Source organism: Rhinoraja longicauda, chromosome 7, assembly GCF_053455715.1.
Source record: "Rhinoraja longicauda isolate Sanriku21f chromosome 7, sRhiLon1.1, whole genome shotgun sequence".
Classification (NCBI taxonomy): Eukaryota; Metazoa; Chordata; class Chondrichthyes; order Rajiformes; family Arhynchobatidae; genus Rhinoraja; species Rhinoraja longicauda.
This window is the reverse complement of record NC_135959.1, coordinates 10,478,401-10,709,264: the sequence shown is the minus strand read 5'-3', so window position 1 is coordinate 10,709,264 and position 230,864 is coordinate 10,478,401. Positions and strand designations below refer to the sequence as shown.

At 41.4% G+C, this 230,864-nt stretch overlaps 6 protein-coding genes across 10 annotated transcripts; 2 read left to right on the top strand and 4 right to left on the bottom strand.

The window, feature by feature from the left end:
• Positions 1–3,838: 3,838 nt before the first annotated feature.
• On the bottom strand, positions 3,839–6,332 carry LOC144595458 (macrophage-expressed gene 1 protein-like). The gene has a single exon (XM_078402968.1). The coding sequence runs from the start codon at positions 6,237–6,239 to the stop codon at positions 4,068–4,070; it is 2,172 nt and encodes a 723-aa protein (XP_078259094.1). The 5' UTR covers positions 6,240–6,332; the 3' UTR covers positions 3,839–4,067.
• An 8,016-nt stretch (positions 6,333–14,348) lies between these two features.
• Positions 14,349–16,842, bottom strand: LOC144595079 (macrophage-expressed gene 1 protein-like). Its single transcript, XM_078402092.1, has one exon. It carries the CDS (start codon positions 16,747–16,749, stop codon positions 14,578–14,580), a length of 2,172 nt encoding a protein of 723 aa, XP_078258218.1. The 5' UTR covers positions 16,750–16,842; the 3' UTR covers positions 14,349–14,577.
• nipa1 (NIPA magnesium transporter 1) lies at positions 16,283–40,114 on the top strand. Of its 2 annotated transcripts, XM_078402093.1 has the most exons (6): positions 16,283–16,389; positions 24,953–25,155; positions 28,282–28,329; positions 30,015–30,105; positions 30,856–31,016; positions 34,560–40,114. In XM_078402093.1, exons 2-6 carry the CDS (start codon positions 25,041–25,043, stop codon positions 35,066–35,068), a joined length of 924 nt encoding a protein of 307 aa, XP_078258219.1. In that variant the 5' UTR covers positions 16,283–16,389; positions 24,953–25,040; the 3' UTR covers positions 35,069–40,114. The 2 variants fall into 2 exon arrangements, with proteins under 2 accessions (XP_078258219.1, XP_078258220.1); XM_078402094.1 differs by lacking the exon at positions 28,282–28,329.
• Positions 40,115–54,748: 14,634 nt separating this feature from the next.
• nipa2 (NIPA magnesium transporter 2) lies at positions 54,749–83,859 on the top strand. 3 transcript variants are annotated; one of them, XM_078402089.1, is made up of 8 exons: positions 54,749–54,885; positions 63,334–63,413; positions 68,282–68,343; positions 72,567–72,804; positions 74,178–74,234; positions 75,580–75,670; positions 79,293–79,453; positions 82,934–83,859. In XM_078402089.1, exons 4-8 carry the CDS (start codon positions 72,654–72,656, stop codon positions 83,575–83,577), a joined length of 1,104 nt encoding a protein of 367 aa, XP_078258215.1. In that variant the 5' UTR covers positions 54,749–54,885; positions 63,334–63,413; positions 68,282–68,343; positions 72,567–72,653; the 3' UTR covers positions 83,578–83,859. The 3 variants fall into 3 exon arrangements, with proteins under 3 accessions (XP_078258215.1, XP_078258217.1, XP_078258216.1); XM_078402091.1 differs by lacking the exon at positions 68,282–68,343; XM_078402090.1 differs by lacking the exon at positions 63,334–63,413 and having other exon boundaries at positions 54,755–54,885.
• Positions 83,860–87,827: 3,968 nt separating this feature from the next.
• cyfip1 (cytoplasmic FMR1 interacting protein 1) lies at positions 87,828–180,372 on the bottom strand. 2 transcript variants are annotated; one of them, XM_078402086.1, is made up of 32 exons: positions 180,086–180,372; positions 172,020–172,126; positions 154,728–154,851; positions 152,131–152,220; positions 150,639–150,716; positions 150,106–150,207; positions 148,874–149,055; positions 147,328–147,424; positions 145,950–146,078; positions 143,652–143,756; positions 141,095–141,186; positions 136,538–136,655; positions 135,948–136,070; positions 132,847–132,972; positions 130,323–130,489; positions 127,841–127,988; positions 123,741–123,894; positions 121,697–121,853; positions 120,412–120,508; positions 120,193–120,269; positions 119,997–120,105; positions 118,850–118,969; positions 117,892–118,091; positions 113,456–113,543; positions 101,861–102,004; positions 100,451–100,541; positions 96,105–96,235; positions 94,794–94,866; positions 93,906–94,000; positions 92,732–92,970; positions 90,244–90,391; positions 87,828–88,558 (listed from the first exon to the last, which is right to left on the bottom strand). In XM_078402086.1, the coding sequence occupies exons 2-32, from the start codon at positions 172,028–172,030 to the stop codon at positions 88,394–88,396; spliced, it is 3,780 nt and encodes a 1,259-aa protein (XP_078258212.1). In that variant the 5' UTR covers positions 172,031–172,126; positions 180,086–180,372; the 3' UTR covers positions 87,828–88,393. The 2 variants fall into 2 exon arrangements, with proteins under 2 accessions (XP_078258212.1, XP_078258213.1); XM_078402087.1 differs by lacking the exon at positions 180,086–180,372 and adding an exon at positions 179,837–179,972.
• Positions 180,373–185,271: 4,899 nt separating this feature from the next.
• On the bottom strand, positions 185,272–229,185 carry tubgcp5 (tubulin gamma complex component 5). The gene is made up of 23 exons (XM_078402085.1): positions 228,949–229,185; positions 226,243–226,296; positions 226,054–226,162; positions 224,497–224,593; positions 216,845–216,924; positions 216,127–216,262; positions 215,386–215,503; positions 215,151–215,240; positions 209,641–209,734; positions 207,760–208,006; positions 205,639–205,841; positions 202,012–202,127; positions 200,568–200,842; positions 198,579–198,783; positions 197,315–197,503; positions 196,214–196,396; positions 195,728–195,812; positions 195,512–195,632; positions 193,827–193,993; positions 192,540–192,665; positions 192,195–192,283; positions 191,851–191,951; positions 185,272–189,238 (listed from the first exon to the last, which is right to left on the bottom strand). The coding sequence occupies exons 1-23, from the start codon at positions 229,065–229,067 to the stop codon at positions 189,192–189,194; spliced, it is 3,051 nt and encodes a 1,016-aa protein (XP_078258211.1). The 5' UTR covers positions 229,068–229,185; the 3' UTR covers positions 185,272–189,191.
• Between the last annotated feature and the right edge of the window lie 1,679 nt (positions 229,186–230,864).

Sequence of the window (230,864 nt, the reverse complement as noted above, 5' to 3'; positions counted from 1 at the left end):
AAGCCACCCCAAGGAAAGAGATTACTCTTTTTATTCCAATAGACATGATACATATTCTAGAATAGATCTATTTTTGATTTCAGCTCAATTAAGCGGTAGAATAATACAAATAGATTACAAGGCTAGATTGTTATCGGATCACTCACCATTATTAATGAAAATTACGATGCCAGATAAAGAACAGTCAGTGTATAGATGGAGACTCAACTCTTTACTATTGAAAAGACAAGACTTCTGTGATTTTATTCGAGGACAAATTGAATTATATTTGGAGACAAATTTAAATTCAGTGGATGATAAATTTATTGTATGGGATGCAATGAAGGCTTATTTGAGAGGCCAAATTATAAGCTACTCATCTAAGATAAAGAAAGACTATAGGAAGGAATCTGAAAGATTAGAAAAAGAAATCACCGTATTAGAAAAAGACTTACAGAAAACTTCTTCAGATACAAAAAAAACACAACTTGCAAATAAAAAATTTCAATACAATACTTTACATACTCACAGAACAGAAAAACTAATATTACGAACTAACCAAAGATATTATGAATTAGGAGAAAGAGCGCACAAGGTATTGGCATGGCAACTGAAAGAAGAACAAATATCAAGAACAATAAATTCAATTAGAACAGATCAGAACATTATTACTTATAAACCTAGAGAAATCAATGAGGTATTTAAGCAATTCTACACTAATCTGTACCATTCTGAATCTGAAAAGGATGAAATTAAGATAAATAATTTTTTATCCAAGATACAATTACCAACAATCTCTAATGAGGAGCAGATGGGACTAAATGCCTCCTTTACTTTGAGAGAGGTGGAGGAAGTATTATATTCTTTACCAAGTAATAAATCTCCAGGGGAAGATGGTTTTCCGCCTGAGTTCTATAAAAAATTTAAAGATTTGTTGTTACCACTATTTATGGAAGTGATACATCAAGCGGAAAAAACTTCTACATTACCAGACTCCTTCTCATTGGCAATTATAACTGTAATTAAAAAAAAGGGAAAGACCCTTTAAATGCATCTTCTTATAGACCAATATCATTGTTGAATGCAGATTATAAAATAGTTGCTAAACTTTTAGCAAGGAGATTGGCAGAATATTTACCGAAGCTGGTTAAAGAGGACCAAACTGGATTTGTCAAAAAAAGGAAAATATCTGATAATGTAGCAAGATTTATAAGTATTTTACATTTAGCACAGAAAAGAAAGGAATTGAGCGTAGCAGTTGCTTTAGATGCTGAAAAGGCGTTTGACAGGTTAGAATGGGATTTTTTATTTAAATTATTAGAGAAGTACCGATTAGGAAATGGTTTTATTAACTGGGTAAAAGCTCTTTATAAACAACCTAAAGCCAAAGTGGTGACAAATGGCCAATCTTCTCAATCATTTAATTTGGAAAGATCTCGTAGACAGGGATGTCCCTTGTCACCGGCTTTATTTGTATTGGCCATTGAACCTCTGGCAGAGCTAATAAGAGCAGATTTAGATATTAAAGGATTTAAAGTTAATCAGGAAGATCACAAAATTACTTTATTTGCTGATGATGTCTTAAATTGTCTTACTAGACCATTGGAATCCTTAAGAAAATTATATTTCAGACTGGAATATGGGAAAGTATCAGGATATAAAATTAATAAAGATAAAACTGAAATAATGCCTCTTGTTGAAGGCAATTATGATCAATGTAAAAGAGAAAGTCAGTTTAAATGGCAAAAAGAAGGCATTAAGTTTTTAGGAGTTAATGTAGATAATAAGTTAAATAATTTGTATAAATTAAATTATAAACCACTAATAAAAAGAATAGATGAGGACCTGAAGAAATGGACGAATCTTCCAATTACATTGATAGGGAGAGTGAATTGTATTAAGATGAATATTTTTCCGAGGATACAGTATTTATTTTCAACACTGCCTATACCTTTGCCAAATAATTTTTTTCAAGAATTGAACAAAACTGTGAGGAATTTTCTTTGGAAAGGTAAAATGCCAAGAGTGTCTCTGGAAAAATTAACATGGAAATTTGAATTAGGTGGATTGCAATTACCAAATTTTTAAAATTACTATCTGGCAGCACAAATGAGTTTTATTTCATCCTTTTATCAAGAGGGTGGAAAAACAGCATGGGTTAAAATTGAAATGGATAAAATAAAAGAATCTTGTCCAGAAGAATTTATATATAAATGGGAAGCGAAGCTATTAGTTAAGGATAAAGAGTCACCTTTGCTAAAACATTTAATTAATACATTGTTGAAAACAGTTAAAGTTAAGGATAAAAGATTTTTCTTAACAGCTAAAACTCCATTAGTAAAAAATGGATTATTGCCGTTTGCTTGGAATAATCAAATACTACAACTCTGGGAACAGAAGGGTATTAAAAATATGGGAGACTGCTATGAAGGGAATATCTTTTTGACATTTTCGCAATTGAGAAATAAATATCAAATTCCAGGGAATAGTATTTTTTTCTATTATCAATTACAATCTTTTTTAAGGGAAAAGTTAGGTAATTCAATGTCTCTATTTCAGATTAAAGGAATCGAATCCTTGATTCAGGGCAAGGGAATGAAAAAATTTATATCATCAATGTATAAACTACTACAGATATCTAGTCCAAAGATAGGAATTCATAAAGCAAGACAAAGATGGGAAACAGATCTTAATATTATTATTGATGAACCAAGTTGGGAAAGACTGTGTTTAGATAGTATGAAAAATACTATTAATGTGAGATACAGCTTAGTACAGTATAATTTTTTGCAGCAACTATATTTAACCCCGGAAAAATTAAATAAATTTAAACCAAACTCATCTGAAAGGTGTTTTAGATGCAACCAAGACGTGGGCACTTTTATACACTCTACATGGGCATGTCAAAAGGTAATTCCTTTTTGGCAAGACCTAAAAAAGTTTTTAGATCAATTGATGAATAAGATCATACCAATGGATTCAAGGTTGTTTTTGCTAGGAGATACAAAAGGAATAATACCAAAGCTAAGTTTGGATAAACATCAGGAAAGATTTCTCAAAATATCATTAGCAGTAGCAAAAAAATGTGTTGCGGTCACATGGAAAGAACAAAATGAAATAAGATTTGAAAGATGGCATGCAGAAATGCGGAGTTGTATCCCATTAGAAAAAGTAACGTATAATCTGAGAAATGGATATGACTTCTTTTTGAAGGTGTGGAACCCATTCATGGCAAAGCTAGGATTAAGAATAGGAAGTAGTTAAATTCAGGATTGCTTTGATACCTAACAAGAAGTTAAAAAGAAATTACTCGGAAGTGACTCCCTCGGGACTCCAGGTTTTTCTTTTTCTTTCTTTCTTCTGCTTTTTCTTTTTCCTTCTTTTGAACTGGGGGGTGGGGTGGTGGGGGGGAGGGGAGAAAATACAGAACAATACGTGTATAATCGAAGTTATAGGTCAGTGACTATTGTTTACTAAGGAATGTAAAATGTATAACGTATGGGTTCTGTTAAAACTTAAATAAAATATTTTAAAAAATTTTTTTTTTTTAAAAAGCAGCTTCTGTGAGTAAAATGTGTTTTGCTTATTTTCTGAACTGATCTGTTCTGCTTCTTACTGACATTTTAAGGGTAAAACTTCCTCCTTTCACCTCCAAGACCACACTAAGACCTGGAACACCCGCTCTAAACTTCTGACCCTTGGAAAGATTTAAATTTGTTAATATTTTTTACTGCCTTATCCATCACATCTTTGACGTGTGATGGACACTGTATTTACATGGTAAGTTGTCGTAAAATGCTAACAAATAAAGTGAATGAATCGGACTTAATTTTATTTAGCAAAAACACACAACTGGATTTTAATATTTTATTGTTTTTATATCTCAATGTTACAGTTGTATTAGACATGGCTACATTTATTCTTAGTTTGTAGCACCAGTTTTAGTACAGTTCTTATTGGTCTTATTGTTCAACTGCGGGTAATGTTTCATTTCACTACACATTTATGTGTATGTGACAAATAAACGACTATTGACTATTAGGCTCTGCAGTCCTTGTTCCAGTTGTGGATCAAGGAGGTAGTGGGATTCAGGCATCTGTTTGGGGATTAGGAGAGCAAAGTGTATTGTCCTCAGAGCTGATTGTGGATATCACCTGATGTTCCACAGCCAGACCTTTGTATCCGCGCTGCCTCCGTCGCTTCTTGACGAAGAAGACAAGGCAGATAATGCCAATCAGGGCCAGGACGACGGCAATGGAGATGCCAACTGCCGCCCCAACTACTCTGGAGGGATTCTCCCCGCCAAATATGCGGCGGGCGTCCGAGATGGGGACCACCTTCCACTGGTTGGTGACCGTGTCCTTCACCCAAGGCTCCTGGTACTCGGACATGACCGCCACCGTGTTTGTGGAGCCCATGGTGAGCAGAGGGAGCTGAGCGAACGGCGGCAGGTTGATGGGGACAAGATTAAGGTCATTGAAGGAGCCGGACTTCACGCAGTAGAGGACCTGGCAGCTATCGCTGATGGCAGCCAGGTGCTGGCTGTAGCCGGCGGGACACCGCTTGGAGTAGGCACTGGGCTCCTGCTGCCCGTCGGCGCTTGGGCCTGGGGCCAGGGCTGCCGACGCGTTGCCCGCCTCGCAGCTGCTGAAGAAGCCGCCGAAGGGCACCGAGTAGCGGAAGCCCATCTCGTAGTCTTGGCTCACGCAAACCCGCAGGTGCTGGAGGAGGCGCAGCGGGTAGAAGGCCGCGGGGCAGGAGCGGCCTTGGGTCAGCGGGTTGCTGGACATTCGGTCGTACAGGCCACCGAAGAGGTAGCCCGAGTTCTGGGGCAAGACAACGCCGGGCGTCGCCGCGCACCAGTAGGCCTCAAAACCGGCCTGGCTCACGTAGTGGACGTCGCCGCATACGTTGTCGCAACAGCTCAGCACCAGCCAACACGAGTGGCAATGGCTTTCACATTCGTAATGGCTCCTACCCTCCTCCTGGAAGCCCGAGTGCAGGCGGACGGCCGTGTATCCAGTGGGACAGCTGTGGGCCCCGGTCAGGGGGTTGCTCTGGGCCAGCTTGGCACACATGGACTGGGCGTCGGGCCCCGACACCGGAGTGCACTCCTGGTAAACGCCACCGAAGGTGAAATTCGTGCCGTCCTCCTTGCAGGAGCCGTCGTCGAGGTTGGCCTGGAAGTTGAAGTTGTGCGAGTTGACGTCGACGCAGCCCGGGCGAGTGTTGACGCGGTAGTAGAGAGCGATGGCGCTCTCGACGGCCCGGGAGAGCTTGGTAACCGTGGGCCCGGGCAGCTCGGGCACGTTGAGTGGGTGGATGAAGAAGTTGAGGGGCCGCCCGCTCCTGTCGATGGCCACCAGCTGGTTGGAGATCTCCTGTTGCCATTTCTTCAGGGTGATTCCGGGGTAAAAAGGCACGCCGCCGTGACTCTCGATCCTCGAGTGCGACCTGTTGCCCACGTAATGGCGGGTGAACTGGTCGGTACTCTGCTCCTGGCTGCCCAGGCCCACGTTCACCGTGTGGAAGAAGGTGACTCCTGCCGACGCTTTGATGCTGGATTTTTGACTCCAACTTTCGGACACAAAGTTGGATCTGATCTGGTCCTCCTGCACCAGGCTTGTCCCGGCATCGATACCCGTCAACACGTGGGTCCCGTAGTTGAGAACCAGCAACTGGGCGTAATATTTGGCAGCTTTAGTCTGGTTGTTCTCAATGTGATTGGCAATCTCGATCAGCTGCTGCTTGAAGCCTTGGTCCAGCTGGAAATCGGGTACGGATTTGACCTTGTATATTAAGTTCCTCACCTGGATTCTAGTGGTCACGCTGCTGTCCTGCACCTGTCGAGCCTTGACCCTCTGAACACTGGCAGAGAACTTCGCATTCAGGATAGGGAGGTAGGACACCTCAGCGTTGACTGAGGCACTGGTGGAGCTTTTGTAGTCCGTCCATTTTGTGATCATTTCCGACACGATGTCCATGCTGGTCTGCTTCTGGGGCACCACGTAGACTTGGTCTGGGATGAAGTATTGTCCATCCTCGGTGATTTTACACGTAGAGTAGCTGATGTTCATCACTCGACCTCGGTCGAGGTTCCTCAAGTTGTCCCAGCCTCCTCCCGGCACAACCTCGAGAGCAGTCAATGTTTGAGCTTTTCTGCACTCAGTCAAGCCATCCCCCCTTGGCTCTCGAAGCCCGTTGTCTATCGCCCTTACCGAGAGAACGTAGAGAAGGACAGGGACCAAACTCGGAGACATTTTCAAAGGTCCAGTGCGCTCACCTCCTCACCCGACGAGATCCACCGGCTAGTAAGCTCCTGCTGTTAAACTTGTTTCTGTTCATTGTTGGATGTTTCACTTTCAACCCGGTGACTGTGTTTCACAAAATAGAAAGTGAAACTGCAAAATGCATATTCCAAACTTCTGTCTTTGAGTCACTCCTTGTTTACCACTGCTTCTTACAGTATCAGTGATTTTACTTCAATTTCAAACATTACTCATTGTGCAGAGAGAATAGGTAGTAGTAGGGGGTCGGAAAATCAACTGCTCAAACCATTCTTACAGTATCAGTGATTTTACTTCAATTTCAAACATTACTCATTGTGCGGAGAGAATAGGTAGTAGTAGGGGTCGAAAAATCAACTGCTCAAACCAGCTGCACATGAGATGCCTTCTGTTTCCTTTACAATATATAAGAAACAGAAATGAATTTAATCTCATGGGCCAGTTATGTTGGAAAGTGGAACATCATTTCAGCCTCTTCCAATATTGTTAGATATGAAGAGAGTTATTCTATCTTTGAAAAATAAGTTTAGGTTTATTATTATCACCTGTAGTGAGGTACAGTGAAAAGCTTTCTTTTTGCACGCAATCCAAATGGATCAGATAATCCCATACAAGTCAAACTCAAGTACAATAGATGTAGCAAAGGGGAAGAGACAGAGTGCAGAATATAGTTCTCAGCACTGTAGCGCATCAGTTCCATAGACACTGTCCATTGTGCTCAGTGGGACAGAGGTGATCTAGCATATGGAAGGACCATTCGGAAGCCTGATAGCAAAGGGGAAGAAGCTGCTCCACAGTCTGGCAATTTGTGCTTTCAAACTTCTGTACCTTCCACCGGATGGGTGTGGAGAGAAGAAGGAATGACCAGGGTGGCACAAGAACTTGATTATGTTGGCTTCTTTTCTTGGGCAGCATGAAGTGCAGATGGAGTCAATAGACAATAGGTGCAGGAGGAGGCCATTCGGCCCTTCGAGCCAGCACCATCATTCAATGTGATCATGGCTGATCATTCTCAATCAGTACCCCGTTCCTGCCTTCTCGCTATACCCCCTGACTCCGCTATCCTTAAGAATCAATGGTGGGAAGTTTGATCTGGGTGAAATCTACAACTCTCTGTAATTTCTTGCCGTCTCGGATTTAGCGCAACGTGTTGGCATTCTCTACTATGATAAATAGTAATATTTATGGAATATCAAGTCAAGAATGTTTATTTGTCATGTGCACCAGTATGACCTGGAACAATGAAATCCTTACTTACTGAAGTTTTACATCCATATTAATGCAATTTGGAGTAGAAATCAATGCCCTGTTTGCCTTCTCGATGAAAATAAAAGAAGCCATTGGAAGAAAAGTAAGGACGTTCTTCTGAACTAATATTTATAATTCAAAAGGGATGTTAGTAAATATTGGGAGCCATTGGGTCATGAAGGTATACAGCATAGAAACAGCACCCCTTTGTCCATGCCGACCAAGTTGTCAATCTGGGCTTTTGCCTGCACTTTGACTCTCTGATCATGAAAGACAATCTAGAAATGGGAGTTTGTCAGTCTTTTAAATAGGTATCCATTTATCTAATCAAGGGACTATCTTACGTGGGGCATTTTGGTCGTCATGGGCAGGTTGGACTCAAGAGTCAAGTCAAGAGTATTTTATTGTCAAATGTCCAAGAGAGAATGATGAAATTCTTACTTGCTGCAACACAACAGAATATGTAAACATAGTACATTGTTAATAATAATAATAATAATAATAGTCTATTGTAGTTCAGAGCTGATTTGAGGTTGTAGTATTTAATAGCCTGATGGCTGTAGAAAAGAAGCTGTTTCTGAACCTGGACGTTAGTTTTCAGGCTCCTGCACCTTCTTGATGGCAGGAATGAAATGAGTGTAAAATATTGCTATGGAACACAAGTTCCAAGAAATATAGGGGCTGGATAAGTTCGAAACATCAACTACGGAAGTCGGTAGATGGGTAGCCATGCTAGTATGGCTAGCACTAACTGCACTAACATTAGATGTAGTTTTTTCCTTCTTTGTGCACAATACTAATTTTCTAATCTATTCTCTTTTTTTTTCTATTACAAACTATCATTATTATTTTCAGTTTGAACGGAGTTACAAATTGGAGCAAAGGAGATATATACGTGAGAGGCATTTAAGAATCTTAAAATTCGTCTATTCAGAGTTCGGGTGCGGGGTCGGGTCTGTCGAACTGAACCATTGGCTCTATTACAGACCCCCATAGACAAAAAATGCAAGATTTAAAAATGAATATGGGGAATGAAGGAATAACGTTTTGCAGTTGGAACGTTAAAGGTATTAATGAGCCAATTAAGAGAGGTAAAGTATTAGCACATTTAAAAGCAATTAAAGCGGACGTGATTTTCATCCAAGAAACACATTTAAAAAAAGATGCCGAGCATAGGCTGAAAGCTAAATGGATAGATAAAACATATCATTCTTCTTTTACACATAAATCAAGAGGCGTAGCAATATTATTTCGGAAAGGTATTTTATTCAAACATACATCAACTATAACCGATAAGGATGGCAGATACATTATTGTAATAGGAGAATTAAATGCACAAAAAATGATTTTTGTTAATGTATATGGACCAAACTTTGATAGTCCACTGTTCTTTAAGAAAATATTTAACTGCATTCCGGAAATAGCACAACATAATTTAGTAATTGGAGGAGATTTAAATTGTACTTTAGATTCCTATTTAGACAGATCAACAAGACAAAGGAAAACCAAATCACATTCCAGTGACTTATTAAATTGAAAGCAATTGAAAGCAAAAAGACGGCGGAGAAGTTGGATGCCTTGGAAAACTATAGCAGGAGAAATAATGTTAAAATTGTCGGTTTGCCAGAGGGAGTGGAGGGGGAAGACCCAATTAACTTTTTTCAAGATTGGATAGTGACCACTCTGGGAATAGATAAACAAGGTCTGATGGAAATAGAAAGAGCACATAGGGCTCTAAGACCGAAACCCTCGGTTAATCAAAAGCCAAGATCTGTGTTGATTAAATTTTTAAGATACCAAGATCGAGAATTGGTTTTCAAAACAGTCGGGAATAATATAAGAGAGGGAAAACCAATAGAACATGAAGGTACTAAAATAATCTTTTACCCAGACATCAGTAATGCCTTGTTGAGCAGAAAAAAAGAATTTAATAAGGCAAAAAATATTCTATGGAAGAAAGGCTATAGGTTCATTTTACTGCATCCGGCTACTTTGAAGATTATGATCAACACTGGAGAAAATAAATTTTTTAAAGACTTTGTCAAAGCAGAAGAGTATGCGGAAGAATTGCCATCGAGAAATGCTTAAGAAGATTCATGAATGATTGATTATTAATAATATCTGTATACTATAGAGGGGATTAACTGTATTAAGGATTGTTAATTTTTAGAAGTACTTGATATATCGGGGGGGTTGGAGAATGTGGATGCTCCACCATAATCATGGGCACAAGTGTGGTGCGGACCACACCTCGTATAATAGAGGGGGGTAATGTTGCTAATCTATTTATTAACAACATTAGAGGGAGGGTCTATTTCTCTATCTTTCTTATTTCTTTTCTGTTTTTATACCTGGACTATGGAGGGGAGCACACTGAAATACGGCACAATGTAAATACCGGAAGAGGTATCAAGGTAAGGAAACAAAAAAAAAAGGAATGAATGGATAACACATTAAATTTTTTAAGCTATAATGTGAATGGGTTAAATGGACCGATAAAAAGGAAGAGAATTTTAACACAGATGAAAAAATTGGAAGTAGATATAGCTTTCTTGCAAGAAACACATCTAACGGAAAAAGAGCATCAAAAGTTAAAGAGAGATTGGGTAGGAAGTATGGTCGCATCTTCTTTTAACTCAAAAGCAAGAGGGGTTGCTATCCTATTTAAGAAAACGCTACCAATTAAGATACAAAATATTGTAAGTGACCCAGTAGGTAGATTTATAATTGTACATTGTCAAATTTTCTCAGAATTGTGGACTTTAATGAATATATATGCACCAAATACAGATGATAAGAAGTTTGTGCAGGATACTTTTCTAAATCTAGCGGAAGCACATGAAAATATATTGATAGGGGGAGATTTCAATTTTTGTTTAAATCCAGTAATGGATAGATCATCAAGGACAACGACAAGGACAAGAGCAGCGAAGACAACCTTGAATTTAATGGAAAGTTTAAATTTAATAGATGTTTGGAGGAAAAGCCACCCCAAGGAAAGAGATTACTCTTTTTATTCCAATAGACATGATACATATTCTAGAATAGATCTATTTTTGATTTCAGCTCAATTAAGCGGTAGAATAATACAAATAGATTACAAGGCTAGATTGTTATCGGATCACTCACCATTATTAATGAAAATTACGATGCCAGATAAAGAACAGTCAGTGTATAGATGGAGACTCAACTCTTTACTATTGAAAAGACAAGACTTCTGTGATTTTATTCGAGGACAAATTGAATTATATTTGGAGACAAATTTAAATTCAGTGGATGATAAATTTATTGTATGGGATGCAATGAAGGCTTATTTGAGAGGCCAAATTATAAGCTACTCATCTAAGATAAAGAAAGACTATAGGAAGGAATCTGAAAGATTAGAAAAAGAAATCACCGTATTAGAAAAAGACTTACAGAAAACTTCTTCAGATACAAAAAAAACACAACTTGCAAATAAAAAATTTCAATACAATACTTTACATACTCACAGAACAGAAAAACTAATATTACGAACTAACCAAAGATATTATGAATTAGGAGAAAGAGCGCACAAGGTATTGGCATGGCAACTGAAAGAAGAACAAATATCAAGAACAATAAATTCAATTAGAACAGATCAGAACATTATTACTTATAAACCTAGAGAAATCAATGAGGTATTTAAGCAATTCTACACTAATCTGTACCATTCTGAATCTGAAAAGGATGAAATTAAGATAAATAATTTTTTATCCAAGATACAATTACCAACAATCTCTAATGAGGAGCAGATGGGACTAAATGCCTCCTTTACTTTGAGAGAGGTGGAGGAAGTATTATATTCTTTACCAAGTAATAAATCTCCAGGGGAAGATGGTTTTCCGCCTGAGTTCTATAAAAAATTTAAAGATTTGTTGTTACCACTATTTATGGAAGTGATACATCAAGCGGAAAAAACTTCTACATTACCAGACTCCTTCTCATTGGCAATTATAACTGTAATTAAAAAAAAGGGAAAGACCCTTTAAATGCATCTTCTTATAGACCAATATCATTGTTGAATGCAGATTATAAAATAGTTGCTAAACTTTTAGCAAGGAGATTGGCAGAATATTTACCGAAGCTGGTTAAAGAGGACCAAACTGGATTTGTCAAAAAAAGGAAAATATCTGATAATGTAGCAAGATTTATAAGTATTTTACATTTAGCACAGAAAAGAAAGGAATTGAGCGTAGCAGTTGCTTTAGATGCTGAAAAGGCGTTTGACAGGTTAGAATGGGATTTTTTATTTAAATTATTAGAGAAGTACCGATTAGGAAATGGTTTTATTAACTGGGTAAAAGCTCTTTATAAACAACCTAAAGCCAAAGTGGTGACAAATGGCCAATCTTCTCAATCATTTAATTTGGAAAGATCTCGTAGACAGGGATGTCCCTTGTCACCGGCTTTATTTGTATTGGCCATTGAACCTCTGGCAGAGCTAATAAGAGCAGATTTAGATATTAAAGGATTTAAAGTTAATCAGGAAGATCACAAAATTACTTTATTTGCTGATGATGTCTTAAATTGTCTTACTAGACCATTGGAATCCTTAAGAAAATTATATTTCAGACTGGAATATGGGAAAGTATCAGGATATAAAATTAATAAAGATAAAACTGAAATAATGCCTCTTGTTGAAGGCAATTATGATCAATGTAAAAGAGAAAGTCAGTTTAAATGGCAAAAAGAAGGCATTAAGTTTTTAGGAGTTAATGTAGATAATAAGTTAAATAATTTGTATAAATTAAATTATAAACCACTAATAAAAAGAATAGATGAGGACCTGAAGAAATGGACGAATCTTCCAATTACATTGATAGGGAGAGTGAATTGTATTAAGATGAATATTTTTCCGAGGATACAGTATTTATTTTCAACACTGCCTATACCTTTGCCAAATAATTTTTTTCAAGAATTGAACAAAACTGTGAGGAATTTTCTTTGGAAAGGTAAAATGCCAAGAGTGTCTCTGGAAAAATTAACATGGAAATTTGAATTAGGTGGATTGCAATTACCAAATTTTTTAAATTACTATCTGGCAGCACAAATGAGTTTTATTTCATCCTTTTATCAAGAGGGTGGAAAAACAGCATGGGTTAAAATTGAAATGGATAAAATAAAAGAATCTTGTCCAGAAGAATTTATATATAAATGGGAAGCGAAGCTATTAGTTAAGGATAAAGAGTCACCTTTGCTAAAACATTTAATTAATACATTGTTGAAAACAGTTAAAGTTAAGGATAAAAGATTTTTCTTAACAGCTAAAACTCCATTAGTAAAAAATGGATTATTGCCGTTTGCTTGGAATAATCAAATACTACAACTCTGGGAACAGAAGGGTATTAAAAATATGGGAGACTGCTATGAAGGGAATATCTTTTTGACATTTTCGCAATTGAGAAATAAATATCAAATTCCAGGGAATAGTATTTTTTTCTATTATCAATTACAATCTTTTTTAAGGGAAAAGTTAGGTAATTCAATGTCTCTATTTCAGATTAAAGGAATCGAATCCTTGATTCAGGGCAAGGGAATGAAAAAATTTATATCATCAATGTATAAACTACTACAGATATCTAGTCCAAAGATAGGAATTCATAAAGCAAGACAAAGATGGGAAACAGATCTTAATATTATTATTGATGAACCAAGTTGGGAAAGACTGTGTTTAGATAGTATGAAAAATACTATTAATGTGAGATACAGCTTAGTACAGTATAATTTTTTGCAGCAACTATATTTAACCCCGGAAAAATTAAATAAATTTAAACCAAACTCATCTGAAAGGTGTTTTAGATGCAACCAAGACGTGGGCACTTTTATACACTCTACATGGGCATGTCAAAAGGTAATTCCTTTTTGGCAAGACCTAAAAAAGTTTTTAGATCAATTGATGAATAAGATCATACCAATGGATTCAAGGTTGTTTTTGCTAGGAGATACAAAAGGAATAATACCAAAGCTAAGTTTGGATAAACATCAGGAAAGATTTCTCAAAATATCATTAGCAGTAGCAAAAAAATGTGTTGCGGTCACATGGAAAGAACAAAATGAAATAAGATTTGAAAGATGGCATGCAGAAATGCGGAGTTGTATCCCATTAGAAAAAGTAACGTATAATCTGAGAAATGGATATGACTTCTTTTTGAAGGTGTGGAACCCATTCATGGCAAAGCTAGGATTAAGAATAGGAAGTAGTTAAATTCAGGATTGCTTTGATACCTAACAAGAAGTTAAAAAGAAATTACTCGGAAGTGACTCCCTCGGGACTCCAGGTTTTTCTTTTTCTTTCTTTCTTCTGCTTTTTCTTTTTCCTTCTTTTGAACTGGGGGGTGGGGTGGTGGGGGGGGGGGGTGGGGGGGAGGGGAGAAAATACAGAACAATACGTGTATAATCGAAGTTATAGGTCAGTGACTATTGTTTACTAAGGAATGTAAAATGTATAACGTATGGGTTCTGTTAAAACTTAAATAAAATATTTTAAAAAATTTTTTTTTTTTAAAAAGCAGCTTCTGTGAGTAAAATGTGTTTTGCTTATTTTCTGAACTGATCTGTTCTGCTTCTTACTGACATTTTAAGGGTAAAACTTCCTCCTTTCACCTCCAAGACCACACTAAGACCTGGAACACCCGCTCTAAACTTCTGACCCTTGGAAAGATTTAAATTTGTTAATATTTTTTACTGCCTTATCCATCACATCTTTGACGTGTGATGGACACTGTATTTACATGGTAAGTTGTCGTAAAATGCTAACAAATAAAGTGAATGAATCGGACTTAATTTTATTTAGCAAAAACACACAACTGGATTTTAATATTTTATTGTTTTTATATCTCAATGTTACAGTTGTATTAGACATGGCTACATTTATTCTTAGTTTGTAGCACCAGTTTTAGTACAGTTCTTATTGGTCTTATTGTTCAACTGCGGGTAATGTTTCATTTCACTACACATTTATGTGTATGTGACAAATAAACGACTATTGACTATTAGGCTCTGCAGTCCTTGTTCCAGTTGTGGATCAAGGAGGTAGTGGGATTCAGGCATCTGTTTGGGGATTAGGAGAGCAAAGTGTATTGTCCTCAGAGCTGATTGTGGATATCACCTGATGTTCCACAGCCAGAGCTTTGTATCCGCGCTGCCTCCGTCGCTTCTTGACGAAGAAGACAAGGCAGAGAATGCCAATCAGGGCCAGGACGACGGCAATGGAGATGCCAACTGCCGCCCCAACTACTCTGGAGGGATTCTCCCCGCCAAATATGCGGCGGGCGTCCGAGATGGGGACCACCTTCCACTGGTTGGTGACCGTGTCCTTCACCCAAGGCTCCTGGTACTCGGACATGACCACCACCGTGTTTGTGGAGCCCATGGTGAGCAGAGGGAGCTGAGCGAACGGCGGCAGGTTGATGGGGACAAGATTAAGGTCATTGAAGGAGCCGGACTTCACGCAGTAGAGGACCTGGCAGCTATCGCTGATGGCAGCCAGGTGCTGGCTGTAGCCGGCGGGACACCGCTTGGAGTAGACACTGGGCTCCTGCTGCCCGTCGGCGCTTGGGCCTGGGGCCAGGGCTGCCGACGCGTTGCCCGCCTCGCAGCTGCTGAAGAAGCCGCCGAAGGGCACCGAATAGCGGAAGCCCATCTCGTAGTCTTGGCTCACGCAGACCCGCAGGTGCTGGAGGAGGCGCAGCGGGTAGAAGGCCGCGGGGCAGGAGCGGCCTTGGGTCAGCGGGTTGCTGGACATTCGGTCGTACAGGCCACCGAAGAGGTAGCCCGAGTTCTGGGGCAAGACAACGCCGGGCGTCGCCGCGCACCAGTAGGCCTCAAAACCGGCCTGGCTCACGTAGTGGACGTCGCCGCATACGTTGTCGCAACAGCTCAGCACCAGCCAACACGAGTGGCAATGGCTTTCACATTCGTAATGGCTCCTACCCTCCTCCTGGAAGCCCGAGTGCAGGCGGACGGCCGTGTATCCAGTGGGACAGCTGTGGGCCCCGGTCAGGGGGTTGCTCTGGGCCAGCTTGGCACACATGGACTGGGCGTCGGGCCCCGACACCGGAGTGCACTCCTGGTAAACGCCACCGAAGGTGAAATTCGTGCCGTCCTCCTTGCAGGAGCCGTCGTCGAGGTTGGCCTGGAAGTTGAAGTTGTGCGAGTTGACGTCGACGCAGCCCGGGCGAGTGTTGACGCGGTAGTAGAGAGCGATGGCGCTCTCGACGGCCCGGGAGAGCTTGGTAACCGTGGGCCCGGGCAGCTCGGGCACGTTGAGTAGGTGGATGAAGAAGTTGAGGGGCCGCCCGCTCCTGTCGATGGCCACCAGCTGGTTGGAGATCTCCTGTTGCCATTTCTTCAGGGTGATTCCGGGGTAAAAAGGCACGCCGCCGTGACTCTCGATCCTCGAGTGCGACCTGTTGCCCACGTAATGGCGGGTGAACTGGTCGGTACTCTGCTCCTGGCTGCCCAGGCCCACGTTCACCGTGTGGAAGAAGGTGACTCCTGCCGACGCTTTGATGCTGGATTTTTGACTCCAACTTTCGGACACAAAGTTGGATCTGATCTGGTCCTCCTGCACCAGGCTTGTCCCGGCATCGATACCCGTCAACACGTGGGTCCCGTAGTTGAGAACCAGCAACTGGGCGTAATATTTGGCAGCTTTAGTCTGGTTGTTCTCAATGTGATTGGCAATCTCGATCAGCTGCTGCTTGAAGCCTTGGTCCAGCTGGAAATCGGGTACGGATTTGACCTTGTATATTAAGTTCCTCACCTGGATTCTAGTGGTCACGCTGCTGTCCTGCACCTGTCGAGCCTTGACCCTCTCAACACTGGCAGAGAACTTCGCATTCAGGATAGGGAGGTAGGACACCTCAGCGTTGACTGAGGCACTGGTGGAGCTTTTGTAGTCCGTCCATTTTGTGATCATTTCCGACACGATGTCCATGCTGGTCTGCTTCTGGGGCACCACGTAGACTTGGTCTGGGATGAAGTATTGTCCATCCTCGGTGATTTTACACGTAGAGTAGCTGATGTTCATCACTCGACCTCGGTCGAGGTTCCTCAAGTTGTCCCAGCCTCCTCCCGGCACAACCTCGAGAGCAGTCAATGTTTGAGCTTTTCTGCACTCAGTCAAGCCATCCCCCCTTGGCTCTCGAAGCCCGTTGTCTATCGCCCTTACCGAGAGAACGTAGAGAAGGACAGGGACCAAACTCGGAGACATTTTCAAAGGTCCAGTGCGCTCACCTCCTCACCCGACGAGATCCACCGGCTAGTAAGCTCCTGCTGTTAAACTTGTTTCTGTTCATTGTTGGATGTTTCACTTTCAACCCGGTGACTGTGTTTCACAAAATAGAAAGTGAAACTGCAAAATGCATATTCCAAACTTCTGTCTTTGAGTCACTCCTTGTTTACCACTGCTTCTTACAGTATCAGTGATTTTACTTCAATTTCAAACATTACTCATTGTGCAGAGAGAATAGGTAGTAGTAGGGGGTCGGAAAATCAACTGCTCAAACCATTCTTACAGTATCAGTGATTTTACTTCAATTTCAAACATTACTCATTGTGCGGAGAGAATAGGTAGTAGTAGGGGTCGAAAAATCAACTGCTCAAACCAGCTGCACATGAGATGCCTTCTGTTTCCTTTACAATATATAAGAAACAGAAATGAATTTAATCTCATGGGCCAGTTATGTTGGAAAGTGGAACATCATTTCAGCCTCTTCCAATATTGTTAGATATGAAGAGAGTTATTCTATCTTTGAAAAATAAGTTTAGGTTTATTATTATCACCTGTAGTGAGGTACAGTGAAAAGCTTTCTTTTTGCACGCAATCCAAATGGATCAGATAATCCCATACAAGTCAAACTCAAGTACAATAGATGTAGCAAAGGGGAAGAGACAGAGTGCAGAATATAGTTCTCAGCACTGTAGCGCATCAGTTCCATAGACACTGTCCATTGTGCTCAGTGGGACAGAGGTGATCTAGCATATGGAAGGACCATTCGGAAGCCTGATAGCAAAGGGGAAGAAGCTGCTCCACAGTCTGGCAATTTGTGCTTTCAAACTTCTGTACCTTCCACCGGATGGGTGTGGAGAGAAGAAGGAATGACCAGGGTGGCACAAGAACTTGATTATGTTGGCTTCTTTTCTTGGGCAGCATGAAGTGCAGATGGAGTCAATAGACAATAGGTGCAGGAGGAGGCCATTCGGCCCTTCGAGCCAGCACCATCATTCAATGTGATCATGGCTGATCATTCTCAATCAGTACCCCGTTCCTGCCTTCTCGCTATACCCCCTGACTCCGCTATCCTTAAGAATCAATGGTGGGAAGTTTGATCTGGGTGAAATCTACAACTCTCTGTAATTTCTTGCCGTCTCGGATTTAGCGCAACGTGTTGGCATTCTCTACTATGATAAATAGTAATATTTATGGAATATCAAGTCAAGAATGTTTATTTGTCATGTGCACCAGTATGACCTGGAACAATGAAATCCTTACTTACTGAAGTTTTACATCCATATTAATGCAATTTGGAGTAGAAATCAATGCCCTGTTTGCCTTCTCGATGAAAATAAAAGAAGCCATTGGAAGAAAAGTAAGGACGTTCTTCTGAACTAATATTTATAATTCAAAAGGGATGTTAGTAAATATTGGGAGCCATTGGGTCATGAAGGTATACAGCATAGAAACAGCACCCCTTTGTCCATGCCGACCAAGTTGTCAATCTGGGCTTTTGCCTGCACTTTGACTCTCTGATCATGAAAGACAATCTAGAAATGGGAGTTTGTCAGTCTTTTAAATAGGTATCCATTTATCTAATCAAGGGACTATCTTACGTGGGGCATTTTGGTCGTCATGGGCAGGTTGGACTCAAGAGTCAAGTCAAGAGTATTTTATTGTCAAATGTCCAAGAGAGAATGATGAAATTCTTACTTGCTGCAACACAACAGAATATGTAAACATAGTACATTGTTAATAATAATAATAATAATAATAGTCTATTGTAGTTCAGAGCTGATTTGAGGTTGTAGTATTTAATAGACTGATGCAGCGACTCCGATAAATCCCTTCAATGGTGGGGAGGTCAGAGCCGGTGATGGACTGGGCAGTGGTCACAACTGTTTGCAGTCTTTTCCGCTCCTGAACGTTCAAGTTGCCGAACCAGTCCGTGATACAACCAGTCAATATGCTCTCTACTGTACTCGAGGGTCTGCTTCCGTGCTCCATGACTCTATGACTCTAGGTGTCCAGTTCAGTGTGACATCACAGGGACAATTTAGCTTAACAAAGTGAAGGACACCAGAAACACACCAGGGTAACTAGCACCTGTCCCCCTTGAGCACATTAAACCTTGGCATTGCCAGTTTGGTCAAAGCTCAGCATCCCTTCCTTAAGTGCAGGCTAATAGTCCAGTGATCCTAAATCCAAATCCGATCCCTCGAAAATATTGCCAAAGTTATTCAAAGTATGTTTAACTTTTATTTATACCCAACTCTTAATGTAAATTTGAAAATTTGAATAACATAGGGTTTTTGGTGGGGGGGGGGGGAGATTTAATAGGATCCTGAGAGGCAATCTTTTTACCCAGAGGGTGGTGTGTATATGGAATGAGCTGCCAAAGGAGATAGTTGAGGCTGGTACAACAATAACAGTTAAAGGACACTTGGATGGGTACATGGATCGGAAAGGTTTAGGTGGATATGGATCAAATGCAGGCAAATGGGACTTGCTTAGAAGGGGCTTTCTTGACCGGCATAGACAGGTTGGGCCGAGGGGCCTGTTTCCGTGCTGAATGACTCTATGACCAGGAAACAATTTTTAAGTTGTAGCTTGAAAGGCGTGAAGGAGCAGCATCCTGAAACATCAACAGACTGCTCCAGCGCAGCAGAATGTGCAGGTTCAATGCCCACACACTGTGGCTGTTGGTCTGTTGGGAAGTCTGCATGATCAGCCTGGAGTGACTGATTTTCCTGCCATTCTCATGGCTTCTGTTCAGCAGTTCCTCACAGGTTGTCATGCAGAAAACGTAAGTATCAAGCCAATTCTGAGAGACAGCAAATCTGGATAACATTGCGCTGTGAAGATGTTTCATTCGCATTTTGAAATGAGAGAACTATAAACAGGACCACCTCCACCACAATGCTTTCAATAGAAATTGGCAATTTTAGACAAAATGTGTCAGGAGGAACTGCAGATGCTTGTTTAAACTGAAGACAGTAACAGAAAACTAGAGTAACTCAACGGGTCAGGTAGCATCTCGACTCAAAACATCACCTATTCCTTTTCTCCAGAGATGTGCCTGGCCTGCTGAGTTACTCCAGTTTTTTGTGTTTGTCTTTGGCTATCTTATACTCACTTTAGTTTAGAGATACAGTGTGGAAACGCACCCTTCTACCCACTGAGTCCACGCTGACCATCGATCACCCGTTCACATTCCTTCCATGTTATCTCACTTTCGCAAACCACTGCCTAAATACCAGGGGCAATTTACAGAGGCCAACCAACCTGCAAACCTACACGGCCTTTGGAATGCAAGAGGAAACCGGGGCACTCAGTGGGAACCCACGCGGTCACAGGTAGAATGTGCAAACTCCACACAGACAGCACCAGACATCAGGATCAAACCCGGATCTCTGGCGCCGTGAGGCAGCAGCTCTACCATCTGCGTGACTGTGCAACCCCCAATTTAAAATAGTTTTGTTTGTATGATGTACTTCAACAGTATTCCGCTAATATAGATAGTAAATATGTGATACAGCAGGTGGCATAATCATAAATGAGTTGGAATACTAATTCCGATAAGTTTTGTATAATTTTAAATCTGCATGTTTAGCCTCACCATACAGCCTTTCCATCACAAAGTGCATCCCTGACACATCAAAAGGCCACTTCATACAAGCAAGCATTGAGGCATCTGGAAAGGAACTGAGCATGAATACCCAATATATTTAACAGGAAGGATGCATTGGTCATAGCTTTCACATCCTTAATGTACCACCCATGTTTTTTGATCTTTGACACTGTCATTTACAGTCGGGGATTAATGCAGGCCAGATATTTGCAACATTATTAAATATTGTATGTTTACTGCACAGCAACTGGTCTTTAAGACAATAGACAATAGGTGCAGGAGGAGGCCATTCGGCCCCTCGAGCCAGCACAGCCATTCACTGTGATCATGGCTGATCATGCACAATCAGTACCCCGTTCCTGCCTTCTCCCCATATCCCTTGATTCTGCTATCTTTAACTCTATCTAACTCTCTCTTGAAAGCATCCAGAGAATCAGCCTCCACTGCCTTATGAGGCAGAGAATTCTACAGATTCACAACTCTCTGGGTGCAAAAGTTTTTCCTCATCTCTGTTCTAAATTCTTATTCTTAAACTGTGGCCCCTGGTTCTGGATTCCCCCAACATCGGGAACACGTTTCCTAACTCGAGTGTGTCCAATCCCTTAATAATCTTATATGTTTTAATAAGATCCCCTCTCATCCTTCTAAATTCCAGTATATACAAGCCCAGTCGCTCCATTCTTTCAACATATGACAGTCCTGCCATCCCAGGAATTAACCTAGTGAACTTATGCTGCACCCCCTCAAGAATGTTCTTCCTCAAATTTGGAGACCAAAACTGCACACAGGTGCGGTCTCACCAGGGAAGGGCTCTGTACAACTGCAGAAGGACCTCTTTGCTCCTGTACTCAATTCCTCTTGTGATGAGTTGCCTGAACTGATCCATCTCAGTTTTCATTCACATTATGAGCCTCCAGGTTCCTTGTTCATCCAAGCCCATTAATACATGAAGAAGAAACCTCTTTTCTGAGAAGTTTAAAGACATTTGGTATATCTCCAAATACTCTTACAAACTTTTATAGATGTACATGTTGAAAGTATCCTGACTGGTTGCATCAATGCTTGGTATGGCAATTCCAATACACACAGGACTGTCGAGAGTGGTGGACTCAGTGGGTCCATCATGGGCACAACCCTCCTCACCGTCAAAAGCATCTACATGAGGCACTGCCTCAAGATGGTGCCATCCATAACCAAGGATCCCCACTGGTGCAGTGGTAGAGTTGCTGCCTTACAGTGCCAGAGACCAGGGTTTGATCCTGACTACCGGTGTTGTCTGTGTGGGGTTTGTACATTCTCCCTGAGTCCGTGAGGATTTTCTCCGGGTGCTCTAGTTTCCTCCACATTGCAGAAGTAGGTTTGTCGGTTAACTGGCTTCAGTTGATTGTCCCAAGTGTGTAGGACAGAACTAGTGTATGGGTGGTTGTTGGTCGGTGTGGACTCGGTGGGCCAAAGGGCCTGTTTTCACGCTATATCTCTTGAAGCTAAAAAAAAAAGCATCATCTGGGCTACACCTTCTTCTCACAGGTACTATTGAACTGGATGTACAGAACCGTGAAGTCCTGCACCACCAGGTTCAAGAACAGCTACAGTGCCCTCCATAATGTTTGGAACAAAGACCCATTATTTATTTATTTGCCTCTGTACTCCACTATTTGAGATTTGTAATAGAAAAAATCACGTGGTTAAAGTGCACATTGTCAGATTTTATTAAAGGCTATTCTTATACATTTTGGGTTCGCCCATGTAGAAATTACAGCTGCGTTTATACATAGTCCCCCATTTCAGGGCACCATAATGTTTGGGACACATGGCTTCACAGGCTTTTGTAATTGCTCAGGAGTGTTTAATTGCCTCCTTAATGCAGGTGCAAGAGAGCTCTCAGCACCTAGACATTCCTTCAGTCTTTCCATCACCTTTGGAAACTTTTATTGCTGTTTATCAATATGAGAACCAAAGTTGTTCCAATGAAAGTCAAATAAGCCATTGTGAGACTGAGAAACAAGAGTAAAACTGTTAGAGACATCAGCCAAACCTTAGGCTTACCAAAATCAACTGTTTGGAACATCATTAAAAAGAAAGAGGGCACTGGTGAGCTTACTAATCGCAAAGGGACTGGCAAGCCAAGGAAGACCTCCACAGCTCATGACAGAAGAATTCTGTCTATAATAAAAAATCCCCAAACACCTGTCCAACAGATCAGAAACACTCTTCGGGGGTCAGGTGTGGATTTGTCAATGACCATTGTCTGCAGAAGACTTCATGAACGGAAATACAGAGGCTACACTGCAAGATGCAAACCACTGGTTAGCCACAAAAATAGGATGGCCAGGTTACAGTTTACCAAGAAGTAGTTAAAAGTGCAACCACAGTTCTGGAAAAAGGTCTTGTGGACAGATGAGACGAAGATTAACTTGTATCAGAGTGATGGCAAGAGCAAAGTATGGAGGAGAGAAGGAACTGCCCAAGATCCAAAGCATACCACCTCATCTGTGAAACACAGTGGTGGGGGTGTTGTGGCCTGGGCATGTATGGGTGCTGAAGGTACTGGCTCACTTATCTTCATTGATGATACAACTGCTGATGGTAGTAGCATAATGAATTCTGAAGTGTATAAATACATCCTATCTGCTCGTGCAAACAAATGCCTCTAACCTCATTGGCCAGCGGTTCATTCTCCAGCAAGACAATGATCCCAAACATACTGCTAAAGCAACAAATGAGTTTTTCAAAGCTAAAAAGTGGTCAATTCTTGAGTGGCCAAGTCAATCACCCGATCTGAACCCAATTAAGCATGCCTTTTATTAGCTGAAGAGAAAACTGAAGGGAACTAGCCCCCAAAACAAGCATAAGCTAAAGATGGCTGCAATACAGGCCTGGCAGAGCATCACCAGAGAAGACACCCAGCAACTGGCGATGTTCATGAAACGCAGACTTCAAGCAGTCATTGCATGCAAAGGATATGCAACTAAATATTAAACATGACTACTTTCATTTACATGACATTGCCTCCTGCACCTATTTCCTATGACATTGCTGTGTCCCAAACATTATGATGCCCTGAAATGGGGGGACTATGTATAAACATTGCTGTAATTTTTACATGGTGAAAGGGAAATGCATGAAAATGGCCTTTATTAAAATCTGACAATCTGACAAAATCTGACATCTTTAACCACATGTGATTTTTTTTTTCTATTACAAATCTCAAATTGTGGAGTACAGAGACAAATAAATAAATGATGGGTCTTTGTCCCAAACATGAACAGCTACTTTCCTACAACCATCAGGTTCTTGAATCAATCAACCTCAACAATGGAACACTATGCCCCCTCTTGCATTTTATTGGTGTATTTTTCTAATTATGTTCTTGCACTAACGTTTTTTTTTACAATTTTATGTGTAATTTATGTGCCGCTTATATATAATTTGTTTTTGTGTGTTTGTCTGTCTATATGCCAGAGTGGCAGCAAACAAGACTTTTCATTGTACCTCTACCTCACCGTACACATGCACATGTCAATAAACATGAACTTGAACCTTTCTATTCTTATTTATTCAAATAAACATCTGGTTTCAAGTGTCATGGGTGTTTAGTTGTCATGTGTATCAGCAATGGAACACTGAAATTCTTACTTTCTGGCGTTTTACAGGGCCAGTAACGCAATAATGCACAAAATAAACATACAATGGTCATAGAATAAATGAACAATCAATTGAGAGTTGAGCAAGGGACATGGTACACAACTTGTGAAAAAGTTACCCCTCGGGTTCAATAGACAATAGGCAATAGGTGCAGGAGGAGGCCATTCGGCCCTTCGAGCCAGCACCGCCATTCAATGCGATCATGGCTGATCATTCTCAATCCGTACCCCGTTCCTATCTTCTCCCCATACCCCCTGACTCCGCTATCCTTAAGAGCTCTATCTAGCTCTCTCTTGAATGCATTCAGAGAATTGGCCTCCAATTAAATCTTTTCCCCCTCACCTTAAATCTATGTCCCCTGGTTCTCAATTCCCCTGGAGACTGTGTCTACCCGATATATTCCTCTCATGACTCTGTTCACCTCTATAAGATCATCATCATCAACCCCCCCACCCCCATTTTCCTGTGCTCACGTGACAATAAACCTAAAAGTTTCATAAATGTGGAAACTAATCTTTATTACGTTTTCTTTTGTCCTCTTGGAGCCCCAAAAAAACTACTTGATTCGTTACAACCTGTAAAATAATGTGTAATTTTCTGTTATCAACAGAATGGATTATCCTATTGTAATTTTTTTGGTATCATTTAAAAAATAAATTCAGACATGATTGTATTGGCGTATTTAAACGTGGCATTTTGGTGCCTAGTGTTGCATTGAGAGCACAATAAGGGTGCGCCACTGCAGAGGCGGCGAGGAATTCCGTGGAGAAAGCGCTTGTGCAAGTTTTTTTTCCGACTGCGCATGTGGGAACAAGGAGTTGCATGCGGAAGTAGGGGGCTTTTAATAGTTTTCGGTGGAATTTTTTTTAACGAGTATTATTTTCATCGAGTTGGAAATTAAATGCGTTTCTCTTTATTTGAAAGACCCGAATTGTCCTGCAGCGGAATCTCAGCAGCGTTGCGGTGCAGCGTTGGTGTGGGAGTGGCTGCGAGCTGAGACCACTGACCCAGGATGGAGCCAAGTGCAGCCGCCTCCACAGGGCTAGCTGTCGCCGTGCTCTCCAGCATAGTCAATGGTTCCACTTTCGTTTTGCAGAGGAAAGGCATCCTTCGTGCTGAGAGCAGAGGTGTGTAAACAAATCCCTTCCCCCCCCCCCCCCCCCCAAAAAAAATTCATCAAATTAAAGAAACACTTGCTCTTTAGTGGACAAGTGTGCATTTGCCAAAGACAACATCTGGATTATGAATGAATGAAGGAAGTGCAGATGTTGATTTAAACTGAAAGATAGACACAAAAAGATGGATTAACTCAGTTGGCCAGGCAGCATCTCTGGAGAAAAGGGATGTGTGATGTTTTGGGTCGAGCCTTCTTCCAGACTGAGAGTCAGGGGAGAGGGAAGTGAGAGATATAGACGGTGATGTAGAGAGATATAGAACACATGAATGAAAGATATGCAAAAAAAGTAACGATGGCAAAGGAAACAGGCCATTGATAGCTGTGGCCTAGGTGAGAAGGAGTACAGACAATGAGACTCAACAAGATGACTTTATGGCTAGATTGTGGAGTCTGAAGAAGGGTCTCGACCTGAAACGTCACCCATTCCTTCTCTCCAGAGATGCTACCTGCCCCGATGAATTACTCCAGCTTTGTGTGTCTATCTTCAGTGTAAACCAGCATCTGCACTTCTTTCCTACAAATCTAGATTTTGTACTGTGCCTAAGACAACATCTAAAAGAGATTCAGTGGTCTGGTTAATGTGCCCTTCCTTTTTATGCATTGACAGCAGAATACTTCCCACAGATGATACAAGATCCGCACTGTCATCAACAATGCTGTAATGCCTTATACAATGTAGAACAGTACAGCACAGGAACGGGCCCTTTAGCCCACAAAATATTTGTGCTGAACATGATGCTTAGCTGAACTGATCTCATCTGCCTGCTAGTGAACCATATCCTCCATTCCCTGCATGTGCCTATCCAAGAGCTTCTTAAACACCACTGTCATATCTGCCTCCACCACTACCCCAGGCAAATTCATGGTAGGAGCAGAATTGGGCCATGTGGCCCATCACGTCTACTCCGCCATTCAATCATGGCTGATCTATCTCTCCCTCCTAACCCCATTCTCCTGCCTTCTCCCCATAACCCCTGGCAATGTGTTCCAGGCCCCCACCATCACCCTCAGTGTAAAGAAAAACTTGCCCCGCACATCCTCATTCTATTTTCCTCCTCTCACCATATATCTATGCCCTCCATAATGTTGGACATTTTCACCCTGGGGGAAAAAAATTCTGACTGTCGATCCTATCTATGAGTACAAATCTCCCCTCAACATCTGATGTTCCTGAGAAAACGATCCAAGTCTATCCAATCTGACCCTGTAGCTGAAACCCTTTAATCCAGGCAGCATTCTGGTAATTTAATTTATTTTTTAATTTAGAGGAAAACAGGCCCTTCGGCCCAACTAGTCTGTGCCGACCAGCGATTCCCATGCACTAACACTATCCTACACATTAGGGACAAGTTGCATTTATAGGAAGCCAATTAGCCTGCAAACCTGTACATCTTTGGAATGTGGGTGGAAACCGGAGTACCCGGGGAAAATCCATGCAGGTCACAGGGAGAACGTACAAACTCCGTACAGACAAGCACCCATACTCAGGATCAAACCCAGGTCCCTGGTGCTGTAAGGCAGCAACTCTACCACTGCCCCACCTTGCCACCTTAGGTAAAGCTCATCTCCAAAGGTTCCACATCTTTCTTGTAACATCTATATTTTTTGCTGAATTATATGCCAAGTTTCACTTCTATCATCTCAGTATGCAACTATTTGCCCCATGTCCCTCTAAACCCTTACTGTCCATGTATCTGTCCAAATATCTTTTAAAAGTCAGAATGGTAAAATGTTTCTACAGCTTCCACTCGCAGCTCATTCGAGATACGAACTACTCTCGGAGTGAAAAGGTTGCCCCTTAGGTCCCTTTTAAATCCCTCTCATTTTCAGCCAATGCCCTCTAACTTTTGAATCCTCTACCTGGAGAAAAATACTTTGTTTATTTGATCCATGCCCCTCCCGATCTTGTACACCTTAATAAGGTCACCCTACCATCCTAGCCTCCATAGAAAAGAGTTCCAGTTTATCCAACCTCTCCTTATAAGTCAAGCCTGCAAGCCCAGATAATATCCTGGTGAATCTCTGATGCACCTGCTACAACTTAATAACAGCCTTCCTATAACAAGGTGGCCATAACTGTACATAGTACTCCAAGTTTAGTCTCACCAACAACTTGTACAGCTGCATCATGATGTCCCAACTTTTCACTCGATACCCTTGCCGATGAAGGCAAAGATAGATTGGAAAAATTGAGATACACGGAATTGTAGATGCTGGAATGCAGGGTCCTGACCTGAAACATTGCCTATCCATTTCCTCCACAGATGCTGCCTGACCCACTGAGTTCCTCCAGCACTTTGTGCTTTGTGGTAGATTTGCTTATCGCGGAACTCAACGTTTACCAAAGAAGGAAACAAAGCTGAAATTGGGGAAGTTGAATGAATTGTATGATGCAAAGAAGCATATGATATATAAACCAATAAATTGAGGAAGTTTGCTCTTTTCGATCACCTCAGAATGTCCCACACTGTGTGTGACTTGCTATTGCAAAGCAGACTGTCACATGTCTGTTTATAACTAGCCTGTTAATTAAAATGAAATTTGGTGTACATGAGAAAATATGATGCAAAGTAAATAGTTTAAGTTTAGAGATTCAGCTGGAAACAAGCCCTTCAGCTCACCGAGTCCAACTCGCTGACCAATGATCACCTGTACATAAGTTCTATCCTACACACCAGTGACAATTTTATAGAAGCCAATTAATCTACAAACTTGCACGTCTTTGGAAAGTGGGACAAAACTGGAGCACCCAGAGAAAACCCACCCAATCACAGGAAGAACATACTGACAGCACCCATGGTCAGGATCAAACCCGGCTCTATGGCGGTGTAAGGCAGCAACTCCACTGCCACTGTACCGCCCCGAATGATCAGTCCTTCAAAGAATTTTTTTGTTGCTAACGTTAACCATACTTGGTCAAAGGCACAAGGTGCCTATCCCTTGACAGTCCTGTTCAGTTGTTGGAATAGAGATTCTTGGATCAAGAACCAATTTGTGACATAACTTTCCTTCAAAAATCTTTTCTTTTAAAATGTCAGCTTGCTGAGAAAATATTAACTTTTTCTTCTTTTAATAGGAACTTCCTACTTAACAGAATTGATTTGGTGGATTGGAACTTTAGGAAGTAAGTATTAGTTTTCAAAATGTTCGGCACCACTTCCCGTTTGCAGACCTCTCCTCTGCATTCAACACCCTGCAGCCACCACAATTTTGCTTCGCTGCCCAAGCTGTAGGACACAGAGGAGAAGGGCAACCTTTGTCCCCAAAGCTGTTCAGCTCCTCAACTCCCAACCACCTCTGGCCTGGTGCTCACCCTGCTAATCCCTCCCCCCCAATAGTCTTTGTACTACTCTACATGCCTTTGTAAATTGCCCCACCGGGACAAATAAAGCGTTTTGAACTTTGAACTTGAACTTGAACTAAAAGTTGGTTGCTTCACTCTCCTAACTCTGTATGTGGCACTGCCCATAAAATCCTATGCGATGGTAATGTTTAACTGCAGAATTTATGTTTCCAATGAGATCCACGTGTGTTCCTCCAGTCAGATATTCCTTTCACACAAAGGCTTAACCATCTAGACATCTAAGATTCAAAAATTATTTCTCTAATCCTTACTGCCTCTTCCTCCTTCAAGATGACCCTCAAAATCACCTTTTTCCTTTGGTTTCGATATACAGCATGGAAACAGGACCTTCTTCCCATCGAGTCCTTGCTGACCAGCAATCACCCGTACGCTAATTCTATCCTACACACTAGGTACAAATTCCAAAAGCCAATTAATCTACAAACCTGTACATCTTTGGAATGTGAGAGGAAACCGGAGCACCCGGTTCTTTGGCATGCTTGAGCTGCCAGTTGCTCTACCAGCTGCACTGTCCAAAAGAAAACACTGTAGAAATATAACTTGTCATTACTGAAACCATGTTCATATAGGAATTGGTAGTACCCGTGAAGGAAATGTATTTACGCGACATGGAGAATATGGGAATGGCCTGAATGCTGGGATTTGGGAGGTCTGCAATGGGATAAGCTGGCAAAATTGGGCATGTTTTGAGGAGGGTCGAAAGAGTCAAGAGTGTTTTATTGTCATATGTCCCAGATAGAACACACATCCCCCCCCACAGCGGTTCCCCCAAGCTGGGACCCATTGTCCTTTATTCTCCCACCTTCCCCAATTGTCCATTGTTCTCCCCCCACCTCCCTCACGGCGCCCCCCACCCCCCCCATGCCGGGTCCTCCATTGTTCTTCCCCTCCCCTCACGGTGGTCCCCTCAAGCTATCATCGACCGTGGGGCGACCCGCGAGGCTTCACCTCCGCTGAGGCCCCATCGTCACGAGGCTTCACCGCTGCCGAGGCCTCACTGCTATCGAAGCTCCACTTCACGCCTTGAAAGATACGTAAAAAAATTATTCTGTGGCAGAAAGTAAATAGCCTTGTATTCCCCATACAAATGTTGTAATTAATATTTTACTCTGAAGGATTTGCCACCTGTCTTACAGGTGGATGTAGATTCAAAGACCAACACAACCTGTGTTGTCACATATTGGTGCCTTCAAGTATTCCATTATCCTCATAGAATCCAGCATGGAAACAGGCCCTTTGGCCCATCTCGCCCACGCCATCAAGTTGCCCCATCTGAGCTAGGCCCATTTGCCTAAATTTGGCCCATATTCCTCTGAACCTTTCCTATCTATATTCCTTTCCTTATTTATAGCATTCTTGAACATATCCTTCTGAATGTCTAGTTTTAGTTAAGTGTCTAAACACATTTCTGTTGATAATGGTTAATGATTTTCTCCATGTTACAGTGGGACTGGGTCAAATAGGAAACTTCTTGGCCTACAACATTGCTCCAGCTGCATTGGTAACTCCACTTGGAGCTCTTGGTGTGCCATTTGGGTAATGTTTTTATTTGACCTGTATGTTTTGTAATGATGTGTAGAAGGAACTGCAGATGCTGGTTTACACCAAAGACAGACACAAAATGCTGGCATAACTCAGCGGGACAGGCAGCATCTCTGGAGAAAAGGAATAGGTGACGTTTCAGGTCGAGACCCTTGTTCAGACTCTGAGTCTGCATAGTCTGAAAAAGGGTGTCGATCTGAAACATCACCTAGAGATTTGCTGCCTGACCCGCTGAGTTACTCCAGCATTTTGTGTTTATATTGATGATTGGCAAAGAAGTTTTTTCTTACCAAAGTTTATGGTTGGGCATCTGTGGTATTCCCATTCATTTGTTTAACTATTTCATGAATAGTTATGTGACTACACTGCTGATTTGTCTGTGTCTGCTCTGAATGGTTCTTACTTTAAATGCGTTCTCCTTCCAAAGCCAGTTTATTAGCACCTGGCTAAGGTGAGGCAGATGCTCTCCCCACTTCCAGGAACATAAGCTCCTGGATTGTCAGACTAATCTAACTTAAAATTGTTAACATTCTGAGAAACTGTGATAACATTCTCTTTAACTTGGTCTGAATGCAGTCAACCATTTGCACTAAATAATTTTGGAAATACCTACTTAGAACTCTTAATAATAGAGCAAGAATCTGGTGATTTATTTTGTCAAAGTGAACACTTGTTCATAAATAGGTTTTTAAGATGTGCTTTCGATTGTGCGCTGACTTTTACTTATCTTAATATATTCTTCAGGTCACTCTTGGCTTCTTATATGCTGCAAGAGAAGCTAAACTTGTTGGGAAAACTAGGATGTCTACTGAACTGTGCTGGGTCAGTTGTACTGCTCATTCATGCTCCCAAAACAGACAACATAACATCAAGGGTGCAACTTGAAGAAAAACTTTTAGACCCAGGTAAAATTGTATGTTTATTCTTTTTTGTTAATAACCTTGACAAGCAGATTGCAATACTGCATTGTTTGAAAGTCACTATATAAAGTTGTTGAAAGAAGGAACTGCAGATGCTGGCTTACAGAAAAAAAGATACAAAGTGCTGGAATAACTCGACAGGTCGGGCAGCGTCTCTGAAGAAAATGGATAAGTGATGCTTCAGGTCGGGACCCTTCTTCAGACTGAGGCCCAGCGCAAATTGGAGGAACAACACCTCGTATTTTGCCTGGACAGCTTACACCCAGCGTTACTTCTCTAACTTCAAGTTAACCCTTGCTTTCCCGCTCTCTCCATCCTTCACCCCTTCCCAGTTCTACGACCTGTCTGACGGTCCTCGATTACATTTTATCTCTGCTTTGATGTCACCTTCTCCTAGCTAATAATGATTTATTCTACATTTTCTTTTATCTCCATCCCCCTTGTCCCGTTTTCACACCTTTAACTTCCTTACTCTGTATCTCCCTCTCCCCTGATTCAGTCTGAAGAATGGTCTCGACCCGAAACGTCACCCATTCCTTATATGCAGAGATGCTGCCTGTCCCACTGAGTTACTCCAGCATTTTGTGTCTATCTTCGGTTTAAACCAGCATCTGCAATTCCTTCCTAGATGCATCATCTATCCATGTTCTCCATAGATGCTACCTGACCAGCTGAGTTATCTCAGCACCTTGTGTCTTTTTTATACATAAAGATGTTCTTGTTGTTGCATTATGAATACAAATTAGAAACAATGAATAGGTGAAACTTTCTCGGGAACAGCTTTTACTACTCTGTTACCTGACTTCTGAATGATCCTTCCACAAGCTTCCTTCTGCAGTTGTACAGAGCCCTAGTGAGACCGCACCTGGAGTACTGTGTGCAGTTTTGGTCTCCACATTTGAGGAAGGATATTCTTGCTGTTGAGGGTGTACAGCGTAAGTTTACTAGGTTAGGAGGAGGGGGAGTTCAACGAGATCTGGGTGTCCTAGTGCATCAGTCAATGAAAGGAAGCATGCAGGTTCAGCAGGCAGTGAAGAAAGCCAATGGAATGTTGGCCTTCGTAACAAGAGGAGTTGAGTATAGGAGCAAAGAGGTCCTTCTACAGTTGTACCGGGCCCTGGTGAGACCGCACCTGGAGTACTGTGTGCAGTTTTGGTCTCCAAATTTGAGGAAGGATATTCTTGCTATGGAGGGCGTGCAGCGTAGGTTCACTAGATTAATTCCCGGAATGGCGGGACTGTCGTATGTTGAAAGGCTGGAGCGATTGGGCTTGTATACACTGGAATTTAGAAGGATGAGGGGGGATCTTATTGAAACATATAAGATAATTAGGGGATTGGACACATTAGAGGCAGATAACATGTTCCCAATGTTGGGGGAGTCCAGAACAAGGGGCCACAGTTTGAGAATAAGGGGTAGGCCATTTAGAACGGAGATGAGGAAGAACTTTTTCAGTCAGAGGGTGGTGAAGGTGTGGAATTCTCTGCCTCAGAAGGCAGTGGAGGCCAGTTCGTTGGATGCTTTCAAGAGAGAGCTGGATAGAGCTCTTAAGGATAGCGGAGTGAGGGGGTATGGGGAGAAGGCAGGAACGGGGTACTGATTGATAGTGATCAGCCATGATCGCATTGAATGGCGGTGCTGGCTCGAAGGGCTGAATGGCCTACTCCTGCACCTATTGTCTATTGTCTATTGTCTATTAATTCCCGGAATGGCGGGACTGTCATATGTTGAAAGACTGGAGCGACGAGGCTTGTATACACTGGAATTTAGAAGGATGAGAGGGGATCTTATCGAAACGTATAAGATTATTAAGGGGTTGGACACGTTAGAGGCAGGAAACATGTTCCCAATGTTGGGGGAGTCCAGAACCAGGGGCCACAGTTTAAGAATAAGGGGTAGGCCATTTAGAACGGAGATGAGGAAAAACTTTTTCAGTCAGAGAGTTGTGAATCTGTGGAATTCTCTGCCTCAGAAGGCAATGGAGGCCAATTCTCTGAATGCATTCAAGAGAGAGCTAGATAGAGCTCTTAAGGATAGCAGAGTCAGGGGGTATGGGGAGAAGGCAGGAACGGGGTATTGATTGAGAATGATCAGCCATGATCACATTGAATGGCAGTGCTGGCTCGAAGGGCCGAATGGCCTACTCCTGCACCAATTGTCTGTTGTCTAAGCCAGGGTACTGTCTGATTCACCTCAACCCCATTGAGGACATTGGACTTTGTCTATTGAACAGAGGCACTATAATGCTGAGAAATATTATTTGTTACCCTGTATCTTCCCCTTTGCTTTACAATTATACTTGTTTGACTTGGAGTCTTAGTGTTGCAGCATGGAAACAACAGGCCGTTCAGCCCAACATGTCCATGCCGACCAAGATGCCCTATCTAAACTAGTCCCATTTGCCTGCATTTGATCCGTATTCCTCTAAACCTTTCCCATCCATGGACCTGTCCAAGTGCCTCTTAAATTTTATTTTACCTGCCTGAACTACCTCTGGCAATCCATTCCACATACCCACCACCTTCTGAGTAATTTGAGTGTATTTATGTAGGGTATTATCTGATTTAATTGGATAGCAATCAAAACAAAGTTTTTCATTGTGTACACGTGACAACACTAAACTTAAACCCAACCATAAGTATCAGGTAGTATCGTTCGATGTAATACTTCCAACATGTATCCACTGTTGCATATTAGTCCAGTCTGAATTTTACTTTAATTCTATTCCTTTAACTCAAATAGTTTATCATCAACAATTGTCTGGAACACCACCCTTCTATGTAATAGGGCTTCTTTCATGATTCATTTCACAATTTGGCCCTGTAAAGGTCAAGGAGATTATGATTGAAGCACCTCCTTGTATATTCAGGTCACCTGCTGTTTTGGTTGTAATTCTGCAGTTCATCCTTAATCTAGTTCTGTTGATTCATTCACTTATTATTGGAAAGTGATTTAATACCACGTTTGTTGAGTTTAAAAAAAAAGTATTGTCATGTCAGCCTATTTTCAATCTATTGGGATATTACCAGTGATCATTTTGCACAAAACTACAATTTTCATCTCTTAGATTAGTAGCGGGGGTCTCTAGCATTTGAGTATCTTATTTTGTGACACAGAGGGAGGCCATTTGGCCCATGCAATCCATGCTATCTCCCAACAGACTATTCCCATTCCCGTTCCCCCTAATTCCCTTTTCTTCCCTGTAACCTATTTTCTCAGTAACTCCCCTTTTGATCATTTTTGCTACTGAAGGGACAATTGACATAACCAATTAACCTATCAGCACGCCATTAGGAATGTGGGAGGAAACCAGAACACCTGGAGGTAGTACAGAGAACATGCAAACTCTACGCAGACAGCACCCGTGGTTAGGATCGAACCCAGGTCCCTGGAACTGTGAGGCAACAATGTTAACCACTGCAGCATTAATCCATTTGGTCCTTGTCATTGCTATTTATGGGGGTTTGGACAAGGGAAATAAAATGGTTTAAAAAGTTTGACCATTCTCAAAATGTTTTTCCTTTACAGTGTTTCTCGGCTATATCTGCATTGTTCTAGCACTTCTTGTATTGCTGATCTTCTGGATTGCACCTTCCCATGGCTCGACCAACATTGTTGTCTACATTGGCATTTGTTCACTACTGGGCACCTTCACTGTGCCAAGCAGTAAAGGCATTGGCTTAACCACTCAAGATGCATTCAGCAACAACCCGGCAAGTCAAAGAGCCCTGTGCCTTTTTATCATTCTGCTAACAACACTGCTTTGCAGTATTTTTCTGCAGTTTATCTATATTAATAAGGCACTGCGCTGCTTTGATTCCTCCTTGTTTGGTGCTATATATTACGTGTTTTTTACAGTTTTAGTCATATTGGCATCTGGAATCCTCTTTCAGGAATGGAGTGACGTTAGTTTTGTGGACTTTCTGGGAATGCTGTGTGGATTTATCACAGTTTCAGTGGGGGTCATGCTTTTGCAGGTGTTCAAAGGATTTGCAATCTCTGTCACTGACTTAAAAAGCCACTTCAAAGAAACATAGCCACTAAAGCATTTACTCTCACTGCTTTACAGCTGGAGTTCTGTTTCTGCCCAGATCTGCAGTGAACATCGTCAGATATTTAGAAAATAGCTGATGGGAATTGCAGAATATGTACTTGGGATAATATGTCCTTATGTACTTGGGATATGTCCTTATGTACTTGGGATAATTTATGTGATCCAGTTTAGTTTGCACTTACAGTGTGGAAACAGGCCCTACAGCCTACCATGTCAACGCCGACTAACAATTACCTGTACATTAATTCCATGTTATCCCATTTTCACATCCAACACACTAAGGGCAATTTACAGAATTAACCCAATTAACCTACAAACCTTTGAAATGTGGAGGGAAACCGGAGCACCTGGAAAAACCACACATGGTCACAGGGAGAACGTACAAACTCCGTGCAGACAGCACTAGTAGTCAGGATCGAACCCAGGTCTCTTGCACTATAAGGTAGCATCTCTACCTGTGTACAACTTGCTATTCGAAGGTAGACAAAATACTGGATTAACTCAGCGGGTCAGGCAGCATCTCGGGAGAGAAGGAATGGGTGACGCTTTGGGTCGAGACCCTTCTTCAGACTTAGTTTTCCGGGGAGGGAATAGACAGATAATATTTTGGATCAGAACACCAAAGGTTTGAAGGATATCAATCTGAAGAGCCATCTGTCCCTTTGGTCCATGCCCTCCAGAGATGCTGCCTGACCCTTTGACCCAGAGATGCTGCGCTGACCAGCACTTTGGGTTTTGCCAAGTTTCCAGCATCTGCAGTCCCTTGTGCCTCCTGTGGATCTTTAGTTTTATTAGGAGTGCGGGGGAGGGGGGGAGGGTCATAGTGATATTTATCAATTTTCTCTCCCCCACCTTCCAAACCCTGCACCCCACCCTCCACATCGATTAGTGGATGGCACAGTGGTGCAGCATTAGAGCTGCTGTCTCACAGCGCCAGAGACCCAGGTTCGATTCTGACTACAGGGAGGAGTTAATGCGTTCTCCCTGTGACCACGTGGGTTTTCTCTGGGTGCTCTGGTTTTCTCCCACATTCCAAAGACATGCAGGTTTGTAGGTTAATTGGCTTTGGTAAATTGCCCCTTGTGTGCAGGATGAGAAAGTGGGATAACATAGAACTAGCGTATCGGTGATTGACGGTCGGTGTGGACTTGGTGGACCAAAGGGTCTGTTTCCATGCGATTTCTCTAAGCTAAAACAAAAAACCTCCAACTTTAAGAGCAGCTGTTAACTTTCACTTTAGACCCGCCCTGGTGATATATTCATTTAACAATAAACAATGGAGACCTGCATCCTGTTATGCTGCAGATATACTTTCCCTGGACAATAATTACTTAAAGGTTAAAATGGAATTCCCAAATGTGCTGGTATTTCATGAACTTGGGTCAGCCCTTTTATTTTTATTTTCAGTTTGTTAGGCGTGCTCCTTTGGAATTTGAAGTCTCTTTGTGCAGAGCTTTGTAACAAATTGCCTTCATTCACTACATTTATGATCTTTTACAATACAATACAATATATCTTTATTGTCGTTGTACAGGGGTAAAACAAGATTGGGAATGCACCTCCCATACGATGCAATAAATTAATTAGCTAGTCAGTATTAATTTAAACAACCCAATGAAACAAATTTGAACAGTTTTAAAACAGAATAATGTGCAAGTAGATCTGTGCCGGTTCACTGTGCGATGTGACCATCCGGCTCAGCAGGACCGGTTCATAGCAGCTATGGCCCTGGGAATGAAGCTGTTCCTGAGTCTGGAGGTGCGGGCGTAGAAGGCCTTGTATCGTCTGCCTGATGGTACAAGTTCGAACAGACTGTTGCAGGGGTGTGAAGAGTCTTTGTGGATGCTGGTGGCTTTTCTGAGGCATCGTGTGTTGTAGATGCTCTCCAAGGCTGGTAGCTGTGTTCCGATAGTCCTCTGAGCTCTATGGACTACCCGCTGAAGAGCTTTCCTCTCTGCTTTCGTGCAGCTGAGATACCACACAGTGATACCAAGATATTGTCTGCAACTTCTACAGTGAAGAATTAAGCTCAGGACAGGCATATCGAAACAAAGAACTGCAGAAAAAAAGATAGACACAAAATGCTGGAGTAACTCAGAGAGTCAGGCAGCATCTCTGGATGAAAGGATAAGGTGACGTTTCGGGTCGAGACCCTTCTTCAATGCAGAAAGGAAGGAAGGTGTAACACAATAGTCAATAGTCGTTTATTTGTCACATACACATAAATGTGTAGTGAAATGAAACATTACCCACAGTTGAAACACTAAGACCAATAAGAATAATCAATAAAAATGCAATAACACATACAATCATACACTAACACCAAACAAAAGAAACATCCATCACAGTGAGTCTCCTCCAGTCCCTTCTCACTGTGATGGAAGGCCAGAATGTCTTTTCTCTTCCCTGCCGTCTTCTCCCGAGGTCAGGCTGTTGAAGTTGCCACGTCGGGGCGGTCGGGGCTCCCGACATTGAAGCCCCCGCTGGGCGGTGAAAATCCCGCGGCCTATTCCAGGCGGCGCCGGACGGTGAAAGGTCCGCGGCGGGCCGACCCAAGCCCCGCGATTCGGGGCGGGCGAAGAAGCTGTCGCTGCCGCTACCGGAGCTCCCGATGTCGGCCCCCACTCAGGGGCCTGCGAGCTTCCGACGTCCACGCGGCCCGCGCTGGAGCCTCCGGAGACGAGTCGCAGCCGTTCCCGCAGCATCCGCAGGCAGCCAGCGCCGCAGTTGGTGAGTCCGGGCCGCGGGCTCTGCGAACCAGAGCCCCAGTTGGTCCCAGGTGCATGGCCGGTGGTAGGCCGCAGCGGGAACGGAAATACGACACAGAAACAAAGTTCGCGTCTCCGTTCGGGAGAGAGAATTTTTTACAGTTCCCGTTCCCTCCCACCCCCTCCCCCCACATAACATACAAACACTACACCATATTAAAACTACAATTCATACAAAAACAACAAAAACACAAAAGACAGACGGACTGCAGGCAAGCCGCAGCTGCGACGGCAGTGCTGTTCAAAGATAGACACAAAATACTGCAGTAACTCAGCGGGCCAGGCAGCATCTCTGGAGAGAAGGAATTGGTGACGTTTCAGGTCGAGACCCTTCTTCAGACTCCTCCTTCAGACTCCTTCTTCAGACTCCCTCTGTGGACTCCCTCTGGCTTCACAATCCGCAAATCTTCAAACCTGTTTCATATCTTCCTTTCTTATCTATGGCCTTTGTTCCAATCAACTACCTATCAAACCCACCCTCCGATCTCTCCTCCCCGCCTATGTCGACCGATTACCTCCCACGCTTTGTCCTGCCTCTCCCCCAGTTCCAGCTTTCTTCTCCCCTCCCCCTACAATCAGTCGGAAGAAGGTTCTCGACCCTATAGGTCGCTTAGCCATGTTCTTCAGGAATGCTGCCTGACCCGTTGAGCTACTCCAGCACGTTGTGTCCTTCAAGCCAAACATGAGCAGTTTGTAAACAGTGGTGTGCCACATTTGTTCATTTGTACAAGGGTAAATTTGGAGTTCTACTGTGCAAGGCCTGGAACAATTGTGTACGGTGATGAATGCAGAACAGTATTCAGAATGCAGAACAGAACTGAAGAAGGGTCTCGACCCGAAACGGAGCCTGAAGAAGCGGTCTCTGGATAGAAGGAATGGTTGATGTTTCGAGTCGAGACCGCCGAATGGCCTACTCCTGCACCTATTTTCTATGTTTCTATGACACAGTGGATGTGGAGAGGGTGTTTCCAGCAGTGGGAGTATCTATCACCAAGGGGACAGCCTCAGAATAAAAGGACACGCCTTTAGAATGGAGATGAGGAAGAATTTCTTTAGCCAGAGGGTGGTGAATCTGTGGATTTCATTGCCATAGTTGGCCGACCATTGGATTAAAGCGGAGATTGAAAGGTTCTTGATTAATAAGGACGTCAAAGGTTACGGGGAGAAGGCAGGAGAATGGGGTTAACATAGAAACATAGAAAGTGAAAAAAAAATCAACCACTTGGCTCAGGGCATTTATATTGCACTGAATATAAATTATCCTGATCAGTGTATCCAATTCAGTAATATGTTGAAGGTTTTTGCGCAATAGAATAAGTGATTAAAACACTTAACAACTTCCAACTAAACTAGTCTTCAAATTTAGGTGTATGAATAAAATTAATTCTGTACAATAAAGCTTGATGATGCATAACATTTTGACAATTCCAGACTGGCCCTTATGAAGAATCTGCTGGAGGAACTCAGCAGTTCAGGAAGCATCTGTGGAGGAAAATGGACAGAAAACATTTTGGGCTGGGATCCTTCATTCGATTCCCCATTTCTCTCCACAGAGACTGCCTAACCCTCAAGCAGTTTGGTTATATTTTTGCTCCAGATTCCAACATCTGTGGCATTTGCAACCCTTTGGCTTTCATTTCAAAGATTTCATAGTGTGCTGTCAAATTTCGTTAGCCTTTTCAAGTGCCATAACCCGAATGGTATTATTCAAAAGTTGATTAATAATATGTTCTCAAATAATAGATTCGTTCCCCCTTTTAATGATCCATTCTCAGAAGCTATGTATGCACTGGATGTTGTCACAAGGAACTGTAGATGTTAAAATATTGAGGGAAAGTCCCGACCTGAAATGTCGGCTCCATTTCCTCTCCAGATGTTGACTGACCTACTAAATTCCACCAGCATTTTGTGTTTTGCTTTACACTGGGCGTATTAGGCTTGTATTTAAATCTAAAGATAACATTTAATTACTCAGGATTTGTGATAGGTGATTTTTTAAACTTTTATAGAATTTTCACAATTTATGCAATACTTGAAAGAGAAGAAATGGGCAGCGATAATTTATTAAACTGGTGTACTTCCAGTTTTAACTGCTTGGAACATGTAATTATTTTGTACGGCTACTTCTCTGCAAAGAATTTCTTACTGAAAGTGCAAATAATCCAAAATAATCATGCCTTTTGTGCCTATGAAATGTTTTGTAGCAGAAAATATATATTTTATAATTCCTTTTAACATTTTCCCACAGGATAAGTGTAATGTATAGCATGGAAGTTATAATAAAGATTAATATTCATGTCATGTAGTTTTGACTCCTTTCTTTCCAGAATTGGTTTCAGGGCTGAAACTCATGGTTATTTGTTTTGCTGATACAGCATTGGATGTATTATTTTTTTTAATTAGCATGTGTGTGCTAAGATACAATGAAAAACATTGTTTTGCATGCTTGACAAATACCACATGTGAACGAGTGTAATGAATTCATACATATGTACACAAAAAGCTGGAGTAACTCAGCGGGGCAGGCAGCATCTCTGGATAGAAGGAATGGTCTCGACCCAAAACGTCACCCATTCCTTCTCTCTAGAGATGCTGCCTGTCCCACTGAGTTACTCCAGCCTTTTGTGCCTATGGTTGAAACCAGCATCTGTTGTTCCTTCCTACTTATACATATGTACAATGGGTGGTGCAGAAAGAGGAAACAGATTGCAGAATATAGTGTGACAACTACCGAGAAAGTGCAGATTATTTGTTTATAAATGCAAATACCGCCACAAGGTAGATTGGGAGATCGGGAATACAGTCTTAGATGTTAAAGCATCGAATGCTTTATTGCAATGATTGGCAAAGGGCAGCACAGATATTTTGTGGCCTCCTTATATTTTAACCCTGCATGTTGAACTGTTCATGTCCCCAGACATCTGTTCTTCAATATATCAGAATTAAAGAACGTTCTTTTAGGAAGGAGATGAGGAGAAATTTCTTTAGTCAGAGGGTGGTGATTCTGTGGAATTCTTTGCCACAGAGGGCTGTAGAGGCCGTGTCAGTGGATATTTTTAAGGCAGAAATGGACAGATTTGTGATTAGTGCGGGTGTCAGAGATTATGGGGAGAAGGCAGGAAATTTGTTTTTTAAATTTATTTAGAGATACAGCGCGGAAACAGGCCTTTCGGCCCACCTGGTCCGCGCCGCCCAGCGATCCCCGCACATTAACACTATCCTACACACACTAGGGACAATTTTATTTATTTTTTTACATTTGCCCAGCCAATTAACCTACATACCTGCACGTCTTTGGAGTGTGGGAGGAAAATTAAGATCTCGGAGAAAACCCACGCAGGTCACGGGGAGAACGTACAAACGGTTAGGGGGGAGAGATGGATCAGCCATGATTGAATGGTGGAGTAGACTTGATGGGCTGAATAGCCTAATTCTACTCCTATTCCTTATGATATCCAAATATATTGAAGAACAGATGACTACATTATAGATTTTGCAAAATTATATTTATAGGTATGTAACTATATGGAGAATCTACCTGAAAGATCTAAACTAATTTAGACCTAGTGCAAGCAAGTCAATTTATTTTTATGACCTTATGATATCTAAATATATTGAAGAACAGATGACTACATTATAGATTTTGCAAAATTATATTTATAGGTATGTAACTGTATGGAGAATCTACCTGAAAGATCTAAACTAATTTAGACCTGGTGCAAGCAAGTCAATTTATATATATTGCGATAAACTGATTAAAAAAATTATCAGTTTATCACAGCCCATTGAAATAAATCAGTTTTTCACCCACTTATTAAACTTAAATTTCAAAAATAAAAATAATTATCAATTTAATTGAATTTTTAATCATTTTGATGCCAGTAATTTTGACAAAATTTGCAAGCCAGTTTAGCTGGTTTGACAATTGCCTTAGCTGGCTGTCAAACTATCATGTTCTCTGTTTCACAGAGGGTTTTCTGGCCTCCCAAGCGACAGTGTTTACCAAAGACAAGGGCCTTTTTATAATCGACAGCAAAGGAAACTGAAGGTAAGTTTGGACTTCCAACATGGGTGCATAACTTGAAATATTGGGTCTATAATAAAAAGACAAAGTACTGAAGTAACTCATTGCGTAGTATACTTGGACAATTGCATAGTATACTTGGACAATATAAAAAGGGGGCATTTCAAGTTGGAACCTTTCTTCGGAATATCCATGTTCTTCAGAGATCCTGCCTGACCCACTGAGTTACTCCTGCACTTCTGTCTTTTTCTATAACCCAGCAACTGCAGTTCTTTCTGTCTACAGTGGGAAAAAAAGAATTCATTTTAGAGGATGAATAGAGCAATTACTATTTCCACTGAGGGGTGAGGGACAATCATTTGAAATTGTTACGTAGCTGAGGAGGTTTATTTGCAGAAAAAATGTTGAAGCATCAAATGCTTTACTGCAATGTTTTAATGCGTGCCTTGCCCTCATTGCCCAGCAGAGGTCAGTAAATGGCAAGCCCAAGTGAAAGACCCATCTCAAAAAAAGTATTTTGCTTAGATTAGTTCATGTATAATGGCAATCACATGAGGCAGCTATTCTATTCAAGACCGTTAATCCTTGATTTGGATAATTTGGTTTTAGTTTAGTTGAGAGATGCAGCACAGAAACAGGCCCTTTGGCCCACCGAGTCCGTGCTGACCATTGATCTCATAGAAACATAGAAACATAGAAAATAGGTGCAGGAATAGGCCATTCGGCTCTTTGAGCCAGCACCATCATTCAATATGATCATGGCTGATCACCCAACTCAGTATCCTGTACCTGCCTTCTCTCCATACTCCCTGATCCCTTTAGCCACAAGGGCCACATCTAACTCCCTCTTAAATATAGCTAATGAACTGGCCTCAACTACCTTCTGTGGCAGAGAATTCCACAGATTCACCACTCTCTGTGTGAAAAAAGACTTTCTCATCTCGGTCCTAAAAGACTTCCTTAAACTGTCCACAGTGCACTGATGCAGGATAGAGGGAATAACATTTAATGCAACGTAAAGTCCGATCAAAGATAGTCTGAAGTTCTCCGGATGAGGTAGATGGTAGGTCAGGTCCGCTCTCTAGTGGGTTATAGTTTGGTTCAGTTGCCTGATAACAGCTGGGAAGAAACTGTCCCTGAACCTGGAGGTGTGTCCCTTTTCACACTTCTGTACCTCTTGCCTGATGGAAGAGGGGAGTAGGAGTGACCGGGGTGAGACTCGTCCTTGATTATGATGGTTGCCTTACCGAGGCAGCATGAAGTGTAGATGGAGTCAACGGAAGGGAGGTTGGCTTGCATGATGTCCTGGGCTACATCCACAACTCTCTGCAATTCCTTGCGGGTCTTGGATGGGGCTTAATGTGATGGTACTCCCAATCACAGAAAGTGGTAAACATTGCCCGCTCCATCACAGGTATTGAACTCCCCACCACCGAAGGAATCCACGGGAAGCGGAGCCTCAAGAAGCCAACGTCATCAAAGACCCACACCACGCTGGCCACTCACTCCTCTCACTGCTACCATCGGGAAGAAGGTACAAGAGCCTGAGAACCGTGATCTCCAGGTTCAAGAACAGCTTCCTCCCATTAATAATCGGTCTCTTGAACCACACTGCACAACCCTATCTTCAGCCTGATGAAAGGGTCTTGACCCAAAGCGTCACCCATTCCTTCTCTCCAGAGATGCTGCCTGACCTGCTGAGTTACTCCAGCATTTTGTGCCTCTTCGGTTTAAACCAGTTCCTTCTTACACCTAACTCAGCAACGATCTAGGCACTACGTACTTCAATTTGCTCTATAATGGTCTGGTTACCTCGTATTATTGTACATTTATTTGCTATATTGTCGTGTTAATGTGCCTGTAATACTGTTGCCATTAAGAATTTCATTGTTCCATTCCGAGTGCATTTAATTATTAAACACAGGGAGAACGTACAAACTCCGTACAGACAGCACCCATGGTCAGGATCGAACCCGGGTCTCTGGCGCTGTAAGGCAACAACTCTACCGCTGTATCGCCCTAAATTAATGACATGATGTAAACTGTTAAGTTAATTTGTTGTATTCAGTTTCTCCCCTGTTCGTTGGATAAGATGTATGTGGGCGGTGTAAGGTTTTTACAATGATACTGCAGATAGGAGTCTGTGTTATGAAAGATCACAGTTGGAAGAAAGCCATTTGGATATGAATCAAAAAAGCCAAGAGATTTATTAATATGCTTTTCTAAGCACTTATATCCAAGGGGGAAATATAATTCACAAATTCCTGTTCACAAGCTTTCTCATATTTCTTTACAACGTAGAAGGAAACCATTCGGCCCAGCATCTATATTCACTCTTAGACAAATCCCATCGGACTTTTCCCCCCAAATATTTTGGCTTATTCTTTCTCACAACTAACAACCCCACCCCACCCCCCTCCCTCCAAATTCTTCTACGTCCCTATACAAGGGGTACTTTATTGGAGGCTAATAATGTACCAATATCAGCGTGCCTTTGGAATGTATGGGGAAGCCAACCCATGCAGTCATAAAGAGAACCTGCAAACTCCACATAGACAGCATTGGAACTTGGGATCAAACACAACCTGTATGCGTGGGTGGCACAGTGACACAGCTGGTAGAGCTGCTGCCTCACAGCACCAGAGACCCAAGTTTGATCCTGACCTCGGGTGCTCCTGTGTGGTGTTTGCACATTCTCCCTCATGGATTGTTAAGGTGCCTGTTTATTACATGGCTCATATTTTATTTTTTTTTAGATTTTTTTTTAGATTTAGATTTAGAGATGCAGCGCAAAAACAGGCCCTTCGGCCCACCGGGTCCGCGCCGCCCAGCGATTCCCGCACACTAACACTATCCTACACCCACTAGGGACAATTTTTACATTTGCCCAGCCAATTAACCTACACACCTGTACGTCTTTGGAGTGTGGGAGGAAACCGAAGATCTCGGAGAAAACCCACGCAGGTCACGGGGAGAACGTACAAACTCCGTACAGACGGCGCCCGTAGTCGTCTTTTATGTTAAGGCACTACGGTGGCGCAGCTGGTAGAACTGTGTGCCAGAGCCCCAGGTTCGATCCTGACCTCAGATTCTGTCTGTGTGGAGTTTGCACGTTCTCCCCGTGACTGTGTGGGTTTCCTCTGGGTGCTCCGGTTTCCTCCCAGATCCCAAAGACGGGTGGGTTAATTGGCCTCAGTAAAGTGCCCCTAGTGTGTAGGGAGTAGATGGGAAAGTGGGATAGCATAGAACTAGTGTGAAAAGATGATCAATAGTCGGCATGGACTCGATGGGCCGAAGGGCCTGTTTCCATGGTAGCTCCTAACTGAACAAGTTGATGAGGTTCTCTCTGGACTGGAGAAACCAACCACAGATTAGATGACAACTTTACAGAACACTTCCATTCAATCTGCATGGTTTATGTGGAGAACATCCAGACACTTGTTATTTTAATTCTCCATCCACTCCCACCCTCACTTCTCCATCTTTGACGTCCTGTAATGGTTCAACGACGCCCAGCACAATTTCAACGAAAAGCATTTCATGGGAAAGTTATGCCTTGGGACTTAAGACTGAGTTTATCAATTCTGGTCAAGCATAGTTTAGTTTATTAGTTCATTGTACTATACACTGGGGTGCATTGAGATTACTTGTTTGCACGAGGTTTATAAAGTAAACACTATGCATGGTAATGTTAATTACAGTAATTTAAAAAATGACGAGTGCAAAATAGCAGAATGGTGCAAAGGTTGTTGTACAATCTGAGGTGGTGCAAAAAATCCATAAGACAGGAGTAGAATTAGACTATTCAGCCCATTGAGTCTACTTCGATATTCAATCATGGCTGATCAATTCTTCCTTCTCAACCCCATTTCCTGCCTTCTCTCCGTAACCTTTGATGTCCTGAGTAATCAAGAGCCTATTAATCTCCGTTTAAAAAATACCCAATGACTTGGCCTCCACGCCTTCTGTGACAATGAATTCCACGGATTCACCATTCTCTGGCTCAAGAAACTCCCCCTCATATGTATGTCCTTTTATTCTGAGGCTGTGCTCCTTGGTCCTGGACTCTCCCATTACTTGAAGCATCCTTTCCATGTCCATTCTATCTAGGCCTTTCATTATCCGGCATGTTTCAATGAGATCGCCCTTCATCCTTCTAAAGTCCAGCAAGTACAGGCCCAGAGTCTTTAAACGCTCCTCATGCATTAAACCAATCATCCCTGGGATCATTCTCGTAAACCTCCTCTGGGCCCTCTAAAAAGCCAGCACATCCTTCCTCAGATACAGGGCTCAAAACGGCTCATAATATTCCAAATGTGGCCTCACAAGTGCCCGATAAAGCCTCAGCATTACATCCTTGCTGTTATATTTGAATCCCCTCAAAATGAATGTTAGCATTGCATTTGCCTTCCTTACTGCCAACTCAATCTGCAAATTAACCTTTTGGGAATCCCGAAATACAATGCAGCTGGGAAAACCACAGAGCAATAACAGAATATCAAAATAAGGTTGTACTGAGTAGCTCCAAAAAATCAGTGGAGTTGTCAGCCAACTATACAGACCTCTGAACAGACAGGGTCCCCATCATTGACCTACACTTCACACTGCCTCAGAAATACAGCCAACGTAATCAAAGTGTCCTGACCCGAAACTTCACCTATCCATTTTCTCTAGAGATGCTGCCTGACCTGCTGAGTTACTTCAGCATTTGGTGGCCATCTTTGGTATAAACTAGAATCAGCAGTTCTCTTTTATTACATTTTATAACATAATCACTGTCCCACCTTCCTTCTTCTCCCTGCTCCCATCCAGCAGAAGATACTGAAGTTTGAAAATGTGCACCACCAGACTCAGTAACACCTGCTTCTCCTCTGTAATCAGGCTTCTGAACTAGCTTATGGAACTAGCCCAGCTTATGGTATAAGCTAGCAAAGTGTTCAATTCACCTCTAACCCATTACGGATATTGGACGTTGTCTATGGGACTGATGAGCTACAATGCTGAGAACTGTATTCTGCATTCTGCATCTTCCCTTTTGTTCTATCTATTGTACTTGAGTTTGACTTGATTGTGTGTTTATGTATGGTATATTTGATCCATCTGGATAGCATACAAGACACTTCACACTTTACCTCGGTACGCGTGACAATAATAAACCTAAACCTACCCTGTGAAGAGATTAGGCTGGTGCAGAGGGTGAGAGAGTGAGAGAGATCGATAGAGTGAGACCCTGGAGAAACCGTGTAGAGAGAGCGAGGGGCTGGTGGAGCAGATTGGTGTAGAGTAAGACCCCAGCAGAGTGACTCTGTCATGTAATGTCTCAAGCTTGAAGGAGAACAGAAGCAGAACTTGGGGCCAAGTCCCCTGAGACCTGAATCTGCAGTCCAGTCTACAGTTCAGACCATTATGGGAGTGCCCCTACACGCACTAAGCAATGCTTGAAGCTTAGTGCCTGCCTTAACTCATCAGAGTGTTTATTGACACTTCGGGTCTAAAGAAGAATCCCGATCTGAAACATCGCCGATCCATGTTCTCCAGGGCTGCTGCCTGACTCCAGCATTTTGTGGTGAGCCCGCATCTGCAGTTCCTTATTTCCACAGAGATTTTATTTACTGCATTGAGTGTTTACCTACGGTGTACTGTGTTTACATACCTGTTAGGCTTAGTTTAGTTACGAGATACAGCACAGAAACAGGCCCTTCTGCCCACCGGGTCAGCACCGACCAGCGACCCCCACATGCTGACACGATCCCACACACACACACACGGGATAATTTTACAAGTTAACCAATTAACCTACAAACCTGTACATCTTGGAATGTGGGAGGAAACCGGAGCACCCGGACAAAACCCACCTGGTCACGTGGGAGAACGTACAAACTCCATACAGACAGCACCCGTGGTCAGGATCGAACCTGAATCAGGCAATAACTTTCCCGCTGCGCCACTGTGCTGCCCCGCTCTGCTGCAGCAAGTCAGAATGTCATTGCTCCGTTTTGGGATATATGACAATAAAACATTTTGACTCTTGACAATACCTTCATCTCTGACTACGAACTGCCTGAATTGCACTGAGGACTTTGGGCTTCATTTTGTTTTTGCACTACATTGGTTTTTTTTAATGTATTGAACTTTTGTGTTTATAGGCTGTGTTATCTTATGGAGTACTGTGCTTACAAGCCTGTCAGAACCAGTAAGCAGATTCTTACTGCTGCTGCAAGTAAGAATTTCATTGTTCTGTTTTGGGACTAATGACAATTAAAACACTTTTGACTCTTTTAATACGACTGTGTCGTATTTATAAGCCAATTTTGGTTCCCTCTTCTTTTTTTTAACTAAAATAACTGATTTCCTGTTTTAACTTGTAATGTTCCGAATTGATTCTGTATCATTTTATTACGACTGTTTTTTTCAAAGTAATTCTAACCTTGATAGCTATGAACTGCATGCACCCCTATGCATGATTAGGACTGTGTGTAGGTCTGCACATATCTTTCGTCTAAAATGAGCTGAAATGTTTACGTTGAAATATTGAGACACCTAGAGATGGGTGGGGAACTGTGTTTATCGTGGCTCCAGCGAGTCTATGGTCTTTGCTCATAAAAGAAATATCAGAAAACAGCAAAGGCTGCCGCAATAAACTGTAGGTAGTTCTACAGTATGGCAATAGTTGCAATCTGAAGGAGCTTTGTCTGGTAGAAAATCGCATTATAAAGATAATTGTGTCCATGGGGTAAAAGGGTAAGGGACTAGAGAATTTAAGACTCGCAATAACAGATTCACTTTCCACGCAGGATTTTCAAACATAAAGCTCTCGTCTATCTAATGTTTATTTTTTTTGCTATATAAAAATATTAAAGACTTAATGTTACATTGTTTAATAGAGGGGGAGCAAGGCAGCTAGTCTGTGTCAAAATGTGGTCGTAGAGTTTAATAGAGTATCGATTGCACAATTGATTGCTTGCCAATTTCATTGACCACCCGTGATGAAACACAGGCCGTTTTCTTAAGTGACAATGTTGCCACAAGAGACTGCAGATGCTGGAATCATGAGATAAAATAAAGTACTGGAGGAATTCAGTGGGTCAGACAGCAACTGTGGAGAGAATGAACAGATGTTTTGGGTCAAGATCCTTCATCAGACTGGTCAAGAGACAGAGATAGGGTAGTCAAGTCAAGTCAAGTCAATTTTATTTGTATAGCACATTTAAACACAACCCACATTGACCAAAGTGCTGTACATCAGTGCAGGTACTAGAAAAGAACATACAATAGCACACAAACCTAACAACACATACATAAACAGTTTACAGTTTATAGCGCCCCCTCAGAGGGCCTCAAACGCTAGGGAATAGAAATAGGTTTTGAGCCTGGACTTGAAGGAGTCGATGGAGGGGGTAGTTCTGATGGGGAGAGGGATGCTGTTCCACAGTCTAGGTGCTGTAACCGCAAAAGCGCGGTCACCCCTGAGCTTAAGCCTAGACCGCGGGGTAGTGAGTAGCCCCAAGTTGGCCGACCGGGTAGACAGTCAGAACCTTTTTCCCTGGAATGGAAATATCAAAGACTTAAGGTGAGAGGGGCAAAGTTTAAAGGAGCAAGTTTTTTTACACAGAGGGTAGTGAGTGCTTGATACGCACTGCCGGGGGTGGTGGAGCTGGACATGATAATGGCATTTAAGAGATTTCTGGATAGGCACATGGTTGTGCAGGGAGTGGAGAGATAAGGATTGTGTGCAGGCAGATAAGAATTGGTCACAGCATCATGTTTGGCACAGATATTGTGGGTGTTCCCATGCTGTACTGTTCCGTGAGATGAATGGCGTCTGATTGCTGCTGGGAAACAGGTTTCTCCTCCTCCCATTCTGTTTAAACCCAAAACAGCTTTTTTTTCTCTGCTTTCAATTTCCAAAGTAACTTTTAAGTGGTTCTCTAGCTCCCCAATGAAATTGTGCTAGAAACCATTTGACCAGCTTAACGCTAATGTTTCCTAATTCATCAATCATGCTATATCCAATTTGTACTGTGGATACATGTACAATAGCAGAACTACTGTAGTATAACACCCATAAATGTATCGCTTAGAAATACATCACCCTGGAGATCCAGAACTTGCGGCGACACGGTGGCGCAGCGGTAGAGTTGCTGCCTTACAGCGCCAGGGACCCGGGTTCGATCCTGACTCCGGGTGCTCTCTGTACGGAGTTTGTACGTTCTCCCCGTGGGTTTTCTCCAGGATCTCTGGTTTCCTCTAATACTCCAAAGACATACAGGCTTGTAAGCTAATTGGCTTGGTCTAAATGGCTTGGTAAATTGTCCCTAGTGTGTGTAGGGTTGTGTTAGTGTATGGGGATCGCCGGTCGACGCGGACTCGGTGGGCCGAAGGGTCTGTTTCCGCGCTGTATCTTTAAATTAAACTAAACTGTTTTCACCTTTGACTGGTTGAATGAGTTTTGTTCACCCCCACCAAACCACGCATCTTTGAGATGGGGAGGGAAATGGAGCACCAGGAGGAAACCACGGGTTGCCAATTTCCTCACTCCCAAATACGGGACAAGGTGACATCACCGCCCTGCGGTCCTCGTGACCTCACCCAGCCAGCGGCCAAGTGCTCCTGCTTCACCAATGGCGGCCGTCTGGGCTGGGAGGCAGGTTGCTAAGCAACCTCCGTTAGGCGGCACCTGGGCCTACACTGTCAGGGATTGCAGCAGTGTCGGGGCCTACAGTGTCAGGGCCTACAGCGTCGTCCGGGCCTAATACGGGACAAGGGCGGTCCCGTACGGGACAAAATAATTTAGCTAATGTAGGCTTGGACACTGTAGGCCCCGGCGCTGTACGCCCCGACGCTGTAGGCCCCGACGCTGTAGGCCCCGACGCTGTACGCCCCGACGCTGTAGGCCCCGACGCTGTAGGCCCCGATGCTGTAGGCCCCGATGCTGTAGCCCGGGGGCTGCTGCAATCCCTGACAGTGTAGGCCCAGGTGCCGCCTAACGGAGGTTGCTTAGCAACCTGCCTCCCAGCCCAGGCGACCGCCATTGGTGAAGACGGGACAAGGGCGGTCCCGTACGGGACAAAATAATTTAGCGGAAAATACGGGATGTCCCGGCTAATATTGGACAGTTGGCAACACTATTGCAGGGAGAAAGTGCAAACGTCACCGGAAGTCAGGATTGGTTTCAAGGTGGTGGAGCTGTGTGACATTGGCTCTACTAGCTGTACAACTCTGCCACACTTATTGGCTTATGCAATTCCTACTTTTCAAAAGTTACCACTCTTCAAAAGAGTAACTTTGTAAAACTATTTGGGAATCCCATGTACTCGTGAAAGGATCTGATTTTCTTTTTTTTTTCACACGAGCCGTCGCAGGAGTCATGTCTGGTACTTTTCAATTGACAGTCCTGATTTCATCATTTATCTGTCCTCACCAAGGGAGGAATTTACATGTAATTTATGTTTAATATATGTTTTTCCCCCCAACCCTTCTTCAGGCTGAGAGTCAGGGGAGAGGGAGACAGAGGTGATGAGTGATTAAAGGAAATGCAGATCAAGGAAAATGTAGAATAGCTAATTGTTAGCTAGGGGAAGCTGACAACGAGGCATACAGAGTAAAATTTAATCAGGACAGTCAAATTAGTTGGAGAACTAGGATGGGGGGGGGATAGAGAGAGAGAGACGGAAAGCAATGTTGACTTGAAGTTAGAGAAGTCAGTATTCATTCTGCTGTGATGTAAGGTGCCCAAGCCAAATATGAGCTGCTGTTCCCCCAATTTGCGTTGGGCTTCAATATGGTTCCTTGTATCATAGACATAGAAACATAGAAAATAGGTGCAGGAGGAGGCCATTCGGCACTTCAAGCCAGCACCGCCATTCATTGTGATCATGGCTGATCGTCCACAATCAATAACCCGTGCCTGCCTTCTCCCCATATCCCTTGATTCCACTAGCCCATAGAGCTCTATCTAACCCTCTCTTAAATCCATCCAGGGATTTGGCTTCCACTGCCCTCTGTGGCAGAGAATTCCACAAATTCACAACTCTCTGGGTGAAAAAGTTTCTTCTCACCTCAGTTTTAAATGGCCTCCCCTTTATTCTAAGACTGTGGCCCCTGGTTCTGGACTCGCCCAACATTGGGAACATTTTTCCTGCATCTAGCTTGTCCAGTCCTTTTATAATTTTATATGTTTCTGTAAGATCCCCTCTCATCCTTCTAAACTCCAGTGAATACAAGCCTAGTCTTTTCAATCTTTCCTCATATGACAGTCCCGCCATCCCAGGGATCAATCTTGTGAACCTACGCTGCACTGCCTCAATTACAAGGATGTCCTTCCTCAAATTAGGAGACTAAAACTGTACACAATACTCCAGAAGTGGTCTTACCCTATTCAACTGCAGAAGAACCTCTTTACTCCTATACTGAAATCCTCTTGTTATGAAGGCCAACATGCCATTAGCTTTCTTCACTACCTGCTGTACCTGCACGCCAACTTTCAGTGACTGGTGTACAAGGACACCCAGGTCTCGCTGCACCTCCCCTTACCTAAACTAACACCATTGAGATAATAATCTGCCTCCTTGCTTTTGCATAACCTCACTTTTACCTATATTATACTGCATCTACCACGCATCTGCCCACTCACTCAACCTGTCCAGGTCACCCTGCAACCTCCTAACATCCTCTTCACAGTTTACACTGCCATCCAGCTTTGTGTCATCCGCAAACTTGCTAGTGTTGCTTCTAATTCCCTCTTCCAAATCATTAATATATATGGTAAACAGTTACGGCCCCAACACCGAGCCTTGCGGCACTCCGCTCGCCACTGCCCACCATTCTGAAAAGGACCCTTTACTCCTACTCTTTGCTTCCTGTCGGCCAACCAATTTTCTATCCCTACTCCCAATACCATGTCAACACCCTACCCCCAATACCATGTGCTCTAATTTTAGTCACCAATCTCCCGTGCGGGTCCTTATCAAAGGCTTTCTGAAAGTCTACATCCACTGGCTCCCCTTCATCCATTTTACTTGTCACATCCTCAAAAAATCCCAGAAGATTAGTCAAGCATGATTTCCCTTTCATAAATCCATGCTGACTTGGACTTATCCTTTTACTGCTATCCAAATGCACCGTTATTATCTCTTTAATAATTGACTCCAGCATCTTTCTCACCACCGAAGTCAGGTTAACTGGTCTGTAATCCAAAATACCTGTTCAACTTTTCTGCCATTTCCTTGTTACCCATAATAATTTCACCCGTGTCTGCCTTCAAGGGACCCACATTTGACTTTGGTACTCTTTTTCTCTTAACATATCTAAAGAAGCTTTTACGGTCCTTCTTTATATTCTTGGCCAGCTTCCCCTCGTACTTCATCTTTTCAGCCTGTATTGCCCGTTTTGTTACCTTCCTATGAAAGTTTTCCAATCCTCTGGCTTCCCGATACTCTTTGCTGTGTTATACATCTTTTCTTTTAGTTTTATTCTGTCCCTAACTTCCCTTGTCAGCCACGGTTGCCTCCTACTCCCCTTAGAATCTTTCTTCCTTTTTGGAATGAAATGACCCTGTGTCTTCCGGATTATGCTCAGAAATTCCTGCCATTGCTGTTCCACCGTCATTCCTGCTAGGATCCCTTTCCAGTCTACCTTGGCCAGCTCCTCTCGCATGCCTTCATAGTCCCCTTTGTTCAACTGCAACACTGACACTTCCGATTTAACCTTCTCCTTCTCAAATTGCAGATTAAAACTAATCATATTATGATCACTACCTCCAAGCGGTTGCTTTACCTAGAGTTCCCTTATCAAATCTGGTTCATTGGACAACACTAAATCCAGAATTGCCTTTTCTCTGGTAGGCTCCATTACAAGCTGCTCTAAGAATCCATCTCGGAGGCACTCTATAAACTCTCTTTCTTGGGGTCCAGAACCAACCCGATTTTCCCAGTCTACCTGCATATTGAAATCCCCCATCACCAAAGTGGCATTGCCTTTCTTACATGCCAGTTTTAACTCCTGCTGCAACTTACACCCTACATCCGGGCTACTGTTTGGGGGTCTGTAGGTAACACCAATTAGTGTCTTCTTGCCTTTACAATTCCTCAACTCAATCCACTGTGACTCTACCTCGTCAGTCCTTATGTCGCCCCTCGCAAGGGACTGAATTTCGTCTCTCACCAGCAGAGCTACCCCACCGCCTCTGCCCACCTGCCTGTCCTTTCTATAGGATGTATAACCCTGAATATTAAGTTCCCAGGCTCGATCTTCCTGCAGCCACGCCTCAGTAATCCCCACAATGTCATATCTACCAACCTCTAACTGAGCCTCATTCTCATCTACTTTACTTCTTATACTTCGTGCCGAGGTACACCTGGATGGTCTAGAAACATAGAAAATAGGTGCAGGAGTAGGCCATTCGGCCCTTCATGGCTGATCATCCAACTCAGTATCCTGTACCTGCCTTCTCTCCATACCCCCTGATCCCTTTAGCCACAAGAGCCACATCTAACTCCCTCTTAAATATAGCCAATGAACTGGCCTCAACTACCTTCTGTGGCAGAGAATTCCACAGATTCACCACTCTCTGTGTGAAAAAAAACTTTCTCATCTCGGTCCTAAAAGACTTCCCCCTTATCCTTAAACTGTGACCCCTTGTTCTGGATGGTCTAGGTGACAGCTGCTGGAAATTGCTTCTTGCAGGCTTGGGCAGTGGTGGAGTTTGGCCACCGGGGAGGCGCTGCAGTGGGAGGAGCGACAGGTGGCGCGGTTGGGCCTCCGGGGCGGCAGGGGGCGCTGCTACGGACGAGCGGCAGGTAGTGCGGTTATGCCTCTGGGGCAGTGGTGGGGTCTGGCCGGTCGGGGGCGCTGCGGCGGGAGGAGCGGCAGGTGGCGCGGTTGGGCCTCCGGGGCTGCAGGGGGCGTTGCGGCGGTAGCAGCCTTCGCCTGGCCTGACGAAGGGGGAGTAGTCGGTTGGCCGCTGCGGGAGAGGATGAAGGCGGCGCAAGGCCGTGGCTCCAGCGCCCGGTGAGTGTTATAGCCGGCGGCAAGGCAGGGGTGGGGGGAAGCGGGGAGACGGGTCCAGGCTCTCGACGCCGCGGTCTCACCCCCTCCTCTCGCCGGGTTGTCAGGCGGCTCCCGCCACCCCGTGGCCCCCGAGAGGGCGGCGGCTGAGTGAGGCCGGGAGGGAGGAGGCACGATCCTCTTCCACCCACCCAATCCCGGGAGAGGCTGCCCGTAACCTTGACCACCGGTCGGGCTGACCAGCGCCGAGGCTGCGGGTCCCAGTCGCTCCCACCGAGGAACGGTGTTTTTACTACACCATCCTTGGAGTTCTGCCGCCCCCATCTTCTCCCTCCCCACCCCCCATCTTCTTCCCCCCCCCCCCATCTTCTTCCCCCCCCCCATCTTCTCCCCCCCTTCTCTCCCCCCATCTTCTCCCCCCCCATCTCCCCCTCCCCCATCTCCTCCCTCCCCCCATCTCCTCCCTCCCCCCCCATCTCCCCCCTCCCCCCCCATCTCCCCCCTCCCCCCCCATCTCCCCCCTCCCCCCCCATCTCCCCCCATCTCCCCCCTCCCCCCCATCTCCCCCCTCCCCCCCATCTCCTCCCTCCCCCCCCAATTCCTCCCTCCCCCCCCAATTCCTCCCTCCCCCCCCAATTCCTCCCTCCCCCCCCAATTCCTCCCCCCAATTCCTCCTCCCAATTCCTCCCCCCATCTCCTCCCCCCCATCTCCTCCCCCCCATCTCCTCCCCCCATCTCCTCCCCCCCCATCTCCCCCCTCCCCCCCCATCTCCTCCCTCCCCTCCCATCCACGCCCCCCACCCTCCCATCCACGCCCCCCACCCTCCCATCCACGCCTCCCATCCACACCCCCCACTCCCCCATCCACGCCCCCCACCTCCGGACCGGCAATCTCTCCCCAGTCCGGGTCCCTCTCCCCAGTCCGGGTCCCTCTCCCTCCAGACTCGGCACCCCCACCTCCCATCTCCCTAACCCACCCCAAATATGTATGTATGTTTGCTGCATTTTCGGATAGCTTCAGGTGTCTGGTGCAATCTCTGGTACTCAAATCATTTTACAATTGGTCTCAGCATTTTGGACTTTCTGTGAGATTTTGGTGATTGTGTTCATGCAGATCACTGGGATTAAAAACTAAAAGATGACAAAATATTCATTCAGGTGTATTTTTAATTAAAATACAAGATCCAAAAAGATCACAGAACACATTTTATTTTGTCTGCAATTTGCCTGCCCATTTGATTTATCTTCCCCAATTATTCCTTTATATTCAGACCAACAGTCATTGTGGAATGGCACTGTTGGGTTGATGATACATTATGGATGGGGTTGCATTTGCTGCAAATGTTACACTTTATTTAGCTGACAGGGAAAGCAGCCTTGGTTTTTTTAAGGATAAATTTGTGCTCCACATCAGCTCAGAATCTCTTCTGACCCAAGAAAACAAAATGTGTTTTATAGTTTTGAGCTATGATGACATGTTGAGGTTCTCAATTTCAGCTACCAAGGATTTAAATACAAAACTACTCAATTAATGTCGAGTAATGACTTTTTAAATCAGTCATTTGTAAAACCGGTCCTGCAGGATATATGTTTGAAATAGGGCACAATCTGTGAGCAGAATGAACTTCAGATGACTGTTGACTCTCGTAAACAATACAGGTCTTGCCCTGCCCATGCTCTCTTCCAGTTTTTTTTTTAACCCCTTTTACAATCAGTCTGAAGAAGAGTCCCGATCTGAAACATCACCTATCCGTATCCTAACCCACTGAGCTACTCCAGCACTTCCAGTTTTTTTTTTTAATCCCTTTTACAATCAGTCTGAAGAAGAGTCCCGATCTGAAACATCACCTATCCATATCCTAACCCACTGAGCTACTCCAGCACTCTGTATCTTCTATTGTGAACCAGCATCTGCAGTTCCTTATTTCAACATCAAATTTGATAGTTTCAAGCAATATGGAAAGGTAGAACGGTGGTTCTGCTCCATGTGACGGTATTTAGGTTCTTGCTTAATCACTTTTAACAAGTAACACGTTTTGATAGTGAGCAGACAAAAGAGGTTTGTTGCTGTGCTGCAGAAAAATTCTTGACATTTTTCAATAGCCATAATAGGTTTGTGTTTATTTGATGCAGTAGAGGGTGGAAATATTATTAGCCAACTATTATTCTGTAAACGTATGGTAAAGTTGTTCTAAAACTTGACCTAAATAAATATTCATGTTTTTGTTTGACTCAAAATGCCATAATAAAACTAACAACTATAAGACTTGAAAATAATGAGGTTTTACAATGATGTATTTGAGGAAGTGTGTTGTTTAAATGTCCTCTAAGATTGTTTCTTCAATAACTTCAGACTCCACTTGTTCATCAAGAGGCTAGATCACTAGCTCTTGAATACTAGTGTTTTGACAACTAGTGCTCGAGTTAATTGTTTACAGTGTAAGGCGGACGAGTGCAATGTTTTGAACATAATTGCCTGTGGAATATTATACTACTGCAGATCAATGTCGACATGTATGGAGCATATGATGCCTTGCTATATGTGAGGTTCTGCCATAACACCATTTTACTACAGTTTGTCCACAATACAGCAGTTACCACTTCAAAAATGATTTTGTGGAGCTTTTTGAAGTGGTAGCGTGTTAACGGTTCGATAAATATTTTGCTGTTTATTCTGATCTTCAGTTGCTTAGTTTGGTTAACTTTTAAATTATAGTTTATTTAATACTGAATTTCCCATTAATTTATTATTTATTGTGCTTAATTCAAATATCTATAGCACGCCAAAAAATTGGACAAAGCAATCAATTATCATAAATTGAGTGTATAGCAGGATGAAATGAAGGATTACTTGGTTGATAGTATTGTATTGCTAGGTAATTTATCTAAATTACTTGTTTTTAATTTAGCATGTTCTATTATTTTTATTATTATATATCATATTTAGCATGTTCTATTATTTTATTATTATATATCATATTTGTTGAATTTATTAAACCTTTTATGGTTGTAGGTTGCACTCAAATTTACATAGCCCTCTCTCCAAATGACTATAGTCCCATCGATAGTCTCCATCAATGCATTGAACAGATAAACAGCTGGATGAGACACAATTTTCTCCAGTTAAACAAAGATAAAACCGAGATAATTGTCATCGATGCACATGACAAAAGATCGATAGTCAGTGCCCACCTTGATTCTCTCTCTCTCTTCAGACTAAAAACCAGGTCAGAAATCTTGGTGTAATTCTAGACTCTGATCTAAACTTCAACAGCCACATAAACACAATAACTAAATCAGCCTACTATCACCTGAAAAACATTGCAAGACTTAGAGGTTTCATGTCTAAACAAGACCTTGAAAAGCTCATCCACGCATTTATTTTGAATAGGCTTGATTATTGTAATGGTCTTCTGACAGGCCTATCTAAAGGGGCTGTTCTCAAGTTGCAGCTCATCCAAAATGCCGCTGCTAGAGTCTTAACAAAAGCTAAAAAATTATAACACATTACACCAATTCTCAGATCTCTACACTGGCTACCAGTCAGTCAGAGAATCGAATTCAAAGTACTCCTAATTGTCTACAAATCATTAAATGGTCTTGGACCAAAATACATATCAGACCTTCTCTCACCTGACATTCCAGCTAGACCCCTTAGGTCAGCTGGGACCAGCCTATTAAACACTCCAAGAATAAAAACAAAACACGGTGAAGTAGCTTTTAGTCACTCTGCTACGTGCATCTGGAATAAACTCCCCGAAGAACTCAAACAGGCCCAAACTCTAAATATATTCAAAACTAGGCTTAAAACCTTCATGTTCTGCAGTGTCTATGACTAGCACTTTGATTCTTGCTACTCTATATATCTTACTTTTGGTCTGTTATTACTTTTTATATTTTATTACTTTATATCTAATTTTATTACTCTATCGTTCACTCGTGTGCCAGACGACGTTAGCTCGCTGTTGGCTTCTGTCGTGGTCCAACATGTTGACAGAATTCGTTGCCGGACGCATCACAGAGTGCATCGTGTCGTCTTTTCCGGGGGATCACCACGATCGCTTCTGTCATGATCACCCATTACTCTTTAATCTTACTTATAACTATTAGTTATTTATCTTATTACTCTTATTATTTGTATTTTCCTACCTTTTCTCCTTGTTCTGTATTTTTATGCTCTGTGTAAAGCACATAATTGCCATTGTTGTATGAAATGTGCTATATAAATAAACTTGCCTTGCCTAGTTGATAACTCAGAAAAGTCAATTAAAAATCATGACTACTTAAAGTGATAAAAAGGCATTACAAATATTTTAATACATTTGTTTTCATAATTCCTCTAAGTTCTAGATATGAAGACTGAGCTTAATGTCAAAGCCAAACCAACAGCATTGTAACCCAAAGACTGATAGTATATGGATAGTGCATGTTGACAAAATATTAGAATGCATTCTATTTTGTATAAAACATTTTGTAATTGGTCATAAGGAAATATTGCATTGACAAATAAATGCAGAAATTATATCCTTCTATCATGTAGCAAAAAAACTTTTACCGAATGAAATGCGATCTAAAAGGTAGTGCCTTTTGGACTATATCGGTCCTCCATATTTAAAGCAGATGAAGATACAAGTAATAGAAAATAAAATAAAATGCTGGAAATGCTCAGCTCATCACCCAGCATCTGAGGAAAGAGAAGCATTCAAAGGTCAAAGACCTGTTGTCCTTTTTAATCTGTTTCTTTTAAAAGTGCTCAAACTGAGAACATTCTTTGGGTCAACAAATTATTGCCTCAACAATTAGTAACATTTCAATTCGTTTCTAGGAAGATGTTCTGTAATATTTTGGCAATAATAGCTATTGAATTTTGTTTATTGTCACCAGTACTGAGGTACAGTAAAATGTTTTTTTGTTGTGTGCTATCCAGTCTGCGGAAAGACTATATATGATTACAATCAAGCCGTCCACAGTGTAAAGGTACAGGAAAAAGGGTTTAGTACAAGATAAAGGCGAGAGATATCAATCTAGCCTGTTCTATATTATTGGATGCATCACAAGCTGGAAATGTCACTTTTATGTTCTTTATAATCAACATAAAGGTTAACGTTTTTGCATCTCATGAATCCTAGATGTTCAACAGGCTTGTATTCTGAATCTGTTATTTTCTTGCCGTGTTTGAAAAAGATAAAGCACCTCCATCTAATTCTAATAAAGCAGTGTGGTCATTTAAACTTGTTGAGTACAAAGGTGTTTGCATCAGGCCAAACTCACCAAAAACAAAAGCAACGGGATCCCACTACTGGCCACATCTTCCCATCTCCACCCCATTCTGCTTTCAGCAGAGACCGTACCCTCCCTAACTCCCTGGTCCACTCGTCCCTTCCCACCCAAACCACCCCCTCCCCAGGTCTTTCCCCTGCAACTGCAGGAGATGCAACACCTGTCCCTTTACCTCTCCCCTTGAATCCATCCAAGGACCCAAACAATCTTTCCAGGTGAGGCAGAGTTTCACCTGCACCTCTTCCAACCTCATCTATTGTATCCACTGTTCCAGATGTCAACTTCTCTACATCGGCGAGACCAAACATAGGCTCGGCAATCGTTTCGCTCAACACCTTCGTTCAGTCCGCCTTAACCAACCTGATCTCCCAGTGACTCAGCACTTCAACGCCCCCTCCCACTCCCCGTCTGACCTTTCTGTCATGGGCCTCCTCCATTGCCATAGTGAGGCCCAGCGCAAATTGGAGGAACAGCATCTCATATTTCGCTTGGGCAGTTTACACCCCTTCGGTATGACATTGACCTCTCCAACTTCAGATAGTTCCTCTGTCCCTTTCTTTCCCCATCCCCTTCCCAGTTCTCCCACTGTCTTCCTGTCTCCAAGTACATCCTATCTTTGTCCCGCCCCCTCCCCTGACATCAGTCTGAAGAAGGGTCTCGACCCGAAACTTCACCCATTCCTTCTCTCCTGAGGTGCTGCCTGACCGCTGAGTTACTCCAGCATTTTGTGTCTATCTTCGATTTGGACAATAGGTGCAGGAGGAGGCCATTCGGCCCTTCGAGCCAGCACCGCCATTCAATGTGATCATGGCTGATCATTCACAATCAGTACCCTGTTCCTGCCTTCTCCCCATACCCTCTGACTCCGCTATCTTTAAGAGCTCTATCTAGCTCTCTCTTGAAAGCATCCAGAAAATTGGCCTCCACTGCCTTCTGAAGTAGAGAATTCCACAGATTTACAACTCTGAGTGAAAAAGTTTTTCCTCATCTCCGTTCTAAATGGCCTACCCCATATTCTTAAACTGTGCCCCCTGGTTCTGGACTCCCCCAACATTGGGAACATGTTTCCTGCCTCTAACGTGTCCAATCCCTTAATAATGGTGCATGGTGGCGCAGCGGTAGAGTTGCTGCCTTACAGCGAATGCAGCGCCAGAGACTCAGGTTCGATCCTGACTACGGGCGCCGTCTGTACGGAGTTTGTACATTCTCCCCGTGACCTGCGTGGGTTTTCTCCGAGATCTTCGGTTTCTTCCAACACTCCAAAGACGTACAGGTATGTAGGTTAATTGGCTGGGCAAATGTAAAAATTGGGTGTAGGAAAGTGTCAGTGTGCGGGGATCGCTGGACGGCGCGGATCAGGTGGGCCGAAGGGCCTGTTTCTGCGCTGTATCTCTAAATCTAAATATATCTAAAAAAAATCCAGCGTATACAAGCCTAGTCGCTCCAGTCTTTCAACATACCACAGTCCCGCCATTCCAGGAATTAACCTAATGAACCTACGCTGCACGCCCTCGATACCAAGAATATCCTTCCTCAAATTTGTAGACCAAAACTGCACACGGTACTCCAGGTGCGGCCTCACTAGGGCTCTGTACAACTGCAGAAGGACCTCTTTGCTCCTATACTCAACTCCTCTTGTCATAAAGGCCAACATGCCATTAGCTTTCTTCACTTCCTGCTGTACGTGCATGCTAACTTTAAGTGACTGATGAACAAGGACACCCAGATCTCTTTGTACTTCCCCATTTCCTAACTTGACACCATTCAGATAATAATCTGCCTTCCTGTTCTTACCACCAGTGGATAACCTCACATTTATCCACATTAAACTGCATCTGCCCACTCACCCAACCTGTCCAAGTCACCCTGCATCCTCATAGCATCCTCCTCACAGTTCACACTGCCACCCAGCTTTGTGTCATCCGCAAATTTGCTAATGTTACTTTTAATCCCTGCATCTAAGTCATTAATGTATATTGTAAATAGCTGCGGTCCTAGCACTGAGCCTTGCGGTACCCCATTAGTCACTGCCTGCCATTCTGAAAGGGACCTGTTAATCCCTACTCTTTGTTTCCTGTCTGCCAACCAATTTTCTATCCATGTCAGCACCCCACCCCCAATACCATGTGCTCTAATCTTGCCCACTAATCTCCTATGTGGGACTTTATCAAAGGCTTTCTGAAAGTCCAGGTACACTACATCCACTGGCTCTCCCTTGTTCATTTTCCCAGTTACATCCTCAAAAAATTCCAGAAGATTAGTCAAGCATGATTTCCCCTTCGTAAATCCATGCTGACTCGGAACGATCCTGTTACTGCTATCCAAACGTTCTGCAATTTCTTCTTTTATAATTGACTCTAACATCTGCCCCACCACTGATGTTAGGCTAACTGGTCTATAATTTCCCATTTTCTCTCTCCCTCCTTTCTTAAAAATCCACAGGAACTGATCTTGAATCTATAGAATCGGAAAATGATCACCAATGCGTCCACGATTTCTAGAGCCACTTCCTTAAGTATCCTGGGAAGGACCTTAGGACTTGAGAAAGGGAGAAAGGAGGTTATTTTAAGTAGCAGAGAAAATGGGGGAGTGTAGTGGGCGGTACAAACAGAACATCTTGTGATGGGATGAAATGATGTAAACGTTAAATATACAATTAGGCTCCTTTGTGTAATATGCTATTAATGTGAAGGTCATGAGAGGGTGAATTTAGAAACAATGTTTTGCCTTGTGGGAAAATCAAGAACTAAGGACCACTTCAAAAAGAAGGCGTTGCCAATTTTAGACAGGTGAGCTGAAGGTTTTTGACTGTGGATCTGCAGTCCATTTTCTACACTGCCACCAATACAAGTTAAGTGATTTGACCAGAGTGCTGCACAGCTCTTACTCGTGTCGTTCAATATGTTAATAGCTCTGTTCATTGTTACTTTGCATTGATACGTTGAACCTACTAAGCCATTTTGCTCTTTTTGAATTGAGTACGAAAGACTCATAAACTTGCACTGACTGTATGAGTGAATGATTTCCATGTATTTTCTGTCTAATTTTATGCCTGTGTAAATTACATTTATTGCCAACCATTTCACAATGAGAATTGGAGTACTTCCAACTGATGACAGAGAATGCAGTTGCTGAATGCTGATTTCCTTTTTTTCTCGCATTTGTTGGCAGTTTCTTGGAATCATGAAACTTAAAAGCTGGTTGAAGGTTTACCTTTCTCAGTGTGGACTCTGCAGTTACTGCTGTGGAAAGTGAGTATAGAAATGTTTCAGAAAGATATAACAAACCATTAAGGTAGATTTCATTTTTAGATTTAGAGATACAGCGCGGAAACAGGCCCTTCGGCCCACCGAGTCCGCGCCGCCCAGCGATCCCCGCACATTAACACTATCCAACACACACTAGGGACTATTTTTACATTTACCCAGTCAATTAAGCTACATACCTGTACGTCTTTGGAGTGTGAGTGGGGGCTTCGAGACCATCCTTGTGGGGGATGGAAGTGTAGAGTGACTGGACATCCATGGTAAAGATGAGGGAGTGGGGCCTGGGAACCGGAAGTCTTTGGAGTGTGGGAGGAAACCGAAGATCTCGGAGAAAACCCACGCAGGTCACGGGGAGAACGTACAAACTCCTTACAGACGGCGCCCGTAGTCAGGATCGAACCTGAGTCTCCGGCGCTGCATTCGCTGTAAGGCAGCAACTCTACCGCTGCGCCACCGTGCCGCCCACAATGTGTCCGAGCAGGACACATTGCTTCCAGTAGCTGCAATCAGGATTGCTCTTAGTAAAACAATTGTCCGAAGAATTTTTCAGTCATGAAAACTAATCTCCGCCATCCTAATCAATCATTCTATAGTTAGATATTTGAAGCTCTGAAAACCAGCATGTTAACCAGCTGACATTTCTATATTAACTGCAGTCAAAACCAATAAAAGAACAAGTGTCAATGACTTGTGTGCAGCTTGCATTGTTAAAACTGTTTAAACAAAAGGTGTTTAACGCAAACACCCAATTTACAAAAAAAACATGAAATATTTGGTGAAATGGAAATCTAGCTAAGTGAAAATGGTTATGGGGGAACATCCGTTCAGAGGGAAAGTCAACTGTGATCATTAATTTAGAAAACAAAACAAAAATAGAAGCAGGAGTTTGGCCGTTTGGCATTTCATGCCTACCTGCTATTCATTAAGATCTTTTGTTTTGAGCTGCTTAGTTTAGTTTTGAGATACAGTGCATAAGCAGGCCCGTCAGCCCACCGAGTCCGCATCGACCAGCGACCCGTGCACATTAACACTATCCTACACACACTAGGGACAATTTTTTCATTTATACCAAGCCAATTAACCTACAAACTTGTATGTCTTTGAAGTGTGGGAGGAAACCAAAGTTCTCAGAGGAAACCAAAGTTCTCAGACAAAACCCACGCAGGTCACAGAGAGAACGTACAAACTCCGTACTGACAAGCACCCATAGTCAGGATCGAACGCGGGTCTCTGGCACTGTAAGGCAGCACCTCTACCGCTATGCCACCGTGCTGCCCTTTCTTGTATTATGCTCATCCTTCGATATCCTCAGTACCCAGAGATGTATTGATCTTTTGGTTGAATATATTCAGTGATTGAGCCTCCACAGTCCTTTCGCTTAGGGAATTCTGAAGATTAACTGCACCAGTAATTTTTTTATTGATTATTAGACGAAGGGATTAATGTAGGAAGAGAGATTTGAGTTTAGAAGAATGGTGTATTGTATTGGTATGCTATGGGTATGGCATTGGTGTATAGGGGGATTGCACGGCAGGCGAGGTCACGACCCCTGACCCGTACTGTAGCCACGCAACGACTCTGCTTATTCTTTTTCTTCTATTTTATGTTTGGAACGACTTCTGTTGTGGAACAATTCGTCAGTCCTAATTTGAGAGGGTGGTGCAGTTGAATGCCCGTCTTCACCCATCAGCACGTCTCCAGCTCCTTCCCGGCGCTCCGAGTGTCCCGACACCTCTCCCCTTTCCTGCGCTCCTCCAGGCTCGGTGCCCCTGTTCTGTGCCTCGCTTCCTGTGGCTCTTTGGCCCCTCGCCGCTCCTGCTGGCCCTCCAGCCCTTCTCCCTGCTCGCCAACTCCGTCATCCTGGCTCCGCTTCCACTTGACTGGAGCTCAACACCTCATGGCTGGGGCCGCCGAGCAGAGCCGTGGCCTTGTCCTCCGCCTATTCTTGGTTCTTGGTCCTCCAAAATATTCCAAATGGAATTTAAACTGGAGGTGGCAATATAGACAATAGGTGCAGGGGTAGGCCATTCGGCCCGTCGAGCCAGCACCACCATTCAATGTGATCATGGCTGATAATTCTCAATCAGTACCCCGTTCCTGCCTTCTCCCCATACCCCTTGACTCCACTATGCTTAAGGCCTATTGCCTCGTTGCCCAGCCCAGCTCTCACTGCTGTTCGGCCTCCGCTTCCGATCGAGCTCTCCCCGGTCCTCTTCGTCCTCCTCTTCGGGCTCAACACTCCGCTCCTCCACCGCTTTCGCCTCCTCCTCCTAGGCCGTCGAGCACGGCTGCCTGGGCCCTTTGCCCTCAGGTGTGTCGCCGACCTCCAGTGCTCGCTGCTTCGGCCCCGGCAGACCCCCAAGCCCCTCGGCTCGGGTTCTTCCCACTGCTCCTCTCCCAGCTCGCTCAACCCTGTCCTTTCCTCCTCCTCCTCCTCTTCTTCTTCTTCTCCCCCGCCGGCCGGTCGGCGACCCTCTGCTTCTCGACCTTGCTCTCCTGCCTCCCTTCCCAACTGCGTTTCTCTATCTCCCGCTGGCTGGCCAGACGTCTTCCCAGCTGCTTCTTGCGTCCGTGGGCTTGGCAGCCCTTCTCCTGGTTCCTCTTCCTCCGCCAGATCCTCCAGCTCCTTCCTCATTTTTTTACAGCACAAAAATTGGCCATTTTGGCCTTTTTTTCAAGGTAAGAATGTAACTGTTGCATGTGTTGGTAGTATATGCCGTAAGCTGCCATGTCCTCCAGATGGCTTGAGTGACTCCGTGCGTCAAGCCCTTTGACCTTACGTGCAATCCTCCTATTGTATGTACAAAGATGCAGTGAAAAACACGATCCACGATTTTTTAGAAAATCCGTACATGGTTACAATAAAAAAACAAGACATGAATACAACAGGTAGTGCAAAGAGAAAGGAAACAGTGCAACATATAATGTTGCAGATGCAGAGCAAGTGCAGATAAAAAAATTGCAAAGTCTGCAACAAGGCGGGGGGGGGGGGGGTGTTGGTAAAACATCCGTTGGCTTGTGAGAGGTTCATTCAGGAATGTGACAACAGTGGGGAATCAGCTGTCGTTGGATCTGAAGGTTTGTGTTTTTTTGGCCAAAGGGAGAGGAGAGAAGAGGAATATCCAAATGGTGTGATTACTTTGAAGCATATGAATCGTTTTGTGTGTGTTGGGATGGGGGGGGGAGGGGAGGCGATCGGGCTAGATATGGCAATGTGAAAACAAAGTAAGTTACTCGTACAATTATGCAGAAAGTTGAAATTCTATAGAAATCAGACAAAATTAAATCGGTGCATGAACCTAAAGAGACGTGGTTTCGAGAGGTAATGTTCACAACTATTAGTTTTATGGTAAAAATAATTCAAATGAGGACTTTGCTAAGTATAGGACCATGCACAAAGCTAAATCAGCAGATATCCAAATATGCTAGAATGGATTAAGCAATGCCACATTGAATTTGTCCCTGTTTATTGGAAGGACATAGTGACCAAAACAAGGCAGAAGAATGCAACTTTGTCATCACTCAAATCACTCAATGTTCTCACTTGAAGGTAATGCCCCACATAAAATAGCTGTCCAGCCAGGCTTCATATACTCTCAAACGTCTTATTACAGTGGTTTCTCCTCATGCTGTTCTTCCAGAATGTAAATTAATATTTAGCGGAATTTACATTATCAAAGAAAAAGGCTTCTTTTGAAGCGATAGCACAAGAAAGATTATATTGCATGGCGAGAGGGAAGTAGTGATTTGGGTAATTCTGGATTTCCTTGATTTTTTTAAATGGGTGTAGCAATAGATTTCAGAAAGTGATCCCTATACCATGAATTAAAGAACGAAGAACAGCTGCACACAGTAAAACTACTTAATCCAATTCCTGACAATTTGGAAATCCACAAGGTTTCGCATCCAGCTCACTGAGTATATTTACTATGCTCCCTTCCCATTCACTGGAATTCTGGGAACGTTTATTGTAATGCTGTTTATTATTTATAAAAATGATTTTAAAGCACGCTGTATTAGTGCAGGTCATCCCCAGTAACAGCAGGGATTCATTTTTGTGAACTGGTCATAACCTGAACAATTCTCGAGTGAAGAAAGCGATGGCAAACCCAGCAGAAGATGCCTGCAATAAGCAACAGATCTCCCAAACATTCGTTCACATGTTCAGACTGCACATAAGTTGGGTATTCGTAAGTCGGCGGAGGTGATCCGTAGGAGTAACATCTGTTAGTCTGGAAATTCACTCCCAAAGGCCAGAGAGTGCTGGATTTGGGAATTTTATTGCATATTTAATTAATGTCGGATACCGTGTTCAGGAGACAAATGCTTAAACATTCTGATTATTTCACGTTCACTTTATTTTCCATTGATTTGAGCAATCAAAGAGATCAGATTATTGCTCAGTGAACTATGGATGAGTTCTAATGCAGCGTAAACATCTTTGTTAATAATTCATCATTTTGCCAAATATAGTGCAGGAAAATATTGTTTACTTTACCACTGTCATAAACAAGTTTCCTTTAACATTTAACACTGTCACTGAAGGCAATCTTGAACAATTTCGATAGCTTTAGCAGAATGGGTCAAGTGGGCATATAATTAATCAAAATGAAATGAACAGTCATATTTTCCAGTGCTGTACTATCATGTGAAGTTTGATCTAACATTATTAATACTATCATGGCAACTATGATCTGAAATGTTCAAACAAAGGTTTCATTCTGGTATGTACTTTGATCTCTAAGGGCTGGAGTAAAGAGCAACCCTGTGAGTTGTGCATGTTTGTGCTGTTTATTCATAGTGATGGCCTTCCTGGTCCATTTTCTTTTCTAATTAATGTATTTCTTCAACAGACTCACCATATCGCCCTGATAAATGAAACCCCATTGGATCTATTGAAAAAAAGAACTGCATGGTAATATTTTTTAAAAAAAAACATTTTGTAAGAGATTTTAAGCATTGATTGAATTGGTTTACTATACTGTTTGGGTAATGGCATGTATAATCCCAGATAAATATGGGTGAGAAATACTCAGCTTTAACACCTTTTTGTAGTTTACAGAAATTGTACAGCAGTTTAAATACTCTCTTCTATCTATTCTGAGACAGTACAGTTTTGTGGTACTCATGAAAATAGTTGCTTAATAGAGCTACAAAATGTAGCTAGGTTTTTGGAAAATAATAGGATCCATCAATTTCTCACGTTTAGAATTGCGAATTTTGTTTTAATTCTGTCCTTATCTTCTTTCTAAATTTTGTACCTTAAGTTCTGTGTTACAATCCTTGGGTACCGCAGGCAGTGAAGAAAGCCAATGGAATGTTGGCCTTCATAACAAGAGGAGTTGAGTATAGGAGCAAAGAGGTCCTTCTGCAGTTGTACAGGGCCCTAGTGAGACCGCACCTGGAGTACCGTGTGCAGTTTTGGTCTACAAATTTGAGGAAGGATATTCTTGCTATTGAGGGCGTGCAGCGTAGGTTTACTAGGTTAATTCCCGGAATGGCGGGACTGTCGTATGTTGAAAGACTGGAGCGACTAGGCTTGTATACACTGGAATTTAGAAGGATGAGAGGAGATCTTATCGAAACGTATAAGATTATTAAGGGGTTGGACACGTTAGAGGCAGGAAACATGTTCCCAATGTTGGGGGAGTCCAGAACAAGGGGCCACAGTTTAAGAATAAGGGGTAGGCCATTTAGAACTGAGATGAGGAAAAACTTTTTCAGTCAGAGAGTTGTAAATCTGTGGAATTCTCTGCCTCAGAAGGCAGTGGAGGCCAATTCTCTGAATGCATTCAAGAGAGAGTTAGATAGAGCTCGAAAGGATAGCGGAGTCAGGGGGTATGGGGAGAAGGCAGGAATGGGGTACTAATTGAGAATGATCAGCCATGATCACATTGAATGGCTCGAAGGGCCGAATGGCCTCCTCCTGCACCTATTGTCTATTGTCTATTGGAACTGCTGAGCTCATCCAAGTCTTCCATGCATTAAATTTTCATTACCATTCTCACCATGCCTCCATTTGCTTTGGAGCTTTGCTTTGCTCGATTTACCTCTCTTAAAATTTGCCTTTTTCATCCAAAGCAGAAAAGAATACTACTGGAGGAACTCAGCAGGTCAGGCAATGTCTGTGCAGGTGGAGGGATATATCAACCTTTCGAGTTGAGATCCCGCATCAGGACTGAGTTTAAAGGGGAGTTAATGAAAATGGTGAAGGGGAGGAACTGGCAAATGTTCGGTAGAGCCAGTAGAGGGAGGGGGCACTATTTTCCTTTTAAATGTCTGCAGTGGATCCAATCCATGCTCAAGAGAGTATGTCCTGCTAAATGTCATTTGCCCTCATCCAGACGGAAAAGTGACAACTGAATTTATTCAATGAACGCAAATCCCAGTTTTTCACAGCCCACCTAATTTTAAACAGTTTGTGTATCTTTAGGGCACAATCTGATCCTTTATTTTGAATATTTGTCAAATTTCCCTTGGTTCTATGCTTTTTCCAGAGTAACAAGACAATCCCTGCACAGGACAATATCAGCCAACATTATAATGGTTGTGATATTCATGCGTTTTAAACCAGATTTTAATCCCAATTTCTTTTCTTTAATTTCCCCATTAAGAGAGGGAACTTGTAGTGGGTAAAGCATTCTAGATAATTCCTTCCAAGGCCTTGTATAAGGCCATTATAATGTTTGCTGATATTGTCCTGTGCAGGGATTGTGGATTATCCTTCCAATACATGGCAGTCAGTACTCATTTATTACTCTATCTTTGCAGCCTTGAATTTTTAATAATGTCCTCGACTAAAACACTGGTCTTCTAGTTTACTGACTTTATTTTACGAGGAGCGCAGGTTTAACATTGGCCCTACCCATGTGTTTATATAAATCATATTTTTAATAAAAGCAAAACTCATATTTGAGGGGCATTCAAAGACACAGTTCCAGTATGTGTGTTTAGGAGACTGCACAGGAAAAACAGACATTTATTAATGGTGCGTGACACGTTCTGAGAAAACCATAAGACCTTCAGCAGTTCACGATGAAAAATGTTTAGGAAAATATTAATTCTCCCGTGAAGGGCATCCAATTCAGTCATCCATTATGTCTTGTGCAATACCTTCAGAGATTTCGTCACGGCATCAATAAATGGGTTACTTTGTGGATGAACATAATTAGGGCCTTTTATATTTGGTTTTTCGACAAGCTGCCAGATGAGTGACTAATTCAGAAGCGAGAAACCTTGGGGATTTGAGGGCGTTCTTGAGGTGGAAGAGTAATCGGCTGTATTTTCATATGGTAAGGTTGTTATGAAGTTAGGATTCACTACCCAGTATTGGTTTGTGTATCTGGGCAAAGACTACAATATCAGTAATAACTATTATAGTAATAGCCATTACAGGATAGAAGCTGTCAATAATTTACTTCAATAAAGCTGCTTGCAAATGAATCTTCCTTTGAGATTCGTGGTTTACAGGAATACATCATAAATGAAAGCCCTTTTTTCTTGCTAAACTATAAACCAGAAGAACAGTGTTTTAGTCCAGGACATAAAGTTCTGTTATAACTAAAAATTCAAGGCTGCACATTTTTCGTGGTGTGTTCCCGTTCTGCATTCTTGAAATTGTTGCTGTTGAGTTGAATAGAATTAATGCTTAGTCACATCTTGTGATTCTGTATCTGTTGCACATTCATCCATCCGTTAAATTTGCACTGGGTGTTTACTGTATGTTGTAGACAGCTGGGACTGTAAACATGTCGTACTGAACTTTATCCCCACAAATACTGGTTAGTTTTGTCCCCAGCCTGAAATTAGCGCAGAACATTTTCCACTTCCATCACTGTCCAAACCACACCAAAATAAAACTGTGAATTAAAAACTTCGAAAGCAAGCTCGAGACCAATTTAAAATAAATTGTTAAAGGTGTATTTTCACAACTGAAATTGAATCTTGTAAATCTAATTTTCTATTGCCCCTCTTGATTCCCAAAGAGAAAGGCAGTTCACACAAGTCCATTCCTTGAGTTTATTTATATTTGAAGAATATCTGCTAGTTATAATGTAATTGATTATTCACATTGATGGTAAATTCATCCAGTTGTGAATTGGAGTTGCTGTTGGAAGTTGTAATTTTTGAATAGGGACTATTATTGGAATTTGGGATTGATGATGGTTAAAGTGAAGGGTTGGAGCTGCATAAGTAGGAATGGAGGGTATGGTCAACTAAATAGAACCAATAACTGGGTTAGGGGCTAGATTTGGCAGTGGAGTAGGGAAATATGTATTATTTACAACATATATAATTTACGCCACATTTTTCTCCACTTTTCAGTTTTGAAATGTGTAAAATTCTGTTTAATTAATTTATCATCTATATTCTCCAGAGATGCTGACTGAATGGCTGAGTAACTAGCACAGTGTCATTTAAAAAAAAAAACCCCAGCATTTTGGGCGGCGTAGCGGTAGAGTTGCTGCCTTACAGGGCCAGAGACCCGGGTTCAATCCTGACTGCGGTTGCTGCCTGTATGGAGTTTGTACGTTCTCCCTGTGACAGTGTGGGTTATCTCCGGGTGCTCTGATTTCCTCCTACACTTCAAAGACATACAGGTTTGTAGGGTAATTGGCTTTGGTAAAATTGTAAATTGTCCCTAGTGTGCAGGATTGTGCCAGTGTACAGGGTGATCGCTGGTCGGCGTGGACTCAATGGGCCGAATGGCCTGTTTCTGCGCTGAATCTCTAAAGTATAAAAGTCTAAATCTGCAGTTCCTTGTTTCTCTCTCTTATTTATTATTATTGGCCTCATGGACTTTCATTCCTCTGGAAAAACCAGGCAACAAGTGCAATTACAATTGGTGTTTGTGAACAATTACACTAGAAAACTTAGAAAATACATTTTTATCATTTTAAATACTCATTGTGCCGTGCAATTTATCCATTAAGTATCTCACAAGATTACCTGGAACCCAATAACAAGCATTTCATTGCACAATCCAAGCTCATTCCACAACCTCATGTTTGAGAAAGGCTATGATGTGAAACATACATACCATGGGGAAATGGATCATAGACATTCTGCCTCAATGCATTTCTGAGGAATCAGTACAATAAACTGTTTTCACTTATTATTTATGTTCTTCAATTGCAGTGCAAGGCGTCACCTGTACCAAGTTGCACCGCTCCCAGTGGCAGCTCTTCGACTTGTCATTTAATGTGTTAAACGCCCTGCTTGCCCATGCCAAGAAGAATGGGGCAGGAAAAAGGAAAATATGACTTTTACCTTGGCTTGGTTCTAGCCATTAGCTCCAGCATTTTTATTGGAGGGAGTTTCATCCTGAAAAAGAAAGGCCTCCTCAGACTGGCCAAGAAAGGGTCGATGAGAGCAGGTGAGATTCTGTTTGCAAAATGGCCTCACAGTAATAATGTGAATAAAAAGAAACTTGTTCTGCATCACTGTTCGTATCTCTGCATCATCATCTCATCGGCTGGAGGTTGACAATAAATAAGAAAAACTGTTTTAAATCCACGCATATTTCCATGTGGTATTTCATTTTTTCTAAAGTCATACTCATTTTGAGGTAATTATGGGTGTATTGACAGATGTATAAAAACACTTCTAGCCAGTTTAAATTCTTCTTGCTCCTTAAGATATGTTTGTACTTGTGCCTTTGGATATCTTTCTGAGAGATTAGATGTGCATTTAGTTCATAGAATTATATATAACTTGAAAAAGGTATTCATGCCTTTCATGCTTGGCGTGTCTTTAAAAGACCTATATAATTAGTTCCATTCCCTTTCCCTGTATTCTGCAATATTTTCCCCCTTGAACTATTTAAAATTTTCTTTTGAAAGTTACGATTGAATCCAGACGATAGCAACCAGCTGTACCAATTTACACCTCTGTGCCCTATCCCACATCTTCTGTCTGCTTTAGTATGTTATCTTGTAATCTGTGTTTTCTGGTTTTGATGCATCACTCACTGGAAGCATCTCCTTATTTGTTCTCTCAAAACCCTTTTTGATTATGAAAACTTGATGAAAATCTTTCCCAAGCCACATTACGGCTCTGAGAATAATCGCTGTTAACTAATGTGTCAACATAACCAATGCCCTGTCCACTGATGCTGTGATAGTAGATCCTAATATATCCTCCATGGGCCTTGGAGTGGGTCCCCTGAACTGGTCAAAATACCAGCTTGTACATGACCTGCATCTTATAAAAGATTGTCCAACTTTTTTTGTTTTTGTACTCTGTATTTTGTCATTCTGAGGATACTGTGTACCATAGAACAATCAGCACTGAAGCAGTTCCTTCAGCCCAAAATGTCCACGCCGAACACGATGCCAAATTAAACGATTCTCCTCTGTTTCCACATGATCCGTATCTCTCCATTCCCTGCATAACCGTATCCCTATCCAGAAGCCTCTTAAATGCCACCATTGTATCTGGCTTTACCACCAATTATAGTTTTCTCAATTTTACTACCACCATCAAAGATATGTTTTTCTGCAAACCCGAGCTGTGTATCATTTGCTCATTTGCATCATATTTTTGTTTAATTAGTTACTGGAGTGTTTTGCTGGTGCCTCAATTAGTTAATCTTTAGCCTGAGCTGACAGAAAAACTAGCATAGTATGAACTCCAATATAAATTGAGTTATTTGTTATTAGTTAGGGGTGTGGTATGTGTTTATTGCTAAAGCTTTGATGCACAGCAATAATTGATTACTCTCCTGTGTCTTGATTCCTGTTGATGTAGGTCAAGGAGGACATGCATATCTTAAAGAATGGCTGTGGTGGGCTGGACTATTGGCAAGTGAGTGCAAAAAAGAATAATGTGACTCCTTCAAATTATAATGTACCAATTGCCTATATCTTTCTTTCTTCATGCCATTTCATTCCCTCTGAAGCCAATGATTTCTTCATGAAACAATTTATTAGCACCCTCCAGTGCCTTGCCCAAAGACCTTGTTTTTTTTCTCCCAATGTTGTATTTGCCACAGTGGGCATTAGGATTGACATCAATTGACTGAGATTAAATAAACAAAATATGAACATCAAACCTTGAATAGATTTTTTATCGTTTGTCTTCATCAATTCCATACTTAACTAACTCTTGTCATCTTAAAACTATTACTAAGTGGATTAATGCTTTGTATTGTTAGTTCTGTTACAGTGTTAACCTGTAAGATTGTGCATGGAACATTTTCCATTACAGTTTGAATTCTTTCCAAGTTAGGGTGAAACATGCACTCACGACTGGCTATTGTTTGATTTTGGTTTTTGCAGCTTGTACTTGTGAGCAAGATGGCAATTATTTCTCATGTTCTATCCTATTTGTGTGATAAATTCAAGTTAAATGTAGTGTTTATGTTTGATTGCTATTTTGATTTATTTTTAAAGATCCCATTCTTCCTTTCAAATTGTCTCTAATCTTTTCCAGTCCTGTGATGCTCCAGGATATCTGTGCTATTCTAATTCTGGGCTCCAGAGCATTTTGAAATGTAATTACTCTATCAATGGCAGCTGTGCGTTTAGCAGTCAAAGCCCCTACATTCTGGAAATCATTCCCAAAACTTCTCTTTCTTCCTTTAAGATACTCCTACTCTGCTTAAAGCTTTGGTGATCTGCCCCATTATCTCAGCAAAAGGACACAAAGTGCTCGAGTAACTCAGTGGGTCAGGTAGCTTCCCTGGAGAACATGGATAGGTAATGTTTTGGGTCGAGACCTTTCTGCAGACTGTCCCACCATAGAGCTTGGATTCGAACTTTGTTTGATAACCCTCCTGAGAAGCACCTTGGGATAATTTACTCCATTTCAAGGCATTTTACTGTTGTAAAATTCAAATGGCTTGTCGACCCTAGATAGGATTTTATGATTTCTAAGAGCAGAATTATGCCATTTGGCTGATCGTCTACTCTGCCATTCAATCATGGCTAATCTATCTTTCCCTCTCAACCCCATTCTCCTGCCCTCTCCCCATAACCCCTGACACCCATAGTAATAAAGAAATTATAATATGAATGTCCTGAGCTTTATCACAGCTATGCAGTATGTTTTGTCAAATTATATTGCTTTTTACCAACAATGCTTGCAAGCTTAAAATTATGACTAGTGTAAGACATCAATGTTTAAATGTATTCTTTATGCCTTTTTGCAGTGGGTGCTGGAGAGGCTGCTAACTTTGCTGCATATGCTTTTGCTCCGGCTACGTTAGTAACCCCCTTGGGAGCCCTTAGTGTCCTAGTAAGGTAAGATTGATGTTGCTCATCAGAGAATATGGTACCGACAAATATTCGCATGAGATTCCCCCCTTAATTAAAATAAAGGTATGGAAATGCAAAAACACACAAAAGTTATGCACTCTTCTCTAGTTTTGCAAATTCCTGTACACTGGATTGTGAGTTTCAGAGCATCTGAGTTTTGTACCAGATTCAGTGCTGACCCACATTCCCTCAAGCTGGAGAATGTTGGTGCGAAGCGCCAGAGGTGCTGAGTAGATGACATAGAACATAGGTGCAGGAGGAGACCATTTGGCCCTTCGAGCCAGCACTGCCATTCATTGTGATCATGGCTGATCATCCACAATCAGTAACCTGTACCTGCCTTCTCCCCATATCCCTTGATTCCATTAGCCCCAAGAGCTCTATCTAACTCTTAAATTCACCTAGTGAATTGGTCTCTACTGCCTTCTGTGGCAGAGAATTCCACAAATTCACAACTCTCTGGGTGAAAAAGTTTTTTCTCGTCTCAGTTTTAAATGGCCTCCCCTTTATTCTTAGAGTGTGGCCCCTGGTTCTGGACTCCCCCAACATTGGGAACATTTTTCCTGCATCTAGCTTGTCCAGTCCTTTTATTATTTTATACGTTTCTATAAGATCCCCTCTCATCCGTCTAAATTCCAGTGAATACAAGCCCAATCTTTCCTCATATGGCAGTCCCGCCATCTCGGGGATTAATCTCGTGAACCTACGCTGCACTGCCTCAATAGCAAGGATGTCCTTCCTCAAATTAGGGAATAATTTGACCCATCGGCTCGAAATTCCCACCAACCCGGCCAATTCTATTCACTCCAGGTGCTATCAAGTAACAACTGAAAGCAGTGGATATACAGCAAGGTCTACAGGACCAGACCACATGCCAGCCGCAGTACCTGAACCCCTGTGATTCAAAGCTAGCTACACCATTGACCAGTACAGTTACAGCACTGACAATGTGGGAAACTGCCCAGGTATGTCCATTCACAAAATGCTGGACACATCTAATTTACTTCATTATTACTCTCAAGTCTATTGTCTTGAGCAATGTGACGGAAACTTATCAAGGATCAAGGCGTACCCATAACCTACTCACCGATGCCCTGTTTGGGTTTTGCCAGCATCATACCCTAACTACAAATGTGGACCAAAGAGCTGAATTCTAGATGCAAGGTGATAGTGACTGCCCTAGACATCGAGGCAGATTTAACAGTTTTGCATTTAAGCATCCTGGTAAAATTGAAGTTCATAGTTAATAAAGGGAAAACACTCCAATGGTTGGCTTGCATGAAGAAGGAGATTGTGGTTGTTGGGAGGTCATGACAACGCCATCTATGCCAAAGCAGTCCTCTCGTTTGGCATCTCAACAATCATTCCAAACATTTATTCTCACTGCCGCGGGTGCATGTCTGCACTGTTTAACATTGCACCAACTGAGGCTATGTGTACAACATTGCCCAATCCTGCAACCTCCTGCTACCAACAAAGTCAAGGACAACGGGCAGATAGGAACAACTCTGCCTATTGTGCCCCCTCCAAGTCAGGCATCATTCTGTCGTCAAAATATATCAGTTACCCTTTATTGCCACAAGATCAAAAACTCTCACAGAGGCCCTTCACCAGAAGATATGCAGCAGTTTAAAAAGGTGGCCTAACACTACATTCTGGAGCAATTAGGAATTGACCGAAAAATGCTGCCCTGCCTAGAAAATGGCCAGATCCCAAAATGATTTTTTTTAAGTCATTCTCAACAAATACATAGCAAAAGGCTGATGAGGTCTGGGTGTATTTTAATATATGCTCATGCCTTTTGAAATGTGTGCACAATGAATGTGTATCCTTGGCAAACGGAAAGCCTTTGTGGTCATTGATTAGTTAACATAAACAGTCATTGTGAAGGTGTGGATGATAGCAGCGAATGAAATGTATCTATGGATCACGATATTGGACCTTTGACATTGCTGTGTTAAGTTGAGTACAACAGTTCTAACTTGAAATTAGAAATAAAACCACATATCCATTCCCATCATCATCAAGTGTTCATTTCTCTATTGCCCATGTTCTGCTCCTCCACCCACACGGCCCCGAGTTTGGCTCTGGGTGCACTTCCCAGAGCAAAATTCACACCACCATTTTCCACAAAGGAAAACTGCTTCTAGAGTGAGAGGCACATTGAGGTCACCCATTGCCCTCTCATCGCATTTCCTCTGCAGTGACCGTCTCTAAAAAATGTTTTATCCATGCAGCTCTTAATCTCATAGATGTAGTGTCATTCCTTCATCTGGCACTCAGCAGATTATTCTGGTGGCACGTGGTGCAAATGTCATCTAGGAATTTCTCTGTGCTGCAGGTGATATAGCATGTGAGATTGAATTCTCCTGACATCTTTTTAAAAAAAAAGCTGATTTGCTTGAAATATAACCCAGGTAGTATTTGGAAATAAAGTGTGGAAACAGACTCTACGGCCCACCGAGTCCGTGTTGACCAGCGATCACCCGTAAACTAGTTCTATCCTACACACTAGGAAAGGTTTACAGAAGCCAATTCACTTACAAACCTGTATCCTCCTTTCCTTCTCTCCTGAGATGCTGCCTGACCTGCTGAGTTACTCCAGCATTTTGTGAAATAAATACCTTCGATTTCAAGTCAAATTTATTTGTCACATACACATACACGATGTGCAGTGAAATGAAAGTGGCAATGCCTGCGGATTGTGCACAAAAAAGAATTACAGTTACAGCATATAAATAAAGTTAATAAGTTACTATAGTGTAGACAAAAATTTAGTCTCGGGGGTTATAAAAGTTGACAGTCCTGATGGCCTGTGGGAAGAAACTCCGTCTCATCCTCTCCGTTTTCACAGTGTGACAGCGGGGGCGTTTGCCTGATCGTAGCATCTGGAACAGTCCGTTACTGGGGTGGCAGGGGTCCCTCATGATCTTGCTTGCTCTGGATCTGCACCTCCTGATGTATAGGTCCTGCAGGGGGACGAGTGTAGTTCCCATGGTGCGTTCTGCCGAACGCACTACTCTGCAGGGCCATCCTGTCCTGGGCAGCATTTGTACCAGCATCTGCAGTTATTTTCTTACATTAACTTACAAACCTGCACGTCTTTGGAATGTGGGAGGAAACCGGAACACCCGGAGAAAACTCACTCGATCACAAGGAGAACATACAAACTTCACACAAACAGCACCCGAGGTCAGGATCTAATCCAGGTCTTTGGCACTGTAAGGCAGCAGCTCTACCGTGGCACCACTGTGCCGCCCTTGTGCTTGTGCTTTCCAGTGTAATTTATTGGTGAGTCTGCATTTGTCCTTAATATTGGGGAATTTTTTTTCTTGTAACTTATACTGCCAACAAGCAGGATCTACTATGTAGGAAAAGGACGATTTCCAAAGCAGTCGTACAAACCAATCTGTAAGTGGTCAAAGAATGTTTGTTGTCTCCGGTTCCATGGTGCCAGGACAGATCATTGAAGAGCAATTGTTGAACATCAGTTGTGCCTTCAACAAAAATAACCTTGACTACTGTAGCTATTGTATACTTTAATCTATCATTTATCTTGAGCGATATATTTACAGTTCTTTATATGTCAACTGTTTTGTTTTCACAGTGCCGTTCTGTCATCTTACTTCCTGAATGAGAGGCTTAATCTCCATGGAAAACTTGGTTGTCTTCTAAGTGTTGTGGGTTCAACTGTGATGGTAATACACGCACCACAAGAGGAAGAGGTGGAAACGTTACATGAAATGGCCATTAAACTTAAAGATCCAGGTGCAGCACATATTTTCAATTACTTAACTCCTGTGGTTCTTACTTAAAATAGGCATTGGTCAAATGTTGGCAGTAGCCATTTCATCCCACTGCAGGGATATGAGCACAAAATCTAGATTGGCATTCTAGAGCAGTGTTGAGGGAGGGTTGTGCTGGTGTTGGGAGTTGACTTTTAAATAGAAGATTAAACTGCAAGCCTTTCTACCCTTCTAGACTAGCATTCCATGAGGATTTCAGGAATTTTCTTGGAGACCTTAGCCAAGATGACCAGAAACAGATTATCTGCTATTTTATTTTATTACTAGGCGGTTCTTGTCTATAATTTGCCCGTGGGTTTCCAAATATTGTAGCTTTGGCTTTGACTCCATTTCAAAAGCATTTAATTGCCTACAGAGTGTTTTGCAACATCCAGAGGAGTTAAATTTAGTTTAGAGATACAATGCGGAAACAGGCCCTTCGACCCACCGAGTCCGCACTGGCCAGCACTATCCTACACGCACAAGGGATAATTTACACTTATACCAGCCAATTAACCTACAAACCTGGACGTTTTTGGAGATGTGGGAGGAAACGGTAGATCTTGGAGATAATCCACGCTGTCACGGGAAGAACATGCAAACTCCGTATAAACAGCACCCATAGTTGGGATTGAACCCGGCTCTGTTTTCACAATTATAGTTGGACTTCTCTTTGTCATTTTTCTAACTTTAGTTTTGGTTCTTTTATCTGTAGTGAGATGAATGTTTTGATGACGATAACCCAGCTGTACAACTCAGATTTACTGGGTAGTTACCTCGGCTGTGGTGTGCAGTAGATATGATTTCTCAGGAAATTATTTACATATAGTCAAATGATTCGATGTACCAATTTTTTGAAGCCGGCGAAGCTAAAGTTTAATGTTTAGTACTTGTAATATTGGACACAGAATAAGTCATGTAATGGATCAATCCTTCCCCCACACATTCATCTGTCCACCCAACTTTCTTCTCCCCTTGTTTATCCCTCCTATTCCCCTCCCAAACTTGGTACCATCTGTCCATCACCCATCATCCCTCCCCTCCGCCCAATCTGCTCCACCTCCCATCTCTATCTCATCCATCTACATACTGTTATACACTGGATTTTGTTCCTTTTCCTTTCACTCCTGATGCAGGTTCTTAACCCATAATGGCGTCATACACCATTTGTTTCGACAGATGTTGCTTGAGGTGCTGAGTTCTTCCAGTATTCTGTTTCTTATAAAGACTGTTTGACTTGGGTTTAGGCTGTGGCTCAGTTAGAGAGGTGAAAGTGGTAGCTAAAGGCTGCACATTTATAGGCAATAAGTGCAGGAGTAGGCCCTTCGAGCCAGCACCACCATTCAATGTGATCATGGCTGATCATTCTCAATGTACCCCGTTCCTGCCTTCTCCCCATACCCCCTGACTCCGCTATCCTTAAGAGCTCTATCTAGCTCTCTCTTGAATGCATTCAGAGAATTGGCCTCCACTGCCTTCTGAGGCAGTGAATTCCACAGATTTACAATTCTCTGACTGAAAAAGTTTTTCCTCATCTCCGTTCTAAATGGCCTACCCTTTATTCTTAAACTGTGGCCCCTGGTTCTGGACTCCCCCAACATTGGGAACATGTTTCCTGCCTCTAGCGTGTCTAACCCCTTAATAATCTTATGTTTCGATAAGATCCCCTCTCATCTTCTAAATTCCAGTGTATACAAGCCTAGCCGCTCCAGTCTTTCAACATATGACAGTCCCACCTTTCCGGGAATTAACCTAGTAAACCTACGCTGCACGCCTCAATAGCAAGAATATACTTCCTCAAATTTGGAGACCAAAACTGCACACAGTAACTCACTAGGGCCCTATACAACTGCAGAAGGACCTCTTTGGCTTGGAGCAGGAGTTAAATTTGTTAAAATGCAAATTCACAACCTGGAAAGGTTGATGGAGTAAATGATAATTTTACTGTACGTATGAAACTACAGTTGTGAACTTGTCAATAAGACTTCTTGGCATGAACTGCGACGTGCAGGAGGCCTAGGAGTGACTCCCACCAGTTTTTCCTCAGCCATTACTCCTTTGTGGAAATTGTCTCGAACACTTAATATAATAGCTGTACACTCAGATTGTTCAATGTTTCAGTTTAATTGGATGGTGCATCTCTGATATTTTGCCGAGAACTGCCTTTGGGATAATTAGTAGAAAGATTGAAGGCCTGTAATAAAGAATTGTGCCAAAAAGAATGATTGTAAAGTGAGAAATGCTTTTAGTGGTTGAACGTTCAGTGTTGGGCTGTAAACATTAACAGCATGGAAAAAAAGTTCTGCTCTTTGTCTCTTCCGACAAGCACTATATCAGAGGTAATGGTTGTTATTTTGGGAATGGAGGAACTGGAACTTAGAATGTTGTTTGTTCCTGATGGCTAGTTAAGGAAAGATTGGATGATCATTTGCCCTAATGATAAAGGCATTGTTTGATGTCATTATCCTATATGGATCAAAAGATGTTTAGTTTGATTCTTAATTTGTGTTGCTCTCAAATTATTTACGATGATCTCAGCTGTGGAAGCAGCTGAGGTTCAGTAATTGGCTTTATTACCCAGGGACATGAAGTGATGCATCAGAAATCCCTTTCATTTTCCTGACCCCAGGAACAGACTGCCAATTACTGAGAGCAAGACTGGGTGTCTTCAGGGAGAAAAAAAAGAACATGCCACACCTGCTCTTTTACTTCCTCCCTTCCCATCATCGAGGAACCCAAGCACTTTCCAGCAGTATTATTCATATATCCCATACACTGCATTTCATTGATTGCTTGTGATGCGGTGACCTTGAGCTTATTCTTTACTTTAATATCACTTTAGTTTTCCACTCCCACTCTGAGCTTTGCCTTTGCCCTTCCATCTTGTAGAGCTGCTGCCTCACAGCGCCAGAGAACCGGTTTCGATCTTGACTTTGTGTGCTGTCTGTGGAGTTTCCTTGTGACGGCCTGGGTTTACTCTAGATGCTCCAGTTTCCTCCCATATCCCAAAGACGTGGGTTTGTAGGTTAATTGGCTGCTGTAAATTGCCCCTAATGTGTCGGGGAAATAATGTGTGCAGGGAGGAACAGCAGATGCTGGTTTAAACCGAAGATGGGCACAAAAATCTGGAGTAACTCAGCGGGTCAGGCAGCATCTCTGGAGAAAAGGAATAGGTGATGTTTACGTCATGCTGCCTGCCCGTTGAGTTATTTCAGCTTTCTGTGTCTGTCTAATGTGTGAACAATTGTCAGTATGCACTTGGTGGGCTGAAGGATAGCACGTTTCTGACTTAGCATATGGCAACCTTCAGGACCTAGTATCGAATTGCATTAACTCTTTCTCTCTCCACAGATGCTACCTGCTCTGTGGAGTATTTTAAGGATTTTACGTTTGTAGCATCTGTTGTTTTTGTTTGTTAAAATTAGATTTGAATTTGCTAACAATATTTTCCACTCTGTTTCAGGTTTTCTGGTGTTCGCAACATTTGTCATCATTATTTCCCTTATTCTTATTTGTGTTGTTGGTCCCCGTCACGGGCAGACAAACATCCTGGTTTACATAACCATATGTTCTGTAATTGGTGCCCTATCTGTTTCCTGTGTGAAAGGCCTTGGTATTGCCATAAAGGAACTCTTTGCGGGCAAGCCCATCCTTACCCACTCTTTGTCTTGGATTCTTCTACTGAGCCTTATAGCTTGTGTAAGCACCCAAATTAACTACTTGAACAAAGCACTTGATATTTTCAACACATCCTTAGTGACTCCCATTTATTATGTGTTCTTCACTACATCTGTTTTGACATGTTCAGCTATCCTTTTCAAGGAATGGTATCATATGGACAATGATGACATCATTGGCACATTGAGTGGTTTCCTCACCATCATAGTGGGCATCTTTTTGTTGCATGCCTTTAAAGATATCAATTTAACACTGGCAACTTTGCCTGTGTTCATGAGAAAGGAGGAGAAGGGATTTGCTGCCAATGGTAGTGTACATTATGAGCGGTTGGACCACAATGTGGAAAACGAAAGCTGTACTGACAGTTCAGAAATGCACTCCTCTGAAATGATTTCCTCCAGAAGAAATGGCAACATAATCAACATGTGAGAGTCGGAAAATAACGTGTAAGGGATAAAGGAAATGCACTGCCTGGCCTATAGTAACTGTGCTGTCATAGTCACCAGAATTGAGCTGCTTGTAAAACAAAGATTATCTGTGTTGGTGACTTCATTTGTTGTAAAGGAGAGTCTCTCGGGACAATCATTTTTCCTCCAGTGTGATTGGAATGGACAAAGGGTTATTGTATTTACCTTTTTATTTGCCTTAATTTTCATGGCTCATTTTCTTAAAATAAACCATTCGAATGATGCATTCTGGTTTATGTGGATTAAGTTATTACTGGGAAAAATGTCACCAAGTCTCCATATTATATTCATTAATTTTTTTGAAAACAATACTGTATGCAATAAGAACCCTAATTTAAAGTTTGCAATAAACTTTAGATTCTCTTATGCTATCTGCAATATGTTAGTGAGAGACGTATATCTGCAACATTTAGTGAGATAGTGGAAAGACCAAACCTATTCATTATTTTTAAATGAGATTTCTGACCTATTATTAGGTTTGTGTTCAGTCTGAGCCTTACTGAAATCATACTCTAGAAAAAAAATCTGTTAATTTACTGCAGGCGTACTACAAGAATCACCCAAAGAAAAGTAAGAATAGAAATGTAAGAAATTGTTGTGTTTAGGAATAATCTCTTCCTATACACTTGTCAACTTGTATCTTATCTGATTCTACTGCCTTGTTTTATTTTCAGGGTCAAATCTATTAATAGGGAAAAATTGGACCAAGGATTAATACCCCCCACACACACACTGTCAGTTCAGAGGGAGAGTCTCAAAGCAAACTGCATTTCTATATACAGCTGGTGCCTGACCAGAGTTCCTCTGGTAGTTTATTTTTTGCTACATAGTTCAGCAACTGTAGTCTTTTGCTTATCTCTGAATTAAAAGTACATTGGGATATTAATAGGAAGGGTCTCAATCTAAAATGTCACCCATTCCTTCTCTCCAGAGATGCTGCCTGTCCCACTGAGTTAATAGAAATTTAATACACATTTAATAGGAAGAACAATAGGTTGTAAAATCTGCTAATCAGGCATCAAAGTTCCATGCAGGCCAGATTAACTGGGTTTTACTATATTAAGAATATTTCAGTGATAATATTCTTCCTTCATTTAGTAGGTAGACTTTAATCCTATTTCTCATAATGAAAAGTCTGCCAGTTGGATCTAAATTAAAAATTCTGAGTCACAATGTTTTAAGTAGTTGCTTTTGAGACTTGAGCCACATTTCAAGGGTAAAGTAAATGGAATGTCATTAATGGAGGATCACAAAATGCTGGAGTAACTCAGCGGGTCAGGCAGCATCTGGAGAGAAGGAATGAATGATGTTTCGGGTCGAAACCCTTCAGACTGATGTCGGCGGAGGCGGGACAAAAAAAGGATATAGGTGGTGAGAGAACTGGGAAAGGGGAGGGAAAAGAGGAGCTATCTAAAGTTAGAGAAGTCAATGTTCATACCGCTGGGCTGTAAGCTGCCCAAGCGAAATGTGAGATGCTGTTCCTCCAATTTGCGATGGGCTACCGGATGGAGTCGAGGGGAGAGGTAAAGGGATAGGTGTTGCATCTCCTGCAGTTGCTGGAAAAAATGCCCCCCTCTCTCCATCCAAGGACCCAAACAGTCTTTCCAGGTGAGGCAGAGGTTCACCTGCACCTCATCTATTGTATATGCTGTTTCAGATGTCAACTTCTCCACATCGGTGAGACCAATTGCAGGCCCGTCGATCGTTTCGCTCAACACTTTTGCTCAGTCTGCCTTAACCAACCTGATCTCCCAGTGGCTGAGCACTTCAACTCCCCCTCCCAGTCTGACCTTTCTGTCATGGGCCTCCTCCAGTGTCATAGTGAGGCCATCTGCAAATTGGAGGAACAGCACCTCATATTTCGCTTGGGCAGCTTACAGCCCAGCGGTATGAACATTGACTTCTCCACCTTTAGATAGCTTTCCAGTTCGCCCACTGTCTTCCTGTCTCCACCTGAAATGTCACCCATTCCTTCTCTCCATAGATGCTGCCTGACCCGCTGAGTTACTCCAGCATTTTGTGATACCTTCGATTTGTACCAGCATCTGCAGTTATTTTCCTAAACATTTGCCTTACTACAATTAACTTGCGGACACTGAATCATCCAATGAAGTGTCACCTCAAATTATTGCCTTCGATGCTAAAATCCTTTATTGTAAAACTGCAATTGCAAAAGAGGAATTCAACTGGTAGAAATGATTAAAAATCAGGTTAGATTCTTGGCAGGGTTATCCTGAAAACTCAGGAGAAAATGATCAGATACGTATCCAAAGACATCACATTGCCGTTGCAGCAATATTTAACAGGCATCTTGACAGGTACTCTAATGAACAAGGCATAGAGGGATATGAAACTATTGCAGGCAAGTGGGATTGATATGATAGACAGGCATGATAGTCAGCAGAATGCAGTGGGCAGAGGTCCTGCTTCTATGCTGTACAACTATTACAAGCTGGAAGCAATAAATTGCAGCAGTACCCACCTGATTTGTGATTTGATGCCAACACAGTGAGGGGGTATGGGGAGAAGGCAGGAACGGGGTACTGATTGAGAGTGATCAGCCATGATCGCATTGAATGGCGGTGCTGGCTCGAAGGGCTGAATGGCCTACTCCTGCACCTATTGTCTATTGTCTATAACATTATTATTGACATTCTCCGAAATGGTGATTGTTACAACACTCTTCAGTTGTAGTTGCACTTCCCAAGTAACCATGATGCTTTGGTCAGCAAATCATGTTTGTGGTAGCTCAATTTTCCCTTGCAATGCTGATTTTGGTCTTACTTTAGGCTTCTTATTTGCAAAGAAAATCCTGGAATTTAAATCTAAATTGCTAGATTAGAGCAGGGGTGACATAAATTCTTGGATAAGATGTTTGTGAAAAATCCTAACTACTGCCCCAACCCACATGTGGTGGCTCGAATGGATATGAAAGCTCAAGTCCAGGTATTTCTGCTAAAACACGTTTTTCCTCAATGCTGATTGAATATAACACGAGTGATAAATTAAGGAAGACTATTATGCAGCCTAAATTGGTTATAATGTGATTTAAGTCAGGAACTGAAGAGCCATTTAAAAGTTATCCTGGAAATTGACAAGCAGAAAAAAGCTGTCACTAGTTCCATGTAATCTCCCTGCAGTAATCGAGACACCATTGTCTCATAAAAACACAGCTGCTCATCGATCTGCGGGTGGCTATTGAAATGGACAAGCAATTCTAACGATTCTGGTGCAATTATACTCTAAAACAATATAACATTCAGCATTTAGTATTTTTAGTCTGCAGTAATAAAAAAAAACTTGGTGCTCTTGAAAAGATCTTTATTTGCATTGGGAATCTGAAACTTGCTTGCCCTCTTCCTCCCAGTGACACAATTGTTTGTAATAATGTGATTTTCCATAAACGAGGTTTCTTAGGAACTTAACTCACTGGTTATAGCAGATCTGCCTATAGCAAAACAATTGGAGATTTTTGAGTTAAGCAACAAGGCGTTTTATAAACGAAGCCTCTACTCTATGTTTATTCCTTCTCTATTTTTCCAAGGACATGATAGAAATTAAAATTCACATGGAAAACTGTAAGGCCCGGTCACCCACAAGGACATTTCTAATTGATAAATATAACAGTATTTTAAAGACACTTGGACAAGTACATGGTTATGATCCACAGAGGGATATATGTAAATTCAGGCAAATAGGACTAGCTTAGATGGGGCATATTGGTCGGCATGGATGGGTTGGGCCACAGAACTCATTTCCGTGGTGCATGACTCTGGTAAATAAGCTTGCCATTTAAAAAAATAAATTGATGTATAAAGGTGGCAAAAAATTAACCAGATATTAAAATAGATCCCCCATTAGTTCTTTGAAGGAGCCGATTTACATCAAGGGCCTTTAGTCCCACATTCTAATGACAATTCCTATTTTTCTAAGTTAAACTCAGACAATGAATGCCAACAGACTATTTGGTGATAAGGGGTAAATCAGAACTACACAGAAACCTGTTCTCATGTTATATCCATTCAACATCTCATTTTGTAAATAGGATCACTAAATTGTGATTAGTAGGAACAAACATATTCCTCTTGATGCCATCGATATAAAATAAAATTGCTATAAACCCAAAAACATTTTTGATTCAGATGAAATTAACAATTGCATGCAGTTCAAATGAAAAGCTGGCAAAATTGCAGGAGTCGTAAAATTAGATGCCGAAATATTTATTTTTCCATATAAACTGGTAAACATTTCAAAAAATCTCATGACTCATTTTAAATTTCTTGCAACTATAAACAGTGGAAATGAGCTGCACGAGGAAAATAATTAGAAGCAAAAATATTACTGGAAGAGTTGGGGGAAAAAAAGCATCTTTTAGTACAGCACTACTAAACTATCAATGTAGTAGGCTATTGTAGTAAAATATATAGATTTGAAAGAAATGTTAATCTCCTTATCACAATGGCATTACAAAGAAGTTATAGTCTGATTACATTTTTTAAAAATGTCAAAAAACTTTTGCGACTAAAATGTCTAACCAGTTTTTACCATTTAAAATTCCTTCCAGATACTTTATTGCTGGTAGTGTTTGGTGGTAAGATCAACCTCATCTAATACAAACACTGTTCTCATTTATAAACAAAATCACACAGCAGTTTAAATATTGAATCATTTCCCATTATTAGAATGCAGAGTATCAGGGAGTTGATTATTCAGGCGCTCCTATCACAGTTCTCTTACAAATATCTCTTGATTGCTTCCACTGTCCCAAGTGCTTTTTATTAGGAGCTTGCTAGTGACTGATGAATAGGCGGCTGGAAACAGCGGACATGCTCCACAGGGACATTTTCACCATCACCTGACTTTAGGTACTTGCTCAAGATAGCAAATATTTCATCATTGAGAATTTGAAATTTGCGAATTCTGTCGACCATTTTCTTCAAAGGCTGTAAATATGGAAGGAAAGAAAACTTAAAATAAATATGGTTGATGTGGAAAAACCTCGTTTCTTGCTTGTGCTTACTTAGCCCTCAGATTCATTTCTAAGGAGAACGGCTCAGTCACCTAACTCATCAAAACCATCATTTAACACTCAGAAGGATTAACAACAATGAGATGAAGTACAGGAAAGATCAGGAACCTTGTGTCATGGTGTTAGAACAACAACCTGACCCTTAATGTTAGTATGACAAAAGATTTGGTTGTTTACCCAAAGAAGCAAGGAGGTGAACACAGTCCGTCCTCAACAATAGAGCTGCTGTAGAGATGGTCGACAGCTTCATGCTGCTTGCCATCCCAATCACCAGTAACTAGTCCATCCCAATCCCATCACTAGTCCTTTTACACTGATGCAATGATCCAGAAAGCACATCAGCATATTAACTTTTTAGGTGTCACAAAAGATTTGGCATGTCAACAAAGATTCTTCTGAACTTCTACAGTTACACTATAGAAAGTAATTTAATGGGATGCATCGCAGCCTGGTATAGCAGGTGCTCTGTTCTGCTCTTGATCACTTAAATCTGCAGAGAGTAGCAAATACTGCACAGTTCATCACAGGCTCATCACTTCCATCCAATCCATCTTCATGATGCATTGTAACTCTATCCATTCCCTTTTCTTTCTTTTTTTTCTGGGAGAAGATACGAGCTTAAAAGTCTGGATGTCCAGAACAGCTTCTTCTCCACTATTGAGTTCCTGAAACAATCACCTTCTTTTACTCCCACGTCCCGAACATGCTACCACATACTTAACTCTACCTCCTCCTCTTAATGTACTTTAGTTTTTTTTGCACTACTTCACGATTACACTACAATCTTTGCACTGTTCTACTGTTTTGCATTCATTGTTGTATCTATTGTTACCATGTTACATACAAACAAGTAATCCCATTGCATTTTTTTCTGATTCTGCTAAGGCTGAAAGATTAATGGCTTTTCTCAATTGTCCACTTCATTATTCGGAATGGGTATATCTCACAGTCGATGGAATAATTTGCAACTTCTCCCGTAATCAATTATTACGTGCTCAAGCCAATGCCAAATTATTCAAATATAACAGAAGGATGAGAGGGGATCTTATCGAAACATATAAGATTATTAAGGGGTTGGACACGTTAGAGGCAGGAAACATGTTCCCAATGTTGGGGGAGTCCAGAACCAGGGACAACAGTTTAAGAATAAGGGATAGTCCATTTAGAACAGAGATGAGGAAAAACCTTTTCAGTCAGAGAGTTGTAAATCTGTGGCATTCTCTGCCTCAGAAGGCAGTGGAGGCCAGTTCTCTGGATGCTTTCAAGAGAGAGCTAGATAGAGCTCTTAAGGACAGCGGAGTCAGGGGGTGTGGGGAGAAGGCAGGAACGGGGTACTGATTGAGAATGATCAGCCATGATCACATTGAATGGTGGTGCTGGCTCAAAGGGCCGAATGGCCTACTCCTGCACCTATTGCCTATTGATCAGATTAGGTTTGGGTCGACTTAGCGAATCGCAGATGGGTCAAATGGCTCAACACATTTGCAGTTAAGGCACCACTGCTGACACCTTGTGGGAACTAGCACTGGAGAATAATTAATGCTCATCAAATATTGCCTCGCAAAGAGATAACGTCTTCAAGATCAAAAAATTGCATACCACATTTTTGAGGACATCATCTTTGCCATCATGCTTCTGAACTTTCAGCAGATGGTAGCAGAAGTCAAGAACATCAAAGCGCCGTTGTTGTCCAAGCAATGTTATGATCATACAGCCAGCCCAGTGCAGTCCATCCCCAAAGCACTGCCTGTGAGATTTAAAGACTACATTAATGTCAAATAGCTCAAGTCCTTGAATAATTTGGGATACAATAACATAATTTTCATTGTTTTAAAAAGTTGCTTGTGGGTGAGATTGTTTACAGAATGGGGAGCTGATGCATCAGAAAAGCTCCATTTTTATCTCTGATTTGTGCCAACCCCTACCATTTGAGGCAGGTGACTTTGCACATTTGAGCAGTACTGTAAAGAGTTACGGTTCCAGTGCAGTATCCAGGAACCCCAACTGGAACCAGCTACATGCTCCTATAATGATTCCCAATGCTGATATTATTATTGCCATCAATTGATTACTCGCACCAGAATATAACCAATGTTCCATCAAATACTATCTTGCCTCGAGAGAAACATAGTTCATCGTCTAGAAAACAAAAAAAAGTATTTTGTTCACTAGGGAATGTTTCTTTCAAGCAGTCGGAGCCAAACTCGATATCTTATTTAACACAATACAAAAATGTCCTAAAGTAAAACAATTTTGAAATGTTCTATATTGTAACAATTCTCCCAAACTAAAATTATTTTAGAAATTGAAGTGTTACAAATGCCATAAGTCTCTTATGGCCAGGATTCTGAATTCTCACTAGTTCCAGTACATGTTCACATCTTGTTCAATTGGACTACTATTGTGTTATCATTGTCAATAGTACATCCACTACTGTTGCCCAATACCCAGCACAACAATAAGTAAGACTCCTGCCTTTATAGCAGCCGGACAGAAAAGCAGTGAGATATACTAGGATTTTGATAAATGGCATTCAATAAAATCCATACCACCCCTCAAAACATAAAAGAGTAGAATTGTCACCTGTTCATTTCATTTATATCTTAGCCCCATGCTCTCCAGTTTCTACTTAATTTGTGTCATTGGGCTAATGTCTCACCTCTCATTTTGCATATGCAACTTAGACTCCGAGACAATTCTAATGTCCATGGACAAACATGCATGGGATTTTTAGGGCTTCAAATGAGATCAGTCATTACAAAGCACACAATCTACAATGACTCATCAGTCCATCCAGAAATTTAAAGAAAATACTCTTTGGAGAGTTTAGTCAACAATCTAGGGCGGCACGGTGGCGCAACGGTAGAGTTGCTGCTTTACAGCGAATGCAGCGCCGGAGACTCAGGTTCGATCCTGACTACGGGTGCTGTACTGTAAGGAGTTTGTACGTTCTCCCCGTGACCTGCGTGGGTTTTCTCCGAGATCTTCGGTTTCCTCCCACACTCCAAAGACGTACAGGTATGTAGGTTAATTGACTGGGTAAATGTTTTTTTTTTTTAATTGTCCCTAGTGTGTGTAGGATAGTGTTAATGTGCGGGGATCGCTGGGCGGCGCGGACTTGGTGGGCCGAAAAGGCCTGTTTCCGCGCTGTATCTGAAATATGAAAGAAAAAAAAGAAGAAAAATCTGATTTTTGAAGAGTATTTCACCTGTTGCCACTTTATTTAACTTTATGAAAGATCAATTTTACGAGTCACACTGCTGTTTTTTCCCTTTGTGGTTAACTACTAACCTTGTGTGCGGTGACATGCTCCCTCTCCTGGGCAAGTAGCAATTCAGCTAACTATTCTGTTAGTTACAGTGGAGTATAATGAACACACACAACCACTACCAATAGTGAGTTTGCATTCACTATTTTGGAACTCACTTGCAAGAACCCTGTTTCCAGGGGGTGAAACAAAGTTAATTTTATGAAGGGGAAATATAACACAAAATTCTGAGCCTTCCATTTCTCACGGGATAAAAGCAATGCATGGCACCACAACCTCTCGTTTTTCTCAAGACCTTGCTATCAATAGAATCATAGTCATACAGCATGGAAACAGGCCCTTTGGGCCAACTTGCCCACACCGACCAACATGTCCCATTTACACTAGTCCCAGCTGCCTGTGTTTGACCCATATCCCTCTAAACCTGTCCTTTCCATGTACCCGTCTAAATGTTTCTTCAATGTTGAAAAGTTACAGTACCTGCCTCATCTACCCCCTCCGACAGCTTGTTCCACATACCCACCACCCTTTGTGTGAAAAAGTTACCCCCAGGTTCCCATTAAATTTCCCCCCCCTCACCTTAAACCTGTGTCCTCTGGTTCTCGATTCCCCTACTGTGGGCAATAGACTCTACCCAATCTATTCATCTCATGATTTTGTACACAAAATCTACACTGTGGCCCAACGTATCAGTAAAGCACATGAAGCAGAGTTAGGAAAGCACAATCATACTGATAACATCCAAATCTGGCACCTATCCATTCACTCACTGGGTCAGATTACTGCATCATCATGAACAATGGAGATACAAGCACTTACTCTACAGTGAACTCGTGTGCCCCTACTGGAATACAGTACACAAACTGCATGGCACTCCAAAGTCTGTGGAATTCCACACATTCATCCACGTGCATTACTCCGTTACTTGGAAGAGGTCCTCGCCAAATGGAATCATCCAGGAATTGTTGAATTCTTGTCAGAATCACTTCAAACATGGACAGTCCACAACAGAGACGCTCCTTTGTCAGCAAATCTCCTTCACGAGCAATTGCAACTTGCTGTTTATGAAATAATTTAAGTTAGAAACATTAGAAGTTCGAGAAATTGCTTCATCACAGATTGATCAGCTTAATTTTACATCTTTAGTGATTCAAATAGAACTCAAAGAGCTAGCTTATCATGGTATTTAGTGTCAAGTGTCAACTATTCTCACTCCACAGATGCCACCTGACGTATGGGGTATTTCTAGTGTTTTGTTTTCATTTCAGATTTACAGCATACATAGCTTTTGTGCAAGATGAAATGGTTATCTGATTGGTTTCGATTTTCCAGTTATCATTCAGAATAAATAAACAATTAGTTGCACAAACTCAATGTGTGATGCTTGCTAAACTACCAGATCTTCACAGCATTAATCAGGTTTGATCAGAAGATGTCTCCCTCAAAGTCAGCAAGATGATGGAGTTGGTTATTGACTTCAGGAAGCCTGGTGGAGTACATGCCCCAATCAGCATCAATGCCAAAGTGCAAATTGTAGAGAGCTTCAAATTTATTTCCATTAAAATTAGCAATGATCTGCAGACCAACCAATTGATGCCACAGCCAAGAAGGCACACCAATGTCTATTGCCTTTACTGAATTGCCTATATCGTTGTTTCATCTCAAATACACAATCCATTTATGTTGAAGGGAGGATTCCAGTCATAAATAAAACCTGTATATAAAATCATTCTCCTCCAAACAGTATTAAGCATTGATGTGTTAACTCTTTGATCATCACCTGGTTGTGACAAATTCATCTTGTAGACAGAAATTGTATCTTTTAATAGGAGGAGAAAACCAGATATAATTTGCAATCCCCTCATGTTTTAATAATCGTGAGAACTTCTGTAAATTATAATTTGATTTGCTTCATATTACATTGTCGAAGTAAACTGCAAATGTTTACAACTTTGGAAACAAGTGGCTTATAGTGGGGCAAATAAATAATTACCTGAGGTGTTCCAAGTCGCTCTATCAGGGGGACAAGATGAAGTGCGGCGTATTTAGCTTCCAGTCGCTTCATCTTTGTATCTAGCCTCTCACCCTCTGTTGAAAATTAACACATGAAATATTAAAAATGTGTTTATTAACAAAATGTGTGGTGTTGCTGGCTAAGTTAGCATATATTGGTCATTCCAATATGCCCTTGAGTTAACTAAGAACAAGGTGGTTAGTGAATCAGATGAGTTTTTAATGACAATCAGTAGTTTCACTATTACTGACATTAGCTTTCCACTGCAGATTTATTTAGTTACATGTATTTAAAATGTCCTCAGCTGTTAAAGTAGAAATCAATAGTGCAGATCAATATTCCAATGTTGCTGGTCCAGCAACAGAGCCATAGTGATATCGTAATCCTGGCTAATATTCCCTACCATTAAATATCCTCTGTCCATATCAGATTCTTTATTATTAAGCCTGTTAGACCCTAAGTTTCATGTTCTGACTACTGTTATGTAATCTGAATTACATTTTGACTTCTGATCTTTTTGCATCTATTTCTGCACGTTTTATTCAATGTAAAATCGCAGGTTAAATTTCACTCAAGTAATTCTGCTGCATTAAAAATTTCCTGCAAGAACTTCAATTAATTTTGTATCCTTCAATCAAAACCATTAAAGTACATTGAAAAAAATGTAAACTGCATTTAAGACTGACTTGACTCGGAGTTTGAATCACATACTTTTCAAAATGTTGTGAACCAAAATGCAACATGGAAGATTAATTTCAATGTTAAAGTAGTCACTAAATTACTCTACCATAAACTTATTAGGTTACCTATTACCAGCAATCAGAATGTTTCATGGAACAGAAAATAATTGGTGCTCTCTTCAATTACCTTTGATGTGGATTCTCGGCAAAATATTCTGGAAAGGTGCTGCATGGAGCAAATCACAAACTTCCTCTAAAGACTGGAGAGAAGAAAATGTAGATATTAATTCAGGACTGCTGCATATAACTCTGGTAAATTATAGTTTAGTTAAAAATTGCTTGTGAAGTAGTTTTAATTATTGAATAGTTGTCTGATTGATAATTCTAATCAGTAGCAGTCTGTGTGATGCATTGTTAACAGGCAGGGTTTCTGTTCCTTGGATTTTTCACAGGAGGTTTCCTGCAGGGGAACTGTTGAGAGCTAGTGGCGTAAAAATCAGACAGATGATTCAACAGTCAACTTCAAAAGGAAGTTATAAACACAGTACACTTGAAAAGAGGAAATGTTGCAGGGGAATGGGGAAGAGCATAGAGTAGCACCAGCATGATAGTTTTCAAAGCGGTGCATGTGCAATTAGTTCAATGAGAGAACATAAGTGATGGCCTCTTCATAAGCATTCAGAGCTGCACATGAAATAAATTATTCTTATTCTGACTTAGGGGACTGAAAAGCTACTTGTTTAAATCCCTGTTCAAACATGCACATGGAGGATGAGTACACCAACACAACTTGGCAATGTTAACTTTCAAGAGTCTTCACCAGCAACAGAGCAAACAATGAAAAAGTACATCAGATAGTGTAGCTCAACAGAGAGCTCATAAACTAACATTGAGGAATTAACCTCAGTGAAGGGCGGCACGGTGATGCATCATTCGGCATGCTGCCTCATGGCTTCAAGGACCTAGGTCCAATCCTGACCTTGGGTGCCAACTGTGAAGAATTTGCACATTCTCTCTGTGACTATTACGTTTGCTCCCACCTCCCAAACATGTGCAGGTAGGCTAAAGGCAATAGCAAATTACCCCTTAGTGTAGATAAGTGTAGATAAGTGGCAAAAGAATCAAAGAGTCGATGGGCATGTGCAAGTTGACAGATTACAGTGAAGTAATGAGGAATGGAAACAATAGGATTCCTTTGCTGAACCCAATGTCCTTCTGTATTGAGGATGGACACAAAATGCTGGAGTAACTCAGCAGGTCAGGCCTACCTTCCTTTCTACACATTTTGTCTGCTATCTGCAGTTCCTTCCTACACATGTGACCTCCTGTATTATTGTATGTACTCAGATTGGCCTCTTACTACTTGCCAATGCTTTATAAAACTAACGGAATTAATGCCACATAGGTAAAGGTTTGAAATGTAATTGCTGTATGGAATTATGTGCATGATTTCTGTGCATCCTTTCCTTGTACTCTAGAAATTAGCACTTCGACCTACCAGACTCTGCTCAATAAGAAGGCAAAAGAGAACAGCATTTCCAACTTCTCGTAGATTTTGGAAACATACAGTCTTCAGTTCTGCATATTCCACAATATCTTTTAGCTGGTGGTGGAAGAATTCCAGAATTCCTGTTCAGAAATAAAATTAGAGTTAGAGTCACATAGCACAGAAGCAAGGCCCTTTGGCCCACTATATACCCATACATACCATCACAAAAGCAAATGCAAAAGATTATTAAAATAACATTGTGGAGGAAAGAGCTGTAGATGCAGGTTTAAACCGAAGATATAGACACAAAAAGCTGGAGTAACTCAGCGGGACAGGCAGCATCTCTGGAGAGAAGGAATAGGTGACGTTTCGAGTCGAGACCCTTCTTCAGACTGGTTAGGGATAAGGGAAACGAGAGATATAGACGATGATGTCGAGAGATAAAGAACAATGAATGAAAGATATGCAAAAAAGTAGTGAGTCTGGGTTAAAACGCTGTCATAGAGTCGGAGAGCAGGAGGAATCACAGGGGGAGCAGCGAGAGAGGATGTTGTAGAACTTTCGTCGGAGAACTTCTTCAAAGTAGTTATACCTTGAGGAGATTTTGCAGTGGAGCAGACGAAATGCGTGGGAAGGAACTGCAGATGCTGGTTTAAACCAAAGATAGACACAAAAAGCTGGAGTAACTCAGCCTGACAGGCAGCATCTCTGGAGAGAAGTAATGGGTGATATTTCGGGTAGAGTTCTCCTCCTCTCTCCGACGAGAGTTCAGCACACATTCCTTCTCTCCAGAGATGCTACCTGTCCCGCTGAGTTACTCCAACTTTTTGTGTCTATCAAAATAATATTAATATTACCAGTTTTATACAGTTATTAGCATGAAGCCAAGCCAACATCCTATCTGCCTAGCCAGTGATAAGTGAACGTTAAAGATCCTTAAAGATTACTTATTTTTTCTGGTGTTTTGCTGACATTCTGCCCTAAACTTTTACCACCAAGTCATAACTTCAAGCCTGGTACACAAATTTCTGCCTTGTTTACTCAGAAAACAATTATGTCAAAGTAATTAATCACACATAATGAAATTTGACAAATTTTATAAAGATATATTGAATAATAGGGGATAGCTAGTTATTAATTGAAAAACATACACGTTACAAAGATCTAACATAACATTCAGCCACTACAAGCGACCAGTACCTCTGACCTGATGTAAAGTACATGCATAGTCATCATGTTGTTCATCAGAACACAGGCACACATTAATCTCATACAGTCACATAGTGATACAGTGTGGAAACAGGGCCTACGCCCCAACCGGCCAGCATGTCCCAGCCACTCTAGTCTCACCTGCCTGCATTTGGTCCATATCCCTTCAAACCTGTCCGATCCATGTGCCTAACTGTTTCTTAAATGTTGGGATAGTTCCTGCCTCAACTACCTCCTCTGGCAGCTTGTTCCACACATCCACCACCCTTCGTTTGAAAAAGTTACCCCTCAGATTCCTATTAAATCTTTTCCCCTTCATCTTAAAGCTATGTCCTCTGGTCCTCGTGTCATCTACTCTGGGCAATCTACCCGATCTATTCCTCTCATGATCGTATACACCTCTATAATATCACCCCTTATCCACCTATGCTCCAAGGAATAGAGTCCCAGCCTATACAACCTCACCCTATGCTCCGAGCCAATAGTCCTGGCAACATCCTCGTATATCTTCTCTGTACCCTTTCCAGCTTGACAACATCTTTCCTATAACATGGTGCCCAGAACTGAAAACAATTCCCGAAATGCGGCCTCACATAACTGAAACTTGACCTCCCAACTTCTATACTCGATATAGACACAAAATGCTGGAGTAACTCAGCGGGCGGGACAGGCAGCATCTCTGGAGAGAGGGAATGGGTGACATTTCGGGTCGAGACCCTTCTTCAGACTGATGTCAGGGGAGTGGGCAGTACAGTGATAAAATGTAGTCAGACAGTAAGACCGGTCGGAGAACTAAGAAGGGGGAGGGGATGAAGAGAGACCATTCTTTCTGTATTTATGTATTTGCGTAGGTTCACCAGGTTAATTCCCGGGAAATGGCAGGACTGACACATGATGAAAGAATGGGTCGACTGGGCTTGTACACACTGGAATTTAGTAGGATGCGAGGGGATCTTATAGAAATATATAAAATTCTTAAAGGATTGGACAGACTAGATGCAGGAAAAATTTTCCCGATGTTGGGGGAGTCCAGAACCAGGGGTCACAGTTTACGAATAAGGGATAGGCCATTTAGGACTGAAATGAGGAAAACCTTTTCACCCAGAGAGTTTGTGAAGCTATGGAATTCTCTGCCATAAAAGGCAGTGGAGGCCAATTCACTGTATGTTTTCGAGGGAGTTAGATTTGGCTCTTAGGGCTAAAGGAATCAAGGGATATGGGGAAAAAGCAGGAACGGGATACTGATTTTAGATGATCAGCCATGATCATATTGAATGGGGGCGCTGGCTCGAAGGGCCTAATGGCCTACTCCTGCACCTATTTTTCTACGTTTCTATTCCTTCTCACCAGAGACACTGCCTGTCCCACTGAGTTAATCCAGCATTTTATGTCTATCTTTGATGTAAACCAGCATCTGCACTTCTTTCCTACACATTCTATACTCAAACTCTGGCTGATGGCCAATGTGCCAAAACCCTTTTTGACGACTCGATCTACCTTCGTCTCCACCATCATGGAACCATGCACCTGCACTCCTCGATCCCTCTGCTTTACAACACTACCCAGAGCCCTAACATTCACTGTGTAGGTCCTGCCCATGTTCGACTTCCCAAAATGCAACACCTCCACATTTCTCTGCATTAAATTCCATCAAACATTCCACAGCGCACCTGGCCAATCGATCAAGATCCTGCTACAATTTTTCACAACCATCTTCACTATCTGCAGAACCACCCACTTTTGTATCATCTGCAAACTTGCTAATCTTGCCCTGTATGTTCTCATTGAAATCATTGATGTAGGTGACAAACAGTAACGGGACCAGCACCGAACCCTGAGGTACACCATTAGTCACAGGCCTCCAGTCAGAGAAGCAACCTTCCAAGATCACCCTCTGCTTCCTTCCATGAAGCCAATTTTTTATCTATTCAGATATCTCTCCTTGGATCCCATGTGATCTAACCTTCCAGAGCAGCCTACCATGCAGAACCTTGTTGAATGCTTTGCTGAAATCCATATATACTGCTCTGCCCCCATCAACCTTTTTGGTCACGTCTTCAAAAAGCTCAAATTTGTGAGACACGACCTCCCACATACAAAGCCTTGCTGACTATCCCTAATCAGCCCTTGTCCGTCTAAATGCCTGTAGAACCTATCCCTTAGTAACTCTCTAATAATTTTCCAACTACAGATGTTAAGCTCATTGGCCTATAGTTCCCAGCATTTTCCCTGCAGCCCTTCTTGAATAGAGGCACATTTGCCACCTTTCCAGCACCTCTCCTGCACTTCCAGCACTCTCTCTCTCTCATTACCCTTTTCCCCTTTCTGTGTTTATAAAATATCTAGGGATTGCCCTTAATGCTATCTGCCAGAGCTATTTCCTGGTCCCTTTTTGCCCTTCTGATTTCCTTTTTTACTTTGCTCCTTAATTCCCAAAACTCCTCCAGGGATACACTTGATCCCAGCTGCCTATACCTGTGCCATGTGTCCTTATTCTTGACCAATACCCCAATTTCTCTCGACAGCCAAGCTTCCTTACATTTGCCTGCCTTGCCCTTCACTCTAACATGGATTTGCATTTTCTGAGCTTTTCTCAGCACACTTTTAAAAACATCCCACTTGGCTGATATTTCTTTCCTCTCAAAGAGCTGCTCCAATCAACTTGAGCGAGACTTTCTCTAACACCCTCAAAGTGGGCCTTATCCCAATTTAGCATTTTAACACATGAGCCCTCTCTGTCCCTGTCTATAAGTATCTTAAACCTAATCGAACAGTGGTCACTGGTCCCAAAAGGCTCCTCCACGAACACTTAATTCACTTGCCCTTCCCAATTTCCCAACACTAGATCAAGTGTTGCCCTCTCAGGTGTGGGGCCCTCTACATGTTGCCGGAGAAAGCACTCCTGAACACCTTTGAGAAATTGCACTCCATCTAAATCTTTCACACTATGATTTTCCCAGTCAATATTGAGAAAGTTAAAATCTCCTACTATAACAACCTTATTTGACTTGCAGCTGTCTGCAATCTATGACACAATGGTTCATAGACTCGCAATTTTATATAAGGGACAGTGGGTGTTCGTTTTTCATTTAGCACATTATTTTCTTGCATAATAGAAATCTAGACAGTCTATTGGTTTTACTAACCTGGCGAGCCATATTCATGTCTGGGTAAACGGCAGATTTTAGGCATCACTTCCATTAAAGTCTTCACATATTGCAAAATGGTTCCTTGTAGCTGAGATTAAGCATATACAGAAGACAGTTATACCACCAGGTCTTATATTCACTCACACAAATAACTTGTTCAAATTGCCTTTGCTATTAAACAGAACAGTATACCACAGGAATAGGCCCTTCGGCTCCCAAAGTCTTTGCCGAGCATGATACCATGACTCTTATCTGCCTGCACATAATCCATTGCATGCATATTCATGTGCCTATTGAACAGTCGCTTAAATTGTATTTGCCTCCACCATAACCTCTGGCAGTATGTCCCAGGCACCCATAAAAGCTCAAGATTCTAAAAGAGCTTTTTTTGGCCTATTACAAACTATTTCTCAATTCCGTGCATATGACTTGTACAGATTTCCAAAAACAAACATCCTTTCTTTGCTACAGTTCCCTCTACACCTGACTAACTCAATTCCTTGATGTTGCCAAACAGGTTAACATGAACAAAAATTACTTTCGATTTATTTTTTAAAAAAGGGTGTGAAAATGTCACATTTGTGGCTGTAAATTATACTCTTACAAAACTGATAATACAACACAAGTCATATTCGAGAACACCCAGTTATTTTCAATGTGTTAACATTTCAGTACCCCAAAACTGTACTTGCTGTTTCTAAATCAACATAGATAGGAATATTCTAACTTGATAAATACAAATAATAATCAGTAAAAACAAATTCTGGAACTATGCATCAGTAACTGTACAATCATAAATATAATAACACACAGGAATGGCTGTTTTATACAGTATTCCTTCAATTTTTTAGTATTACCCTATCAAAATGGTTCACGATTTTACAAATTTCCCACAGGAGCAAAGTATGTAATTGATCTGATATTCTGATTTGTGAATTGTTACTCAACCATTTTTTTCTCCCGTTTATGTTTCCGATTTGAGCGGATCCGATTTAGTTATAAGAAAATAACTGCAGATGCTGGTACAAATTGATTTATTCACAAAATGCTGGAGTAACTCAGCAGGTCAGGCAGCATCTCGGGAGAGGAGGAATGGGTGACGTTTCGGGTCGAGACCCTTCTTAAAATCAAGAAATAAATTGAAAACCTATGCTGGATTATAATTTGTTGTGGTATTACTAGTACTTCTATCTAGCCCTTCCAACCTGGAAAGATAACACTTAATGGGGAGGAAATATATAAATGCCCTCAAGTAAACAAACAATGAGTTACTAGTAATTTTTGCACTATTTTGCTCTCGGAAAGATGCACGTTGATGGAAAATACTTGCAACGAATACATTTCAAATGCTAAAGTTAACAACTGTCAAACAACAGTGGTATAGTTCAAATTTACAAACCTACTTACCAGGCTCTTAACAACTTTCAGTAGTTCTTCCATTACTACAGCAATTCCTTGATAGCCCATGAGCTTGCAAATTGCACTAAAATGTGGAGGACCCACAAAGTTTTTGTAGTTGCTGTAAATGCTGCTGTATGCCAAGTTCAGAGCCTATAAATGTTCAAATGAAATGTTATTTGGAGCTTTCTCTGTAATAATGACCAAGGCAATAAAAACCTTTTAATTAAACATGTTAACCACAGCAATTATTTCAAATTTTCAGAGAATTTGGAATTACAAAAGAAAGTCCATAGATGATGACAAAGGTGAAAAAGAATTATCCTTTTTGATATTCCAAAAAAAAATTTCATTCAAATTTAAAAAAAAAATAACAGCCAATGTACTTGTTCTAACAAAGAAATGCGGGGTGCTAGAGTAAGTTAACATATTAGCTTTCTATGACACTCAGATTTAAAGGAAACCAAAGAAATTAACAAATTGATATAGCTTAAGAATCAGTAGATAATTACTTGGGGAAATATTAACAAAATTCACAATAAATGAAAAGCCCAAAATAAGTTGGCAACCTCAGCCTGGGAAGCAAAATGGCTTCCATGGAAATAAAAAAAGGCTACCATTTTCATGTACAGTTAGCATGGTGGCACCTGTATATCCAAGTCAAAGATTCATGGGTTTAAACTGACATCAAAGAGTTCAGATTATAATCCAAAGTGACTGACATTCAGGTGCAGTACTCGGCGACAGATGAAATGTTTGATATATTGTCTGTCAGTTGAGCCAAGAAATCATGGCTTTGAAAGTTCAATTGCATTTAATAAAGACTGCACAAAAATAAGGTGAACTCTTGCCTCAGGTTAAAATGTTATTCCTCAACCAAAATTACCATGAAGATCAAAGTTTAACTGGCCGTTTATGCTGAACTACATCTAACCTCAAATTCTGCATCACAATGACATTTGAAAGAAAACCTAAAATTAGGCAATAATCAATAAATCTTTCAATTTCAAAAAAGAAATCATCAACAAAATGAGGATATTAGATTGAAGAAACATTTGAGAATATTAAGCAAGCAGAATCTGCTTGCCATTTTCATTTGGTGCGTGACACTGTGACACTCGCATGCAAATTAATTGCCTGCAAGCTTTATGTGTAGGAAAGAACTGCAGATGCTGGTTTAAATCGAAGGTAGACAAAATGATGGAGTAACTTCAGTCTGAACAAGGATCTCGACACAAAACATCACCAATTCCTTCTCTCCAGAGATGCTGCCAGGCCCGCTGAGTAACTCCAACATTTTGTGTCTACCTGCAATCTTTATTTCCATATTGAAGTAGTTTAATAATCCAGAAAATTCTTAACAGAATTCTGTGCTAAACATCTCAACAAATAACATGCACATCACCCAATCTTTTCTAAGATTTGTTATGAGATGTATTATTTATAAACATGTCATTTTCAAAATCAAAGATACTTCAATGTGTCAAACATGTTACAAGTAATGAAATACAAAAAAGTATAAGAGATATTTGAAAAAACAATGTTCAACTTGGAACCTGGATTGATCTATACAAGAGCAAATAATGTAAAAGTAATCACAAGAAGACTTAAAGAAACCAATGTTGGAGATAATCCTTAAAAACATAACATTGAAGCTATGAAGAAGTCAGAAAGTCAGAGATGCAATGACAAAGTCTATTTGATAAAATTAAAATTGTGCAATCTTGGAATCAAAGTTCTTTGCAGAAAAATATTTCCATTCTCTACAAACAGGGGAAGCCCTGTTTGAAAGCTAAAAGGTGAACCCTGAAATTGCTATAACATTACAATTTTAGGCACTTGATTTCATTGTTAAACTAAACTTAAACGCTAAACTTACAAACAGATTAATAAAACATTGGAAAAATTATGAAAATTATTTTTTCATTTAAGTCATTTAAGTTCCTTGGAACCATCATCTCCAGGGACCTTAAATGGAGTCCACCATCGACTCCACAGTCAAAAAGGCCCAACAGAGGATGTACTTCCTGCGGCAACTGAGGAAACACAATTTGCCACAGGCAATGATGGTCCAATTCTATACTGCTATCATTGAGTCCGTCCTGCCCTTCTCCATCATGGTCTGGTTTGGCTCAGCCACCAAGCACGACATCCGGAGGTTGCAACGGATCTTCGCACAGTTGAGAAGGTTGTTGGCTGCAACCTTCCCCCCATTGACGAATTGTACACTGCAAGGGCCAGGAAGCGAGCGGGCAAGATCATCTCTGACCCCTCTCACCCTGACCTTAAACTCTTTGAAGGCGACTCCGGACTGTCAAAGCACCCACAACCAGACATAAAAACAGTTTTTCCCCCACGAGTGATAGTTCTACTCAATAACCAAAGTCTGTCGTCTCTTTTTTGCTCTGGTTTATTTTCACCCACATGTTTAGACCATAATGGTGTATCCTTATTGTTTTGATGTGTTTATGCTTTATTCTTAATTGTTAACTGTATTTTTGTGTTGTCATTTGTGAGCGGAGCACCAAGGCACATTCCTTGTATATGCATACTTGGCCAAAAAACTTATTCATTCATTCATTAATGTAAACACATAAATTGTGCGAATGGATTAGAAAGGAATGGCACAGTGAAGGGGATGCATGGACACGATGAGCAAGAGGGAGAGGAGGGAAGGAGAATTAACCATAATGGCATGAGGATGAAAAGAAATGGGATGATGACTAAGGTAGGACAGATAACCTCCTTATATTTTACTTTAAAACCTCAGCAAAATAGTAGAAAGGTTTCACATATGGCATTTACCAACAAAGGAACAGGGAGTGGAGTTTAGGAGATAGAAGAGGCACACAGAAACAATGGATTTAGGAAAACTTACAGAGAGAAAACATGGGTGAGTAATATAGCTCATTGGTATTTTCTGGAGAGGCGGCACCATGGAGTGGGGCCAGTGGATGGATTAATAATCTGGAGATGGAGGTGCACCTGGAGTCTGTTAGGGGTAGGGATTTGCAATAGGGGGTCCAAAATCTGCAGCATGAGGAAATGAAAGAACATGTTTCCCCTGTGGTTTGGGATAGGCAGTCAATGTCAAATCAATCTCAGCCCAAAATAAAGTCCAGCCGCACAAATAGGGAGAAAATTAGATTTCATTTTGTCCCCTTATATCAGTGATTCTTTGGATTCATTAGCATTACATAATATACAAAAATTATACTGATAAGCATGCTTAACAACCCAGAATGACAGATCAAGTAATTACCATAGCTGGCTTTAATCAATATGGTGAGCACAGCAGGTTTATATGTTCTTTTTTACTAATTAAGTCTCAGCTACAAGCTATTTCCATTACAACAGGAAATTCCCATTTAATTCAACCAAATTGACATACAAGGTTGGAAGTTCTTTTTACACAAAAGATTCAGGATAGACCTGAATCTATTATATTTCAATACATGCACTTTATAGGAAGAAAGCACATCAAATTCCGTATCTGTGAAAACATTTTCTGCAATTTAAGTTTCTGGGAACAGCAATTCCCGCTTTCTTAAAATCATTAAAAAATTCAATCACAAACAGGCAAGGGGCAGAGCACATTGTTGTGAGCTGTGCAAACAGCAGCCCAACACTGAGGCCTGATTTAATTCTATTGTGTCTAACCATAGTTCCAGAGCCAGTGGTCTGAAAGCCAGGAGCCATATAAGGTTGGGGGAAGTTGAAGAACCAGAAAAAAATAGTTTAAGTGTGTGCTGCTTGAGGGTTGAACGACAAAACAATATTTTCCATAAAGAGGGGAAAATGTAGTTACCTAACAGGGCTACATATCATGTCCAGTACATCAGGCTCTGCCAACATCTCAGATGGATGAGCTGGCCTGTTGAGATGCAGACAGATAAAGCAAGGCACATGAAGTTGTATGAAGTTACATGAATTTAATATAGTTCAGAAGGCTGCAATGTGCCCAGCAGGAAAATGGGATGCTGTTTCTCAAGCTTCTATTTTACATTGTTATGACAGTACAGAAGGATGCCTATGGATATGCCTATGGCTATGCCTATGGCATGCCTATGGCTGCCATTTTCCTGCTGCCGGAGTACAAACAACGGATAGTACGGGAAGCGACAGTGACGAGGGATGTAAAGCGGTGGGCTGACCATTCAGAGGCCATGCTGCAGGATGCACTGAGCGAAGTCGACTGGAACATGTTCCAAGCAAGTTCCAGAGACGTAAATGAGTTTGCGGAAGCGGTTACGGACTTCATTGCCACAATAGCCGATACCATCATCCCCACGGTAAGGGTCAGTATCTTCCTTAACCAAAAACCCTGGGTGGACAGGTCTATTCGCGTGGCCTTGAATGCTCGCACCGCTGCTTACAACTCCGGCCTGGCATCCGGCAACATGGACGATGACAACAAAGAGTCCTACCGACTGCGAAGGGCAGTGAAGGATGCAAAAAGGAGGTACCGGGACAAGATGGAGTCACAGATGGAGCAGCAGGACACCAGGCGCCTTTGGCAGGGACTACGGACTATAACTAGCTACAGGTCCAGCACCCCCTCAACCGGAAGTGCCGGCTCCTCCTTAGCTGATGACCTGAACTCTTTTTATGCACGGTTTGAGACGGGTAACACCACCAGCTCGCCGTCTAAAAACAGCAACGAAGGGGCGCTGGCTAGCGAGGCTGGAGGGGGATCCACCGCCGGGAATGTGCACACATTCTCGGTGTCCGAGCATGAGGTGAGATGGGCTCTGACGCGTGTGAACACGAGGAAAGCTGGAGGCCCAGATGGTATATCTGGGCGAGTACTAAAGTCTTGTGCTACTCAGCTTGCTCCAGTGCTCACCACAATATTCAACCTCTCCTTGGCAAAGTCCGTGGTCCCTGCATGCTTCAAAAGATCTATCATTGTACCGGTGCCAAAGAATGCCTCTCCAGCGTGTTTAAATGACTACCGACCCGTGGCCCTCACCTCGGTTGTCATGAAATGCTTTGAGAGGCTAGTCAAGAAGCACATCTGCGCCCTCCTTCCTCGCAACATGGACCCACTACAGTTCGCATACCGTCCGAACAGGTCCACGGATGATGCGTTCTCCCAGGTTCTACACACTGCTCTCTCTCATCTGGACAGCCAGGGGGGCTATGTGAGGATGCTGTTCATTGACTTTAGTTCAGCATTCAACACAATAGTCCCCAGCAGACTGGTTGAGAAGCTGCTGGAACTGGGGCTTAGCACCCCTCTGTGTGCCTGGGTCCTGGACTTTCTCACTGCCAGGCCCCAAGTGGTCAGGATGGGGGAACACACATCTAGCTCCCTCACCCTGAACATAGGATCCCCCCAGGGCTGCGTCCTTAGCCCCCTAATGTACTCCGTGTACACACATGACTGTGGGGCCAGGTTCAGCTCAAACTCCATCATCAAGTTTGCTGATGACACTGTGGTGGTGGGCCGGATCTCCAACAACGATGAGAAGGCCTACCGGGAGGGGGTGGCTGATCTGGCACTCTGGTGTCAGGACAATAGCCTCCTCTTGAATGTCACTAAAACAAAGGAGCTGATTGTGGACTTCAGAAGGGCTAAACATCCAAGGACGTACACGCCACTGGAGATAAATGGGTCTATTGTGGATAGGGTGAGCAGTTTTAAATACTTGGGAGTCCGCATCGCAGAGGATCTGACATGGGCAACGCACATTGCCGCACCGGTGGGTAAGGCTAAGCAGCGCCTTTACCACCTTAGACAACTGAGGAAATTCAGAGTGTCTCTGAGGATCCTTCATTGCTTCTACTCTGGGGCTGTAGAGAGCATCCTGTCCGGCAACATTACAGTCTGGTTTGGGAACAGCTCTGCCCAGGACAGGATGGCCCTGCAGAGAGTAGTGCGTTCGGCAGAACGCACCATGGGAACTACACTCGTCCCCCTGCAGGACCTATACATCAGGAGGTGCAGATCCAGAGCAAGCAAGATCATGAGGGACCCCTGCCACCTCAGTAACGGACTGTTCCAGATGCTCCGATCAGGCAAACGCCTCCGCTGTCACGCTGTGAAAACGGAGAGGATGAGACGGAGCTTCTTCCCACAGGCCATCAGGACCGTCAACTTATATAACCCCAGAGACTAAATTTTTGTCGACACTAATAGTAACTTATTAACTTTATTTATATGCTGTAACTGTAATTCTTTTTGTGCACAACCCGCAGGCATTGCCACTTTCATTTCACTGCACATCGTGTATGTGTATGTGACAAATAAATTTGACTTGACTTGACTTGGATAGGTGAGAATGGGAATTGGATGGAAAATTACATGGTGGGAAGAGGTGAAAGGACAAGTATTATGTCTCCTTTGGCTGCAGGGAAAGTGTAATAAATGGAGTAGTCAGTGGAGATAAAAAAAACAGACCAGGAAAAGAAGAGGTTTCGTCAAAATGCTGAGAGGGGAGAATGTCACTTGTGGTGAAACATATTCATCAATATCCCCCAGATTTTTACCACTCATCTCCGCATTAGGGATAATTATACAGCGGCCAATTAACCTACTATCCCACACGTCTTTGGGATGGTGGAGGAAACTGAAGCACCCAGAGGAAACGGAATATTGTGCAAAACACATACAAACATCACCTGAGATAATGATTTACCTTGGGTTCTTAGTACAATAAGGCAGAGTCTCTCCAAACTGCTCCACCGGGACATTTCATCAACATGATCATTGTTGTTTCACCCACATTTCCAACAAAATCTGATTACAAGCTCGCAGTATTTCCCAATGACAGGACTGCAGGAAGCCCTTAGTCCAAAGATAGAGCCAATTAAAGTCAATATGCCTGCAGTGACTTTTTGAAAGTTCAATCTAATTAGTCATGCAGCATAGATATGGGTCCTTCGGTCCAACTCTCCCATATTAACCAGGTTTTATAACTGAACTAATCCCATTTGCTTCCATTTGGCCCATATCTCTCTAAATATGTACCTGCCTAAATGTCTGAAATGTTGCCACTTTATCTACCTCTCCAGCTTGTTACATATATGCAACACACTGCGTGAATAAATTGCCCCTTAGGTCTTAAGTCTCTTAAATCTTTCCCCTCTCATCCTATACCTATATTCTTTAGTGGTCTTGCCAAGTAAGTCCACAATATAACATTATAAATTCCACCCTTAAGTAATGCACTATAGATTGCACCTTACCACATTAGTAAATACCTCTTATTTTTCTTTGGTTCATTTGTTAATACTTTTATGTATTTTCTGGAGGTTAACTCAACCACCTTAGCAATTATCTACAAACTGTTGATTAAAAAGGGTTAAGTCCTATATTATGTCAAAATTCAATCTAGCAGAGAGAAAAAAGAAGAATGTGAACAGCACATACTACTTAATGTACGAGTTGAAGCACTGAGAAAATTAAATAACTGGAATGACAATAGAACGAATTGAAAATTCTGAAATAACCACCATGCAAGTTTTGCAAGAGTCAGGCAGAATTAGTTCCCTAATATACACCAAGTAACTTTAAACTCTTCTCCCACTCTATTTTCTCATGTGGTATAATAACATTTTGAGAGGTACAGTCCTTTCCTCAAGACTTATGACAACCCATGCTAAAACTGCTCTCATGAAACCCAGTCCTTCCACTTCCTGGCTACACTTAGTGTGAAACGGCTTGTAGAAATCTCGGATTTCAAAGCACAGAACCTCAGTGATCTATCTGATCAAAGGAAGACTTCAAAATCCACGTTGTCTCCATCACAACAGTCCCAATCGTATCCTGTCAATTATGGGGAATTGTCTGCACATGGACAAGCTGAGAACTTTATATTTCTCTATACTGTCAACTTGTGCCTCATCCATTCAATCTGTCGTAACTCATAGCCTTTTTCCAGCCATCTGAAACAGTCAGATGAGGCCTTGGTTGAAGATTTAATCTTAACCTTGTCATATATGATAATTCAGCTCTTCCTTAATATGGTACTGAAATATTATATTTGATTAATATTTGGGGCTTAAGTGTGGCTCGAAGCCTGATCTGACTCCATAGGAGGGTACTGAATTGTTCAAGGAGTTTTTATTTGAACTCTATATCCAGTAGTTTAAGATTTTTAAGTTACTTTTTAAGTTAGATTGAAGTAGCGAATGAATTGATCGCATAACTATTGATGCTTGCATTAAAAGTGATCAAATTAAGTTTGTCTTATTTTATATAGCGCAAATTCAGTCTATCCAACTATGGCACGATCGAGATTCTAATCAAAATAAAATCAAAATTAACTCAAATGTTACAAAGATATGCAATTAATTCAAAATTGCTACGGCTTTAATTAAGACAGACACAAAATACTGGAGTAACTCAGTAGGACAGGCAGCATGTCTGGATAGAATGAGTGACGTTTCAGGTCAAGAAGGGTCTCAAACTGAAACATCACCCATTCCTTCTATCCAGAGATGCTGCTGCTCCTGCTGAGTTACTCCAGCATTTTGTGTCTATCTTCAGTGTAAACCAGCATCTGCAGTTCCTTCCTACACAAGGCTTTAATTAATTTTGGAAGTTGAATGATTAAACACTGGCAGACATCCATTATTTAAAATAAAGTATGTTTAGTTCTTCAGTTATTAATCAATGGCACCAAATACAATTGATTCGCCAAAGACTTGTACTAACATATCCAGGGAAAATAGAAAATAGAAAATATTGTCTATCCTAACATGATTTTAATCTGGCAGTTACAACAACAAAAATAGATTTAAATTCTTAGATCAAAGCATTTACGACAATAAGTACACAAAAAATAAGCCAATCAAACCCATATACTGGACAATTGATGATTGCATTTTTTTGTCTAACCAAATGCAAATAGATAAAAGAAAATTGCATGACAGTTTTTCCATCAGCTCAAAACAATTCAAAAGAAGTGAGCCATCAACAAAAACGGTCAACCCCTCAAATTTTTCTTTAAATGTCAACTAGCAATAGTTGCAAAGAAATTCTCCAAAGCCCACATTAATTAAATGGCCTGTGCAATACCTTTGAAATTTGCTTTTCTTTAAATAATATCAGCACCAGCTAATTTTCAGCCGAATGAGAGCAATTTCACAGCAGTGTAATTTATTGCTCAATAGGTATTTTATTAGCTGCAGGTCAAGATACTAACTAAATTTAATGCTGGCCTCTTCTGTAGAAGCACCACAGATGGATTACTGAACACATCAATACCCCCCATTGTATCTCAATACATCTTTTAAAACATTAAAAAATCTGAAACAGCAAGAATCAGACTTGAGGTAAAAGGACGCTAGAAAACAGTGTTACTGATTCTTGTTCTTAATCCCACTTTGAGTCATACAGTGATACAGTGTGGAAACAGGCCCTTCGGCCCAACTTGCCCACACTAGCCAACATGTCCCAGCTACACTAGTCCCACCTGCCCGCGTTTAGTCCATATCCCTCCAAACCTGTCCTATGCATGCACAAGTCAAATTGTTTCTTAAATGTTGGGATAGTCCCTGCCTCAACTACCTCCTCTGGCAGGTTGTTCCTTACACCCATCACACTTTGCGTGTAAAAGTTTCCTCTCGGATTCCTATTAAATCTTTTCCCCTTCACCTTAAACCTATGTCCCCTGGTACTCTATTCACCCACTCTGGGCAAGAGGCTCTATGCATCTATCCGATCTATTCCTCTCATGAATTTATACACCTCAAAAAGATCACCCCTCATCCTCCTTGCTATTACTATTTGCATTCTTTGCACTTTCTTTAAGCAATACAGTTCTCCAAAACCTCTGAGCATCTATTAATTCAGTTTCCTGAGCATCCTAAATTGTAATCACTCCTGGAAGCAGCTGAAAAAATGGAGGTTAGTCCTACATACAGTTATGCCAGAGACTATATGAGATTTTAAAAAAATGTGATTAAGCAGTCAGTTCTACAGGACACGAACAGGCCAAAATAAGAGTATATCAGGACAGATAAACAAATCTTGGAAATAGAGTAGATGCAGGCCGATGTTGTTAAGGTTCTTGAGATTAGAGGCCTAAGCAACTTATTTCACGAGCGGGGATAGAGCAAGGGGGAGGCAGTGAGGAGAGAGAAATCTCCAGAGGAGCCGAATTTAATGATAGTCCAAAAATCAATGACATTGTGTTTAGCAGCGAGATCTCTGGCAATGGGCAAATAGAAGCAGACAGCGAGCCACTATGGTTGAGGTCGATTCACATAAACAAAAATCATTTACAACGATGGAACTCAGAATTCCTTTGCAATTTCTGATTCACTCTTCCATCTCCCTCTGCCATTCTATTTACGACACATTCTTGTGCAAATGAAAGAGATGCAAGACCTGCCTATTCTCTCCCCTTCCACCACACTTTGCAATTTATTTTCTCACTTCTCCAGTTCTGATGAGCAGTTTTTGAATGGAAACTTGAACTGCTTTTCCTGCTGCAGATGCTGCTGCCTGATCTTCTGTATACTTCCAGCATTTTTAAAAATTTTAAACCACAAGGATCAGCAGTTTTTGATTTTCAAATATTATCCAAGAGGTATACAGAACAATGTTGCACAGACATATCAAGTATTAATAGGATAGGCTAAAGGATAGTATAAGGCCCAATGTTTGGGAAATCACTCAATCTCTGCCTATCTATTTTCCTTCTTTTCTCTTCAAAAGAAAAACTCCTTGAACCTATTTCCATGACCACATTTTTAAGTCATCAGTTATAATGTCTCCAATTTTGGCTCAGTGCCAAATTTTACCTGATAAAGCTTCTGCGAAGTGCCTTTAGATGTTTTGCCATGTTAAATGTGCTACATCAATCCAGGTTATAGTCAACTTGGAAACAGCCAGAAATAATGAAAGTAGAGGAAAAGGTGAGGGGGACAAAACAAGTACACACAACTGGAAAACAAACAAGGTAAGACAAGAAGAATAAAAATCAGAATGACAGCTAAAGGAGTATATTTCTTATTCATGAACTGCCATATTTTACATTACACAACATGAATCGAGGATTTAAAATAACAAAGTGCAGAAAAGCTTTAATAATCCAGCAAACTCACGGCCTTGGTGGTGTGAACTGTTGAATTTTCTGCACTTAGTGGATGCAACTGCTATCCATAACTATCATACTTTACATTTTCACATTTATTTTGAGATGTTATACAATATCACACAAAAAATTCCAGTGAAACCAGTAAATTTTTGAACCAGGACTCTGATGTGTTTCAGAGGAGCCCGTAAAACATCATGCAATGAATCAAATGCCAAATCATTGGCATTTCCAAATATTCAACTCTGCATTAATTGGAATTTTACTGTATGCCCTGTGATTCTTTGAGCAATGGTCCAGAGATCCACTAATAGAAACCTAAAACTTGTTTGATGTATTTTGTTTAAAATAATATTTTAGGATTTAATTTAGACTATTCGTTTGAATGCCAAGAGGTTGTGACCATTTCATGTTGGTTAAGATCTTCAGCAAAATAGAAGAAATTCTCTATTAAATGGAAAATCCGAATTCTACTACATGAAACAACTTTATCTTTTACAATAATTAATATGTTATTATTAAGCCATCACAACTTGAAAAACAAACATGCACTAACCTTAGTTCCATATAAGTACTGTGGATGTGCATTTGGTTGCTTATCTCTTTGAAATTCTTGAGAGAAGGGCAGAACAGTACGCACAAACCTGTGGATTTAAGAATAATGAAAGGTATAATATTTTATTGATTTTAAATGTCATTATTTCCCCACGGGTAAAATCATAATGTCAGACATGGTGTAAATATGCAAAAAAATCTGAAGTTCTCCGATTACATGCATACTTGAGTAGAGCAGGAATACCCTTAGCATGATAATCAATTTAGTTGAATTAGCTATTCGGAAGATTGGTATCAGAAATAAGCATCAATGCCATTAGGTTAGTCAAGTCAAGTCAAGTCAAATTTATTTGTCACATACACATACTCGATGTGCAGTGAAATGAAAGTGGCAATGCCTGTGGGTTGTGCACAAAAATAATTACAGTTACAGCATATAAATAAAGTTAATAAGTTACTAAACATAGCACAAAAAGTGTCGACAAAAATTTAGTCTCTGGGGTTATCAAAGTTGACAGTCCTGATGGCCTGTGGGAAGAAGCTCCGTCTCATCCTCTCCGTTTTCACAGCGTGACAGCGGAGGCGTTTGCCTGACCGTAGCATCTGGAACAGTCCGTTACTGGGGTGGCAGGGGTCCCTCATGATCTTGCTTGCTCTGGATCTGCACCTCCTGATGTATAGGTCCTGCAGGGGGACGAGTGTAGTTCCCATGGTGCGTTCTGCCGAACGCACTACTCTCTGCAGGGCCATCCTGTCCTGGGCAGAGCTGTTCCCAAACCAGACTGTAATGTTGCCGGACAGGATGCTCTCTACAGCCCCAGAGTAGAAGCAATGAAGGATCCTCAGCGACACTCTGAATTTCCTCAGTTGTCTAAGGTGGTAAAGGCGCTGCTTAGCCTTACCCACCAGTGCGGCAATGTGCGTTGCCCACGTCAGATCCTCTGCGATGCGGACTCCCAAGTATTTGAAACTGCTCACCCTATCCACAATAGACCCATTTATCTCCAGTGGCGTGTACGTCCTTGGATGTTTAGCCCTTCTGAAGTCCACAATCAGCTCCTTTGTTTTAGTGACATTCAAGAGGAGGCTATTGTCCTGACACCAGAGTGCCAGATCAGCCACCTCCTCCCGGTAGGCCTTCTCATCGTTGTTGGAGATCCGGCCCACCACCACAGTGTCATCAGCAAACTTGATGATGGAGTTTGAGCTGAACCTGGCCCTACAGTCATGTGTGTACAGGGAGTACAGTAGGGGGCTAAGGACGCAGCCCTGGGGGGATCCTATGTTCAGGGTGAGGGAGCTAGATGTGTGTTCCCCCATCCTGACCACTTGGGGCCTGGCAGTGAGAAAGTCCAGGACCCAGGCACACAGAGGGGTGCTAAGCCCCAGTTCCAGCAGCTTCTCAACCAGTCTGCTGGGGACTATTGTGTTGAATGCTGAACTAAAGTCAATGAACAGCATCCTCACATAGCCCCCCTGGCTGTCCAGATGAGAGAGAGCGGTGTGTAGAACCTGGGAGACCGCATCATCCGTGGACCTGTTCGGACGGTATGCGAACTGTAGTGGGTCCATGTTGCGAGGAAGGAGGGCGCAGATGTGCTTCTTGACTAGCCTCTCCAAGCATTTCATGACAACCGAGGTGAGGGCCACCGGTCGGTAGTCATTTAAACACGCTGGAGAGGCATTCTTTGGCACCGGTACAATGATGGATCTTTTGAAGCATGCAGGGACCACGGACTTTGCCAAGGAGAGGTTGAATATTGTGGTGAGCACTGGAGCAAGCTGAGTAGCACAAGACTTTAGTACTCGCCCAGATATACCATCTGGGCCTCCAGCTTTCCTCGTGTTCACACGCGTCAGAGCCCACCTCACCTCATGCTCGGACACCGAGAATGTGTGCACATCCCCGGCGGTGGATCCCCCTCCAGCCTCGCTAGCCAGCGCCCCTTCGGTGCTGTTTTTAGACGGCGAGCTGGTGGTGTTACCCGTCTCAAACCGTGCGTAAAAAGAGTTCAGGTCATCAGCTAAGGAGGAGCCGGCACTTCCGGTTGAGGGGGTGCTGGACCTGTAGCTAGTTATAGTCCGTAGCCCCTGCCAAAGGCGCCTGTCGTCCTGCTGCTCCATCTGTGACTCCATCTTGTCCCGGTACCTCTTTTTTGCATCCTTCACTGCCCTTCGCAGTCGGTAGGACTCTCCCTTGTAGTCGTCCATGTTGCCGGATGCCAGGCCGGAGTTGTAAGCAGCGGTGCGAGCATTCAAGGCCACGCGAATAGACCTGTCCACCCAGGGTTTTTGGTTAGGGAAGATACTGACCCTTACCGTGGGAATGATGGTATCGGCTATTGTGGCAATGAAGTCCGTAACCGCTTCCGCAAACTCATTTACGTCTCTGGAACTTGCTTGGAACATGTTCCAGTCGACTTCGCTCAGTGCATCTTGCAGCATGGCCTCTGAATGGTCAGCCCACCGCTTTACATCCCTCGTCACTGTCGCTTCCCGTACTATCCGTTGTTTGTACTCCGGCAGCAGGAAAATGGCAGCGTGGTCAGATTTCCCAAAAGGAGGGAGAGAAACGGCCTTGTAGCCTTTCCTGAACGGCGTGTAGCAGTGGTCCAAAGTTCTTTCCCCCCTGGTGACACACGTGATGTGTTGGTAGAAGTTGGGCATGACCTTTTTGAGATTTCCCCTATTGAAGTCTCCAGCCACCAGCACAGCCGCATCAGGGTTCTTGTTTTGGTGTTGACACAACACATCGTGTAGGGTGGACAGTGCCACGTCGGTGTCCGCATGCGGTTAGATGAGATACGGACAGGTGGGTTAGGGTTAGATAATTGGACGAATGGACGAATGGGAAAAGCAGTGATATTGCAATCCAATGACCACTTTTGTAAATGAAACACCATGTTCTTTAACTGATAAGGTGTCGACTAGGCCCCTGTTCTAATCAGACATGGTATTAATTTACCCTGTAAATACTTCTGAAATACAATCCTTGTAATGGAGAGGATCGGTAGTTAAATTTCATATAACCAAGACACAGGTCATGGTTTTGGCCAGGAGGGCCAAAAAAACTGAACAGATCATTGGGCAGAATATCTGAATAATTCTATTGCTATTTACATGAAGCTTCTTTATTCAAAAAGAGAGTTGGCAGTTGAACACTATAGGCCAATTAGTTTAACATATGTGCCGAGAAAGCATTAGAACCATTAGATGTATCATATATCATATCATATATATACAGCCGGAAGCAGGCCTTTTCGGCCCTCCAAGTCCGTGCCGCCCAGCGATCCCCGCACATTAACACTATCCTAAACCCACTAGGGACAATTTTTACATTTACCCAGCCAATTAACCTACATACCTGTACGTCTTTGGAATGTGGGAGGAAACCGAAGATCTCGGAGAAAACCCACGCAGGTCACGGGGAGAACATACAAACTCCTTACAGTGCAGCACCCGTAGTCAGGATCGAACCTGAGTCTCCGGCGCTGCATTCGCTGTAAAGCAACAACTCTACCGCTGCGCTACCATGTGTAGATTGGGAATCAGAAATTATTTGGGACCAAATTAATAGGTGAGAAGGTCATGTTGAGGAATAGAATAATGATAAAAGGAGATTGGGAGCCTAGTGCAAAATTAAATGGAATATTTAAAAGATCCAGACTAAAATGGATAATTTAAATCTGATAAAGGAATGCGCAAGAATGTCAGTGCTACAGAGTGAAGCAATATTAATAAACAATTAAAAATCCACAGAACTGCAGATGCTGCAAATCTGATATGAAAACTAAACATGAAACAGAGTCAGCATTTCAGATGACATATCTTTAATCAGAACTGAACAAGTGAGAAAACAAGTTAATTTTATTTAATAGAGTGTGGGGCAGAATGCAAATAGCAAAATGAATTTCTCTCAGAGTGAGGCCAGGTTTACCAAAATTTGCTTGGCCAAAATGTAAGTATCCAATGCTGAAATTTAATTCTTTAACTCAATGTATACTTCTGTCTGATTAAATTTCTGAAGCATCACACAACACCATACTATGTTAAATGATACTACATAATATAGAATTGTTTGTAATATGTCACAGGAACGACTAGGGAAATCAGCATTCCAGATAAAGCATTCATTAATTTGCACATCATTTAAATTGATCAACAAAGTACACAACACAATATAACTTATCTTACCCAAAACTACTAAACTGACACTGGTTTGTCAAAAAAAAAGCACAGTGCTCAGCGGGTCAGGCATCTCTGGAGAACATGGAGGCAAAGTTTCTGAAACATCGCCAATGTTCTGTAGAGATGCTGCTGGACCCACTGAGTTACTCCAGTACCGTGTCTGCTTTTGTCATTAAAAGCCAAGTATCAGAGAGATTATGCCACAATTTTACACTCGAGTATGAAAATAATTTAAGACCATAGTCAAACCTTTGCGTGGAACCATTGTAACAATAGTTTGGAAGGAAATCGTAATTGAGCTCCCAGAAAACATGAAGGGTTATTCTTCCATATGGTGCTGATACATTATGATTGGCTTCCCTGAACATTGCATCAAAACTGTCCAGGGTGAGGTATTTACTAAGCAGCTTGTGACTCATACGATTGACTTCCATTAGACCTTCAAGCTCCTAAAGAAACAAAATCAGAACAAAATGAGTGTTCAGTATTGTACATTTTCCAGATGAAGCTAAGCAATCAACATCTGATGGATTACTGTGTAAAAGCACATCACTGTATATTCAATTGGACATTCATAGAATCTTACTGCATTGGAAATAATGTCATTGTTTGTGCCTGTTCTATGTCCTTGAAACACGTGCCAACTTTAGTCTAACAGGTTACCTTTTCCTCCCAAGATTTTGCGCAATGATTCTTATCAAGCACCCATCCAATTTTCTTCATGGATATTCTACTTTCTTTTGTACATAAAATTTGAATTTTTCCTCTACTGCACTGTATCCATTCCCAAAATGCATGGTTTTTATATGCTCATGTATCCAATTATTCTATTGTACCATGATGACACTGTAATATAAGACACCACGCTGTCCCAAAATATATTTTTAAAGTCTTCATGTAACTTTACAAACATATTTCTTCAAAGTGTAATGTTACATATCCCATTGCAAAAGGTTGCACAACTCAAACCAATACTTTAACCGAAAAGAAATCAAAAACAATCGAGTTATTGCATGTAGAATTCATCTCTGGTTATCTGAGGTCTAAATGTTCTTGCTGAATACCATACTGTTTATTAGGAAGTTATGTAATTATATATGGTGCAACATAGACAATAAAACACAATGAAATCCACATAAATGCATTTGAACACAACACAATTTTTTTCAGTAAAAAAGCACCAATTCTATAAGACACAGAAACATACCACAATGGAGGTGAGATCTTCACTCTCAAAACGTGTAATTGCCAATTCTAATGATTTATACATTGCTGCTGAAATTCTTTGAGTGATCAGTCGATTCAGGTCTATTGATCTACCAAGCAGCTGTCATTCAAGAGATTAAAAATATTAGTACATTAACAGAACAAGACAAATTCTATATTTGATACATTCAGAATTTTTGACTAGAACAGAGACATAGAAAAAAAAACTGCACAGAAAGAAGCTCCTCGGCCTCATCCAAGCTGAGCAGGTCTCCTCCCCGAGCTCGTCGCATGCGCCTGCATTTGGCCCATGGTCCTCCCCCCAACCTTTCTTATCCATTTACCTGACTAAATGGCTTTAAAATATGCCATTAACATTCCCATGCAAATCATTCATAAGGATACAAACCGATTTCTATGGCACACTACTGATCACAGACCTCTAATGCAAAAAATCACCCTCCACTACCATTTTCTGACTCCTACCACTGAGCAAACTTTGCATCCAATTGGCTCACTCACCTGGATTCCACATGATTTAATCACTCAAACCAGCCTACCATGTGGGACCTTGTCAAAGGCCTTGCTAAGGTCCATGTTGATGATATCTACCACCCTACCCGTGTTAATCTGCTTGCTCACCTCTTAAAAAAAACCCAATCAAGTTCCTGAAATATGATTTTACATGGACAAAGCCATGCTAACCATCCTTAATCAGTCCTTGCCTATCCAATAACAGATAGATACTGCCTCTCAGAATCCCCTCTCCTCCAGTAACTTTCCCACCACTGATCTTAGGGTCAGCAACCTGTAGCTCCCTGGCTAGTCCTGACAGCCTTTCTTAAATAAAGGAACCGCATTAGCCACCCTCCAGTTTTCTGGCTGCTCAATTTAGCATTTTGCTCGTTTTACTGGACAGCATCTGTTATAATAAAATATCTCCAAGCATAACTTACTTTCAAAAATGTAACAGATAAAATGAATGATAATGATTTAAATGGAGTTTACAAAAAAGAATGAAAGACAAATTAAAGCCAAGGCTTATACCTTTGTCTTATCTCATCTTTAATTTCCTCGATGTTTTTCTGCAGTATGGGGCCTAGGATTTCAAGTTAGTACTTCAATAATGAAAAGAAACAAACTCCCACCTGTACATGTTTTTGTTTCAATAAAGTCTCATATCTATTTGATGGCGGCATTGGTATATTAGTTCCTTGATTCTTGCACTCAGCTCGGAGCCGCTTGTCCAAAAGGAGGCTGGAAAATTAGATGTGATATTGTAATATATTTCAATAACCTTTCCTGCATATCGTATAATATATGAATAATGGTCTTGAACATTACCTTGCTGCCAGAATCTTGTAGTAAGCATATATCTGGTCAGCCAACTTGTACACAAATTGGTCAAAGCAGAGGTTCACCTTAAAAATTAGCACAAATAATTCACTTTGACTAACTGACTTGAAACTTCACCAGTGAAAAGCAAATTTCAACTTGTGTTGAATTAAACACTCATTGAAAGATATGTACAGCCTTAAAAAAAAAAATTAAATCAATAATTACCTCTGCTTCAATCTCATCATAAAGGAACTGTTTCTTGAATTTTGTGAGAGCATAATGTGCACTGTCATTGTACAGGTCCAAGGAATACAATACATATCTACAATTTTAAAAAAGTCAGTGTTCATCAGGGTTGCTCAATAATTATTTGTCTATACAATGGAAATCTGACTAATTAAAACATTGTTGTAGTTCCATTCAGTCATCAATCTGGTGCTTCATTACAATCAGCGGCTCCAGTTAAACTTCCATTCTTGTTTGCTGAGAGCCCCTCCATCTCAGCCACCAGCTCCAGCTTTATGTACTTCTGAAGCATCCACATTTGTCCAATTCTGCCGAAAACCCTTACCTCTAGAATTCTCTCCACCCACACCCACCATCATAAAGTAGTGAGCTGCCCTATATTTTTCTCTTGTAAAATATTCTGTCCTGATGCCTCCACCATGGCTCACTGTCAAATTTTGTTTGATATTGCTCACAGGATGCTTGTAACATTTAATTTTATAGTGTTGAATAAATATAAATGATTTGTTTCTAAAAAATAAATGGAAACGAATTAAATCTATTGAAGAATGCCAATCCAAAGCTTGGCTATATTCACTAATCTTTTCAGTTGACTAGTTGTATCTCTTCCATCACATCACCCTTTGTGGTTAAGGCTGCCACGCAGACATAAAAGAAGCAGCTTCAAGCAGGAAAACTGAGAGCTGGGATCAGCCATTTACTAATTGCTTGTGCTTAAAAGTATAGAATTGACTTGCCACAGTTCTGGACCTCTGTGCATTCAAGCAGCACTCCAGGATCTCCAAGATAATTAAACCCAGATTTGTACTGCACACCAATTTAAAGATAGCCATTGTGATCTACATGTAGCACCAATAACTGACAAACTGAGAAAACATACAGATGTGATGTAGAGTGGACTTATTCAATAAATTGTATCTGCAAAACTATGAAACTATTTATGCTGTTTGCCTTTATTCAAAAATTATAATCTGCATCACATGTTCTTGAAGTATTCAAATATTTAATATAGAGATCACTGCCATTCTTTTTTTAAAATTGATCTGGCCATCACATAACAGGTCCAAGGTATTATTGTGACAAGAGTAGCAATGTAAATAAAAATGCTAGAAATGTATAACTCTTGGGGACTAAAGGAAAATAAGGTACTATTAGTGTCTTCAATTCAATTTTAATATTGTCAAGTGCCCATGGATATAAACATTATTATACAGTTCCCTTCCCCATGCAATGAAATGTCAAAAAAGTTTACTTAAGATCTTACTCCATCATGGATGCTTCTTTGGTCTCCAAAATATGGTCAGTCAAGATCCAGGGCATTGACATCTCAATAGGAAACTGAATTCTTCTTCCCATCGTCAATTCAAGAAAGAACTCTCTGAACCAAAGTTGAGACAGGTCACAGCACTGCTGAAGTGTTTCTAATGGAAAAAAAGTTCAGTTTCAGCAGAGATAAATTTCTCAAATACAAAATATATACCTTATCATGAGAGATAGAGATTTTACATCATCATAGTTCTGTTCATCAGGTTTTGCTTTCTTCGATGCTCAATTATATTTACATTAAAAACAATTTAGATTCATATGTGTGAAAAAAAATTGTATACAAAACATGAATCAAGACAGAACATAGGGACATGGAACATAGAAGAGAAGGACTTAACACTCATGTACAAAAAATAAGTACATCCTTTGGGCTGCATAGTGGCGCAACAGCAGAGTTGCTGTCTTATAACACCAGAGACCCAGGTTCGATCCTGACTCTAGGTGTTGCCTGAAGGAGTTTGTACATTCTCCTTGTGTACCGCGTGGGTTTTCTCCGGGTGCTCCGGTTTGCTCCCACGTTCCAAAGATGTACGGGTTCGTAAGTTATTTGGCTTTGGTAAAATTATAAATTGTCTCCAGTGTGCAGGATACTGCTGGTGTACAGGGTGATTGCTGATTGGCGCGGATTCGGTGGGCCAAAGTGCCTGTTTCCGTGCTGTATCTCTAAAGTCTGAAGTCTCAGCTTCAGCAAATCTTTCATATTTGACTTGCCAGTTCCATAATGCCAAGGTTCTTTAGAGCATCAGGATCTTGTGTGATATAATGCAACCACGTGGATGGGCCACAACAGGTTAGGTGCATGAAATAGATGGATAAAGCTGCCTGCTAGTAAAGCCATAGCCTGGCTTTGATGGCCACCAAAGTGACCAAAACCTTCCAATGTTTCCCAGAATCTTCCAATTATTAAAAATCAATTACAGAAAAAAATTAGATAGAAATTAAATCAGTCGTAAGAACAAATAATTAAAACATTAAACTTAATTCAAAGGCTGTATAATAGCGTATACTTACTTACCTGTTAGTCTCTCAGGTGCTTCTGTCTATCAAATGTTTGGGCTTGATGTGCCTATATCAGGAATACCCTGATGCAAGTTCAATGGATAGCAACTAGTGCTGGGAATTCAGTAAGTTTGTGCCCCGTTGACGGATTCCACAAGGATTCCAACATCAGAGCGCAGCTAGGAAATTATGTGCCCAAGACTCCACTACCTTCTGATACTTTATTAATGTACATGATGCAAATTAAAAAATACAAATGAAAGACTTAAATGAACAGTATTAACTTGATACTTTAAGCTCACTTAACATCGATTTTGATTCAAGAATTAACAGAAAATAGGTGCAGGAAGCGACCATTTGGACCTTCGAGCCACCACCACCATTTATTGTGATCATGGCAACTTTATCCAATTGTGATTTTTAAAAGTCTACCAAAAATAATTTAAGGCTCTCCCCACTGAATTCACCATTGCTCTCTCTTTTTACTTCTGCAAATGATGAGATAGTTTGGTTTCAAAATGATGGTTCTGCCATATGTAAATAAGCCAAGATCAATTGTACTTTAGATCAATTATGAAATTCAAAGAAAAAATAATAAAATTTAAAAGCACAAACAAACATAATATTTTGGAAAGAAACAAATGTGACAATATTCTAAATACAGCAAATGTTATTGGTTCCTACACTATTATTAGTGATTTCTACCTGAAGGTCTTTCTGTGGAGGTAAGTATTACAAAATAGAACTTTAAGTAGTTCAGCTCAAAAATTAATTACAATTCACGTCATTTTGAAACAAGGTATTTTTTAAATTAAACTAAGCAAAAGAACCTTCAAAGATGCTATAAAATATTTATTCCGCCTTCTATCCAATGCCTCGCATTTCTCCATGCACAATTTAAAATGAATAAATATCTCTCATGACACAAGATCAAAATATTAGTCTGTCCCATCCGACTGCCTCCTGTGGAAGAAATATCTTACCACTGAAATTGAGCAAGTGAGTGTAGAAGAATGAATGTCGATGAAATTCTTCTATCGCCAAAATGGTGGGGCCCTCAAGACTACTTCTCAATGTTTTCTTTGCTCCACTTTTGTCAGCAATGAGGGACTCTAGCATAGTTCTAACCATGTAGAGCTACATTAAAAGGAAAATGTAAAACAACAAAAGAAAAGGTAGAGGGCATATTAGTCATTATACATTTAATGGAGAAAGCCCAACTGTTCCACCACTGGAGAGAGTTTTCATACTAAACTTGCTCTTGCACAGTAACTTTTTCATGAAAATGAGCCAAATTTTATTGAGGCACCCTGCTTTAGTGTTTTAGATTAATAAAACGGTATTAGCACATTTATTTTAAAAATATTAAACCCATTTAAACATGAATTAAAGGACATAAAATTCAACATGTTCAATCTTCATAGGTTGGAACAATTTGACTTTCTTTCATCTAAACAAAATAGGCTTTCTTCTTACCACCAAAGTTTAAAATGGTTGGATAGATGTAGGAACGTCTCAGAAACGTATTCGTCGCAATGAGTGTTTTTTCCAGCCCCAAAGATTTTAGCTGCTTCGCTAGCTCCCCAGATAGCAATGATTCTGCCATGGTGCGCACCATATACAACTTAAACCAGTTGGCAGTGGCAAACGTTAAGATTTAGAGAGAAAAGCAGAGAGTGTGAGTTTTGTTAAACAGCAATAGGAAAGAATTTGATTACTGTTAGTACTACATTGCTCCAAAATGTTATCACAGCAAGCAACATAAATTACATTTAAAATTACAGAATTTCTCATGTTTAGAACTGGAATGGTCTGAATGGAAAAATCAGGTAACCTATATCAATGATTGTTTCACATTTTTCCATGAAGACTGAAACTCAAGAGGAATTGCTAAAATGATTATATAACAAAGATAAAAGGAAACAGTGGTTTAACCAACTTCCCTCTTTTAAGATGCATGTAAGCAAAATACCTTTAAATTTAGTGTCAAGAGCTTAGATTATACCATATAACCATATAACAACTACAGCACGGAAACAGGCCCGTTCGGCCCTACCAGTCCACGCCGACCACTCTCTCTGACCTAGTCTCATCTACCTGCTCTCAGACCATAACCCTCTAATCCCCTCTTATCCATATACCTATCCAATTTACTCTTAAATAATAAAATCGAGCCTGCCTCCACCACTTCCACCGGAAGCCCATTCCATACAGCCACCACCCTCTGAGTAAAGAAGTTACCCCTCATGTTACCCCTAAACTTTTGTCCCTCAATTCTAAAGCTATGTCCCCTTGTTGGAATCTTCCCCACTCTCAAAGGGAAAAGCCTACCCACGTCAACTCTGTCCGTCCCTCTTAAAATTTTAAAAACCTCTATCAAGTCCCCCCTCAACCTTCTACGCTCCAAAGAATAAAGACCCAACCTGTTCAACCTCTCTCTGTAGCTTAAGTGCTGAAATCCAGGCAACATTCTAGTAAATCTCCTCTGTACCCTCTCCATTTTGTCGACATCCTTCCTATAATTTGGCGACCAGAACTGCACACCATACTCCAGATTCGGCCTCACCAATGCCCTGTACAATTTTAACATTACATCCCAACTTCTATATTCGATGCTCTGATTTATAAAGGCAAGCATACCAAACGCCTTCTTCACCACCCTATCCACATGAGATTCCACCTTCAGGGAACAATGCACAGTTATTCCCAGATCCCTCTGTTCCACTGCATTCCTCAATTCCCTACCATTTACCCTGTACGTCCTATTTTGATTTGTCCTACCAAAATGCAGCACCTCACACTTATCAGCATTAAACTCCATCTGCCATCTTTCAGCCCACCCTTCCAAAAGGCCCAAGTCTCTCTGTAGACTTTGAAACTCTACTTCATTATTAACTACACCACCTATCTTAGTATCATCTGCATATTTACTAATCCAATTTGCCACACCATCATCCAGATCATTAATATAAATGACAAACAACAGTGGACCCAACACAGATCCTTGGGGTACTCCACTAGACACTGGCCTCCAACCTGACATACAATTGTCAACCATTACCCTCTGGTATCTCCCATTCAGCCATTGTTGAATCCATCTTGCAACCTCACTATTAATACCCAACGATTTAACCTTCTTAATCAACCTTCCATGTGGAACCTTGTCAAATGCCTTACTGAAGTCCATATAGACAACATCCACAGCCTTGCTTTATCAATTTCCCTGGTAACCTCTTCAAAAATTCAAGAAGATTAGTCAAACATGACCTTCCAGGCACAAATCCATGTTGACTGTTTCTAATCAGGCCTTGTTTATCCAAATAATTATATATATTGTCCCTAAGTATCTTTTCCATTAATTTTCCCACCACAGACGTCAAACTAACAGGTCTATAATTGCTAGGTTTACTTTTAGAACTTTTTTTAAACAAAGGCACAACATGCGCAATGCGCCAATCTTCCGGCACCATCCCCGTTTCTAATGACGTTTGAAATATTTCCGTCATAGCCCCTGCTATTTCTGCACTAACTTCCCTCAATGTCCTAGGGAATATCCTATCAGGACCTGGAGACTTATCCACTTTTATATTTTTCAAAAGTGTCCGTACCTCCTCTTCTTTAATCCTCATAATTTCCATCACTACTCTACTTGTTTCGCTTACCTCACATAATTCAATATCCTTCTCCTCGGTGAATACCGAAGAAAAGAAATTGTTTAATATCTCCCCCATTTCTTCCGGCTCAGCACATAGCTGTCCACTCTGACTCTCTAATGGACCAATTTTATTCCTCGCTATCCTTTTGCTATTGACATATCTGTAGAACCCCTTGGGGTTTACTTTTACATTACTTGCCAAAGCAGCCTCATATCTTTTTTTCGCTTTTCTAATTTCCTTCTTAAGATTCCTTTTACATTCTTTATATTCCTCAAGAACCTCATTTACTCCCTGCCGCTTATATTTATTGTATATCTCCCTCTTTTTCCGAACCGTGTCCAATTTCCCTGGAAAACCACGGCTCTTTCAAATTATTATTCTTTCCTTTCCACCGAACAGGGACATAAAGACTCTGTACTCTCAAAATTTCACCTTTAAATATCCTCCACTTCTCTATTATATCCTTTTCATAAAACAAAAAGTCCCATTTCACTCCTTTTAAATCCTTTCTCATCTCCTCAAAATTAGCCTTTCTCCAATCCAAAATCTCAACCCTTGGTCCAGATTTGACCAAAGCCGCACACAGCAAACACTGATATTAAAATATACCATGCACATCAACATAAGATGTGTACAGAACAGAAGGACCAAGATAGTGTGAAATTTCACATCTTAATAACAAAAAATTCCACAGTAATATCCAGGGAAAAAAACAATGCTAACAATACAAAAGCTGCCAGCAACTCACAACTCACATTTTAAAACAGCAATTGTGAAATTAAGTGCCTTTCAGCAAAAAAATAACTGATCATTCCTGACCAGCCAAGAAAATGGAATGTTATTTGCCAGATTAGCATTTTGTTAATAGCCGCTTGAGTTAAGAATTTCAGTGTTAATAACTTACAATGCAGATAAAGGAAAAAATAGCACTCATCGGAAAAATTCTTAGCACCCATATTTGCATAACATTCCCGTCTTTATAGTAATTCCACTGTAATGCTTATTAATAAGCCACCAAATTATCTTTTGAAATTCTCACTGGATAGACTAACCCCAACTTAAAACCAAAACATTAAGTGATTAGAAGCTGTAAATAAAATTCTGTTGAATTAACTAAACATTGTGAACACAGATAACTGCAGGGGAAAAAAGGAACACAAGAATACACAGAAGTTAATTTAGCAGTATAAGATCTGCCTAATTAAATATTTCTTAAATATATTGCACAATATTCACTGCTTCACAATCCCCAATTTGCTGCCAAATGTCCACCTTGCTCTTTCTTTATCCTTTCATGCCCAGATTATTAGTTTATTGGCAGTCTCATAAGCAATTTAAATCTCAATTCTCATTCTCATTTTTGGCTTTCACTCTCCTTTTTTTTGAAACTGAGAACTATAGAGGAAATATGAGCATTTAAGTAACACCTGAGTGCTGGATGGTCCAACTGCTCGAGGGGTAACCTTGATATCATAGCCACCTCTGGGATCTTTCTCTCCTCTGAGTGCAGGATCATTTGTTGGCTCTTGACCAACCTCCCAATCGCAAATAGTCTTCCGAATAGCTTGAAGAACACTGGACAAACATAGGACAAATGTATCAGCATCAAATCAAACATCATTTCTAATTGGCTGCTTCATTTAATGGTCTGAACTTTATTGCTTTCAGTGCTTACCATCATTGGACTGAAACATACTGTAACTTATGAAGGACGTGTAAAATTAGGCACAAAAAATCCAAAAGACATTGTCTTTGATTGTCTGTTGCTCTAGTGTGACAACTCTTAAGATAAATACATCAAGTACGATCAGCCACAGAACATGGAATCAAAAGCTTTAGTGAAACTGAGAATCAGGAAGGACTGTGAATACTCTCTTCAAATTTGGCTTCCCAATTTGTCTCATTTACTTTTGACGCACGAAGGCATGCAAGCCGTAACACAAACCAGTGGGTGAACGTTAAAACATTGTTGCCCCAGCAATTCTCCCAATATTTCCCATCGCCCTACACCTCTAATAAAGTCCATGTGGGATTGGAAGTAATCTTCAAAACTGATGGAAACCCATTCATCTTCCAGAAATCTCAAGTCAAATTGTACTGCGCATCTGCATGTGCTTGGATACCAAGTTTCAATCCATCATCAATTCATTCACTGAAGTATACATGAAGATGGGCTTTGTACTCAAAGTGGGCAAGACCAACTTGCCCTGGGAAAATAAAATGTCAAGAGACTGGAGTGGATGAACCACTTTCTGCATCTCCAGAGGTAACGGTTGGCAAAAGCAGCCTTTTATGATTGAGGGAAAGGATATTTGAAGATAAAAACCCTGGACCAAGCAATAGTGATCTCTGCCGTCCCATATGCTTTTGAGACTTGGACAACCTACAGGAAGCACTCTGAGGCACTAGAAAAATAATTACTCATGCTGTCTCTCTAAAATCCTACAAATTCACTTGAAGAATAAGTGAACCAAAATCAGTGTCTTCTCCCTGGCCACCATCTCTAGCATTAGCGCTCTAGTCACACTCAGGCAACTATACTGAACATTTGTATGCCAATACCAGACTCTCAATACTGCTAAACTATTTGGAGCTCTATCAGAGGAAGAGATTACCAAGTCAGCAGAGGAAACATTGAAGTGTGAGATCAAATCTATCTTCAAAATAGTCCTTCAGATAGTTCCTCTGTCCCTCTTTCCCTTCCAGTTCTCTCACTGTCTTCCTGTCTCCAACTATATCCTATCTTTGTCCCGCCCCCTCCCTTGACATCAGTCTGAAGAAGGGTCTCGACCCGAAACGTCATCCATTCCTTCTCTCCTGAGATGCAGCCTGACCCACTGAGTTACTCCAGCATTTTGTGATACCTTCGATTTGTACCAGCATCGGCAGTTATTTTCCTATTCAAAAAATTCCTGCTGCATAACTACTTGAAGTGGAGGAAGGCAAGAAACTCGAGGTCTTGCATCGAGTAAATGGAAGTCTGATATGTATGGCGGAAAGTTTATGCGACCACACAAACTGCCCACCTGCTCTGTCAAGCATCCCATGCCCCTTTTGTGGAAGAGATTGTGGTTGTCACATGGGCCTCAGCAATTATCTCAGAACCCTCAAAATTGGACAGGAACCCAACCCTTCTCGGGACTGGCTGAGAGAAGAAGCCCCTCCAGACAGTAAGTTAGTTTGCAATGTTCTGCATTATGAACATTTGTGATCAGTGACCTCACATTTGATACAATAAACTGTTTTTGTGGTAAACAAATCCTCAAATATTAGCTTTAGATGCTTGAGGTATAATAAACTAGTAAATTATTTATTGAACTAATCAGTCTGGTCTGACAACCTCTCTAGTCTTAAACAATTTAAAACTTGTTTAGAGCAATTACTTAAATTGTATATTTTTTAACTACAGTGGAATTTAATTAGTTTGTAATACTTCATGTTCTTCTGTTTCATCTGTACACTTCAATTCCCATCTCAATCTGGAAAACAAATGTTATCTGGATGCCTTTTTAAAATTTCCTGGTTGACCTCTGAGAAATATTCAAATGTGATTAGCTGCTCACCCAGCTTAATGACACTAAAAGTGCTTAATGCCCGGACTTCCTTCTACACTGATACGCATCAGTGACCGACATCAGGAAAGATGTTTAAAAACAGAAAGTGTGACATCTTTATGAGCAGCTTTATTCAAGTTCAGTATTCAACATCACATGAGGAAGAAAATGCTTACTGATTTAATGCCCTCAACAATTTTCCAAGATCCCCATACCTTCAACTTGTATGTATGAAATTTAAATCAACTCCAACATTTTTAAAAACTGTCAGATTTATTTTAAGGTAAAGTACCATGGCTAATATAGGTCTCCAAATTTGACAAACAAAAAAAAAGCCATCACCATATTCACAAACCTTTGGATCACATTTTTCTTCTTTTTGATGGCCTGGCGTAAAGGTTCACGAAGCGTTTTCTGAGCAAAGTTTTGGAGTGCGGCATAAATGGTATGTCGAATTGCATGATTGAACACACTCTCCATTCTACCCATCAGCACTTGCAATCCTTTTATCATTGCTATTACCTGCATTGCAAAACAGATAAATCATATTTAAATTTTATTCCAGTTTTTTTTTTTTTTTTTTTTTGAATAAATTTTTTATTGGAGATAGGTACATAACCTGTTTACATCTTTACAGTCATACATTTTTAAATTAATAATATTGTCAATTATTATTATATTGTCTCCAATACCTTTTGCCCCTTTTTTTTTTAAACTAGATAGAACTAAAGAACTAGATGAAGTAAAGAAAGAAAAAAAAAGAGAGAAGAAAAATAAAAACAAAAACAAAAACAGATTATAAAGATAAGGAAAAAGTTAGTTAAAGAAGAGTGGAGAAATTTATTAAAATAACAAAAACTTCATTCGAGATATATTCGTACATTTCAAAGTATAGCATTTCATCCATTCTTTAGTCCGAGTGCTAGTCAGGTTCCTGTGCTGAACCATTCTGACCCTTTAAGTAATCAATAAAAGGAGACCATATTCCATTAAATAATTCCTGTTTGTCCAACTAATCAGTCTGGTCTGACAACCTCTCTAGTCTTAAACAATTTTATTCCAGTTTTTTTACGTACACAATTATGCTACTTTTAATCGAGTGAAAAGTTAAAGTGGAAAATGACAGCTTTAACTTTTCACAGATTTGATGATTTTTAATGCCTGGTTAAGAGAGATTGAACATTTGGCATTATCTCAATTGATTATGAATCCCTTGTAGACCTTAATCAATTGATAAGTGACCATATTATAAAGGACAATTTAGTCAAAAATAATAATTTAACAATGCTTCTCACTCATATCAGGGGTTTTATCCAAACCGAAAGGTCAGTTTCGAGATACAGCATGGAAACAAGCCCTGCGGCCCATTGAGTTCGCACCGACCAGCGACCCCCGCACACTACCACTATCATACACACACTAGGAACAACTTACAATTTTACTAAGCCGATTAACCTACAAACCCGTATGTCCTTTGAGTGTGGGAGGAAACCGGAGCTCCTGTAGAAAACCCTCGCAAGTCACAGGGAGAACGTACAAACTCCGGACAGACAGCACCCATAGTTAGGATTGAAACCGGGTCTCTGGCATCGCAAAGCAGTAACTCTACCGCTAAGCCAGCTTGCCGAAAGGAACCCAAAATATAGACAACAGACAATAGGTGAAGGAGTAGGCCATTCGGCCCTTCGAGCCAGCACCGCCATTCAATGTGATCATGGCGGATCATTCACAATCAGTACCCTGTTCCTGCCTTCTCCCCATACCTCCCGACTCCGCTATCATTAAGAGCTCTATCTAACTCTCTCTTGAAAGCATCCAGAGAATTGTCCTCCACTGCCTTCTGAGGCAGAGAATTGTCCTCCACTGCCTTCTGAGGCAGAGAATTCCACAGATTTACAACTCTCTGAGTGAAAAAGATTTTCCTCATCTCCGTTCTAAATGGCCTACCCCTTATTCTTAAACTGTGGCCCCTGGTTCTGGACTCCCCCACCATTGGGAACATGTTTCCTGCCTCTAGCGTGTCCAATCCCTTAATAATCTTATATGTTTCAATAAGATTCCCTCTCATCCTTCGAAATTCCAGTGTATACAAGCCCAGTCGCTCCAGTCTTTCAACATACGATACTCGCCATTCTGGGAATTAACCTAGTGAACCTACGCTGCACTCCCTCAATAGCAAGAATGTCCTTCCTCAAATTTGGAGACCAAAACTGCACACAGTACTCCAGGTGTGGTCTCACAAGGGGCCCGTATAACTACAGAAGGACCTCTTAGCTTCTATACTCAACTCCTCTTGTTATGAAGGCCAACATACTATTAGGTTTCTTCACTGGCTGCTGTACCTGCACGCTTACTTTGAGTGACTGATGAACAAGGACACCCAGATCTCTTTGTACTTCCCCTTTTCCTAACTTGACACCATTCAGATAATAATCTGCCTTCCTGTTCTTACCACCAAAGTGGATAAGCTCACATTTATCCACATTTAATTTATAATTGTTACAAACCATAGCAAAAATTGAACCAAGTACAAGGAAATATAAAGGTATTAGAAGAGAGGGCAGTGGAATGATCATGTCAAAAGTTTAATTCTTTAGTTGTAAATCTATCATGGTGACTGCCAGAGAATACTCTTTATAAAGATTCAAACACCAAGCTATTGTGAAAAAACTATGCTTTTGGGAAGCACAGAAAGTTCAAAGTAGGGACACCACTTTGACTTTAATATTCAAAGAATAGCTAAGACCACATTTAAATGGCATTTTCTAATGTCATTAGGTCTTTAACCATTTTGTAATAGAATGCTATGTTTATGGCTGTTCTTTGAAAACTTCTAAACAAAAGTTTGAGATAAATAGGTATATTACTCAGAATCCCACCTCGACAAGTGCAAATTTCTCTTCACTTGTGTAATTGTATCTTGTTGCCCTCTCATATTCTTCTGCATTATCCGGACAGTCTTTATTGGAGTACTTATCAGTAGGATGCACAAGCTTCCAAGAGTACTGTAAAATAAGGAAGCATAAATTAGGGAAAACTAAAGAAACACAAACACTGGAAATCTGATGGATAAACATATGTTTGAAATGCTCAGCAAACCAGGCAGTATCTATGGAGGGAGAAATATTGCTCAGGCCAAAATGGTTATAGCTTATCAGGAACTTGAAAACCATTTGAAAGTTAGTTTGGAACTGACAAGCAGAAAAAAAAGTCACGGGTAAAGAACACTGTTCCTTTGGTTTAGGAAGTATAAGAAAATAACTGCAGATGCTGGTACAAATCGAAGTTCACAAAATGCTGGAGTAACTCAGCAGGACAGGCAGCATCTCAGGAGAGAAGGAATGGGTGACGTTTCGGGTCGAGGTTTAGGAAGGATCTGCAGATGCCGGTTTAAACTGAAGATAAACACAAAATGCTGGAGTAACTCAGCGGGACAGGAAGCATCTCTGGAGAGAAGGAATGGATGACATTTCGGGTCGAGACCCTTCTTCTGCCCTCACGAAATATGAGGTGCTTTTTAGTTTAGTTTAGTTTAGTTTAGAGATATAGCGCAGAAACAGGCCCTTTCGCCCAACCAGTTCTCTCCGCACATTAATACAAACCAACACAAACTAGGGGACGATTTTACACTTATACCAAGTATACAAACCCAAACCAATTAACCTACAAACCTGTACGTCTTTGGAGTGTGGGAGGAAACCGAAGATCCCGAAGAAAACCCATGTAGGCCACGGGGAGAATGTACAAACTCTGTACAGACAGCACCTGTAGTCAGGATCGAACTGGCGCTGTAATGCAACAACTCTACTGCAGCACCACCATGCCATCCCTCCATTTGGGAGGAACAGCTCATATTTCGCCTGGGCAGCTTACACCACAGCAGTATGAATATTGACCTCTAACTTCCCTCTCTCCATCCCTCCCCCTTCTCCGACCAGACTAACTGTTCCTAGGTACCTTTCCTACAGTAATCGGACTCCACTATCTCTTAAGAACACAGCTGCTACTTTAACAGGAGGTCAGGAGAGAAGGAATGGGTGACGTTTCGGGTCGAGACCCTTCTTCAGACTGATGTCAGGGGGGCGGGACAAAGGAAGGATATAGGCGGAGACCGGAAGTCAGTGGGAAATCTGGGAAGGGGGAGGGGACAGAGGAACTATCTAAAGTTGGAGAAGTCAATGTTCATACCGTTGGGCTGCAAGCTGCCCAGGCGAAATATGAGGTGCTGTTCCTCCAATTTCCGGTGGCTGAGCACTTCAACTCCCCCTCCCACTCCCAGTCTGACCTTTCTTTCATGGGCCTCCTCCAGTGCAATAGTGAGACCTACCGGAAATTGGAGGAACAGCACCTCATAGTTCGCCTGGGCAGCTTGCAGCCCAGCGGTATGAACATTGACTTCTCCAACTTTAGATAGTTCCTCTGTCCCTCTCTTCCTCTCCCCCTTCCCAGATCTCCCACTGTCTCCACCTATATCCTTCCTTTGTCACGCCCCCCTGACATCAGTCTGAAGAAGGGTCTCGACCTGAAACGACACCCATTCCTTCTCTCCTTAGATGCTGCCTGACATGCCGAGTTACTCCAGCATTTTGTGAATAAATACCTTCGATTTGTACCAGTATCTGCAGTTATTTTCTTACATTACGCATGGCAGCCTCGGCCAAACCTGGCCTCCCGTCATCACAGATATTCTCTTTGTCTCCCACCAAACACCCACCCCACCCGTCCCTTTCTTTGAAATGTAAAACCAACTTATTTTTTCTCACCTCTCCCATTCTGATGAACCTTTAACCTAAAAATATCGTTACTGTTTCTGTTTCCACTGACACTGCCTAATCTGTTGAGTGTTTCAGTATTTTCTGTTTTCACTTCAAACCTTATTAATTTTTTTATTTTCAACTGTTGTTGATATTCACTTGATTATATTTGGAATCATCCAAAGATTAGTTCCTTAGATAGCCTATACATTTGTACCAGTATCTGCATTTATTTTCTTACTTTAACAGGGGGTGGTCATTGAAATGGTTAAGCAATCGTTTCTATTGACACATGCGATGACAACCTATTAAACAATATAATATACTATAAGATGGATTATTATTATGGTTGAAAAGTCACTTGTTTGTAAAGCAAATGTGTGGTAAATCAGCAAAAATGTGGATGCTTTGCTTCAACATTTCAATCACTTGAACAAAAATTTAGAATTATCATGCATCTGAAATGTGTCTATCCTTTACATGGATACATCTTGTCAGAGAGGTTCCTATAATGTTGTTAGCACCACTAGACAAAAATAAACCATCCTAATGAAAGGCCACTGACAAAAATGCTTCTCTCCACAATTGCTGCCAGACAATTCCCACCAGAGCGTTTTTATTTTTGACTTTCAGCATCGATAGTGTTTCACTTTTGCAATGAAAGAAACGTTGATTTACAGAATTTCTCTCAAGACAACAAAATCCAAGTATGTCTAGGATTTCTCCATCAAGCAGCATGTCACAAACAAGTGAACGGTCCTTTCATCAACGAGATTGCAGTCTTAACCTCATTGGAGACCTTTGAACTATCTTTAGTCGGACTTTATCTTGCACTAAATGTTATGCCCTTTATCTGTACACAGTTGACAGCCTGATTGTAATCACGTTTTGTGTTTTCTTTGACTAGATCGCCCGCAAACAAATGCTTTTCATTGTACTTGGTGAACATGACAATAATAATAAACTAAAGCAAAAATAAATCAGAACAGGTAAATGAACTAATGATAGTTCAGCAGTTTCAGACACGGTAACACACAATGATTCTGGTATAAATAGACCCAATACTAAGATTGAATTAGAGCATGTATTCAAAGGGATGAGTTTACTAAATAAAGGTCAGGTAAGATTAACCATCACATGAGTACAGAACATGAGTTTTTCTACAAAAAAACAAATTGCACGATCGCTTTCAGTAATGACAATTATAGTTTGTTTGGGTTTCTTACCACTTCCATAACATGACCACTCCATTGGGACAGCAGCTGCATTCCCTGTAAAGCTAGTTCGGACAGCTTCTGGTATTCTGCATCAGTCTTTTGAGCATCTTGCCTTCCTGACCCTGTAACTACCTGCAAAAGGTAGTTAAATTAAAAGAAAAGAGCATAAGGAATGTAATGATCCAAAGAATTAACTCAACTGGAGAGGATATACTGTAGCTTATGCCCACCAACCCCTCCCTGCTTACACCCACCCATCCTTTGCTAGCTCTTGCCCCACCACTTCCCCTCATCTCTTTCGACCAGCTATTTGCCCTCAACTCTAGTCTTGAGAATGGGTCCAATCCAAAATGTCGTGTCCATTTCCTTCCACAGATGCTGCCTGACCTGCAGAGAGCCCCAGCAGTTTGTTTTTTTTGCTCAAGGTTCCAGTATCTGCAGTTTTTTGCTCAAGGTTCCAGCATCTCTTAGGTTTCTAATATTAAGTGTAGCTTTGCAACTAATTTCTTATTAATGTTTTCCAAAAAAAACATAGCTTGCAGCAAAACATTAATTTAGGAATTTGGATTAATTGCAATCAAGAATTAGGTTTCACATACCTCAATGTTGCTATAGCGGGCCAACTCAGAGATGAAGCGCATGTGATCTTCTCTGATCTGAATCATTTGTTCAATAATGTTATACTGAGGACTGCTGCTCGGTGATGTGGAGGCCCACCTTAACCAAGAAAACATGTACAATTGAGCATAACAGAAACAGTTCAATATCAAAAGTTGATTAAGTACAAGGCAATAATCATTCAAATCATTATTTTCTTCTAACTCATTTGAACAACATATTTTTTTTACTTTATCAAGGGATATGGGGAAAAAAGGAACAGCTTACTGATTTTAGATGATCAGCCATGATCATATTGAATGGCGGTGCTGGCTCAAAGGGCCAAATGGCCTATTCCTGCACCTATATAATTGAATCAATCCTATCCAATTCCAATGAGTACAGAAGATGGGATTTTATATTATAGTTGTACAAGTTGATGAGGTCATACATGGAATATTGTATTCGGTTTTGGTCATGCTTCTGTAAGAAAGAGCCAATAAACAGCATAGAAAATAAAAAAATTACAAGGATGTTGCCAGAACGAGGACCGGGTTAGAGAGTGAGTGAGTAGTTGGACAGCTTAATACTTTATTCCTTGGAATATAGGAGGCGGAGGATCGCATAGGATCCACAAGGAGCATAGACAGACAATGCAGAGTCTTTTTTCTCTTGGGTTATGGAATCAAGATACAGAGAGTGTACGTTTAAGGTGAGAGAGAAAAGATTTAAATGAAAACTGAAGGACAACTTTTTCCATAGAAAGGGTTGTATGAATATGGAATACATGGCAGAGGAAATGGTTGAGGCAGGTACAATAATAACATTAAAAAATCATCCAGACATGAACATGGATAGGAAAGAATGAGAGGGTTATGGGTTAAATGTGGGTAAATGGGATTAACAGATGGGCAGATGAGCATGGACGAGTTGGGTCGAAGGGCCTGTTTCCGTGCTGTATGACTACAATATTTCATACCAATTATAATAATAATAATAATAATAATGCATTTTATTTATATAGCGCTTTTCATATACTCAAAGACGCTTTACAGAGATTTTGAGAACATAGGGAAATGAATAAATAGATAAATAAGTAAATAAATAAATGAACAGAGAAAGGAGACAGAAGGTGAGGTGACCTTCAGTGGTTGAAGGCAGTACTGAACAGGTGAGACTTCAGCGATGTTTTGAATGTGGTGAGTGTGGAGGAGTCTCTAACAGTTTGGGGTAGTGAGTTCCATAGGGTGGGAGCAGCGATGGAGAAAGCCCTGTCCCCCCAGGATCTGAGTTTGGTCCGGATGTGGGGGGATAGGAGATTGGCAGCGGCAGAGCGGAGGGTGCAGGTGGGAGTGTGCCTGTGGAGGAGGTCGGTCAGGTAGGATGGGGCCAGGTTATGGAGGGCTTTGTAGGTTATGAGGAGGATTTTGTACTGGATTTTCTGGGGGATGGGGAGCCAGTGGAGTTTATAAAGTACGGGGGTGATATGGTCACGGATCGAGGTGTGTGTGAGTAGACGGGCAGCGGAGTTTTGAATGTATTGAAGTTTATTGATGATTTTTGAGGGTGCGCCATAGAGAAGGCTGTTGCAGTAGTCCAGGCGGGAGGTGATGAAGGCGTGGATGAGGGTTTCTGCAGCTGTGGAGGAGAGGGATGGACGGAGACGGGCAATGTTTTTGAGGTGGAAGAAGGCTGTCTGTGATGTGTTTGATGTGTTTGTCGAAGGAGAGGGTTTGATCAAGGATGATTCCAAGATTCCGGATGTGAGGTGAGGTGGATACTGGGAGACCATCAATGTTGAGGATGAAGTTTTGGGTGGATTTGGTGAGCGTTTTTGGACCAATGATGATGATTTCAGATTTGTTGCAATTGAGTTTGAGGAAGTTTGATTGAAGCCAAGATTTTATTTCAGTGATGCAGTTTGTCAGTGTAGAGTGTGTGGTGGGGGAGAGTGACTTGGTGGAGATGAGGAGCTGGATATCATCGGCGAAGCAGTGGAAGTTGAGACCATCAATTATGAGGGCAAGTTCTCAAATACTGACCCATTAAGCAAAAATGTGATATATGAAATGTGCTCAGACTGGGAATATCCTGCTATTAAGACAGAGATTCCTGCAGTTGTTACTCAAAACATAATGTAATGCATCAATGTGGACTTTACCAATCTTGCTGCGGCCATCACTTACTAGCATTAATATACTAGTGATACTATAATATAAATTATCATATTTTTCTGAATCAAGTTGAACATTTTTGAGCCAACACAATACAGTTGGCAAGAGTTTAGAGCCTACTAGACCAAGTGGACCCGTTGGGCCCAAACTTCTCCTACATTGGTGCAGCACCCTCTCCTTCCCCGCTCCCCTCGCCCCACTCCATCCCCCATATCCTCCCTCCTCCCTCCCTAGGAGATAAATTTAAACTTTAAAATGTGAATAACTTTTAAAATATAACACCGATTTCAATGAAACTTCTTCCATTAGTACCAAAGGGATGACCGTGAGTAAGGTGGGCCTAAAATTGTCGCGCTATCGTGTACCATTTTGGCTGTAGTTCAGGAACAAACAAACAAATGAGTTTTAGTATATAGATACATTAAAAGGATGAGATTACGGTGCACTTAGAAGTTCACGATAAAATAGGCCAAAGTCAGCATTGCTTTGTGAAAGGGAGGTCTTGCTTGACAAACTTGCTGGAATTCTTTGAAGAAGTAAATAGCAGGTCAGACAAAGGAGAGTCAGTAGATGTTGTTCACTTGGATTTTCAGAAAGCTTTTGAAAAGGTGCCACACATTAAGCTGCTTAGGAAGATGAGAACCCACGGTATCAAAGGGCAGATACTAGCATAGATAACAATTTGGCTGGATGGCAGAAGACAAAGAGAGGCAATAAAGGGGACTTTATCTGGTTGGCTGCGAGTGACTAGAGGAGTTCTGCAAGGGTCAGTGCTGGGGCCGCTAATCTTAACTTTGTATATTAATGATTTGGACGAGGGGATTGAAGGCTTTGTGGCTAGGTTTGCGGATGATACGAAAATAGGTGGAGGGGCAGGTATAGAGAAAGCAGGGACTCTGCAGAAGAACTTGGACAGGTTGGGAGAGTGGGCAGAGAAGTGGCAGATGGAATATAGTATAGCAAAGAGTGGAGTCATGCATTTTGGTGGTAGAAATAAAGGCGTACCCAATTTTCTAAATGGGGAGAGAATCCAGAAATCGGAGGTGCAAAGGGACTTGGGATTGCTGGTGTAGGATTCCCAAAAAGTTAATTTGCAAGTTGAATCGGTAGTAAAGAAAGCAAACTCAATGCTCGCATTGATTTCAAGAGGGCTTGTATACAAAAACAGGGATGTAATGTTGAGGCTCTATAAGGCGCTTGTAAGGCCACATTTGGAATATTGTGAGCAACTTTGGGCACCATATCTGAGGAAGGATTTTTAGATTTAGAGATACATCACAGAAACAGGCCCATCGGCCCACTGGGTCCCCGCCGCCCAGCGATTCCCACACATGAACACTATCCTACACCCACTAGGGACAATTTTTACATTTGCCCAGCCAATTAACCTACAAACCTGTACGTCTTTGGAGTGTGGGAGGAAACCAAAGATCTCGGAGAAAACCCATGCAGGTCACGGGGAGAACGCACAAACTCCGTCCAGAGGCGGTTTACAAGAATGATCCCAGGAATGAGTAGGTTAATCTATGATGAGTGTTTGTCAGCACTGGACCTGTACTCGCTGGAGTTTAGAAGAACAAGGGGGGACCTCATTGAAACATACAGAATAGTGAAAAGATTGGATTGAGTGGATGTGGAGAAGATGTATCCACTAGTGGGAGAGTCTAAGACTAGAGGTCATAGCCTCAGAATTAAAGGTCGTTCTTTTAGGAAGGAGATGAGGAGAAATTTCTTTAGTCAGAGAGTGATAAATCTGTGGAATTCTTTGCCACAGAAGGCTGTGGAGGGCAAGTTAGTGGATATTTTTAAGGCAGAGATAAATAGATTCTTGATTAGTACAGGTGTCAGAGGCTATGGAGAGTCGGCAGGAGAAAGGGGTTGGGAGGGAGAGATAGATCAGCCATGATTGAATGGCGGAGTAGACATGATGGGCCGAATGGCCTAATGCTACTCCTATTTATGACTTATGCCCTTTTGCACATTCAACTTTGTTATCAAGACCTGCCAGAACCAGTGTATTAGATCCAACTAGAGAATTCAGTTATCTTTACTCTGCCATAATTCTTCTCATCTTGAACTCAAGAAAAATTCAACAAAAACATATTTTTTAATAACACTTCATCAAGACTGCTAAATGATGCTGACTAATATGGCCTTGTCCAAGGAGCAAAATTTTACTTTAAAAGCCTGAACTTGTCAAAAATGAATTGGCAAAACTCATAAAATCAAGTTCCGCAATGCTATGACCATGAATCAAACAAAAAGCAACAGCACGCCTTCCGCCACTCACCATTTCTGAACAATAACAACTTCTCATCATACTTTCCTTTGTAGTGAGGACAGGATTGTATGTTTACCTCTTCACAAGTCGATTCAGAAACCTACCTTGATTTGTTTTCCTCAAAATGAGCACTTGTCTTGATGTACCTGGCCAATTCTATCTGCATGTCACCAAACAATGGTACAACCTGCAGTTGCTGCAAAATGAAGATAACATTTTTGAAAGACATTTTTTATGCAAACTATCAATTCAGCGTAAAAATAAATCAAGTACTTAATACTGTGCAAATTCAAGCTTTTTTCCATTTAATGTTGTCATATTTTAGTATCATAAGAAAAAATTGAGCCTGAAAATGACTTTCCTTAAGAAATTCTGGATACAACTCTCAGAATCAAGGACAACTGGACATTGCGTGTGTGTTTAAGATTAGACATTTTCAAATGGTTATTTGATTCGGGAGATCCCATGATCAATGTCAATCCTGTCCTAAACGTGACATTCACATCTGGATTAGTCAAAGTACAGCAATTGCAGTCTATTACACTGCAGCAATGAGGTCCAGACTTGAGAAACAGCACCTCATCCGGGTGGTGCCGTACAATGGCAGCCTCGCCAACAGTTTGCCTCGTCCTTTTCTTCTTTTTAGTTTGTTGTTCAATGCATGTTTTAGTGTATCTTTAGTTTTGTATTATGTGGGGGGCGGGAAAACCTTTTGTATCTCTTTCCTCGACGGAGATGCAACTTTTTCCATATCGTATCTCCATCGGTACTGCGGCCTAACATCGTGGAGCTGGCGGTCCCTTTGCTGGGGATCGACTTTTGGGAGCTCCAACCGCAGGAGCCTGCAGACTTAACATTGTGGAACTTGGTTAGGGACTAACTTCGGGAGCTCCAAGCCGCAGGATCTTCAACCGCCCCGATTGCGGGAGTTTTGATCGCCTGGTTCAACTGCCCTGGCCGCGGGAGAAAAGGAGGGAAGAGACTTTATGCCTTCCATCTCAGTGCCCTATGGTGGATGTTTATGTTAATTTTTATGTAGTTGTGTGTCTTGCTGCTTTTTTTATATGACTGTATGGCAAATCAAATTCCTTGTATGTTCTTACATACTTAGCTAATAAATAGATTCTTTGTAGAGGTTGGTAGCCATGTCAACAACCAGACTCCTGAAGTGAATGGGAGTCCGAGGACAGGCCTTCCGGCAAGCCGTCAGGTCGCTGTCAGAGGCTGCCGAGCGAAGCAGCAACTGGCTGTGGCTGAAGAGGAAAGAGAGTGGTGAATCCGTGGAATTCTCTGCCACAGAAGGTAGTTGAGGCCAGTTCATTGGCTATATTTAAGAGGGAGTTAGATGTGGCCCGTGGCTAAAGGGATCAGGGGGTATGGAGAGAAGGCAGGTACGGGATACTCAGTTGGATGATCAGCCATGATCATATTGAATGGAGGTGCAGGCTCGAAGGGCCGAATGGCCTACTCCTGCACCTATTTTCTATGTTTCTATGTTTCTATTACTCCAACTGGGCTGCAAAATGACCAGCAACAGGGGTAAAAACGGAGGGGAGCGCACCTGGGATGCCAGGTAATGCTGTTGAGCCCTCTGGAGGTGTCGTGGGCCTATCAACAAAACACCAAGGAAGGAGGGTGCCCAACTGATGACCCCAATGAAGTCTTTACCCCTACCCCAACTCAAGAGATTAAGAAGGTGCCGATTATAGTAGGGATTGTAATACTATAAGCTCAACTTTGTATCCTCTGGGCACATTGCAGCCTTCAGCACTCTATCGAATTCAACAATTTTGAATCCCTCCCCCAAGTTCTCAAAAAACTTAACATTACTGTGTTCTCGGCCATAGACATAGCTGAGAATTTTAGGTAAACGTTGAGATTGATGAACTTCAATGTATATATAAGTCAATGTATAAAGTATTTCAGGGATTTCTATCCAGAACATTTTTGGTATTTAGTTTCAACAACTAATCCAGTCCAAAGAGGAAACAGATTACGAGCTTGATTGAAACAGATTGAAACCGCACTGTTCTCAACTGAAAGCATCTTTAGTGCACAATGTATATAAAGAATGACATATTAAATGCATATTAGGTCTGCTGAACGCTGGCAAGGAAATTAGTTCCCCGATTACACCCGGTATAATTTCACAAGCATTGATGTTAAATTTAGTAGACTCGTGTCCTTATTACAACTGTCATGATTAAAGTTAAGATAAGAGAGGAAAATGGTGGTTGATATCTTAGCAGGAAGAACTACTGAATAAATATGAAGCAAAGTCAGCTGCACAACAAGTTAATGGACCTGCTTCCTGGCCATTTAATGTAATCTTTTAAAACTACAGTCACATTTTTCAAAGCAGGAATAATACAGAAAGGCAAAGAGCTATTAATTTAAAACTGTCTTTTGCTGCTGGTCAAAAGCACTAGTATATTTTTTATATCAAATTTGTTTTGATATTCTTAACAACTAGCCTTTGAGGAGCGTGTCCAAATTTTTTAATATGCATGTGTTTACTCGAGATGAAAGAAAAAAATTATAGACCATGTAATTAGTGAAGTATAAATGAAGAAATATGTAAAACAGATACTATTGTGCTCCTATTAAGGTAAAATATTTGTTGCCGTTTTCAATAGCTCAAGTAAAATTATATCTCCTTACCTTGAAAAATTTGTCAATCTTGCTCAAGTTTATTCGTTTCTTGGCATCCAACTTGTATATGTTGCTAACGTTTCCATCCATGAGGTACAGACCAAAGCCCATCACCTGTAAAATATTCTCATTTCAAACTTTCCTTACAAAATAATGTTTTCAAAAATTAAAATATGTCAAGGATGATCATCATATCATATCATATATCTACAGCCGGAAACAGGCCTTTTCGGCCCTCCAAGTCCGTGCCGCCCAGTGATCCCCGTACATTAACACTATCCTACACCCACTAGGGACAATTTTTACATTTACCCAGCCAATTAACCTACATACCTGTACGTCTTTGGAGTGTGGGAGGAAACCGAAGATCTCGGAGAAAACCCACGCAGGTCACGGGGAGAACGTACAAACTCCTTACAGTGCAGCACCCGTAGTCAGGATCGAACCTGTGTCTCCGGCGCTGCATTCGCTGTAAAGCAGCAACTCTACCGCTGCGCTACCGTGCCGCACGTAATGTTGCTCAAAAGTATTTTTAGTATAGCACATGACCAACTATACTCTGGATTGTTTACACATTGTTGCAGAGTGCAAGTTTCCAGAGGCTGCCTGGCTCTATGGACATGATAGCAAAAAGCAATGGTGCTTTCCACAACACACGTTCTTTTCTAAAAACTGATCTTTGCTTATTCACTCATTTAAACAACCAGCAATCCCGCGCCTTTGTGAGTAAACAATAAAAGATAATGAAATATTTTTGTTGTAAGTAAGAAACCAGTTGCTGGAGGAACTCAGCAGGTCAGGCAGCATTTATGGAAGGTAATGCCTGGACAACATTTCGGATTGGGATGCTTCTTCAGACTGATAGCAAGAGGGGAGGTACCCAGTAGAAAGTGCTGAGGAAAGGGGGTGGAACAAGAGCTGGTGATAGGTAGATCCAGGTGAGGACGGGTTGATTGGCAGGTAGGGATGAGAAGGATGGAGCGAGTAACCAATGCTGGAGGTAGAGAAGGCAAAACTGTTCAAATGGTGGAATCTGAGAAGGAAGGAAGGTGGGGATGTAGAACCAGATGGAGGGATGGTTGGTGAGAGGAAAAATGTGGGAGGTAACGACCAGGTTTAGGGACGGATTGAAACTGAGCAGATGGAGGAGATGGAAAAGATCATTGGAATTGGCTGATAGGGGTGGTGGTAGTGGGGAAAAAAAGTGCACATGCAGGAGCAGGGTGGGGAACAAGGTAGATTAGAGAGTGGTGTGTTACAGGGAATTAAAATGGCTTGCAACTGGAAGCTCCAGCTGGCCCTAGGGGACAGAGCATAAGCATTCAGCAAAGCGGTCACCTACACTTTGCTTGGTCTTACCCATATAGAAGAAGCACCAATGAGAGTACCAAATGGAATAGATGAGGTTGGAGGAGATGCATGCAAAACTACCTCCCGCAACAGGGTTATTAAGGTCCCTGAATGGAGCGGAGGGAGGAGCTGCAAGGAATGGTGTTGCAACTCCTGTGTTTGCAAAGAAAGGATGAAGGAACAAAGTACCCTAACAAAGAATGGTCTCTGCAAAAAGCAGAAAGGATGGATAGAAGATGTGACTTGTCTGGACTGAAAATGAAATTAGTCCCATATCCATGTCTGAAATATTGTTTTTTTATCTTTTCCTCCAACACACTAAGCAATGTCACAAAAGATCAACTTGCTACAGTCTGTTGCAGCTAGATTTATTGATGTTCCAGTCAGGTTCCTCCTAACTTTTTCTACTCAAGGAGAACCAGAGCTTTAATAACTCCCAACCCACCCACAGAATCTAAATAATTAACATCCTCAGCATTGCCATTTTCTTAAGTATCTATCTTGGAGGCCGGAAGTGCGCATAATATTTCCTTCCAGTCGATAACATTTTATTTTCTTGTTGTACAAAATGAACGGTCCTAGATGTCACAACATAATATTAAAGTTCAAACATTGCATATCAAACAAAATTTAATGAAAGTAAATTATTTTACGATCACCACAGCCCCTCAAGTTTGAACTGATTGAATCCATGTATAGAATTATCTGCAAAAGGACAAGGTGCTGAAGTGACTCAGCAGGTCAGGTAGCATCTCTGGAGAACATGAACAGGTAATATTTCTGATCTCTTTGGATAGCATGCAAAACAAAGCTTTTTGCTGTACCCCGGTACATGTGATAATAATAAATCTAAACCTAGTTGCAGTACAAACCAGCAAAAATCATTATAGCCCACTGTGAGATACACGAGTCCAGTTATATAATTTGTACAAATTGTAAAAACATATTTTAGAATACCTTGAGCAGCATGTGCTTTTCACCAGGAGTCAGATACATTCTGTCCTCATAATAATCAATACAAATATTTACAATGTCAGCAAGAAGCTCTTCATAACCCGGAATGACTTCAAGTTGCTGTTGGAGTGACTGGAAAGAGAACATAAGTTAATAAGAAATTTGTTGCTCAAAACAACAGCTTGTATTTCAAATAAAACAAGTCTACTATACTGCATCACGAAATGGCAATTAGTTTCTTCACATCATTTTTTGCCAGTGCATTAACAGCTCATTAACACCCTATGGAATACATATTCTTACTGTCTAAGGCGAACGAAAAAGCTTCGAAAAAGTCATTCCAGTTATGGAGGCGATGTGGAACAGGCAGATGCACCCCAGCGCTTTCAAGGTTGGTTTGCCAAGGCTTTAAGAAGAGTCCTTCAAACAAATTTCCTCCCTTCCTGAACTGGAATCATTCATGATTAATGCCACATCACAGCCGAGGCAAGGGCATCAGTAAAACTGAAATCTGAGATCTTCCTGACTAATATCACATTACCATATGCAGTTAACAGCTTACCAAATCAAGATTTTAAAATTTGAGCATGTAATTTCCTCAAAGAGTCCCTTTCAACATAAATACACAGAACTCATTTCCAACAAATACAGTGAAGCAAATCATTTTTCCACCAAACCAAGATATTTTGCATTTCGGCCAGCTAAACAAAGCTAAAATTCATCCCATTTACCTATGTTGTAAGTGAATTCAAGAGTGTTTTATTGTCGTGTGTCCCAGATAGAATAATGAAATTCTTACTTGCTGCAGCACAATTATGGCTCTTCAAACTAATAAATTATGAATATTAGCTGGTTTGAGCAAAAGGTTAAAGTCCTTCACATTCTGGGAATGTCATGTAGCACTTACAATCACATAAAAGGGCTTGCAACATCAAAATTAGTGTGACTAATCTGGCAATCAATTCATGAAGTTCCACAAATGCCAATGTGTTGACGTGCTGGTTAAAGAATGAATAGCAAGGAACCAAGATCTTAAACATCCATCTGAACAGGGTGACAAGGCCACAGTTTGGTGTCATATCTGAAAGATGTATATCTAAATATATAGTGGTTCTTCAGAACAATGTTGAAAGGGTTTAGATATACATTCAAATCCTGGAACAGGGTTGAAGTCATGACTTTCCAACTCAAAAGTGACACTATTACTGGAAGGTTATGCACAATTTACACATACTAATGTCTTTTTAACTAAAATGTCTTTTTAATAGAAATTTTAAAGAACCATTGCATTTAAATTGGTGTATTTAGACAAGACTCGTTGAAATAACTCAATAGGTCCCTCTTGAGGCTCAATAGAAGTAAAACAATGAGTCGCATTTACCTGCGTAATTTTGTTGTGATTTGCAAGAAACATGGAGAGATTTTGAGATTCTTGTATTGATTGCGGGTCTGACATTTTACGAAGAAACTGAGCAGCTCTAAAAAAAAAATTATAATTTCAATGATCAATTGTGTTTACATTTGCACATAGTAAAAACTGTTACTAAATAATAGCGTGCACATTTCCCTCCAAATTTCTGAACATTTAAGCTGTGCCTTATCATTATTGAAGAAATTAGAATTACCGAATCATGAATCATTCTAACAAAAGGGTTAGGTATTATTCCACAGTGAAATTCCATGGTTTATAACAAGAAGTTGCATTGATTCTTTAGCAAAATTGAGCTAATAACATGAGATTTTTACAGTCAACCCTCTTCTTGGTTTGAAGAAAGAACATTGCTATTATAAACACATCAATGTGAAGCAGATGCTCTACTATTTCACCAACTTAAGTCAATTATTTTTATGCAGCATGTGCTTTCAAATAATGAGAGTATAAAGTCAAATTTAGTCAACAGCATAAAAGGATTAGCATCATTTCAACATCTGAGTTTCCAACAAAAAGATTTGTTTGATAATTGTTGGTATCTCTTCCCAGTTTCAGTGACCATGAAAATCTTGATTTGAATTATAACAGCTTCTGCAAATTAAATAAGTGATTTGTTTCATGTAATTGACTTTGATGCATTCAGAGAAAATCCAAATTTACCAAACATCCATTAACTTGTAAATGTTGAAATAAAATGATTTTTCCCCTCCAATTTTAAATTACAAGATTTTTACTACTTTTTTTCAGAGCAGTTAAGTCTCCTTAACCAGCTCGGAATTATGCATGTCAATGTTTGGCCTAGCGTTTGAGGCCCTTTGAGGGGACTCTGTGAACTGTTTATGTATGTGCTGTTATGTTTGTGTGCCATTGTATGTTCGTTCTTAGTACCTGAACTGATGTACAGCACTTTGGTCAACGTGGGTTGTTTTTAAATGTGCTATACAAATAAAATTGACTTGACTTGACTTTACTGAATTCAAAACTGCTAAATAAGTGCATGGGTTAATATATTGCTGCTTTAAGGCCAGAAAATCTTAAATGTTCGTGCAGTTGATTGAAGCAAATGATATAACCTATTTCAACTAACTTCTTCCACTAAACATTTTGCATCAACTGCTATTGTTCATGCTGTGCAACTCATATCCTTCAATAACTTCGACCAAATACAGCAACAGTTTAATAAACTCTGTCACTGTGAGGGTGTTGGGTGGATGGAGCTGTAGAGGATGTAGTTGATACTATAATAGCATTTAAAAGATACTTGGAGAAGTACATGGAGAGGAGGGGCTTGGTGGGATATGGGCCAAAAGCCATGGCTTAGATGGGACGAGCTCAGATGGGACATCTTGGTCTGCATGGTTAGGTTGGGACAAAAGGCCTGTTTCGGTGCAGTATGACATAAATCTACAAAAGTATAACTAAAAAAAAAATCACACACATTTCACTCCTAGTTATCTAAGTGTTAAAAAGGGAAGATTTCATTATAAAACCTTACCGTTTATACGCAGAGTGGTCATTTTTCACACTACATTTCATGTTTTTCAACTCATCCAATACTGCAAACATATTAATGAATTTGCCCAGTGTGAGAAGGTAAGCTTCTGAAACAAAGTCTCTCCTCCTCTCTGCATGACAAAGTCTCTTCATCTCATCACAAAACCGGTCAATTGCATTACGCTGTTGAATAAAGTAGATAAATTTATGGGTTAAATCAAGATTTAAATGCAAATCCAGTAGTTGCAAGCCTCCCCCAGCAAAAGTGAGGTCACGAAGTTAACATGATTAAATGTTATCATACTAATTCTGCGAAAGGAAGAGGAACACAGTCTCCTGAAGAATTAAAGCTAATAAAAAATAGAACTTTCCAAGTAAAAGAACAATGTAAAATGATGAGAAATCCAATACTAGATCCAGGAACAATACTAAATTCATTACTGCCTCACAGTGTCTCAGACCCAGGTTCGATCCTGATCATGGATGGTGCCTATACGGAGTTTGTACATTCTCTCTGTGACCGCGAGGGTTTCCTCTGGATGCTCCGGTTTCCTCCCACACTCCAGAGATGTGCAAGTTTGTAGAATAATTAGCTTCTTGAAAATTGTCCCTAATACATGGATAGAACTAGTGTACAGATGATTGCTAGTCGGCACTGACTCAGTGGGCCAAAGGGCCTGTTTCCACGCTGTATCTCTAAAATAAACTAAAACTAAAATGTAGTGTTACATTTTGCTAAGTTAAACTTTGGCAGGATTTAGACAGTAAAGGGCTGGTGTCTGGAAAGTGCTATTATGTAGAGACCTAGTAATACATAGTTCCCTGATGAAAAAGGTGTTTGGCACACTTGCCTTCATCTGTTCAGGATATTGAGCACAAATTCATTACTGCCTGTAAGGCAATAATGAATTTAGTATTGTTCCTGAATCTAGTATTGGATTTCTCATCATTTTACTTTGTTCTTTTACTCAAAAAGTTCTATTTTTTATTAGCTTTAATTCTTCAGGAGACTGTGTTCCTCTTCCTTTCACAGAAATAGTATGATTGCATTTAATCATGCTAACTTCGTGACCTCACTTTTGCTGGGGGAGATTTGCAACTACTGGAATCATGTTACAATGTATGACATGTTGGTGAGACTACACCAGGGAGTTGGAATGAGTGTACTTGATATTTATTCTCCATGAATAAGCAAAGGATGGCCAAATTAGACAGATACATTTGATTGCTTACCTGGAAATACATGAAATTCATTAATTTTGTGACTTCTGGTTCAAGAACTTGCACGGTCTTTTCATAAATTTCAACTCTGTTGGGCTGTTCATTGCACTTGACCTTTGATAAATAAGATTCATTATTCAAAATGTAACAATTATCAAAATGTAACAATTTTCTAAAATATGGGTATTTTTTAACATACAACCAAATGCTAACAGACTTACTCTTAATTCTACTTCATTTGGTTATTCCAATATTGTGCTTTAATATTTTTGCACTACTTCAGATTGCACTACAATCTTGCACCATTCTGCTGTTCTGCACTTTGTTCCATTTATTGTTATATTTATCAATACTGTGTGCGTATCATTTACTCCGTGGGCTTTACGTGAACCAGGAATTTCATAGCCATATTGTATATGGCGATAAACTAGATTGACATTAATTGCTCTCCAATCGTAATCACAACAAGGAAAATGGGCCGCATTTTAAAATTGGTATTTGTATAGACTTACGAAAATAAACTCGAATACATCAATATTCAATACCTGGGGAATGGCTCTTGAACAGCTTCTCCAAGTATACAGCATAACAGCATATTCTTGACCCTCCTCCAACATTTCATTCTGAAAATAAAATTAAGTCAGTATTGTGCACAAACGTTATACATCACAAGCTATGCAAAATGTATAGTTAGTACAATTTGGTTTTCAAATTGTATTAGCTAACAAACGCATTTAAAAAATGCCATTCCAGAAATAATTGACATCCATGGCTGAAAGATGCTGAAATACCTGTTGTCCTAATGTAGTCTCACAAAACAAAAAGAAAATAAATCCAATAGTCTTTTCTCACCCTCAGGAAAATCACAAGTATTGCAGTCTCTGAGGTACTCTAAGTGCTGTCAATACTACATCAAATTGTACAACACAGATTACACAAGAAACAAATGATAAAATGCTAAGAGGCAAACATTAGCTGGGATAGGAGAATATGCTCTTCAAATAATGCAAAGGATTTTTTAAAGTCCATCTGAAAGGGCATTGACAGTTTTGCCAGCAACATGAAAAATGCTTGAACTGCAACGTCATTTTAGATTAAAATAAGTCATAGAGCTATGCAGCACAGAAACAGACCATATGGCCCAACCATGTCAACCAAGTTGCCTCACCAAACTAACTCCATTTGCCTATCCCTCCAAACATTTCCTCTCCATTCACTTTCATTTCCTGTCCAAATATCTTTTAAATATTGTAATTGTGCCCACTTCTACCACCTCCTCTGACAGCTTGTTCCATATACCTGTGAACGTCTGTGTGAAAAAGTTGCCCCTCAGGTCTCTTTTAAAATTTTCCATTTCAAATTTTTAAAAGTTCCTTTTTTTAACATAACAAACGTTGCAAAATCCAAAACCTTTCTACGGTTTAAATGGTTATGACAGACCATTGAACCCATCTGCTACTTTTATTGTCACAAAATGCAACTGAAATGCAAACCTGAGGGGAAAAGTAAAAGGAGAGGCATTTGAAAGAGGAACTTAAAATTGGGAAGAGATGGAGATGGGCAATCTGACCACAGTGACTGATCAAAAAAAAAAGCAACCACCATAAAATCTGTTAAATTTTGGAAACTGAATATTCAGAGCATTCTCAACATACAGAAAAGGAATCATGCTAATATTTAAGCAACAAATATATTAACAGTTCAAGAAAATAGAAATTGTGCGATCAAGGAACAAGATAAGCTCAGATCACTGTTCGTGTGGAGAATATTCACAATGTGACAAATTTGAGAGAAGTCAGATCAAAGGTCAATTTCAGATTGTGTAGGAAGGAACTGCAGATGCTGGTTTAAACAGAAGATAGGCACAAAATGTGGAGCAATTCAGCAGGACAGGCAGCATCTCTGGAGAGAAGCTGCTTGTCCCGCTGAGTTAATCCAGAATTTCATGTCTATATTCAATTTCATATTGTCGGAAATCAATTGGAGCCAAAGTACATCAACACACAAATAAGTTTTGTTACCAGAGATCCACATTACCATGCTAGAATGGACCGTTGCTTGCTCAATGTATCTGGCAATACCCGTAACAAATGCATTTCTGTCTTCGAAGTTGGTGTTGAAATTTGGCTGGAGATAGAAAATAAGTTAGTCTGAAACAGCACAAAATTACTCACATTTATCAAAGAAAAACGATCTCATTGTGCTCAGAAAACTATCGTTTCATTCCCTTAGTACTGTGGACTGGCACAAACCAAAACTGTCAATTACTAAAGCAGAAATGAGGTACATTGGCCAAGTTAGTGAACCAGCGCAAAACATTAAAGGGGCATTGTGATTTTTGCACACCATGATCATTTCTCAGATGCGATTTAAGTTTATATTCTATATATTCTATATATTATCAAGGATTTGTCTTAGTCATAGTATCATACATCGTGGACATAGGCCCTTCAGACCAACTTGCCCACACTGGCCAACATGTCCCATCTACACTAATCCCACCTGTCTGCATTTGGCCCACATCCCTCCAAAACAGTCCTATCCATGCACCTGTCCAAATGTTTCTTAAACATTGCAATAGTCCCTGCCTTAACTATCTCCTCTAGCAGTTGGTTCCATGCATCCAACACCTTTTGTGTGAAAAAGGTTATCACTCAGACTCCTATTAAATCTTTTCCCCTTCACCTTAAACCTATGTCCTCTGGTCTTCGATTCCCCTACTCTGGGCTAGAGACTCTGTGTGTCTACACGATCTGTTCCCCTTATGATACAGCTCTATAAGATCACCCCTCATTCTCCTGCGCTCCAAGGAATAGAGTCCAAGTCTACTCAATCGCTCCCTAAAGCGCAGACTCTCGAGTCCTGGCAACATCCTCGTAAATCCTCTTTGTACCCTTTCCAGCTGGACAACGTCTTTCCTATAAACATGGTGCCTAGTCGGAACACTAAACTCTAAATGAGATCCCGCTAAAGTCTTATGTAACTGCAACATGATCTCCCAACTTCTAGACTCAATACTCTGTCTTCCCAGTTTCATTTGAATTCTCCACTTATCTCTTCCTGTGGTTTTATCTGTTGATTGCTAATAGCCCCATAGAACTGCATTTAAGAGCCGTCCCTCAGCTATGAACGTGGACTTTCATCAGGAACTTTTTTTTGCAGATGTTGTCAGTAAATCTGGAAGGTAAAAGTACTGCTAAAATAAATGGATAAGCATCAAAAGATCAGGAAAGTATATATAACCATATAACCATATAACAACTACAGCACGGAAACAGGCCCGTTCGGCCCTTCCAGTCCACGCCGACCACTCTCCCTGACCTAGTCTCATCTACCTGCACTCAGACCATAACCCTCTAATCCCCTCTTATCCATATACCTATCCAATTTACTCTTAAATAATAAAATCGAGCCAGCCTCCACCACTTCCACCGGAAGCCCATTCCATACAGCCACCACCCTCTGAGTAAAGAAGTTACCCCTCATGTTACCCCTAAACTTTTGTCCCTCAATTCTGAAGCTATGTCCCCTTGTTGGAATCTTCCCCACTCTCAAAGGGAAAAGCCTACCCACGTCAACTCTGTCCGTCCCTCTCAAAATTTAAAAAACCTCTATCAAGTCCCCCCTCAACCTTCTACGCTCCAAAGAATAAAGACCCAACCTGTTCAACCTCTCTCTGTAGCTTAAGTGCTGAAACCCAGGCAACATTCTGGTAAATCTCCTCTGTACCCTCTCCATTTTGTCGACATCTTTCCTATAATTTGGCGACCAGAACTGCACACCATACTCCAGATTCGGCCTCACCAATGCCCTGTACAATTTTAACATTACATCCCAACTTCTATACTCGATGCTCTGATTTATAAAGGCAAGCATACCAAATGCCTTCTTCACCACCCTATCCACATGAGATTCCACCTTCAGGGAACAATGCACAGTTATTCCCAGATCCCTCTGTTCCACTGCATTCCTCAATTCCCTACCATTTACCCTGTACGTCCTATTTTGATTTGTCCTACCAAAATGCAGCACCTCACACTTATCAGCATTTAACTCCATATAGTACAATAGCCATTATTCCAAGAGAGTTCAGATTACAAGTATAGAGAAATCTTGAGGCAGTTACACAGGGTTTTGGCAAAATCGCACTTGGAGGACTGTGCAGCTGGGGTGCCTATAACTAAAAGAGAATAGACATGCCTCTTAAGTAGTAGTCCATTCAATTGTGGTGACTACCCCTTGTACCCAATGAAAGCACTGCCAATCTCAATGAAACAAATGAATTTCCAAGATTAATTATCAGAATTAGGATTAGATTTATTGGATTGAGTCTTAGGGTATAGGCACAAAGTCGAAAAGAACGAAGGGGAGAAATTCCGAGGAGAGAATTGATAACCTTTGGAAGTCTTTATCTACAGTAATATGGGAAATAAATACAGTAACTTGAATTGATTGAAGGCTTAGAATTTATGCCCTTTTGGGACACTAAGGGAAATAAGTAAGATAGGGATTTAATGCTGTGTGAAGTAAAAGTGAATCTTTGATGATAATCTGAATAGCGAGAAAGCACAATGGCACTGGATTGAACTTGAATAAATCAACCAAGAATAATATTTATTTCAAATTCATCTTACTTGATATAACAGCGAGGAAGGCGGTGGTTCAATACAAGGCTGCTGGTCCGGCAATGGTAGGTCTTCCAAAAGGTCAACATTGGATAAGGCATCTTCCAAGGTGACTTGTGCAGTCATGGTTCCTCTGAATAGAAAAATGATTAAAAAGAAAATTATGTTGTATTGTCACACTAATTCGTATTACTTGCCCTGTAATGAAAAACCTTTGAACGTAAAATTATTGCAAATACAGCCAGAATCAAATTGGTTACAGGACAGGATACCAATATTTTGCCCATAATGTTCCCACTGTCTCTCTCCATCCATATTAAGCAGGCCTTTTCTCTATAGCCATGCCAATTTGTTTCCACTGTACCTTTACCCACTCCCACCTTGAAAGTCACAATAGAACTTCCCTCTACAACACCTGTATTGCTGTGCATTCCAGATTCAAAACACTCGCTACACAAGTCTTGAAGAAGGCTACTGACCAGAAACATGGTCTATGCATTTCTGTCCACAGATGCCCTTGCCTGAACACAAATTTCACTGCTTTTTGGGAACCACATACCTGTACTCCCAGATCTCTCTGTTCTGCAAAACTCACCAGGGCTCTACCATTAACTGTGCGTGCCCTGCCCATGGCTTGACATACCAACGTGCACTACTTTACACTTTAGAGTTAAATTCCATTTGCTATTCTTCGGCCCACTTTCCCACCTCTTGTTGGCAAAGTACCCCCTCTATTACTTCCTTTGCCAACTTGTACCACGTACGAGCTATTCTTTGTGTGAAAAGATTACGCCTCAGGTCTATTCAATCTTTCCCCTCACCTTAAATCAATGATAACTAGTTTTAGACTCCAGTATCTTGTGGCTGTTCACCTTATCTTTGTCACTCCTAATTGTATACCTCTCTGAAGTCACCTCTCTGCCTTTTCCACTCCACGGTAAAAAGAAACAGCTCATACAGCTTTTCTTTATAGCTCAAACCCTCGAGATTGTCTATTGTCTATTGAGATCCGGTAATATCCTTGCAAATTATTTATTGTATCCTAGTTTAATAACATTCTTAGTATACCATCATCCAAATGCGGCCGTACAAAAGCCTTGCACAGCTGCAACATGCATGTTCCATTCTATCATTCACACTTAGTCTTCCTAGTCTTTTCAGTCTTTCAAAAACAGCATCAGAAGAGTCGAGTCACAGCGCTCACATTAGACAATAGACAATAGACAATAGGTGCAGGAGTAGGCCATTCAGCCCTTCGAGCCAGCACCGCCATTCAATGCGATCATGGCTGATCACTATCAATCAGTACCCCGTTCCTGCCTTCTCCCCATACCCCCTCACTCCGCTATCCTTAAGAGCTCTATCCAGCTCTCTCTTGAAAGCATCCAACGAACTGGCCTCCACTGCCTTCTGAGGCAGAGAATTCCACACCTTCACCACCCTCTGACTGAAAAAGTTCTTCCTCATCTCCGTTCTAAATGGCCTACCCCTTATTCTCAAACTGTGGCCCCTTGTTCTGGACTCCCCCAACATTGGGAACATGTTATCTGCCTCTAATGTGTCCAATCCCCTAATTATCTTATATGTTTCAATAAGATCCCCCCTCATCCTTCTAAATTCCAGTGTATACAAGCCCAATCGCTCCAGCCTTTCAACATACGACAGTCCCGCCATTCCGGGAATTAATCTAGTGAACCTACGCTGCACGCCCTCCATAGCAAGAATATCCTTCCTCAAATTTGGAGACCAAAACTGCACACAGTACTCCAGGTGCGGTCTCACCAGGGCCCGGTACAACTGTAGAAGGACCTCTTTGCTCCTATACTCAACTCCTCTTGTTACGAAGGCCAACATTCCATTGGCTTTCTTCACTGCCTGCTGAACCTGCATGCTTCCTTTCATTGACTGATGCACTAGGACACCCAGATCTCGTTGAACTCCCCCTCCTCCTAACTTGACACCATTCAGATAATAATCTGCCTTTCTATTCTTACTTCCAAAGTGAATAACCAAAGTGAATAGAAGTTGTATTCTAAAGAAAGGATACTTCTAAGTTTAAATGATTCGGCAGCATCATTTCCTGCGATTTTACTAATAAAATGAAACTATTTATAGAAAAATACATTGTGGTTTTTAAACACAAGTATAAAATGAACTGAAGAATCCGTTTTACCAGTTTTTGTTTCTTCCATAGTGAAAATTGATCAAATTAAATTCAAGTAATATTCTCAAATTTCAGAGTTGTCTTTCCAGTTCTACTTTTGGCAATGTGGTGAGTCAGACCATGACAACAGAAGTTGATGTGCATGGTGAGCTAGTGAAAAACTATTGCATTTAGAATTTTGTTCGACAATTCAGATTGGATAATGGATGCCTTAGAGGAAATTAACTACTTCAATTGCATACGCCTGACATTTGTAGGCACAAACACAAAACACAAAGCATTTATCAATGTCAGCAGAACGGATAAATTTAGCAGCTATGTTAAATTAACCAACAGCTTTTGGCCTTTTATTTCAAAGATAATTGTCTACCAGGGTGGGGGAGGAGAGCCAACAGAACACTGCTAATGTTACATGTTTCACTGGGAACAATGTTGCCATGCAAGTTCAATTTTAATGGCAATGTCACAAAATTCACAATTTATATTAGTGACAGATAAATAATGTGACATGTCCGAGTTTCTGATGATACAAAGTTAGGAAGAAAAGTGAGCTGTGAGGACACAGTATGCAAATTAACATGGTCAGAATAAGTGAGCAAGATTACACTGGAGTACAATACTGGAAATGCAAGCTATAAACCCTCGCTATAACGGACCACATTGGGGGATGGTGTCCATTATTACTGATTGTCCACTATAACTGAATAAGGTGGTTAATATGTACAGTACTAATGGAAAAACAGCCACTACACAACAAACAGTAAAGGACACAAAAAACACAGTACCTCGGGACAGCACCATGGCACCGCGGTAAAGTTGCAACTTTACAGCGAGTTGCTACCTCACACCCGAGTTCAATCCTGACCTCGGATGCTATCTGTGGCAGCATGGGTTTCCTCACACATCGCAGAGATGTTCAGGTTTGTAATTTGGTTGGCTTCTGTGGATTGTGTGAGTCACTGATGGAGCCGCTGACACCGAGCGACAGGGGCCCAGTTTGCATCCTGGCCTCGAGTGCTCCCTGTTAGTTCCTCCAGGTGTTCCAGAAGTGCTCTGTCTCTATCCGACTCACTGCGAGTTGTTCCGAGTGTGTGGTTCGTGGGATTCATGGAGACCAGTTGGATGGCAGGCCTGCACATCTTTGCGGAGTGGTTGGGTGGGTGGGGGGGGGGGGGGGGGAAGTGGGTGCCAAGCGCCAGAGTGAAACCCACACGTTCATAATGTTTGTCTTTGCAATGTGGGAAGAAAGATAAAACCATTGCATTAGTTCTATCCTACACACTGTGAAATGTCCCTACAGTCTAATAGAACTACTGCAGAGGTTCTCTCAGCAGAGGGTCTTCCACATAGTGTACGGGCGATTGATGGTCTGCACAAACGTGGTGTTCTCACGCTGTATCTCTGAGCTAAACTAAGATAAAATGTTTCAAAAACACCATTAATTCCATCCACCCAGTGGTCATTCCGTGAAACAACAAACTCAGTCGACAACAGATTCAGTCCGCTATAACCAAAATCCATTATAGGTCTGTTAAAACGTTAAGGAATTGATTTTTGGTGCTGTGCAAATCCACAATAAGTAAATATACAGACACAGCAAGCAATTAGAAAGGCAAGTGGACATTTGCAACGGTATTGAACAGTAAATGCAGGCAAGATATAACAGATGGTACACGAAATCCAATTGTTAATGAAAAACAATCTTGGTGAAATATACCAGATTCTGAGAGATTGATTGGGTAGCAGCCAATAATCAAATCAGAGGGCCAAGGTTCAGGATAAGAGGCTTGCTTTTTAGAATTGAGGAGAATGGAGATATGAGAGAAGAGAAGTAACTTCCTTCAAGCAGAGTTCTAAACTTTTGGAATTTTCAACCTCAGAGGATTGTAGATGCTCATTCATCGGGTATATTCAAGGCTGCAATTGACAGGTTTTTTGGACATTTGGGATTTAAAGGATATGGGGACAAGGCAGAAATGTGAACTTCCCATAACATCGGCTATCATTTTACCAAATGGTAAAACAGGCTCAAATAACCATAAAGATTTCCAGTTTTGTATTTTTCCGTCCTTAACTATTCAATCAGGAACAGTAAACACTTGTATCTTCTATGAGGCACATTAGTAATATTTTTGGTCAAATAGAATAAAAGAACATATATGCCTGACTATTTTAGCTCCATAAATAAAAATATTATAAGGCAACAATCTGCTGGAGGAACTCAACCGGTAGAATAGCATCTGTGGGTGGAAAGGAATGGTTGACTTTTCAGTCTAAACCTTGCAACATGTTTATGAAGTTCACCGTATCCATCATAGAGTCATAGTGATAGTGTGGAAACAGGCCCTTCGGCCCAACTCACCCACACCAGCCAACAATGACCCAGCTACACTCGTCCCACTTGCTTGTGCTTGGTCTATATCCCTCCAAACCTGTCTTATCCATGCACCCGTCTAATTGTTTCTTAAACGATGGGATAGTCCCAGCCTCAACTACCTCCTCTGGCAGCTTGTTCCATACACCCACAACCCTTTGTGTGAAAATGTTACCCCTTGGATTCCTATTAAAACTTTTCCCCTTCACCTTGACTTTTCATGACAATGTCAGTCTTTAACAGCTTACATATAAAGGTAGTTCAGCTATAATGTATGTTTCCATAACATGAATTGGATATAACACGATTGATGCAATGAGGAACATTATTTTTATGATACAGCCCGAGACAGTTATAACTATTTTGATCGGAAAATAGAAAACCACTTTGGGAAATCACTACGTAGAAAATTGACGGCAAATAAAAACTATTGGATCTACATTCTCTTACAATCGTCCGAGATATCAGCACCTACTTCTGGATTATCATAGCTGGCAAAAATCTTTGGTTCATGTAACCATCCCTCAATATTCGGACACCATTGTCTCATAGTACACAGCTACTACATTGACATTGTGGTCATTGAAATTGACAAGCAATCACTTGTTCGACTAAACAATGCAACATACAGACTTTAGCGTTTTTATCTTGTAGTAATGAAAAAAATTGTTTAAAAAAAACCTTTTTGAAAATCCCACTGGAAAAATAACTTATTGCGAGCCTGAAATCATTTTGCCCTCATTGACACTATTATTTTCCGCATTGACACTATTATTTTTATTACGCAATTTTATATACCAAGACACACAAGAAATTGCAAAAAAGTGCAGAGAATTGGGGATGCAGTCCAGACCATCAAGGGGAGGGGAGAAAGAGATTTCATCATACCATTGAGCTGTAAGCTACCCAAGTAGAATATGAGGTGCCGTTCCTACAATTTGCGCTTGGCCTCACTCTGGCAATGGAGGACCAGGAAAGAAAGGTCAGTTGAGAAGAGGAGTTAAAGTTAGGATCCGAGAGATCCAGTAGGCCTTGGCGGACGAAAGCAAATGTTCGGCGAAACAGTCGGCAAGTCTACAATTGGTCTCACCAATGCACAGGAGATCACAACGGGAACACCAGATGCAGTAGATGAGGTTCGAGGAGGTGCGTGTGAACCACAGTCTCACCTGTAAGGATCGTTTAGAGGTGAGGGAGGAGGTACCGAGGCAGATGTTACATCTCCTACAGATGCAGGGAAAGGTACTGGGGAGGTTTGGGTGGAAGGGATGAGTGAATCAAGGTGTTGCGGAGGGAGTGGTCTCTGCTGAAGGTGGAGGGGTGGCGGGGTGGATACACTTGAGGTGACAGAAATGTTGGAGAATGATGTACAATGTACAATAGATGCAGAGGTGATGTGGCAAGGACTTGGAGAACTCAAACCTTGTTCTGTCTGGGGAGGGGGAGCAAGAAAACAACTACGGGACACAGAAGATGCAGGTGAGGAATCATCTATGACAGCCGGGGGGGGGGGGGGGGGGGGGAAACCACGTTTACTAAAGCATCGGAGCACCACAAGACTGCGTACTCTCCCCTCTCCTTTACTCCTTCTACACCAACGACTGCATCTCCACAGACTCCTCTGTCAAGCTTCTCAAGTTTGCAGAAAACACAACCCTGAATGGACTGATCCAGGATGGGGAGGAATCTGCCAACAGGCAGGAAGTGACACAGCTGGCGTCCTGGTGCCATCGAGCTCAATGCTCTTAAGACAATGGAATTAATTGTAGACTTTAGGAGAGCTCCCCCTTCCCTCCCCCCACTCACCATGAACAACACCACAGTCACATCTGTGGAGTCATTTAAGTTCCTTCGAACCATCATCTCCAAGGACCTTTTTAAATGGGAGGCCACCATCGATTCCACAGTCAAAAAGCCCAACAGATGATGTACTTCCTGTGGCAGCTGAGAAAACACAATCTGCCACAGGCAATGATGGTCCAGTTTTATACTGCCATCATAGAGTCTGTCCTCCCCTTCCATCATGGTCTGGTTTGGCTCGGCCACCAAGCATGACATCCGGAGGCTGCAGCGCATTGATCGATCAGCCGAGAAGGTTGTTGGCTGCAACCATCCCCCCATCGACAAACTGTGCCCCGCTAGGGCCAGGAAACCAGCAGGTAAGATCATCTCTGACCCCTCTCACCATGGCCACAAACTCTTTGAAACATCCCTCTGGAAGGCGACTCCGGATTATCAAAGCCGCCACAGCCAGATATGAAAACAGCTTTTATCCACGAGCAGTAGCTCTACTCAACAACCAAAAGTCTGTAGCCTCCTTTTGCTCTGGAATTTTATTTCATTCTTCACATGTTAAAATTATGTTATATTCTTAATTGTTTACTGTATATCGTGTTGTAACATACGAGCGGCACGGTGGCGCAGCGGTAGAGTTGCTGCCTTACAGCGAATGCAGCGCCTGAGACTCGGGTTCGATCCTGACTACGGGCGCCGTCTGTACGTTCTCCCCGTGACCTGCGTGGGGTTTCTCTGAGATCTTTGGTTTCCTCCCACACTCCAAAGACGTACAGGTATGTAGTTTAATTGACTGGGTAAAATGTAAAAAGAAATTGTCCCTAGTGTGTGTAGGATAGTGTTAATGTGCGGGGATCGCTGGGTGGCACGGACTCGGTGGGCCGAAGGGCCTGTTTCCGCGCTGTATCTCTAAATCTAAAAATCCAAAGCACCATGGCAAATTCCTTGTATGTACATACTTGGCTAATAAAATGTATTTAATTCAAATTTATTCAATTCAATCTTGGAAGCAGTAGATGGAGAAACAGAGAATAGTGTCTGTGCAAGAGGCAGGGTAGGAGGAGGTGTAGGATAACTGTCAGAGTCAAGGCAGAGGAGTGAAGGCAGGAGACAAATGAGAAACTAACCCAAAACCAAAAGCTCACGGAAACTTGTTGAATGCAACAATTCAAATACTCACATTCAGGCACACAAACATTTTAATGTATTTGGCAGATAATCCAAGAAGAAAGCAGACTCTTTTAAAATGTATTCATTTTTCAAGGACATGAACTCAGCTAACAATGCCCGCATTTGTTACCTACCCACTGAGTGCCCCAATTAAAGAGGCTTCCCAGGCCATTTCAGAGGTTTACAGTTAACCATTATGGTGGGTCATAGACAATAGGTGCAGGAGTAGGCCATTTGGCCCTTCGAGCCAGCACCACCATTCAATGTGATCATGGCTGATCATTCTCAATCAGTGCCCCGTTCCTGCCTTCTCCCCATACCCGACTCCGCTATCCTTAAGAGCTCTATCTAGCTCTCTCTTGAATGCATTCAGAGAATTAGCCTCCACTGCCTTCTGAGGCAGAGAATCCCACAGATTTACAACTCTCTGACTGAAAAGGTTTTTCCTCATCTCCATTCTAAATGGCCTACCCCTTATTCTTAATCTATGGCCCCTGGTTCTGGACTCCCCCAACATTGGGAACATGTTTCCTGCCTCTAACGTGTCCAACCCCTTAATAATCTTATGTGTTTCGATAAGGTCCCCTCTCATCCTTCTAAATTCCAGTGTATACAAGCCTAGTCGCTCCAGTCTTTCAACATATGACAGTCCCGCCATTCCGGGAATTAACCTAGTAAACCTACGCTGCACGGCCTCAATAGCAGGAATATCCTTCCTCAAATTTGGAGACCAAAACTGCACAGTACTCCAGGTGCGGTCTCACTAGGGCCCTGCAGAAGGACCTCTTTGCTCCTATACTCAACTCCTCTTCTTAAGAAGGCCAACATTCCATTGGCTTTCTTCACTGCCTGCTGTACCTGCATGCTTCCTTTCAGTGACTGATGCACTAGGACACCCAGATCTCGTTGTTGTCATGAGTCGCATATAGTCCAGATTGGGTAGAAATAGCTAATTTTCCCCCAAATGAAATGAGGAATAATTTTTGGATGACACCGTGACATGGCTAGAAGAACTGCTACCTGACACCTCCTTCAATCTGGGTTAAATCCTAAACTCAGGCACTGTGTGCAGTTTGCATGTTGTTTCTGAAATTTCATGGGTTTCCTCCAACATCCCAAAGTTGGTAGGTTAATTGATCACTGTAAACTGCTAAGAATATAGAAAAAATACAAGGGGACTAATGTAGGATTTGCATAAATATGATTGATGACATGGAACAATTCTATAATTCAAATCATGTTGAAAATTATGAAATGCTGAAAATGAACATATTCACTCGTTTTTAATTTACGTTTCTCCCTGGTTCAGCACTATCCCCAAAAGCAACATAGTATGATGTGTGCTAGCAAAGCAAACCCAAGGGTGGAGCTGACATTTCCAAGGAATGTAATCATCATTATATGATAAATTCATCATGGGTAACAACAGGCTTACAGGCCATGAATTCCATTATGTTGATATGAGATATTATTCAATTTCATTGCTTAACAGCACTATTTAACACTCTAAGTGCATGAAACTATTTCACTTGATAATAAATCATCAAAAGCAACCTTGCTAAACAGTACAAATGCTATGTTGCAAAACCGTCACGGTTTTGTTTCAATTTCTTAGTCATAATAGGCCGAAGCTGGAGAAGGGCATTCTGCAACGTATGCATTTAGAATATTTCTTCTGTGCCCTACAGCCGAAGAAAAGTATTAATTTCTGAAAGTGTGAGCAAATATACAATGCCCTCCATAATGTATGGGGACAAAGACCCATCATTTATTTATTTGCCTCTATACTCCAAAATTTGAGATTTGTAATAGAAAAAAAATCCTGTGGTTAAAGTGCACATTGTCAGATTTTAATAGAGGCCATTTTTATACATTTTGGTTTCACCATGTAGAAATTACAGCAGTGCTTTAAGAGGGCTTCAATAATACCTGTGCCCAAGAAGAGTAAGGTGACGTGCCTCAACGACTATCGATCAGTGGCACTAACGTCTGCGGTGATGAAGTGCTTTGAGAAATTGGTTATGATGCATATCAACTCCAACTTCAACAAGAAACTCGACCCACTACAGTTAGCCTACTATCACAACACGTCAACTGGCTCTCCACTCTGCATTGGACCACTTGGTCAGGCTGTTGTTTATAGACTTCAGCTTGCCGTTCAATACCATCATCCCCTCCAAGCTGGTTACCAAGCTCACGGAACTGCGCATCGCTCTGCAATTGGATCCTCGACTTCCTCATCCACAGACCAGTCTGTTTGAATTGGCAGAAATACTTTTTCCTCATTAACTATCAGTACAGGAGCACCTCAAGGCTGCGTGCTCATCCCCCTCTTCTACTCACTCTATACTCATGACTGTGTAGTCAGACAAGGTGCGAACTCCATTTTCAAGTTCGCTGACGACACCACTGTTGTTGGACGAATTACAGATGGTGTTGAGTCTGTGGTGTATACATGCAACAATATGGTAAAGCTGTTATGTGATGTATGCATGCAACAATATGGTAAAGCTGCGCCTGTGCATTGTGAAAATACACAAGAGTGTTAAAATGGCGATCTTGTGTCCAGACGTGTCACGTTTTGGTCTCCAACTTAATGCGTGCTTTTGAGAATGATACTGAGTAGAACGTATCATTAATTGGCGACGAGGATAAACTTGTTTTGAAGTTTCGCCTGATGATTTGCTGTTGTGGCTACCATGGCTATTTTTAGCTCAATAGGGGAATTTGATGTTGCACATGGCGACTGGGTGCAGTACGCCGAGCGCATTGAACATTACTTCCAAGCCAACAACATTACAGATGCAGGAAAGAAGAGGGCCATCTTGCTTTTCATGTGTGGAGGACCAACGTACAGACTCATCTCGAGTTTACTTGCTCCATAGAAACCTGGGCAAGTCGAATATTCTGAGATTGTGTCAAGTCACAAATCACAAGGTCCCAAAACCGTCGGTCATCGTCCAGCGGTACAAATTCAACTCTCGTCATCGTCAATCGGGTGAGTCGGTCGCTGATTATGTGGCCGAGTTACGTCACCTCGCTGAACATTGTGCTTATGGTTCGAATCTCAATGAAATGTTACGTGATCATTTGGTGTGTGGGCTTGATGATGACCGCATTCAGCGTCGATTATTGTCGGAAGCCACGCTGGATTTCGACAAGGCACTCGGTATCGCCACAATGGAGACGGCAGACCGCGACACAGCTGATCTCCGTGACGGGAAACAAAGGCAAAGAAAAGCGATAAACAAAATCATGAAATCAAGGGGGCCTCACAGTGGTCAGCCCAAGTGGGGAACCGTGAGAGGATCTTCGTGTTATCGCTGTGGTGGCCCTCCCAATGCTGACCCGAACGATTGTCCAGCGAAACAGGTGGATTGTTTCAACTGCGGGGAAAAAAGGGCATTTCTCACGGGTGTGCAAGTCGAGTGAGAAAAATGCTCAGAGTGGAAGAAAAAAAACAGCAGAAAAAGCAGTCAGCCGGAAAAACGGAAAAAAATCACCAACTGACCGAGGAAGGTGATGTGTATGGTCTTTATCATACTAAAAGTGAGAAGAAGAAAGTTACTCCTTTCACTGTGGACATGTGCGTGGGGGGAAAGATTATCCCCATGCAAATCGACACCGGAGCTGGAGTTACGCTTATCAGTAAAGAGACGTGGAAGGACCAGTGGCGAAAAGGTGAAAGGTTACGCCTTTGTGATAGCACCGTGGTTCTCTGTACTTACACTGGAGAGAAAGTGTAATTGTTGGGAGAATGTTTGGTGCCCGTTTCTCGCAACCAGCAACGCTCAAGCTGCTGGTAGCGAAGGGGGCGGGGCCAAGCCTACTTGGCCGTGATTGGTTGAAAGTTCTGCTACACAACTGGCAGAAGGTGAACCAGGTCAACGACCGCCTGCAGAGCCTCCTCTCAAAATACGGTGACCTCTTCAAAGCGGAACTCGGGACGCTCAAGGGCGTCGAAGTCGACATCTACATCGATCCGGCTGTACCACCGAAATTCATCAAGGCTCGACCAGTGCCGCTGGCCCGTCGCGATCGCGTTGATCGCGAATTAGATCGCCTGCAGGAGGAGAAAATCATAGAACCCGTTCAACACTCGAAATGGGCGGCACCGATTATCTCCAATGACAAGGCAGACGGTAGCGTGAGAATCTGCGGAGACTACAGGTTAACGGTGAATACAGCAGCTCGATCTGATACGTATCCGATACCTCGGATTGATGAGTTGTTTACGAAGCTGGTGAAGGGGAAGCAGTTCACCAAACTTGACCTGTCGTACGCTTACCAGCAGTTGGTTTTGTCGTCCAGATCCCGTGAACTGGTGACGATAAATACCCATCGCGGTTTGTTCCAATTAAATCCAAATCAAAGTTCACATATCCAATTCTTATTTGAATGTGAGTATCATCTTCAGTGTAATTCTATCAACCAAATAACCTAACCAACCCAAAATGCCGAATAAGAGTATTCATGCTACAATCCTTTCCATTAATGATAACCAAATTTTCATTGCGTTTACATTGTCCATATAGTCAAGTCCATTGTCGAAATCGTCCGTTTTCAGAACCCGTAGTAATCCGGTCGCTTTCTATTTCGCTTTGGGTACTGTTTACGCCCTGAAGTGCTTTCTTCGTTGCGCTCTGATGTCGCGTCCTCGACGGTGTCATCGTGGTTGCTTTCGTCGAAGTTTTCATGTGCAACGCTTCTTTCGTTGACGTCTTCAACGCGCACTGTGGGCGTACCCATGTCAAAATCTATCGAATCTCCCGTTTCGTTGGTTGTGGGAGAGTCGATTTCGCGTTTCAGAATCTGGACTGCGTGACGTTTCCAGATTTCTACACCGTTGACGTGAACCTCGACCTGGTACGAGACAGAACCTAGTTTCTTTACGATGTGTCCTGCTACCCATTTCTCCCCTCTCATGTAGTTGCGCACTAGCACGCTCTCTCCCTCCTCAAATTTGCGAGAATTGTTTATCACCAATGGTCGCTCTTTCATCTGGCACCGCTATGTTGAAACGCGTGCGAATTTTCCTTTTCATCAGCATTTCAACCGGCATTTGCGTTTTAGAGGTTTGCGGCGTTGAACGATAGGAGATGAGGAATCGAGCGACACGCGTTTGCAGCGGTCCCAACATCTTCCGGAGCACTGCCTTCACCTTCTGCACGACGCGCTCTACGAGACTATTGGTTGCTGGATGGTATGGCGCACTTTTGACACGACGAAAGCCATTCGCTTTCATGAACTTTGCGAACTTTTCGCTAGTAAAACATGGCCCGTTGTCAGAAACCAGTGTATGCAGAAGGTCATGTGTCGCGAACACGAAGCGAAGCTTGTCGATAGTGACGTCACTGGTTGATTCACTTGTGATATGCACTTCAATCCACTTTGAATATGCGTCGATGAGAACAAGCAACATCTTTCCCTGGCATAATCGACATGAACTCGCAACCACGGTTGACTAGGATGCTCCCATGAAAGCAATGGTGCTTTGGACGGATCCCGCTGATGCATTTGGCATTCTGAACACGCTCGGACTTTGTGCTCTAAGTCCTTATCGATTCCAGGCCACCACACACAACTTCTAGCGATCGCTTTCATCTTCACAATACCCGGATGGGCATCATGCACTTATTCGATCATTTGCGAGCGACATTGGGGTGGTAGTACAACACGACTACCCCAGAGAAGACAACCCTCGTGAACGCTCAGCTCCACTTTGCGAGTGAAGTAGGGCTTGAAATCGTCATTTGGTGGTTTGTCTGGCCACTCGCTCATGATGTATTTGCGAACACGAGACAGAATCGGATCCCTCTGCGTCATGGTGCGAACACGTGACGGAGTGATGGGCGATTTCTCCAACTCGATCATCAGAAAGACGATTTCTCCCGGTATTGGCGCTTGCGATACCGTCGCTCGTCGTGGGAGTCGGCTAAGCGCGTCTGCTGGGCCTGGTTTGTACGTGTTGTCGTAATTGTACGCTGCCAGTGTTAGCGACCAGCGAATCACTCGCAGCGAAGCCATTAGCGGAATGGCCTTGTCGTTACTCTTATTTGGCATTTTGGGTTGGTTGAGTTATTTGGTTAATAGAATTACATTGAAGATGATACTCACATTCAAAATAAGAATTGGATATGTGAACTTTGATTTGGATTTAATTGGATACAAAATGATGCATATTTTTGGACTTACTTAAATTGGGTTTTGTTATAGAAAAATACTTTGGAAACATAATGGATATAAAGATCATTATGATATTGGATTGTTTTACACGTATTATTATGCTTTAGATGGAAGAAAATTATCACAATTCTAAGGGAGGAGATATGTGATGTATACATGCAACAATATGGTAAAGCTGCTATGTGTATACATGCAACAATATGGTAAAGCTGCGCCTGTGCATTGTGAAAATACACAGAGAGTTAAAATGGCGATCTTGTGTCCAGACGTGTCATGTTTTGGTCTCCAACTTAATGCGTGCTTTTGAGAATGATACTGAGTAGAACGTATCAGAGTCAGACCACAGAAGTGAGATCGGCCAATTGACCAACTGGTGCCAGCACAACAACCTGGCGCAGACGTGCTTAGCCGACTCCCGCGACGAGCGACGGTATCGCAAGCGCCAATACCAGGAGAAATCGTTTTTCTGATGATCGAGTTGGAGAAATATCAGTAAAACCAATGAACTGATCGTGGACTTTGGAAGAGGAAGGATGAGAACCCACCATCATGGTGGAGATAGTCAAAAACTTCAAATTCCTGTGTATGCATATTTCCGAAGATCTTTCCTGGACCCAGCACACTGATGCAATTATAAATTAAGCACATTAACGCCTCTACTTCCCGAGAAGATTACGGAGATTTGGTCTGTCAAAGGGGATTCTCTTTTACTTCTACAGGTGTACGGTAGAGAGCATATTGACTGGTTTCATCATGGCCTGGTTCGCCAACTTGAACGCCCAGGAGCAGAAAAGACTGCAAAAAGATGCGACCACTGCCCAGTCCATCATCGGCTCTGACCTCTCCACCATCGAAGGGATTTATCGGAGTCGCTGCCTGCATCATCAGAGACCCACACCATCCTGGCCACACACTCATTTCACTGAAGAAGGTACTTGAAAACTGTAAAGTCTAGGTTCATGGACAGTTTCTTCCCGACAACCATCAGGCTATTAAACACTACAACCTCAAATAAACTCTGAACTACAATAGACTATTATTATTATTATTGCACTGCTATTGTTTGATTTTTTTTTAGTATGTGTGCATGTATATGTATATTGTGTGTGTGTGTACTTGAGTATGTGTATAGATATGCACTGATTTTTTTTTCTCTCTCGTTTATCATATTGTTTACAATGTACTATGTTTACATATTCTGTTGTGCTGCAGCAAGTAAGAATTTCATAGTTTTGTCTGGGACATATAACAATAAAACACTCTTGACTCTTGTCTTTACTTAACTCTCTCTGCCTTGTTTGACGAACAACACCAGAAAGATCACAACAATATGAAGTTTGAGGTTGAATTGGTTCTCCCAGGTTTTGTAGATTTGCAATTCAGGATTTCTCTTTAAAGCTGGATTACGTTGACTGATTTGCATTATAACAATAGTAACATTAACACACTGAAACTTTGGCAGGGTGAACACAGAGAACCAAGAGCACCAAGTAAATCAGTGTTAAAGGGGCCATTATTGCATTATAAATAGAGGCATGAAACCAACAGTACTGATGTGCTGGAACTCTGGCAAGAATCCCTGCCCTCTCATCAGCTATGCCAAGAACCTGAGTGCTGGGAAACTGATGGAAATTCAGCAATGAACCACCCCATGGCTAAGTGGGAAGAGGCTGCCCACAGTGGTTAGTGCTGAGTGGGCCAAGGCAAAAGGGTGAAGTTACTTAGTGCCATAAGAGACTCAACAAAACACCCTGTTCTCCATTGGCTGTTCGGGAGACAAGTCGCAATAGACTACTTGGTTCTTTCATCACCAGCTTCCACCGTATCTAACACAAGGTGAAGAGAGCTTCTTTAGGATTCAGCCTGACCACCAATATATGGAGTTGCTTGTCCCTACCAAAGGCCCACACTCTGGTAGGGACTCACCATACAAGCCAGGGTAGAACCTTGGAACAATCACTCCCCTCATCACCGGGCCTCACAGGCAGCCTTTCAACAGAGCCTTGCTGTAGGAATGCCATACATTGTATACATTGGGTATGTAGCAAAGAATTTCACTGTGCCAAGGCACATGTGATAATAAAGTATTCTATTCCATAGAGAGGTAGTTCATGCCAGGTTACCAGCACAGCTGAGGGAGGGCAGAAATTTGCATCAGGTGCCCAGCACAGCAACATACAGCTTTAATGGATGTTGTTTTGTTTTTTTAAGTGCCTATGTATGTTTGGACCAGAGGATCAAGAACACTCTTAATAGATTAATGATCTACATGATACAAATGCATGAATTTGGTTGATGCTCCTTTTAATGATAATGACATGTTAGTGATTTGTAGCGATGAATTGTACTATTTTCAAACATCCATTTAAGAGGAAATACTGTTCTTTGGTTCAAAGAATCTTATAATGACACAATCAGTGGCAGGAAAGAGGCCACTGTACATTGTACTGAAGATAAAATACATTGCAGATGTTGGAATATAGAACAACAAATGGGAAGCTGGAAGAACAGTGGACCAAATAGCATCTGTGGAGCCAAAAGGTGCAAGTCGACATTTCAGTTCAAGACCTTGCATTGGGTCTGAGCAAAAAGGGAAGACTGATGAGGAAGAGGAAAGATTGCCTTAATATAACAATATAAGAGGTGAGTGTTGGGGGTGGAGGAATGAATTGGGAATAGAGGAAGGTAGGTGATTGGTGGTACCAGATGGGGAGGGGATAAGGAGTGACTGGAACCAGGTGGGGAGGAGGATGGATCTGAGGCTGGCCAGTGAGTATAGTGTCAATAGAACACAAAAATAGATGAGGCTTTATGCATTTTGTGTAGCAGTCAGATCTCTGCTACATGATTGCTAATTGGGCTGATTTGTATCATAACCCCAAGGGATTTCTACTTACAAACACCAGCACTGATCACACCAGAATCTACGGGGTTGCTCAAAGAGTAAACAACTGCTGATTTGACACATTTTAGATACCAAAGCCTGGAAATTTGATGTTTTTAAGAGTAGACGAGAAAACAGATTTATGTACTATTTATTTATGTACTAAACAAATTTATGTACTTTGAAGGTACTATCATTTAAGAAACATTTAGACAGGTACATGGATGAGACAGGTTTAGAGGGATATAGGCCAAACGCAGTCAGATGGGACTCATGTAGATGGGCCAGGTTGGTCGGTGTGGGCAAGTTCAGCTGAAGGGCCAGTTCCCACGCCGTATGACTCTATGTACCATGTGAAATTAATTACCCTGGTATTCAGAAAATGAAGTGGGTTTCACCAAGGATGGGCAAGAAGGAAATCCAGGTCAAGGAAGCAGGATTTCATTTTTAATTTATCTCCTTTCAGTTATTTGAGTAATATTTCCATTTCTAGACTCATTGTTAAGTTCAAATCTTAGTTATGTACCATCCAAGCCCAATTTTCAGAATTTCCACTGTATTTTGGTCAGAGTTCCATTAAAAAGTGCATGAAAAAAGGCCCAAATGTTTTCAGGTAAATTTTTCTGTCAGCATCAACTCAATAAATTCAGCATTTATTCCAAAACAGTAAAGCATAATAATAGACAATATTTTATATTAATTGTGAAGCGTTTGTGATGGCTTACTTACTCATCTGACATTGTCCTTCCTGCTGGCAATATTCTTGAACCGTTTCTTGATTTGCACCTTGATTAGGGCAAATGGTTCCTTATTTTTGCCACGTAACAGTCAACTACCTGAAATGAAGGGAAATATGGAAATGTTAGAAGCAGCATCAGCACAGATAACTTGCATTCGACCTATGGCAAGTTTCAAATATAGTCAACAGAACAAAACAATATTGTTTGGGGACAAAGTCATAAAACATGAACCTTGCTGTGATTGTTAACTTTTTTGATTCACAAGGTTTGATAATGACAAGGCTGTCACTGAAGCAAATAAAAGATCACTGGTGTTCATGTGCAGGTTAATAGCTTAATAGTCACTAAAGATTGTCCCAAGTGTGGGCAAGTGAGGGCATAAAAAGGGCAAGGGAGGATAGGGAAAATATGGATGATTGATAGCACTGTTACGGTGGGTTGAGGGCCTATTTCCATGCTGTTTCTGGGCAGTTCTAGGCAATTCCCATCACTGAAAGACGTTTTACTGTCTTGGAGGAAGAATACCATTAATTCATGTGAATGACACTGCCACAAAAAAATGGTTTGCATTTTGAGTATTAGTTGCATAAACTATTTTAAATTCCCTTGAATAAAGATGATTATGTGATCAATGTATGATCCAGGGTGATCAGAAGATTCAGTGAAATATGGTGAATCCAAATTCGCCAGGAGTGATGATACAACATACTTCCGACTTAAAATGAAAAATATGGAATGCCCTCTTTCAAAAACAATGTCCACATCAAATGAAAAATTTAAACAACACTAATTTTTGTTTGTTAACAAGGAGTATGAGGAATCAACCAGAATGGAAATTTATGTCGGACACAAGGAACTCACGCAAAACGAGCAAAGAAAATCAAGCGAGCTATTTCTCCGTCGCTCCCACAAAGCAAAATGCAATGCTTGGACATCCAAGAAGCTGCATTACTCTAAGTGTATTTTCAAGAGATTTTGCTCAGCAGTAAGAACATTTTAATTTTACAGAAACATGAATAAGCATCAAAAATATATTCTGTCCAATTTATCATGAAAAATGGAATCTGCTTGTTCCTGTATAAAGGTTCTGTGTTTCGGTATTATTTACAATAACTATTGGGAACAGCATGTTTCTCATTTATAATGACTACAAGCAAGTTTGAAAACATTTTTACAGATAGACTTCCCTTATCTGATAACAGTTAGTTAAAATGACTTCTAGGAATGTATCCTGTTTATTATAAATGCAACCTTTTTTTTAAATGGTCACTCTTTGTAACAAATTTAAACGAATGTATAAAAATAACGGCCCAAGAAACATGAAATTTTAGACAATCCTGAAAAGATGCATTACCTTTCAAGATAACAAGTAATATTAATAAATCTGTACATTTCCTCCATCTGTTTGATATTGGTTCCTACAGTGCACTTCTCATCATTCACCGAGGTTTGTGCTGTGGAAAATGCAAGTCATCCCCTTTTCATTCAAATTCACTTAGGTAAATACACTAACAGAGGCCCAATTAATTTCCCTCTGTTAACACTCTCTTCCACCTGGCAGAACTTGTCCTTACCCTCAACAATATCTCTTTTTACTCTTCTCACTTTCTTCAAGTTACAGAGATGGGACCTAGCATTGCCTGACTATTTTTCGATTACGTCGAAGTCCTTGTTCCAAACGTACATTGGCACCATCCCCCAACTCTTTCTCTGCTACATCGATGACTGCATTTGAGCTGCCTTCTACACCTGTGCAGAAGTCGTTGATTTCATTAACTTCACCACTAACTTCCACCCTTTCCTCAAATTCACCTGGACGATCTCTGACACTTCTCATTTTTTTTAATCTCTCTGTCCCCATCATAAGGGACACACAATCGACTGATGTCCACTACAAATCTATGGATTCCCACAATTATCTGGACACTTCCTCCCACTCTGCGTCTTATAAATAAAAGGTTTTCTTAAATTGACAGTTTGTTTTAAAAAATTGAATTAAGCAACTTAGAAAACTTTCCAACTTGCATTTTGAAAAATTGTAATGTTAGAATAAGGTCATTCAATTTTTTATTAAATTAAGAAATTAATCTCATATTTGAAATGTTTAGAGAGATGGTGAAAAAGATAACATTTTAAAATATTCCAAGTGTCTTCTCTTACTACGCATTGTTTCCACAGTGATTTTGCAGGGTTAAAGATAATACATTTATCAACATCATGATATATTGTTGAACTGGCAACAATTTTGCAATTTCCATATAAAATCAGTTTTATGAGGAAATCATGTTTCTGCCTATGATTGAAACTGATTTCCTCACAAATTGCACAATCAATATGACTTTGAGCTCTTATTGAAGAGCCATTATTACTGCTCAGGAAATATGTTCTAACATCAAAACAAACCATTCAGCCCCAAAACTCCAATTAGATTGCCTCATGAACGTCAAAATATATTTCAGTTTCTATTTTACTTCTGCTTCAAACTTCATTAACACTTAATAGTATTTAAAATGTTTCAATAATTGATTTCCCCTTCCTGATTTATGATCACCTGCTTTAGCCAACCTGATGCCAACATATTCAGATGCTGGTAATCCCACTGAAAAGATGACTAAAAGAATGACAGTGAATGGCCATATCACAACTTACAGATCTTTCTCCACAGTTGTTGCTTCATTGCTAATTGCAACTTCTGAACAAGTGATTTATTTAAGCAAATACAGAAGCCAAATATTTCACACACAGCAAGGAGATGAATGATCTGTTATATTTACTCTGCTGGTAGCATAAGTGAACACAGTATTCAATGCAGCATCTGCAGTCTCTTACATCTCCACAACATATAATTACCTATTTTACAAAGAAAGTTTGTTTATCCCGACTTTACATAATTTTCTAAAAATTCCAATTTAATATTTACTCTTACAACCTCAAAATTAAGTTTATTCAAATCACATTTTCAATAGGTATTATCCAAGACATAACCTGTACTGATAAATTTAGTTGTTCCATAATGGTATTTTAATCAGTTTTTGACAAATAATACATCTGTTGTTCCTCTCATATGCCATGTGCAGTCAATCGTTAATGTTCTGTTTGAATAAATGACTGTCAAAGATATCTCCAGTTTCACACTACATTAATTTTTCTATTATGATTTGGTTGCGAAAAAATCAATTTAGAATGTTTATACACAAACTTGCTTCATTGGCATAACCACTAATTTGCTTGACTACTAATTTAAAAATAAAGTCTCTCTTGGGGCACAATTTGGGTTGTTTAAGCTATTTTTGCCCCAAGTGCTTTGTTTATAACTTGGTCCATATTTTTACATATTGTGTGATTAATCAGCTCAGAACTGTGACTCTGTAAAGAGAAAGATTTTTACAGAAAGCTAAAGTGTAAGGAAAATATTTTCTAGATCCAAATAAAGACTCCAACATTAGTGGCAATCCATGCTCAGAATAAAAAGAAAACAAGATGGATTTGAACATAGCCTTCCCCCAAGATAGTTTTGAGAAATGCATGAGAAGTTTCACCACAAGGTAACTGACATAATTTTGTTTACAATAAAAAATTGTGAAGACAATAGAGGCAATAGGTGCAGGAGTAGGCCATTTGGCCCTTCGAACCAGCATTGCCATTCACTGTGATCATGGCTGATCATCCACACCGTTCATGCCTTCTCCCCAGATCCCTTGACTCCGCTATCTTTAAGAGCTCTATCTAACTCTCTCTTGAAAGTATCCAGAGAATCGGCCTCCACTGCCTTCTGAGGCAGAGAATTCCACAGATTCACAACTCTCTGGGTGAAAAGTTTTTCCTCATCTCCGTTCAAGTCTGTACTCTGGCTGGGCCACTCAAGGACATTCACAGACTTGTCATGAAGCCACTCCTGCGTTGTCTTGGCTGTGTGCTGAGGGTCCTGTTGGAAGATGAACCTCTGCCCCAGTCTGAGGTCCAGAATGCTCTGGAACAAGTTTTCATCAAGGATCTCTCTGTACTTTGCTCCATTCATCTTTCCCTTGATCCTGGCTCATCTCCCAGTTCCTGCCACTGAAAAACATCCCCACAGCATGACACTGCCACCGCCATGCGTCACCGTAGGTATGGTATTCACCAGGTGATGAGCGGTGCCTGGTTTCCTCCAGATGTGATGCTTGGCATTCAGGCCAAAGAGTTCAATCTTGGTTTCATCAGACCAGAGAATCTTGTTTCTCATGGTCTGAGAGTCCTTTAGATGCCTTTTGGCAAACTCCAAGCGGGCTGTCATGTACCTTTTACTGAGGAGTGGCTTCCGTCTGGCCACTCTACCATAAAGGCCTGATTGGTGGATTGCTGCAGATATAGTTGCCCTTCTGGAAAGTTCACCCATCTTCACAGAGGAACTCTGGAGCTCTGTCAGAGTGACCATCGTGTTCTCGGTCACCTCCCTGACCAAGGCCCTTCTCCCCCGATTGCTCAGTTTGGCCGCGCGGCCAGCTCGATGAAGAGTCCTGGTGGTTCCAAAGTTCTTCCATTTAAGAATGACAGAGGCCACTGTACTCTTCGGGACCTCCAATGCTGCAGAAATTGTTTTATACCCTTCCCCAGATCTGTGTCTCGACACAATCCTGTCTCATAAGTCTACGGACAATTCCTTCGTCTTCATTGCTTGGTTTTTGCTCTGACATGCACTGTTAACTGTGGGACCTTATATAGGTGTGTGACTTTCCAAATCATGTCTAATCACTTTATTTTACCACGGGTGGACTCTAATCAAGTTGAAGAAACATCTCAAGGATAATCAATGGAAACAGATGAACCGGAGCTCAATTTTAAGTGTCATAGCAAAGGATCTGAATACTTATGTAAATGTGATATTTCAGTTATTTCTTTTTAATTACTTTGCAAAAATTTCTAAACACCTGTTTTTGCTTCGTCATTCTGGTGTATTGTTTGTAGATTGATGATTAAAAAAAAAGAATTTAATCCATTTTAAAATAAGGCTGTAACGTAACAAAATGTGGAACAAGTGAAGGGGTCTGAATACTTTCTGAATGCACTGTATGACAGTCTAGCCATCCCGGGAATTAACCTTGTGAACCTACTCTGCACTCCCTCAATAGCAAGAATGTCCTTCCTCAAATTTGGAGACCAAAACTGCACACAATATTCCAGGTGTGGTCTCAACTGCAGAAGAACCTCTTTGCTCCTCTACTCAACTCCTCTTGTTATGAAAGGCAACATGCCATTAGCTTTCTTCACTGCCTGCTGCAACTGCATGCTTACTTTCAGTGACTGATGCTCAAAGACACCCAGATCTCGTTGTACTTCCCCTTTTCCTAACTTGACACTATTTGGATAACAATCTGCCATCCTGTTCTTGCCACCAAAGTGGATAACCTCACATTTATCCACATTAAACTGCATCTGCCCACTCACCCAACCTGTCCAAGTCACCCTGCATCCTCATAACATCCTCCTCACAGTTCACACTGCCACCGAGCTTTGTGTCATCTGCAAATTTGCTAATGTTACTTTTAATCCTTTCATCTAAATCATTAATGTATATTGTAAATAGCTGCGGTCCCAGCACCGAGCCTTGCGGTAACCCACTAGTCACTGCCTGCCATTCTGAAAGGGACCCGTTAATCCCTACTCTTTGTTTCCTGTCTGCCAACCGATTTTCTATCCATGTCAGTACCCTACCCCCAATACCATGTGTTCTAATTTTGCCCACTAATCTCCTATGTGGGATCTTATCAAACGCTTTCTGAAATTCCAGGAACACTACATTCACTGGCTCTCCCTTGTCCATTTTTCCAGTTACATCCTCAAAACATTCCAGAAGATTAGTCAAGCATGATTTCCCCTTTGTAAATCCATGTAGACTCGGTTGACTCATGTAAATCGATGTAGACTCATGTAAATCCATGTAGATCCTGTTACTGCTTTCCAAATGTGCCACTATTTCATCTGTTACTGTTGACTCCAGCATCTTCCCCACCACCGATGTCAGGCTAACTGGTCTATAATTCCATTTTCTCTCTCCCTTCTTTCTTAAAAAGTGGGATAACATTAACTACCCTCCTATCCACAGGAACTGATCCTGAAACTATAAAACATTGGAAAATGATCACCAATCACCATGATTTCCAGAGCCACCTCCTTAAGTACTCTGGGATGCAGACGATCAGGCCCAGGGGATTTATCAGCCTTCAGTCCCATCAGTCTACCCAACACCATTCCCTGCTTAATGTGAATTTCCTTCAGTTCCTCCGTCACCCTAGGTCCTCTGGCCACTAGATTACCATGATCTTTTACATCAACCTTTTGCAACAATTTTTGTGTTTGCTGCAACTGATGTGCAATTGTCGTGAGAATTGTTATGAATGATTCTCACATTTGCTAAGCAATTGCAGCAAAAGAAACCTGCAGATGATGTAAATCTAAAAATTACATGTTTACTCAACAAAATTGTACCTTTCTCAATATTTAAGGAATGCTTAAAAGCATCAACATTAGTGTAATTTCATTCAATCAACTAGATTAGTCTGAATAAGGCTCCTGACCTGAAACGTCACCTATCCATTTTCTCCAGAGATGCTGCCTGACCCTCGAAGTTACTCCAGCATTTTGTGTTTATTTCAGATCATTACAAATTTGCCCCAAATGTTACTAAATTGGTACATTTTTGAACACAAATAAAAGGCGAACAATTTTCATCCTTTCCAGAGCTGTCATCTTTAGTTATAAAAATTTATGAAAACAGAAACTTTCCAAGACCTTTTAATTGATGCATAGTGGAAATATGGATATTTTAATTATTTCATTCATATTCACTGTTTGCAACCATGATTAAAAAGTGCGCTAAAATCAAATTAAATAAGACAATGAATTAATATACATTAAAGGAACAAAAGTAATTCAAGTTGCAAATACTAAAAGGAATTGTTTAAGGAACTCTCCAATAAATCACTTGTTCCCTTCACTGACTTGGGTTCCCACAGCCCATTAATAAAATTTTAAAAATTCTCTAGATTCAAACATTGCATGTGAGCTGGGAAACAGAAGTCAGGGAAGCTTTCAAAATAAATAAATATAAAGACTAAAATAAATAAATACGAAGGCTAGACTTAAACTGGTAGACTACTTTGAAAATAACTCAATTAAAAATTGGGTAAATATACCATGAAAACTACCTAGAGATCAAAAATAAAAACAAAACTTTAATCGGGATCTGAAAATTAAACGTCTCAGATGGGACATTTCATCAAACTTTCCGTTAATAATTTTCAAATTAACCAGTTTTATTTCCGAGCCTTATTCGAGCATCCGTCTCCTTTTAAATACCATAAAAACTGAGGTTTTCTTTTAAGGAAATGCTACATACAGTGACTAGATGTATAACGTAACTCAAATGTCCGGCTTGAGTGATTTTTTAACCACTGACGGTTTCACTTTGTTCATAAGTAAAAGTTTTTTTTCTAAAACTAAACTACGCAAAATATTTATAACAATCTAAAAAACATCTTTCCTCGGTGACGGGATTTTCAAAAAAAAGATCGCAGCGGAAGAAATGAAAACGAGAGAGTAATCTGGAATTATTTTCAAAGAAATTGCATAAAGTTTGTAGGGAAGTTCGGAGGCTGAAGAGTCAGTCCAGTGGCTGACACAGTGATCCAGTTTCGTGAAGGTGTGGCAGATAATCATAACATCGCAACCAACACAAACCTTAACTTCTCGGCTCCAGCCTCTCGGATCGAGACCAACTCCAAAAGAACGGCTGGAGTTCTGAAGAAGGGTCTCGACTCGAAACCTTACCTATTCCTTCTCTCACAACATGCTGCCTGTCCCGCAGTCAAGAGTTACTCCAGCATATTTGTGTCTATCTTCCTGCTGCTGGGACGGATAGGAAACAAAAAGAGCAATGCAATGGAGCCCAAACATCCGCCACCACGAAGGCAAACACTTCCCGGGGACAATCGGGAAGAGGGAACAACTCCTCGCAGCAGGAGGAGGAGGTGGTGGTGGTGACGGGTTGGATTTTTTTAATGGGATGGGACGGCTCACCTGCGATGGCGGCGAGTACGGGGCCTTTTTTTTTATCCACGGGGAGGAGTCCCGCTCCCTTTTCCCTGCCTTTCCTCCTGCTCACGGCTCCTGGGATCGACTCCCTCAGCAGCCCAACTGCTCCATGGCTTCTTTCCGGAGATTGAACCGACGACGAAGACGAAGACGCTCGGTACTTCTATGAGATGAAGTGAGGCGAGGGATAGGATGGACAACTCGACGCGCCTAACTCCGGCGTCCGACCGCCAACCGCCGCCACTCCCCCTTCCCCCGCCTCAAGCCGCCGGACGGCATCGGGCGTGCGGGCGCGCGGGCGCATGCGCGGACCAGGACGACGGCCGCTCCAGCTCCAGTCAGAGCCGCTCACTCAGCGAAATCTCCTCAAGATTTCTTCTCAGAAGATCCCTCCTCGGCAGTCTGGACAAGGCGGGTCTCGACTCGACACTAAACGTTCACCCATTCCTTCTCTCCAGCGACGTTGGCCGTCCCGGCTGAGTTACTCCAGCATTTTTTTGTATGTGTCCCATCTTCTCCTACCTCGGGGTGGAGTTTGAACTACTTTGAAGTTCTCCGCTCTCTCCCACGAGAAAGTCTGAAGCAAGGCAAGGGTCTCGACTCGAAACGTCGCCCGGGTTCCTTCTCTCCAGAGACGCTGCCCGTCCCGCTGAGTTACGCCAGCATTTTGTGTCTCCGGTCACTTTTTGCGGGTCGCACTGATTTTTTAAAAAAATGGCGCCGGTGACACCGAGGCCGAGCGACTGGAGGAGGTGCTGGAGTCCTGAAGAAAACACGAAGTGTTGGCGGAACTCAGCAGGTCAGGCAGCGTCCGTGGAGGAACACGGCCTTTCTTCAGACTGGGAAAGGTGGAAGAGAGGTGGGGAGCGGGACAAAGCCAGGCAAGTGATAGATGGACACAAAAGTACTGGAGTACTTTAACTACTTTGGAAATGGTCCTCCAACCTCATCTACCGTATCTGTTGTTCATGATGTGGACTCTTAACTTAACTAAAGTTAACTTAAAGTTAACTAAAAAGGCAATACGGGGAGAAAAGATGAGGTACGAGGGTAAACTAGCCAATAATATAAAGGAGGATAGCAAAGGTTTTTTTAGGTACGTGAAGTGGAAAAAAATAGTCAAGGCAAATGTGGGTCCCTTGAAGACAGAAGCAGGGGAATTTATTATGGGGAACAAAGAAATGGCAGGCGAGTTAAACCGTTACTTTGGATCTGTCTTCACTGAGGAAGATACACACAATCTCCCAAATGTTCTAGGGGCCAGAGAACCTAGGGTGATGGAGGAACTGAAGGAAATCCACATTAGGCAGGAAATGGTTTTTGGTAGACTGATGGGACTGAAGGCTGATAAATCCCCAGGGCCTGATGGTCTGCATCCCAGGGTACTTAAGGAGGTGGCTCTAGAAATAGTGGAAGCATTGGAGATCATTTTTCAATGTTCTATAGATTCAGGATCAGTTCCTGTGGATTGGAGGATAGCAAATGTTATCCCACTTTTTAAGAAAGGAGGGAGAGAGAAAACAGGTAATTATAGACCAGTTAGTCTGACATCAGTGGTGGGGAAGATGCTGGAGTCAATTATAAAAGACGAAATTTCTGAGCATTTGGATAGCAGTAACAGGATAATTCCGAGTCAGCATGGATTTACGAAGGGGAAATCATGCTTGACAAATCTACTGGAATTTTTTGAGGATGTAACTAGGAAAATTGACAGGGGAGAGTCAGTGGATGTGGTGTACCTCGACTTTCAGAAAGCCTTCGACAAGGTCCCAAATAGGAGATTAGTGGACAAAATTAGAGCACATGGTATTGGGGGTAGGGTACTGACATGGATAGAAAATTGGTTGACAGACAGAAAGCAAAGAGTGGGGATAAATGGGTCCCTTTCGGAATGGCAGGCAGTGACCAGTGGGGTACCGCAAGGTTCGGTGCTGGGACCCCAGCTATTTACAATATACATTAATGACTTAGATGAAGGGATTAAAAGTACCATTAGCAAATTTGCAGATGATACTAAGCTGGGGGGTAGTGTGAATTGTGAGGAAGATGTAATAAGGCTGCAGGGTGACTTGGACAGGTTGTGTGAGTGGGCGGATACATGGCAGATGCAGTTTAATGTAGATAAGTGTGAGGTTATTCACTTTGGAAGTAAGAATAGAAAGGCAGATTATTATCTGAATGGTGTCAAGTTAGGAAGAGGGGATGTTCAACGAGATCTGGGTGTCCTAGTGCATCAGTCACTGAAAGGAAGCATGCAGGTACAGCAGGCAGTGAAGAAAGCCAATGGAATGTTGGCCTTCATAACAAGAGGAGTTGAGTATAGGAGCAAAGAGGTCCTTCTACAGTTGTACCGGGCCCTGGTGAGACCGCAACTGGAGTACTGTGTGCAGTTTTGGTCTCCAAATTTGAGGAAGGATATTCTTGCTATTGAGGGCGTGCAGCGTAGGTTCACTAGGTTAATTCCCGGAATGGCGGGACTGTCGTATATTGAAAGGCTGGAGCAATTAGGTTTGTATACACTGGAATTTAGAAGGATGAGGGGGGATCTTATTGAAACATATAAGATAATTAGGGGATTGGACACATTAGAGGCAGGAAACATGTTCCCAATGTTGGGGGAGTCCAGAACAAGGGGCCACAGTTTAAGAATAAGGGGTAGGCCATTTAGAACGGAGATGAGGAAGAACTTTTTCAGTCAGAGAGTGGTGAAGGTGTGGAATTCTCTGCCTCAGAAGGCAGTGGAGGCCAGTTCGTTGGATGCTTTCAAGAGAGAGCTGGATAGAGCTCTTAAGGATAGCGGAGTGAGGGGGTATGGGGAGAAGGCAGGAACGGGGTACTGATTGATAGTGATCAGCCATGATCGCATTGAATGGCGGTGCTGGCTCGAAGGGCTGAATGGCCTACTCCTGCACCTATTGTCTATTATACATCGGCGAGACCAAACTCAGACTGGGCGATCATTTCGTGGAACACCTTCGCTCAGCCTGCCTGAACCTACCTGATCTCCCGGTTGCTGGACACTTTTAATTCTCCCCTTTCCTACACAGACCTTTCTGTCCTAGGTCTCCTCCATTGTCAGAGAATGAGGCTAAACGTAAATTGGAGGCACGGCCTCTCATATTTAGTTTGGGCAGCTTACAGCCCAGGCAGTGGTATGAATATTGATTTATTTGATTTCTCTTACTTCAGGTAGCTCCGGCATTCCCTTTCTCTATCCCTCCCCCATCCAAGTCGCACTCGCTTCTCAATTCACCCGACAAACAGCTAACAATGGCCTGTTTCCTTTATTATCATTATTTTTTGCATATCTTTTATTCATTGTTCTTTATCTCTCCACATCATTGTCTATCTCTCGTTTCCCTTATTCCCTAACCAGTCTGAAGAAGGGTCTCCACCCGAAACATCATCCATTCCTTCTCTCCAGAGATGCTGCCTGTGTTACTGCAGCTTTTTTTTGTCAATCTACTGGAGTAACTCAGCAGGTCAGGCAGCATCTGGAGTGAAATGGATAAGGGACACAGTCTTTCTTCAGCCTAAAAGAGGTGGGGAGCGGGCCAAAGCCAGGCAAGTGATAGGTGGAAAGAACATAAGTGCTGGAGTAACTCAGCAGGTCAGACAGTATCCCTGGAGAAAAGGAATGGGTGACATTTCGGGTTGAGACCCTTCTTCAGATCTTCTGGATCTGGCAGCTGTCTGAAGAAGGGGCTCGACCTGAAACGTCACCTATTCCTTTTCTCCAGAGATGCTGTCTGACTCACTGAGTTACTCCAGCTTTTTGTGTCTATCTTCGGACCCTTCTTAAGACTGGGAAAGGTGGGGAGCAGGATAAAGCTAGGCAAGTGAAAGGTGGGAAGGACACAAATGTGCTCGAATAACTCAGCAGGTCAGGCAGCATCAATGGAGGGAAATAGATAAGGGACACAGCCTTTTTTTCCAGACTGAGGAAGGTTTAAGAGAAATGGGTGCCGGATAGGTGGATAGAACACAAAAATGCTGGGGTAACTCAGCAAGTCAAGCAGCATCTATGGAGAACTTGGGCAGGTGCTGTTTTGGCTCAGGAGCCTTTGTAGATGCTACGTGACCCTTTGAGTTACTCCAGCACCTTGTATCTTTTTGTGTAAATAGTTTTATAGAATCAGAGTTACACAGAACAGATGGGCTCTAAAGAGAACAAATTGTTTTGTTGAGAACTGCAGATGCCGGTTTATACCTGTGTTAGATAAGACACAAAATGCTGGAGTAACTCAGTGGGGCAGGCATTTTGTGTCTTATCTAACACAGGTATAATTCCCTCGATGAAATCGTTAATATATATTGTAAAAACAAGTACAAAACAATATTTAAGTAAACATAACACAATATAGGAATCCCTAGTGATAATTACACTGATATGTCATATACATATGTGAAAACTTTACATTGATTGATCCAATCAATAGAATGATCCATTCTATATTTTCCGTTTATTCACAAAATGCTGGAGTAACTCAGCAGGTCAGGCAGCATCTCGGGAGAGAAGGAATGATCCATTCTATATTTTCCGTGATCTTCGCCCCCTTTCATCTCTCGTTTTCACATTTTACCCTTCCATATCTTAATATCTCCCTCTCTCAATCTGAAGAAGCGTCTCTAACATGTCCAACCCCTTAATAATTTTATACGTTTCGATAAGATCCCCTCTCATCCTTCTAAATTCCAGTGTATACAAACCTAGTCGCTCCAGTCTTTCAACATATGACAGTCCCGCCATTCCGGGAATTAACCTAGTAAACCTACGCTGCACGCCCTCAATAGCAAGAATATCCTTCCTCAAATTTGGAGACCAAAACTGCACACAGTACTCCAGGTGCGGTCTCACTAGGGCCCTGTACAACTGCAGAAGGACCTCTTTGCTCCTATACTCAACTCCTCTTGTTATGAAGGCCAACATTCCATTGGCTTTCTTCACTGCCTGCTGTACCTTGTAAGGGGTTTCTGCGCCGAGCTTTCGCCCGACCTAAGGTCCCCGTGCCTTGCTCTGGTCCCTTGATGCACACTGGTTCCCCGTGAGTGGTTTGACCCACTCACTCCCTACGGTTCTAGACACTGGACTTAGATGCAGGAGCGTTTATAGTGCAGAAAAACTCAACCAGACCAGATTTGAAGACCAGGGTTTAAATGGAAAAGGCTTTTATTGAGCGCTTGGGACTATTGTACATGAATGCTCTTCACAGTTCTATAAGACATATCTATAAGACACATACCGAATTACATGAATACTTTTGACTATGAATCATAAAACGCACAGTTCTACAAGACATATACATGAATACCTTTTACTCTGAATTCTAAAACGTACAGTTCTACAAGACATATACACGACTGTAAGATGGGGAACGTACGACACATCGCAAAATTGACCAACACATATTCATTTACACACCCACGTTTATTCAACTAAACTATGTCCAGGATGTGCAGGATCGGAGTACATGCTCACCATGGGGCTATTACTGGGGTTACTGGCTGTTCGTGCTGCTTCTCCGCTGCTTTCCGTGAGGGTCGTGCTTGTCCCCTGAGTTTCTTCCTTCCGTTTCTTGCGTTCCTTGCAGGTTTTCTTGCAGTATTTCTTCTCGAGTTGCGTGCCGGTTCCTCTCTCTTGCACTTCGCTTCTTCTTGCCTGTCTTTTCTTCCTCCTGCATCCGTTTGACTTGAGTTTAAAACCCAAAATTCGTGGTCAGTTATACTATTCTGACCCGTCCTATCTCCCGCCAGATCTTGGGATCTCTTTGTTTAAAAGATATGTATGAGTTTTCTCTCTGATCTGCGCTTATGTCCGGGGGTACCGGGGATGGCCAGACGGTGTTAATTGGTATTTCGTTGCGAGGTGATGGGTTTAACTGGTTTCCCATCACCTACCAGGTAGTTTTCTATGGGCTATTGTGCCCCCTTAACGAGATTAACTGTAGGTCGGCTTGGGGCATTGTGAGTATGCTGATGTCAGCGCCCCAGTGTCTGGACTTCGACCTGGTTTCGCAGGTTTCTGCATGGCCAATACCCATCCATTGTTCTGGCCGTGGCTTTGCAGAAACCTAGAGACTGGGCTGTAAGGTTTTTGCTCTTGTGGCTGGTCACGAGGTCCTGCGGCCATTTTAGGACCCACAGATTGTGACATCCCTTGGTAAACTGACCGCAGCCTTTCTCCGCTATCAGCCCCAGTCTCCCGTTTAAAATGTCCAAACTGCAGCTCTTTGGTTTGGTGTTGATTGCAGAATGAGGGAAAACTTCTCAAATCTTACAACCTGCATGCTTCCTTTCAGTGACTGATACACTAAGACACCCAGATCACGTTGTACGTCCCCTTTTCCTAACTTGACACCATTCAAATAATAATCTGCCTTCCTATTCTCACCACCAAAGTGGATAACCTCACACTTATCCACATTAAGCTGCATCTGCCATGCATCCGCCCACTCACACAACCTGTCCAAGTCACCCTGCAACCTCATTCACTGGATGTTTTCAAGAGTTAGATTTAGCTGTTAGGGCTAAAGGAATCAATGGATATGGGGGGAAAAGCAGGAACGGGGTACTGATTTTAGATGATCAGACATGATCATATTGAATGGCGGTGCTGGCTCAAAGGACGGAATGGCCTACTCCTGCACCTATTTTTCTATGTTTCTACAGCGCGGAAACAGGCCCTTTGGCACACCGAGTCTGCACCGGCCAGTGATCCCCACACACTAACACTATCCTACACACACTGGAGACAATTTACATTTATAGAAAGCCAATTAACCTACAACCCTGCAGAGTGTGGGAGGGAACCAAAGGTCTGAGAAAACCCACACAGGTCACGGGGAGAAGGTACAAACTCGGTACAGGCAACTCCCGTAGTCAGGATCGAACCTGGGTCTCTGGCACTGAAAGCGCTGTAAGGCAGCAACTCTACCTCGGTGCCACCGTGCAGCCTGATCTACAGAAATTTAGATCAATTTTCATCCAGATCAAAAAAAAACTAATACAAAATCCTGAATATTCTTAACAACATGTACCACAAAGAGCGAAACACAAATAACATTTCACTTCATTAATCTTTTATTTGGACTATTCATATCATTATAAACTTTGTCTTTCATCAGTTTTGTAATTGGCCCTTTCCATCTGACTTAAAACCACAAAATACAGCATTGGACCTGGAGAGAAACCCACAGTGCAGAAAGTGGAAATGTTAATTTAAATCTATCAACTCAAAAACACAAACAGCTCTCCTCTTTCATCAGAAATTCTTGAATTATCTCTCCAATGTCAGTGTATCATTTTAAATATTTTTAACCTAGTTGGGGGAGGGTTGAGATTTGAGAGATTTATACTATATAGGGCTTTTTATAAAATCATGTGAAAAGCAGAGCAGTTTCATTTCCCCTGTGACTTAACATCGATTCTTGCGAAAGTATAAAAATACCAAATGTCACTTGCAGCTGAATTCTGCTTTACAGCGAATGCGCCGAAGACTCAGGTTCGATCCTGACTGCGGATGCTGCACTGTAAGGAGTTTGTACGTTCTCCCCGTGACCTGCGTGGGTTTTCTCCGAGATCTTCGGTTTCCTCCCACACTCCAAAGACGTACAGGTATGTAGGTTAATTGGCTGGGTAAATGTAAAAATTGTCCCTAGTGGGTGTAGGATAGTGTTAATGTACGGGGATCGCTGGGCGGCACGGACTTGGAGGGCCGAAAAGGCCTGTTTCCGGCTGTATATGATATGATATGATAGTTAACTTTTTACAGTTGACACAAAATTGAACGGTTCTCTTTTTTTTCCAATGAAAAATCAATAAAACTGCAGATGCTAGAATCTAAAAACAAAACAAAAATGCTGGAACCGTTCAGCAAGTCAAACAGCACCTGTAGAAACATAAGCAGAATTAATGTTTCAAGTCAAACAACCTCTTAGAACTGGGAAGAATAGTAAAACAAATTAGTTTGAAGTTGCAGAGAATGTGGGGGAAGGGATAGAGAGTAAACAGGAATAGCTGTGACTGGACAACATACCACACACAGTCCCTTCAGTTAGTCTGACCTGTCAGGTAATGATCCACAATCCTGCCATTGGCAAAACAACACAAAGAGTGTAAAAACCACCCCCCCCCCCCTTTACTAAGATACCCCCATTTACACTAGCTCACCTGCCCACATTTGGCCCATATCCCTCTAAACCTTTCCTATCCATGTATCTGTATAAACGTCTTTAAATTTTTCTATATTACCTGCCTTAAGTGCCTTGTCTGGCAGGTAATTGTTCCTACCTACGACCCTCTGTGAGAAAAAGTTGCCCCTCAATTCCTATTAAATCTTTCCCCTCTCAACTTAAACTGATGTCTTCTAGTTCTTGATTCCTCTGCTCTGGGTAAAAGAGTATCACAGATATTTTTTTCATCCTACCCATTCCCTTCCTGCATATTCCTCCATTTCTCTGCAACTCCTTTTTTAGCTAACTTTTGCATTTTCAACAGGTCTCAATAAAATGAAGTTATTAATCTAACTTTTGATCCCAAAATGTTTAATTTTCAGTCCCAAATCTTATATGCTGAGATATGCACTAATTGACACAATGAAACATCTTAATTAACGCAGGTTCCTTCCTCACGACAGCCTTTTGATTAACTTTACATTAGCTTTATTTAACAGGTACTAAGATTTTCTTTTGCAGAATAAACACTTATAGACAGTGAAATGTACATTAAATAGATAATTGTCTCACTGAGACTACATGAACATTACTGAACATGATTGATCAGTTAGCATCATAATTTGTAATACCACCCAACAGCCATCCAATCATTGGAAATAAATGTTCTTACATTTTCAAGTTGGCTTTTGAAAGAACCACAAGAGGTGTTGAATGACAGCTACTGTTCTTGGATAGCGTCACAGTTAGAAGGTACTTTTGTGTGAATAGCTGCCAACAAGGACACTAACAAGCACAATTTATTGAGCTAATTTAAATGAGTTCCAACACGGATGTCTGATGACTTTAGGTGTCACGCAATGAGAATGCTAGATCTTCTGATGCAATGCTTCGTTAACGTGTCTTAATGAGCGCCACTATTAGCTTTGTTCCATTCCTGCCATTAAAGATGATGCCAGGGATTCCACTGTAGAGTTAAAATAAAATAAATTATCCATTAAAGTCATAATTGATTTTTAAAATAAATAATTCAAGTACATTTTTATTAAAGTTCAATAAGAAAAATTAGGAATTCAAATTTATCTGTTCAGTTCCTTGTATTTCAATATCAATGAACTGAACAGACAAATTTGGATGCCATAATTGATTTAAAAAAATAATTCAAGTACATTTTATTAAAGTTCAATAAGCAAAATTAGGAATTCAAATTTATCTGTTCAGTTCCTTGTACTTCAATATCAATGAACTGAACAGACAAATTTGGATGCCATAATTGATTTTTAAAAATAATTCAAGTACATTTTATTAAAGTTCAATAAACAAAATTAGCAATTGAAATTTATCTGTTCAGTTCCTTGTATTTCAATATCAATATTTCAGCACAATTTTTTTACATCATGCATTCTAACTATGTGCTCTCCACACTTGAGAAGCCAGAAATATTAAGATTGAGAGACGCAGCACATATTACTAGCTTGATGCACGAAACTAGTGAAAAAAGGAACATTTGGAAAAACTGGAACTACCTTTAGCAGAATTAAGGAGAAGTTCAATGTTCATAATCAAAATCTTTAGATATTCAGGAAAGCAAACCATACTGTGTTAGAACAGAATGGTAACAAAGATAAAGCATCAGCAATAAGCCTATTGAATGCAGAGCAGAAATAAGGGGCCTATTCATTCTTTTAATTCTGATGATATGATGGTTAAAGGTATTTAAAATTACACAAGGGACAGAGTAGCACAAGTGCAAATGGCAGTTTCACGGTTCCGAGAGCAAGAACAAACAACTGGATGGCAATAAGCGAGATAAACTTTAATCCCCACACATAAACTGCTATGAAGCTTTTGGAGTATGATTGAATCAGAGAACAGGTCAACAATAAATAATAGAGTTAAAGGGAGAATAGAAAGGATGGAGAAGCAGTCCCTATACAATCAGAACTAATGTTTCTTATGAGGAGTGTTCCAAAATGGAATTAGGCGATTTGGCCTCTTGTTAGTTTATTTCTTCTAACATCCACCTAGCAGAAATCAGAATCAACTGCCTATTCCAATGCAGTATCAATACACCCTGCAGATGAATTAAAACACATTCTACACACTAATCCCAGGTCTAATTCTACATTATTTTCTGGGAGATACCCATAGCCCTTGATTGCATATCATAACCCATTGAATGAAGTGACGGAAGTAGATCAGCCACAATCTTGACTAATTTGCAATGCAGTCTCTCAGCTCAAAGGTATCACAAAATGCTGGAGTAACTCAGCAGGTCAGGCAGCATCTAGGAGAGAGGGAATGGGTGACGTTTCGGGTCGAGACCCTTCTTCAGACTGACATCGGGGGGGCGGGACAAAGAAAGGATCTAGGTGGAGACAGGAAGACAGTGGGAACACTGGGAAGGGGGAGGGGAAGGGATGGACAGAGAAACTATCTAAAGTCAGCTCTATACTTTCCATATTTCTCATATTTCCTTGCACCTTACATGACTACTATTTGATTCATCAAGTTATGCAGGTTCATAAAACAGTTCCATCAATCCTATTCCTCTTATTTCACGATGACCTATTCTATCACATTGCCCATCAACACTCTTTGATTCTCCCACCAGACAATTGCTAAACTATATGAATATTTTACGGTAGCTAGTTCCCCTAATAGCACATTCTTGGGACATGGAAGGAAATGAGACACTTGGTCACACGGTCACAGGGAGAATATGCAAACTCCACGAGAACTCAGGTCACCAGTGGTGTGAAACAGCTGTGGTATCTGAACTGTGACTGCGCTGCCTACTCCTGCTCCTAATTCTTATGTCCACTCAGAAGATCTTCCTCGAGTCTCATGTACTTAACCCAAGTTGGCATTTGAATGCAGTTTTGAATTAGCACTAAATTTAGTCAATGATTTAACCCGTTTTGAAGAATTTCCCACATCTGAACTAGCTGCTCCTGTCCAAATTCGATTCTATGCAACTAGTTGAAGGACTAGCATTCTTTCCAACAAATTCAAAACAGTATCAAACAGGAAAAAAAAGGTTAAATGCTACACCTGCAAGAAATTTGGAATGAAAACAGAGAATATTAGAAATGCTCAAGACATTAGACATTCTCTCACCACAGATGCTGTCTGCCTTACTGAATATTTCTAGAATAAATGGTTTTGTTTCTAAATAACAATGTTTTCTCTCTTTACCACTTGTGGAATCAATTTGACACAGTCAATTAGCTGATATTTATAATAGCCAATTTAAAATGTGATATTCTGAATCATTACAGAATCAATTTAGCAAGATTTCAGTTAAGATATAGTAGCAATTAATGGGCACTAATGTAAAGAAAATCTTATCAACAATTAAAATGGTATATATTAACCCAAAATGCGTCTAAATAGTTTATTTGAAGCGAGTATGAAGAATGACGTTCCAACAATGTAGTGGCAAAACAAAATTATAGCATAGATATTTTACTTCTCATTTTAACATTCAACAATTTCATCTCTCGGGAAGACATAAAACACTTTTCCAGATTAGATTTCCTAGTAATTTTTGAAAATAATAATTAACCATAGACTTACGATGAGGAAATGATCCTCTACAAACGGCCTTGTTAAGTACTGTCACCAGAAACATGTGGCAGTTTTTGAAGTCAGATTCCATTTTCTCAATTGACTCAATTCTAAAAAATAAGGAGGTGACAAGTGAAATCAGCTCTTGATGCAGTTCCAAAGCTGTTTATTCAATATATTTTTCTGTCAACTATATAGAAAATAATTATTTCTTCCCATTACCTTAGGTTAGAATAACATAGTCTCATAGAAATGAGATTTTTACCTGTAACTGCAGACAAAGTCAGAAAATAATTTTAATGCAATTATCAACATTTATAAATTGGAAGTAGAACGAAAAACATGCTACATACTTTGAAACTCCTAAACTAGTTTGCCAACGATCTGCAAACATGAGAACCAAATTCAAAACTTTCATGATTGCTTCCTTCACAAAACTTATCTGAAAGAAATTTTAATACCATATTATATTAAATACAACATCCAACAGTATATAATCTGTACAGATTCTGTAATGGAAATATAATAGACTTAAAAACACTTTTTGATTAAATAATTGTTTACTGGACAAGTTTACGATTACAGAAATAATTTTGCACCACAAATTATTAAATCACTCAAAATAAGATCCCCATTAATCGTTACATGTTTTAAATTTGCCTCCAAAGCCAATAAACAGAACAATCAAACAAATTTACCTTTTCCCGCAGTAAGCAACGGTCATAAATTGTGGATAAATATCTGTAATGAATTTTTATCAGTTGGTCCAAATCCTTAGCTTCCTCAATTTGGTGTTGAAACTCAAGGCCTGTACTATGTAATATCTGAAAATATAGTAAAGAGCAATTGGTTTCCATTATTCAGTAGCCATATTTAAAGCTGTGCAATATGCAAAGCACACAAACATTATAGTGACCATCACAATCTTGAAACAAAAGTTCATGGATTTCAAAAACTACATATTTCTTTCACAATATATGAAATATGGCAATTAAACATAATTGCACTTGATAAGTATGTAACAGTAAAAAGAGTTGCTGGATATAGGAACCTTTGGATCTCTTCAAAGATTTTTTGTTAAAGGTGTACAAGAGTTTGGAACTTTCTTCCTCAAAGGTGGGGGGGGGGGGGGGGGGAGGAAGCAGAATCTTTGGATATTTTTAAGGTAGACGCAGACTGATTCTTGTTAATTACTGGGTGAAAGGGTAGATGACAATGCAGAATTCAAGTTATGATCAGATCAGTTGTGAGAGCAGGTAACCTACTTCTGCTTCTTATTCCTGTTTAAAAAAAAATATTGGGGGGGGGGGCAAGAAAACAATTAGGTTCAATAAGAAATTTTGAAGAAACAACATGATTTTGAGTGCATCTATCTGATCTTGACTGAAAAAATATATATATTCCATCTTTTCCCACAGCTCCACAAATCAGTTAATTATCACGAAATTATCCACCTCCATTTGAGCTCCATTGGTTGTAGATTCCAAATCCTAAATAGAGGTGATAAAAAATGTATACTTTTGCATACAGGTGTCTATTGTACACTCTAGTACTAACACAATAAAATGGCACATGGAGTTCAGAAGGAGATACAATATAGGGACATAAACCTAATAATAGATGCTATATACATGAACTAAATTCCTCTTTCACAATTCTATCAACTTATAACACTACATTTATAATGTTAAAAGGAATGTAGATTCCTCTAGAACAATAGTGAAAAAAGTTGATAGTGCTGAGCTAAAATTACATAGGGAAAGGTACACAAAAGAAATAACGGCAGTAACAAACTAACAACTACATTTCCTGTCAAATGAAAGTGAGCTTAAACTGCAAATTAAGCATTCAGGAAGTACCAAAGACAAATAATAGGAGGAACATTTAATTTTGTTAAAACATGTTGGCAATAAAGAATGACTTGTGCTGCTTTATAACAATTACTATAATAATTTAAATGTACCTATTTACAAAGAGAGCCTCACCCTAGTCATTATATAATTATGGAGGCTATTGACAAAGTGCATGAGTTTAACTCGAAGCAGAAACATTCTGTGAATTTGTTGCCTAACAGATGTCTTCTGCTCTTGAGATGACCAACTGGAATCCTTAAGTAGAGATGCTTGTGGTTTATCATAGGTTTCATCACATTCTGTAATTACATATTGTTTGAACAATAAGTGAACATAATAATTTTGATGTTACAATTTACATACAAAATTACAGCTGCACTTTAGATCCCCATGGTACAGAATTTGGGAGAGCTCAACATATCGCATATATCAAATTCATTTGATTTTTTTCTTCCTACGACTGTTCAATTTATTTTTCTTTGCAAATGAGTCAAAGTTCAAAATTTAGATTGCCGGCAAACTGGCACCTTGGTGAAATACAGGACCAATAATCTACTTCCTCAAAGTAAATTTTGATGAAATGAAGCCAAACTGGTTAGAGAAAAAAGAAAACATGATTAGGTAAAATGAAAATAAGGAAAAAAGGAAAAATTAATAATCATTAAATTACAATTAGGAATTATATTCTTGAATTGATTTCCTCTTCACTAATCTAGGGACATAAAGCATGGCAATTACTGCTGCAGCTAAATTTTAGTGAGTTAGCTGACCGAGTATGAAAAGCTTATATTCTTCTTGGTGTCAACAGCTCACCACCCATGAGCCCATGGAAATGCCTCAAAGTTCAAACTAAAAAAAAAATATCTTCACAAAATCATTTCAAATAGAAAAACAAGAAGTGGCCTATTTTACCAGAACGATTTGATTTAATTTGAAAGACTTTTACCAACATTATACGCATCTTTGAAAAAAATACTAATTTGACTCCACTGCAAAGCTGTCTCAAAGAGCCAATTAGCCAACTCCTGCTCTTGTGTCTTAAGTCTGAGATGTAGGCAAATTAAATATGTTCTTCACATGGTATAAATTTATCACATTCAAACATGCAAATCATCTTCTGTGGGAAGGATTAAAACCAGGAGTGATTCAAAATTACAGCAAATTTCCGTAAACTCTTGGAGTATCTTGAATGACACGCATAATTTGGAATAATATACAGCAACAAAAGCACATTTTTTTTGTTTAAGTAATTTCATGCAAGTCAAGCTCCAAAGACGTACAGGTATGTAGGTTAATTGGCTGGGCAAATGTAAAAATTGTCCCTAGTGGGTGTAGGATAGTGTTAGTGTGCGGGGATTGCTGGGCGGCACGGACTTGGTGGGCCGAAAAAAGGCCTGTTTCCGGCTGTATATATATATGATATGATATGCTCAGATAAACACCATTGTAAAAATGTATCCTGAAGGAATGAAACTGGAAATAATTAAAGCACATACATCGTGGAATCTGTTCGTGGAATTAAAGTACATACATCTGTTCAGCAAGACAGTAGTTGCCTCGAGTGATGCCAAAACTCTGACATTGGTACTAACCATTTACATCTGCACATGAATAAAGAGGACAATTTTTTTTTTCATTCCTCTACTGATGATTCTCCTTCTAGTAATGCAGTTCTGGATTTGACCACAATAATATTGAAACATTTCAATATATTTATTGTTACTGCTTTTAGAATATTATTGTCCATATATATCAATTTTTGATGGGCGCATATCACTACTCGTAACTTTTTCAAATGAAAACTAAGTTCATCCTACCGTCAAACCTCAGAACATCAAGACTATATTTGGCCCATTTAATTTGCAACAGAAGTATGAATACTTGATTATAAATCTTCTGGCATTCGGAGCTGATAACAATATCAACAGGCCAGGGAACCTGTTTTGGAAAAAGGGGAGAAAGTACAGCCTTTTCAGCAACATTGCAACAAATTCATACTCTCAGATGTTGAAGAGAAAGAATGTTAAACGCACCTTATAGCTCAATGTGAGACCATCAATAGAATGAACAGGAAGTCTTTTTTTGACAATGTCAATATTTTCTAAATAAATGGACAACCTGGAAATGAAAGTTCAAAAGTTGATGAAAACACCAAGTAAAACCATAAACTGTTTCCAAGTCACAAAAGTGTTTTGTTTCGGAAAATAAATAGCAGCTGGAGTTGAATTTCACAACAGTGATCGTTATGCCCGGTGAAATATGTGCATCACACTCTCATATTGTCAAGTGGGTTGTCAAGAAGATCAGAACAAAGGTTTACATTTTTAATTGCCATCAAAAACACTTGTGATATTCTCATTTCTCATGAAAAATATTTTGTATGAATATCTCATTCATATATTCCCGCTCACTAATACATCTATTGTTGAACTATTTTTAAAATTCTTGATTTTACACTCTAATTCTGATCATCTCGTTGATTAACTATCTTCTTAAAAACAAAAGACACATGAACATACCGAGAGCTATCTTCAGGATGGTGTTGTCCTACTGCCTCTTGTAACCGGGCATTTAAAAATGACAAATGTTGCCAGGGTTCTTTCTCCTTTACTTTATCAAAAATAGGTACGTAGAAGTCATACATGGTCTCTCCAGCCTCCAAAAGAAAGAAATTTCTCATGGCCTGAAGATGTTCCACCAGCCTGAAGGAAAAAAACAACAACAAAAATTTGAGTCTTTACAACACTGCCAACAAAATATGATAAAGTAGTTCAATTCCATTGTATTAAATGGGAAAGTAGCCAGAGCCAGGCATGAACCCAATTTGCAAGAAATTCTGGTGACTGTTCTTTAAATTCCTCGGAAATTGGGTTAATGTTCAACAATTCACGGCATCCGAGTCTCTTTCCAACTAATAACTGCTGCTTAGAGCACCACTATTTTCTTAAAGCACTTAAATAGATTTGGCAAGTGACCAAATATTCTCATAAACCTCCACAGATACATTGCAGAAAGTATCCTGACTGGTTGCCTCATGGTCTGGTACGACAATTCCAATGAACAGGAATGAATAGTTGGACCAGCTTGGTCTTCTCCACCATCAAAATCACCTACACGAGGCACTGCTTCACGAAGATGGTATCTTTTGTCAAGTATCCTCATCATCTTTTCTCGCAGCTACCATTGGGCAGGAAGTACAGAAGCCTGAAGTCACATACTAATTGGTTCAGGAAAAGCTACCTTCCTACAACCATCAAGGTTCTTGAACGGATCAGCACAACTTTAATCCTACCAATAGAACACTATGAAACATCTCTTGTACTGCTATGCAGATGTACGTGTTATGCAGATTTACATGTGCATGTGGTGCTGCTGCAAGCAAGGTTTTTATTGTACCTCCTTGTGCATATGACAACAAATAAATAATTGACTTGAACAATTTGCACTGGATATCTGCAATGCAATAGCTTGCATTCATCCAACTTAAGCAAAATTAAGCATGTGTTATTTAATTAATTGGTCAAACCAAATCAAAGTAATATTTTACACTCATATAATTGAGTGTAAAATCAAATGAACATCAAAATGGGCAAGATAAATAACACAATTTTTCCTCTTACTTGTAATCTGTCTTTAGAGTTTGCATTAATTTTCCACAGCACTCCAGATACCGTTTCTCAATGTGAGGATACAAACACGAACGAAGCGTGAGCTCAAATGCCTGGCAAGTCACTGATTCAGAGGATCTATCCACATTGACATCCCCACTGCTGAATCTTTCATGGAAATCATTTTGTTCCATGTATAACCTGCAAAAATGGTTTAGAGCCAATAAGTTATCACAATGGTGTTTTCAGCCTAGATTAATTAGTATACATTAACCAAATGCATTACATTTTAAATACTGTATCCAGGCCTCTGCAGAATATTCAAGATTTCTGTGTAATGTTATTGTGGCTTACTTGTTTACGTAGCCCAATAATAAAATATTTTAAATATTCAAATTCAAGCTATGAAGGGTTTAAAAATATTAAATGTTAATCAACAGTGGTGCAATAAATCAAACATCAGTAGCAAAAGCAAAAATCTACAACCTTAACTAAATGGATTTCCATATTATAGAGGGTTTTCAGTTCATGCTTTGCAAAATGGAAGATATCAATGCAAATAAAAAGATATATTTTAATATCAAGAATGGCCACAGCTGGTGTCATGTCAGAGAATGGGATGAAAACTTAGAAATGTATCCAATTGTGTAACTGAACCCTTAACTTCTATGACAACAAAATACTTTCACGTTAAAACACACTTAACATCTTTGGACAAGAGCAATGTTCAAAATGTTCTTTTGGTGAGAAAGCCTATAGAAAGGAGAATATTCCATTCCCAATAAACTTGACAGGTTCAGAAGATAATATCTTTACTTATTTAAATATATGAATATTATTTTCCTTTAGATTATGTGAACTTTGAAAAGGTCCATGCAAACAACTGTTTCAAAAACCAAAATAGCAGGATTAAATACAGACTCCTTTCACTTGTTTAATTTCCTGTGATAAGAAATATTAATATCTCCTCACACAACGTACAGAAGTGGAATTTGCTAAAATAACACAAATACTACCAGTTAAAATTTCCAAAGCAGATTGCATGAATCCAAGGAACGCCATGGTTTCACTGAAGTGCTGTGTTACCATCAATTCCAAATGATTGCAAAGCTTCATCACAATTGTCGGTTTTGCACTCTTGTACGTTCACCGATATCAACAATCTTGATAAGTACGAAATGCGTGAAAGGAAGTTACCAAAAATAAATTACTCCAACGGCTCACCAAACATACAGTGATACTCGTGCCTAAAATATTGTAATAATTGAAATATTACCTTGCGAAAGTTATAGCTAATAAAGGATCATGAACATCATCAAGCTCGAGGTGCCTAGCAACTATAGACTGCACCTTGATCAAGCTTTCTTTTGTGGCTTGTTGCTCTGGAACTGTAAGTTTACAAGATTCAGCACCTTCTCCATAACGAAGGCGGGACTGAAGTGACTCCAGGAACAGTGCATACAAACTTTTTCTTTCTGCATCTGCAAAGCAAAATAAAATAGCAAACTTTACAAAGTGAATTTCATAAAACTAAATCTGTTCCCGTAAAAATTTAGAACCATGATGATTGGTATAGAGAATGGGAGGAAATGCACAAATGGAAAAACTTAGATGTATGGATTCTTGCAGGCTCTGAACTTTTCAAACAGGATTTCCTGCATTTTATTTTTAGCATATTTCTGACTTCACTGCCAACCAGACCAACAGATAGCTTGAATGACTGGCTGGACAGCTACCAAGGGAGTGGATGCATCAGGCAAATACAATTCCCAACTAAAATAGAACGAGATATGGAATGAGAAGGGGGGGAACATAGAAAATAGGTGCAGGAGTAGGCTATTCAGCCCTTCGAGCCAGCACCGCCATTCAATATGATCTTCCAAAATCAGTACCCCGTTCCGGCTTTTTCCCCATTTCCCTTAGCCCTAAAAGCTAAATCTAACTCTCTTGAAAACTATGTGGAAAGGAAGAAACCCAGCAGGAAGAGGCATAGGCACTTGGTCATTACAAGGGAGGGGATAACCTTTTTTTGCAGGAAACTATGAGTAAAACATTTGAGTCTATTGGTCCACTGCTTGAATTGCATTACAGTGTGTTTCAAAGGTATTTCTATTATGCTGAAATTAAGCTGGTTAAAATGAAGCCATAAATATTTTAATGACTGACCCAACTCCAGAGAGCAGGATGTTTGCCCGTCATCAATAAAACTGGAAGTGGGGGAGATCATTTTTACTATCCATCCGAACACACTTACACTTATTTTGGTGCTGCCACTCATTTTATTCTTATATTATTCAATTTTATTAAACTACGTATGTAAATAATTTCACAGTGATGCAAGTTTTTTAAACAATAGGAACTATTATCTCGTTAAATAAATAAAATAGTACAAGATACTGCTCTGAAATAATTAAAAAATATAAAAATGCAGATTTTCAACAAATACATATTAAAGTAAACATGCTGACCACCTTTATGTAGTTATTGTCTACTTTTCATTTTGATACAGGATTTAGAATCACTGGAGCATTGGAGTCACTCATTAGTCTGAACTGTGGGCAAGATGCGCAACCAGATATGGAGCTGATGTCCTCAATGTCAGGGGTCAGGAACACAAGTTGGTTTGCATTCAGAACGGAGGACCAGAGTGTTTGCATATTTCCAGCCTTTCCTTTTACTATAGCATATAGTAGATTCAATTAAATATATTATTGTATAACATGTTAAAACATTTAAATCAAATGTGCTTTAGTTTAATAGGAGTAGCATCCAGAAAATTTGCTTGTCTGGCGCAATGAAATTTGAGGATGCTGGATTATCAGACATTTTACTTTGGTTGACATTTGTGAATATATATTGTTGAAAACCTCACTTGCATCTTTTGGTCCATCACATTCAAGTTCAAAAGTAATTCCACAAGTCACTCAATTTTAGATCAATTTTAGATTAAATCATGGCTTGAAAGGTGGATTGTTCCTGATCTTGCAGGATGTATTGGCTTGGTTGGCTTACCAGAACACATAGGTCTGGTACTTCTCGACATGAATCCACAACATGTAATATCTGCAGTTGTCACAGCATACGTTCAATAAAAGTTTTACAAATTATTGAGTTGAATGGCATTAGAAAACTCAATAATATAGATTTATTTATTACCAATTCTCCAAACTTACAACTTAAAAATGCCTTCAACTACAACCTAGATCAGAGCCAAACATTTATCCAGGTTCTCCTTTCCTATCCCACTGCAATTAGTTTTCCTTACCTCGGCGAGTGTTTCCCATTGGGAAGCCTTGGTTATCCTTACTTTCCAGGTTCTTCAGTAGCTGCATTGATTTGCCAGCCATAATAATCTGCTTAAGCACTGGCTTCAGGAAGGACACCATTGTGTGCTGTTTACTAGAATTCCCTTGATCCACAGTGCCATTACTGCCTGCACCATCACCTGTATTTTCATCAATTCCAATCTTTTCAGAAACACTAAATAACGTGCAAGTAGAATGCCAGAAATCTCTATGATTCACCGGGACATCCTTGTTTCTAGTGCATAAAGCGAATTGATAAAAAGAAAAGCACTTTTAAGTAATAGCTCCACTCTCTTGCCACAACATTATAAGCATTCTTTTATTCATTATATATATTTTCTGAAATATTATTCAACACTTGCCACACCCCAAAGAAATCAATCACTTTTGTCAAAGCTGGAGATAAGCCTCGACCACAACCAAAAACAAGGACGGGCCTCCTCTACACGGCCACAGACTGGCAGCTGCACGTCTATCTGGGCAAACAGCTGAAATTTCCGCAGCACATCACAGCAACATCACTCCGGCCAGACATGATCATCACCTCCGAAGTGACAAAACAGCTGATCATTCTGGAGCTGACAGTGCCCTGGGAAGAGCGTATGGAAGAAGCAAATGAGAGGAAACGCGCAAAGTACCAGGAACTGTGGAGACGTGCCGGGATGGAGGCTGGAAGACACGCTATGAACTCAGAGGTGGGCTGTAGAAGCTTTGGAGGATGCTCACTCTGCAAAGTCCTCAACCAATTGGGCATTACGGGGCAGGCAAAGAAGAGGGCCATTCAATCCGCAAGCGAAGCCGCAGAGAAAGCCACTAGATGGCTTTGGATTAAGAGGGCTGATCCATGGGCAGTTGCTGCTGGGACGCAAGTCGGGGCCTGATCAACCCCGGCTGGGTCGCCTGGGCGAGGGTGTCGGATGTTGTGAGACCCAAAACTCCCGATGACCCCAGGTCACATCACTGAGGATGCGTCCCAGTACATCCAGAAGATGTATCTTGCACACAGTAACGGGCAGGCAAATACATCCACACAAAATAAATATTTATGCATTTACCAAATGCAGAGGATCAATTCAGAAAATTCAAAATATCACTGCCGATGTAAATGTTAAATTTACCAACACAATGAATCATGGGGCAGGATCATAAATGATCCCCAAAAAATGAAATTCAGTCAAGTTCAAGACATTGCCCACTAAATTGCAATCAGCAATTCCTCTCTACCTGAACACTGATCTGCCCATAATTGCTATCTTGACAGTTAACTATAATTCTGTACAGTCCCGAGTAGTACATTTACTCATTTAATCAAAGCTATTCTATTAATCAACCAATATAACATCACATAATGGGAAATTTACATGATGGTAATGAAAGCAATCAATAATTTTGTGATCCTTGTACCTCTGGATAATGAATTCTTTTGCAGGGTCAGACAGATTTCCGTGGACTATCCATTCATCCACAATTTCTAGATACGGCCTAACAGTTTCCACCCACAAAGAAAAGAGAAGAGACACCTGCAGACAGAAAGTTCGAGACAGTTAAACTCATGAAAGTTAGGCTCACAACTAATCATTTTGATTGTATTTCAATTTCCATCTTCAAGAGAATCAACTTTCCCCAAAATTCATTACTCTTTACTTGCCAGCAATTCACATGAAATTAAGAACTTTACTAATATTCGCTGGCAGAATTATAAGCTTTAGTGCAGAGGGAATCACCATGAACAATTAACACATGCATTCAAATAAATAATGGTAATATATACCCAATATTCCCAAAGAGCGAGTGTAAGATGGAACTGCAGATGCTGGTTTAAACCAAGGATAGACACAAAATGCTGGAGCAACTCAGCGGGACAGGCAGCATCTCTGGAGAGAAGGAATGGGTGAGGTTTCGGATTGAGACCCTTTAGACTGGAGTCAAGGGAAAGGGAAATTAGAGATAAAGAAGGTGATGTGGAGAGAAGGTATCACAAAATGCTGGAGTAACTCAGCAGGTCAGGCAGCATCTAGGAGAGGGAATGGGTGACGTTTCGGGTCGAGACCCTTCTTCAGAATCATGTAGAGAGATATAAAACAAATGAATGAAAGATATGCAAAAAAGAATGATAAAGGAAGCGGGCCATTGTTAGCTGTTTGCTAGGTGAGAATGAGAACTTGGTGCACCTTGGGTAGGGGAGGGATGGAAAGAGAAGGAATGCTTTCAAGGGTTTCTTGAAGTTAGAGAAATCAAACTTGTTAATATCTCAGCTAAAAATGACAAAGTTGCCTGATCTGAGAGCATTCCGTTTTACCATTAACAGTTTAAGTGCATTAAAGTGGCGATCATTTCTTATTCTCACAACCGTCCAATGAACTCCCACCAAATTCAACCACTCACCCACACATGAGGTAATTTGCAGTGAACAATTAACCTACCAACTACCCGTCTTTGGGACCCACACAGTCACAGAGAGCATCTGCAAACCCCACAAAGACAGCACCAAAAGTCTAAATTAAACCTGGGTTGCTGGAACTGTGAGGCACATCTTTCCACTCTTATAGAAACATAGAAAATAGGTGCAGGAGGAGGCCATCCGGCCCTTCGAGCCAGCACCGCCATTCATTGTGATCATGGCTGATTGTCCCCAATCAATACCCCGTGCATGCCTTCTCCCGGTATCCCTTGATTCCACTAGCCCTTAGAGCTCTATCTAACTCACTCTTAAATCCATCCAGTGATTTTTATAAACTTTTGAGCTTTACGGTAAACTTTACGGTATATCTTACTGAGGGGTGGAGTTACAGAAGTTCAAGGGGAAATTCTTTAATTGAGTGCCTAGCAGATAAAAGCTAAAGAGAATGAGAACACAAAGCCAGAGTTTTCCAAAGATTGCACAATTGATAAAGATTGCAGAGATTGGGTGGGGTAGCCATGGAAAAATCTTGAAGCAAAGAAAGGAATTTTAGTTTTGAAGTTCTTAAAGCAACAATAATCTGGGTAATCATGCTTTAACTAAACTTCAGTAAACATTAAATAAACATTAAAGATCAGTCTGAAGAAGGGTCTCGACCCGAAACGTCACCCATTCCTTCTCTCCTGAGATGCTGCCTGACCTGCTGAGTTACTCCAGCATTTTGTGAATAAATACCTTCGATTTGTACCAGCATCTGCAGTTATTTTCTTAAATAACTTCAAATTATTTTATTTCACTGTACTGAAAGGCACCTATTGCAATTGATCATTTACTTTACTACCCTCAAGACATTTTCCAAAATAGGTGAAATGTCATTTAAGTTACAAGGTATTACTCCCTGCAGCTAGTACACTACTATAGTATGCATGTCAGAAACTTTTAAGTAAGTGGGGGAAGGGAATGGTGTGCAAGTAGAGAACAATCGGTGAATGGAATCGAATACTTCTTATAGTATCAAAATCATTACTGACATTACATGAATGTGGATGAGGATAATATAAAATTGAGATTAAACTTAATCGTAAACCCACGATTAAGTTTGGATAATTATTGTCACGTACTGAGGTACAGTTTAAAGCTTTTGTTTGCGTGCTATCCAGTCAAAAAAAAGACTATACCTGAATGCAATCATCGTCCACAGATGAAGGAAAAAGGGTACAACATTTAGTGCAAGATCAAGTCCAATTAAAGATAGTTCAAAGGCCTCCAATGAGCTGGATGGGAGGTCAGGACTGCACTCTAGCTGGTGAGAGGATGGTTCAGCTGCCTGATGCCAGCTGGGAAGAAACTATCCCCGAGTCTGGAGGTATGCTTTTTCGAACTTCCAAACCTTCCACCTGATGGGGGAGGGGAGAGGATGGAGTGACTGGGACGAAATAACGAAAGCAAACTTGATGCTTGCATTTATTTCAAGAGGGCTTGTATACAAAAACAGGGATGTAATGTTGAGGCTCTATGAGGCGCTGGTAAGGCCGCATTTGGAATATTGTGAGCACCATATCTGAGGAAGGATGTGCTGGCTCTGGAGAGGGTCCAGAAGAGGTTTACAAGAATGATCCCAGGAATGAGTAGGTTAACCTATGATGAGCATTTGTCAGCACTGGGCCTGTACTCACAGGAGTTGAGAAGAATGAGGGGAGACCTCATTGAAGCATACAGAATAGTGAAAGGCTTGGATGGAGTGGATGTGGAGAGGATATTTCCATTAGTGGGAGTCTAGGACTAGAGCCTCAGTATTAAAGGACGTTCTTTAGAAAGGAGATGAAGACAAATTTATTTTGTCAGAGGGGGGTGAATCTGTGGAATTCTTTGCCACAGAAGGATGTGGCGGCCACGTCAATGGATATTTTTAAGGCAGAGATAGACTCTTGACTAGTACAGGTGTCAGAGGATATGGGGAGAAGGCAGGAGAAAGGGGTTAGAAGGGAGAGATAGAAGAGCCATGATTGAATGGCGGAGTAGACTTGATGGGCCGAATGGCCTAATTCTACTCCTGTTCCTTATGTCCTTATGAGATTTGTCCTTGATTATGCTGGCGGCTTTTCCAAGACAGCGTGATGTGTAGATGGAGCTAAAGGAAGGGAGGCTGGTTTGTGTGATGGTCTGGGCTATGTCCACAACTCTCTGAAAGTCCTTGTGGTCTCGGATGGAGCCGTTTCCAAATCAAGCTGTGATGCATCCTGATAAGATGTTTTCTACGCCTCACCTGCTGAAGCTGGTGAGGGTTATTGGGGACACTTCCTTTGCCTTCTATATGTGTTGGTGTGCTTTCTTGGCCATAGCTTCCATGTGGCTAGTCCAGGACAAATTGCTGGTGATATTTATTCGTTGGAACTTGAAGCTTTCGGCCATCTCTACTTCAGCGGCATCAGTATGGATGTCATTAATGAGTCAAAATGCTGATGTCCAATGATTACCCACCATGGATCACCTACTTCCAAAAAGATGGAAGAGAATGTTCCCTTGTTGGAACATGTTCTGCAAATCTCATATTATTTAAAAAACAGCCACTACCCCAGTGTGCACAAATGAGATTTGCCTCTGAGCAATACGGTAAACGATGCACTCACCGTCTGTTCAGCAGCTTCTCCTACGCTGTCATATTCAATAATAGCTTTATACAGTGTATTCAGCAAATGGGAAGCTCTTATGACATTTGGAGTGTCAGGTGGAACCTCTGCCACTCCTGTACTGAATACTCTTTGAAGAATCTTAAGTTGTGACAATCGAGGAGCCAGTTTCTCAAGTACTGCTGCTAGCGTAACCGTCTCATCTGAAAAAAATACATACAGGCAATAAATGACAGAACTTTAAGAAAATAGCGGGGAGTGATTAAGGCAATAGTGCCAAACTCGGCAAAACAAGGAATGAAATGTTGTATGTTTCAACAAAAATGTATTCAATCCTATTAATATAATCCAGAAATCAGGCGAAATTAAGTTAAAGCTCAATAAGATAAAATAAAGTTTAATAAGATGTGCAAATCTGAAGGAAAAGACAGCAGCATACAATATTTGCACAGGATGTACTGAAATGCTGCTGTCTGAAAACTGGACAGCATTCAATGCACCCCCAATTGATCCTAAAGCACCTGGCCACTGAATACCTTTGAATAATCTTGTGAAAATTCTAACCATTAACCATTAACACATTACTTTATATAGCTTCGTCAATCTACATCTACATCTACAATTGCTGCAAATAGCTTACAACCACAAGAGTAGCAATAAGTAGAGTACTTTTATTTTTTAAAGTATTTTTTTTTTCATTGCCCCACCCTTTGATATTTAACTGAGATGTGGTGTTCCATAATAGAAATTGTTGTGTAAACATTATTATTCCTTTTCAAAACAAGTACTTAAGACCAATTTTGCAAACCCAAGTACATGCCACGATTGCCACAGCCCAAATAAAAAGATATTTGGGAGAAAGATTTCTGATTATAGAACAGAACATGATCAGAACATAACCCACACCAGCCAAATTATTGATTTCCTATGAAGTTGGCCATGTCTCAATTCCAGTAAAACCTATCTTTGAAAATAGGTTATAGCCAAAATTGAGACCAAGTATAATTAAGTACGTGCCAAAACAGTGGTTGAATTGAATACATGGGAACATCAGCATATTACACATAAAGAGGCAGGAAAATATCACCTTGTTTCATTTTTAGCTGAAGAACAAAGAATAGTTGTACTGGCAATAACACATAATCAGAATGTCAAAACCAAAACTATTCCTTCTCTCCAGAGATGCTGCCTGTCCCGCTGATTTACCCCAGCTTTTGTGCCAATCAACCAAAATTTAAGTAGGAAAAAAAACTGCAGATGTTGGTTTAAATCAAAGGTAGACACAAAATTCTGGAGTAACTCAGCGGGTCAGGCAGCATCTCGGGAGAGAAGGAATGGGTGACGTTTCGGGTCGAGGGTCTCGACCCGAAACGTCACCCATTCCTTCTCTCCCGAGATGCTGCCTGACCGCTGAATTACTTCAGCATTTTGTGTCTACCTTCGACCAAAATTTAAGGATAGTTTATTTAAAGAAATTAAAACAGAAAAAAAAATCATCAACTGAAACTCTGCAGCTTGTACATTGCAAAGCCAATTCAAAATGAACCACCGCATACTAAAGGAACAATGATACATATTTGTGGCTGTGGAAGCATGGAAACAAGCCCTTTGGCCCACCGATTTTCTGCTAATTCCATTATTATCTTCTCACATTTTTATAAATTCTCTGCAGATTCTACCATTCATTTAGTATAAGAAAATAACTGCAGATGCTGATACAAATCGAAGGTATTTATTCACAAAATGCTGGAATAACTCAGCAGGTCAGGCAGCACCTCGGGAGAGAAGGAATGGGCGACGTTTCGGGTCGTTGGGATTTGGGAGGAGAATGAAACACTCGGGGAAAACCCACAAAGTCACTGGGAGAATGTAAACACTCAGCAGATGTTTCTGTATGGAACTTAGATCACTGTAACTTTTGTTATACTGCATCAGATTTGAGAAACATCAACTTTGCAACTGATCATTATCCGGCTGTCTTTCCAATGAAAATCATCCAGGTTTTTATATAAATGTTCATGGACTGGTGGAAATAGTTACGAATTATAAAGAAGGAAATTATATTTTCCCAAACATTCCAAGCTAAGGGAAGTGTTTTGAAATTTTCTCGATTTCAGATACCTTTAGTTATCATGCACCTTTCAATGCTGACAAGTTCTTCTTTGAAGTTAATAAAATATTTGTACAATGCCCACACAAAAGACTGATATGTTCGGAAGGGGGGCTCAGTAAACTTTCTTGGCGTAGGTAGGGCTCCAAATGAGCAACTTTCAGTGTTGTGCCCAATCACGTCATCCATGAATTTCTGGAGCCTGAACACAACCTGTCCATAAGCTGCGATCTGTTCCAATACTGCTCTCAGACAATTCTATAGGAAAAATAAGAGAAATAACTTAAATCACTGCAATTCTTGTTTTTTTTAATTTGCAAATTCATAAGCAACAAACTTACAAGTAAATTTGGCAAAAGAACGCACACATTTTGTGCATTTCTACCATGCCAAAAAAAAGTTAGGAAATTCAGAATTTGAATAAAAAATGTACAATACAGGAAGTCTATTCAGCGCATAACTTTCACAAATCCAAAAATTGAGCTATTCAGTTCATTCCCACTCCTCACCTCCCAAATGCATAACATTAAAGAACTTTGCATGTCTACCCAGGTAGTTATGAAAATCTCTACCCCTTAAAGCAGCGAAATTAATAAGAAGCTATTGAAAGATAAATCTTTGCTTCATGATACACTGATACTAAATAACATGACCACTGAAATACTGGCTGAAACTAAAAAACCTTACTTATACATCATTTCCTCATGTAGCAAATGGTGGAAATAACTGGACATGCCATTCACTAGCAATCCCTAGCTCCAAGGGATCAGAAAGAACAGGAGGGAAAAAAAAGCTTCAGGGTAAACACTGGAAAATTCTTTTGATCTCAATCTCTCATCGTCAAATCACACTTCCCAGATTACTAGACATCCAATAATTAACACCTTAGGATAACGTAATTACTGTCCAATAAGAAACGGAACCACAAAATCAATTCAGGCCAAGTGTACCTATTATATTTTAGAAAAAAAGGAACGTTTCATTATTAATTGATAGAAAACATTGAATCTAGTTGTAAAAAATATGGTAAAAGATACACATACACACAAATGAGTTATTTAATTACCACAAAATTAATTTTAGGTCCACCACAAGTTATGGCAGGATTCCATTCTTGAAAACTGTTTGTAACCCAAACAGTTCCTACAAGGCAGCGCCCGGCAAATCCATCTAATCGGTGTCCCAAATGCTTATTTGTATGTACATGATGTACATAAAGCTTTGAGATGCATTAATTTGATAAGACCCAAAACTAAACATACTACAGAAAACTGGATACTTCATAGATCACACATCCAAATAGTAGATATGATGCTGGAGCTTTGAATTTCAAAACAGTGAAACACCCTGTTATGGCTATAAGCAGAAGAGCATATTTGCATTGAAGAAAATAATAACATTCTCATTCTTTTGTTCTTGAAGCAAAACAAACAAATTATTGGCACTAAAAATCTGTATAGATATTTTTCAGGAGATGTTAAGGTTGGCTAGATAATTGATAAACATTTATCATGTTTAAGTGTGAGAATTGAGGGTGAAATGTTAACTGTTTTCATTGGTTCAGGGAATGTTGCTGCATTGTGAAGATTATTTTATGTTTATCGCAACACATGGCACAAGGACCACTGATATTACAGGATTAAAAAAATAATAATATGGCCTCAACACACTCCAGTGTATTTTAAACCAATTTTTTTTAACCAATTAAAATAAAAAACATGCTAAAGAAGGAACAGACTGCCAAATTAACTAAATAAATGAATGCACGGAAATATATCTTCCACAGAACAGAGTACATCATGCCCTGGTTCAAGAAAGACTCTTATTCTAATGAAGATTTCTCAAAACTTTGACCATTCTCAGTGAGTGGCCTGATGGAAAAAGTTATTTACCTGGGTCAGATGAGCCACCATGATGTCAGATCTCACTGATATTTTCCCATCGTGCAATGTATACATAAAAAGTTTATTAACTCCTGACAGCAACCTGTACAAAAAAGGAGGTTAAAATATAAATAATCTATTGTTAGACATATATTTGGCAATGCACAAGTTGAAATAGCAAAGTGTATTAAGATTCCAGAATTGGTACTGCAAAAAAATTAAGTTGAATGCAAAAATGTTGCTTATAATTTGAAAACACTCCCTATATCATTAGTTGGTCGTAGTAATGCTATAAAGATGATCTTTCTTCCACAACTACTATACTTATTTCAAGCAATTCCGATCTATCTTCCAAAAAAATTTTTTTTTAAATTGATTCAATTGTTACTAATTTTATTTGGGACTACAAGACTCATAGAATAAATAAAAGACATCTATGTAAGTCTAAAATTAATGGAGGAATTGCTTTACCTAACTTTTTATTTTATTATTGGGCGGTTAATATTAAAAATATAACCTGCTGGTTGGATGATTCTGATCAACAACCGGATTGGTTAAAGATGGAGAAAGAGGATTGTTTATCATTCGATATTGGTGCGATCCTCTTAGCTCCAATAAATTTAAATAAAAAAACATATGGAGGTAATCCCATTATACACAGTGTTATCCGTACCTGGAAACAATTAAAGCTTACGTTAAAATTGAGTAAATTATCTGTTTTCCTTCCTATTGCGAATAATCCTTCTTTTAAACCGTCTGTCTTAGATAGTGGCTTTGCTCAATGGAAAAGTTATGGAATTAAAAGGGTGGGAGATCTTTATCATAAGGGAACTTTTCTTTCTTTTCAGGATTTACAGCAGAAGTACGGATTACATGTTAATAATTATTTTAGATATTTACAACTTAGAGATTATGTAAAATCACACATGCAAGAATATAAGTTTAGAGGTCCAGAAACACTTGATGTATGCCTGAGTCGACATTATAATTCAAATAAATTAATATCCTTTATTTACAATACTCTCCTTGACACTGACATTCCGTCATCAGAATCTTATAGACGAGCATGGGAGGACGAATTGAATCAACTTATAATGCAAGATATATGGGATGAAAGTTTACAACATATACATCAATGTTCATTGAATACTAGACACTCCTTAATACAATTTAAAATAATACATAGATTACATTATTCGAAGACGAAATTAAATAGGATTTTTCCTAGTATCTCTCCTATTTGTGATAAATGTCAATTTCAAGAAGCTAATTTAACTCATATTTTCGTAACTTGTATAAAAATGCAAAACTTCTGGTTGGAGATTTTTAAAATAGTTTCTAAAGTTATTAATAAAAAGTTAGATATGGACCCAAAATTAATTATATTAGGATTATCAGAACATACTACAAGTTTTACAGTAAGTCAGGTACATTTTCTTGATTACAGTCTAATAACTGCGAAAAAATTAATACTTAAATTTTGGAAAAAACCAATAACCCCCACAATTAAAATGTGGACTACGGAAATGACAGAGACCCTGCATTTGGAAAAAATAAGGTTTGCCTTAATCGACAAACCTGAGCTATTTCTAAAAATATGGTCTCCATTTATTGAATTTTTAGAAAAGTAAATGTGTTTGGCACAGGACTAAAATAAAAAAAATTAAATTAAAAGTTGAAACTTGAGTTAGGGGTTGGATGTACAACTGTGGTTATTGTCTCCCGGATCTACTCCCTTTAATTTTTATTGTTAGATCCGTTTTTTTAACCCTTTTACTCTCTCTCCCCAAGTTTATAGTTTTTAAAAATTTTATTTTTACTTTCTCTCTCCAAAAATTTAAAAATTGAAGCTATGTAAGAACTTTGTAACAAATGTGTTTTTTTAAAATTTCTATTTGTACATATGCTTTTCAAAAATAAAAAATATTAAAATAAAAAATAATTTTTTTTGCTGTGTGTCGTTTTACCTTCCTTCCAGTCAAAAGATCCGCCAATTCATTCTTTTTTGTTTAATTCTGATGCAGCTGGTCTTTTTTCTATGTTTAAGTTTATTTATTGTTTAATTCGTCTTATTTATCCATTTCATAAAGTCAGAATCATGCAGTACAGAAACAGACCGTAACCATACCAATCATCAAGTAAACATCAATTCTAATTCCATTTACCAACACTCAGTCAGGCCCATGTTTTTTGTGATGCAAGAGCCCATGGAGATGCATAAATGCTGGGAAAACATTTGCCTCCACCAACCATTCAGGCAATGCTTTCCAGATTCAAAACATCCTCTCGATGAAAAAAAAAATTCTCAGATTCCCTCTAAACCTCTGACCCACTCACCCCAAATCCAAGTGCTCTAATTTTAGACACCTCTTCTGTGAGGAACGGATTCCAGCCATCTGCTACATCTATGTCCCTCAATTTTTAATGAGTGTATCAGGTCTCCCCCTCAGCCACCTCTGCTTGAAGGAAAAGAAAATCAGCCTATTCTCATGACAAAAAAAAACATCCCAGTCAACAGCCTGGTGAACCTCCTCTGCAGTTTCTCCAGTGCAATCATGTCCTTCCTGGAGTGTGGCGTCCAGAACTGTACATAACAGTATATAACAGAGCTTTATTTGTCATTCGGTACCAAGGTACCGAACGAAACTACATAGCAGTCATACAAAAAAGAACACAAAACACATAATCCCAACACAAACGTCCATCACAGTGACTCCAAACACCCCCTCACTGTGATGGAGGCAACAAAACTTCCACTCTCTTCCCCACGCCCACGGACAGACAGCTCGTCCCCGACCGACCCGCACAGTCCCCGCAAGGGGATGGAAGTCCCCGCGGCCGAGTCGCACCGGGAGCTGAAACGTCTCACGGCCGAGCCGGGCGATGGAAGGCCCCGCGACCAAGCCTTGCGCAGCTAAGTCCCGTGGCCGAGCCGCACCGGGCGATGTTAAGAACCGCGGCCGAGCCGCACCAGCGATGAAAAGTCCCGCGGCCGAGCCGCACCAGCGATGTAAAGCCCCGCGGCCGAGCCGCACCGGGCGATGAAAAGTCCCGCGGCCGAGCCGCACCGGGCACTGTTAAGTCCAGCGGCCGAGCCGCACCGGGCGATGTAAAGTCCAGCGGCCGAGCCGCACCGGGCGATGTTAGGACCCGCGGCCGAGCCGCACCCCGCGCCGTGAGGAAGAGAAAAGTTTCCCCCACCCCCCCCCCCCCACACCACCACCCCCCACACATACACAACCAAAAAAATACAAAAACCATCCCAACACCGACACACAACAAAAAAAAAGGAAAAAAGACGAACAGACTGCTAGCGAGCCGCAGCCGTTAGGCGCCGCCACTTCCGCTTTGTACTCCATTGTGCTCTAATCAAAAGTTATACTATAATCTTTCTGCTTTTGTATTTTGTAATGGTCCAGTTTATGAATGCAAGTATCCTATATGTCTTCTTCACTATCTTATCTACCTATGCTGCCACATCTTGGAATCCTTGCACTTTTACACCAAAGTCCCTCTATTTCTCAGTATGACCTGAGGCCCAAGCATTCATTGTATATATATCAGACTTAATTCATCCTCCCAAACCACATCACCTCAGACTTGTCAACATTAAATCCCATCTGTTGTTGCTCTGCCCATCTTGCCATTGCTATATAGTCAAAGCCTCCAGAATAATTCCTCAATTTGCATGGCATCTGCAAATTTACTAATGATATTTCCTCGTATGTTCCTGTTCCAGATGTCAACTTCTCTACATCGGCGAGACCAAACGCAGGCTCGGCGATCGTTTCGCTCCACACCTTCGCTCAGACCGCCTTAACCAACCTGATCTTCCGGTAGCTGAGCACTTCAACTCCCCCTCCCACTCCCAGTCTGACCTTTCTGTCATGGGCCTCCTCCAGTGCCATAGTGAGGCCGACCAGAAATTGGAGGAACAGCACCTCATATTTCGCTTGGGCAGCTTACAACCCAATGGTATGAACATTGACTTCTCTAACTATCTATAGTTCTTCTGGCCCTCTCTTCCCCTCCCCCTTCCCAGTTCTCCCACTGTCTTCCTGTCTCCACCTATATCCTTTCTTTGTCCCGCCCCCCGACATCAGTCTGAAGAAGGATCTCGACCCAAAACGTCGCCCATTCCTTCTCTCCAAGATGCTGCCTGACCTGCTGAGTTACTCCAGCATTTTGTGATACAATCATACTTCCTACATTCATAACCAAATCATGAATATACATAGCAAGCACTAATCCTTATGGTACACCACTGGTAACAAACTTTTAATCCCAAAAATAATCCTTCGCCATCACCGTCCACCTCCCAGTAACAAGTCAATCTTGGATACAATTTGCCAAAACCCTGGATTCCATGAGCTCTATCCTTTTGGACCGTCCTTCCATTTGGGACCTCATCAAAGGACTTACTGACATGCCTGCCGAAGTTAACTGCAGTTCCCTCACTAACATATTTTGTTACCACCTCAAAAAATGCAACCATATTGGTGAGGCAATATATTTTCCCTGCTGTTTTGTTTGGACTGATCTACTTTTGGCACAGACTTTAACTTTGTCAAAATACCTCCACTCAGTCAGGTTTGAAAGAATAAAGCTGGATGCTTGACCATATAATCCAGCAGTGAGGGAGGTTATATTAACTGAGGAGCTGGTGCTTGGATGAAATGTTATAAATAAGTCAATTTTGCTCTCTCAAGCGAACATGACATTCCAAGACAAATTACAGGAGAACAAATCTCTATGAAGTATATTGACTCCTTCACCAACTTCACTAAAAATGATGACTGGACATTACCTCAGCAGTATTTGTGGGACATTGGCATAGGCAAATAGTTTGCCGTGTACATTATAATAGCACTTTGTTAGCTGTAAAGCATTCGGGTAGTATTAAAACAGGTTATGCAAAAAACACTTTTCGATAAAGACTCGGCCTTCTGTGATTCAACAATCTCTGCACAAGAGTAGCCAGATGCCAACATCAATGTGAACACAACAGAAAAGATGGCATTGAAAACTCTTGAATTCCAGTGGATGGACAAATAAAAAGCCAGAGCAGTTAACTGCAGTAGAAAAAATGCAAGTCATAGCAGAGCTATACTGGAAAATAGTTGTACGCAATACGAACAGAAATTAAATCTCAACCTTATATATTTTCTAAAGAAGGGTTTCAATCCAAAATGTCACCCATTCCTTCTCTCCAGAGATGCTGCCTGTCCCGCTGAGTTACTCCAGCTTTTATTTATTTTGTGCTGGCATTGGTCCTCCTGATCAAGGCAGGATTCATTGAACTAATTGTATGCTTTCCAGCAGCCAATGGAATTGGGGAAAAGCCAGATAAAATATGGAATGGTAATGTGACTAGAGAATGAGATTTCTGGAACATGAATCTCAAAATTAGTTGAGCATTTTTGAACATTCCCAAAAATGTTGAGCATTCATGATTGATAAAGCAACAACAGTTTGCGGAAGCATACAAAAACCTTCAAAAGTAACAAACTGGTACTTACCACAATGATTCTCGTATAACTTGGGCTTCTGTAACAAATGTTCGCTCATCTGAATAATATAGTGGATCAGAATTGTATAGGTGCTGCTCCCTAGAATTAGGAAATGTTAACATTGTCACCTATAAAGGGTCCAAACTGTTTAACATATTTAATACAATGTCATTCTAGGTTATGTTAGCATTCCATTATGCCCAGGAGACAAGTTATTAAAATACAATGACAAATGGTTTCTTACCAGACAGCTGCTAAATTGGAATGTAGATGAAAGCTGTGACTAAATTTAGATGATTTATTTGTCCAATACTGGGTGACCACATGTTGTTCCAACCACAACTGTACTTCCGGTTCACTTGCTAGTTCCAAAAACAAAAGTGTGAGTACAAACAACTTTAGCCATTATGTTTTGATGACAAATTTTGATCAAGAAAAATTCTTCAGAATGGTATTCTCACATTTGGTAATCCCATGCACAAGATTAGTTCCTTCAACCAGTTTGGTCTATGCCCACGTTATTTTGAGCCACCAAGTACATAAATATTAAAAACACAAATTGGGATAGTTGCCAGGATCCATGTAATCTTTCCTCTAAAAAACACTTGAAAACATGAACAAATTCAATCCACATTTGCTTCTTTTCTATTGAATGTAGGAATGATAAGGAGCTCTGTGCTCCATTTCAACTCGCTACTCTCCCCTCTCCTCCACACAAACTGGGCAATGCAATCCAAGACAGAATCCCAGCCAGGCCCAACCCAGTCCTTTCCACACACTCAAATTCTGCCAGGGTTTTCCAAATAAAAAACGAGGGAGCCACAAGCTATTTTACTAACCCCAAGTCCAGAATGCACAACATCTGTTCAACTCACTCACCCTAGACTGTACATTTACTGAAGAAAAGGGGAAGGCAACTTTTTCAAAGCAGTCAGCCCAATTCAATCTATTACTGGCTTGAAGATGAAACTTTTACAACATATACCTTTCAAAGAGACATGAGGCTCCGTTTTCTTAATGTGTGCTTGTTCTTCTGGTGGTGTTCTGTCAACCTGAATGCCCGAGTCCTCTCTGCTCAGAGACTCTTGGATTTCTTCTTCACTTTCTTCTTCAGACCACTCCTAAGATTTAAACAAAAGGTATAAATCTATATCATACAATTTTTGAAATTGACTCAGTGTCATGTTGAGATTGAGGGAAGGGTGGGAAAGTGGGAGAGAGTACAGAAGGGAAGACAGAATGTGCAAAGTGTTTAAAATGATCAGAAGGTTACACGCATAACACTTTTTTTTATAAAGGAATCCAAAGGTTGGTGAAAAGATGGATGACATTTTAGAATAGACTTCCAAAAGGTAAAGATCAAACAGCTTATTTTACCAAAATGCTGATGCAAAAAGGGAGGAAATAAAAAGTAAGACAACAAATGAAGAGCAAACATGGGAACTTTAACAGTGGTAAGTTTCAACGGTCAGGTGAAGAGAACGTATGAAAAGATTTGAGGATGATGCAGAGAATTTTAAAATTCAAGTGTCAGAGCATTTACATGGCTCAGTGTCGATAATAGCAATGGGTAACCTTGCCAGTCACATACACACTGTCCTCAGCAGATCTTCAAGAACACAATTAGTCCAAAGTAAAACATAACAAGAAGGTGCACAATAAAGGAGAAAGAGAGAGAAAATAATTCCAAGTAAGTTACTCACTGGAGTGTCTGGATAAGGTCCAATATCAATTTCTTCACCTTCCATCAGGTATTTCCCCCAGTCAAAGTCATCATGTTTCACTGCAGAAAAAAACCTTTTAGTGTGACAATTGCCCAACTGGAAAAAGCTTTAAGGTAACAGTCACCATACGTTAGCCTAACTCCACTCCCCCACTATCAGTGGTCTCCTATGCATTCCCATATCACTTAGCCAAACTTTAGGTATTTACACCACACTCTTAATTATGCCCTCACTTAATTCCTTTAAAATTCACTTGGGAATCCACCACTTTGGTCAAGTTTCCTTTGCATAGAAATTTGATTACATCCCGCATTGGCCTACATTTTACAGCTGAATGGCTCTTTCTTAGTGTCCTTTGGAATTCTCTTTTCTCTAACTCCAAAGGATTCCTGAAAAGCCACCCCTCTGGACACGTTTTCAGTCTCCTCTGCTTATTTTCCTCATTCCATATTTGGTATACACATCCTCCAAAACCAAATGTATCGAGAGAAGTTAAATAAATTGTAAGATGCTGCAGCTGCAAAATTCTGAAAACAAACTAACCTCTTCAAAGAGAACTAGAATGAAATGATGCACTTTAAACATTTAAATTCACATCACTTAAAACCAATTGTTAGTTAAAGTAATTGTAATAACAATTGTAATACAACTCGCTTCATTGCAATAGACTTTCTTCATATATCAATGGAAATAAGCAGAGATCCATTTATTAATAAAATTACAATGGAAATAAAGAAATTTAATTGGAAAAGATAAAAATGTACAGCCCATAAAATTAAAATAATAAATGGTAAGAATATAGAACAAGAACAGTGAAGAAATATCACAGCAAACACACTCCTAAAAAGGAAGACGTTGAGGATGGAACAAATGGATGGCTGCATTCTTTCCTCAAAAAAACAAGAATAAAAAGTATGGTACACCGAAGAAAAGTTATTTTTATTACAAAAGGAACAATGTTCCATTTAGTACTCTGAAGAATAATAATTTGTCGGGTTTTAACTCAACATCATTTAAATATGATGAAGCAAATTATTTAAAATTTGAGCGCTTCTTACTACTACATTATCAATAAGGCTCCATTGCAAATTAAATTTCAACAATTTTCGTGAGAGTAACAATTCTATAAGTAATACAGCATAGTAACAGCAGAAAAGGAGAGAGATGAAATTTAGATTTTCAGGTTTGCATTATCAATGCAATGTTATGTAACAGCCACATGTGAGATATCAATGAAATGGTGGGAACAGAGGAGTTCTCTTTGTGAACAACTTATGCTGCGATCAAAGTAACATACAGACTCTGAAAACCTTCTGCTCCCCCGATCTGGAATACCTCACACTGCTTTGCCGGCCTTTCTGGTTAGGCCGAGAATTTACAGCCATTATTGCCACAGCTGTTTATATTGCCCCCCAGGTGAATACAGAGCAGGCACAGCGGGAACCTTATAAGGTCATCAGCACGCAGGAGACCACACACCCGGTCACTGCCTTCATCACCACGGGGGACTTCAACAGCGCCAACCTGAGAGAAGTCCTCCAAAACCCCACCAGCACATCTGCTGCCCCACGCGCTGAGACCGCATCCTGGATCACTGCTACACCACCTTCCGCCATGGCTACAAGGCTGCCCCCCCCGCCCACCACTAGGCAAATCAGACCACTCCTCCATCCTGCTCCTCCTAGGCTCAAACGGGAAGCCCCCACCTATAATCAGTTCAACGCTGGATGGACCAAGCAGACTCCACGCTTCAGGACTATTTTGATCATGTGGACTGGGAGATGTTCCAGGACGTTTCAAACGGCAACATCGACGAGTACACAGACACAGTCACCAGGTTCTTCCAGAAATGTGTGGAGGACGTTGTTCCGTCCAAAAGGGTCCGGGTGTTTCCAAAGACCTGGATTGGCGGTGAGGTCTGCGCAGCTCTAAAGGCTCGGACCACAGCATTCAACTCGTGCTCCGCGGAGGAATGCAAAAAGACCAGGTACGATCTGAGGAGCACAATTTGAAGGACCAAAAGACACTACAGTGAGAGGGTGGAAGCCAACCTCACCTCCAGCAACCCACGGCACCTCTGGCAGGGTCTTTGGACAATAACGGACAACAAAGTCCCCCATCATACCACCAACAACACAGCTTCCTTCCCAGACGAGCTAAACCACTTCTACGCTCGGTTTGAGAGGAAGCACCCTGACCCCCCACTGCTGAGGACCACATTCCGACCATCACAGAGGACAACGCTCCGGAGAGTCAACGCTCAAAAGTGGCCGGCCCGGATGGCCTACCCGGACGCGTCCTGAAGGCATGTGCAAGTCAGTTAGCAGAGGTGTTCTCTGACATTTTTAACCTCTCGCTTTCCCTAAGATCCATCCCCACCAGTCTGAAATTCTCCACGATCATCCCCATATCCAAGCACAACAAACCGACCATCCTCAACGACTGGTAACCCATAGCATTGACACCCATCATCAGCAAATGCTTTGAGAAGCTAGTCAAGGACATAATCTGCTCCTCACTACCCAACAACCTGGACCCCTGCCAATTTGCCAACCGCCCCAGGAGATCAACCGACGACGCCATCGCCCACAGCCTTCACACCGCCCTCATCCGCCTGGACAAGAGGGACACTTATGTTAGGATGCTGTTCATAGTCTACAGATCAGCATTCAATGCAATTGTGCCCTCTAGGCTCGTCGGCAAGCTCCTGGACCTGGGGCTGAACCCCGGCCTATGCACCTGGATCCTGGATTTCCTGACGGGCTGCCCCAGGTGGTGAGGATCGGAGACCACACCTCCACAGCCCTCACCCTCAACATCGGCGCTCCTCAGGGGTGTGTCCTCAGCCCTCTCCTGTGCTCCCTGTACACCCAAGACCGTATGGCGCAACATGACAACAACACCATCGTCAAGTTCGAAGGTAGACACAAAATGTTGGAGTAACTCAGCAGGTCAGGCAGCATCTCAGGAGAGATGGAAACGGCGACGTTTCGGGTCGAGACCCTTCTTCAGACTGACCGTCAAGGTCGCGAACGACACTTAAGTCGTGGGTCTGATCACCAATGGGGGTGAGTCGGCCTACAGAGAGGGGGTAGTGGCCTTGACACGGTGGTGTCGTCAAGACCAAGGAGGCGATCGACTACAGGAGGCACCGTGGAGAGCATCCTGACCGGCTGTATCTCCACCTGGCACAGCAGCTGCACCAGTCACGCCCGAGGAGCCCTGCAGAGAGTGGTGCAGACGGCCCAGCACGTGACCGGGTGCGAGCTGCCCTCCCTCCAGGACATCTACTGCAGGCGATGCGTTGGAAAAGCCCTGAGGATCATCAAAGAGCAGCAGCTCCCATACCACTAGACACTCAAACAGCTTTTACCCCCAGGCAATCAGACTGCTGAACCAACCAGCCCTGAAACTCACCTGAACTGGACTCTGTCTATAATTTAATGTTCGCTTTATTATTTAATGCATGCACTTTATAATTTAATGTTAAATTTACCGTGCAGAATCCTCCAGCACAAGATTTTCACAGAGGATTGTACCATGTATGGAACTGGCGTGACAATAAACCCCTTGAAACTTGAAATCATCCTGTGACTTCCTTAATTCACAGCACCTAGCTGAATTTATTCTGACATAAAGCACAACAGGAACAATCCAGTTATCCAAATAATGCAGTAATTCAAAAAGTGCCCCAAAATAGGTATGGGTTCAGAATAAGATTTTCAGTTTTCCTTCCAATTTCTTCTGCAAATGGAGTTTCTATCTGAACTACTTCCTTCAAATAAAACCAGAAGCAAAATACTACCAAAACAAATATCAGAAAGTTCTGGAAAAAGTAGGCCAGAGAGCAGCTGTGGAACAATGTCTTGTGAGCACTTGTCAGAACCTCGGGACTGACAGAGGATTAGAGCCCGTAAGATTAGGTTTTGCTGCTTCTTTCATTTCCGTTGAATGGTTGGTCAATTTTCTTTTTTTTTTAAATTAAGTAAATGTTATAAAAGAAACCTGCACGTTGTGCATACCTAACTCAGGTCTGAAATAAAAGGTAACGAAAAGGTGACTTTAGAGACTAGAGTGTGTTTTATTGTTATAAGTCCCAAAACGGAACAATGAAATTCTTGATTATAGTTATAAAAACATTCAATGACTGATAAGGTACACATTAACCAATAGTTTGAGTCCTAGCCCACTAATTGGGAGCCACAAGGGGTACAATTATTTCAGACAAGTAAATATTCATAAAAATAGAAACAGAGAAAATAGGCGCAGGAGAAGGCCATTCGGCTCTTCGAGCCAGCACCGCCATTCACTGTGATCATGGCTGATCATCCACAATCAGTAACCTGTGCCTGCCTTCTCCCCATACCCCTTGATTCCGCTGGCCCCAGGAGCTCTATCTAACTCTCTTTTAAATTCATCCAGTGAGTTGGCCTCCACTGCCTTCTGTGGCAGAGAATTCCACAAATTCACAACTCTCTGGGTGAAAAACGTTTTTCAAATCTCAGTTTTAAATGGCCTCCCCTTTATTCTTAAGACTGTGGCCCCTGGTTCTGGACTCCCCCAACATTGGGAACATTTTTCCTGCATCTAGCTTGATCAGTCCTTTTATATTTTTGCATGTTTCTATAAGATCCCCCCCTCATCCGTCTAAATTCCAGTGAATACAAGCCCAGTCTTTCCAATCTTTCTTCCTATGACAGTCCCGCCATCCCAGGGATTAACTTTGTGAACCTACGTTGCACTCCCTCAATAGCAAAAATGTCCTTCCTCAAATTAGGAGATCAAAACTGCACACAAGACTCCAGATGTGGTCTCACCAGGACCCTGTACAACTGCAGAAAGATCTCTTTACTCCTATACTCAAATCCTCTCATTATGAAGGCCAACATGCCAATAGCTTTCTTCACTGCCTGCTGTACCTGCATGTTTACTTTCAGTGACTGGTGTACAAGGACACCTAGTTCTCATTGCACTTCCCTTTTTCCTAATCTAACACCATTGAGATAATAATGTGCCTCCTTGTTCTTGCTACCAAAGTGGATAACCTCACATTTATCTACATTATCTGCCATGCATCTGCCCACTCACTCAACCTGTCCAAATCATCCTGCAACCTCCTAGCATCCTCTTCGCAGTTCACACTGCCACCCAGCTTTGTGTCATCTGCAAATTTGCTCATGTTGTTTTTAATTTCATCATCTAAAACATTAATATACGTTGTAAATAGTTGTGGCCCCAGCACCGAGCCTTGGGGCATTCCACTCGCCAATGTCTGCCATTCTGACAGGGACCAGTTTATTCCTACTCTTTGTTTCCTATCTACCAAACAATTCTCTATCCATGTCAATACCCTTCCCCCAACACCGTGTGCTCTAATTTTGCCCACTAATCTCCTGTATGGGACCTTATCAAAGGCTTTCTGAAAGTCCAGATACACTACATCCACTGGCTCTCCTTCATCCATTTTACTTGCCATATCCTCAAAAAATTCCAGAAGATTAGTCAAGCTTTATTTCCCCTTTGTAAATCCATGCTCACTTGGACCAATCCTTTTACTGCTATCCAGTTTCTTCAGTTTGGAAGGTCTTGCAAGAATTCACCTGCTCCTTGGACATTCGTCAGCTGACCAACGACCTGAACGAGTTCTACTGCAGGTTCAAGAAACAGAAACATAACCCTGGGACCCCCTTCCACCCCCCCCCCCTCCCCAATCACCACTTCACACCTACGCACAGCCTGGCTCCGTTTTGCAAAGATTGGACTCTTCCCCGCCCACTCCTCCCCAATCACCACTGCACACCTACTCACAGACTAACTCCAGTCTGCAAAGACTGGCCCCCTCCCCCCCACCCCCACCCCTTTACACCCACGTACAGCATGACTCCAGTCTGCAAAGGCTGCTACCGTCCACTACCCACCCCCTCCTTGCTGCCCAACATCAGTCCGGCCACTTCTCCATCTCCAACAATAGAAATTCAGGAGGTGGAGAGGCTCTTCGGGAGACAGAAAAGCCGGAAATCTCCAGGACCGGACAATGTTTCCCCCTCTACCCTCAAGCTCTGTGCCGAACAACTGGCACCAGTCTACACAGACATTTTCAACCAGTCCCTGCAAATCTGCACTGTCCCTGCCTGCTTCAAATTCTCCACTATTGTCCCTGTACCCAAAAAGACATGGATCACTGGTCTTAATGACTGCAGGCCTGTCGCACTGACCTCGGTAGTCATGAAGACCTTTGAAAGACGTGCTGACCCAGCTGAAAAACATCACAAACCCCCTGCTGGACACTCTGCAGTTTGCATACCAGGCCAATAGGTCGGTGGATGACGCAGGCAACCCAGCCCTGCACTTCATCCACTAGACCGCAAGGGGAACTATGCAAGGATTTTGTTTGTGGATTTGGCTCTGCATTTAACACCATTGTGCCAGAACTACTACACTTCAAACTCTCCCAGTTGATTGTGCTTGAACCCCTCTGTCAGTGGATCATCAACTTCCTGACGGGCAGGAAGCAGCATGTGAGGCTGGGAAAACACATCTTGGACCCACAAGACCCTCAGCATAGGAGCACCACAAGGCTACGTACTCTCCCCTCTCCTTTACTCTCTCTACACCAACAACTGCACCTGCACAGACTCCTCTGTCAAGTTTCTCAAGTTTGCGGACGACACAACCCTGATTGGACTGATCCAGGATGGGGAGGAATCTGCCTACAGACAGGAAGTGACGCAGCTGGCGTCCTGGTGCCATCGCAACAACCTGGAGTTAAATGCTCTTATGACAGTGGAACTAATTGTAGACTTTAGGAGAGCTCCCCCTCCCCTCCCCCACTCACCATGAACAACACCACAGTCACATCATTGGAGTCATTTAAGTTCCTTGGAACCATCATCACCAAGGACCTTAAATGGGAGGCCACCATCGACTCCAGTCAAAAAGGCCCAACAGAGGATGTACTTCCTGTAGCAGCTGAAACACAATCTGCCACAGGCAATGATGGTCCAATTCTATACTGCCATCGTTGAGTCCGTCTTCACCTCCATCATGCACGACATCCGGAGACTGAAACAAATCGATCAATCAGCTGAGAAGGTTGTTGGCTGTAACCTTCCCCCCATTGACGAATTGTACACTGCAAGGGCCAGGAAGCGAGCGGGCAAGATCATCTCTGACCCCACTCACCCTGGCCACAAACTCTTTGAAGCACTTCCCACTGGAAGGCGACTCCAGACTGTCAAAGCAGCCACTGCCATGACTAAACATTCACATAGCAATTTGTGGTGCTTGTACAGTAAACATCTGATAATCTACTATCCGACTATTCAACAAACCTGACAGCTCGGCATCTGACTCACCAGGTGATATTTTCCCATTCCCTTCACACTCACCAAGGCCCTAGTTCCCATAATGCATCCCCACTCACCAAAGGACCAATATCCTTCCAATTTAAAAAATGTAAATGCAAGACATTATTTTTTAACATCTAAAAGAAAATGAGTTAAAAGAGTGTTGAGGTGTTAATAGAAATAATACTCAATAAATCTGGAAAATCCACTCATCTGGCATTAAATTAACACAGATGTTAAATTATCAGACTTTTAGTGTTACGAAGGACTAATACAATGACTCACCCTCTTCTTTCTTTCTTGGCTTCTCAGCAAACTGAGAATTAGAAGGTGAATCAGAAAGGGTTAGCAAGAGGGACAATATTGCATAGTGTTCCTTGGTCTGCAAAAAAAAAGTAAAATAAAGCTATTTCAAACAATAGCTACAAGAATTCATGACGAATAAAAAAAATTGAGGCAAGGATTCCAAAATTTCAGTAATAAGTTATTTTCAAGTAGATTAATTTTTAAAAATCTTAACACAAAATCTTTAACAGGAATTCGTTTTTACATAAATATTGCAATTTTCAACCCCAGTACTTATGCAATCGGTGGAAGGTAACATTGGGATCTGCTGACCAGGGATTTTCTTGTTCTGTATGATCTTGACTTTCCAAAGTTCCCCCCCTTCCTTTAAGATACTGACATGTCATCAGATGTAGACACAAAATGCTGGAGGAACTCAGCGAGACAGGCAGCATCTCTAGAGAGAACGAATGGTGACGTTTCGGGTCAAGACCCTTCTTCAGACTCACGTTTCGGGTCGAGACCCTTCTTCAGACATCATGTCATCAGATTAGTTCACTCAGTTGTAACTGAGCAGCTGTGAATCCCAACATCAAATATATATCCTCATTCAGCATTACACCCTTTGCATCTATCACGGTTTAATATATTCTAATCAGAAATGAGAATCCTGCCCATTATCCCTGCCACAGTGTTGATATCAGTTCAAGTCTCACATGCCTGATCTGCTGAGTTCCTCCAGCACTCTATGTTTTGCTCAGAATTCTAACATTTGCAGTTCCAACCAAGGGAACTCTATTGCTGCTCTGCCTAGGGAGAGAGTGGGTCAGAACAGTGGGTCATCTGCAGCTCCTTCCTACACATTAAAGCAAGGACAGTTCCATGTAACCTACAAAAAGAAAGACATGGCTAGGGGCCATGCAATTGACCATGGCGACCTTTATCTGTAGAAAATGGAAGGAATCATAAGTATTTGAAGAAAAGTACAGGTTCAACAAAGTGAATGAGAATGTTAATCAATGGGTACTGTTTGGGTCTTTGTTCCAGAAAAACACATAGGGCCCCAAGACCATCCTGATGGGACAGAAACACGCGTGGAGACTAGGCATCCATGGCAAAGATGAGCCGGATAGGACCAAGGAATTGGAAGCTATCAAAATGGTGGAGAACAAAAGAGGTATCTGGATGTTAGTGGGAAGGGACTGGACAAGTGATTCTTGTTTTCTTTCATAGAGGATGGAGTCCAAGAATGAAGAAATTAGTTCATTGGGGCAGGAAACAGTAGGATTTCCATTTACAGATCTTTGCTAAGAGGGAAAAGGCAGAGCAGGTTTGGGAATTCAAATGGGCTGAGATTGGAGTGGGAAATTCAAGGTGGTTAATGTTGCATCGCGAATTGGAAACAAAAACATCAAGGGAGAGTAAAAGGTCAGATGAGGGGGTACAAGAGGAAGGGGAGTATGCAATCAGGATAAAGGGTTATTCCTTTCCAAACAAATATGACAAATTATTGATGTCTAATTCCATCAACCTGCACCAGACCATTTGACTGATTACCTTTGTTCCTTCAACTGTCTCCAGAGGCAACTCCAAAAATTCCTCCGTTAGCCTTCGCCAGCTTAAAGCTTTAGGGAGCTCTGAATGAATTGTCAGCTTTTCATGAATACTAAGAAAAAGCAATCAGTATTAATGTACACATTTCACAATTTTTTGAAAAAATGTTTGCAAGTGAGTGGAACAGCTTACCCATCAATCACACCCGTTATTTTGTTGCTATCAATGTCAAGAAACTGATGGAATCTGAAAGTAATAAAGTGTTTAACAAATTAAGTGTTAAATGCTAATCTTTATGCAACAGGAAAAACAATTATAATAGTTTTACACCACAGAAAAATCAGTTTTATAGATACAGCCTTTGGGCCCTGGAAACAGGCCTTTTGTCCCACCACGTCCACACCGACCAGCGATCACCCGCTCACTTCACAATAGGGACAATCCGCATCTAGTCTTCACAATAGGGACAATTTACAGAAGCCAATTAACCTACAAACCTGCACATCTTTGGAATGTGGGAGGAAACCAGAGAACCCAGAGAAAAGCCATGCCCGACAAACTCAGTACAGACAGCACCCGTCGTCAGGATTGAACACGGAACCCTGGAGTAGTAAGGCATCAACCCTACCACTGAGCTGCCCTACTTATAAAGTTTACCAGAATGATCAGGAACTTATCTTTCTCCAAGCAATTTGAATCAAATAACTTTTCTCCCATTTCTACAGAAACACTGAATGGATTTCAAACTGAAATGATAACCGTCTTTCTCTCCACATGTTGACTAATCACCTGATTATTTACAGCTTTTTTCTGATTTATTTCACTAAAACTCACAACATCTTCACTACAGCAGCTTCAGCAATCCATTCCCACATGTTCCTTTACTCAATCCCACCCAAACCCCTCAACCCACCCTCACCACAGAAGACTTCAAAAGCTCCCTATACCCCTCGCATTCCACAATGCCTTTGACTCACTTCAACTCACTCACTGACCCTCTCATCGCTAGGGGCCCACTATCCCTCTCCTCTCCCTCCCTCATCCCACTACCCCTCTCCTCACCACCCTTACCCTGCTCCCCTTCTCTTCAAACATCCTCAACCCTTCTCCTCACACACCCTCACTCTGTTATCCTTCACACAGTGAGTGGTGGGTACATGGAATGAGCGGCCAGAGGAAGTAGTTGCAGCAGGTACAATATCAACATTTAAAAGACATTTGGGCAGGTTCATGAATAGGAAAGGTTTGGAGGAATACAGAGCAAACACAAGTAAATGGGACTACCTGAAATGGGGCATCTTGGCATGGAGTTAGCCCAGAGGTCCTATTTCTGTGCTGTATGATTCTGATTACCCCATCCCTCACCTCACCCCCCCTTACCTTGCAGATCCCTCATCAACACTCTCCTTGCTATCCCTCTCCTCACACACCCTCACCTTCTGCCCTCTCCTCAGGCACCCTCACCCCGCTGCCTCTCTCCTCGTCCACCCTCACCCTTCTATGCCTCCCCTTTCCTCACCCACCTCACTGCCCCACGTCTCTCCTCACCCACCCTCACCTCACTACTCCTTCCCTCATTTTACCATAGTGCCACGGATATCCCCTGGCAGCAGGCCTGGTTCGCCCGCCGCAGCGCTAGGAAGCCTGCCCTCGAGAAGGAAACCGCCTGTTCATCCCTGAGAACCAGAGAAAAGGGTGGCAGCAGACGCAAGAATAAAAGGGTAGTAAGAAGAACTGGAGTCTTACTTTCCGCACCCTCATGGTCGGCTGCGGAAGGCACCCCCGGAGCACAAAGGCTTCATGGTGGACGAATAGAGGAGACATTGGTTTGCTGGCCGATTTGGAGCGAGATTACGCTGGAGGCCCTGCAGCAGCCTAAGGCTCGAATGGATCAGGCACTGCGACCTGCAGAGGCACAGAGTGGTGGAGGACACCCAGAGAATTGCTTGGCCAGGCCGACCCTGCAACTCCGCCAGAACAACGGTACTTTATGGCCAGCTACACTCAACACAACTTGGACTTTGAAAATGGCGTCAGAATCTGGCGACTCTTGTATATGGTTTCAGTGGACTATTTCTATATACTTTGTAGGATTGTGTTTAGCAATACTCTGCTGTACCGTATGCAAAAAAAGAATTTCACTGTACAATGGTACAGATGATAACGAACCATTGAGCTTATCCTGCCAACCCCTCACCCACCATCATCCTGCTGCCTCTTAACTCCCTCACTCTATCATACTCTCCCCACTATTCCTTCATCACCATCATTCTATTACTTCTCCCCCTCCATCTCCTTCCCTCCCCCCCTCCTCCCCCTTTCTCCATCCAACCCCACTCTTCCCCTCCTCTCTCTCTATCCTTCCAACCCCTCTCTTCCCCCCTCCCTCTTACCACTCTCTCCATCCCTTTTCCCCTCCTTCCCTCCCCTCTCCCTACTCCTTTCCCCCTCCCCCTTCCAACTCTTTCCCCCTCCTCCCTCCTGCCCCATCCCCTCTCCCTCCCCACTCCCTTGCCACCTTCTCCCTGTCCCTCCTCCTGTCCCACTGCCCCTTTCCATCCCTCTCCCTACTCCTGTTCCCCTCTCCCCGTCCCTTCTCCCCACTGTCCCCTGCCCCACTTTCCCATCTGCTGTCCCCCTCCTGTCCCTGTCTCCCCCCTCCTGTTCCCCTATGCCTCCCCCCTCCTGTTCCCCTCTGCCTCCCCCCTCCTGTTCCCCTCTGCCTCCCCCCCTCCTGTCCTCCTCTCCCTCCTGTCCTCTTCTCCCTGTCCCTCCACACTCCTGTCCCCCCTCTCGCTCCCCCCTCCTGACCCTCCACACTCCTGTCCCGTTCTCCCTCCCGCCCCCCTCTCCATCCTGTCCCTCTCCCCTGCCCTTCCCTCCCTCCCCCTCGGTTACCTGACATTAGACCAGGCGTACTGCAAAGCGATCTGGAACTCGGGGTTCTCTTCCGAGAGCCCGGTGACATGCCGGATCAGCAGCTTCAAATCCTTCTCGAACTTGTTCCAATGCGCCATCCTGATGGCGGCTGTGGAGATCGCCCAGTTGTTTTGGCGGTTTGTGAGAAACAGACGGGGAGCTCGAGCGCGCCGGAAGCACTGACCCGCGCAGCCGGAAGTACTATCCTCCGGGCCGGGGCGCCGTCGTCGTCATGGCAACACAACGACCCTGACGGAGATGTCCACCGTTTTAACTCAAAAGTCTTAAATTGATTTCGTTCAGAGATACAGCGCGGAAACAGGCCCTGCGACCCACCGAGTACCAGCAATCCCCGCACATTAACATAAGACTCTATGGACAATTTTACCAAGTCTACCAACCCAAGGCAAGCCAATTAAACTACAGACCTGTACGTCTTTGGAGTGTGTGAGCAAACTGAAGATCTTGGAGAAAACCCACGCCGGTCATGGGAAGAACCTATAAACTCGGCACAGACAGCACCAGTACGCACAGGACGCACCAAAGCCCGCTTCTGTACAGTCTACAAAGAGACTCATGGTATCATCCCCATAGTATAAGAAAATAACTGCAGATGCTGGTACAAATCGAAGGTATTTATTCACAAAATGCTGGAGTAACTCAGCAGGTCAGGCAGCATCTCAGGAGAGAAGGAATGGGCGACGTTTTGGGTCGAGACCCTTCAGACTGATGTCAGGGGGGCGGGACAAAGGAAGGATATAGGTGGAGACAGGAAAGCAGATGTGGCTGTGATAGCGAGTCTGGGTCAAAATGTGGTCGTAGAGCAGGAGGGCAGGAGAAATCACAGAGGGGGAGAAAGCAGATGTGGCTGTGGTTACCAGTAACATATCTCACATATCCCCAGTTACATATCTCACTTTATTCAAACCAATACCCAGAAATTTACAAGACAGTCCCCGGGTCACTTCATTTATACTAGAATTAGAGCAAACAAAAATACAGTTACTATATCCATGGAATATCCCAGAGTGGAACATCCTTCCCGACACCACCAGATGTGCACCAACGTTGTCACTCTTCAAGTCACTCTTCAACGCGACACCTCGGACATGGGTCATCTCACCAAACTTGCCCACATAAAAATCTAAATGACTTTTTTTGCAAACGGTACACACGCGAGCGAAACATGCATGAGATGGCCCAGCTGTTGGCGGTTGTGCAGCAGAAAACATAAACATAAACAGGATCGAACCCGTGTCTCCGGCGCTTAAGCGCAGTCCGGCAGCAACTGTACCGCTGCGCCACCTTCATCTTCATCTTCGAATGGACTCCGGTGTTTTGATGCCCAGTTTCTGATATTACCATTGACTATCCCTCAGGTTAGTGACCTATTAGTGCCAAGGGTGCTTTCTCTATTAACAGGTGCAGACACTACTGAGTATGGCACTATTGAATGGCTAGACACTGAATGAATTAATGAATTATACTTTATTAACACATAGAAAATAGGTGCAGGAGGAGGCATGTGACATGTCACAGTGAGATTCTTTTGCTTTGTATGCATAACGTATGCAAAGAGTCGCAAGATATAGGGCGGCGACATAGTCACAAAGTATTCCATTTAGTCCCCAATGATCCCCCTTTGTTCTTGGTAAAGAAGGCAAGAAAGCAGTTACTGGAAATCTGGAAGGGATGTCAATGTTTTATAGATTGTAAGCTGTCTACAGAGAGAGAAGAATTTAAGAACAACAATTAAACTGAAATGGAAACTCATTTTCCCCAATCTATTGATGTTGCCTGCCTGACCTGATGAACTTTTATAGTTATTTTTAAACCTTATTTTGGATGATGTGAGAGTTATTTTAAACCACAATTTAATATCCTAATCAATATGA

Coding starts and splice junctions, on each gene's coding strand:
- LOC144595079 (XM_078402092.1), bottom strand. CDS start 16,749: ATGTCTCCGAGTTTGGTCCCTGTCCTTCTCTACGTTCTCTCGGTAAGG.
- LOC144595458 (XM_078402968.1), bottom strand. CDS start 6,239: ATGTCTCCGAGTTTGGTCCCTGTCCTTCTCTACGTTCTCTCGGTAAGG.
- nipa1 (XM_078402093.1), top strand. CDS start 25,041: ATGGAGCCAAGTGCAGCCGCCTCCACAGGGCTAGCTGTCGCCGTGCTC. Junction 28,330..30,014: donor GTGGATTGGAACTTTAGGAA/GTAAGTATTAGT, acceptor TCCATGTTACAG/TGGGACTGGGTCAAATAGGA. Junction 31,017..34,559: donor AGAAAAACTTTTAGACCCAG/GTAAAATTGTAT, acceptor TTTCCTTTACAG/TGTTTCTCGGCTATATCTGC.
- nipa2 (XM_078402091.1), top strand. CDS start 72,654: ATGCCAAGAAGAATGGGGCAGGAAAAAGGAAAATATGACTTTTACCTT. Junction 72,805..74,177: donor GAAAGGGTCGATGAGAGCAG/GTGAGATTCTGT, acceptor CTGTTGATGTAG/GTCAAGGAGGACATGCATAT. Junction 75,671..79,292: donor GCCCTTAGTGTCCTAGTAAG/GTAAGATTGATG, acceptor TTGTTTTCACAG/TGCCGTTCTGTCATCTTACT.
- cyfip1 (XM_078402086.1), bottom strand. Junction 102,005..113,455: donor AGTACTTATATGGAACTAAG/GTTAGTGCATGT, acceptor GAACATTTATAG/GCTCTGAACTTGGCATACAG. Junction 92,971..93,905: donor AGCGACTTGGAACACCTCAG/GTAATTATTTAT, acceptor TTTCATAAACAG/CAAGTTGCAATTGCTCGTGA.
- tubgcp5 (XM_078402085.1), bottom strand. CDS start 229,067: ATGGCGCATTGGAACAAGTTCGAGAAGGATTTGAAGCTGCTGATCCGG. Junction 209,735..215,150: donor GTTATACGAGAATCATTGTG/GTAAGTACCAGT, acceptor TTTTTTGTACAG/GTTGCTGTCAGGAGTTAATA. Junction 196,397..197,314: donor ACTCTAAAGACAGATTACAA/GTAAGAGGAAAA, acceptor TTTTTCCTTCAG/GCTGGTGGAACATCTTCAGG.